The sequence below is a fragment of the Loxodonta africana genome, chromosome 3 (assembly GCF_030014295.1).
Source record: "Loxodonta africana isolate mLoxAfr1 chromosome 3, mLoxAfr1.hap2, whole genome shotgun sequence".
Lineage (NCBI taxonomy): Eukaryota > Metazoa > Chordata > Mammalia > Proboscidea > Elephantidae > Loxodonta > Loxodonta africana.
This window is the reverse complement of record NC_087344.1, coordinates 79033398-79321143: the sequence shown is the minus strand read 5'-3', so window position 1 is coordinate 79321143 and position 287746 is coordinate 79033398. Positions and strand designations below refer to the sequence as shown.

Sequence of the window (287746 nt, the reverse complement as noted above, 5' to 3'; positions counted from 1 at the left end):
GAACAGCCCGTCGAACCTCTGGCCATAGGGCTTGGTCCAAAATAGGTTTATCAGACTCCTGCCCCTACGATCGTGAGTGGGAACTAAAACAAGAGTCTCTCTGGGTGCCTGAAGCTATAATGTAATCGTTCTTGACTCTGGAAGCTCATTAAAATCACCTGGGAAACTGATGCCCAGACCCCTCCCCCACCCCAAGATTCTAACTTTGTTGGTCTGGGGTGGACCTGGGCATCTGGGTTTCTGTAAGCTCTTCAGGTGACTGTAACTTGTGGTCAGCACTGAGGGCTACTTCTATGAGGCCTAAAGCTCAAGGTTACTGGGGCCCACATTTCCGGCCACCCTGAGGAGGTCTGCAGAGGGAGAAATGTGCTACAAGAAGAGCGGTGAGGAAAGACTGAGGACAAAGCCCCATCTCATCCAGCCTTTCCTGAGGCCAGGCTGTTCTGTGAGATGCCTGCATCCACCCTGCCAATAAATGTCCCTTTTTGCTGCAATAATTGTGAGTTTGATTCCTGTCACACACAGCCAACAGAGGCCTAACCAACACAGAATTTCAGTGCCGGCATCTGCCGTGTGGTACTGGCTGAGGAGGGGTGGGGCACAGGGCTGAGATGATCTTTCTCCCATCCCAGGCTGGGTACTTGGCAATCCTTGCTATTCAGTCATGAAGCAGTTGGCCATGTACTGTCTGCCTGCTGGGGCTCAGAGGCTTGGGACTTGATAGAAAAATGTCAGAATGGAATGTGTTTACTTTTTCTTGTGGCCTCCAGTGAGGGACTGAAAGAGAGACACCCAAGGCGGCCATCTGACAGCAGAGCTGGACCAAGCTTCATCTGTTTTTTTAAGGGAAGCCCTTTCTGCTGTAGCCAGGTACTGGAGACGCTGAGTCAGATAACCACTCACCGTGCTGAACTGCACAGCCCAATTAACACACCACAACATGGATGAACCTTGAAAACATCCTGCTAAGCGAGATCAGTCAGTTGCGGAGGGCAAATACTGTATGACCTCACTTACATGAAATAAGCAAAAAATAGGAACCAAAAATTATTAGTGGTTACCAGGGTGGGACGGAGGAGGGAAGGGGGCATTTTCATTTAGGGTTCAGTGGTGGAATAATTTGGAAAAGGGATAGCAAGAGCGGTTGCACAACTTAAGAATGTAATCAGTGTCACTGAATTGTACATGTAAAAATTGTTGAATTGCTGTATGTTTTGTTGTGTACATTTTCACCACAATTAAAAAAAAAGTAGTGGGATCCTGGAATTGGGAAGGAGATGTCTGGAGAAGCCAGAGGAGTTTGGGAAGCAACTCCAGCCGTGCCTAGATTTTTCAGTCTCTCTCTCTCTCTCACACAGCGCACACAGACACGCAGATACAGACACACACCCACATGAAAAAGACCCCTTTTAAATGTCTCCATCAAGGTCACCCGGGCTGCCAACCAGAGGCAGGGCCAATTTTCCAGGGCTCCTGGCCGGGCTGTGGTTTACTGTCCTAGCCTCAGGGCTAAAGGTTTGGGTAGAGACACAGGAAGGTGGGGGCTCAGACACAAAGGGCATGCTTTGAAAGTTTTGGTTGCTGTCTATTAGCAAACAGAGCTCCCAAAGAATGAAACTGGCAGCCCATAACATAGGTTTTAGGGAGAATCCACCTATGTGCTCAGTCCCTAAGGAAAGCCCCAGACCCAAGTAGCACAGCACCAGGAGATGCTGGGCAAAGGGGATTGAATCAGGCACCGGAGCAGCTGGGCAGGGAACTCATCCATTGCCTAGGAAGAGGGTCAAAAAACACGTACCTGAGAAATTGGCATATGGATTGAGTATTGGATGGTATCAAGGAATTACTGGTAATAATGACACTGTGGTTGTTTTTCTAAACATCCTTATCTGTTAGAGGTGCACAGTGAAGCCACAGAATGGGTTTGCTTTAAAATACTCTAGGAATAGTAAATTCAGGGACAGGGAAAGTTGTAAATAAGATCAGCAAAGTCCCAGTGGCACTTAGGGGGTTTATTCTACTCCTCACTCTGTGTGTATGTTTGCAAATGAAAAAATTAAAAATGCCTGTAAGATCTACAGGTTGTATCATTTAATATACTCCCCCCGACTATTGATAGAAGGATGATAAATACTCTAGGGACTCTTTCTACTTAGGGTTTTCTAGGGAAACAAAACCAGTAAGATATCTATCTACCTACAGGGAGATTTATTTTAAGGAAGTAACTGGGTCAAATTATTGTATTTGTGGGGGGCGGGGGAGGAGAACAAATCCAGAAACTGTAAGTGAGGTGACAGGCTAGAGACCCCTGTAGTCTTATGTTCCAAAATCCAGGAAGAGTGAAGGGTGAAGAAGTTCTTGCAAAATGTCAACTTATAGTCTGGAGGCAGAATACACCCTAGGGAAAGGTCCATTTTCACGCTTAAAACCTTCAACTGGATGAGGACACCCACATTATGGAGGGTAATCTGCTTTACTTAAGGCCAACTGATTTAATCATAAATAACTACAGGCAGTCCTTGGGTTATGAACAACTGACTTACGTACAACTCGTAGTTACAAACCAACCCTTGTAAGGCCTATTATATTAAAAATTCTAAGTACATACAATGGTTTGTAACAACAAATGGGTGCTACTTTGTGACATGCATCAAAAAATATTATTATTACTGTATTATTATGTTAAAGATGTTTTTGTGTATCTGGAAGTGTTTCTTTAATGTTTTTTGTGCATAGATGGTACACTATATACTATGTACTAAGACAAACATTTGGCCTAACTGACATTAGATACGAACTGTACCTAACTGCTCCAACTTTCATACAAATTCGACTTAAAGACAGATTTAGGACGGGAACTCATTCATAATTCGGGGACTGCCTGTACTTCATAGTAGAGTCCCTTGGCAGTGGAAACAGTTAAATGCTCAACTACTAACCCAAAGTTCCCAGAGGTGCCTTGGAAGAAGGGCCTGGTAATCTACTTCTGCAAGATCACAGCTGTTAAAAACCCTACGGAGTGCAGTTTTACTCTGAAACGCATGGGGTCACCATGAGTTGGAATTAACTTGGTAGCAACTGGTTAGGTTTTGTTTTGTTTTTTTAAAAAACTACTTTATAACAGCATTTGGACTAATGTTTGACCAAACAGCTGGGCACCATAGCCTTCCCAAGTGGACACATAAAGTTAACCATCACAGTACTCAGAGTGCAGTCCTTAGCAGCATCACATCACCAGGTAACTTATAAAAATGCAGAATCCCAGGCCCCACCTCAAACCTAAGTGAATCAGATTGTGCATTTTAACAAGACCTCCAGGTGACTCATATGAACATTTTGAGAAACACTGATCTAAGCTATGAGAACTGTGTGGTGCTTCTTCTCCTTTCCTAAATGAGATTTCAATTGAGCTACTCCTGCTTTTCTCTACCGTTTGTATACTGAGTATATTGAAAGTGGTGTAGTTTGTGATTTTGTCTAGAGTTTGCAAGATTACGAGGAGCCACAACTAAACCTCATCCAGACAAAACTTTAAATGAAGAATGAACAATACTCAAAGTAGTGTTTCCCAGTTTTTTATCTTCATGTTGTTGTTAGGTACCATGTTGCTGAGTCAGTTCGGGCTTATAGCAACCCCATGTGTAATAGAATGAAACACTGCCTGGTCCCCTGCCATCCCCACAACAGTAGGTATGTTTGAGCCCATTGTTGTAGCCACTGTGTCAGTCCATCTCGTTGAGGGTCTTCCTCTTTCTCCCTCTCTCTCTACCAAGTATGATGTCCTTCTCCAGGGCCTGGTCCCTCCTGATAATGTGTCCAAAGTAAGCAACACAATACAAAGTATCGCTGTCCTCCCTTCTAAGGAGCATTCTGGCTGTACTTCTTCCAAGTCAGATTTGTTTGTTCTTCTGGCAGTCCATGATATAGTCAGTATTCTTCGCCAACACAATAATTCAAAGGCATCACTTCGTCTTTGGTCTTTCTTATTCATTGTCCAGCTTTCAAATGCAAATAAAAATACCATGACTTGGGACAGGCACATCTTAGCCCTGAAAATGACATATTTGCTTTTTAAAACTTTAAAGAGGTCTTTTGTAGTAGATTTGCCCGTTGCACTACCTCGTTTGATTTCTTGACTGCTGCTTCCATGGACATTGATTGTGGATCCAAGTAAAATGAAGTCCTCCACATCTTCAATAGTTTCTCCGTTTATCATGATGTTGTTTATTGGTTCATTCATGATGTGGCTTGTTGGTCACAGAATATAAAAAATGATAATATTTGGTTCATTTTATGAAAATATTGCAGGCAATTTTATTCTGACCAAAATTCTTTTGAAAACAACTTAAAATGTTGGGTAAAATGTAAAAGCATCGAAGGTATGACATGATACTAAGGAATCGCCCGCTCAAAGCCTGAGAAACTTTCCTTCTCCCTCTCAGCCTGTGGAGGCCCATGAGGTCACAAGACTGGGGGGTCCTTGGCTGGCATGGTTGGGGATTAGTTACATATAAGGGTATTGAACTATTAAGCAAATACATTAAAGATAATGGGAGCCCGGCTTCAATGGAAAGGGAGAAGACTAGAATCAACCCTGTGGTGTTGGATGGAAATTGCAGGTATCTGAATGAATTCATGGCTTTTTATATATAGATATCAAAATAGGTATAGACGATAGATGTAAGTGTGTGTACATGCATGTGTGTGGTATATATCTATATATCTCCAATCAATGATACTCCAGTAGTGAGCAACAGGCACACCTAAAGCCCATATTGTGGTTCCAAATACCACTCTCCACTAAAAGGTATCAGGGCTCCATGGAGAAATGGCTGATTCCAGGACTAGGGCAGAGAAAATACAAAATAAGCCTGGAACATCTTGTTCCAGAAAATAAGAAAGTGCTCAAAGACTGATAAGAACATGTCTAAAGGATACAGAAGCCAGACTGAAGGGATTCCCACTGACTTTATCTGGAACTAATTGAGCATGAAAATGAATAATGATAATGTGAGTAGCTGACATATCTTAATCAAGCGATAAGATTTAACACTACCAGTAATGCGGCAAATTGTGTGCGCCTTGATATAATGCAGGAGCCCTGGTGGTGCAGCAGTTAAAGTGCTCGACTGCCAACTGAAAGGCCGTCAGTTCAAACCCACCAGTTGCTCCACGGGAGAAAGATGTGGTGGTCTGCTTCTGTAAAGATTTACAGACTTGGAAACTCTATGGGGAATTTCTACTCCGTCCTGTAGAGTCCCTATGAGTTGAAATTGACTCGATGGCAATGGGTTTGGTTTTTTGGGTTGATATGATGTACTGAGAAACACACAGCATAATTTATATGATATTCCTGTTAAAGGTGCATAACTTGAATCTACTTATGGTAATACAGAAAAACTCAAATTGAGGGATATTCTACAAAATAAATGACCTGTACTCCTCAAAACTGTCAGGGTTATGAAAGACAAGGCTGAGGAAATGTTTCAGATTGAAGAGACATGACAATTAAATGCAATGAATGAACCCGGATTAGATTCTGGACTTATGAAGGACCTTCTTGGGATAACCAGTGAAATTTGAATGATGTCTGGGTTTTAGATAGCAGTATTATATCAAGACCCACGTGTCTGTCAGTCCCCCACACATCTGTCAGTTTGTCATACTGTGGGGGCTTGTGTGTTGCTATGATGCTGGAAGCTATGCCACCGGTATTCAAACACCAGTATGGTCACCCATGGCAGACAGGTTTCAGCTGAGCTTCCAGACTAAGACAGACTAGGAAGAACAACTCTGCAGGCTACTTCTGTAAAGAATTAACCAGTGAAAACACTATGAATAGCAGTGGAATATTGACTGATATAGTGCCATAAGATGAGCCCTTCAGGTTGGAAGGTACTCAAAATATGACTGGGGAGGTGCTGCCTCTTCAAAGTAGAGTCAACCTTAATAACGTGGATGGAGTCAAGCTTTCAGGACCTTCATTTGCTGATGTGGCACGACTCAAAATGAGAAGAAATAGCTGCAAACATCCGTTAATAATCGGAACCTGGAATGTACGAAGTATGAATCTAGGAAAATTGGAAATCATCAAAAATGAAATGGAACACATAAACATTGATATCCTTGGCATTACTGAGCTGAAATGGACTGGTATTGGTTATTTTGAATCGGACAATCATGTGGTCTACTATGCCGGGAATGACAACTTGAAGAGGAATGGCATTGCATTCACCGTCCAAAAGAACTTTTTAAGATCTATCCTGAAGTACAACGCTGTCAGTGATAATACCCATACAAGATAGACCAGTTAATATGACTATTATTCAAATTTATGCACCAACCGCTAAGGCCAAAGATGAAGAAATTGAGAGTTTTTGCCAACTTATGCAGTCCAAAATTGATGGAACATGCATCCAGGATGCACTGAAAATTACTGGTGATTGGAATGTGAACATTGAAAACAAAGAAGGGTCAGTGGTTGGAAAATATGGCCTTGGCGACAGAAACAATGCTGGAGATTGCATGACTGAATTTTGCAAGATCAATGACTTCTTCATTGCAAATACCTATTTACATCAACATAGATGGCGACTATACACATGGGCCTTGCCAGATGGAGTACCTAGGAATCAAACCAACTACATCTGTGCAAAGAGATGATGGAAAAGCTCAATATCATCAGCCAGAGCAAGGCTAGGGGCTGACTGGATCAGAACATCAATTACTCATATGCAAGTTCAAGTTGAAACTGAAGAAAATTAGAACAAGTTCACCAGAGCCAAAGTATGACCTTGAGTATATCCCACCTGAATTTACAGACCATCTCAAGAATAGATTTTACACATTGAACACTAATGACTGAAGCCCAGATGAGTTGTGGAATGACATCAAGGACATCATACATGAAGAAAGCAAGAGGTCACTAAAAAGAGAGAAAAAAAAGACCTAAATGGATGTCAGGAGAGACTCTGAAAAGTGCTCTTGAATGTCAAATAGCTAAAGCAAAAGGAAAAAATGACGAAGCAAAAGAGCTGAACAGAAGTTTTCAAAGGGTGACTTGAGAAGACAAAGTAAAGAATTATGATGACATGTGCAAAGAGCTGGAGATAGAAAACCAAAAGGGAAGAACATGCTCAGCATTTTTCAAGCTGAAAGAACTGAAGAAAAAATTCAAGCCTTGTGTTGTAATACTGAAGGATTCTACAGGGAAAATATTAAAAGATGCAGGACACATCAAAAGAAGATGGAAGGAATACACAGAGTCATTACACCAAAAAGAATTTGTCGACATTCAACCATTTTAGGAGGTAACATATGATCAAGAATTGATGGTGCTGAAGGAAGAATCCAAGCCGCACTGAAGGCATTGGAGAAAAACAAGGCTCCAGGAATTGGCTGAATACCAATTGAGATGTTTCAACCAAAGGATGCAGCGCTGGAAGTGCTCATTCATCTATGCCAAGAAATTTGGAAGACAGGTACCTGGCTAACCGACAGGAAGAGGTCTATGTTTATTCCTATTCCCAAGAAAGGGGATCCAACTGAATGCAGAAATTATTGAACAATATCATTAATATCACATGCAAGCAAAATTTTGCTGAAGATTATTCAAAAGCAGCTACAGCAGTATATCGACAGGGAACTGCCAGAAATTCAAGCTCAATTTAGAAGAGGGCGTGGAACTAGGGATATCACTGCTGATGTCAGATGGATCCTGGCTGAATACAGAGACTACGAGAGGGATGTTTACCTGTGTTTTATTGACAATGCTAAGGCATTCAACTGTGTAGATCATAACAAATTATGGATAACATTGGAGAGAATGGGAATTCTAGAACATGTAAGTGTGCTCATGAGGAATCTGTACGTGGATCAAGAAGCAGTCATTCGAATAGAACAAGGGGATACTGCGTGGTTTAGAGTTAGGAAAGGTGCGTGTCAGGGTTGTATTCTTTCATCATACCTATTCAATCTGTTTGCTGAGCAAATAATCCAAGAAGCTGGACTATATGAAGAACTGGGCATCAGGGTTGGAGGAAGACTCATTAACAACCGGTGTTATGCAGATGACACAACCTTGCTTGCTGAAAGTGAAGAGGACTTGAAGCACTTACTGATGAAGATCAAAGGCCACAGACTTCAGTATGGATTACACCACAACATAAAGAAAACAAAAATTCTCACATCATGAAGGTCAAGGATTTCATTCTACTTGGATCCACAATCAATGCCCATGGAAGCAGCAGTCAAGAAATCAAAAGACACATTGCATTGGTCAAATTGGGTTGCAAGACATCTCTTCAAGGTATTGAAAAGCAAAGATGTCACCTTGAGGACTAAGGTGCACCTGACCCAAGCCATGGTGTTTTCAATCACCTCATGTGCATGCTAAGGCTGGACAATGCATAAGGAAGACTGAAGAAGAATTGATGCTCTTGAATTACTGTGATGGCGAAGAATATTGAATAGACCATGGACTGCCAAAAGAATGAACAAATCTGAATATTCCTTAGAAGCAAGGATGCAGAGTCTTTGTCTCACATACTTTGGACACGTCGTCAGGAGGGATCAGTCCCTGGAGAAAGACATGATGCTTGCTCGAGGGTCAGTGAAAAAGAGGAAGACCATCAACGAGATGAATTGACACAGTGGCTATAACTATGGGCTCAAGCATAGCAAAGATTGTGAAGATGGCGCAGGACCAGGCAGTGTTTCGTTCCGTTTTGCATAGGGTCACTATGAGTCAGAATTGACTTGATGGCACCTAACAACAACATTACATCAAAGTTAATTTCCTAAGCATGATTGTTGAACTGTGGTTTTGTAGGAAAGTGTCCATGCTTTTTGGAAAATACAGACTTAAATACTAAAAGGAGAATAAGGCATCAGAAAAAAAAAAAATACATGCATAGATACACATGAAAAGAGAGTTACTGGGCAAGTATTTGCAGTAAAACATTAATTGGCCAATCTAGGTGAAGGGCATACAAGAATTCTTTGAACTATTATTGCAACTTTTCTCTAAGTTTGAAATTATATCAAGATAAAAAGTAAAAAACAAAAAATAGTCTAAGGGAAGATGTCATGGATTGAATTGTGTCCCCCCAAAATATCTGTCAGCTTGGCTTGGTCATGATTCCCTGTATTGTCTGATTGTCTACCATTTTGTTAGCTGATGTGATTTCCCTGTGTGTTGTAAATCTTATCACTATGATGTAATGAGATGGATTAGTGGCATTTATATATGAGATCTACACGATTAGATAGTGTTTTAAGCTAATCTCTTTTTTTTTTTTTTTAACTTTTATTGAGCTTCAAGTGAACGTTTACAAATCAGAGTCAGTCTGTCACATATAAGTTTATATACATCTTACTCCGTACTCCCACTTGCTCTCCCCCTATGAGTCAGCCCTTCCAGTCTCTCCTTTCATGACAATTTTGCCAGCTTCCAACTCTCTCTATCCTCCCATCCCCTCTCCAGACAGGAGATGCCAACACAGTCTCAAGTGTCCACCTGATATAACTAGCTCACTCTTCTTCAGCGTCTCTCTCCTACCCACTGTCCAGTCCCTTTCATGTCTGATGAGTTGTCTTCGGGAATGGTTCCTGTCCTGGGCCAACAGAAGGTTTGGGGACCATGCCAGCCGGGATTCCTCTAGTCACAGTCAGACCATTAAGTCTGGTCTTTTTATGAGAATTTGGGGTCTGCATCCCACTGATCTCCTGCTCCCTCAGGGGTTCTCTATTGTGCTCCCTGTCAGGGCGGTCATCGATTGTGGCCGGGCACCAACTAGTTCTTCTGGTCTCAGGACAATGTAGGTCTCTGGCTCATGTGGCCCTTTCTGTCTCTTGGGCTCTTAGTTGTCGTGTGACCTTGGTGTTCTTCATTCTCCTTTGCTCCAGGTGGGTTGAGACCAATTGATGCACCTTAGATGGCCGACCTTAAGCTAATCTCTTTTGAGATATAAAAGAGAGAAGCGAGCAGAGAGACATGGGGACCTCATACCACCAAGAAAGCAGCACCGGGAGCAGAGCATGTCCTTTAGACCGAAGGTTCCTGTGCAGAGAAGCTCCTAGACCATGGGAAGATTGATGACAAGGACCTTCCTCCAGACTTGACATAGAGAAGAAAGCCTTCCCCCAGAACTGGCGCCCTGAATTTGGACTTCTAGCCTACTGGACTGTGAGAATAAATGTCTGTTAAAGCTATCCACTTGTGGTATGTCTGTTATATAGCAGCACTAGATAACAAGACAGAGAGCTAGAATACTGAGAAGCTGGTCTTCTCAGAGGACATTTGAAAATCTAAGCAAACTTGGATGTTTCCCAAGATGGGGATAGGAGTGAGAGCTCTGGGCTCACCAACAATGGGAGATCTATTAGAAGATCCTCATTACATTGAACTGGGATCCTAAATATGACACCCTTAGACTAAGGATAAAACAGAACCAACCCCATCCCAGTCCCATCCCAGGGGTAGAGGTTGGGGAATTCCCTGAGTTGTAACAATAAACCAACTCTCTATGAACTGGAAATTCAAATTTATATCACCTGAGTGGTCCCCCAAAAAGCTAAGCTGTAAAAAAAATTTTAAAACTTGCCTGTAGGCTGGCAATTCTCTCTATGCCCAACAAGAGCAAATATAGGTCCTCTCCAGAGGAAGGGACCTTCTATCCTAAGCCTCAAAAATCATCACAGATATTTTCAGGCACAATGTTTTTGTTTTGTCATCATCATTCTTTATTATGTAACTTAATTTCTTCCTGCTAGTTTGAAATTTCAAATAATTTGATTTGTTTGCCTTCATTTTCACTTCCAGTAAATTACAATTGTTATACAATCAAAGTTCACTTAGGTTTATCTAAATATTTACTTTCTTTCTTTGCCTTTCATACTTTCTACATCTCTAATATTCCATGTGGTATCATTTTCTTTTGCTTTTTAGTATAGATTTGCTTCTTGTGAACTGTTAGTTTTTATTTGCCTCAAAACATCTTTTTTTGCCTTTGTATTTAAAGAATAATCCTACTGTGCATAGACTTCTAAGTTGGTGGACATTTTTCTTTCAGATCACTGAAGATATCATTCCACTGTCTTCTGGTATCCATTGTTGCTGCTGAAAAATCAAGTATCAGCCTAAATCTCTCTCCTTTTTAAGTAATCTTTTTTTGGCTCTTTGTAATATTTCCTATTTTGCTCTTTCTCTTCCCTGTGGTATCATTATAAAGTGTTTAGGTGTAGGTTTCTTTACACTAAACCTCCTTGGGCTTCTTGAATCTTTTTTTTTTTTGGTGATTTAAAAAATTTTTCTGAAAAATTCTCAGCCATTGCCTCTTCAGATATTGCATCTACCCAATTCTCTCCTATTCTCTTTCTTTTGGGACTCCAATTATAGTCTGGCCGACTTTCTTGCTATATTCTCTGTCTCTTATATTTTGTTCTTTTCAATCTTTTCCAACTTTCTGATTCTCTGTATTTCATGCCAGCTGGTTTCCTTTGACTATATCTCAAATATAGTCAAATCATTGATTTTATCTATAGTTGTGTTTAGTCAGCTTTTAAAACTACCCACTGGTTTCTTTTGGGTATTGTATTTTTCTGTTCTAGAATTTTCATCTGGCTCATTTAAAAATCTGCTGTCCTGATCTCCTCCTGTGAAGGTGGCATTTGATCCAAGAACTGAGGGAGAAACCCATGTGGTTGCCTGGAAGAATAGTCTTCCAGTCAGAAGGAAAAGCAAGTGTAAAGACCTTGAGGTGGGAGCATGCCTATCAATGAACAAGGAGGCATGCATTGTTGGAGGGGAGGGAGTAAACCAGGGTAGAGCATAGAAAGTGGGAGCGGGACATATAGGGATACATTGTGACAGTTCCTATAGGATACCAGCGTCTACTCAAGTGAGCCTGGGAGCCTCTAGATGATTTGGAGCAGAGGAGTGACCCAGGGTGTGACAGGTATTTTTAAGAGGACACCCTGGTTACTATGTTGGAAACTAGGAAGAGAAGAGAGTTGGGAGGAGACAAGGAAGGTAGCAGGAAGCTCAGTTAGGAGGCTATTATAATAATCCAGGTGAATCATGATGGAGGCCTGGACCCACGTGGCTGCAGAGGATGAGAAGTGGTCAGATTCTGGAGATATCAAAGGCAGAGCCAATGGAATTGCAGACTCAATGGATGTGGGGTGGAGAGAAAGTGGTAAGTCAAGAATGACTCTGAGGTTTTTGGCTTAGACATGTAAGGCTGGACTGGCTGTTACTGAAATGGGGAAAGCTATGGGAGTAGGAGGTCCACTCTATCAGCCCTATTCACCATTCAACCTGCTGCAGTCTGGGGTCTACCCCCACATTTCCACAGGGCTATTTTTTTTATTCTCATCAGTAGTCTTCTTGTTGTGAAGTCCAATGTACACTTTTCAGTTGCCATCTTCTTGGACCTCTCGGCTTTGATGCCGACTGGACCATTTCCTACTTTGTGCTACAGAATTCTCCACATCTTTTTTGGCCATCACCTTTATGTCCTTGTTCCAAATGTTTGGGCCTCCACCTCTTCTCACTACAAATACTCCTTCAGTAATGTGATTTCATCCATGACTATGGCTTCCACTAGCCACCTGAGTGTCAAACACTCAGCTTTAGCCTACACCTCACTTTTTAGTTCCAATCTGATCTCTGCACTCCCCATGGATGCCCCACAAACTCAACATATGTAAAACTGAACAGCCCCTCTCCCCTTGTGCATTTTCCATCCCAGTCAATGGTACCATCAACATCAGAATTCTGTAATTGTAAGAGACTCTTCTCTCTTCTTCATTCCTACTTTCAGTTAGTAGCCTAGGTCTGTCAACTCCACCTCAGAAAAATCTCAAGTTTGATCCCCTATTTTCTACTACTACATCTCTGGTCCGGGTCTGATCACTTATCTGGACCTTGGCAACAATGTTCATAGATTCCCGTATCACCAACTCTTCAGCTCAGACAGAACAAATTAAGGTGCAGGAGAGCTGTACAGCTTCCCAGCACCTGATTGTAAGTGGTGTCAAAACATCACCGGGATAAGTATAAATATGATACGAGTTAGCTGCCTACTCAACTTCTTATATAAAACTGGCAGCCAGATTGAAGGAGGTAAGCAGTCCTCCTCTGCCTGAGGGAACACTAAGAGCAGGATTTAAGGAAGAGTTCCATGTAAGGCAGCTTCTTCCCCAGCCACAACCCAGCCTCACCACTATAAACTTCCAGAGACAATCCTTCCCCTAGCTGTCCTCAGGACTAAGCCTGTTGTGCTTGACACTCACCCTTTTACCTCAGTCTCCACTGGGTGTCTAAGATTCCCCCAGTCAGCTGTCACTACCTTTTATTCCTATTAGCTTTCTCCATCTCCTAACCAAATCCAGTATTGCATCCTTCCCAAACCTTCCACTGTGCCTTCTGGAATTCAGTCATCAGCTTCTTCTCTGAATGTTCTCATTTACTTTCTTACTCTAACTATAACCAGGCTTTCCTTTAGAACACTGTTTCCCTTGCAGTCCTTTCATTGGTGGCTATTTTTCCTTCCACACCTCAAATGCCACGGTTCCTGGAAGTTGACTAGGTCTTCTCTTGTTCCACATTATCATTTCTAAGCCATTTCCTCCCTCCTATATCCTCAAGGAAACCCTGGTAGTGTAGTGGTTAAATGCTACAACTGCTAGCCAAAAGGTTGGCAGTTTGAATACACCAGGTGCTCCCTGGAAACTCTATGGGGCAGTTCTACTCTGTCCTATAGGGTCACTATACGTCAGAATTGACTCGAGGGCAACAGGTTTTCTTTTTTTGGTTTTATGTCCTCAAGGTCAGGAAAGTCAAGAAAGGTGTGCATCAGGGTAGTATCCTCTCACCATACTTGTGCAATCTGTATGCTGAGCAAATAATCCAAGAAGCTGGGCTATATGAAGAAGAATGTGGCATCAGGATTGGAGGAAGGCTCATTAACAACCAGTGCTATGCAGATGACGCAACCTTGCTTGCTGAAAGTGAAGAGAACTTGAAGCACTTACTGATGAAGATCAAAGGCCGTAGCCTTAGGTATGGATTACACCTCGACATAAAGAAAACAGAAATCCTCACTACTGTACCAATAATCAACATCATGATAAACAGAGAAAAGACAGAAGTTGTCAAGGATTTCATTTTACTTGGACCCACAATCAACATGGAAGCAGTAGTCAAGAAATCAAATGGCTCGTTGCATTGGGTAAATCTGTGCAAAAGATCTCTTTAAAGTGTTAAAAAGTAAAGATGTCACTTTGAAAACTAAGGTGGGCCTGACCCAAGCCATGGTGTTTTCAGTCACCTGATATGCATGCGAAAGCTTGATAATGAATAAGGAAGACCAAAGAAGAATTGATGCCTTTGAATTGTGGTCCTGGAGAAGAATATTGAATAGACCATGGACTGCAAAAAAAAAAAGAACAAGTCTGTCCTGGAAGAAGTACAGCCAGAATGCTCCTTAGAAGCAAGGATGGCGAGACCATGTCTCACATATTTTGGGCACATTATCAGGAGTGACCAGTCCCTGGAGAAGGACATTACGCTTGGTAGAGGGCTGGCCAAAAAAAAAGAGGAAGACCCTGAAGAAACTGGATTGACACAGTGGCTGCAACAATGGGCTCAGGCATAACAACAGTTGTGAGGATGGTGCAAGACGAGGCAGTGTTTTGTTCTGTTGTACATAGGGTTGCTATGAGTCGGAAAGAACTCGATGGCAACTAATGACAATAAAGTGTCCTCAAAAACTCCAACTTCTTTGAAGCCTATGCCTTCACATTACATTCCTCATTATCCAGTAATATTCTTTGAAGATCTTAATTCTTGGGTCACCATCACCATTCTCCACAATCACTGTCTTCCGTCATCACTCTCGGCAATTTTAACACTCATACAGAAGACCCACCATGGTGCCTATTTTTTAACCTCTTTACTTCCAGTAATTCTTTTTCTCCTTCTGTCTATTCACCTGGTCATAACCTAGCCTCATTATCAATAAATGCACCACAACTCAAGTATAAGCATCTCAGTCTAAGATCACCAACTCACATCCTTTTAACTCCTTTAAATTAGTACTCCTACTTCACTGAGCCAGCTTGGAACACCTGCCCCCCTTTGGACCAATTCCAGTCACCAGTGGAATGCTATGTGTTATTGACTTTAGCTAAGATCTGGGGATGGGTTATACCATGAACAAAACTGGGTATCCAAGAACGAAAAATAGGGAGTGGGCAAATGGGTGCTGGGAAGGCTATTAGCAGTGTCAACTAAACCCTTGCATTCACGTTCAACAGCTTCGTTCTTTTCTTCTTCTGTTGAATTCACCTGGCAAAGCCCGGGTAAAATCCAACCCTGCATCGAGCAGCTTCATGGTGACTTAGGATCATAGGTTTCAAATGGGCCTGCGGAACAACCCGACAATCCTGCACTGTATTTCTTTAACACACTTATGTCTTCATTCTCCAAGACAACTATTCTACATCTTTTTCCCTTTTAAAACTTCGGGAGTCTCTTTCCCTTTTCTGTTTGCTTTTCAAGATCCACCAAAAAAATCTTGTTGGAGTGTTTCACTGAAATTATACTGAATCAATAGATAGCTTTGGAGAGAACTGACATTATTATACCGAGCCTTAATATCCACAAACATGAAATACCTGTCATGTTTTAACATCTTTCAATAAAATTTTGCTAACTTCTTCCATAAAGATATTGAAAATGTTTTGTTAGATTTATTCCTAAATATATTTCCTTGGTATTACCATGAAAGATATAGTTAAAAAATTATGTTTTCTAACTATTATATATAAATGCAACTATTAGTCAATTATGATGACAATTATTTCTTCTTTTCCAATCCATATGTCTTTATTTATTTATCACACTGCCTAGACCCTCCAGTACAATGTTCAATAGTAACCCTGATAGCAAAAATCCTCTTGCTCCTCATTGTAAAGGGAACACAAAGGTCTTATATGATAGAGTACCTTATTCCTTACCACTTTGCCTTCCTCAGTCAGCTTTAGTCACATAGGTCTTCTCAGAAAGGATACCAGGTAGTTCATAATTAAGACCAAAGAACCAGATGCAAGGTTAAGCATCAAAAACTAAGAGGTACTGTTACCGGATGGAGAAATCATTGCTGCTGCTGCTACTGTACCCCCAAAGGACTGTCTCCACCCTCCTCCCCAAAATCGGTTGTCTGCAGCCTCCTATCATGTGTGTTGACTTCTGCAATACTTATATCCGACTGGCAAACTAGGCTCTAAACCTGCATCCTAGCTGCAAGAATTTTCTGGGTTGTCTTACAGACTCATAGGCTACCTAATCATTACATGTAACAAAGGTATTCAAAAAGTGCTGAGCAACACAAGACAAACATTAAAAAAAAGCGTATATGTAGTAGTTTTGCTTGCAGCAATGGCAGCAAGACTGTTGGAAGGATGGTTTGCTGTTGCCCCGTACCTCCCATCCGGCTCGCCTAATCAGCTTTGGCCCAGAACTTTAGCTGCTAAGTAGAGGCCGGTAACTGAGTTTCTCTCTCTCTCTCCTAGTTTCTTCTCCCTATCAAGGAGCGTCCCTCCCCTTTCTGGGTACACAGGAACTTTTATCTGTTCTGCTCATGCACGGGCACCATTTGGCACCTCACCAAACCCATTTCTGTATCTGTCCCTGGCAGGGAGGGAATGGACTCTCACCTGTGGCACAGGAGAGCTGGCTACAGAATGCCTGCCTTGCACTGGTTGCAGGAAGTAACATGCCGGCCATGGGGGAACAGCACCTGCTAGGGAAGCTGATCTTGCTCTGCCTCTTCTCCATGTGAGTAAAGCATTGTTCCACACACTGCCAGTGTGTGATGCATTCTTCTGTTGGTGACCCCAGGCCCTGGCTTGGTAGTTTGGTGCAGCAGGCAGGTTGCCAACAGGGCATGCCATTACCGGTGGAAACACAGGGGCTTAACCGTCCAGCCATCTGGTCAGGTGGGGATAAATGGGATACAGATAACCTCCTGGTTAGCAGGAATGGACTGGTGTGGTGGGTGAAGACAGACACACGAGAAGTGGGTCCTAAGAGCAGGGAAACTACACCCTGGCTACTGGCTGCTCTCATGTTCCCCCACCTCCTCCCACGGTATCTCAGGGTCACAGAATTTGAAGCCCCCATGCAGGGAGCTCTGCCCAGTCTGGGCTACTTGCAGGCTGCACAGGAGACCTGATTTTACTCAGTGTAGAATAAACAATGACATTGCTGAAAGTGAAAACTGTTGAAATGAGGTATTTTTTTTTTCTGAAAATAAGATAAGGAAGCTGAAAAACAGATACGGGCAAAAGCTGAATTTCATGCAGGCTGGCTAGTGCCAGACTCAGGTGTCTCAAATTGAATGGCATAGTCTGGAGATGCCTACAACTGATCCCTTGCCGCAGTGCGTTTCTGCTTGCATTGAACAGAAACACCAACAGCATAGAGACAGGTAGATCCCTGCTGCTTTTGATTTAGATTGCTGGAAACATGAGAACTGTGTTTCCAACCCAAGAGTAAACTCTCCTGGAAAGCTGTTCATAAAGCCGTCACTCCAGGTAAAGGCCATAGATACCTGGTTTTATAGTCCTGCCCCCTCAGCTGATGTTGACGATACTGTTTTGTCTCTGACAGCCCTGGAGGCTTCATTTCTCAAAGAACCCCCCTTCCCCTTGTCTTTGTTGTTGTCTCCTGGTATAACTGGAGAGGCAGGGGAGAGATTCCACCATCACGTCCCACTTTGGGGTGGAAACGACAAGGCAGTGTCAGTCACTTCTACTAACAGAGGCCCAAGACACAGAAACCTGACAGTGGGGATCCACACCTGAAAGGCCTAAAGGGAAAGAAGCTGAAAAGCAATGTGGTCTGGTTGCTGAAACAGAAGATAAGGCAGAAATTGATGGGATTTCTACAGAAGACCTCTGCCAATGCTCTTGGGTGCAGGAGAGAGAGGTCCCTCTAAGTTGAAAACAAAGGCTCTGGTCCAAACCACAAAAGAAGAAAAAGAGAGCTCATGAGACTAAGAAGATTTGAAAACTCACATAGCAGCTCTTCGAGTCCCTAAGCACAGTCCAGGGAAGGAAGACGCATGGATTGCCAAGGTTTCCCTGCACCCCAATGACTATGCAGAAGACAATTCTGATCGTGTGCTCACTGGATCTGACAAAAAAGATGATCATCACATGTACCCCAACCTTAACCCCATTACTCCCTTAAAAAAAAATGATTAGGGGTAGAGTCAGTCTTTGGGCCCCCGCTAGAAACCAGAGGACCTATGCCCTGTAGAGGGAAAATCTGGGGGATCTCAGACACTTTTATAAGACTACTAGACACTGGTGCCCTCACCGAAGCAAGGACAGCTGGTAGTTTTGAGACAGACAGGATGACCTATTGACAGAGGTGTATATAGGCTTGTAGGTGGGGTCTTCTGGGCCATTTTGGACTCGTTATCATGGTTACCACCATTGAGTGCATCATAGGTGTAGACATTTTAGCTACATAAACATCACTGCTGCCTGGGATATGCTTCCTTTCCAACAAAAAAGCAGAGCCATAACAGTGGGGCTTGCCAATCCCAACTGCCAGCTGAATCACCTAAGTACCGCTAGCTAGGTTATTCAACAAAAACAGTACCACATTCCAGGCAGAGAAAAACACTACCGATTCAGGACTTGCTACAGACAGGGATGTTGTATACTATCCTGTCCCAGTTTAACAACCCAATCCGGCCTGTGAAAAAGATCTCAGGAGCTTTAAAGCTGACAATAGACTACCACAGACTGAATGCTGAGGTGCTACTCTTGGCCCCTGCAGTGCTGACATTATTGCTGTCCCTGAGGCAAAGGGATCATGATCAGAACCAATTTGGGTTCATGTGGAACCACCTACAGTATACCTCTACTGTGCTTCCAGATATCTCAATTCCTTTACAATGTCACCAGTGGGTAGGGCTGGATTTACAATAAGCCCAATAACTCCTGGAAGTACCTGTCATCCACTATATTGATAACATCCTCATTACAGGCCCAACTAGGTTGAACAGGCCCTACATAGGACATTATGACAAATGCAAGCTAGGCCATCAATCCTGGTAAGAGTCCAGAGAATTGTTTGTCAAGTGTAGTTCCTGAGAGCCACCTACATTGGTAAGCAAGTCACTGTCCTTGGCAGCCCCTACCAATAAAAAGAGGCCTAACAGTTGGTGGGCCTGTTTGGCTACTGAAGACATGTGCCACATTTGGACATTGTTTTGGCTCCACCAGTCAAGGTTACCCACAAGGCAGTGACTGGCAGACTAACGATTAGAATATTAAGAGCTCCCCTGTGTGGGGACGACTGTGACAACAGCTTCTGAGCTAGAAGCCACTTCATCACTCATGTTGATGTCTATGACAAAGGACCTTTTGAAATGGAACACAAACAGAATCCTTGTGCCAGCCAAGTTTGTGCCCAGCAAGTTGCCCCGATCCCGAGTCCATCACTCGACAGGACATAGAAGCCCACTCTAATACAAAAATGGTCCAATTCACAAAGACTTGCTTTAAAGAAAATAAAAGCGAACGATGCCTTATAGTCTGGTGGCTTCTGTCAAACAAGTCCAAGCTATGCAACATGGAAAACCGGGTCACATCAACCGAGAAACCGGTCCTGCATGCGTGTGACCACGTAAGACTAGTTTGTAGTTATGAATTTTGGTCATCCCTTACAGCTGAGGACACATGAGTGGTAAGTGGGGGAGGGTGTTAATAATGTTATCGCTTTCTCTTTCCAGATTATCTCAGTAATGGACCAGGCCCTTACTTACGGGCCCCAATGGGATAGACTTCTGCTACAGCTGCCAATCAGACCAACTGAGGCTGTCAACATTTCAACACAGATGACAAGCCATCTCTCCCTATCATTTCCAATTGATCTGTCAAAATAGGAGACCATGCATGGTCTTCTAAAACTCATGTACTACAGATTTTAATGGCAGTTTGAGGGTGCAATGTGCCTTGTTGGGAGAAAAATGCTGTTTTTTTCCCATTTGACCCCATTCAGTGGTTTGGATCAAGTAATTACTAGGGTAGCTGTTGTGAGCTCTCCTCCAAGCAGGCCTGATGACCCTGTTGGTGATAGCCCTACTAACGTTAGGTGCCATTGTGAGTTGATTTTCTATTCATTGCAATCCCATGAGACAGAGTAGAACTGCCCCGTAGGGTTTTCTTGGCTGTAATCTCTACAGAAATATACCACCAAGTCTTTCTCTCTCAAAGCCACTGGGTGGGTTTGAACCAACCTGTCAGTCAGCATCTGAGAACTCAACTGTTGTGCCACCAGGCCTCAATGCTACCTAAAAAAAAATATGTAAATAAATGGTGCATAAACGTTAACATCCATCAGTTATGCACCATTAATTTAGTAAATATAGTTAGGCTGTGCAAATATGGTGCAAGGCTGTGAACTGAATTTCTCCTTATCTGGGAGCTTCTCTTTGTTCTGAGCACACAGTAACTTTCCGTTCTGCTCATGCATGGGCACCGTATGGCATTTCGCCAACCCTGTTGCTGCATCTGTCCTGGTGGGGAGGGAATGTGGTCCTTTACCTGTAGTGCGCTCACAGCAGACCTGCCCTACACTGGCTGACGGAAACAACTTGCTGACAACCGAAAAGTAGCACCTGCTAGTGAAGCTGACCTCGCGAAGTTCTCCCTCTTTGTAAGATATACCAAACACTGCCTTGTGATTCATGTCTTCTGTTGGCAACTGCAGTCAGGCCCTGGCTTGACAGAGACCATGTCACCAGAACTTTCCTTCTTGCCATTTGTTCTCCTAATCATGATTTTTAACATTATTGGACATTTAGCCAATACTGTTGACCTTGCCATTTCCACAATACACATAACCTAATATAGACATTTATAGAAGTGCATTTTTCATTGCACCAACAACGTTCACATGTGTGTTCCATTGCACTCTTGCCAACACTGGCTATTGCATTAAAGAACAATCTTAATTTTGGAGTCGCTGGATGGAGCAAATGGTTAACAAACTTGGTTGCTAACTGAAAGGCTGGCGGTTTGGGCCCACCCAGTTGTGTCTTGGAAGAAAGGCATGGCAATCTACCGAAAAATCAAGTCATTGAAAACCCTATGGAGCACAGTTCTGACACACAATGGACTGCCATGAGTTGAAACAGATTCAACAGCAGCTGTCAATCCCTAACACACTTTGGAAAGGAGCATCACTGTCTGGACATAAATAGCTCTGCAGGAGTCCTAGAGGAGTCCCTGGGGTGGTGCAACTAGGTCATAGGTAGGCAGTTCAAACCAATCCAGAAGTTTAGTGCCTTGAAACTAAGGCTTGGCCTCTGAAAGGTCACAGCCTTGAAAACCCTAAGGAGCAGTTCTACTCTGCATGTGGGGTTGTCATGAGTCATAATTAACAAGACTCCTGGATGTGCCATTCTAGCTTACTTTACATCTCCACTGTACTTCACATGGGCGCTCTGAAAGGTAGCCAGGATAATCTAGAGTGGGTTTTGGGACAGTAGTCACTTTCAACACTTGACCCACGTATTCCATAAAGGAGGCCAAAGAACACCCAACAAAGAGGTTAAAAATAGCCAGGAAGGATTCCGGTTATAAGAGTTAAGACTAACAAAATCACAGGTTCACCAACCTCCACGTTCTTTAGCAGCTTTCCCTTTATGTTACCACCTCTACCTCACAAAGAACCGGCCCAATGTTTATGGAGCACCCCAAGCTCTGTGGCAGGCATCCTACAACTCTTCAAGCCAGGCATCTTTAACTGGCAGGAGGCTAGCATAACTTGCCCATGGCAACAAGAACTAAGTGCAGCAACCCAGTTAGATTACGCTAGAGCATGCATGTCCTCCCACTCACCACTCCTAACAAAAGAGACACAAAACTGAACACCCAGGTAAATTCTTTCACCAACATACAAGGGAATGCAAAATAAAGCTACCATTTCACATATGGTGAAGTTATAGTGAAAACAAAAACCTCACACTGCTGGTTCAAAGACAACCATTTCCAGCAGAGCAACATGGCATTAAATAGTTTCACTTGCAGAATCAACCATGAGGTAATTTTAGCGTCATCAACAAATACAGTATAATAATAAAGATGTATGATGTAGCTAGTGACGTTTCCTACTATGATTCCTGAATTCAAACAGGTATGGTGGCAGAGTATAATTTATCAGAGGTTTAAAAACTCATGCCTCTGTGCTACATAACCTGGGTTGGTTACAATTCATATCTTCATTTTCATCTATACAATGGAATCTTCCCAATAGACTTATAAACAGAAGAATGCACTTGGCATAATGCCTCAACATAGTAAGCATTCACTAAGTTTTTATTGTCCTTTATTATTGCTACATTTTACAGTAAAAGACACAGTAAATGTAATAAAAAATTTCGTGGGCATTATGTTTCAGAGGGATGAGAAACTGACCTAGACTCATTTTCTTTCTGAGTACATTAATTTGGCATACCCTACACTTCTGGAACGGAACCCTGGCGATGCAACAGTTAAGCACCTGGCTGCTAACTGAAAGGTTGGCAATTCGAACTCACGCAACGGCTCCTCAAGATAAAGACCTAGAGGTCTGCTTCTGTAAAGATTATAGCCAAGAAAATCCTATGGGGCAGTTCTACTCTGTCACACGTGGTTGCTGTGAGTTGAAAATTGGCTTACCGCCACACCGCAATGCCAGACACTGATTAGATAAAAACTGGCAAAACACGTTAAACTGCTCTCTGCCTAATCTCTGGAGTCAGTCTCTAGTACCAGGTGGGGACTGGGATCCACTCTCCCAGTCACAGAATAGTACATTAAAACTTAAAGTTCTCTTTTCCACCACACTAGCTAACAGGTGTAGAAGTGAAAAGCAGATATACCAACAGTGTAGATCAATTTGTCACGACTTAGACTCAAGCGGTGACACTAAGCAATTTTTATACCAGTATTTGTCTGATTTGTCACAGGTATGCAAGAAACAAAACCACCACACTTCATTTTACACAGGTGACCAGGGTCAACTACAATGTTTAACTGCAGGCCAATTTATTTGCCTAATGTCTTCAAAACCCAGTTGGTTATAAATTGATTTGAAGCACCTGATAAAATTCTGCCTATTTGTACTTCTAGAAGTGAGTTATTGTGATTATATATTCCAGATTTCCAGTCTCATTTCAAATACCAAAACTACTAAGAATTCGAGTACAGGTAGTCCCTGATTTATCATGGGGTTTCATTCTGACAACTCTGTGTAAGTTGGTTCTGACATAAGTCAAATACCTCATTTTTACTGGTTTTCATTATTATTGCCTACAAATCTTAACACTGAACATCTGAGAATGGTAACAGCTAATCATGTGCTGCAACACAGGATGCAGTACACACTAACCGTCAGGTGTAAACAACAGAAACCGAAACGGAGGTGGCCATAAGTGCAGTCTCCCGTAACTTCAATGTGTCCTAAGTTGGGGATTACCTGTACTTCAAAGCTAACTAGCTCCCAAGGCTGTTACTGCTCTTAAGGAAACAGTTAAAAACTCCTTGAACCATCTTCCGTTTGGAAAACATAATTACCCTACCATAGGCTTAAATGGGAAACACGAAGAGGTATGGGCTAGAAAACTCAATTATCTTCCAGTTCTCTTTTTAAAAGTAATATTTTTTATCTGCCCAAGGTTATGTTTCCTCCAAAGACACTGAATTACACTCCCATGTACAGGGTAAGAAAAAAGTGTGAAAACAAAACCAGGTAAGCACATATTTACAAAACCACCTAGAGTTTTCACAGCTCAAAAGTTTTCTTTAAATAAACAATGGCCAGATTCAGAGTAAAAATGTTCTGGTTTTTAGTATGAGGCCCAGGTTCGTCACTCAATGAAAGATTAGATTTCCCTGAGAAATTACCAGCGAGTCTCATCTATTTGCAGGCTGTTTAAGCTGGGGGGAGGAAGGGGGAGAGAGGTGGTGGCAGCACCTATAACCAGCTAAAGACATACACAATCTAAAATAAAACAAGCCAGAAATATACACAAAGACAATTATTTAAGACCTTTATTAACAGGTGCTTGCAGTTTGTTGACTTTTTTGAAAAAATCAAGTTGTAAACTTTTATTACAAATTAAAAATGAGGTTCTTAAAAATCTCAACTTGACCAGATATGAAACAATTTAAAAACCCTTAAAGGTGTATTGAGAAAAACCAGGCTTTTTAAAAAACACGTTTGTCATTACCAAAAAGAGACGTCTTTAGGTAAAAATAATAAAAACCCCATGCTGCATAGATAATGCAGATAGTTCTAGTAATCTGGTCAACGGGCAAAAAGCAAGCACTTAAGGTCTTCAGCTCCAATCTTTTGTTCATTTTTTATTGCTGGAATTTCATATTCTTCTTGTTGGATGACTAAACTGTAACAAAAGAAAAATAAAGATTATCTCGCACAATTAACTGCAATTTTCATTTAGTATACGGAATTGCTCCACATCGCATTAGCTAAGTATAGAAAGGCATAAGCAAATTTCATTTGGTTTAACTCAAGACAGTGATTTACAACAGGGGCAGGTATCACTGTGTTACCTGTGGGTTCTGGATGGCCTTATGCATGAACATAGCATAGGGAAAAGAAAAAAGTACCACTGGTTGAAAAGAATTGCAGAGCCAGATAATTAATGCCCCTCCAGTATTAAGTAAAAAGCAAAATGCAAAATACACCTTAATTTTAGAGTTTAAGGGTAACAACAAGTGAGCCAATGCGCTATACTAAAAAGAGCCTAAATATATCTTTATCTGACCCACTAGAATGATTTATCTTAGTTATTTTAAATATGGCACAAGCAACATTTTCTTAGAAGTTAAGTCCTGTATTTTAGGAACAACATACAAGCTCCTGTCTGTCCCAAAAGCAAAATAATTAAAAACCGCAAACTATTATAAGATATGATGTAAAGGCTGCCACTTGCCTCAAGTAGATGGTATTAGCCACCGCCATCTGGGTTATCAATTCTAGTAGTTACCTCACTTCTTTTCGAAAGTGGAGTATAAATAACAAAAACGACATATACACTTCTTAGAAAAAAGGTTTGTGAGATTTCCCTTAGTTTACTGGTGACATCACATAATTCATTCAGAAAAGTTTGCAAAAGGCTTCAATATTCTGGATACACAGTGTGAAAACAAGCCTCCTGATGTTAGAACTGAGGTGGCTGGAAAAAGCCAGGTATGGCTCTGATACTCAACATTCCAAAAATGGGTTATCTAGGTAATTTTAAAACAGGTTCCTGACCTGATGAACAGGTTTTATCTTTTGTATTAACAAAACGAGGTGGACTCAGCTTATGAATGCCATGCTCAAAAGCCAGACGGCCACGTAGGTTTTACCTACCCGGATGATGGTAGAGATGGTAAGCCGGCATTTACTCAGCCCCGCCCTGCTCAGCCTCGGGAGCGGACGAATTCTCAGCTGGTGGATCGGCTGCTTTTGTCTCTTTGCCATCTTGTGGTTTAGGGTTTTCTGGGCGTCTGCGTCGGTAATTGAAGTTGCGGCGGTACCGACGTTGAGGTGGCTGCTGACCTTGGGTCTCATCTTGATTTTCCTTATCCTCTTCATTGCCGTCCTCTCTAGGCTGTCTTTGGCGAGGGGGGCCCCTGGAATCGACATTGTGCAAAATTGCAATGATAAAACCTTTCTTTAGCTATTCCCCCCAGTGTTAATATTTGGTTCACTCAACTCATCTCAAATCTGGTCACCATTCTATCTATCAAGTGTTCTGTAGGCAATTCAGCACCAACAACAGAAGCAAACTTGGTTCCTGTATTTCACAAACTGAGTGTGATGGCTTTGTACAAGGAGATGGAAGTTAAATTGGAAGACAGGTATTTAAACACTGGTTTTAAAGGATCAGAAAACTTTTTGTGCGTTGTATATCTATTATAAAGTTAATTGTGAAATAACCAATAGTGGCACAAAGTCATCAACACGTTAAGATTTTACTTTTAAATGGGCTTCCTAGTAACCAGAATTGAGACCCAAGTACTACTAACTTTCACAGATTGAAAGGGACGAACACTTGCTAAAAAACGCAAGCAATCAGAACTAAAGAAACAAAGTTGTCCCCTTCATACAAAATAAAAGCAATCATTAGTCATTAAGAAAATGTAAATCAAAATCACAATGAGATACTATTTCCCATCTACTAGGATGGCTGTAATTAAAGACAGACAATAACAAAAAGATGTGGAGAAACTAAAACCCTTATATGTTGCTGGTGGGAATGTAAAATGGTGTAGATTCTTTGGGAAACAGTTTTGTCAATTTCTCAAATGGTTAAATGTAGAATTACCAAATGACCCAATGATTCCTCTCCTAGTATATATATCCAAGAGAACTGAAAATGTATGCCCACACAAAAACTTGCACACAAATTATAATTTATATTCATAATACCCCAAAACTGGAAACAACCCAATGTCCATCAACCAGAAGCATCCATGTTCTTTGCAAACGCCAATCCCTTCTACTTATGGCCAAAACCATACTCTATTATCTCAAGAAAATAGTTCTACCAGCCACTTTCCTGCAATCAATTGCCCCCTTCTACTGCTGCCACTCTGTCTCCTTTTCAGCGAAAGTTCTACTTCGTTCTGTCTCAGCAATGTCTCTCAATTTGCTCTTGAATCCATGCCAATCAAGATTTCACCCCCACCACCCCATGACCCTACTCATCAATCTCTACTGATGCTTCATCGCTAAATCCAATGGTCACATCGTATTTTAAAAATCATTTGACCTATTAGCAACAACAGACAAAATTTTCGTTCTCTTCCTTTAAATCTCTCTGGCCTCAGTTGCTGGGACCTCTCATCTGACATTTAAATGTAGAGATGTGCTGCGGCTCATACCTTCATTGTATTCACTCCTTTGCCGATTTCATCCAACCTCATGGTATTTTAAACACTACCCCACAGGCTCATATGCTGATTTTTTCTTTTTATCCCTAGTCCAGATCTTTCCCTTGCACTTGACTCATATATTCAACTGCTTATTTAACAACTCTGTTTATCGTTCTACAAAAAATTCCTCCAACGGCAATTCATCTCTGAGTAAAAGCCAAACTGCTAAAAAAGCTTGAAAGACGATAAGCTTTATTTTTCTTGTTTTTTTGCCTCTTTGTCTAGGTATGCTCCAAGAAGGATGAATGTTTTGTTCACTGCCATAACCAACACATGGAACAGTGTTTAATATAGCAGACTCTCAAAAGTTATCAACTAATTCTCAATTATGTAGTTGCAAAAGAGTTCAATGCAAGCAAAGGGATGGCCTGAGTACATTTAAATACACCACCCACGTTAAATCATCCATCCTAAATGTGGTGTTAATACTTTTTCTGTAAAGGGTCAGGATAAATATTCTAGGCTTTGCAGGCCTTACAGTTGCTTACAATACGTTCGTGTGCTCCACTTTCAAGGCCACAGACACTGTAAGTGCTCAGACTCTGCTACTTTCCTAATTTTTTGTGGAAATTTCCAGCGGTCATTGGTGAACCTGCTGGGACCCCAGTTCATTTTCATGAATTAAAACTCAGCTCAAGATATACTTGGGCATCTACAGTTAACGTTACTATGTAAGCGATCATCAGTTAAGAAGAGTTATTACCGTATCCACTTGAATCTTGACTCCTATATGTCAGCTTTAGGAATCAGATCTGGAGACTCAATGCTTTCGTATGAGATCCTTAAAAAAAAAAACAGCTGCTACACCATTCTATTCTGCCATTGTGGAACTGGGAACACTGCCTTGAGATGCACTGAGGCATGTATATTAAACATGGCACATTCCTCCAACTGCTTTACACCTTAATAATATTTAAACATATTATGTTAAAAAGGATTCTCTCATGCCCCAGTAGGCAGAGATTGGTTGTTTCTATGCCAGTCTGTGACGGGTTTCTTTTCCCGAAATTTTAATTTTTTTTGAAACACTGACTTTTTAATTTTGAAATACTTTTTATTTTGAAAAGTTGCTAAACACAACAGAGAATTCCTATATGCCCTCTACCCAGACTCCTCAAATGTGAACATTTTACCAGTATCATTCGATTAGTATTTTTCCTGAAACATTTTGGATTAAGTTGCGAAATAATGCCCCCTTATCTCTAAATACTTCAGTGGGTACAAAAATGCAAATTTCTTAATGGACCGATTTCACTGTGCAACTCTGGGTGACAAAAAAAAGTTTAAAAGGTTGAGCAACGATTAATGGAAAATTATGGCACCTCAGAAAACAAAATTTACTTTGTTGATTCTTTACTTATGCTATGGTGCAGTCCACAGATACTCCTAATGTTGAAATCATTGTTACCTTTACCTTCTCCCTCCCAATGAAGCAGGTCCAAAAGATAAAACATGCAGTTTAAACGAATTTTTCTAACCTGTTCAAGAACAGAAAATTTGACATTCCGTAACCTCATTTAAAACAAAACAAAGCTGTAATAAGGTACCCACTGCCGTTGAGTCGATTCTGACTCATAGCAACCCTACAGGGCAGAGTAGAACTGCCGAACTTTTGCTTAGCAGCTGTAGCACTTAACCACTACACGACCAGGGCTTCTAGACCTCATCTATATAAGCTGTTTTTAACTGTTGTCAGCAAAGAAAATTCAAGTTCACCTCTTGAGTATCTGAAAAAAGCGAATGTGAAGTATTAACAGATAAATGACTCAAGAAGACCGCAGGAGATGCACGCTGCTCCTGATTTCCACTGTTAAGCTGTAACATACACTTGAGGAATTTTTAATACAAGCAGGTTAACGTGGACCATACCTGCGAAATCGCGGTCTATAACCCCGATACATATTCTGTCTCACTGGTCTACCTTGTTCTCCTGCACCCTGGTTGTCAGCACCCTGAAAAGACAACAGAAATCAAGCCTACTGGATCAGTATCAGTAACGTTAAGAGTAAAAATCCAACTAGACAATACAGAAGAACACAGAGAGCCCAAAACAAAGGTTCAAATCATCTATTAATTACGACTATACTATAAATTACTAATCTCTTTGGTTCTTATTAGAAATGAAGAGGTACTTTCCATATGATTAATCTTTTGATCAAAAGAAATTTGCTTCTAATCTATTTAATGTAATCTTCCAGCTTTCACAGTTGACACTCATCACTCATTGAAAGCGTAGACAAATAATGAGAAGAATCACTCTGTCCTAATTTCTTAGGGAAATATCAGCATTCACAGCCCCAATGTAGGGGATAGCCTTCAGAAAATAGCTAAGATACACGCCTATCGAAAGATATGGCTGTTGATCCTTTTTGGTGAAACTTACCTCCATCACTTCTCCCTGCACAGGAGGGTTGGAATACTGTGGTCGACGCCCATAGGGTCTCCGCATGTAGTAAGGTGGGAACCGTCGTCTGCGGTAGGGCCGGCGCTGTTGGGCCTGGCCTTCGGGAGCACTCTCCGATCCCTCATTCTTTTCCCCACTCTCACTATTCTGGTAATTCTGCTGGTAATTTCGTGGAGGACCCCTACGACGTGGATAACGTCTATAATGGTTACGGTCTGCTGCATATTTACTGCCTTGCACTGGAACTCCACCAGGGCCTGTAACATTTGCTGCCTCCGCACCCTACAAAGTCATTATATATTAATAGTGACAAAGGAAATCAGAATACTCCCCCAAAGATTCACACACACACAAAAAGGTGTAACATGGCCAGGGGTACACAGAAATGACTAAGTATCTGTTCCTCACAATTCTGAAGAGATTGCCCTCTAACTGCAGCCAGTGCATTAGGTTTGATGCACCTGTGTTCATGTGGTCACCTGACCCATCCATCCACATTAGAGCCACCATCCAAATGGATGAGATCTCCAAAATATTTCTGTACTAAAGTCAAACCTTTACACAAAAAGCATCCTCACCTTTTCTCCTTCAACAACATCAAACTCCACAGTCTCTCCATCTCCTACACTGCGAAGGTACTTCCTGGGGTTATTCTTCTTTATGGCAGTCTAGTAATATCACATTCCAAAAATAGATTAATAGGGGAGAATAACGTGTTTTTCATTTAATATGTACCAGAGTCAATATTATTTTAGGTTGGATATACACTTATCTTAAAATCAGCTTAAAATTAGACCAGACTGTCAGTGAGTCAAGGAAAGCAGGACCAATTCTATCCCCAATGTCAACCAAAATACTTCACTCTTACAAGGCCCCAGCATTTTATCACTATTTTCAAAACTAAAACAAGTAGTTTAATACTCAAGACAAACACAACAGTATATACATTAAAAAAATGCTTTTTGCAAAAGCATTATATGTGGCTTTGAACAAAAAGAGGATATCCATCTACTCCCCAAAGACTGCACTTAAAAGTAGACATGAGCCCTACACAGGGACAGTTTAGATGACAGGCAAGTTTGGTTTTGCATGCTTCAAAGTTGACCAAACCAACTTTTGTCCCCGTGTTACTGTATCAAATTCAATTACAAATGTCAACTGAAATTTCTTCCAGCCTGTGATAATGCTTCAATGGAAATGCAATTCACATGATTAACTATACCACATTTTATATTATCTGACCGCATGGGGCAGCTGGTTACTACCTCCCCAGAATACGATAAATCTCATGTTACAGATGTTATTACTTTTCCAGACTGTTTGGGAAAAGTAAAAGGGGAAGAATAACACCTCACATTTTTATGTAATGGTTTCACAAAGTTTCTTTCACACATTACCTACTCAGTCTTCATTAGAACAGATGATGTGAGGTATTACTCTTTTTTTTTTTTTAAACAGATAATAAAACAGGTTTTAAAAAGTTAGGTGACTTGCCCAAAGTCACTCAGCTAGTCAGTGGCAGAGTGGGGACTTTACTAAATCCAGTTCTTGGGGCTCCAAATCCCATGCTCATTCTACTATGTCACAGAGGTATCTCTTACAGGATCACTCATGCATTTCCATTCTAGAGGAGGCAGGACAACCAACAAATCTGAGGGCAATTAGGCTAAGTTGTCCAGCACCATAGCCTCCTTGATACACCACCAAAACATGCGCAGCCAGACACAGTCCTGAGAAACAACTAAATGTCGAAACCACTTCCAAAATAAAGAGGAAAACATATTGGTGACACCCTGTGAATCAGTACAACTGGGTGACACAAGTTCAAATAAGTGGTCTCATCTGTCATCTAAACTGTCCCGCAGTTTCCATATCTTTGCATATATAGCCAACTCTCAATTACCTGCAGTCATAGTGGATAGCGTTAAGTACGAATAATTAAAATTCTAAAACTCTTAATTTTAGCCAACATTTTCAATTTCCCCAAACTCAAACGCTTGATAGTTGCTGAAAGGAAGCAAACATTGACAAGCTTTGCGGTCTTGTTCTGAAACCTGCACATCCCTTTGAACATGCAAGAGGGAAGTCATCTTTACCAGAAGAAGAATGAATACCACTTTCATAAAATAAACAGTTGTTTTAAAATAACCTTTTCTCTGAGCATTTACAGTTAGAATTTAAATGCTTTCATACTTACACATTTGATCTTTGTCATTATCTGATACGGTTTTGGATGTACTAGTAATTGGCCTGGCTTTTCTCCTGACTGTTACTGAATGCTGGCATACTCCAGAGAGCTAACAAAGCACCAACCTAAGACAGTCTTCCTAAGAAGCATGGTGCCTTCCAAACTCATACCTGCCTAAACAGAGGTGTGTGTGGGAAGTGACCATAGGTCTTTTGATTTCTGGGTTACAGTATAAAAATGCATTAAAAGTTTTTTTTTAAACAGAGCAATTTTTTTTTAAAAATAATTTTTATAGTGCTTTAAGTGAAAGTTTATAAACCAAGTCAGTCTGTCACACATAAGCCTATATACACCTTACTACATACTCTCATTTACTCTGCCCCGAATGAGTCAGCCCGCTCCCTCACTTAAACAGAGTAATTTTTAATACAAGTAGATATTTCAGTAGTCTTAGTGGAAAAAAAATACCTGCATAGTATACCAGTACACATATAAAACGTGTTTTTTCTATCCATTTCCTATCTGTAAGGATGCATAAGTCCAATGGAGCCTACGACGTACTTAAGTTTTACATTAAGTCATTTTAGCAATGGCTTACTTTTAAACAATAATCTTAGTTCCTTAATGCTTCAACACTTTTCAAAATGTTTTCCTCAAATGGTAGTTGAGGATAAAGTTCAGCATGTAGCACTGATCCTATATAGTTTTTTCTTCCAAAATAATGGAAGGCAATCTAAAATTTATTTAATGAGTTATCACCATGGGCAGATTACCCAGTAAGCAAGGTATTCATGGGACTTGTGTTTACTTACTAATCTGTAGTGCACCACTTCACACCCCACCCTTACCTCTGTCGTTTTTTCACATCAAAGGTGAAACCGTGCCCTACAGATTAGTAAACACAATTAAGCCCCATGCGTACCTTGCTTATTGGGTAATCCACCCCTGGTAATTACAAACTTTGCCACATTGCCTTTTCACTTAACAAGAATTTCTAAATATTCTAAGCCAGCCAAAGCTCTCCGAAACTGTCCTACAATTTCAACTGCTTTAAAATAAATAGAAGGACCTATGTTGACTTTGGGGTCCCTGGGTGGTGCATTATTAATGCGCTCGGCTGTAACCGAAAGATTGGAAGTTTGAGTCCACCTCAGAAGAATGGCCTGGTGATCTAGTTTAGAAAAATCAGCCATTGAAAACCCTATGGAGCACAGTTCTACTCTGACACACTCATCGTGAGTCAGAATCAATGCAATGGCAACTGGTTTTTCTATGCTGACTTTGCCAGTTTTCTAGATTCTGTTTCAAATTATTATGCCCTGAAGTTTTGCCCTATTTTCCCCATGATTATCATGACTTGTCCTATTACCAGTTTACACATTTACAGCAACATTATTAGTTCAAATTTAGCTTCGTGGAGGTTATTTTTTCACCTGAAATTAGGTTTGAAAATTTAGTGCAGAGTACAGCAGCTTCAACACTAAAAATAAAAGCTACAGCTATTAACAAATGCCAACCTGAAACACCTATTATAATTAGTGAATCATGAAAACAATGTGTCAATGTATACATTTAAGCATGCTACTACTATTCTTGCTGAAGGAACTATAAAACTGGTGGTTAGACTTACAACCTTCTGCAAAGAGTAGTTAAAAAAGACATACACCCTTTTCTTCTCACAAGCCCTGAGCCGGAAGTATAAGCCAAGCCAGAAGCTTAAGTATCTATACAAGCACTCACCTGGTGTACAAATACGTCTTCCTTGGTGTCATTCCTGCAAGACAGAACCAAGATGAACAAGTTAGAAACTGGAAACATTTCATGTTGCCAAAGACTAAGAATACCTCTAGTCCTTTGTGCATTTCCCCAATTTTTCCTATAACTGTTCCAGACACTTTCTGGCTGCCAATCAGCTATGAGAGACAGTAAAAGAAAGAAAGAAAAAAAAAGAGCTAGTAAGCAACCATGATTCCTACTTTAAACAGTTACAAAAAGTAGGAGCCTCACTGACCAGGGATAAATAAGTCTGAGAAATCACAATGCAACCCAGGCAAGCCATTACTAAGAGAAGAGGAATAATTAACACACACTCTGCCACTCCTTAACCTATTAAACATTTATAGTGTTCTAGCACACCCACCCTTACCTCTGTCGTTAGTTTTCATCTCATCGAGTCAATCTGGACACGTGGTGACCCCACGTGTACAAAGAACTGCTCCACGGGGTTTCCTTTCAAGGCTGTGACCTTTGAGAAGTACATTGCCAGGCCCATCTTCTGAGGCATCTCAGGTGGGTGTGAACCACCAACTTTTCAGCTAGTAGTTGAGCGCTTAACTATTTGTGTACCCTTAGCTCTAGTGCAAGATTATTAGCAGAAAGAAAAACAGATGTTTCCTTTTATTAATTACTAGCTTCCTCCCTTTCTACTTCACCCTCAATCATTTTTACTTCCCAACTTTCCTCAAGGTCACAAAAATGACCACAATTAAGTACAAAAATGCACATTACCAATATTCATACCGCTTTTGTGCCAAGCATTGTACTAAATAACTAAAGAGGTGAAAATGACTGTTTTTAATAGTACACACAACCCTCTTTCACTTCCTATTAAGTAGATGCCATTTTGTATCAATCACTAGTCTAGTCAAACAACTGCTAAACAAACATTTCAGGACTTTAACAGTAGTTGTTAAGGAAGGCAATATTTGCCCTAAGGCTTAAAGGAGAAAGATGTCCAGATAGGTAAAAAGAGCAAATTCAATAAAAGCTTAGTTCAGACTGGCTGGAGCACAGGGAAAATGCTCGTGTGGGAGAAAATAGGTTCAAATCAGCCTATAGGTGGAAGAGTTGGCACAGGCTTTTAAATGGAGGAATGTGACATAAGATTATCAGATGACAACTACTTTACGAAGCATGATGTCCTTCTCCAGGGACTGGTCCCTCCTAATAACATGCCCAAAGTACACGAGACAAGATCTCACCATTCTCGCTTCTAAGGAACATTCTAGCTGTACTTCTTTCAAGACAGATTTGTTCCTTCTTCTGGCAGTTCATGGTATATTCAATGTTCTTTGCCAATGCCGTAATTCAAACACATCAATTCCTCTTTGGTCTTCCATATTCACTGTCCAGCTTTCACATGCATATGAGTCACTTGAAAATACTATGGCTTGAATTAGGCACACCTTAGTCCTTAGAGCAACATCTTTGCTTTGTAACACTTTAAAGGTCTTTTGCAACAGATATGCCCTACTTTCTTTGACTTCCTGACTGCTGCTTCTATGAACACTGATTGTGGATCCAAGCGGAAAGAAATTCTTGACAACTTCAATATTTTCTCCGTTTATGATGATGTTGCTTTTTGGTCCAGTTGTGAGGATTTTTTTTTTTTTTTTATGATGAAGTGTCATCTACTCTGAAGACTAGTCTCTTTAAGTGCTTCAAGTCCTCTTCACTTTCAGCAAGCAAGGTTGTGTCATCTGCGTATCACAGGTTGTTAATAAGACTTCATCCAATTCTGATGCCGCGTTCTTCTCCATTTAGCATGGCTTCTCAGATTATTTGTTCAGCATACAGACGGTGAAAGGATACAACCCTGACTCACACCTTTCCTGATTTTAAACCACTGCAGTGGGTTTTGGTCTAGTATCCCTTCATTCTGTTCGAATGACTGCCTCTTGGTCTACGTACAGGTTCCACATGAGCACAATTATTCTGGAATTCTCATTCTTCACAATGTTACCAGTAATTTGTTATGATCCACACAGTCAAATGCCTTTGCATAGTCCATAAAACACATGTAAACATCTTTCCGGTGTTCTCCGCTTTCAGCCAGGATCCATCTGACATCAACAATGATATCCCTCATTTCACATTCTCTTCTGAATCCAGTTTGCATTTCTGAATGATCTTCAACATAATTTTACTTGTGTGAGATACTAACAATATTGTTCAATAATTCCCTCATGCTGCTGGATCAACCTTTCTTTGGAACAGGCACGTGTAAGGATCTCTTCCAGTCCACTAGTCAGGTAGCTGTCTTCCAAATTTCTTGGCATAGACAAGTGAGCACCCCCAGCGTTGCACCTGTTTGTTGAAACATCTCAATTGGTATTCCATCAATTCCTGAAGCCTGGTTTTTTGCCAATGCCTTCAAGTGAAGCTTGGACTTCTTCCTTCAGTTCTTGATCACTTGCCCCTAAAATGGCTGAATGTCAACCAATTCTTTTTGGTACAGTAACTCTGTTTCCCTTCCATCTTTTTATGCTTCCTGCGTTGTTCAATTTTTTGCTCATAGAATCCTTCAATATTGCAACTCGAGGAATGTGACATAAGACTATCAGATGATAAAATTTAGCTGATATTAAGAACATTTAGTTACAAAGGTTATTCCAGAAGCTCACACCAGGATTAGTGGAGACCTGAGCTAAGAGGCCGTGTATGAGGTACATGTCTAGAAAGAAAATGGGAAAAACTTTGTGCGCAATTTAAAGGTAAGCAGTGGAAGTGGAGAATATTTTGAGATTGGGATTAAGGTGGTGACACTACCAGCAAGAAGCACTGGAGGAGAAAAAGATTTGTAGATCTTTAATGACCTTTCCCTGCCCATCCCTTTTTCAGTAGGTCAGAATAGAAAAGGCCCAACAATAGCTCAAGTATTTAATAACAGAGGCAACAAAGACTAGAGTGAACCTGCTTGCCTGGCTCATTTGACTGCTGGCTCCTTGTGGATATACAGAGCAATGTACGCACAAAAGAATCCACACAAAATTAACTTCCTTCAATTCTGACCTGAAAGCTATAGGTTGGATTACCGTTAATGTAAGGATACCCTTCATTTATGTGAACAAGAGCATACTAAATATTGAAATTAAGAGAAAAAAAATCAGGAATACTGCAAATGCTACTAAACTATTCACATCAAGTGACTGAAAACTGACCTTTTAAGCTAGATGAATATTAGGAATACCCAGGAAATTGATAGATGGTGACCATGTCCATCTGTCAAATAGTTCCACAAAGTATCACATGAACAGATTAAAGCTATTACTAATTAGGTCTTATCTCCAACATAATTCAATTTCTATGGCTCTAAAAAGTACAATGATGAACTGGCAGAGCATAGGAAAGGTGTGTGAAGTCTAGAGTAACAACTCTCAATATGGGCAATACTGCCACCCCCCACCCCCCGCCCCGCACTGGGCATTTAAAGTTGTTTCAAAGATAGGAGAGTCTACTTGCATTTAACGGGAGGGCGGTGGTAGGGAATAGAAGATCAGGCTTGGGAAGATGCCTATATAAAAAGTTACATCCTTCTCAACTTCCACGCAACAAAATAAGTTTATTTATTATTATCTGAGCCTGGAATCTAATATTTCTGCAATGTTTTAGTATTACATTTGCTAAAAATGCAACTCTAATAGAAAGGGATTTTTCATTGCCAATGATAATCCTGCTCATATCTAAGTCAATATTTCTGGTGGCACCGATCAGTTGATCAAATGTAGTACAGACATTTAATATTGAGAACGTTACACATTGCAATAAAAAGAAATAAAAAGAGTTATCTATAAATTTTACTTCAAGGCTGTAAAAAGAATATTAGAAAATTTAACCCAACCACTGATCTAGTCAGGACAATCTTTTTAAAAACTGTGCGAGGTAGGTAATACACACAGCATAATGTCATCCCCAAGGAAACGGTTTAGACATATGTCTTGTGGGTATACAGATATGTGGAAACCAACACCAGTTCACTAATAAAGTCCTGCCAGACAACAAAGTACTCACATACTTTGCTGACACTAAACCAGCTTATATCATATCATGGCCAAAGTGTATCTGGATTTCAGGAAGACACTGACAGCTCAAAGAATGCAATTTTAGCGAGGAAACAATACTGTGGCTTAGACAATAATGCAGTATTTGACACTTGGGGTTCCCTACGTGGTGCAAAATGGTTAACATGCTTGGCTGTTAACCCAAAGGCTGGAGATTCAAGTCCACTCAGAGAAGCCTCAGAAAAAAGGCCTGGCAATCTACTTCTGAAAAATCAGCCACTGAGAATCCTGTAGAGCATAGATAGCTCTACTCTGACACACATGGGGTTGCCGAGGGTTGGAATCAACTGCGGCAACTGGTAATTTGCAACCTGCTAAATGACTACTCAAATTCAAGGGACTGCTAATAGGAAATGTGAATTTCAGTGTTCATTCTAGCGTTAAAGCTGTGTAACCTTTCTTCTCTTCACTAGGTCTTTTTCTTCACCTGCAAAATGAGAAAAAGTAGACTGACACATAACATTACTGAGTTCCAGATACTGTGCCAAAGGCTTTAAATACCATCATCACTCAATATTCATAATCCTAAAGTAGGTACTATTATTAATTTCCCATTCTACAAACTAGGAAACTGAAGTAGTGCTTACAGAGAGGAAAAATGGAAGTTGACATTCACTTTTACAGTCTGGGGATACATGATATGCAAAATCAGTTATTTCATAAAAAATATTTCATATCCATATGAAATTTACAAGCTAGTGGAAGCAAAGAATGCAGTGCAGGTATACTGATGCTGAGTGATTAAAAACTGTACTAAGAATATTAAATCTCGTTCAAGTAAAATTATGACTGTCACTTTTTATTTATTCCTTTGTTTTATTCTATCTTATTTAGTTTTTCTTCTAATACTCCACAAACCACTGAACCTAGAAAGAAGGATACGAGGTCCAAAGGCCCCATTCATTCCTTTAATAAAGTTGACTACTGTGCTAACTAGCTAGGCATTGTGCTAAGCCAGATATAAGATGTGGTCCTATCCTCAAGGATTTCAATCTAGAAGGCCACCATTCAATCCAATGCAGTTGCTGAATTATCAAATGTGATTTTATGCATATTATGTCATCTTATATACCTGGATATTATGTATGTTAAGTCATACCGAATCTTGCTAAGAGAATTCTATGGAAGAGAAAAGGCTGATGTGCCCTTGGGGTACCTCTAACTCTTCTGTGGTATAAGAAATTAGTGTCTTAATTTCCATTTGCAGTTTAAAAGAGAGAAAGAGAGGTGAGAGGCAGTAGAGAGCACAGAGGTTAAGAGTTCTGTTACCGGAGCCAAAGAGCCTAGGTTCAAATCCCGGCTATCCCGCTTTGTTGCTGTTAGGTGCCCTTGAATCGATTCAGTTTCATAGTAACCCCATGTGACAAGAGTAGAATTGCCCCATAGGTTTTCTAGGCTGTAATCTTTACAGGAACAGATCACCAGGTCTTTCTCCTGCAGAGGTGCTTGAATACATTAAAACTGCCAACCTTCTGGATAGCAGCTGAGTGCTTAACAGTTGCTCCTGTGGCTATCCTACTATTAATTACATAACCTTGTTTCCTTATCTGTAAAATGGGGATAACAGCACTCATCTATTTTCTGCAAGGACTAAATGAATTTATACTCAAAGTGCTTAGAAAAGTACCTGGAAATCATCTGCCAGTTATCGCCATTCAACTTTTTTTTTTTTTTTAACTTAATGGATTCACACTGTGAAGCTACTTACAGGGGCAAGGTGGGCAAATCTCACCTTTATCACTGAGCAGCAAGGGTCACCATAAATTCAATTCCCATTTGGAAGTGGACCCAGGTTTCACCTTGCCACATCTCCAATCCTCGTCACCAGTCATTTTCATGCCATTTCCCTTCTCTGACCCTAACCACCCGGAGTTAAGTCAGACTCCCATCTCTAGCCACCCTGAGCCAGGTATGCACTTCAGACCAGCCATCCAGAGCTGGGGTCTTCGCAAGTTAGAACCCTGTCCTACCAGCTGCTGCTGGCTCATTGCTGACTGTGGGTTTGTTAATTCTCCATAATGGCTCCCACAATTCATGGAGACTATTACCTATACTTAGAGTTACCCATTTATTATAACCACAAAAGATACAAGCAGAGACACAAACAGGCAAAATCTGGGAGCAGTTACAGCAGATTTCCACCATCCCCAGGGATGTGCTATGCTCTCCAGCACATGGATGTTCTTGTCACTCCAGGAATCCCCTCCCAAGAAGCTCCAAGGTCTCTTATAACATTTACTGGAGCCTTAATCAATGGGCATGTATGAATCAATGAATATGCATGAATGATCACATCATGCCCACCTTTCCTTCCAGAGGCTTGCTGTCATGGTGGAGCCTTTGGGCTCCCACCTCATTTACGAATGGGTATGTGTTAATTGGCTGTTATAGAAAATGAAAGGCTTAACTGAGCTCTCTCTCCCAAGGGTACACAAAATTCAAACCTAAGCCCATTCATACTGCTGCCACTTGGAACATTTATTTCACTTGCAGCCCTCTATTGAGAATACTGCTGCCCAACAGAAATATGCCGCTGTTGGGCACCTTCGGGTCTATTTCCAATAGAGCAGTTATAAACCAGAACTGCTCCATAGGGTTTTCTAGGCTGTAATCTTTACGGAAACAGATTGTCAGCTCTTTCTTCCAAACAGCCACTGGATGGGTTTGAACCACCAACCTCTCAGTTTGCAGCAGAGTACTTATTGTGCCACCAGGTCTCTTCTAATAGAAATATAACGCAGGCTAAATACGTAAGTTTGTTTTCTAGTAACCATATTAAAAAAAGTAAAAACAGGTCAAATTAATTTTAATAGTACAATTTAACCCAAAATACTATCATTTTAACATGTATAACCAACATAAAAAACTGAAATATTTTAATTTCTTTTTTCATACTAAATCCTCAAAACCTTATGTGCATCTTACACTCAGAGAACATAAACTGAACTGAGTATCAGTTTTAAAATGAAAAATTCAATCCCCTCAGTAGCACTAGCCACATTGCAAGGGCTCAACAGCTCCACCCGTTGCTAATGACTATTATATTGGACAGCACAGATCTAGAATATTCCAACAGGGAGTCTTGGCGGTGTAGTGGTTAAGGGTTGTCTGCTAGCCAAAAGGGTGGCAGTTCAAATCCACCAGCTGCTCCTTGGGAACTCTATGGGGCAGCTCTACTCTATTCTACAGGGTCACTATGAGTCGGAATTGACTCAATGACAATGGGTTTGGTTTCTGTGGAGCCTGGTTGCCTAATGGTTAAGTGCTAGGGCCACTAACCAAAAGGCTGGCAGTTCGAACCCACCAGTCACTCCTTGGAAACCCTATGGGACAGTTCTACTGTCCCATAGGTTCGCTATGAGTTGGAATCGACTTGACAGCACAAGTTTTTTTTTTTTAATATACCACGGAATGCCGGAAGAACGAACAAATCTGTCTCTGAAGAAATACAGCCAGAATGCTTTGTTACAGTTTGAAGTGTGTCCCCAAAAACGTGTGTCAGCTTGGCTAGGTTATGATTCCTAGTATTATGTGGTTGGTTATCCTCCAATTTGTGATCTGTGTGTTGTAAATCCTAACCTCCACAATGTTAAGGTATCCTGGTGGTGCAGTGGTTAACAAGCTTGGCTGCTAACCAAAACGTCAGCTGTTTCAATCTACCAGCTGCTCCTTGGAAACCCTATGGAGCAATTCTACCCTATCCTAAAGGGTTGCCATGAGTCAGGATCAACTGTTTTTTCCTTCTACCAGGGCCAACAGAGAGAAAGCCTTCCCCCTGGAGCTGGTACTCTAAATTAAGACTTCTAGCCTCCCAGCCCTTGAAAGAATAAATTTGTTTGTTAAAGCCATCCACTTGTGGCATTTCTGTTACAGTAGCATTAGATAATTAAGACATGCTCTTTGGAAGTCAGGATGCTGAGGCTTCATCTCATGTACTTTGGACACGTTATCAGATGGAGGACATCACACTTGGTAAAGGCTCAGCGAAAGAGAGGAAGATCCTCAACAACACAGATCGACAGACTGGCTGCAACAATACACGTGAGGATGGCACAGACCAGGCAGTGTTTCGTTCTGTTGTACATTATTATGTGTCAGAACCAACTTGACGGCACCTAACACCATCATCCTATACATCACAGTTCAGCCCTTTTCCAAATCTCCTGCAGTCAAGTGTGTACTCTTTTCACTGTATTCTTCTACTACTTTTGTCACCGACAAGGGCAATATTTAGCACCGGAGATTTTTAATGAAAATTACACATCACAGGTTCTGGCACCAATATTTAGAAGTAAGCGTTGTTGGTGGGTGCTTGTTGAGTGGTTTCCAACTCACAGTGACTCCATGTGGCAGAGCAGAAGTACCCTACACGGATTTCTTGGTTGTGATATTTGCAGAAGCAGATCACCAGGTTTTTCGCCAGTGGAGCTGTTCATTGGGTGGGTTTGAACTAACCTCTGGTTAGCAGCAAAACACTTAACCATTACTCTACCAGGGCTCCTACTTAGAAGTACAGTACTGTCTTCATTTTTATTAAGCAAATACGGACAGTTCTGACTTCCAAAAAATAAAAAAAATTACAGACACCAAGTGGCAGAAGCAAAAAAGGTGACATCATTTTAAGTCAGGAGAAGGCTAAAAGGGAAGCAATCTTGCTGAGATGTAAAGATATAGGAAGATCAGCCTCTTCAAAAGTCCCTAACATAGCACAATGTACAAACATATAGCCAGCTCTAAATTCCAATAATTATCTATCCAGGATACAGATCTTAAAATTAGTCAGAATGTAAATATTACCTGATGCCAAATTGTTATTCACTTATAGAAAAAACTCAAACAAAAATATACAAAAAGATGCTTTGTCATACGCTTGATTTTTCCCAAGTCACGGGCATGGTGGGTTTCTGAGCATTGCAGGGGGAGGGGGAATTAACTGCCACTATGTTTTATGTCATAAACTGGAGTCTCTAGGTGATGCAATGGTTACACACTTAACTACTAGCTGAAAAGCTGGCCATTGCAGCACCACAGAAGAAAACGCCTGGTGCCCTGCTTGTATAAAGATTAAAGCGTTTAAAAACAACAACAAAAAAACTTAAGGAGCACTTCTACTCTGTAAAATGTGGAGTTGCCAAGAGTTGGAATCAACTTGGTAGCACTAGACAGTAACATTTCATAAACTATACCTACCTGTCTAACCATAAAGACAGGGAGCAAAAGTCAAAGTGCTTGAAATTGGAACCTTCCTTCATCCATTGCTGGTGGGAACAGTCTTGCAGTTCCTCAAAACGTTGAACAGAATTACCACGTTATCGGTATTGTTAGTTGCTGTAGAGTTAATCCCGGCTCATGGTGATCTAATGTGAGCAGCAGAGAACTACTCAATAGGGTTTTCCAAGGCTGTGGCCTTTCGGAAGCAGAGCAGCAGCAGCAGGCCTTCCTCCCAAGGAGACTCTGAGTGTGTCTGAAGCACCGACCTTTCACTTAGCACTCTAGCCCTTAACCATGCAGGCCACTCAAGGACTCCAGAACTACCATGACCCAACAATTCCACTCCTAGATATGTACCTAAAAGGAAGAAAGGCAGGAACAGGTACTTGTACACCCATGTTCACTGCAGCACTCTTCATAATAGCAAAGGTATGAACAGCCTGTATGTCCATCCATCAACAGATTAATGGATAAACAAACACGTGTTACATACATACAACACAACCTACTCAACCATAAAGAGAAATGAAGTCCTAATACATACTACATGAACAAACCTTGGAAAATGATGCTGAGTGAAACGTCAGTCACAAAAGGTCAAATGTTGTATGATCCTACATATATGAAAAAACTAGACTAAGTAAGTGTATAGAAATCAAAGTTTATTACTAGGGGCGGGGAGAAGGGAGACGGAAAGGGATACATTTCACTCAGGGGACAATGAGCTGCTTTCTGTTAAGGGTGATGGAAAAATCCTGAATGGTGATAGTTGAACATGATGAACATAAGCTTATGTCACTGAACTGTGCAAGTGACGATTGTTCTGTTATCTATATATTTACCATACTTTTCCCCTAAAACATGTTGGGTGGTAGGGGAGTCAAATTGCTAGGAGGGTCCGTCCTGAAGTCCATCAAGGCTGGGCTAGGAATAGGGATATGAAAAGGCCCATTTTGCATGAATTAGATTCTTAAAAAAGTGATAAAAAAAGGTAATTCCCTCTCCCAAAGAAACTTCCTAACAATTCAAAGACTTAATTACAGCTTGCCTAAAACTTTAAATGCTTACTTAGCACATCCTAAAAAACTATCTGTTAAGTTTCACCGTTTTTCATAGTCCAATGCATTCAAATTTAAGGACTACTCCAGCAGGTTCATCATGTCTGACTGCCCTCCCACCCCTAAAGCACAACTAATCTTTACCTGTATACACATAGAACATATTGTAAAATTTCATAAGGCAGAATGTTTAGCCAATCTACAGTACTGCCTGACATGCTTACCATATATAAATTTACCTATTGATAATTAAATGCTCTTACCCTATTATCTAGGAGCCCTGGTGGCACAGTAGTTAAGCACTCAGATGCTAACCAAGATGTCAGTGGTCTGAACACACCAGCCACTCTGGCAAAAAGATGGGGGCAGTTCTACTCTATCCTATAGGGTTGCTATGAATCAGGATTGATTCTGACGGCAGGGATTGGGTTCCTTCTATCATCTTGTTCCCGATCACCACACCATGCCGTTATAACACGTAATTTGCCTAGCTGCACGGATTATAATCCTGTAGATGTTTTTATATCCAGGATTTAGCTTCTGTATGATCCACGACCTAAGCATCCAGGCACCAGGACAATTTCCAGGTCCAGCAGGTGCTGCAAGATCACAAACCCCCACTTATCTTTTCATTTCCTATATTAAACACCCTGACAGATACATTCTTATTTCTCACATTTTCTACTATTCTGCCTTAGGTGGGCTGGATCGTAGATGTTTCTATGGACTGAGACTGAAAGTAGAAAACTTACCAACTGCCACCCACGTCCTTGGAAAACAAAAGGTGAATATACTGGTTCTCTATTCTAGAATATTTTAAGATCAAGTATTTTGCTTTAGGAGGCAACAGCAGGGAGTCACTACATGGTCACAGAGTATTCATATGACTTGGTGAACACGAACGAACTTCTGGCCAGTTTAAGAGATCAGTGGCTAATGTAACCAGCACATAAAATCAATCCTGAACTTCACTGTACACAAGTCACCAATACATACTGCTTTTTAGCCTGCCAATGACACATCACAACTTGGCAATTAAATCCTTTTATGGTTCAACTCCCTTTCTCCAAGTCCTTCCTTAGTGGCACACCACCAGAAAGTCTTTATATCTTCCCTAGTGCCACAACATTCAAGTAATTATGTTATGGGGCCATTACTTCTATGGCTAAGAACAGATCTACTGGGACCAGAGACTGGGCAACTACCTCTCCAGAGTTCTGCAAACTTTTCCTATTAAGAACTCACATTAAATATCTTAGACTTTGCGCAGCAACGTATAGTCTGTTGTGTTTTTTTTTTAAACAATTAAAAAAAAATTCTTAGACTGGGCAAATGGACACAGGGAACTCAGGGTGGAAAAGGAAAGCACACTGTCACATTGCGGGGATTGCAATCAATGTCACAAAATACATATGTATAAATTTTTGAATGAGAAATTAACTTGAGCTGTAACCTCTCACCTAAAGCACAACTTAAAAAAAAAAATCTTAGTTTGTAGGCCATATAAAAACAGGATAAAAAGTGGTTTAGATGTGAGATGTAAAGTCCAATGTTCTCTGTTTTAATTACCCCCCAGTATTAGCTACCGAACAAGTTATCTCATTTGTAAAGCCGACCTACATGCTGAACTGGAACTTCTAGCAATTCCTACCTATACAAAATAGGCAGTAAAAAAACAGAGAGCTTTTCAAACCTAGAAAACAAGTAGTCAGCACACAGGTGTTCCAGTGATGTGCTAGAGATCACAAAAAATAAATAATTTAAAGACTAAGAATAGTTACCCCAAGAAACTGCCTGTTGCTATACGGATAACCAAATTGAAAATGACTAGGGTCTATTTTCAAAGATAGTTCAGCAGTTAACGAACATAAACTTGAAGTCAGAAAACTAAGTTTAAATCCTGGCTCTACCATTTACTAGCTATGCATCCTGAGGCAAGTTACTCAATCTGTGTCTCCGAATAACAGTAACTATACCTCAGAGGTTTTGAAGATTAAATGAATTAGAGTTCATTTAAAGCATTAACAACCGTGCGTGGCATATGCTACCTGTTGTCCTTTAATAGATTCTGACTCAGGGTGACCACGTGTGTCACAGTAGAACTGTGTTCCATAGGGTTTTCAATGGCTGATCTTTCAGAAGTAGGTTGCCAGGACTATCTCTTCTGGGATGCCTCTGGGTGGACTCAAGCCTCCATCTTGTTAGCAGTTTGCACAACCCAGGGACTCCCTGGCATTTTTAAGTACTTGATAAACACTAGCTACTTCTATTACCGCCACTGTGTGAAGAAAGTCAGTTATATACATACGGAATCTCGAAAAGGGCGCCTAAACCTGACAGCCATGACAAAGTATTACTGTAAAGAGAGACAGCTAAACCTTGCCCTTCCTTGGTTTATTATACATCTTCCTAGACCACGGGTAACAAATTCAAATACATGTATAGAGACTAGACGAGAGAGGAAAGTTAACTACACAAGAAAATTAAACCTGGCAAAGACTGTGTTAAGTATGTCTGCTCCTTCCAAAGGTGATACTACTTGACTGAATTTCAATTTATTTAAAAGTATAAGCCCAATGCTAAAGTTCAGATTTAACCCTTTCATGGCTCAATTAAATTCTTTGTTGATAACTTTTTTTTATTAACAGAATGCACAATCATTGAGTTTGTCCCTCTAGACTCTAGGGGCAGGGTTGGTGGGCTGCATCCCTGTGGACCTACATGCAGGTTTGATGTGACACATACGTCCCTAACAGGATGCACCAGCTCATACAATATCCCTGTAAAAATGGTGATTTGTGGCACACCCTCCTTTCTAAAGTTATTCAGATCCCCTCCTGACAGTGCACATACTGTTAGTGGGAAAGTAGCTTCCCAACAAAAACTCGAGGCAGAAAACCTAAGTGGGACACATATGACCTGTTGGTCATGAGATTAGAAAGACAATCTGGTTATTTTTGACACATATCCTAAACTTTAAAGGTTAGAATTCAAATTTTTAAGATATTTTAAAGGCCAGACAAAACCATCTGGGGACAGATTTAGCTAAGTCAGTCACCAATTTGTGACCTCTGCTCACTTTGATTCCTTGCTCACCCCCAAACTTTAGAATGACTTTAGCTTTTTTAGTGCTGTGGTGAACAAAAACGACTCCTATTCAGGTTCAGGCCACAGAAACCCTGGGGTGTAGTGGTTAAGAGTTTGGCTGCTAATCAGAAAGGTGACAGTTTGAATCTACCAGGTACACCCTGGAAACCCTATGGGGCAGTTCTACTCTGTCCTCTGGGTCGCTTTGAGTCAGAACTGACTCGATGGCGATGGACCGGGTATTCAGGACGCTATGAAAGATGCACATCCCATTGAAAAACACTTATTCGTGACAATCTCATGAGTTTGGTGAACACAGATAAACCCTCAACAGCTGGAGGCAAAAGATCAAAATCTTTATAGATTTAATAAGCAAACTCAAAAACTCTGCACTAAACCCCTGAGGCATTCTTCTAATGATATCTTACTTCAGTAATTTTAGAGGAAACTTTTTCATGATAAAATGAAGTGATTCTGGGGGGGAGAAAAGGAAAACCCCTTCAGCCATATAATCCAACTCTCTGATAGACACCACACACAAAGGAACGTACTCAATGAAATCAGAATTCCTGTAAGAGTCTAAAAAATTCAAGCTGAAGATTTAAAAAAATTTATTGTGGTTTAAGCATATGTAACAAAACATCCACCATTTCAACAACCCTGGCATGTACAGTTCAATGAATTACATTATGTTGTTCAAACATCACCCGTATCTTATCTGTTCCCAAATTTTCCCATCACCAATAACAGATGGCTCAGTGTCCTCTAAACCGTTGTGCCCTTTCTCCCTCCCACAACCCCCTCCAACTATTAAAAGCTAAAAATTCTACTACTTTAAAAAGTTCCATGTCCTTTTCCTTCTTTGTCTTTTAAATGATCTTTCACTTTCTTCACGTGTGTATGGTGCCCTTGGTGTCTTCCCACAACTCTTCCAGTCTTCACTCATTAGTGTTCAGAGCGCCAAAGTACTCTTGAGATGGTGTCAATTCAGGTGGGGTGCGTTCAGGGCTATACTTTGGCCCTTGCAGATTTGCTCTGATTTTCTTTAACATTAACCGAAACCTGCACAGGAGCAAGCGATGATCTGTTCCACACCTGGCCCCTGGCCTTGTCCTGACTAACGACATTAAGCATTTCCATCGTCTTTTTACACAAAAGTAGGCGATTTGATCCCGGTTTAGTCCATCTGGAGATGCGTATGTGTATAGTCGTCGCTTATGTTGTTGAAAAAAAGTATTTCCAATGTATAAGTCATTGAACTTGCAGAATTCAATCATGCGATCTCCAGCTTCGTTTCTATCACCAAGGCCGCAGTTCCCAGCTACTGGTTTCTCTTCTTTGTCTCCAACTTTCGCATTCCAGTTACCAGTGATTACTAATGCATCTTTCTTGTATGTTTGATCAATTTCAGACTGCAGCAGTTTGTAGAAGTCTTCAATTTCTTCATCTTTGGCATCAGTGGTTGGTGCATAAATTTGAATAACAGTCGTATTAACTGGTCTTCCTTGCAGACGTATGGATATTAACCTATCACTGACAGCTTTGTAATTTAGGACAGACCTCGAAATGCTCTTTTTGATGACGAATGCAACACCATTCCTCTTCAATGTGTCATACCCAGAATAGTAGACTACATGATTGCCAGATTCAAAACGGCCAGCTCCAGCCCATTCTACCTCACTAACGCCTAGAATATCGATGTTTGTATGTTCCATTTCATTTTTGACGACTTCCAGTTTTCTTCCATTCATTCCTTGTACATCCCATGTTCCGATTACTAATGGATTTCCTGGAGGTGTTACTCCATCTCCATCTTCCCCAGTCGTATTTTGAGTACGTTCCAACCTAGGGGGCTCATCTTCCAGCACAGCACTAGCAACATAAGAAAGAAGGAAAAGACCAAAATGGATGTCAGGATAGACTCTGAAACTTGCTCTAAAGCACAGAGTAGCTAAAGCGAATAGAAGAAATGATGACGTAAAAGAGCTGAACTGAAGATTTCAAAGGGTGGCTTGTGGAGACAAGGTATAGTATTATGACGAAATGCGCAAATACCAAGGGTTAGAAAAGGGAAGAACACGACTGGCATTTCTCAAGCTGAAAAAAATTAAGAAAAAAAAAAATTCATGCCTCAAATTGCATTACTAAAGAATTCTATGGGCAAAAAAAAAATGGAATGACTCAGAAAGCATCAAAACATGGAAGGACTATGCGGTCACTGTATCAAAAAGTGGTTGACAGCCAACCACTTTGGAAGACAGCATATGATCAAGAACCACTGGTACTAAAAGAAGTTCAAGCTGCATTGAAGGCACTGGAGACAAACGAACTGAGGGACTACCAACTGAGATACTTTAAGAAATGATGCAATGCTGGAAGCGCTTACTCGCCTATGTCAAATTTGGAAGATAGGTACCTGGCCAGCTGACTGGCAGAGAACCATAATTGTGCCCATTCCAAAAAAAGGTAATACCAAACAGTATCAGTAGTATCATATCCTGGGCAAAATTTTGTTCAAGATAATTAAAAAATGACAACAGTCGTACATCAACAGGGAATTGGCAGAAGCTCATGCTGGATTCAGCAGAGGATGTGGAACAAGGGATTCAGAAAAGGATGTGGAACGAGGGATATCGTTGATGTCAGATGGATCTTGGCTGAAAGTAGAGAATACCGGAAAGATGCTTACCCGTGTTTTACGGGCTATGGAAAGACATTAGGCTGTGTGGATCATAACAAATTACGCACAACGTTACAAAGAACGGGAATTCCAGAACAATTACACTCATGTGGAACGTGTACACGTATCAAGAGAGAGTCATTTGAACAGAACAAGGGGATACTGCTGGTTGGAAATTGGAAAGGTTATATGGCAGGGACGTGCCCTTTCACCTAATTTATCAATCTGCAAGCTGAGCAAATAATCTGGGAAGCTGGACTACATGAAAAACACAGTATCAGGATTGGAGAACGACTCATTAACAACCTGCAATAAGCAGAAAATGAAGACAACTAATGCCCCTCAGTATGGATTACACTTGAAATAAAATAAACCCCTCACAACTGGAATGATAAACATCATCACAATAAACGGAGAAAATATCAAAGTTGTCAAGGATTTCATTCCAGTTGGATCAACAATCAATGCCCACGGAAGCAGCAATCAAGAAATCAAATCTGCTGCAAAAGACTCCTTTAGAGCTTCAAACTTTTAAGCAAAGTGGTCACCTTTGCTGACCCAAGCTATGCTCTTTTCTATCATTTCATATGCATGTGAAAGCTGGATAATGAAAAATGAAGACAGAATTACTGATGCATTCAAATTGTGGTGTTGGTGAAGAATACAGAATATTCTGTGGACTGCCAGAACAACAAATAAACTAGTCTTAGAAAAAACACAACCAGAATGTTCCTTAGAAGTGAGGATGGCAAGACTTCGACATGCTTACTTCTCACATATCATCAGGTAAAGGCCAATCACCAGAAAAGAACAAAGTAGAGGATTTGATTAAAGTAGAGGGGCAATGAAGATGAGGAAACCATCAATGAAATGGATTGACACAGAAGCTGCAACAATGGACATACAACAATCATGAAGATGTAACAGAACCAGACAACTTTTCACTGTTATACCTAAGGTTGCCATGCATCAGAGCTGACTTGACAACTACTAAAAAAACGCCCTTCTTACTTAGCACCTTTTATGCAATAAAATTACCAGGGGAAAATGTTTCACCCTTTAAAAAAATAATTCTAACAAAGCTGTAACAATCCATCGTTGTTAGCTGCTGTGAATCAGCTCCGATTCATGGCGATCTTATGTATAACAAAAGGAAAAGTTGCCTGGTCCTGTGCCATCTTCATGATCATTGGTATGTTTGAGTCCATCGTTGCGGCTATTGTGCCAATCCACCTCAGGGAGCCTCTCTCCCTTGTTTTTGTTGGCTATTTTATCAAACAGGATGTCCTTTTCTAGCAAGGTGTCCAAAGTAAATGAGTTAAGTCTTGCCACCCTCATTTCTAAGGAACAGTCTGATTGTACTTCTTCTAAGGCTGATTTTTTCCCTCCTCTAGCAGTCCATGGTATAGTCACTACAGTTCGAATGTCATCGATTCCTCTGTCTTCCTTTTTCATTATTCAGCTTTCACACACGTGAGGCTATTGAAAAGACTTCACAAGATATGATAGGCTATTGTTGATGTGCACATTAGACACGATCAATTTGCAGCCTTTTCTGTAGATTGCAGTTTGAGTGCATTTAAAATTGTAGCATGTGACCTGTTTTGCTGCAGTTTATTAAATGGAAACAGGTTATGACTAAGTAAACAATTGATATTCAAAATATATACATAAACATTTATTCCGTAAGATACCATTCTTTGAATACCTGTTGGGCTAGTTACCAAACACAAAGTCACTGAGTTGATTCTGACTCATAGAGACCCTATATGACTGAGTAGAACCACCCCATAGGATTTCCAAAGCGGTAAATCTTTACAGAAGCAGACTGCCACACCATCCTCCTGCAGAGTAGGCTGGTGGGTTCGAACCGCTGACCTTTTGGTTAGCAGCTGAGCACTTAACCGCTGCACAACCGGAGTTCCCTGGCCATCTTCCAAGGCAAATTAAATGCAAGTTGGCTTTTGAAGATCCTGTTTGGACTGTCCTAACCTTGACAACTTTGTCATATTAACTTGTTAAATGTGCATTGTTTCTGAATTGGTTGTTAATGATTCAAATCTGACTTCAATTAAATACAGGGAAGGTTTGTCTTAAAAAAACATGTCTTAAATATAGTTTTGGAAGATGCCAGTTGGTTCAATGTGTGATTCATATAATACGATGGCCTAGCTCTCCTGATGTGTGTGTGTGTGTGTGTGACAGACAAACATGTGCTGCAGTGTCTGGGATGACTGCTGTGACTCTGGTTTCAACCTTGCAATTCTATATTCATCACTTAAGATTAAGATAGTCCAAAGGAAGTATCATCAAAAGCCAGCTTACACTTAACTTGCTCTGGAGGATGCCAAATTGATTACTAACCCAAGAGATATTTACAAAGAATGGCATCATATGGAATAAATATTTACATGTAAATAACTACCCTATTATCTTGGACATGAATTGTTTAAGATACCATAACCTGTGTCCATTTAACAAACCACAGCAAAACAGAAGACACCTACTACAACTTTAAAAGCACACAAAAACTACAATCTAACCACAGAAAAGGTGGCAAATTAAAATTCACTTCTAATGCCTACATCATTATATTGGGTTTAAGGATTGAAACTCTGAATGAAGAATTCAGAAATTTGAATTATTTAACACCCTCTTGAGGTAAGAATGCTTAAATTTGAAAGCAATTGGTTTAAGAGTTAGGCTAGTAAGGAAAATCAAAAGTAAGATGTAAATACTGAAACACTAATAAACTCAGAAAGATCAGTCAGCTAAAAAACCATACATAAAAAAAGATATATATATAAACACCAAAAAATTCCCTTCCTTTCTCACTAGTAACTCACATAGAAAAACTGATGAGAAAATGTAGCTTTTAGCCTGTCAGGAGGACAGACAATTTAAGAACAAATGGAAACTTTCTGAAGACTTTGGAAGAATCAAAATACTTCCCCACAATTGCAAATGTGGAAAACAAACCACCAAATGCTTATAATCTCTTTTGCTTTAAGTATTTCTTCAATATTTTACAGCTGATTATATGAAGTTTTTCATTAGTCAATTGTCTTTCTGTTTGATTTTGCCCATTTGGTTTCCTGCAGTACATTCATTGTCCATTTCACCTTCTATATTACTCTTAAATTTTCAACAGCTAGCTGTTTAACGCCTTTTAGAACAGAGCTGTAAGAAAGAAAATGCTAAACTGATGTAAAGTATCATACCTGCAAGGCCAAGAATCCTATTAACATACATTGTGCGCTATATACTATATACCCATGTAACTGCACTGCTAGCCTTGGCAGCCATCTTGAAAAGGATGCCCAGCTCACAAGGGAGATCCATGGAGAGCACTGTGAGTGAACTGCATGTTGGCATCACTATTGCTACAAACAATTTAAAGATAAATCTTACAGAAATGGTTTGTAGCTTCACGAACTTTTATATACAAGATCAGCGTTTTAATTTACCACTGATTAAAGCCACTATAGTAAACTACAACCGAAGCTTTAACAAATTTTATCCGAGGTATTCTAAAGACAGCTTATATTGAAACGTTAAACAAAGGCAGTATAACCTTACAAGAAAATGACAAAAAATCTCATATACTTGACACATTACCTCACTTTGCCATAACTGTTCAGGTATAGCTCATCTATTCATCTCGCTTCTTAAGTCGCTTCACACTATAATGAAGCCTTTGAAGGCAACTTTAGATTAGTATTTAGTATTCAGGTGCAAAACAAAGAAAAACTCTCGATCCACTAATCCCTTCAGTCATCGAGAAAAACAAAAATCACACTAACAATACACCAGATCAGTAGCCCTTCAGAACATGCTAGACATGCTCAAAACAATCCCAAGCCACGCAAAGCCTAAAGACTGAGAAAACATGCGAGAGGTAGAACTGAGTCTTTACGAGAGTCATCTCACCTGTTGATGAAACCATATCCGTTTCTTACATTGAACCATTTTACTGTTCCCAAAACCTTCGTTGCTGGGGGGGAAAAGGAAAAACCCACGATTACCAAATAGTCTTTTTAAAAACAGCCACGCTTCAGCATCCGGTCCCTCACATGCTTCCCAGCAGCCCGGGCGAGGCCACCTGACAGCCTTTTCTCTTCCAAGTCTGTTTCCTGGGCCGCGCTTCCCGCACAATGACGCGTTAACGGTACACGTGGGTGAATTCGAAGCCATGAGGCGCCCCAGGGACAGGCTTGGGGCGCGAACCCAAAATGGGTGTGCGCAAGGACAGCGCGAGCGGGCGCGGCTGCAGGGCGGAGAGCACGTGAGGGAAGGGGAAGCCGCTCGGGCCCACTGCGGCCTGCGTAGGCGGCGCGGCACGCCGCGCCCTCAGGGTACACGCGGAAGGGAGCTGGGCGGGGGAGACGGGAACAACGGCGTGCGGCCCGGAGCTCACGAGGCAGGCGGGCGGGGACGGGACCCCACCACACACGCGGTCGTCGACGCGCAGCCAGCCGGGGGCGGGGGGGAACGGGAGGAGCGCGCGGCGGCGACGCGCGGGGTCCACAAGGGGCGCGGGAGGCAGCGCGCACGCCTGCCGGGCACGCGGGCCAGCTCCCGTGAGTGCACAAGTGGGGGCATGGGGGAGGGGCAGCCGCGCGCTCGCCTCGCTTCGGGTAACGGTTCCGCTGCCAGGCTTCCCCACGGCCCCACCCTCGTCCCCGTCCGGCCCTCACCGATGACCTTCTTGTCCCCGCCGGCAGGCGCCGCCGATGTGAGGCCGCCCGGGCCGCCGCTCCCTGCGCCGCTGCCCGTAGTGCCGGGCTTGGTGTCAGCAGCGCTGAGGGCGGGGGTGGCGGGGGGGGCGGCGGGCGGCTGCTGGGTCTCGGCCTCGCTGCTCATGGTTGCGGTGATGGTGACTGGGGCCGGCTGCGGCAGCTGCGGCTCCTCCCGGGGTGAGATGGTAACTAGGCCGGCGGCGGCGGTGGGGCTGCTCAGGGCTCTCTGGGGTCCGCTCTCCGCTCCCGCTACCGATCGAACTAGCGAGAATGGCGGGACAGGCGGGATAAGCCCTGATATCGACCCGCCCTAAACGCCGCTCACTGGTTAACCCTGTTGTCAATCCCACCACCTGACCCGGATTCCTGGCTCCTATTGGCTATGACTTTATCACTGTTTCGCTCTTATTGGCTCTTCGGCGTCTAATTCGGCCGACCTACAACCGTTCCTGCCTCCGCCGCAGCCATAGAGACCGGAACTAGAATTAGCGTCGCCACGAGAACCATAGAGTACCTGAGAGCGGATAGAGAAAACTTGGTTTTCACGAGGCTGCATCCTGGAAGAGCGGGCCCCACGTCCAGGGTAGTGCATCGGCCAAAGAAAAGGCATGGCCAAGCACTTGGGCCAGGATTACCCCGCCTGACCCAGGGGCTAGGAACGGAGCCTGACACCTTAGCCCCTTGTGGAGAGAAGGCCTCCCTCATTTCCTATTCCAAAAACGGTCCTTGTGACCGCGGACTATTATCGGTGGGATAGCGCTGTCTTTTTTTTTGTTTTTTGATAATGGCCGTGTACTCGTCACAGCCGAAGGTTTCTGAACAGACCTTAAACGTACGTGTTAGAGGAGGGTCGGATTTTGGCGAAGCAGTCACCTTAGGGGCACAATGTGGGATCTCAGACCGACCCTGCTCAGCATATTTAGGGCGGAGGGCGGGGGGTCGAGAGTATACTCCGTGGGGACCTGCCTTCGGATCCATTTTAACAGGCACTTAAGGAATGATGTTAAGTATTCGCGTTTTCTCGCATTGGCCACAAATCAGATTTAATCTGTTTATTAAGCAAACTAAGCATTTTTTTTGCATTTTATCCGTACAATTATGTGAAATAGGGATTAGTATTCACGTTTCACAAACCATGAAGTTGAGGCGAGACCAATTTTTTTTTTTTTTCTTTTAAGTCCACCTTAATTTCGTACTTTAAGCGCCTACTATCTGCTGAGGAAGTCAGTTTCTGTCTTCTGGAATTCAGCCTAGGGATGGAGGCAGAAATTCAAACACCCAGTTTCACTCCAGAGCTGTGAAAGCACAAAGCATTTTGGGAGTGGAGGTGGGAAAAGGAAGGTGGAATGCTGCCTTTCCAGGCACAGAGAGGTTTATACAAAGGTCCAGAGGCAAGACGAGATGGAATCTCCTGGAAAATGCAAATAAAGTAGTTCTAGACGAGGATAAAGACATAGGGTCCTAGAGGTAGGCGGGATCAAATTAGGAATACGTGATGTGAAATTTATCACAACGGCAATAATGAGAAAGGTAATTTTAGAATTGTAAATTAAGGAGTGGCATGGTCTTTTTTTAAATGGCTGCTGAGTGGAGAATGCTTTGTAGAGGGGCAAGAATTGAAGTAGGGAAACAGGAGTCTTAGCGCAGTAGTCCTTACCCTTATCAGTATCATCCAGGCCTGTCAATCCCACCTCTTACAGGCCTCCCAGATCAGTCCTAAAAATCTCTAAATGTCAGCCCAGGGTCTCATTCCTACTCCTTCTCAGTCTAGGCCATCACCTATTGCTCAGAGCAGGAGTAGGCATTTTTTTTTCCCCTGGAAGGACCAGATAGTAAATATTTTAAGCTTTGCGGGCCTTATGGATCTGTGCCAACTACTCAACTCTGCCTTTATAGCCTGAAAGCAGTCATAGACTGTAAAAAAGTGCACCTGTGTTCCAATGAACTTCATTTATGGACACTTGGCAATTTTAATTTCATACAGTTTTTGCATGTCACAAACTATTCTTTTGGTTTTGTTTCGACTACTTAAAAATATGAAAACCATTCTTAGCTCATGAAAAAAAGCTCATGAGCCACAATTAAATGGAGTGCAACCTGGGCTGCCAGCCACTGTTTGCTGACCCCTGGCTTAGAGCAAGGCTGTGGGCTAATGGTGTCTCTCTTTATGCTAATATTCCCCACCACAACTGCCAGAATGCTTTTTTTGAAAACACCTAATCTGATTATGACACTGTTTCATTTCAAATCCTCTAGTTACTACCATCACCTTTAGGATAGTCCAAATTCCTTAGTGTGGCTTACAAGACTCTATATAACTTCTCTAAACTCTTATTAGCTTCCCAGTCTTTTTTTATATAGCCATTGCCTCCTTTGGGCTGTTATACACTATTCCCTTCTGCCTACAACACTATTCTTTTCCTTTCTTCCCCTTTGTCTGGTTAATTCTTCACCCTTTGGGTCTTGGCTCAGATGCTATTCAGGCGTCCCTCCCATGTAATCTACAGCATTCTGTACTTATCCTAATACTATATTGCTCTAATTCTTTCCCACCAGGCTGAGTTCCTTGAGCACCTAGCATAGTGCCTGACACATAATACCTTAAGAAAATTGGAGAAGGCACTGGCGGCAGAAGCTACACTAGTAATTCAGGGAAAAAATGGGGCTTGCAGCAACAATGCGCATGGAGAGAAGTAGGTAGGTGGATTCCACAGGTGCTATTCATCTGTTCCAGCTCCAGGTGACTTCTGGCTGTTAAAAAATATCTTTCCTCAAAAGGCAGTAAGTTCTGCTGACACTGAGGACATTTGAAAACATCTTAAAGGCTCAAAAGCTTTTTCCCAAAGTAGAGTTCCAAAGCACTAAACAATGGCAGCAGCACTGCTGAGAAAAAGGGAGCAATCTCCCTGTGTAACTGCTTTGGATGGTTTAGCAAGCTGAAATATAAATTCTGTAACATTTGTCTTTTAAAATGTTACTTAAAAGTATTTCTTACTCATCCAAGTACTTCACTCAGCTGTCCATGTTCAGCTTCTCAAATGTGTAAAGGAGCAGTTTAAGAAAGAAATTAGTTTCCTTGTAGCCACCTCTCTACTACTGCAGAGATGCTACTGAAGCACTGGAAGGTAAATGTAATTCACATGGAAATTCTCCTGATCCGAAGTGGGAGTTCCCTGCTGGTCCCTGTGCCATTCTGAGAGCTCACCCACACTGCCTAGCTGTCCACAGTGACTACAGTACAGGTGACCACAGAACAGACAACCCCAGTGCCTAGCTTTAAGTGGATGTGAAGAGCAAGGGGATTCATCCCAAGAATCACCTTTGCAAAATAACTTTTGCCTCGTTCCCCATATCTAACAGACTCTGGCCTAAGAAACAGTTGTCTTTTCTGAGAAAGCCTTCCTCACCCTCATCTCCTAATTCCAACCAATCTGTCAATACTTACCTCAAATGTCACCTCCTCCCAGAAGTCTTCTTTCTTCAACCTCTTCCTCTCAACCCATCTCTCCATTTTGCTCCCACTGCATTCTGTACATACCAGTATCATTCACTTGTTCACACAAATATATTTACTGAGTACCTACTAGGTACCAAAGGAACCCTGGTGGCAGTGGTTAAGGGCTCAGCTGCTAACTGAAAAATCAGCGGCTTGAACCCACCAGCTGCTCTGCAGGAGAAAGATGTGACAGTCAGCTTCTGTAAAGATTACAGCCTTAGAAACCCTATGGGGTAGTTGTACTTGTCTTATAGGGTTGCTAAGTGTAGGAATCAACTTGACGGCAGTGGGTTTACTAGGTACCAGATATTTACCTCTTCTAAATAAAACAGTTTTCCACTCTCATAAGAACTCACATTCTAACACCGCCTTGAACTGAAACTGTGCCTATCTCCTGTCACAAGCATGGATCACATTTTATTCACCTTTGCAGCTCCAGTGTCCAGGACATAGAATGCAGGTAACAGGTGTAACAACTGAACAGCCCATCACGAGAATGTCAGCTCAGGAACACAGCTGCTCATTCATCATCTTAGTTATGTTGTTAGTTACCGTCAAGTCAATTTGGATTCACGGCAACCCCATGTGTGCAGAGTAGAACTGCTCTATAGGGTTTTTAAGGCTCTGACCTTTCAGAACCTGATTGTCAGGCCTGTCTTCTAAGGTGCCCATAGGTGGGTTTGAACCACTAACCTTCTGGCTAGTAGTCAAGGGTTTCACAGTTTGCACCATCCAAGGATTATAGAGTTGCAAATGTCTACACTGTAGGACCCCTGTCCCCCAATACACTGAAATGATACTTCAAACTAAGTTCTGTTCTATCATAGAATTCCCTTCTCTGTTGGTGCTGCAGTATCCTGCTGCCAGTAGTTATGAGGCATACTTGTCTATGAGACAGGAGAAGAAAGTATGACCTGGAAAACATAGAAAATACCTTCTGAAAAAGAACACCAGGGAACTTTCTTCTCTACCTCTTGAACATTATACTCAGGGGCATTTTTTTATGTTGGGGTATCTCCTTTCAAAACTAACCTGTTGTTTACAAGGAAACTTCATACTCATCCTCTTGTTCGATCTTTTCAACAATGCTGTGAGGTAGATTGGGAGTCCCTGGGTGATGCACATGGTTAATGTGCTTGGCTGCTAACTGAAAGGTTGAAGATTTGAGTCTACCCAGAGGCACTTCGGAAGAAAGGCCTGGCGATCTACTTCCAAAAAGTCACTTACTGAAATCCCTACAGTTCTCCTCTGACACCCATGGTGTCGCCATGAGTCAGAGTGGACTTGACAGTAACAGGTTTTATGTGGTAGACTGGTATTCGTATTCTCATTTTACAGACAAGGAAACTGGGTCTCCAAAAAAAAAGGGGGGGGGGTAGTGAATTTCTTAAGACCTCAACTGTTTCAAAAATGACCCCAATTCCAAACTGAGATTTTTGACTAAATTATTCCTATCACACCATGATCAAGACACATTCTATCAAATGGCCTTCCATCCAAGAACACTTCCAGTTAGTGGCTTTTTTCTCTGCTGGCTCCTAAACAAATCATATTGAACCTACTGGAAACATCCAAGGACGTTTCCTTGGAATAAATGTTGCTATAAGGCCCTCAGGCTTTGCCGCCCTCTCCCTAAGAGGGAATTGCTACAACTGCTTGCACTTCTGAAAAGTCAACTGCACATAGCAAGGGTTTGGCTCTGGTTCATGCTGGTCTCTGGGAAGAGCCAGTCCTTCCAGCTGAAACTGAGGAGTGAAGAGATGGAGGCTGTCACTACAACCATTTTAAAATACCACACCTACAAAGAAAAAAGAAAAGAAAAAACCAAACCAAAACAAAAAACCCCAAAAATAAAAACAAAAAACTTTATTTACAGTTGAAAACTTAAACACAGAAAATCTTGTGTCCTGAATTTGTGATACTTCCTCTTGATCAAATGGAGCAGCAGCAGGCAGGGAAGCAAACCCAGGGGCCAGTCCAGGTGATTTTATCAAGAACATCCCCAGAAGAAAGGGAGGCCTACAATGGCAGAGACGTGGAGGTCAGTGAGGGAGGGACTGAAAGGGGACACTCCTTGAGAGAAGTAAGGCTCCCAGCTCTCCTCCACACTCCTAGTCCTCTTTTCCCAAAACAGCAACCCGGTTTTAATCTTGCCATAGGCCAGACCTTGGGTTCCCCAGAGTAACACTGAGAGGTGTATTATGCAAGAACCAAGGAAAAAAGAAACTAACATTTATGGCCAAGTATATTAATCTCATCTATCACTTACCCATCACAACTCCATACAGTATACCTTATCTGTAATTATGCAAGGGAGTAATCTAGAGTCCCAAGGGGTCTGAATATTTGACGAAGGTCACAAAACTAGAAAGTGGTTGAATTTCCTGGTCTACTTGGCTCCAAAGTCTGTGTCCTTTTCACCTGACCTTGATGGCTCTCTGTGGAGCCCCAGAACAAAGAGCAATCCTTCTTCCTTGCAGGTTTTGGTCACTGGGGTAAAGAGAAGGGAAAGGCCACATCCTTTGTTTATGGCCCTGGAGTTAGCTGCACTGAGAACAAGGTGAGTAAACGTAGATACTGCTGCCTGCCACCCACTCCTATGTCCACACCCCTCCTCCAGAACAGTGAGTTCCAGTGCTGGCGCTGTACCGCAGGCTCAGACAGAGGTTTAAACCTGGGTCTGCACGCAAAGTGTATAAAAGGAATTACACTTCCTAAATTGCACAGGGCCCCAGGGCCTAAGCTCTATCATAGGTCAGGCACTGTGCTAGTCAACATGGTCCCTGCTCCAAGGAGTTCTCAGTCTAGCAGAAAAACAGATCAACGCATTTGTGATATGTTGTGTTAAATGCTGTAATGGAGAGATGAACCAAACAGGTGGGAACTGCTGACTGGGCCTAGACCAGGGAACCAGGAAAGGTTTCACTAACTGATGTTAGTCACAGCTATGGGCATGCTCTTGGGAGGACCTGGAAGCAGGACTAGTTAAAACAACATATACATACAGTATGTATTCCTATTATAAGAGAGAAGTCAATGAAACAGTCTCTATTTTTACTCCATAGCAATAACCATTATTAAAAGTATGCTTTATATTATTACTACAGAGATTTCTGAAATAGTAATTCAAAATAAATAGTATAACACTTTCATAATGTATATCCTGACTTTGTCACTTAATTTACCTTAGAAATCTTGCCTACACACACAGATTTGTTCTTTCTGTTAAGGCTGTGGAGTATTCCACTGAAGGGGTGTACCTCAGTGTGTCTAAGACCTGGTTATCATGTAGTAATTTTATTGTAATTGGCAGTTTTCCCATGAGACCTTGACCTCCTTGAGGGCACAAACTGGGCTTTTCAAATTTGTATTCCCATAGGTAGCACAGAACATATCTTAAGTAATTTGTACTTAGTTGTGGAATGAAGGAAGGAATAGCCCAAGTGCCACCAACACATCTTTCAAATCTTCCCCTGCAGGAAAGAATCAGGTAATTCCAAAATGGGGGATATATCTACCATCCATAAGAACTAATTTTTTTTAACCTAATCACTGTTTGAACTTCAATTTTGCCTTTTTCTAAGCTATATCTGTACGATTATGTGTTGTACTAGTTATACATTTTTTTAAGAGGCAAATATTAAAGATAGTTATCCCAGCACTACCTAAAGGAACGTTTAAACTCACACTTCTCTGACAAGAGGCACCTGAGATGCTTGTTATAAACATGGCTTCCCAGGTCCCACCCTAAACCCAATCAAACTCCATGGGAGGGACCTGGTAGGGTCCAGGGGCGGGAACTAGTAGGTTTAACAAGTACTCCCAAATGATTTTTATCTTTAAAAGAATTTGAGAAACAATTAACTGAAGAAAGCTCTTTACCATATTGGACAATGCAGATATAGAACATTTCTATCATCACAGAAGGGACTGTCTCTTGGACAGGTTGAGGGGGCCTCTGGAGCCCTGGTGGCACAGTGGTTAAGAGCGCGGCTGCTAAACAAAAGGTCAGCAGTTCAAATCCACCAGCTGCTCCTTGGAAACCCTATGGGGCAGTTCTACTCTACTCTGTCCTACAGGGTCGCTAAGAGCTATAAGCCAGAATAGACTTGTCAGCAATGGGTTTTTTTGGGGGGCGGGGGGGCTTTGGAATGCAAAATGGCCACGTGAGGAATTTGTTCCAGTGGGGTACAGGCTCAGAAGAAGGGCTTTCATGGGAGCAAAGGTTCACATGACCTTTGCTGATAATGGGTGAGAAAGGGTGAGAAAGAGGGAACGGCTGATTATCCCCAGCCTCAGAAACTCCCAACAAGGGTTTCCAACAACTTTCTGTAAGGGACTCAGAAAGATACAAAAAAGAGGCCCCAAATGTAAAGAATTTTCTATCTTCTGTCCTCCAGTAGTTGTAAGTGGTCAGTCTTTAGAAGGAAAAGGCTTCTGAGCTCAACTTTAGTCACAGCAAAAAAGGGAGTGGGAGAGGGAGGGAGTGGCTGGGAGACAGCGGGTTGGGTCCTAGAGACCACTAGTATTGAATAAAGGAGGGCTCAGGGTGTCAACTGGAGCCTGAGAAGGGACCCTGTGGCTTGACAAGAGAGGGCCATGTATAGTTTCCAGCACACATTTGTGCATTCCTGCCTCAGCATTTCTTCATACCAATTTCCTGCTGAAAATGCCTGACATTCCCTCTCCCTATTAATTCATGTAATAAATTTTTGCTGAATGCCTCTAAGTGCCAGATGCTGTGAACACAAATTAAGTCACAGATAGAGGTATGTACAGTCATTAAAATGGTATGGTATTTGACTGGATCTCCACTTGGAAAAAAAAGGCAGAGTCCTAGTTTATATAGAAAAATAAGTTCTAGATAGTTTTATAAGCATAAAAATAAAACCTAGAAATATTAGAAAAAATATTAAAGAAATTATGATCTGAGGTAGTAAAGACCTTCTTAAACGATATAAAACATAAAAGCCATAAAAGACTGGTAATTCTGACCTCATCAGAATTTAAAACTTGTCTGACAAAAGATATCACCAAAGTTAAGCAGCATATTGTCAATTTTTCTTAAACTATATTCTGGAGAAAACAGTCATAACATATAAAATAAAACCATTAAGAAAAAAACTAGCACCTGAAACATGAGCAAAGGATATTGACAGCATGGGCAATAAACATATGCAAATATGCTCAACCTCCTTAGAAATTAGGATATTACAAATTACAACAATCGATACCATCTTCCACCTGAATGGCTAGAAAAATTTTCTAATACATTTTATATTGATATAATTATACTGGCATATTATATTGGTAACATCAAGAAGAAATAGGTACTTTCACATGGGAATATGAACTGGTATCAAGCTTGGAAGTACAATTTAAAAGTATTTATTAAAATGAAAAATGCATATACCTTTTGACCCAGTAATTCTACTTCTGGATATCTATTCCATAGATATATTTGCATATTTACTTAAAGAAGCAACTTTATTTTACTGTAGCATTGTTTGTAATAATAAAGAACCAACAATGAATAAAAGGTAAAATAAACCAAACGATATAAATACCTTATGGAATATTATATAGCAGTTTAAAAAAATACAAGGTAGTTTTATATGAACTGAGAATGAAAAGTCTTTTAGACATAATGCCAATGGGTGGGGGGGAGATGAATACAGTCTATGATACCATTTATAGAAAACAAAACATTCCAGAACTAGATAGGCAAAGAAAAGGTCCTGATGGACATTTATCAAACTGATAAAGAAGTTTACCTCTGGGGAGAGGAATGGGATGTTGCCAAGGGGACTTTCACTTTTTGTGTGAAAATTTTCACAGTGAGATTATATTACTTGTGTAATTAAAAATAAACAACCAAATGAAATATATAAACCTTGACTGGATCATGGGTTTTGTTTTTTCTTAAAAGCTATAACAGTTATTTTGGGAACAAAACTAACTTTGAACATGTACTATATACTAGGTAATATTATTGTGAAATAAGGATGTTCTTATTTTTAAGAGCTGCTTGCTGAAGTATTTAGGGGTGAAGCGTCAAGAAGTCTTCAACTTTTCAAAAGAGGAAGGAAGGAAGAAAGGAGAGGGAGGGAGGAAGAGGGAGAAGGTACAGGGGAAGGAAAACAAAACAAATGTCAAAGGAAAATGATAAAGCAAGAAGTTACCAGTTGGTGAATCTAGGTGAAAGGTATTTGGGTGTTCAATGTACTAGTCTCAAGTTTTCTGTAGGTTTGAAAACTAAAAAAAAAAAAAAAGGAAAGAAAAACCAAATAACAACACTCCTCACCTACATGACAGTCATCCATTTCTCTCCTAAACTCCTATAACAATTAGCGATGTCGCCCATATTACTAGTGATCACCTCGGAGAATGCATCTTATTCCCTGCAAGCTCCTGAAAGGTTAAGCCATCTTTCAAGTCTTTCTCCCTCCCCACTCCATGCCTAGTTAGCATGGCCAGCACATAGCAGGCAGTGGCAAGTATGATTGGGAAGCTGAGTCCATGTTGGCTGAAACGTGTGATATTTACTTCTGAGACTGGCAAATACAAAATCAGGGTCTGAGATTATAGCATTAGTTCTGGTAAGGGGCATGACAGGTGCATCTGTCTCCTGGTTAACCAGGCTGGTCCTAGCAGAGAGTTACCCAAGGCTCGGACCAGGTCTTCCTAGTAGGACAACTGAACAGAACTATGGTCAAGAGTCCTGTCAAATTGCCAGAGTGGTCTTCAGGTTGATACTTCATAAATTACAAAATGATAGAAAAACAAAGTGTTCTCTGGTCTGTTTCTCTTTTGATCCTTACAATGACCCTACAAGATAAGTAATATCACCATTTGACAGATGAGGAAACTGAGGCTCAGAGAAGGGATATCAATTCTCCAAGGTCTTACAGAGAGGAAATGGGCTCAACCCCATGTCTTCAAGTCAAAAGTTCTTTTCACTAGACCAAGATATATTCTTTGGGGTCTGACTCCTAACCAAGGAGAAGAAAGACACACTTACCTGATTCAGACTTGGTCTGGACTACATCTCCCCACACTGTGAGATCACCACAGGCAGCTTGGGCTTATTATTGGGGCCTGTAGGAACGTTCTACAAAACAAAGCACAGCAGAGACTCATTCATTCACACACACTCCGTCATTCATCACACATTTATTGACGCCTGCCAGCCTCTGTGCTAAGGATGAAGGACTCAGAGATTGAGATGACAGTTCAGGGCCCAGCACACAGGTAAAGCGTATGAAAGAGACCAAAGATAAAATGTAAAACATTTAAAAAATATCAAACCTATGATATGTGACAATGTAATAAATTATAAAAGTGAGTTATATAAAGGGCAGAGGAAGCAACTAAATTACTGCTTAAGGAGGCTGGGGAAGGATTCAGAGAAGTGACATTTGAGGTGGGTCTAGAAGGATGAATGAGATCCCCTGAGGAGGAAAACAAAGGAGAAGAGCATTCCAGGTAGAGGAAACGGCATGAGCAAAGGCACAGGGGCAGGAAAATGCAAGGGGCAAGGATGTATCTTGCATTATTTAGAGAAGATCTCATAGCATCATGTGACTGGAACAGGGAGGAGGCAGAGGCAGGAGGATGGGCTGTGGAGAGGTAGGCAGGGACCAGATCATGAAGAGTCTTGAAGGCAACGCTCAGGAGTAGGATTTTATCAAATAAGCGAAGAGGCCATCAAGAGACAAGCTTCAGTGTGGACGAGTGAGACTAATTTCGGTCGGCATCTCTCCTCCCATTTCCAGGGAGTCTATGTAACAGGAGGCAATGAAGACTGGGCCTAATGAACTGGAACCTATTCACCATTCTCTTGTTCCTCAACACTAACCAGATGAGAATGGCTACAAAAGAGGAAACTGAACAGGACTCACCTCAATTTTTCTCATCACTAGAAGTCCATCAATGATTTTTCCTGTAGGAAGAGTATGAGCTGGGCTTCATTCTTCTCATTCGCATATAATTTTCCAGCTTCCAGTGCCCATTCTTAGCCATTATCTCATTTGGCCCTCTTACTGATTTCAGGAAATTGAGATTCAGTGGAGGTGAAATGACTTGCCCAAGGTCCCAGGTAGTAAGCAGCAGAGTTAGGACTCACACCTAGGTCAGAGTGATTCCAAAGCCCCACTGTGCCATGCTGCCTGTGTGGCATTTCTTTGGTGCTAGCATCAAGGTTTTCCCCCAAATATACATGTCACCGCGGTCGTTATACAACACAGCAGATGGTCCCTTTATCCTTGCCTGCAGTTCTTTAACCACACATCCTCCCCATCTTCCCACTACTTCCACTTTCCCTATTAGTACCCAGAACAGTTGTATCAACCAAGCACTCTTGATGTGAGAGTTTGGGGACTAAGTCCCTTGGAAGCCAGCACCCCCCGTCCCCGCCACCACAAACCACCATAAATGGGGCCTGGACAATGGGATGGGAGAAGGGCTCACCAAACACCACATGCTTCCCATCCAGCCAATCGCACTTGGAACAGGTGATGAAGAACTGGCAGCCATTTGTACTGGGACCGCTGTTTGCCTGATAGAAGCCAAATACATTTGCAGTGAGTTTTTTTGGCCATGCTAGCCAAAGGGCAAGATTTCCAAAATAGCCTGCAGCCCTGATTTCTCCACACTTTCTTTCAATAAACCTTCACTAAGCACCTCTTTTGAGGAAGGCCCTGAGCTAGGGCCTAAGGATACAGAGAAGAACAAGATATACAACCCCTGCCCTCAAAGAGTTAGACCCCTAATAATTTAACGTACATTTTTCCTACACTGTGAATTTTTACAGTGGAAATTAGATATAATGGGAACAAATATTTATAGGACATGATTTGCTATATTTAGCCTAATACTAGTAATAAGTGGATTACAGATGCAAATTAACTACCAGTTAGGAAAAGACCTGTTGCCTATACAATAAAGTTACTTTGTCTGAAAGGCTTTACACTATATCATAAAAATGGTTATAAACAGTAATGGTAATCTTAAGAAGGTGCAAGAAGCTGTTATGCTACTGCAATGCTAGAAGAGACTATACTTAATTGATGTTTAGGTTTTATCATTACACATTTATAGCTACACATAAAACCCATAATTACTGAACTTTATAGGAAAAAAAACTCTTTAAATTGAGAATCTGAGACTCTCTAGTCCTATCACTTCTCCTTTCCTCCCTTGAAACTGTTTTTATAGCATGATATTTAATAACACATTACAAAAGAACAGGCTATAATTACAATGTAGAGTGATAACTGCTTTGTAAAGGGACTTTCATATGAGGTGTGCTTTTGTAAATTATATACAGATGCTCCTAGGCTGCCTTTAATACACTAAATTCAGACTTTTGTACATCAGAAAACCCAAGATTAGTTTCAGCAGCATTGCCTTACAACAATTATCTGTACAATTATGTAAATATTTAATTGCATACTTCCCTTATTTTAGAAAAAAAATTGAGTAGAAAATGGAAAACTACTAATTAGAAGCACAGGTCTTATAAAAGTAATGTTACTGAGACAAAACTGGAAATTATGAGCTAGGTCACTAGCCTTAATCAGATGCTTAATAGATTTAAATTGGTTGATTCTGTGTTCAACTATGAAGAAAAAAAACACACATGAAATACTGGAAATGCACTAAAGACACTTTCGAGGGATAAGTTCTAATTGAGGATTTTATATTGTATTTTAGACATCTGCCACGTAAGATGAAGCTATTTTGTTTTGTGTAAATGTGTTCAGGAGCATTTTGTATGTATGTGAAAGTAAGGGATGGCCTAAGGCTGTTAGAGCAGGCCCAGGCTTTGCAGGAATGGAGGGACAGAGTTCCCAGAGACCCCAATACACTCCATTTATCTATTGGTTTTTTCTTTTTTTGGTTTCTTAATGTATAAACATTTATTAGCAAGCAGGCACAAAAACAGTGATTTAGCATGCCTTTACAGCTCACACTCTCTGCCCTTAGGCATTTATTTATTCATCCTTCCAGACAGTAGTATAGTTTCCTGGTTAAGGGAACACACTCTAGAGCTCTGGAGCCAGATGACCTAGTTCAAACCCCCACTCCACCACTGACTGTGTGACCTTAGGTTAGTCATATCACTGCTCTGAGACTCAGTTTCCTCATTTGTATCTATCTCAAAAGGACACTGAAAGGATTAAAATGAATTAATGCAAAGAAAGCAGTTATTGAGTAAATGCTCAATAAATGTTAGCCATCATTCTGATTGTTATTCTGTCATTCACCCACATCTGCTCAGCAGCCTTTCCGTGTTAGTAGTAAGGCCTAGAGAGCAATGTGAACCTCGTCCCTGCCCTTGAGAAACTGATGATTGAGTGGAAGACGCCACAAAAACAATTATGATACATGATATGTGACAGTACAACCTCAAGCCTAAAGGTCGCAGAAGCCAGGGCTTCCATTTTTCTGAATCCTCCACAGATACTAACAAAATGGCATGGGGTTGCCATGAGTCAGAACTGACTGGACAGAAATGGGTAAGCCACTCTGCACCCTTTACCTGTGCTTGCCCAGCCTTGCTTTCCTAAAATGGGATTTGCACGCTCTCGCTGTACTGGTCCCACCCAATCATTATGGCAGCCTCCTAACTGGCTTCCCTGCCCCAGCTTCTCCATTCCTATCTGTTGCTCACACTGCAGCCAGGGTCTTCATTCTAAAACACAAAGATGATCAACCCTGCTCAAAAAATGGTATGGTTCTCCACAGCCTATGAAAGAAAGTCCACACACCTTATCCTTATTCTGTAACTTAAAGCCATCCAGGAGCTAGACCTAGCTGCCTCTCTAGTTGTCGCTCCAGGCCATTCCCTCCCTCTATGTTCTCATCATCCCCGGTCACGGTCTGGTCCTTGAGTACACCCCCTGCTATTTCATGATAATAGATCTCTGCACAGGCTGTTTGCACGATTTGAAATGTCCTCTCTTCCTCTTCCATTTGGTATACAACTCCTTCAAGAACTCAATATGACCTCCTCTGTGAAGCTTCCCCCAACCCCTAGCAGCAATTATTCTCATTCCTTTGGGCTCTCCCAGTACTTTTACATACACTGAGGTGCCCTTACCTTAATACACTGATAGCACTGATGACATTCCACTGGGATTGTCCTTTTCCATGTGTGATTGCCCTATTAGATGTTACGTGTCATGAGGGAAGGAATCATGTTTGTATGCTTGTCTTACCATGAGGCCTGAAACACAGTGGATGAGTGGACGAGTGGGTTAGCAGGACAGGCTGCGCATGTAAACGCTGGGGCTGGGGAGGCGAGGGTTGGGGCACTGGCGGAGGTAAGTGGGTAACTGGGGGGGAGAAGGCTGGAGAGAAGGAAGCGAGGGGGGCGAGGGGAAGGGAAATGAGGAGTGAAGGGAGAATAGGGGAAGGGAAGGGAGAGTGAGCATGGAAGAAGAGTGCACGGGGATGGGGTAAATGAGGGGGTGTAAGTGAGGAGGGCAGAGGGACTGTGAGAGGAGAGTGAGTGAGGAGATATGAGCGGGGGCTATGGATAGGGGTGGGGTGCCCAGGGGGAAGGAAGAGGAGTGTTGAGCAGGGAGAGGTGAGTGAGCAAAACGGGTATCCAGTGAGTAGGCAGTGTGAGCGGGTACTTGGAGTAAGCAGTGGTGAGTGCAGCGATGAGCAAGTGAAAACTGAGGTCTTGAAAGCACAGCCAGCTAGATTCTGAACAGTAAAGCTGAATGCCCAGCAACATGTGCTGGTTCAGCCAAAGGAGAGAAAAACACACATCAGAGTTTAATTTTGGCTCCCCAGCCTGCCTGTGCACCCTGCCCAACAAAACCAAACCAGACTGAGGAGGAAGTCTGGGGTGGTAGAGGTACAGTCCTGGGCCAAGCAAGAGGAGAAAAGCATCTGATTTCATCCCAAGAGGCAGCACTGGGCCTCAAAAGGGGCCCAGGAACCAGCTGGCTGTAAATCTAACCCAAAACTGTGAGTTCGACCACATCACTTACCATGGAAAGCAAGCCTGGAGCTGAGTGTCTCAGTTTAAAATTTTCATCTGCAAATGGTCCTCGGTAAATACTGGCAACTCCAGTGCCATCCCCCTGGGCAGAGAGAAGGGCAGTGTTAGTGACTCCGAGTGCAGAGCCCCTTGGAGCCCAGAGGAAGAAAGTCACTGCGCCTAAATCCTAGCTTCTTTACGGTCCACTCTCACCCCTTGCTGGCCACCTCGGAACCACACCTCCTCGACCCTATCCTGCCATCAAAGCCAGCCCTGCCCAGGCCTGCCACCGTCCACAAGCTACAGCCAGGACACCTTGCAGACGGGGTGACACAGGTCACAGGTCAGCCTCCAGAAAGACAGACTGGGACACAGGCAAATTAGGTAACAACAATTTAGTGATCATATACATGACCTTTGTCATTCCTAGACTCTTTTCCCCACAGTTGTATGAATCTACTGACTACTGCCCCACTCCCCCAAACTATGAATGAGGTGGCTGAGCTCTTGGCAGTCTAGTCTACAGAACATGGTATCACCCCCCTGGCCAAAGGTGACTGATCCAGAGGAGGATGCCTAACTCGTGCTGGGCCAACCAGAGTTCCTTCTCTGGGAATCTAGAAGTGAGAAAGATACTCTCCTGGAGGTTAAAACTGTTAACATCTAACTCTGGAAGCTGGAAGTGACTACCTTCTACAAGGTGGACTAGAGACCAGAGGGAGAACACGGCAGACGTGTAGAGAGCCCTAGAGAAACAGAGAGAAAGGACTATCTTGGTTCTATGTGGCTTTTCAATTCTATTTCTTCCTTTAAAACACCTCTTTAGCCTTGTCATAAAGTCCCAATTTCTGCTTGAACTAGCTTCACTTGTGTTATCTCTTTGTTCTTTCAACAACCCTGTAGAATGAGCATTATTATTCTTGCTCAGGTGAGCAAGCTGAAGTCAGGGTAATGAAGCAACCTGACCAAGGCCTTATTTGCAGTTCCTTGAATGCTCTGATCTATGCTCATCCATGCTTGTCTTTTGCCCGGGCTGTTCCCTCTGTCCAGAACACCCATCCCCTCCTTCACACGGTGGAATCCCATGTGAATTAAGGACCTTCCCTGGCCCCGAAACAGGATCAGGCCCCCTCCCCTCTTCTTCTATAACATCCTGTGCTTACTGTATACCTTGTCACTTACTGTAATTGTCTGTGCTGAGAGGCAGCATAGAATAGAGGTTAAGAGCAAAGGCTCTGAAATCTGAATCTTGGCTGCATTACAGAAAAGCTGCATAAAATTGAGCAAGTTACTTTTCCTCTTTATGCCTCAGTTTCCTCATCTGAAAATGGGGATAACAGTCCGACCTCATTTAAAATTTTGATGATTAAGTGGAATAATGGGTAAATTACTTAGAAAAATAAGCAGTTAATGTTGCAAGTTACTGTTTATTATATTTAAGCTATCAGTCTTACCCACTAATGTCCAGTAGTTCTCAACCAGAGACATGGATCACAAACAACTGTAGAGCTTTTCAAAAACATACATGCTGAGGCCTCACTGCACACCTATTGAATAGTCCCAGGTGATTCTAATGATAAGTACTGGTTAAGAATGACTGCACTAGGCTATACTGAGCTTGTTGGAGAGAGGACTGTACCTTTTCTCTGTATCCCTGGGCAGACTAGATCAGAGGCTGGCAAACTATGGCCAAATCTGGCCAGGTGCCTTAGTTTGTAAATAAGGTTTTACTGGAACACAATCATGCCCACTCATTTATGTATCATCAAATGACTGCTTTCAGGCTAAAACGGCAGACCTGAGTAATGGCACGGTTAAGTAGCTGAGGCAGAGACCACGTGGCCCACAAAGCCTAAGAAGATTTACTATCTGTCCCTTTACTTAAAAAGTCTGTTGATCACTAGGCTAGATGAATAAATGAATATGAAAATATTAATTTATTAACAATAATAAACATTAAGTAGTAGAGGATTCTTGTTCTTAAGTCCATGCTTTTATCACTACGCTTCAGCTTTTTCTACTTCCAAAAAACCCAGCCACTGAAAATCTTATGAAGCACAGTTCTACTGTGACACACATCGAGTCAGAATAGACGCAGTGGCAACTGTTTATTATATCTTTAACTACCTCTGGAGCCCTGGTGGTGCAGTGGTTAAGAACTATGGCGAGCTACAGCTGCTAACCAAAAAGGTCAGCAGTTTGAATCCACCAGCCACTCTTTGAAAACCCTATGGGGCAGTTCTACTCTGCCCTACAGGGTCGCTGTGAGTTGGAATAGACTTGACAGCAACAGGTTTGGTTCTTTGGTTTTTAACTACCTCTACAGACCGGAATTAACTCAATGGCAACTGTCATGAATTGAATTGTGTCCCCCAGAAATATGTGTCAATTTTGACTAGGCCATGATTCCCAGCATTGTGTGACTGTCCTCCATTTTGTTATCTCGTATAATTTTCCTGTGTGTTGTAAATCTTGATCTCTGCCTGTGGTTAATGAGGCAAGATTAAGTTATGTTAAAGAAGATTAACACTGTTACTCAGGTCACAGCCCTAATCTGAGGTAAGGGGTGTGGCCTGCATCACTTTTTATCTTACGAGTGATAAAATGAAAGAGACATGAGCAGAGGGATAGGGACCTCATCACTACCAAGCAAGAAGAGCCAGAAGCAGAGCGTGTCCTTTGGACCCAGGGTCCCTATGCTGAGAAGCTCCTAGATCAGGGGAAGAGTGATGACAAGGACCTTCTCCCAGAGCTGACAGAGAGAAAAGCCTTCCCCTGGAGCTGGCAACCTGAATTTGGACTTCTAGCCTCCTAAACTGTGAAGGAATAAACTGTTTCGTAAACCCACCCACTTGTAGTATTTCTGTTATAGCAGCACTAGATAACTAAGTCAGCAACTAACAACAACATACATGCATATATAAGGGATAGAAAAAACATGCTGATTTCCAATTTCCCAATTAACCTAGAGGACCAGTTACTCTCCCATTCTCTATAATCACACTACCTATTGCTCTCTGGAAGCCAGAGTTGGGAAAAAAACGAAATTAATTATTCAGAGCAAACAATAGAAAGCAACTTAAATCTTCAAGAACAGTGGACTGACATAGTCTTGTGTGACAACCAGGTCAACTGGCATAACTCAGTTCATAAAGATAATGTTCTACATCCTAGTTTGGTGAGCAGCATCAGGGGTCTTAAAAGCTTGCAAGTGACCACCTAAGATACAACTATTGATCTCTTCCTGTCTGGAGCAAAGAAGAGTGAAGGAAACCAAAGATTCAAGGAAGAAACAGGACTAATGGCCCAGGCAAATCACAGCGTCTTCTATCCTGAGACCAGAAGAACTACATAGTGCCCAGCTACCACTACCAGTCATTCTGACCAGGGATGTAATAGAAGGTCCTGGTTAGAATGGGAGAAAAATATAGAACCAAAACTCAAATTCATAAAAAAGACGAGGCTTACAGTACTGACTGAGACTAGAGGAACCCCCAGGACTATCGTCCTGAGAATATCCTTTAAACCTGGAACTGAAGCCACGTCCGGAGGTCACCTTTCAACCAAACAATAGATTGGCCTATAAAATAAACAGTAACACCCATGAGGAATGTGCTTCTTTAAACAATCAACTACACAAGACCAAATGGACCACACCTACCCAAAAGTAAAGATGAGAAGGCAGGGAAACTGGATGGATGGAAATGGGGCAGATGGGGTAAAAATGGTGAGACTGCTGACACATTACAGGGATTGTAACCTATGTCACAGAACAATTTGTCAATGAATTGTTGAATGGGAATCTAATTTGCTGTATAAACGTTCACCTTAAACACAATACTTTTAAAAAATAGTGGCTTGATTAAATAGTGTATTCATAATGGAATATTAGGCAATTGTTAGAAGCATGTTTTAGAAGACTTCATGACAAGGGAAAGTGTTCACAATTATTACCTGCAAAAAAAATTAGAAGACATGTATGATCTTAAGTCTGTTAAAAATTACAAATATACACATACGCAAAAATAAGACTGGTGGCTGAGAGTGATTTTCTTCTTTGTACTCTTCTTTTGCTAGAACCAACTAATGTCTAACCCTGGAGCTAACAGCATGTGAGCAATGTACCTGGCTTGGGCAAAGACCAGTAAGAAGTTGGCCCTGTCCCTGCTAAGACAATCTGGCAACACTGGAGGCTGTGGGACAGGAAAGAAGGCAGTCTTTCTTATCAGCTAACAAAAAAGAGTACAGTCATCCATCCCTGAGCTTCACTACCATCAGTTGTGGCCACAGGCTGCAAACTTAAATGTCTAGTGGAGCAGGTGACATAAATAAGGAAAGCAGGTACTGGGGACTGTGTTGAAGCAGCCAAGGATGTGCCCTGTCTAAAGGGAGTAATTACTTGATTCCAGCCAATTGTTACTGCACAGGCAACACAGCCCTAGAGTACCCCCATCTTCCATTTTTTTAAAAGAGAAAATTCCAGAATTTTTTGTGAAATTTCTGTTTTACAACACCATGTTGATGAAACATAACACATGTGAAAGTCTGATTTACCCTAAAACCTGCCAGTCTGCAATCCTATATAGCCTAGGAAAGAGAGGGGTCTTAAACACTCATGAGTAATAAAACTAAATAAACAAACACATGAAGAAAGAATGTCTCCCAGATTCAAGAAAATAGCAACATGACTGTATTATATCATAACACGATATGAACATGAGTAAAGAAAGATGATGCACAGAAGTGGGTGGGTAATGACAAACAGATTTGAATCAGAAAAACGGGGCTTATCTGGCATCCTCCAAGGTGGAGGGGTTGAGGAGGAGGTATGGTTTGATATGCGGATGCACAGTCACAGGAAAGATGTGCTTAGCAGTGAAGGAATATTTCATGGGGCTCTCAGTGACTAGAAGAAGCATCCCTCCAGAAGTATGTACGTTTCTTGCTCTGATTCCTTGCCTACTAATCAAGTTTGGATTAAAAATTCAGCTTTCCAGGCACTGTGATGCCAAGAATGGGAGGCAAACGGGACATAAGCATTTTTGAGAACTTACCCCATTTTACCTGTTTCCCTTAAGCTGATTTCAACTCATAGTGCAATGGTTAAGAGCTCAGCTGCTAACCAAAAAACACAGGTCAGCAGTTCAAAGCCACCAGCTGCTCCTTGGAAATTCTATGGGACAGTCCTACTCTGTCCAATAGGGTAGCTAAGAGTCAGAATTGACTTGACAACCATGAGTTTGGTTTTTGTTTTCTTTTTTGGTTTACCCTATTTTGAGAAAACAAATCGTATCAGAGTTCTAAGTAAGTTTCATGTGACTTTAATTTGCATGGGTCTGTCATGCAGCATTCAGCATCTTTAGGTGTGCTGGGAAATAGCAGTTTCTGGCTGAGGTTTGCACCATGAAAAATAGTGACTCAATTAAAATGCAGATGTTATCTAGTAGTACAGTAGTAGCCAGCAACCCTAACTGACATTCCCACCACCACCCTCCACCCCCCATCAAACCTGACTATTGTCCTCAAACCCGAAGACTGGGTCCCTGTAATAAAAACAGCAGCAACAGCAGCAATCACAACAAAAAACAAACCTACAGATCTTTAATAAGAAAGGAATAGAACTTACATTAACAAAATCTCCACCCTGGATCATGAAATCCTTTATGACCCTGAAAAAGAGGGAGAACAAAGAATTCTGAGAGAAAATTCCATGGTTTAGAAACATTGTAGTATTAGATCAATACTGACTTCAAAAGACAATGTTTATTACTTTGGTTTACAAAATGATTGTTCTCTCCTGGAATGAATGAGTTGAAAGGATAATTAACCATAAAAAGGGGTTTTAAATTATAAAGAAGAGCATCTTACAGTTGACCTAGGTACATGAACTGGTACCTGAACAGTAACAAGAGGGACTGACGCCCTGCAGGAAGAACCCCAAGATATTCACCAAAGCAAATGGCAGAGCAAGGGCTTGATACAAATTTTTGGGAAAAGGGCCACAGAGAATACCTGTGAGATGCTAACCATGCTCTGCTACACACATATCAAAAAAAAAAAAAAAAAATCCTGTTGCTGTCAAGTGGCTTCCGACTCATATGACCCTACAGAACAGAGTAGAACTGCCCCATAAGGTTTCCAAGGAGTAGCTGGTGGATTTGAACTGCCAATCTTTTGGTTACCAGAAAAATGCTTAACCGCTTTGGCCACCAGGGCTCCACTACACCCATAAAAAAAAAAAAAAAAAAAACACCCATAAGGGCTCAATAAATGTTAGTTACTGCAGGGTCCTTAACCTTTCCTAGCCTCAGTTTCCTCATCTGTAGAATATAAAAAACACCTAGCACCTCACTGGAATGTTATGAGAATTAGAGCCCATAGCTTTAAAGCAGCCTGACACAGTCACCTGTTAGTTATCATTACTAGCTGCAATGAGGTCTTTGAGGCACATTCTAAATTGAAACAAGGCTACCTGGGTGTTACCACAGTCCACTTCTGACATGCCCAAGAAAACTGATCATCTAAGATACTCATATATAGTCATTTTAAGAAGTAGTTATAAATCAACAAGATATATTTTATACACTTAAGGGCTGCAACTGTACTAAAAAAAAAAATTGCATTCAACCAAACAAGGTCATGAAAAAGACAGAATATTGGAATTAAGTGTAATTTCTATTTTAAATAGCTAAAAGGAATTAGTGGAGGAGTATAAGCAGAGTTAGAACATTTTATAAATCTTCAAATCAGTTGCTGAGTTCATAAAAACATTTCTTCCCAATCTAAGACTTAGCCTCTGGTTTTGTCTTCCTCTGAGTTTAGAGCCTAATCCTCTGAGGAAGCAATCCTGAAAGCTCCCAGGATGGCTTGCCAAAGGCTTACCTGTGGAAGGTACTCCCTTTGTATCCTATCGGTACCCCATCTTTCCTATAAACAAAAAGGAGATATGGAATGAAAACAGGCAATCATAGGGACACACTCCACTCAAAGCGGCTTTCTAAAGATAACAGAGAGAAGAGAGAAGGAATGGAAATAAACTGAAGCTTGACTTCTGGGTGTAATCTTCTATTACAGTCAGTAGCAAGCATTCAAAGCCTGCTGTTGATTCCCCAAGACCCCGGCTGTAGCCTCAGCACACCCTTCAGGAGCAGGCAGCAAAGTCAATCACGTCTGAGACTGACCTGAATTCTCCTGTGCAGAACTGCCTGAAAGGGAAGAGTGAACGATTCAGTCATCGTAACACCACAGCTGTGAAAGCCTCTAATCTGGGGAGGGGAGGGCCCAGACATCAGAGCTAGCTACCCTAATGCCAGCAAGCCCACCAACCAGCCAGCCAGGTGTCCAGACACCCAGTCATACAGACCAACAACATAAACTGACACAGAAGTAATCAAAAGGGTAACTATTCCGACACAGCGATACTCAGAGGAATCAGATCTCTCAAGGGCAGTGAGCGGACAGAGACAGAGGGACGGACAACGATTCCGCAGACCGAATGGGGCCTGGTTTCTGGCTCGGTTAATCTGGCAGAGCTGGGGCATCACCTTACCTAAAGTTCTCGGCCGTTTTAGGCACAACGTCTGCAAAGAGCTCGATCTTCATGCGGCCAACTTCCTGCAACCGGCGGAAGACAGAAACCCCAGTCCAAACCCGTGAAGGCCTACAGAGCGGGGGGCACGAAGAACTGGCCCACCCTCCCATGCTTCTGGAAATCTCCCACTTCAGCCCCCAGAGCCTTACCTTTTCTTCCGCCCAATCCCTCCACAAGCAGGGCGCTAGAATGGGCAAGAATCCTCTTTCCCCTCCCTCCCCCGCCAAACAGGTCAGTAGGATGTGGCCCAATTTCACTTTCTGGCTTCCCGAGTCCGCTATCCTTGGGTTTGTGAATTTTTCCAGCCCGGCCCTGTGCAGTTCCCCTTCGGCGCAGGACTGGTGGCTGCCTGCTTCTCACCTGGCCACCAATGCTGACATCAAAAAACACCACGGGGTTGACGGGGCTTGAATTAGCCACCGCCATGGCTTCGACCCGGAAGCAGAAGGAAGGAGCGCGGGGTTCAGAGAAACCTAAAGCCTCCCGCGCAGAGTTTGTCTGCCGCGCAGGCGCGAGAGACACCGACCAAACCAGCCCCGCCCCCGGAAGTCCCGCCCCTGCCGCGACGCTCTTGCAGACCCCTACTATGAGGCTGATCGACTCGACTACAGTGGGGATTTTTTGGGTGGGAGTGCCCGAGCGAGCAGAATCCGGGTCACGGAGGGCTGCTTTGGCCGGAATGACGAAATCGTTCACAAGCTGTTAGCCCATTTGACGTTTGAGTGGGGTGGGGTAAGGCGGAGGAGGAAAGCCTCTGTCCTTCATTGCTCCAGATCGATGGGCACCCGCCTCCCGTGGCTTTATCCAGTGCAGTACGAATTCTTCTCACTTAGGCTAGGGAGTTTGAACTTGGCAGTCTCCAAGGTCTTTTCGTGTGTGTGTGCGCTTTAGGTGAAGGTTTACAGAGCAAATTAGTTCCTCATTAAACAGTTAATACAGGTATTGTTTTGTCACATAGGTTATCAACTCCTGGACGTGTCCACCCTCTCCCCTTCTGGACCTTGGGTTCCGTATTTCCATTTGCCCAGCTTTCCTGTTCCCTCCTATGCCTTCTCGTCCTTGCCCCTGGGCTGATGTTCCTATTTAGTCTCGTATACACGGTTGAGCTACGTGTATTATTGTTTGTTTTATGGGCCTGTCTAACCTTTGGCTGAGAGGTGAAAGTCTCCAAGGTCTTTATCAGCTTACAGTTAAGGTCTCTGAACCGTCTCACACACTGTTTTTTTTTTCCTTGTCCATTAATCTGTGAGACCCCTGAAGGTAAGGACTCTGGTTTGTTCACCCTCAGTGCTTACATCAGCCTGGTACATAGTGAACGCTTCCGCCATATTCAACCCTTCCTTGAAGTCAGGACCCCAGAATTTTAGTTCCAGTTCTGCCACAAGCTGCCACTTTCATCCCCTCTAACTCATTTCCCACAGGGCAGCTAGAGGTTGTAAAATAATTCTGCTTATAAATGTCTCCTGGCTTAGAATAAAATCAAATTGCTTACCTACAAAGGCCTACATTGTATCTGTACCTACCTGGCCCTCTCCTGCACAACTTGCTCCCAGTCGCTATGCACTGGCTTTTCTGTTCATGGAGATCATTGAGATCTCTATTTTCCCAGGGCCTTGGTACTAGCCGAAATACTTTTCTTTCAGATCTTGGTAGGGGGTAAGGAGTGTATCCCTGTAGTTCGGGGCTCATCTCAGGTGTCACTTGCTCAGAAGAAATGCCGCATCCAATATAAAGTAGCCCTGGTCACTCTTTCAGATCACTGATTTATTTTCTTCATGCTACTCATCATCCAAAATTATATTGTCTGTCTCCACACCTCACCCCTGCAACACACACACACACTCTTCTCCCAAATAAAATATAAACTTCATGGAAGCAGAGACTCTGCTTGTCTGTCTTGTTCACAGCTGTAGCGGCAGTGCCTACTACTGAATAGCACGCAGTAGGTATTCAACAAATAGATCAATGAATTGAGTGAAAGAATGTGATCTAAGGCAAGGCTCGGAGTCAGAGTATGCATTCAATATCGTAGTTATTATTTCCTGTATTGTTTGATCATCCTTTCTAGTTCTGTGGTCTGGGGAAGCGAAAGTTGCACGTAAAATATCAGTATGTCTCAAGGGATCTTTTTTTAATTTCTGGTTACTTCCTCTCTCCCCTTGTGCTCCCTCTCTAGTTGAAAAAGAAGAAGGAGGAGGAGGGAGAGGAGGATGGGAAGGAGCAGCAGCAGTCACCCCGCAGCATAGTTTTATACCGTTTGGAATAAATTTTTAAAATTTACAATATTTAATGTTGATGAGGTTGTGAACTCATACTCTGCTGATGAAAATAAATAATGATGATAGACAGTATTAAGTAGTTACTAAGTGCGGAAACCCTGGTGGCATAGTGGTTAAGTGCTATGGCTGCTAGCCAAAGGGTCGGCAGTTCAAATCAGCCTAGGTGCTCCTTGGAAACTCTATAGGGCAGTTCTACCCTATCCTATAGGGCGGCTATGAGTCGGAATCGACTCGATGGCACTGGGTTTTTTGGGTTTAAGTACTTCGTGCACCATTTCATTTGATTTTCACAACACCACTATGAGCTAGGTACTATTATTGTCTCATTTTATAGAACAAGAAATTAAGGCTTAAAGAGGTTGAGTAACTTCATTATTGAAACCTTATGTTGCCATGACCCTTGAAAAAATTGTGACAGGTGATGTACCAAAAGCCGTATTAGCATTCATATGCTTTAGCCCAATTATTCCAATCTTGTAAATTTGTATTCTGGAATAATTCAAGAGAAGAAAACAGCTACATGCACAAAGATTTCACTGCAGCATAATCTTAAACAGTTAAAAAGTAGAAAAAACCCAAATGTCAAATAAAAAGAGAATGGTTAAGTAATTTATAAAAGGATCAACTTGATCGAATATCATGTGGCTAATAAAGAACATAGGGTCGCTATGAGTCAGAACCAACTTGACGGTACCTAACAACAACAACAACAATAAAGAATAATTATGAATACTCTCGAAATATGGGAAAATGTATGGTATATTAAAATAAAAATCAGACTATGAAAATGAATATACTAGCTGCTAATAACTACTTAAAATATATGCATTTGAATAAGGACCAGAAGAGAATAACTCTAAAATGAAAAGTTAAGAGTGTGGAATCATAAGAGTTTTTTTCTTTTTTAAATACTTGCTTTAATGTTATTATATTGTTTTTTACAATTAACAAGAATAACTAAACAAGAAAAAAATACCTGTGATAGTGCAAAAGAATGCTGAATTAACCATATACGTCCTCCACTGAACAGAAGCCTAATTAAGTCATTTAACTTAAGTCATTATATCGATCAATACAAGGCATTTGAGGACATCAAACACAATTAAGAAATACATTTTTTGAACTGGTTTAATGAATTTATCAGCAATTTCTAAGACTCCTGGTTGATGTTCAGTGGAGATCTGTGGTGACTCTTTTCCATGTCAAATTCCACCTTTTGTCCAAACTTCAGTACAGTTTTAGACATCAGTGATTTTATAGTTTTGACTTTTGGTCTTGTTCTTGGATGCCGTATGTCTATTTCAAAGAAGCCACGTTTATGTATCCAACTTCAGAACTCTGTGAACACGAAAGAGACTCGGCAGACTTTGGTTTTGCCATTGCTTCTTGTGACTTACGTTCTTCAATCTCTTGAAGACTTCCAACTGACTCTACCAAACCTGTTGCTGAAAAACTAAGAAATGCCACATGTAAAGATATTGCATAGATAGAATTTCTCTGGTAGCAGTTTGGGGTTATGAAGAAGGCATCACTAGGACTTCAGTTTTGTATAACTATTAAATACAAAGAAAACCAAATAAAGCTTACCTTAAACCTATGTTGCTGGGTTACCGCCTACCTTATATCAAGATTCTGTGAGGTACAGATGTGAGGGAATGGGGACAGGAGAAGGGTTGGAAGAAGATTCAAAAGTACTAAATGTAGATAAAATCCCCAAATGCTATGCTTTCTCAAGCCAGCAGAAAAGGACTAGTTAGGCAGCCATGACTCCTAGGAATGCAGATGACTCTCTTGACTTTACTAACCTGGAATTTGGTAAAGGCACTATCTTATTCAATACTTCAAATTCAGGGATTTCACTAATTGTTGTTTCCTAAAAGGAAAGAAAGGATGAATATTAAAAATCATAATGATAAGTTGTTGCCAATATGATCCTAGTACTTAGGCTTTATATATTTATAGATTTTTGTTAAAAATGTAATGCACACTCTATGTAGAAAATTTGATAATTATAATTATAAATTTGGAAACCCTGGTGGCATAGTGGCTAAGTGCTACGGCTGCTAACCAAAAGGTCGGCAGTTCAAATCCACCAGGTGCTCCCTGGAAACTCTATGCGGCAGTTCTACTCTGTCGTATAGGGTCGCTATGAGTCAGAATCGACTCGACGGCACTGGGTTTTTCTCAAATGTCATACTTTTTACATTAGTACTTTCACTGCTGGCTGGCTTTTATATCTACTTTCCTACATGAATTTGCACATATTAGTTGGTATATGTAATCATTCTATTTACTTAGCTAAGTTTTTACTTGATACTATGATAAACATTTTCACTCTCTTGAATCATAAAAAAGAACCTGTTTTGAGCCCTATAACCCAACCAAATACCTTTTCCCAGAAAAATATAGGCCCAAACAGACCAAATTTTACCTATAATTACAGGGGTGTACTGATTCCCCTAGGAATCCCAGGCTGATGCAAAGAGTTAATGTTCTTGGCTGCTAACTGAAAGGTTGGAGGTTGAAGTCCACCCAGAGGCATCTTGGGAGAAAGGCCTGGTGTTCTACTTTTGAAAAATCAGCCACTGAAAACCCTATGGAGCACAGCTCTACTCTGACACACATGGGGTCACCACGAGTTGGAGTGACTCGATGGCAACTGTTTTAAAATAGAGAAGGATTCGCCAGGTGTTTAATATAAGAAGACAATGCATGTGCACTGAGAGGAAGGAGGTAGCATTTATTGAATGCCAACTATTTGCTAGGCAATATGTTGTTGTTGTTAGGTGCCACTGACCCTACGTACAACAGAATAAAATGCTGCCTGGTCCTGCACCATCCTCACAATTGTTATGCTTGAGCCCATTGTTGCAGCCATTCTGTCAATTCATCGACCAAGCATGATGTCCTTCCCCAGAGACTGGTCTCTCCTGATTATATATCCAAAACACCTGAGATGAAGTCTTACCATCCTCGCTTCTAAGTAGCATTCTGGCTGTACTTCTTCCAAGACAGATTTGGTTGTTCTTTGAGCACTCCACGGTATATTCAATATTCTTTGCCAACACCATAATTCAAAGGCATCAATTCTTCTTCATTGTCCAGCTTTTGCATGCTTATGAGGGGATTGAAAATACCACGGCTTGGGTCAGGCACACCTTAGTCCTCAAAGTGACATCTTCACTTTTTTTTTTTTTTTTTTTTAACACTTTAAAGAAGTCTTTTGCAGCAGATATGGCCAATGCAATACGTCATTTGATTTCTTGACTGCTGCTTCCATGGGCATTGATTGTGGATCCAAGTAGAATGAAATCCTTGACAACTTCAATCTTTTCTCCATTTATCATGATGTTGTGAGGATTTTTGTTTTCTTTATGTTGAGGTGTAATCCATACTGAAGGGTGTGGTCCTTGATCTTCATCAGTAAGTGCTTTAAGTCCTCTTCACTTTTAACAAGCACGGTTGTGTCGTCTGCATATCACAGGTTGTTAATGAGTCTTCCCCCAATCCTGATGCTGCATTATTCTTCATATAGTCCAGCTTCTCGGATTATTCACTCAGCATATGGATAGAATAAGTATGGTAAAAGCATACAACCCTAACACACACCTTTCCTGACTTTAAACCATGCAGTATCTCCTTGTTCTGTTCAAACCACTGCCTCTTGGTCTATGTACAAGTTCCACATGAGTACAATTAAGTGTTCTGGAATTTCCATTCTTCTCAAAGTTATCCATAATTTGTTATGATCCACACAGTTGAACGCCTTATCAGAGTCAATAAAACACAGGTAAACATCTTTCTGGTATTCTCTGCTTTCAGCCAAGATCCACCTGACATCTGCAACCATATCCCTTGTTCCACGTCCTCTTCTGAATGTACAAGGGAATTTATGTGCATTATTCTGCCTTCTCCTTAACAACCATCTTCTAAACAAATATTTATTTTTGTAACAGCTTTATGGAGATATAATTCACATAACACACAATTCACCCATTTAAAGTATATGATTCAATGGTTTTTAGTATATTCACAGAGTTGTACAACCATCAGCACAATCAATTTTAGAATATTTTCAAAAAGAAACCCCATGCCCTTTAGATATCACCCCCAGTCTCATCATCGTTCTCAAAGTACTCTCTTAGCATTTACTCCATTTAGGCTTCTATCTCAGCACCTAAAATACTCTCATACTTATTTACGTATGTATCTGTCCTTCTCTAGTAAATTGAAGACCTCTGAAAACAGGGACTATTCTCATATTCCTAGGATTTAGCACAGTTCCTAGAATTGATAAATGTTTATTGAATGAATGATTAAGTAAAAGAATGAATGACTAGACAATTGAGAACAGCTGTGGCTCAAGCAAGGACATAAACTATTGGAAATTAGGCCATACAATCTGGTGGTTCTACTTTTGACAAAATCTGCAAAATAACTTGGAAATAATCACCCATCTGAGAGTGAATAAGATGCAAGTCTTATGCTCATGGCAATAGTTTCCAACAAGCAGGACATACTGAGAAATATCCTAGGAAGAAATATCTAGCAGGTGATATAAACCAGGGGAGAAAGCAAATAGTTTCGACCCGAGGTTCAGAATGCAACTCTGCTCACTGAAGTCACTCTTGCTGACTCGCTTACCAACCAGACTCTGGACCTTGTCTGAGTCTATACTATTTGCCGCATTTCTCTAGACTTGATTGTTCATCTGCTTGAATCTTTTTTTAACATGATTGTTTTCCTCGACCCAGATGTTGTCCTTAGGCTTCATTCCCTGCCAGGCCAGACAAGCTTCACTTTACCTTCCTGAGCCTCAGATTTGCTCATCTCTCAGATGGCAATATGATGTTGTCGTTGTTAGGTGCTGTTGAGCTGGTTCCAATTCACAGTGACCCTATGTACAACAAAACGAAACACTGACTGGTCCTGCGCCATCCTCACAATCGTTGCCATGTTTGAACCCATTGTTGCAATCGCTGTGTAAAGCCATCTTGTCGATGGTCTTCCTCTTTTTCACTGACCCTCTATCTTTCCAAGCATGATGTCCTTTTCCAGGGACTGGTCCCTCCTCATAACCTTGCTTGCTGAAAGTGAAGAGGACTTGAAGCACTAACTGATGAAGATCAAAAACCACAGCCTTCAGTATGGATTACGCCTCAACATAAAGAAAACAAAAATCCTCACAACTGGACCAATAAGCAACATCATGGTAAATGAAGAAAAGACTGAAGTTGTCAAAGATTTCATTCCACTTGGATCCACAATCAACACCCATGGAAGCAGCAGTAAAGAAATCAAATGATGTATTGCATTGGGCAAAACTGCTGCAAAAGACTTCTTTAAAGTGCTGAAAAGCAAAGACATCACTCGGAGGACTAAGGTATGCTTGACCCAAGCCATACTTTCAATCACCTCATATGCATGCAAAACATGGATAATGAATAAGGAAGACTGAGGAACTGATGTGCTATAGTGATACATATTGTGAACTCAATTGTGTTCCCCCAAAACGCGTTTTAAATTCTAACCCCTATACCTGCGGTTATAATCCCATTTGGGTCACAGGATCGCCAAGGAACCTAGGAATACAAGCTGGAAAGAGACAAGCTCCTTCCCACAGAGCGACAGAGAGAGAGCCTTCCCCTAGAGCCAGTGCCACGAATTCAGACTTCTAGCCTCCTAAACTATGAGAAAATAAATTTTCTGTTCATTAAAGCCGTCCACTTCTGTTACAGCAGCACTAGATAACTAAGACTATATGTGTCAACCAGGGTTGCTGAGAACGAGGCATACTTGTGAAAACATCTAGCATTCATTCATTCCCAAATGTTTCTGCAGCACCTGTCCATAGATAAAATGATGTATAAGAGACAGTCATTGCCCTCTAGGAGCTCACTACTAAGTTGATGAAATAGAGAAGTAAAAAGACAATGACAACATAGTATGTTAAGGGAGAAGCTATGAGGCATACACAAATGTCTTGGGGATCACGCAGGAGAGTATTTAACATAACTCAGCCCAATGGAGAGCAAAGCTCCCCTGGTGTGCAGCTGAAGAACCTTTTTGCGACAACTACCGTGACAAGAGCAGGGCTACAGCTATATGAAAAAGATGAAGGGAAGAGAGCACAGCAACCTTAGCAGGCCAAACTTCAGATTCAGGACCCAATGGGAATCAGACATCTTACCTCTCCTCTGCGAATCTGGATGCTCCTTATAATGCGCTCTAAAAGGCCAACCTGCTGTGTGAGCCGGAGACTATTTTCCTGTAATTGCTTATTTTCTTTATCCAGGAAAAGTACTCTAAGAATGGCACAAATCAAAGGCATAGCTACAAATTTCTGTATCATTGGTAAAACCACAGCCCACTTCCCACTACCTCTAGGTGTCAGCCCATTGTCCAGATTTGAGAACTAAGTTTGGCAGAATAATTCCCGCCATATTCCAAGACCAAGTGAAAATTAATAAGCTTCTTACCAGTACATGGTCATTAAATATATACTGAGAACAGAGGTATACTACGTGTAAGAAATGTGCTATCCCAGCCCTTGAGAAACTTAGGGGTGGGACTGAAATGAGACTCTGTATTACTTCAAATATTGTAGTTACACAACTTGTATCTAGTTCTCATCTTGTACTGTCATCCTGTACTCTAGCAGCAGCAGCAGCCATAGTAAGTAGTAGTAGTAACAGTATCAGCAACCATTTACCTGGTACTTAGTCACTGTAACTTACCCACACAGAAAGCATTTACAACTTTGCATGCATTAGCTCATTTAATTCTCACAACAACCATATAAAATAGATACTGATATTATACCCATTTTATAGAAGTGGAAACTGAGGCTTAAAGAGGGGAAAGCAACTTATTTAAGAACATAAAGCTACACAGTGGTAGGACTAGGATGCCAACCCAAATCTTTTAGACTTCTAAGCAGGTGCTCTTAACCACTATACCAGGCTCACTCCCCTGGGCCACAGTTTATTTGAGAGACATGACAGTATAACAGTTATAAACAGAGACTTGTGTTTGAGTTCTGTTTTTTCTACTCACTACTAGCTCTGTCCAGGAGTCCTGGTGGTACAGTGGTTAAGAGCTTGGCCGCTAACCAAAAGGTTGGCAGTTCGAATCTACCAGCTGCTCCTTAGAAACCCTATGGGGCAGTTTTACTCTGTCCTATTTTTTTTTATAGGGTAGCTATGAGACAGCACACAACAACAACAACAGTAATACTAGCTGTGTGACCCTTTGCAAATTACTCAGTCTGAGCCTCAGTTTCCTCATCTGTAAAATGAGGAAACATTCTGTAGAAGAAATTTACTCTAAGGAAAATACCCAAGTCAAATCCAGGTGATCAGAGTGTGCCTTCAGGAGGGCAAGACAAGAACATTATTAATGTTAAAGAAAGGGTAGTGAGTCAATCGTTTTGGAGCCTAGATGTCTGAAGCAATGCCATGGTTTGAAAAGAACAATACTGTAGTTTATATGGAATATATGAAACATAAGAGTTAGACAGTAGAAGATCAGTAAGTCTCCAGGCATGCCCAGAGGACAGTATGCCCAAGGGAACAGATGGGAGAGTTTCAATCTGCTTGGCCGATCTCTTCCTAGACTCTTATGGTGCAGGTTCTAGGGCCAGGCTGCTGAGGATCACATCCTGCCCTGCCACTGACTGCTGCTGCTGTTAGGGGCCATTGAGTCGATTTTCGATTCATACAACCCCATGTGACAGAGCAGAAATGCCCCATAAAGTTTTCTCGGCTGTAATCTTTATAGAAGCTCACCAAGTCTTACTCCCACAGAGTTGCTGGGTGGGTTCGAATCACCAACCTTTTGGTCAGCACTGACTGTATGTATGTACTGTATACAGTACTGACTAGGTTGGCTGAATTCTTTAAACTCTTTGAAACTCAGCTTCCTTATCCATAAAAGAAGGTTAATAATGGCATCTCCCTCCTAGGACTGGTTGAGGATTAAATGAATTTATACATATAAATAGATTAGAACAGTACCCAGCATATAGTGAGTGCTCAAAAAATGTTAGTCATTCCCCCGAAGACTATGGCCCCTGGACACCCTTTTAACTCAGAACTGAAGCCACTCCCGAAGTTCACCCTTCAGTCAAGATTAGGCAGGTCTATAGGGTCACTATGAATCAGAATCAACTCAATGGCAATGGTTTATAAGACAAACATAACACACATGAGAAACATGCTTCTTACTTCAATCATGTATATGAGACCAAAAGGGCGACACCGGCCCAAAAGCAATGACAAGAAGGCAGGAAAGGACAGAAATATGGATGGATGGAAAGGAGGAATTGCGGTGTGGAAGGGGAGAGTGTTGACGCATAGCAGGGATTGCAACCAATGTCACAAAACAATTTGTGTGGATATTGTTAAATGAGAAACTAATTTGCTCTGTGAAGTTTCACCTAAAGCACACACACACACAAATGTTAGTCATTATTGTTATTATTGGTGACACTATTTGTTAAGATCAAACCACTCTCTTTACTCTGGTCCTGTGTTTGCCAAGCAAATGTTTAAATATAATTAAAGTTTCCTGTAGAGGACAGAATGCTTGGGCTGGCTGATGTGTGAATTCTTGTGTGCTTTGAATGTTTCTCATTAAAAGTTAATATGTTGGTATCCTGTGGGTTTCATGAATTTAAGTCACTCCTGTGAGCCTGATGGTCTCTTGGTCTACCGATAAAAATGAGTGTCAACACACATGAAGTGGTGGACCAGAAGGCACACAGCAAGCTCCTTGTAAGGCAATGCTGCTGTGAGAGACCCTATCAGAATGGCTGGCCAGCCTCCTCCAGGAAATTTCACAGCTTCTGTCACTTCCATGATCTGCTGAAAATGGCAGACAGCAGAGCACTAGTTATGGGATAGACCGCAAGCTCAAAGAACAGTCTCTGTAACGATTTCTTTGTTGTGGGAGAGGTATCCCCTTCATGGAGCTCATCGGCTCCTCAGGCAGGGCTGCACCTACCTGCTCTGCACTGAAGATATTATCCATTTGTTGCCATGGATCACTTCTTCTTGCTCTGTGAGTTGCTCCAGAAGTTTTCTTTTTTCTAGGAGCAGGATATCATTTTGGGTGGTGATCTGGTCCTGGAATTCCTTCTCCTATAGATAAGAAAGTTCCCTAATTACCATAGCAGAACAAATTACAGATTTAAGAGCATAGCCTGTTTGTAAACTCTGATGGTAAATTTCACTCGTTCACTTTTTCTCTCCCGTCCTTTTGTCTGTTTTCATCTGTTTGCTGACCATTCGTTATAGCTAAATACCAAAAACCCATTGCCATCGAGTCGATTCCTACTCATAGCAACCCAATAAGACAGAGTAGAACCGCCCATAGGGTTTCCAAGGAGTGGCTGGTGGACTCGAACTGCCGACCTTTTGGTTAGCAGCTGAGGTCTTAATCACTGCACCACCAGGGCTCCTATAGCTAGATAAAAACCAAAAAAAACCCAAACCCATTGCCGTTGAGTCAATTCTGATTCATAGTGACCCTATAAGACAGAGTAGAACTGCCCCATAGGGTTTCCAAGCAGCAGGTGGTGGATTCAAACTGCTGACCTTCTGGTTAACAGCCAAGCTCTTAACCATTTTGCCACCAGAGCTCCTATAGCTAGATAGTTCTATTCATCTTGGGTATTTTATGTCATGTATTTTGTTTGGAGCCCTGGAGACCTGGTGGAGCAATGGTTAAGCACTTGGCTGCCAGTTGAAAGGTTGGCACTTCAAACCCATCAGTGCTTCTGTGAAAGAAAGACTTGGTGATCTGCTGCTGTAAAGATTACAGGCTAGAAAATCCTACGAGGCTGTTCTACTGTGTCCCATGAGGTCACTATGAGTTGAAAATCAACTTGACAGCACCCAACAACAATATTTTGTTAGGACATTTAATCATTTTGGGGGGTTAACATTTAAAAACATCTGAGTACACAATTACTAATAAGGTCCCAATGCTCTCATTTATAATTTAATCCTGCAGTTATCAAACCAGTAACAAAACTGAATCCTCTGAAGTTCCATACTGAAATGTATTCCATGTAATACATTTCCATCTACTCCGCAGTTACATTATTTTTAAGGCAAAGGGGGAAGATGGAAATTTAGCCACCTTACTTTGCAATCAGTGTCAGAATCACAGTGGGTGTGGCAAGTCAAGCATGTAAGCCAGGTGCTAAGAATATTCTTGCTGTGATGATGGCTGAACTGATTTCTAGCCTGACACCAAGTTTCAATTTCTACCACTGATTCCCTTCTTCCCACAAAGCAATAGCTAGTGAAGCTATAGCTAAAATGATAGAGATGCGTTGTGTGAAAAAACAAACAAAACACTAACAATCTTGTATTGAAAGAGTCAATAGATATTAATGAAGTATCAGTCTTTGTGACGGAATTTGAAGCTCAAAAATGTAGAACTGCCATTCTTACATCATCAATGACCTGTCAAAGCCTTTGGTGCCATTAAAGTGTCATCATCTTTTTGTCCTTGTTCCTCGCCTGCCAATGGTGGAAATGAGTAGGGGTAGGAGAAGAATAACAATCTCGTGATAGATGGGAGGATCACACAGTCCAGAAGGGTACTTTTATTTCTTTCTTTTAAATAAGGTACTAATACAAATCACTCCAAAAAGACTTCTATTGTTTAAGAATTATAGAAGGGAGATTACATCATGTCTTAAAACAAACCATTCCACAATTTAAAGCCATTCGTCCCGGATCCTTCAATGTCTAACAATACTCTTACCTGCTACTATTTAAATATATTTATGGGAAAGACTGAGAGTTAAAGCAGCCATTGCATAAACAATATCCTATGTAGTTATAACTGGATTAGAAAAGATATTAGATGGTATTGGAAATATCGTATTTTCTTGAATGAAAAAAATCTAGACACTTGCTCTGAGAATGTTGTTTTTGTTGCTGTTGTTAGGTGCCGTCGAGTTGGTTCCAACTCATAGCAACCCTATGCACAACAGAACGAAACACTGCCCGGTCCTGAGCCATCCTTATAATGGTTATGCTTGAGCTCATTGTTGCAGCCACCGTGTCAATCCACCTCGTTGAGGGTCTTCCTCTTTTCCACTGACCCTGGACTCTGCCAAGCATGATGTCCTTCTCCAGGGACTGATCCTTCCTGACGACATGTCCAAAGTATGTAAGACGCAGTCTCATCATCCTTGCTTCTGAGGAGCATTCTGATTGTACTTCTTCTAAGACAGATTTGTTCCTTCTTTTGGCAGTCCACGGTATATTCAATATTCTTCGCCAACACCACAATTCAAAGGCATCAATTCTTCTTCAGTCTTCCTTATTCATTGCCCAGCTTTCACATGCATATGATGCAATTGAAAATACCATGGCTTGGGTCAGGCACACCTTAGTCTTCAAGGTGACATCTTTGTTCTTCAACACTTTAAAGAGGTCCTTTGCAGCAGATTTACCCAGTGCAATGCGTCTTTTGATTTCTTGACTGCTGCTTCCATGGCTGTTGATTGTGGATCCAAGTAAAATGAAATCCTTGACAACTTTGATCTTTTCTCCATTTATCATGATGTTGCTCATCAGTCCAACTGTGAGGATTTTTGTTTTCTCTATGTTGAGGTGTAATCCATACTGAAGGCTGTGGTCTTTGATCTTCATTAGTAAGTGCTTCAAGTCCTCTTCACTTTCAGCAAGCAAGGCTGGGTCATCTGCATAACGCAGGTTGTTAACGAGTCTTCCTCCAATCCTGATGCCCTGTTCTTCTTCATATAGTCCAGCTTCTCGAATTATTCAGCATACAGATTGCATAGGTATGGTGAAAGAATACAACCCTGACCTACACCTTTCCTGACTTTAAACCAATCAGTATCCCCTCATTCTGTCTGAACAACTGCCTCTTGATCTATGTAAAGGTTCCTCATAAGCACAGTTAAGTGTTCTGGAATTCCCATTCTTCGCAATGTTATCCATAATTTGTTATGATCCACACAGTAGAATGCCTTTGCATAGTCAATAAAACACAGGTAAACACCCTTCTGGTATTCTCTGCTTTCAGTCAGGATCCATCTGACATCAGCAATGATATCCCTGGTTGCACATCCTCTTCGGAAACCGGCCTGAATTTCTGGCAGTTCCCTGTCAATATACTCTGAGAATAGGTTAAAATATATTGGAAAATCCAGTTTGGATGATGACAACAATCAGAGGACTCGACTGGTTTGCTGCAAAAAGGAGGTTTTAAAAGTAGCTGTATAAACAGAAGGCTGAGGGAATGAAGCCAAAAGAACGGCCGTTATTTTTTTAAAGGCTTGGTGCTTAGAAAGTGAGCCCAGCTTTTTATGCTCAGGGCTCTGGTCCACGGGCCCCAGGCATGTACTACTGTGGCATTAAAAGCTCTCATGTTACTCTTCTCTAGGCTAAGAATTTCCAATTCTATTAACAATTTCTCTTGCGAATTACTACGCACTCACCGATTAACATGTTTTTAAGAGACTAAGAGGGTCAGCCAAAAAGAGAAAGACCTTTAATGAGATGGATTGACACAGTGGCTGCAACAATGGGCTCAAGCATAACAACAATTGTGAGGATCGCACAGGACTGGGCAGTGTTTCGTTCTGTTGCACATAAGGTCATCATGAGTTGGATCAGACTCGACCGCACCTAACAAAAACAACAACAACAAGACAGTATATGCCAAAATGAAAGAAAACAGTATGTATTAAAATTTAGATATGCTTTTTATGCACCACTTTAGGCATTTTGTATTTTAAGCCCCACACAAGAGCCTTGTGAGGTAGGGACTTTTTCCCCTATTTCACAGATGAGAAAATGATATGCAGAGACTTGTCCAAGGTCACAGAACTATTAAGTGGCAGGGCTAGAATTTGAATCCAAGCCTGTCGAAGGCTAAAACCCATAGTTACCTTCAAGGGCAGTGAGGAAAAGATCCAATAACTCTTTCTTAGCCTCTGCTTATGTATGATTGCCAGTATATTTCATGGAGACCTGTGGTTCTTTGGGTAGGTGTTATTAGTTTCTTAAGGATGTTGTAACAAATCACCACACACTTGGTGGCTTAAAAACAACAGAAATTTATTCTCTCACATTTCTGGAGACTAAACATCTGAAATCAAGGTGTCAGCAGGGTAGGTTCCTTCTGGAGGCTCTGAGGGAAGATCTGTTCCATACCCATCCCCTAGATTCTGGTGGTTACTGGCATTCCTTGGCTTGTAGCTGCATCACTCCAGTCGCCTGCTCCACTGTTACACGGCCTTCTTCCCCTGTGTGTGAGTCTGTGTGTATATCCTCTTCTTTTCTTATAAGAACACCAGTCATACTGGATTCAGGCCCCACCCTAATCTGGTATGACCTCATCTTAACTAACTACACCTTCAAACACCTTATTTCCAAATAAGGTCACCTTCTGAGGTTATGGGTAGGCATGAATTTTGGGGGAACACCATTCAACCCAGTACAGTAGGGAAGAAAGAGTCTGTTGAAAGCAGGAGGCTGTTTTTGCTGTATAAGCCTAAAAGCCAAAGGCAGACAGTACAAGGAGGAATTGATAATACAGAAGTAAGCTGATGATATTTCTTTTCTGGTGGGCCTATGAATCAAAATTGCTACTTTTTTCTATACACTTTCTATACTCGTTTCCTAGGATATGTGCCTAAACTGGATCTGAGTCTCTAAAAGAAGTTTGATGAATTAATGACAAAATAGAAGGATACTGTACAAATCCAACCTATTTTGCTATGTCACTACAGTTTAGAGTAACAAGAGGATTTTTTAAAACTAGGAATACAGCGTTGGTGACTCATCTGCTAGAATCCTCAAATGTTTTATAGTGTGTAGTCCAGGGAATCTTAATCTGGAGTCCCATGATATTTCACAGAATGAATGAAATTATATGAACTGTCTTGGTATCCTGGTGGTACAATTAAAGTTTTTTGGGTGTAGGAATGAGTATTTTAGGAGTGAGGAGAGAGTTTTCAAAATTCTGAAATGGGTTGGGGATCCCAAGAAGTGAAAATCAATTACTGGTCTAGTCAGTTGCTCTCTATCTTGAATTTACGTAGTTTAAGGATCTCAAGACTATTCTGCATTTGATTCCATTCATCTGTCCCATTTCCTTCTTATCCATATACCAGTGAGTCACGAGTGCAATAAGAGAAGCATAAGAAACCACAGATATTCAGAAAAAAAGCTTGAGGGCACTAGTCACAGACTGGTAAAGAGATAGTGACCACCTGTTTTCACTGCCATTGAAAACCAGGGCTGCTGCTTCCGTTTTCAACCTGGCTTTGACTGGGTTGTTCTGGTTTAACCCCTGCTGAGAATTTGCATTTCTAACAAGTTCCCTGCTGAGAATTTGCATTTACACCCCAGGTACTGAATCAGAATCTACATTTTAACAGGATCTCCAGGTGATTCTTACATATAATGTTCTGGGAACTTGTTAGAAATGCAAATTCTCAGCAGGGGTTCAAACCTGAAAGAACCGAGTCAAAGCCCTGTTGAAAACTAACAAAGAAGTGTGTGGCAAAATGAAGGTTACATATTACAGGAATGAGGTATTGAGAGTGGTTTGGAAGTCTCTGCTAAGGAATGTTTAAGAAAAGGCATTTCCATCTGAAGACAGGGCACTGATCATAAGATGGCAGTGCAGAGTATTTTCAGTGTCCCATATGGTTTAGCATCACTATGAGTCTTATGTACTTTTCGGCAAGCCTTAAAGAATTATTCACATTGAAAGAAGGTGCAAAGAAAATAAATAAAAATGTGGGCTATGAAGAGGCCATACATAAATTAAAAAATGAGTAGGCTTTCACGAAACGACTGACCACCGGCATCATCAGCGAGAACTTCACTTTTTATTTTTTTTCTCACCTTTTCCATTTGTTGTTGCAGTGCTCCAAAGTCATTTTCAAGTTGTTTAATTCTCTCATCTCGTAGATGGACTTCATGAACTAAACGATCTTTGACTCTTCGAAGCTTGTTTTTCTGGTGGTGATGCTTTTCATTGTAGTTTCTATAAAAATAAGTTTGAATATAGGTACACCTGAACACAGTTAAAATTTATTTCGTCTCTTTAATTTGGACCTTTCTTTGGTTTCCTCTTCTTGCTTAAGTCAGGGGTCTGGCATGAGATGTGGACAATTGCAGGGCTTCAAACAGGTTTCCATCCCAGATAATAATGAATCAGAATCTACATTTTTAACAAGATCCTCTGGTGATTCTTATGTATAACTTCCTAGGAACTTGTTAGAAATGCAAATTCTCAGCAGGAGTTTGAACCAGAACAAACCGGTTCAAAGCCCTGGATATTTGCCATGCTTCATATCTGCAGGACTTACTGCGCCCACCTGGAGGAATGGATCAAGGATAAAATAACAGCAGCCTAAGTCATCCCCATGGACCCAAGTCTCTGGCTTACCTTGGTCTTGTGTTGATGGTTGCAGCACAGCTTTAGCATCTGAGTTTAATTTAGAAAACTCCTTGAATTTAATACCTGAAATCTAAATTCTGAATCCTACTCCACTGACTCAGTCATTAATTTTAAATTTCCTAGTCTAATATACAGACAACTGGGCCTGTATTCAGTTCTCACATTGAGTCTGGACTTCTAAATGCTAATTCTATATATGTTTCTGCTCAAGACTTTTATTCTGATTATAAATCTAAGTTACCGCCAATAAACACATGAAAAGATGTTGAACATCCTTAGCCATCAGGGAAATGCAAATCAAAACCACGATGAGATACAAGTGGTGGGTGTTCCATGACTATGTGGCTGACTCTAATAAAAACCCCAGACACCAAGGCTTGGGTGAGTTTTCTTGGTTGGTGATACTTCACACGTGTGGTCAAACATCATTACTGGGAAAATTAAGCACTGTTTGTACAACTCCACTGGGACAGAACAACTGGAAGGTTGCTTGTATCTTGTTTCTCATGGACACTGTCCTATGTGCCTTTTTCCTTTGCTGATTTATTTTTATGTTTACTGTGGTTTAAGTGAAAGTTTACAAATTAGATCAGTCTCTCATACAAAAATTTGTATACATCTTGCTATGTATTCCCTAGTTGCTCTCCCCCTAATTAGACAGCACACTCTTTCTTTCCATCCTGTGTTCCCTGTGTCCATTCAGCCAGCTTCTGTCCCCCTCTGCCTTTTCATCTCCCCTCCAGACAGGAGCTTCCGACAAAGTCTCATGTGTCTACTTGAGCCAAGAAGCTTACTCCTCACCAGTATCATTTTCTATCCCATAGTCCAGTCCAATCCCTGTCTGAAGAGTTGGCTTTGGGAATGGTTCCAGTCTTGGGCCTCCTTTGCTGATTTTGATCAATATCCTCTCACTGAAATAAACCACCACTGTGAGTGTAATAGCTTTTCTAAGTTCTGTGAGTACTTCTAGTGAGTCATAAAACCTGAGGGTAATCTTGGGGACCTCTGACACAGAGGCCAACAGAAAAGAACTTGCCAATGCTACACAACTAAGAAGGGACAGAAACAAGACTGAAATCAGATAAATTTGACCCTAGAACCTGTAATCTTTCCACTAAAGACCACTGCTGTGTAACTTAGATTCTTTACAAGTAGATACTTCCATTTAAAAAAATGTTCTGATTTTCCTTTTTTACTAGGAATACAACAACAATAACTTAGTAAAAAATATCACCAGGTTTCACCATCCTCTGGTTCATATAGTTTATATATAGTGTAACATCCAGCAGTATACAAACAACCTATGTGTTGTCTTCTGGGTTTCTCAGCTGTTCACAGTTACTCTGATGTTGTAATATAATACACGTCATATTACTCTCATGTCAAAACAGAATTTTTTTCACTCGTCCTGCCCTAGGACAGTAAAACTAAGTCTCTTGTTTTTCATGCCAGAGAGCTACTGGTTCTCTTATTCTGAATATTTGGATTGTTAAAAAATGAATTGATTATCTAAAGTAAGATTACAAATTACAGAAAATTTGAGGAAAAATCCAATTCCCAATACGATCAGTAATATATTTTATTTCCTTCTAGTCTTTTTATAAGCATCTTTTGTTTAAACATTTACTACACTAAAATTTTTATTTTATGCTTCTTCATTTATTATAAGTAATCCACACATTGCATTGGGCAAATCTGCTTCAAAGGATCTCTTTAAAGTATTAAAAACCAAGGATGTCACCTTGAAGACTACGATGCGCCTGACCAAAGCCATGGTGTTTTCAATTGCCTCATGTGCCTGCGAAAGCTGGACAGTGAAAAAGGAAGACTGAAGAAGAATCGATGCCTTTGAACTATGGTGTTGGCGAAGAATACTGAATATGCCATGGACTGCCAAAAGGACAAACAGGTCTGTTTTGGAAGAAGTACAGCCAGAATGCTCCTTAGAAGCAAGGATAGCGAGACTTCGTCTCACATACTTTAGACGTGTTATCAGAAGGGACCAGTCCCTGGAGAAGGACATCATGCTTGGTAACGGAGAGGATCAGCAAAAAAGGGGAAGACCTTCAATGAGAAGGACTGACACAATGGCTGCAACAATGGGCTCAAACATAACAATGATTGTGAGGGTAGTACAGGACTGGGCAGTGTCTCATTCTGTTGTACATAGGGTCACTATGAGTTAGAGCTGACTCAATGGCAGCTAACAACAACAAACATTTTCTCATGTTGTTATCTAGTCTTCATAATCATAATCTTTTACAGGTATATTATATACCACTAAATGAATGCATTATAACTTACCTATTTTCCTAATGTTTGATATTCAGACTTCTCCTTGTAGCCTTATGCGTGGTTTGAAGGATATGTTGATGCAGTACACCCATTAAAACCTTAGAGCCTTCCTTTGCCATGGAAGCACACCTATCAGTTTGGTCTAAAGTTCTGTTGGTCAACTTGCTTGAAGAACATATGGGTTTTCTAAATTTATTTTTGGTTTTGTTAACTATTAGCACTAGGAAACAGTATAATACTCATGTTCTAAAATTTAGGGACAACTTTTAAAGATTGTGTTTAAGGCCAGATTGTTTTTCTACTATTTTGATTTCAAAAAGGCTACGAATTTGTTCCTCTGGAAGAGTGGTTGGGAAAACACGTAAAAAATAGGCATTGTCTTTAAAAGTCAGGACTGGGATCAGTTGTTGCTGTTGTTGTCAAGCGCCGTCTAGTTGGTTCTGACTCATAGTGACCCTATGTACAACAGAACGCAACAGGCAGTGTTTCACTGCTATTCAAACTGACAGATGAGCGGTGATCAGGGGAATGAAAAAAACGAAAACCAAGAGTTTTAACAATTTCTTCCATTTTCTTCCCAAAAGCTGTAGTCTTCGATCTGTATGCACATTAGAATCACATGGGGGAGGTTTTAGAAAAATATTGATCCCCAGGCTCTATCCCCACAGATTCTGGTTTAAGTAATCTGTCTTGGGCCCCAGGCATGAAAATACATTCAGCCTCACTAGCCATTCAGGAAACTCAAAATAAAATGACTACAAGTGAATATTAAAAACAATAGACTATGTTGAGCCTAAGAAGCTAGACACAAAAGATTATATGCAGTATAACTTCATTTAGATGAAATTCTAGGACAGGCAGAAATCAGAACAGTGGTTGCTTTTGTGTGTGGGGGCGGGCAGGGGTGGGGAAGGTCTGGGAGGAAAACAGGAGGTGCAGACTGACTGCAAACAGGCAGGATAAAATCTTTGGGGATAATGGAAATGTTCTATTTCTCTATATGTATATCTACAGTAAAACCTGCAAAAGCCAAAACTGTGTAAGGCAGAAACCTGTCAGAGAAGGAAAACTCAAACTCAAATATTTTCCACTAAAATGAGAAATAGAAAAGTGGTAAGACTGCACCCTGTCAAAGGTGGAAAACTTGGGAGACCCAGAAAAAAAATATAGTCCCGTTGAGTTCCATATCTCACAGGTCTCACTGTATTTGTATATGTATATATACACACAGTTCCTTTACCATGGTTTCTACATTTCTCAGTGACATGATGATAAAAGCAAGTTAATGGATACCAATAACTCTAAAAATATTCTCTGCTATAAACAGTAAATAATGGTTTTTAAATCATTATTATCGATACCATCATTACAGTAGGTGGGTAAGAACATATGAGAATAACCTGGGAGCAGAAAGGTGGGTTGTAGAGAAAGCTAAAAATAATAAAAATAAGTAAATATTAATAATAGCTCTTACTGGGTGCCAGACATTGTTCCCAGTGCTTTATATATATTAATTCATTTAATCCTCACAACAGCTTTATGACAGAAGTACTGTTACTTTAAAGATGACAGACCTGAGGCACAGAGAGGTTATATAACTTGCCCAAGGTCATATAGCTAGTTTCTAGTAGAATCAGGATTTGTACCCAGGCAGTGTGGCTCCAGGGTCCATATACTGGACTATTATGCTATACTCCAGAGAGGAAGAGAGTAAGAGAATATGGGGGAACAATGAGCAGAGAATGGAAGAAAGATCACAAAGCTCAGAAACAAATTTTTATTGAATACCTACTGTCATGGATTGAATTGTGTCCCCCAAAAATACGTGTATCAATTTGGCTAGGCCATGATTCCAAGTACTGTGTGATTGTCCACCATTTTGTCATCTGAGGTGATTTTCCTATGTGTTGTAAATCCTATCTCTATGATGTTGATGAGGTGGGATTAGCAGCAATTATGCTAATGAGGCAGGACTCAATCTACAAGATTGGATTGTGTCTTGAGCCAATCACTTTTGATATATAAAAGAGAGAAGCAAGCAGAGAGACAGGGGAACCTCATACCACCAAGAAAGCAGAGCTGGGAGCAGAGCACGTCCTTTGGACCTGAGAAACTCCCAGACCAAGGGAAGATTGATGACAAGGACCTTTCTCCAGAACTGACAGAGAGAGAAAACCTGCCCCTAGAGCTTGCATTGTGAATTTGGACTTCTAGACTACTAGACTGTGAGAGAATACATTTCTCTTTGTTATAATCATCCACTTGTGGTATTTCTGTTACAGCAGCACTAGAAACTAAGACACCTAGTGTATGCCAGGGCCTGTAGATAAAAAGACAAGTTAAGACCATGGCTTGTGCCCTTAAAAAGACTTCCCTCTCCCTCTCGTGGGAAGAAATTGGGCCCCATATCTCTTTAGAAAGAAACTTATGGATACAACTTCTGGGAACAAAAGAAAACTATATTGGCCTTCTTAAAAGTTGTTTCAGTGAGCATCCAGCTACTAGGGCCTGGAGCTGACTCTGTAAAAAGTATCCCACCCCATTGCCAGCAAGTCGATTCCAACTTATAGCAACACTATAGGACAGAGTAGAACTGCCCCATAGGGTTTCCAACAAGTGGCTGGTGAATTTGAACTGCCAACCTTATGGTTAGCAGCCATAGCTCTTAACTACTGTGCCACTGGAGCAGTGGTTAAATGCTTGGCTGCAAACCAAAAGGTTGGTGGTTCAAACCCACCAGCTGCTCTGCCCAAGAAAGATGTGGCAGTCTGCTCCTGTAAGGATTTACAGCCTTGGAAACCCTGTGGGACAGGTCTACTCTGTCCTATAAGGTCTCTATGAGTAAAAAGTAGCTACTGTATATAGTTTTCTTCCAAAGGGAATTGGTTTTTGTTTACCTCACATGGACATCAAGCTGCTTCAAAAACTGCCCATATTCTTCACGTAGAGCTTCCTTCTCTTGCTGCAACCCAGACAACTTCTCTGACAATTCCTGGTTGCTCCTGAGATGCTGGAAAACATTTTTTTTTTTTTTTTAATTGAGAACTGAGGGAATGTAAATTGTTCAGACTTTTTACTGAGAACGGCTTACTGTGACTCTGCCTCCTGAGATCATAGTGGTTTCCTGTGATTCCTGTACTTCCAGATTCCCTGAAAGCCTGCTTCCCCAGCCTTTCCAGTGGTTTGGTAAGCACCTAACTCCCTATATTACAAGTCTTCCAGCTTGAAATACACAAAGTATAATCTGTTTTCCTGACCTAACACTGAATGATAAAGTATTTGGTTCCAGAAGTAGCCCCACTGGACAGATCCTCAAATATGGGAATCTGGGATTTGAAAGCAGTATGATCTCATCACAAGTACTAGTAGCCTATGGGAAAAGAGTTGGTAAAATTATTACGTGTAGTTTCTTGTGACGAAGTGCTTTAGGAGACCAAGTGACTGGTACAAAGAATGTTATAGTGAAGCACTGCGGTGTGATCTGGCCACATCCAACCATGTTAATATGCTTACAAAGAGAAAATAAATAACTTGGGAATTTAATTTTTGGAACAAGCACAGTCAGAGACTCAGAAAGCTTCTATGAGTGCCCTAAAAGAATCTCTTCTTTCTTGTAGCTAGCAGGCCAATGTATCCAAAAACTAAATTCTAAATTTCATCAAATAGATTTCACAATTACAACACAAGTTGAATCATAACCTTGCCAGGTTTGTTACATGAAAAATAGGGCTTTGGCTGGTAGTGCATGGAAACCTGAGAGCTGGGAATGAGGACTCTGGAGAGGATTCTAATGATTCTGAGTGCCCTGAATCTCCAAATTCTACTTAGCCTCTCACTGGCATAAGCAGTCCTTCTTCTGCTTTCCAAGGCAGGTTAACTACCCTTTGGTTTGTGGACTCTGTATTGACATCACCTGAGACAGTTACCTTGTAAGAAGCTGCCTGGTGTCCTTATGACCCAACCCTACACCCCTCCCACTTTTCATTGCCTCCAATCGCACAGGTAGAGTCAGATCCCAGTACACCCTGAAGAGTGGGGCTTGAAATAGGGACTAAGGTAGGAGGAGACAACATACATATTGAAAGAATGACAAGATTCTACCAGCTTATACTGGCAGAAACTGAGGAATATATTTAGGAATGTATTCGGAAGGCATTATATTAGTGAGGAAGGAATACAATGTTCAATGGGTTGAATTCATTGATATAGATGCTACTGCAGATTGAATTGAGTTCACACAAAGGATGTACTGAAGTCCTGGCCCTGCTACCTGTGGTTGTGATTCTGTTTGGAAATAGGGTTTTTGCTATGTTAATGAGGTATTGCCAGAGAAGGGTGTGTCCTAAACCTAATAACTTCTGATTATAAAAAGAGCAGAACAGACACAGGGAACCACATAGGGGAAGACACCATATGAAGACAGACACACATAGCAGAAGCATCTACAAGCCCAGGAGCGCTAAGAATTGTTGGCTACTAGAAGCTGAAAGGGACAAAGAAGGACCACCCCTAGGGCCACCCCCCGAATATGGACTTCTAGCCTCATATACTGTGAGAAAATTAATTTCTGTTCCTTAAGGCAGCCCACTTGCGGTATTTTTGTTACAAGATCACTTGGATAACTAAGACAGGTGCACTTCCCGGAGTTCAGGATTTAATGTGCTGGCTTAAATACCTAAAGACTGAGTTTAACTGGTTGGTTGCTTGGTTGGCTGAAACTTGTACTAAACATGGCCTATATTAAGTGACGTTAAGATCCTATACTTCCTTGGTATAAGGCAGAGGAAGGAATCCAAAAGCTTAAACAGACAGGAAATTTGCAGTACATTTATCATGGGTGATCTTCTTACACACTTTTTCTTACCATGGGGTTTCAGAAGATAGTCCCTTCACCAAGGCTTTGTCAAATACACTGTTGAGGGAGCACCAGGTTCCTTGAAATGGCTATCCTACTGAGGATGATGGTAGGAGGGACCACCGCTGAAATGCTCCCTTATTTTAATGGGGATGATGGTACCATAAAGTGTCAGAGGTCAGTTGTGGCACTGCTTAATTCCCAGATACAAGGTGAACATGATTATTGTTAACAGGTAATAGGGCCAGAGATGTATCAAAATGGTTTGAGTTGCAGAAATCTTTGGTGATGATTAATTGATCACAGTGATTCTAGAACTAAGATAGCGCAGGCTATTAAAGTATTACTTGAATTGTGTTTAAAAATAAATAAACAAAACCCTCTAGGTCCAGTGAACAGACGCCCAATTTGAATGACAACATAGAGAGTAATAGCCTCTTACTCAATCCCCAGACCTGAGCCAGTTCACAGACCCAGAGTGCTTTGAATGATGGGAATGCCAGGTTGTCTTGAGGCAAGACCCTGTGACACGGCCACGAGTATGTAATCTTCTCTCAAGCTTCCCCAGAGAGATGTGTGGTCAATTATCAAGGTGACTGGGCATTGGAGAAAGGGAATTATATACACATTTTGGGGATTACAGTACTGTGGTTCTGAGCCAAAATGACTACCTTGTTACCCAAAACACCACTCAGGTTCACAATTCTGAGTGGCGGCTTATGGAATTCAGGTGATAAACAGAATTTAAACTCAGAGGATGTTTTAGAGTATGTCTACAGTGATTCAGTCACCCAGCATATGTTTCACAGTGGGCCTAGTGGGTGTTTGTAAATCTCCCCTGTGGTTATTTCTGCAGTTCTTGAATGCATAGTCACAACAGACAATCTGGAATAGCAGATTCTCCACATTGGTTAGTGGACATGAGGAGTGAGAGTTAGTAATGGTAGCAAAGGCCAAGTGCTTGGAGAGCTTCTTCAGATTCTGGAATCAACATATCCCAGATTTGCTCCTTTAACTCAGTGACTGAATAACCCCCGAGGCTGCAAATTTTTAGTGGTACCCAAAGCAAAATAAAGTTCTGCAGCTGACCCAGGCTGCATGCAAGCTCCAAGATGCTCCAAGTTTCTGTGCTATGTGGAGCCTCTGGCAAGTTTTAGTAAACCAATTTAATCATAGGATTTGTGAGTGAAGCCATCTCCTTTTCCCACAATAACTACTCCTCCTTTGAGGAATGGTTCTTGCTTGTGACTGGGCCATGGTGGACGCTGAATGCTTGACCATGAAAAATCAAGTGATCAAATGACCTGAACTGCCCCTCTTGAAATTTGGTATATTATTCACCAATCCATTAAGATGGGTATGTGCAGTAGCACTCCATTCTCAAGTGCTTGTGCTATGTAAGATAAGTGAACCAAGCAGGTCCTAAAGGTAAAAGTTGTATGAGCAGGTGGTACTTCTATTGCATTACCACCTCTCTCAACCCAAACCTATGGGCTCGGAGGGAGTGCCCCATGACCAGTGACTGAGAAAGAATATATTCAGGCCTGATTTACATATGGCCCTGTACCATACGCTGCAATCACTTAAAATAGCACTGCTGTAGCATTATGACCCCACTCAAGGGTAGCCTTTAAGGACAGTGGGGAAGGGAAATTTTTTCAGTGGGCAAAATCCATGTTCACTTTGCACAGCAGGAGAGATGGCCAGAGGTGTGGGCATATATTTTTCACGGGAAGTTTCTAATGGTTTGGCTAGACGACTAGGGACTTGGAAAGAAGATTGGAGGACTGCTGAAAAAGAAGTCTGAGAAAGGGGACTAGACTGGAAATGCTGTCCAATAGAATTTTCTACAGTGATGGAAATGTTCTCTACCTGTATTTTCTAATATGATGGTCACTAGCCATATGTGTTCATTGAGCACTTGAAATGTGGCTAGTATGACTGAAAAACTGAATTTTAAGTTTTATTTAATTTTAATTAAAATTTAAATAGCCACATGTGGCTAGTGGTCACCATATTGGACAACACAAGCCTAGAGTAAGGAAATATGTGTTTCATGTGTTTTTGCTCACCAGAGGGCATCCACAGCAGGGGAGGCTCTCAACAATTAGATAGAAAAGCATAGTACATTCTGTAGTTGTTACATAGCCTCTTTTTCTAGCATAAATCTGCTTGCTCAATGGGCTCATGTACAAAAAGCATGGTGGCAGGAATATATATTTTACAAGGAGTCACCAAGGCTAAACCACTCAACTTGCTAAAAGCAAAGATCAGTGCTAAGCAACTGATACGGCACCATCCCCTAGGGGGACCAGCCAGGCACCTGGCAGCAGGTTTATTATATTGGACCCCTTCCATCATGGAGAGAACAACAATTTGTCTTAGTGAAACAGATACTTATTTTAGATATAGATTTGCTTTCTCTGTCCGTAATGATTTTGCAAGGATCAACATCTGTGAACTTGCCAAATTTCTTATTTCCTTTCATGATAATTTTATAGCAAGAGAAGTAAAATAATGGCTGAGGGTGAGGGTGATGGTTAAGGTTTTGTGTCCACTTGGCTAGGCCATGATTCTTAGTGGTTTGGCAGATATTATGTAATCATCTCTATTTTGTGATCTGATGTGACCAGCCAATCAGTTGAAAGGGGATTCTTGGGGGTGTGGCCTGCATCCAATATATATGGATGTTCTGGCAAAGCTCACGCTCTTGATCCTACCTTTGATCCTGCATTCACCTTGTCATCCTCTGATCACTGCTTCTTGGGACATGAGCCAGCAGCTTGCTGCCTGACCTGCAGATTTTGGGTTCATCAGCCCTTGCTACCACATGAACCAGGAGAAGCCTGCAGTCTGCCCATGACCCATGGATTTGGAACTTGCCAGCCTCCACAATTGCGTGAGCCATTTCCTTGAAATAAATTTCTCTCTACATGTTTATAAGGAGCCCTTGCCAGCAGGGTTCCAGTTTAGTTTCTGAAAATAATGGACATTTGTATATTATTTAGAGAGCATAGTAGTAGCATTCAAGTAGCTGTCAAGTCAATTTTGACTTTTGGCAATTCCATGTGTGTCAGAGTAGAACTGTGCTCCATAGGGTTTTCAATGGCTGATTTTTTGAAAGTACACCAGGCCTTTCCTTTGCGGCACCTCTGGGTGGACTCAAACCTCCAACCTTTCCAATAGCAGACGAGCACGTTAACCGTTTGCACCTCCCAAGGACTCCAGTAGTAGCACCTCCCCAAACAAACAAACACATTGCCATTGAGTTGATTCTGACTCACAGCGACTCTACAGGAAAGAGTAGAGCTATCCCATAGGGTTTCCAAGGAGCAGCTGGTAGATTAGAGATGCTGACCTATTGGTTAGCAGCCAAGCTCTTAACCACTGCACCACCAGGCTCCAGGAGTAACATAGGAGAAGGAAAAACCATTGTTCTCTTCTAGCACTAATGGGTAGATAAACGGATAGACAGCAGAAGAAACATTTGTAGGAACTTCAGTGGGAGTTCTGGCAAATCTCACTTTGGCTACAGGAGGTGGTACCCCTATAATTTCTGAATTTATTAAAATCCAGCAGCAATTCCTTCTGACTTTCTACTCACTCCCAGTCCTCCATTCTAACAGTTTTGTAAGTATTTTTAAACCAAACCTGTTGCTATTGAGTAGATGCTGACTTATAGTGACCCTATAGGACAGAGTAGAACTGCCCCATAGAGTTTCCAAGGAGTGCCTGATGGATTCAAACTGCTAACTTTTTGGTTAGCAGCCGTAGCTGTTAACCACTATGTCACCAGGGTTTCATGTAAGTATCTTATTCCCTGTTAAATCTCTTATTGCTTTCAATACCTAGAGTAGATTTCCTTTTCCTGACTGAACCTTGAAGTTAACAGGTAAAGTGCTAGGCATTCAATAATAATCAGCCATTATAGGAATAGGAATCAGGCCTATGGGAATAGGAAAACTTTCTTACCTCATCAGATTTTCTTTTTTCATTTTCCAGTTGTTTAAGTAGGGTCTCTTGTTGTTGAATTCTGAATTGTTGCTGAGAACTGGTCATTTCCAGTCTATTTCCTTTATCCTGTAAAATTCTCAGTTGCCTTTGCAGCTCATTTATATTCTGATCTAGAAGTTTCCTAAGGGCAATTAATGTACATTAAATTGCAAGACAAATTGTAAACTTTACAAACTAAAGTCTTAGACCTAAAGGTTTTTAGTATCACAGGGAATTTTTGTTGTGGTGGTTGTTCATTTAGGACGGAATATGTGTCCAGAGGTAAAAAGACCAACACAGTGAACCTCCTCTGAGACAGAAGCTTTTCATAGTTCTCTCTCTTATTCCTCAGAACAACCTTATAGAGAAGAAACAATTTTCCTTATTTTACCGTTAAGGAAGCTGTGGCACAGAGAGGTTTAATTAACTTGTTTCAAGGTTGCACGGCTAGGACCCAAATCCCAAAGTCCACATTTTTTCTACTCTTTCTCACTGTCTGACAAGTTGAGTCCTTTGATCTAGACTCAATAGAGAGTAGTTAGTTATAAAACACTATTGATACTAATGTACATATGTTAACGTTGCTGTAGCTCAATCATAAATGAGGCTGCATTTGATGAGGAAATGTGTCCTTTCCAAAAGGACCATAAACACTTGGCTCTTTCAGAAGGAATGTCATCAGACTACAGTTTGTGGAATGAGTTTCTGAGGATTTCAGACTAAATCATCTGGAACACAATTCATTCAGAAGAAGATGAAGACGATGATGAAATAACACTGGTGGGCAAAATTCTCACCTAAATGCTAAGGCACTGTTGTTTTTAGGTGCCGTTGAGTCAGTTCTGACTTATAGCGACCCCTACCTACGTACAACATAACAAAATGCTGCCCAGTCCTGTGCCATGCATCCCATTGTTGCAGCCACTGTGTCAATCCATCTCATTGAGGGCCTTCCTCTTTTTTTGCTGACCCTCTAATTTACCAAGCATGATGTCCTTCTCCAGGGCTGGTCCCTCCTGATAATATGTCCAAAGTACATGAGATGAAGTCTCACCATCATGGCTTCCAAGGAGCATTCTGGCTATACTTCTTCGAAGACAGATTTGTTCATTGTTTTGGCAGTCCATGGTATATTCAGTATTCTTTGACAACACTGTAATTCAAAGGCATCAATTCTTCATAAAAAAAGGTCTTCCTTATTCATTGTCCGGTTTTCACATGCATATGAGGTGATTAAAAATACTATGGCCTCATTTGATTGTGGATCCAAGTAAAATGAAATCCTTCACAACTTCAATCTTTTCTCCATTTATCATGATGTTGCTTATTGGTCCAGTTGTGAGGATTTTTCTTTCTTTATGTTGAGGTACAATTCATACCGAAGGCTGTAGTCTTTGATCTTCATCAGTACCTGATTCAAATCCTCTTTAAGATGTTGTGTTAGCAGGCATGAAAACAAAATTAATCTCCTTTTATATCTCCATCAGAGCTCTTGGGTGACCAGGTGCATTGTCAATGAGCAGTAATATTGTGAAAGGAATCTTTTTTCTGAGCGGTAGGTCTCAACAGTGAGTTTAAATTTTCAGCATACCATGTTGTAAAGAGACATGCCATCGTTCAGGTTTGTTGTTCCACCTGTAGCGCACGGGCAAGGTAGATTTAGCATAATTCTTAAGGGCTCTAGGTTTTTTGGAATGGTAAATGAGAATTAGCTTCAACCTGAAGTCACAAGCTGCACTAGCCCCCAACGAGAGAGCCAGAAACTTTGGAACTGAACACTGACTTCTCCTCTCTAGCTGTGAAAGTCCTAGATGGCATCTTCTCCCCAAGTCTGTTGTCTAGTGTGGCCCCTTCATCAATGATCTCAGCTAGATCTTCTGGACAACTTGCTGCTCCTTCTACATCAGCACTCGCTGCTACACCTTGTACTTATGGAGGTGGCTTCTTTCCTTAAACCTCAGGAACCAACCTCTGCTAGCTTCAGACTTTTCTTCTCCAGCTTCCTCATCTCTCTCAGCCTTCATAGAATTGAAGAGAGTTAAGGCCTTACTCTGGATCAGGCTTTGGCTTAAGGGAATGTTGTGGCTGGTTTAATCTTCTGTCCAGACCACTAAAACTTTATCCATATCAGCAATAAGGCTGTTTCATTTATCATTCGTGTGTTCACTGGAGAAGCACATTAAATTTCCTTCAAGAACTTTTCCTTTACTTTCACAGCTTGGTTAGCTGTTTGGCACAAGAGGCCTAGCTTCTGGCCTATCTTGACTTTCAGCATGCCTTCCTCACTAAGCTTAATCATCTCTAGCTTTTGATTTAAAGTGAGAGATGTGCAACTCTTCTTTTCACTTGAACACTTAGAGGCCATTGTAGGGTTATTGTAGGTATTGTAGGTACTGGCCTAATTTCAATATTGTCATGTCTCAGGGAATAGGGAGGCCCAAGGAGAGGAACAGAAATGGGGAATGGCCTGTCAGTAGAGCAGTCAGAACACACACAACATTTATCAATTAAGTTTGCTGTCTTATATGGGAGCGGTTTGTGGCATTCCAAAATAATTACAGTAGTAACATCAAATATCACTAATTATAGATCACCACAACACATATAATAATAATGAAAAGGTTTGAAATACTGTGAGAATTACCAAAAATGTGACACAGAGACACGAAGTAAGCACACGCCGTTGGAAAAATTGCACCTATAGACTTGCTCAATGCAGGGTTGTCACAAACCTTCAACTTGTAAAAAAAAGCAGTATCTGTGAAGTGCAGTAAAGTGAAGTTCAATGAAACGAGGTGTGACCGTATATAGTTTGAATGAAAAAAGACTAACAAACAAACCAGTATAATCAGTGAATAAAAGTAAGAAATCAGTAGATTGATAAGGCTCCCTGTCTATGCTATTGCCTTATCCTCTCTTCCAACACATCCTTTACATAACGGCCAGAGTGCTCTTTCTAAGAAACAATCCAATCAGATCACCCTCTCTGCTTAGAACCCTTTACTCTTAAGGTAAAGTCTAAATTCCTTGCAAGGATTGCAAGGTTCTGCATGACCTACCCCTAGCTTACCTTTCTAGCCTCTTTCCACTTCCTCTACCGCCACTTTGTTTCATCCAAAACGAACTCTTTTCATGTCCTCAAACAAGTCATCCTTCGTACTTGTTCCTTCCCCATTCCCCACCTACAACCTTTTCCCTATCTTCTTCTAGGCTTGCCTTTGCTTAATATGGTCTCTTTGGCTCCCACATACCAACTACTTCACTCTCAGGTTAAATATCTTTCTTTGATAAGGCTTTCTTGACCTCCCTAGACCAGACTAGGTGTTCCTGCTATGTGCTATCACAGCATCCTAAACCTCTCTTAATATAACACTTATCAGACTTCATTGTATTTGCAAAACCTCATGCAAAAGGATATTCATTATAGCAAAACCTCATGCAAAAGGACATTCATTATAGCATGATCTAAAGAATGTATTCCACAAGGGAAGCAGCAGTCAAGAAATAAAAAGACGCACTGCATTGGGTAAATCTGCTGCAAAGGACCTCTTTAAAACTGTTGAAAGGCAAAGATGTCACCTTGAAGACTGAGATACGCCTGACCTAAGCCATGATATTTTCAATCCCATCATATGAATACAAAAGCTGGACAATGAATAAGGAAGACTGAAGAAGAATTGATACCTTTGAATTGTGGTGTTGGTGAAGAATACTGAATATACCATGGACTGCCAAAAGAACAAACAAATCTGTCTTGGAAGAAGCACAACCAGAACGCTCCTTAGAAGCAAGGACGGTGAGACTGCATCTTACATACTTTGGGCATGTTGTCAGGAGGGATCAGTCCCTGGAGAAGGACAGGATAAAGTACAGGGTCAACAGAAAAGAGGAAGACCTTCAATGAGATGGATTGACGCAGTGGCTGCAACAATCGGTTTAAGCATAACAATGACTGTCAGCATGGCACACGACTGGGCAGTGTTTTGTTCTGTGGTACATAGGGTAGCTATGAGTCAGAACTGACTTGACAGCACCTAACAACAACAACATGCAACAGAATACTATACTACTGTTTAAAATGATATTATGAAGCTAGAAATTAATAAAAGAAAGATAGATGGAAAATCCCAAAATATTTAAACAGCACACTTCTAAATAACATATGGGTCAAAGAAGAAGTCTCAGGAGAAATTTAAAAATATTTGAACTAATTGAATATAAAATAAATAAACGTATCAAAATTTGTGGGATGCAGTGAAAGCAGTGCCTACAGGGAAATTTATAGCATTGAATCCATATATTAGAAAAGAAGAAGAATTTAACCTCCCACTTTAGGAAACTGGAGAAAGAAGTGAAAATTAAATCAAAAGTAAGAGCAGAAATAAGTGAAATTGAAAACAGGAAATCAATACAGAAAATCAGTGAAATAAAAATCTGGTTCTTTGAAAAGATGAATAAAATTGATAAACTTCTAGCCAGGCTAACCAAAAAAAAAAAGAGAAGACATAGATTACCAATATCAGAAATGAAAGAGGGACCATTACTACTGATCCCATGGACATTAAAAGGATAATAAACTAATAGGGTGCACGTCACGTGACATTTCCAGAAGTGAATTTCGGCCTCCTTCGCCCTCATTCAATAGTCCAAAAATGTTACTTTTGATCATCTTTATATACTAAAGATACAAGCCATGGTCAAAAACTCATGGGTTGAGTTTGGTAGTAGCCTGCTAACTGGAAAATAAACAATTGAGATTGTACATTTGTTTCTATTAATTTAAGTTGATAATTACATCCCCATCACTTTTGAGTCATCCATTAGAACCTTGAATCTACTGAAACTGTCCATAAATCACATGCTGTCGATTGGAAGCATAAACAAAGTGAAGCCTACACTGGCATAAATGACATCGAGTAGCTATCAATAGGAATCTTGATTCAATCTGCATTGACATAATTATCACAGTCTTCTGACTCTGGCTTCTAACCGGAGGAGTAAACAAAGTAAAACTGGTACATGATTGCTCTTGGCTCAACAGTTGTATGTGAAAACCTTACCAGATCATCATAGGTGAAACTATTGAGCTATGTCAAGTCTGTTTACTTCATAGTCTAATTTATGGCTTATTAGCGCCAACGTCTTTAGTCAATGATCATAAGTCACCTTAGTCATACGCTTGCAAGCAACATGTAAAAAATAAAGGTATGGGGCACTTATGAAAATAAGGCACGGGAGGGTTGTGAAGTTTACAAAAATACATATAACATGTGTGTTATTTGCCTAAAATATGATAGATCCTTTTCCTCTAAGAGTGGGAACAAGGCAAGTATATCCTCTCTCACCACTCTATTCGGCATTGTACTGGAAGTCCTAAGCTAGTACAATAAGATAAGAAAAGGAAATATGCGAGGTATACAGATTGGGAGTAACAAATAAAAGTAATTTGTTTGCAGATAACATGATTGTCTATGTGGAAAATCCTGAAAAATAAAAAAATAAAAAAACCTGGAGCCAACAAGTGATTACAGCAACGTTGCAGGATGCAAGGTGCATATGCAAAAGTCAATTACTTTCCTATATACCAGCAATAAACAATTGGAATCTGAAATGAAAAATGCAGCCACTTACATTACAACAAAAAAAGAAAAACAAAAATTACTTCAGTGTAAATCTAACAAAACATGTACCACATCTATATGAGGAAAACTACAAAACTCTCATGAAAGAAGTCAAAGACCTAAATAAATGGAGAGGTATTCCATGCTGATGGATAGAAGACTCCTGAAACATCTCAACTGGTATTCTGTCAGTTTCCTGGAGCCTTGTTTTTTGCCAATGCCTTCAGTGCAGCTTAGACTCGTTCCTTCAGTACCATCAATTCTTGATTATATGCTATCTCCTGAAAAGGTTGAATGTTGACCGATTCTTTTTGGTACAGTGGCTCTGTGTAATCCTTCCATCTTCTTTTGATGCTTCCTGCATCGTTCAGTATTTGCCTCATAGAATCCTTCAATATTGCAACTCGAGGCTTGATTTTTTTCTTCAGTTCTTTCAGCTTGAGAAATAATGCTGAGTGTGTTCTTCCCTTTTGGTTTGCTAACTCTAGGTCTTTGCACATTTCATTGTAATACTTTACTTTGTCTTCTCGAGCTGCTGTTTGAAATTTTCAGTTCAGCTCTTTTACTTACCACAAACTGACAGACGAGTGGTGGTCTAGAAGACAATGTAGGAGAAAATCTAGGTGACCTTGGGCTTGGCAATGACTTTTTTGATACCAAATATAACACGAAAAGCATGATCCATGAAATAAAAAATTGATAAGCTAAACTTCATTAAAATTTTCTGCTCTGCAGAAGACACTGTTACGAGAACAGAAAGATGGGCCACTGGGAGAAGGTATTTGCAAAACATGTAACTGATAAAAGAGTTGTATCCAAAATACACAAAGAACTCTTAAAACTCAACAATAAGAAAACAACCTAATTTTAAAATGGACAAAAGATCTAACAGATACCTCACAAAGAAGATACAAAGACAGCCAATAAACATGAAAAAAAAATGCTCAACATCACATGTCATCAGGGAACTGCAGATTAAAACAACAGTCAGATACCACTAAACACGTATTAGAATGGCTAAAATCCAAAGCAATGACAATACCAAATTCTGGTAAAAATGTTCAGCAACAGAAAGTTGTTTTTACTGGTGATGGGAATGCAAAATGGTACAGCCACATGGGAAGACAGTCTGACAGTTTCTTAAAAAGTTAACCATTTCAGGCTTACCATGAAATCCATCAATCATGCTCTTAGGTATTTACCCAAACGAGTTAAAAAACTTATATCTACACAAAAACCTGCACATTAATGTTTATAGCAGCTTTACTCATGACTGCCCCAAACTGGAAGCAATCAAGATGTTCTTCAGAGAATGAATGGATAAACAAACTGTGGTAATCCATTCAATAGAGTATTACTCAATAATAAAAAGAAATGAGCTACCAAACCATGAAAACACATGGAGAAAACTGAAATGCATATTGCTAAGTGAACGAAGTCAGTCTGCAAAGGCTATATCCTGTATTTCCAACTATCTGACATCCTGGAAAAAGCAAAACAATAGAAACAGTATAAAGATCAGTGGTGGCCAGAGGCTCAGGGAAGTGTGGGAGGAATGAATAGGTGGAGCACAGAGGATTTTTAGGGCAGTGAAACTATTCTGTATAATACTGTATTGGTCGATACATGACATTATACATTTGTCAACACTGATAGAACAGTACAACACAAAGAATCAACCCTAACATAAACTATGAACTTTAGTGAATAATAATGTATTTTTTCATCAGTTGTAACAAATGTCCCACACTAATGCAAAATATTAATGATGGGGAAACTGTGTGCAGGGGAGAGGGGATATATGGCAACTCTATACTGTCTGCTCAATTTTCTATAAACCTAAAATGGTTCTAAAACATTAAGTCCATTAAAAACGCTACTATTAAGATTATTTAACTAACTCCATGGCACCTAACAACAACATCAGTTAGGTAAAGTCTAAAAAGATGAGTGATAATTCCAAGTGTTGGTGAGGGTATGGAGAAAAAGAATCTCTTACACCTGTTTGGAAACCCCGGTGGCGTAGCGGTTAACAGCTATGGCTGCTAACCAAAAGATCGGCAGTTTGAATCCACCAGGTGCTCCTTGGTGGATTGACTCAACAGCAACAGGTTTTTTTTTAATCCGTTTAGTAGAAAATAAATTTTATATCATACATCAAGGTTCATCCTGTAATGGAAAGCTAAACAATTGTTAAAAAAGGGCAATATGACAATACGGAGAATTTAGTAATGATTATAGGTGAGGGCTGCACAACATGATTAATGTAACTGGTATCACTTGGGGTGTGATGGATTGCTTTCGTGTTGCCTTTCTCGCCATGGTCTTGTACCTCCCACCCAAGCGATGGGGTGGGGCCGTGCAAATAGGGTAATTGTGGCTCACCAAGGGAATTGGTCAGTTTTGCCATCCTGCTGGGCTTGAAATGAGCCATGCCAGAGGTGGGAGAGAGAGGATCCCACTACCACCAAGGAAGAACAGCCAGTAGTAGATGGCGCATCCTTTGGACGCATGATACCTGTGCTGAGAAGCTCCAGGCCCCAGGAGACAGACAGCGAGCTGTAACCCTGAAGACAGTGAGAAGCAGGGGCAGACAAACTACGGCAGGAGACGGCATGATGGGCATCCCAGCCCACAAAGCAAGAAAGCTGAATGTCTAAGGTGCCTCTGGGGACTTACTGGCAGGGGCTAAAAGAGCTTTGTAACACATGCCTGAGCAGGGCAGAGGCAAAGGGGCCAGAGAGAGGCCCTGTGGCACAGCTGGGAAGAGGTTGTCCTGATGGAAGAACTGAATTCTGAATGTTCCTGAGCCTGAACTGTAACCTGTTACTTCCCTAATAAACCCCATAATCTTGAGTACCGTCTGTGAGTTCTGTGTGGCCATTGCAACGAATTATCGAACCCAGCAGAGGAGTCAAAAGTGCCATGGGAAGGGCGGTTGGTGTCAGAATTGGTAAAGATGGCAGAGAGAAGAGGTGTGTCTGAACCCTACCTCATGGGAATCAGCCTTGGGCTGTTGACCTTGATTCTCTTTCTCCACTGTGAAGTTAGAGGAGGCCAGATACCTCTAACACACCATTTTTACACACTAAATTGTAAATGTAAAAAATGTTGAATTGGCAAATGTTGTATTATATATATATTTACAACAATAAAAATCATATAAAAAAAGCCAATATGTACTGGCATGGAAAGTTAAAAATGATGATGATGGCACCAACAATAACAATAATGACATCAAATACTGTAGTAACAACAACAACAACAACACTTTATAGTATAGTGGTTTGCTAGGCTTGGCTAGGCTGAACCTAATAACAGTAACATCAAATATTGCAAGAGCAACAACAACAACACCTTTACAGAGCAGTGGCTTTGTAATGTGTCAACTTGGCTAGGTCAAACAACATTTCCCAGAATTCCCTACCATGTATGTTTTTGGTTAGAGTGTGCCACAGGAGATTTTTATGGGCAGTTTAGAGGGTGGAAGTGAAGCAGTAGTCTTCAAGCATAAAAAGTAAAATGGCTGCTGCTCAGTAATCATTAATTCAGTGTTTATGATGATTTATAGAACGTAACTACTATGTGTAATGAGAATTGACTGTATATATCAAACACTTAAAAGTGGCTATTGCTGAAAGGTAGAATTCTGAAAGACCTTTGCTTTAATCTTACATAGCTGTTTAATATTTGAGCAGTTATAATTGTAGCCAAGGTATTTTCAATCACATCATATGCAAGGGGAAGCTGGACAATGAATAAGGAAAACCAAAAAAGAATTGATGCCTTTGAATTATGGCGTTGGCAAAGAATATTGAATATACCACGGACTGCTAGAAGAACAAACAAATTTGTCTTGGAAGAAGTAGAGTCAGAATGCTCATTACAAGCAAGGATGGCAAGACTTCATTTGTCTCACGTAACACGTTATCAGAAGGGACCAGTCCCTAGAGGACATCATGCTTGGTAAAGTACAGGGCTTGCAAAAAAGAGCAAGACCCTCAAAAAAATGGATTGACACTGTGGCTGTAACTCTGGGCTTAAATATAGTTAACAACAACAATATATATATATATATATAGTTAACAGTTGTGAGGATGGTGCAGGACCGAGCAGTGTTTCATTCTGTTGTATACAGGATCACTGAGTCAGAACTGACTCAAAAGCACCTAATAACAACCACAACAATTTAATTGCACTTCCTAGAATTTATTCCAGGAAAACGATAAAAGATGTACACAGAAATCTAGCTACAAGTATATATATACTATGCTATTGTTTGTAAAACCAAGAAACTGGTAACAATCTAAACGTCCTACAATAAATAGTTGATTAAATTATGGTATATTATTAAAATAATGTTCTAGGAGATTTTTTTTTTAAATAATATTTTATTGTGTTTTCATTTAAAGTTTACAAGCAAATTAGGTTCCCAGTTAACAATTTCTACATAGATTGTTCAGAGACATTGGTTATATTTTTCACAGTGTGTTAACATTCTAATTAATTTCATTCTGGATGTTTTGCTTCCAGTAATCTGGTTTCCCTGTCTTCTTACGCCTTCATCTTTGCTTTAGAGTAACTGTTGACCATTATTTTTTAAAGATTTTTGTTTTAAAGGTGTGCAGCACTCACTGATAATAGTCTTTATTTTATGAGCCAATCTGTTATTCAGCTACAAGGTGACCTCAGAGGGTAGTTTCGGTTCAAGGTTTATGGAGTATCTCAGGGGAGTCCTCTAGTCTCAACTGGTCCAGTAAGTTGGACTTTCTAGGAATTTGAGTTCTGTTCCACATTTTTCTCCCCTTGTATCAGTATTCATCTATTGCGGCCCTGATCAGAACAGTCTAGAAGAGTTTTTAATGGCAGGTAAAGATGATCATAACATTTTATGTGGAAAAAGCAGGTTGCAGCCTAATTATCTAAATTGGGGTTGTTTTCTTCCAGGTTACAAAAGAATAAGTCCTTTTTTGTGGAAAAAAATTTTCCTACATATTTCATTTTCCTACCAAACCAAACCTGCTGTTGTCGAGTCGATTTTGACTCATAGTGACTCTGTAGGACAGAATAGAACCGCCCCATAGGGTTTCCAAGGAGTACCTGGTGGATTTGAATGGACAACATTTTGGTTAGCAGCCGTAGCTCTTAACCACTATGCCAGCAGGGTTTCTCATCTTCCTACAGTTGCAGTTTAAAAATTGCTTCTACATATTTCTTCTTAGCAAATCTTCACAAAGTTTGTATGAAATTGCTATTACTATTCTCACTTTAGAGATCAGGAACCCATGGTTCAGAAAAGTTAAACAGCTTTTTTCCTTGTCCAATTCATTGATTACATCTTTTATTTCTTCAAAAACTTCACGTAGTTATTTTACAATCTGTTCTTGGTAATTCCAATTGCTGAAGTTCTTGGGGGTTATACGTCTCTTGTTTGTTTGTTGCTTCTGCTGACTTTCATTCACGGTAGCCAAGTTCCTTGTATTGTTTGGTGATTTTTGATTTTAAGCTTATATTTTATTAAATTTAATATACGGGAATCCTTAATATCTAAATTAAGGTGGCTTTCCTCCAGAGATAATTTGGATTTTCTCAGTTGGGAAGTCAAGGGGCTGCCTACTGGGGAACATTTTAGCCCCTTCAAAGTCTTGGCTTAATACTAGAGTCTCAGTATCAGGTATCCTCCCTTGTGTGGCAAGCTCCTGGCTTCCTTTCCTGAGCCCAGGGCTGATACTGTTATTTGCCACTTGACGTGCAAGTTTGTTCACTGCTCATCGTTTTTATTTTAGTTCATTGTATGTTTGCTGTAGGGCTTTCTCTTGCTTTCTTTTGAGCAATGCTATAAAAGGTGTTCTAGTAGCTTATTCAGGATCTAGTCACATTATAAGAGGAGCATAGTCTGCCATCCTGCTAGAAGTGACGGTGAGACAAGTATTTTCCACTGCACCCCACAGCCTCACTGACTGAATTCATTATTCGTTCATTCATTTAGTTGAACATTCATTCATTTAATATCTACTAAGTACCTATGCTATTTACAGGCTCTATGATAGAGCTTTCAGCTATAGCTGAAAGACAATTTCTGAGCTACATAGTACATACAAATAACTGCATATCTTTTTAGGGGATAAAACCATATTTTTCTTAAAATATATGTGAATTACTCTGAGTACCATATAAATAAGCATCATTTACTGAAGTTTAGGACAGCCCACAGGATCTATTAATAAGAATCCTAATAATAGTCATAATAATTTTAGAAAAAAATATGACAGTAGTAACAGGAACTATTGGTAGCAGGTTGATGATAATTAAGATGCCTGGAACTTCTTTGAAGAAAATCAGCTGATAAATATAAAATACTAATTTTGTCCTAGTCTGAATTTTGTGCCAATTATATTAGAGAGCTAGAAAAGCAAATCCCAGAGTATCATTTTTCACAGGCAACCCAGTCATTCAAAAAAATTTACTGGTTCATCAGTTGTGTGCCAGAACAAGATGAAATAACCTTTGCCCTTAAGGATCCCACTTTAGTGTGAGAGGCGAATAAGAAAATGAACAATTAGAATACAGCATGCTAAGTCCTGTATATATAAGGTGTTGTGTGACTGAGTTTATCTCAGTGGGGACGGAGAGGAAATATTACATTACTAAATTCACACTGCTGGGGAACTCAATCATGGTTTAACTCACAGGAAACTAAGATCTTTGCTCCTCTCACCTCTTCTGTTGCTCTTCCTGATATTGTTGCTTTACTTTAGCTTCATTTTCTATTGCTTCTTTTATTTTTTCCTCTAGTTGCTTCCTCCCCAAAATACAAGTGTCTGTGAGACAGACCTTTTGAGCATGTTCTAATTTCTGCTTCAGCTCCAAAATCTTGAATGAAAAAAGATTACGAGAAAAACATTAAGAGTGTGATCTTTTCTCCAGTTAGAGAAATACCCTATAAACATCAAACATAACAGTGTTAACACAGAAATCTGATTTAAGTAAAGAGTATGGCTTGGTTTATTTCAGTTTTAAAGTAAATTACTTAATTTTTGCAATATATAATACATTCATATAGCTCAAAATATGTGCGTGTGTATAAATGTAGCTATATAGAGAAAAGTCTCTTTCCTATCCCTGTCCTTCCTTCCTTCCAGTTTTCCCCCACCAGGTAGGTAAAAGTTAAAGCACTTGGTGTTGAACCCACCAGCTATTTCATGGGAGAAAGACATAGCAATCTGGTTCCGTAAAGATTTACAGCCTTGGAAACCCTATGGGGCAGTTCTAATCTACTCCTACAGGGTTGCTATGAGTCGGGATTGATTAGATGGTAACAGGTTTGGTTTTGGTCAGTGAATGGAGAAGAATTTTCTGGATTAACCAATCCCTGGCAGCTGGGCCCCTGCAGAGTCCCACATACCATAAGCGAAGATGCAGGACGACTCAAGGACAGTGGCCAGCCATCTGAGGCCAGCTCAAGTTTCTTGGAGCTGACCCATTTCGGTCTGCCTAGGCAGGGTTCTTACTCAGTCTTAATGCCACAGATATTCAGTCTTAATGCCACAGATGAAAGTATTACTCCACTGGCTTTTCTGTCAAGCACATATGCCAACTTTTGAACCCATCATCCAGTTTTAGAAAGAGAACATTTCCAATACCTTTGAAGTCCACTCCGTGACCCTCTGATTATCCCCTTCCTTCTCTACCAGAGGAAACTTATATCTTAAATAGTATGTTAATAATTTCCTTGCTTTTTCTTTTTATAATATATATCTCTAAATGGTATGGTTTTTATTTTGCAGCATTTTAATCTTTATATCATTGGAATCATACTGTGTTTTTTTACTCAACAGTGTATTGAACTACAGCATACACCTGTAGTTCATTCATTTTTGTTGTCATGTAAATATACAATAATTATTTATCCGTTCTCTTGTCAGTGGGTTATTTCTAGTTTTCTGCTGCTTGGAACCATGCTACTATGAACATGCTTGTATTCCTGTCTCCTGATACATATTTTTAGAAAAATAGTTTCTCTAGTGTTTATGCCTGGTAGTAGAAGTATTTGGTTGCACAGTATACACATCTTTACCTTAACTAGATAATGACATATTGCTTTCCAAAGTGTTTATACTAATTTGTCAGTGTGTAAGAGTTCTTGTTGCTCCAAATCCTTGCCAATATTTAGCATAGTCTAAATTTAAAAATTTTACCAATCTCTAACAATTTTGCCTTTTTTTTTTTTAACCAGTTTTGCCAATTACTTGTCACTATGTGTCAGAATCGGCTCGATGACAACGTGTTTAATAACATATATACAGTAAAGTGCATGTGTCTTAAGTACACAACTCAATGAAGTTTTACCTGTATACACATCTCCCACACCAAGAGAGAGAACACCTCAATAGGACAGAAGGCTCTCTCCCAGTCAATACCTCTCACAAAGGTAACCACTATCCTATAACCATAAAAAAAAAAAAAAAAACCATAAAACCATAGCTTAGTTTTATTTACTCTTCAACTTCATATAATTGGAATCACACAATGAGTTCTTTTGTGCTGGCTTCTTTAGCTCAACATTAGGCTTTTGAGATTACTCAGGTTGCTGTCACCTACTTTTTGATGTTTGCTTTATATGTTTTGACAGAAGGATTTATTTTTTCTGTAAGGTTTGACTCTCAGACAAAGAAACTGATAAAATTGTGCAACTGTTGTATACTGCTGTCACCTCATGTTAGGCAACCTAGAATGCAGGGACAATATTTCAAAACGGTTTATTTCACAACACAAATTCCTCTAAAAAAAACTATAAAAATTATAAAAACAGCCAACCAAATGAGAGGAGAATAAGTACTTTGAAAATTGAAAGTATAAAACAAAAGTGATATGATCTCAGCTAGTTCTTTTAAGTTCATGCTATTGCTTTAATGTAACTTATTTTCAAGTTCATGCAGTATTTAAAAACACTCAAGATTTACCGGAATTGTGGGAGCAGGCGAAGTCAAAAGAGAGGAAACAATGGGGATAGTAAAGAAAAGAACCTGGAATTCTATCAAGTTTGTGCCATATCTGCTTCTTAAAATCCTTAGGGAAACAGGATTTCAGAAGCCATTCCAGTACGTTCTATTTGATACACATAAGTTTATATGGGTATAATTACCTTTTCCTCCGCATCAGCAACTTTAGATTTCTCCTGAGCCAACTTTTCCTGTAGGTTGTTCTGTGATTTAATGCTCTCAGCCTGTTTAAGTACTTCCAACTCCAGTTCTTTGATTTTCTGCTGACAGTGCTTCCATTCTGCTGTGAGAGAAGAGCACATCTTGGCACTGTCTAATAACTTCTGCTGGGCCTGCTTTAGTTCAATTTTTATCTAAAGATGGAGAATAAATAAGAATGATTAAAACACACACACATTTAATGAATGTAAATGTGAGCCAGAAAAAGCAGCTTTCAAAGGAAGGAATACAGTCCCCCAAAACTGACAAATACCAATGTCACATGGCTGACTGCCTCTCTGGTGCTGCCATGTGTTAGTAGGTTTGCCAAAGTCTAGGAAGCCAGACAAAGAAAGTTTCTTAAGACTTTCTACACACACATGGTCTAAGCATTTTCCATCCTTTTTACAATCTGCTCCACGCTGGATTTCATCCCCACTACTCCGATGAAACTGTTTTTGCCGAAGGCACTACTGACCTCCCCATTGCGCAAACACATCCAATGGACAACTGACCTCTCAGTGGCATTCGCTGTCTCCATATTAGAAAGCTCTTCTCTCTTGAAGTCTATAATACCAAACTCTCCTCGATTTTACTTACCTCTCTGCTTGTCCATCTTGGTCTCCTTTGTAGACTCCTCTAATGCTACCTGAACTCAAATATTACTGTACTATCTCAGGCCTTGACAGCAGATCATTCTGTCCCTAGATTTATTCGAATGTTTTTAAACACCACCTTGATTGTCAACAACTGCCAAAACAAAACTCCTGGATTCTGCCCATCCCTCTGAAATTGTCCTTATGTCTTACTACTTTTAGTAAATGATGCCAACATCCAACCTTCTGTTTAGGCCACTAAATTGAAAGTTACCATTGAGTCTTCCTTTTCTATCATGAGCCAATTCCAGTAATTCAGCTCATGCTGTCACTCTACCTCTACAACATATCTTTCATCCATCCGTTTGTGTTGTTTTGCCACCAACCTGGTCTAGATCATCATCTCTAGCCTGGACTATAACAATAGCGTCTGTGCTCGTCCTGCCACTTCCATTTTTGCTCCCTTCTAATCTATTCCCTCGGGAAACCCTGGTGGCATAGTGGTTAATAGCTATGGCTGCTAACCAAAAGGTTGGCAGTTCAAATCCACCAGGTGCTCCTTGAAACTCTATGGGGCAGTTCTATTCTGTCCTACAGAGTCACTTTGAGTCAAAATCAACTCGACAACAGTGGGTTTGATTCTGACTCATAGTGACCCTATAGGACAGAGAAGAACTGCCTCACAGGGTCTCCAACAAGCAGCTGGTAGATTAGAACTGCTGACCTCTTGGTTATCAGCCAAGCTCTTAATCACTGTACCACCTGAGCTCCAACCGGTGTATACAACAAGAAAAAAGAATGAAAGGCATAACATTTGGAAAGGAAGAAAGATTATTTTTATTCTCAGATGATATGATTGCTTGTACAGGAAATCCTTAAAATAATATATGAACAAATTATAAGAATTAATAAAAGAATAAAACAAATTTCTTCAGAAAAAAGTAATTATATTCCTATATATTGCTAATAGTTAGAAAATCAGATTTTAAAAAATTATCATTTATATTAGTATTGAAAATAACTCCTACTAAAATGTCCAACAAAAGACGGATAAGACTTCTACAGATAAAATTACAATATTGAGAGAAATTAGAGAAGACCTAAAGATACAGATACATATGCAGATATATTTAATAAATTAGAAAATTCCATATCGTAAAGATTTAAAATTTCAAAAGGTTGTGTGTGAGTGCATGTGCATATGTGTGTGTACCTAGACAAACTAATAAAATTTATATAGAACTACAAATGGACAAGAATAGCTAAGACATCCTAGAACAGGGTAAAAGGATTTTGTCTATCAGATATTAAGATTCATATAAAACTAAAGTAAGATAGTATGGTATTGGCACAAGGACAGACAAATAGAAAAATGGAACAGAAAAGAGAACTGAGAAACACACCATACACATACAGGTATTTTTTATGACCTAGGTGACAATGTACTGCACTAGGAAGGAGGTGCCATTTCAGACAATTAGATATCCATGTGGAAAAAAAAAAAATTAGACCCTGTGATGGTTAAGGTTATGTGTTGACTTGGCTAGGTCACCATTCTTAGTGGTTTGGCAGATATTATGTAATCATTTTCCATCTTGTGATCTGATATGAGCAGCCAATCAGTTGAAAGGGGAGTTTCCTTGGGGATGTGGCCTGCATCCAATACATATTAATATTCTGGCAAAGCCTGCTCTCTCTTCATCCTGCATTTGCCTCGTCATTCTCTGACCTCTGGTTCTTGGGATGCGAGCCAGCGGTCTACCACCTGCTCTGCAGATTTTGGATTCGCCAGCTCCCACAACCCCATGAGCCAGCAGCCTGCCACCTGACCTGCAGACTTTGGGTTCATCAGCCCCTGCTACCACAAGAGTTAGGAGAAGCCTTCAACCTGTTGCCTGACCCATGAATTTGGGTCTTGCCAGCCTCCACAACTGCATAAGCCATTTCCTTGAAATAAATCTCTCTCTGTATATATGCTTCACTGGTTTTGCACCTCTAGAGAACCCAGCCTTAGGACAGACCCCTACTTCACAGTATACACAAAATAAATTCTAGGTAGATTTTAGACTAGAATTTGAAAGGTAAAGCTTTTAGAAGATAATGTAGGAGACTATCTTTATTACCTAGAGATAGTCAAAGATTTCTTAAATCATACCACAAAATCACTAATTACAAAGGAAAAAACTGATTAATCATGCTAGATTAAAATTAAAAACTTTGTTTCATCAAAAAAATCATATTAAAGGAGTTAAAAAATGTAAACCAGGATACGTGAGGAAATGCTCTTGATCATTAGCCATTAGAGAAATGCAAATCAAAACTACAAGGAGACACCATCTCACTCCAACAAGACTGGCATTAATCCCCAAAACACAGAACAGTAAATGTTGGAGAGGCTGTGGAGAGATTGGAACACTTACACACTGCTGGTGGGAATGTAAAATGGTATGACCACTTTGGAAATCGCTTTGGTACTTTCTTAAAAAGCTAGAAATGGAACTACCATACGATCCAGCAATTCCACTTCTTGGAATATACCCTAGAGAAATAGCCTTCACATGAATAGATACATGCACACCCATGTTCATTGCAGCACTGTTTACAATAGCAAAAAGATGGAAGCAACCAAGGTGCCCAACAACAGATGAATGGATAAATAAATTATGGTATATTCACACAATGGAATACTACACAATGATAACAACGATGAATCGGTGAAACATTTCATAACGTGCAGGAATCTGGATGGCATTATGCTGAGTGAAATTAGTCAGTTGCAAAAGGACAAATATTGTGTGGGACCACTATTGTAAGAACTCAAGAAATAGTTTAAACACAGAAGAAAATATTCTTTGAGAGTTACAGGGTGGGGAGGGAGGGAGAGGAGTATTCACTAGATAGTAGACAAGAATTACTTTAGGTGAAGGGAAAGACAACACACAATACAGGAGAGGTCAGCAAAACTGGATTAACCAAAAGCAAAGAAGTTTCCTGAAAAAACTGAATGCTTCGAAGGCCAGAGTTAGCAGGGGCGGGGGGTCTAGGGACCATGGTTTCAGGGGACATCTAGGTCAACTGGCATAGCAAAATGTATTAAGAAAACGTTCCACACCCCAGTACGGCGAGTGGCGTCTGGGGTCTTAAATGCTAGCAAGCGGCCATCTAAGAGGCATCAATTGGTCTCAATCCACCTGGAGCAAAGGAAAATGAAGAACACCATAGACACGAGGTAATTATGAGCCCAAGAGACAGAAAGGACCACATAAATCAGAGACTACATCAGCCTGAGACCAGAAGAACTGGACGGTGCCCGGCTACCAACGATGAAGGCCCTGACAGGGAACACAACAGAGAATCCCTGAGGGAGCAGGAGAACAGTGGGATGCAGATCTCAAATTCTCATAAAAACACCAGACTTAATGGCCTGACTGAGACTAGAAGGACCCCAGAGGTCATGGTCCCCAGATCTTCTGTTAGCCCAAGACTGGAACCATTCCCAAAGCCAACTCTTCAGACATGGATTGGACTGGACGATAAGACAGAAAATGATGCTGGTGAGGAGCGAGCTTCTTGGCTTAGAAAGACACATGAGACTACGTGGGCACCTCCTGTCTAGAGGGGAGATGAGAAGGCACAGAGGGACAGGAGCTGGCTGAATGGACAGGGGGAATACAGGGTGGAGAGGAGGAGTGTGCTGTCTCATTAGGGGGAGAGCAACTAGGAGTACATAGCAAGGTGTATACAAATTTTTGTATGAGAGACTGACTTGATTTGTAAACTTCCATTTAAAGCACACACACACAAAAAAGTAAACTATAGAGTAGATGTTTGTAATACACACCTGATAAAGGGTTCATATATAAAATCTCCTACAAATTAACAGAAAAATTAAAAAGACAGTAATCCAAAAAAAAAAAAAATGGACAGAATTCTTGAACAGGTACTTCACAAAATAGAAATTCAAATGCTAAATAAAGACATAAAAAGCTGTTGACCTCATCGGTATGCAGGGAAATATGCATTAAAACTGCAAGGAGTTACCACTATACTCAAATACTACACTAGCAAAAATTTTAAAGTGTGACAGTACTAAAATTTGGTGAGGATGTGGAGCAATGGGAACTTTCATATATGCTGATGGGAGCATAAAACTTTAGAAAAGAGTTGAAGTTATTCATACCCTATCATGCAAGAATTCTACTTCCAGTATATACCCTAGAGGAATGTATTCTTTTTTTTTTATGATAATTTTTATTGTGCTTTAAGTGAAAGTTTACAAATCAAGTCAGTCTCTCACACAAAAGCCCATATACACCTCCCAGTTACTCTCCCCCTAATGAGACAGCCTGCCCTCTCTTTTCGTGTCCATTTCGCCAACTTCTAACCCCCCTACCCTCTCATCTCCCCTCCAGGCAGGAGATGCCAACATAGTCTCAAGTGTCCACCCGATTCAAGAAGCTCACTGCTCACCAGCATCCCTCTCCAACCCATTGTCCAGTCCAACCCATGTCTGAAGAGTTGGCTTCGGGAATGGTTCCTATCCTGGGCCAACAGAAGGTCTGGGGGCCATGACCACCGGGGTCCTTCTAGTCTCAGTCAGACCATTAAGTCTGGTCTTATGAGAATTTAGGGTCTGCATCCCACTGCTCTCCTGCTCCCTCAGAGGTTCTCTGTTGTGTTCCCTGTCAGGGCAGTCATTGGTTGTAGCTGGGCACCATCTAGTTCTTCTGGTCTCAGGATGATGTAGTCTCTGGTTCATGTGGCCCCTTCTCCTGGGCTCGTAATTACCTTGTGTCCATGGTGTTCTTCATTCTCCTTTGATCCAGGTGGGTTGAGACCAATTGATGCATCTTAGATGGTTGCTTGCTAGCGTTTAAGACCCCAGACGTGACTCTCCAAAGTGGGATGCAGAATGTTTTCTTAATAGATTTTATTATGCCAATTGACTTAGATGTCCCCTGAAACCATGGTCCCCAGATCCCCGCCCCTGCTACGCTGGCCTTCGAAGCATTCAGTTTATTCAGGAAACTTCTTTGCTTTTGGTTTAGTCCAATTGTGCTGACCTCCCCTGTATTGTGTGCTATCTTTCCCTTCACCTAAAGTAGTTCTTATCTACTATCTAATTTGTGAATGTCCCTCTCCCACCTTCCCTCCTTCCCCCACTCTCTCTCCCTCCCCCCTCTTGTAACCACAAAAGAATGTTTTCTTCTCAGTTTAAACTATTTCTCAAGTTCTTATAATAGTGGTCATAAATATTTGTCCTTTGGCAACTGACTAATTTCATTCAGAATAATGCCTTCCAGGTTCCTCCATGTCATGAAATGTTTCACAGATTCCTCACTGTTCTTTAGCGATGCGTAGTATTCCATTGTGTGAATATACCATAATTTATTTATCCATTCATCCGTTGATGGGCACCGTGGTTGCTTCCATCTTTTTGCTATTGGAAACACTGCTGCAATGAACATGGGTGTGCATGTATCTGTTCGTGTAAAGGCTCTTATTTATCTAGGATATATTCCAAGGAGTGGGATTGCTGGATCGTATGGTAGTTCTATTTCTAGCTTTTTAAGGAAGTGCCAAATCGATTTCCAAAGTGGTTGTACCATTTGACATTCCCGCCAGCAGTGTAGAAGTGTTCCAATCTCTCCATAGCCTCTCCACCATTTATTATTTTGTGTCTTTTGGATTAATGCCAGCCTTGCTGGAGTGAGATGAAATCTCATTGTAGTTTTGATCTGCATTTCTCTAATGGCTAATGATCGTGAACAGAGAAATGTGTTCTTAAGAGCACCAGGATACTTGTAAATGAATTCACAGCAGTATTTTGTTTTTTTTTTTAAGTGGAAACATTACTTCAGCTCCTTTTGTACATTTCACTGTTCAGGAAAGGGTTCTTACATTCATTAGATGAACATACCTGAAATGACATACTGTTATACTCCGTAAAGGCAGAGCTCCTTGAGTAAAGCTGCTCAACTGCACAGACTGCTCAACTTATGCGATCTCACTTCCTGATTTTGCATTTATTTTTGAAAATCGGAAATTCCATTTCCAAAAAATGTTAAGGGCATGTAAAAATAAACACCTTCTTATAAGAACAGAATTAACATATGTAGAAATGAAGAATGTTTTCTTTTAGAAATTAAACCCTAAGAGTAAAATGCCTCAATATCATTGGCAGGTCAATAGAAAAAAGTACTGTGGTAAACTTGTCTCTATGATCGTAGCTAAAAGAAATTCTAGATTAAGCTTTAATAAGCTTCCTATTTTTCCAGTGGAAACCTCTTCTTTACATCTGCTATTTTAAACCAGTTCATTGTTTTTCTCATTTTATTTTGGAGGATTGGTACAGTCTTAGAAACTTCATTGACAGGAGCAAACCCAGTAACTGTTGTTTTCTTCTCAAAAGGCACTCTAACCTATCAGATAGCCTGGAAGTTTTATTTTTCAAGAACAATCTAGCCATGAAAATACTCAGTAAGACACAGAAAACTCCAATGAATAGAAGAAATCTATTCAGTGTTGGAATATTTGAGGCATTGGGATTGGTTCCAGATTACGAAACCTAAACTTCTTACTGTAACAGAACGTTGGATACAAGCCCTTCCATAATATGTTGTCCATTTACTCCATAAGCCAAAAAAGCTAAAGGCTTCTGGGGCCTGTGATCATCAGTCATACAGCCAACACTTAGCATTTTGACAATAATATCATGTATTACTGGAGCAAACACCCTCATGGCTGATGGCATGTGTACCCAGGATCACTTTTTTGGCTTCAGGCTGAGACATTTGAGCACCAAGAAGAGGATCCAATACAGTGTCTCAATGCTGGTGGTGGCAGAGCTGCACTCGGTCTGAAGCTCTATAGGCCTATACCATTCTTTTTAATATACTCAAACTGGAAACAGGCCAACGTTCATAAGCTATAGAAAGAATAAATAAATTGCGGCATTTTCCTACAATAGAATACTATACTCCTAAGAAAACGAATGAACTATGGCTACACACAACAGCACAGATGAATCTTGCAAACAAAGTTGAGCAAAAGAAGACAGACACAAGGTGTATATACTGATTAATTATATTTATAAAACATTCAAAAATAGGCAAAACTGAACTATATTGTTCAGGATTTATATATAGGTGGTGAAACTATAAAGTAAAGCAAGAAAGGTATAAAATTAGTGGTTACTGCTAAGGTGGGAAGGAGATCAGATTATGATGAGAAAGAGGCATGAAGGAGGCCATTGGCATGCTGGCAAAGTGCTATTTCATGTTCTGGGTGGTGGTTACACAGATATTCACTTTACAACAATTCTTTAAACCATACATTTATGTTTTATGCACTTTTTGAGTGTTATATTTCATAATAAAATTATTAAAAATTAATAAGTGAGTCTGTCCTATAGGGTCACTATGAGCCGGAATCAACTCGACAGCACTGGGTTCTAGTTTCCTAGTCAGTCTCATAAATATGCCTAATATTAGCCAGAGACCCAAAACTTGATCACCTCTGAGTGGATTTTAAAAAGTTAGCCCTAAGTTTGCAAAGCTGAGGTTCAAAAATGATCCCAAATTGAGGAGAGGTGTAATATAACAGATAACTCTGTACAAGAAAGAAACAGACCTGGGTTTTAACTCTGACTCCACAATTTGTTAGCTTTGCAAACTTGAGCAGTTTCTTTGTCTATAAAATGCTGACCCAGAGTTGCAAGGAGGTTTATAAGAGATGAAGTGAACAAGCTATCAATAAAAGGTAGCTATTGCACATGGTCCTTCTAAGGTGCCTGACCTAAGGGGCCAGCCAAGAGGCTGATGTTTCATTACAGAAATAGCCAATAATTTACTCTGCCATGAAGGAGATTTAAAACAGAACAAAAAATATTTCCTTCTTTTACTAAGTTATGGTTTCTCATCCCTGAAAGGCTCTTTCATTAATTCAACAAAAATTTTAGGGTGCTAATCATGTGTAAGGAAGGCATAATCTGTGTAGTTCCAGTCATTACACCTTAAGAAAGATGTAGAGAACATTCACAGTTGGACAGTTAAAATGATATAAGAAATTGTGTTTGAAGGGGAGGGTGAGAGGCTGTCTTATGAGAAAATGTGATAAAGATTTAGAATTTAATGAAAAACGGCAAAGGGTTGAGGGAATTTGACCAATATTCAAAAAATAATGAAGGATGAAGATAGATAGGAAAGAGGTTTATTCAAATAATCTGGAATACCAGAACTCCCTAGAAGAGCTTCCCTTGAAGTTTGAGAAAAATGAGTATTTCTTTTCTTCTATTTCTCCCTTACTAGTCTGTGAGTTCCTGAAAGGCAGGGACCATTTTGATTTTTATGTTACTATTCAAATAAGGTCCATTTATGCCACTAGACCAGAGGTGGGCCAACTTTTTCCATAAAGGGCTATACAGTAAATATTCTAGACTTTGTGGGCCATATGGTTTCTACTGCAACTACTCAACTCTGCCATTGTAGGGCAAAAGCAGCCATAGACAATATGTAAATAAATGGGTATAGCTGTGTGCCACAAACAAAACTTTATTAACAAAATCAGGAGCAGACAGAATCTGACCCATGGGCCAAAACAAAGTGTGCTACCTCATGCACCAGACTATAAGCTCCATAGACTTAAGAACTCTGTCGGTTTTGTCCACCATTAAGCCCTCAGTGTTGAGAAGATTGCTTGCCTGGCATGTGACTGATGTTCAAAAGATTTACTGTTTGAATCTACCCAGAGGTACCTCAGAAGAAAGGCCTGGTGATCTACTTCCAAAAAGCAGCCATCGAAAACCCTATGGAGTGCAGTTCTACTCTGAAACACAAAGAGTCGCAATGAGTTGGAGTCAACCCAATGGCAACTATTTTTTTTTACTGGTTAGATAAGGGCTTACAGAAACTAAGTCCCTAATATATCTATAGAATTGAACCAAAATTTAAAGGAAACACTATTTTATATGGTGGTTCAGTTTGGACATTTATATTATTCATAAAATTCAGATGAATTTTACATAGATCATTTAAAATAAGCATGTTTGGGGGATGTCCTAATTTTTTGATCCTTTCATATCAGGAAGAACAACTTTACCCTCTCATGAATTGTACCTTACTGCAGTTGATATTTAAGTAATAATAATGGATATATCGATTACAGATAAGCAAATCTACAGATACAACAAGGGTGGGAAAACCAAGGTTTTGGCTCAGGTCCTTGAAATTTAGTAAATGCTAAAAATTTTAAATCATGAGTTCAAAAGATTACATAATTTGAAAGCTGTTTATATTTACAGGTTGACAGAACACATACTCATTCAGCAGCAGAGACAACTAAACTCTGTACTTATTTAGTAGGGAAAAGTTAAAGGAGGAAGTCACCAGATAGCCCACATTGTTAATAACACCCGTATACAGATCTCATCATGAATTATAAAGTTGAGGGATTTTTGATTCAATTATCTCTGGGGCCAACTGAGACTCTCTGGTGAAATGAGTTCCTTTATACGGCCCTTTGCCTTGATTCTGTAAAAAAGGGAGAAAAACAAAGCAGCTTGGGAGATTCTTCCCCTGGGCACTGAGGAGTTGTTACAGTTGGCCTAGTCCTTTAGAGAAGCGTGTTACTTTTGCCCAGGGAAGAAGCCAGTCCCTGCTGGCAGAAAATGTCAGTTACCGTGCAAACAGATGGGGCTGCTTGCAAAGGGGTTGGTCAGTTTAGTCCAGTGAGGGGGTTGGTCAGTCTACTATGCAAACGAAGTGTGTAAAATCTGCCCAATAGGATTGAGCCATTACATAGCCACTCACCTATATAAGCAGCCAACAGAGGTTAAGTGGGGAACCTCATGACCATCAAGAAGAGCCTGGGACAAAGGGCATCCTTTGGACCAGAGTCTCTGTATTAAGAATCTCCCAGAGCCAGGAGATAAAACTGTAACATTGGAAATGGTGCAGGACAGTGAGCAATAGTGTCAGCAGAACCAGGAGACTGGCGTGAGACAGTGTAGTAGGCTTCCTGGCCTACGTAGCGAGGCGGCTACAGTGGGCTTGCTGGCTGGCTGACCCACAGAGCAAGAGAGCTGAGCACTTCCAGGCAGGAGGCTTGCCAGCGGAGTGGGGTGTCGCCAGGCACTTGTTGACAGAGCTAAAAGAACTGTAACACTTGTCCAAGCTGAGCTGGGGCTGAAAGGAGGCCTGTCCTAAGGTGGTTGAGAGGAGGCATGTCCTGAGGGGAACGTGCATGATGGAGAGTGGGTGTGCGCAACTGTGAGAGGAGGCCTGTTTTAATGGGGCCGAGAGGAGGCCTGTCCTGGGGTGGGGGGGCGGTGGTGAGTGTGCACAGCCGTCAGAGAGAGAGAGATGTCCTACACTAAAAAAGAGATGGATGTGCTCTTCACTCTGGGAGAGCCTTCTAGACCTTGCCGGCATGCGTTCCGACATTGATCCTGTTAGTGTTACTTCTGAATTAATCCTAATTTCACATCACTTCCCTAATAAAACATGTAACTGTGAGTATGGTTTGTAAGATCTGTGTGGCCATTGCAATGAATTACAGAAGCCAGCAGAGAAGTAGAGAGTGCCACGGGCAGTATAGCTGGCGTCAGAATTGGTAAAGGTTGGAGAGAGGAGGTATGTCTAACTTCCACCTCATAAGAATCAGTTTTGAGCTGAACCTGATGGCAATTCTTATTCTCCCTAAAGTTAGATGAGGCCTGATACTACCACTACCACACTACAACCCGTCAATAAAGAATGTGCCCACTAGAATTACCTTAATGCTTTCTTCCTGAAGTAAGCTATTATGTTGCTTTAAGTCCAAGTTCTTCCCTCGTTCATATCGAAGCTCCTTTTCAGCTGAGTTGCACAAATTCTGCAGCCGGAGCAAATTCTGGCGAAGTTGTTGTAGTTCCTCTTGCTGTTGGTGTTTTAGTTTTTCTCCAGATGATGAATACTAAAGCAAACGTATTTTGAAAGAGAAACACGGACAAATTGAGAGAATACTGGTAACATATGGGCTCAAACTGTCAAAATCAGGATTATTTACATGTAAATTTTTTTGTTTTAGTTTACTTACAACAGATCATGCTTTTACATTGGTACATGGTCATGTAATTTAATTCCTGTTATATTAGAGTGAAAGTATGAAGAAAATTATGTGAACAAAAGCAGCTAATCATAGACAATTGCCTTTTTAGAATTCTTCACATCAACGAAGGGGAACAGAAGCATTGACAGTTTTAAAGTAAAAAATGCTTTAAATGGGGAGTTCAAAGACCAACGTGTAACGAAGGAGAGTTACTATGATTGTGTGTGTGCTAGCGAAAGGAAAGAGAAAATCCAGCAAGAGAACTTAAGTTCCTAGCCTTCTCATCACTTTCCTTTTACTACTTGAGGATCCTTCTCCAGTTACTACTCAACAACAACACACTCTCCATCAGATCTCTCCAGTGCAGTAAAACTACCTTAACCAAAGGAGTAGTAATTTGGATTTTCTATAAGAAGGTAGACACACATAGGTGTGCTGAGCAGATGAAGAATTCAACCCTTTCCAGTGAAATAGATAAAACAGTCTTAGTGTTTCCTTAGTCCTGGTCCAGTGTGCTTCCAGTCCATGACTTTCTGAGGAGTCTATGTAAATTATTCTAGTTCTAGCTTGCTTCTGTCCCTGAAGCAACAGAGAACTCCCCAAGTCCTGTTAGGCTCTTCAATTCCTATACTGGTTTAGTCAGAATCCAATATGCTTGGCTTAGAGCTACAAGTCTCTAAGATCCCTAGAGAAAATTCTTTAATGGAATTGTAATGTAATTATTAAGAGCCCTAGCTTTGGAATTAGGTATATCTGGGTTCCAGTCCTGACTCTACCACTTAGTAGCTGGGTGACCTTGGAAGGGTTAATTAGTCTCTTTACATTTCCGCTTCCTCATCTCAGAATAAGGATAATAATGGTAACTGCTGGGTGGAGTGAAGGCGTAGGTAAGATAACACATGCAAGCACTTAGCACAATGCCTGGCACATAATAATCACTCAATAATACTACCCATTACTGCCTCTGCTACTTAACTTCCCTTTAACTATTAATACTTTCTTCTTCTTTCTGAAAACAAGGGTTTCCTGAAGCCTAGAACTACTTGATCCACTCTAGCTTATTTAACCTTACACAGCAGCTTTTAACAATTAATTATTAACCAGCTGTCTATATAGTTATTTAACATACCAAGGCAGAGATATACAGAAGCAGCATCTCATTTGTACCAATGGGGAAAAGGCACAGAATATTTTAGCCTGTTTTGAAGAAGGGAAAAGCCAGGATGGTAGTTCTTTCTGACTACATTTCTATCAAGTCATTTTGCCAAAGCAGAATTGTAAATTATTTCTCACAAAAGGCAACTGTTATATAAACTACCAGCCAGCCAGTCTAGAAGATAAGATAGAGTCTCTCTTTTCCCCCACCCTGGTAGAACGTTATTGCAGAGGCATGAAGACTCAATCAGGCCACTAGGAATCATGTAAGAACACAAACTAAGTACTCAGTGGTCCTTTTTCGATCTATCAACAAATTGCTTAAGCAAATTACCCTCTCTGAATCTCAGTTTATTCATCTCCAAATTACAGGTATAAGAGCAGACGATGTCAAAGGCCTCTTTCATCTTGAGAATTTATAATATCAGTCATTAAATATGAACCAAATTCTGGTCTCAATGGCAAGATTGGGAAATAGAGTTAAAGACTACTGGCTTTAATAGTGAATCTGATGTAATGCGGTATCAAAATCTGCTGCTGTTACATATGTGAAGCATCAAACAAAGTCCACCTGTTCTGACATCATACTCATCAAACATCTTTCAGATTTAGATATGTCCTTCTTAGCTCTCTAGAGGAAGAAAATGCACTATTCATATCAACATGTCCATGTGACATTTGTAATTAATTATTACAGAAGAGTAACTAATTGCCATTCTGATTTTACCCAATAGTCATGTAAGTTTGGTTAATGTGAGTTTATTCCTAAGACACAGATTTACCTTAGGTGGGCAAATACATCAAGGTTTGAGACTGCAAATCTGCGGGCCAAACCCTGGATAAATTCATCAAGATAATCCATGACACCCTAGCAGAGGCAGATTATCCAAAAGGAAAGGTATGTATAGTGCTTACCTTACTTACTAGATTATCTGTAGTGAACAATTTCACATTTTTTCATCACATCAAAGATTCTGGTTCTAGGTAAAGCTGGCAACTGCCTCTCTCCCAACCCCACAGCACCTTCCTACAGAATCAAAACCTCTTTTCAAATGTATAGTCCCTGACAGGGGCAGATGTCCCAGTAAGCAAGGTAAGCACAGGCTTACTTGTGCTCACTTGCTAATCTGTTGTGAAATTGTTCTCTAGAGATGATCTGTTAAGCAAGGTAAGCACGTGGGCTTTTGGGAACCAATCTTCTAGCATTTCTCAGGGAATCAGCTTGATGTGAGTAGTACAGCTGCTTTCTTTGAATTTCTAAAAGGAGCAAATGATGTAGGAGTGGAAAGGTCAAGTTCTGGAGTAGAGAGACCTGGGTTCCATCGATGTGTCATTCTGGACAATTAAACCCTCCTAAAGCCTCAATTTCTTCACCTATAAAGTGGCCTCAATTTCTTCACCTATAAAGTGGCAGCAAAATATTCCTGCCTCACTGGATTGTTTAATATATAAAGAGTGCTTAAAATAGAGTGCCTAGAGCATAGTAAACAATATCATTAATACCACACACAAGTAAAATTTTGCTGAAGATCATTCAAAGGTGGTTGCAGCAGTACATTGACAGGGCACTGCCAGAAATTCAAGTCATATTCAGAAGAGGACATGGAATGAGGGATATCATTGATGATGTCAGATGGATCTTGGCTGAAAGCAGAGAATACCAGAAAGATATTTACCTGTGTTTCACTGATTATGTAAAGGCATTCAACTGTGTGGATCATAACAAATTATGGATAAGATTGCAAAGAATGGGAATTCCAGACCACTTAATTGTGTTCATGGGGAACATGTACATGGGCCAAGAGACAGTCATTCAGACAGAACAAGGGGATAATGCATAGTTTAAAAAGTCAGGAAAGGTGTGCATCGGCGCTGTATCCTTTCACCATACTTATTCAATCTTTATTCTGAGCAAATAATCCAAGAAGCTGGACTATATGAAGAAGAGCGCAGCATCAGAATTGGAGGAAGACTCATTAACAACCTGTAATATGCAGATTACACAGCCTTACTTGCCAAAAATGAAGAGGAATTGAAGCACTTACTGATGAAGATCATAGACTACAGCCTTCAGTATGGATTACACCTCAACATAAAGAAAACAAAAATCCTCACAACTGGACCAATAAGCAACATCATGATAAATGGAGAAAAGATTGAGATTGTCAAGGATTTCATTTTACTTGGATCCACAATCAACGCCCATGAAAGCAGCAGTGAAGAAATCAATGAAAAACAAGGATGGAGAGACTACGTCTCACATACTTTGAAGAGGTTATCAGGAGGAATTAGTCCCTGGAGAAGGACATCATGCTTGGTAAAGCAGAGGGTCAGCGAAAGAGAGGAAGACCCTCAATGAGATGGAATGACACAGTGGCTGCAACAATGAGCTCAAGTGTAATAATTGTGAAGGTGGTGCAGGACAGGGCAGTGTTTTGTTCTATTGTACATAGGGTTGCTATGAGTCAGAATAACAACCAAAAAAAAAAACAAAACACCAAACCATCAAGTCAATTCCAACTCATAGCAACCCTAAAGGACAGAGTAGAACTGCCCCATAGAGTTTCCAAGGAGCAGCTGGTGGATTCGAACTGCCAACCTTTTGGTTACCAGCCGAGTTCTTACCTACTGAGCCACCAGGGCTCCTTAACAACAGAGCATAATAAATAACCAGTAATGTTAGGAAGAAACATGAAGCTAGGTTTTAGCCCCATAAAATTCAGATAATATTGGTTTCAACTTGTTTCAAGAATACTGGGAAAGCAGTATCTAAAATTCAGCTCTCCTGCAACTTCACCTGGAATACTGTTGAACAGCAGAAATTAAGCTTCCAAAGTCCATTGCAAAATACAAAGAAGCAACACAGCTCAAAAAAACTTATTCATGAAAGAGGCTCTCACAGTTCTTTTTCGAAGTATTTACCACTTATAAGCATTCTTAGAAGTTTGGTATCTAGTCTGAGCCTGTAGCTCCCTCAGTTCACACATTAGGAGATTAAGAAGACACAGCACACACTGGTAGCAGTAGGTACTAGAGGCTATAATCTAACAACAGGTGAAAAGACCAAAACACTCACACACACATACAAAACAAGTTATGCAAGACCTCAAGAGCAGAGTAATCTATAGCCACCAGTGGGTCAAAGAGTACTGTACTCAGAAGGAGGTTCTAAAACTACTACCACACAGAATATTGTAGAAAAAATTCTGTACTTCCTTCCTTCCTTTCTTAAAAAAAAAAAAAAAAAAGGATTAAATGAAATAAATACGTGTGACCGTGTTTTGGGAAATGTAAAGTTCAAAATACATTTTTTTTTTTCTCATGAGGTCTACATTCGTGTTGTTGATTGCTCTACATGCCTTAACACAGGGCCTAGCACATCATAGGTAGTCAATTAATGTTGATCGATAAATGAATAACATCAATTTAAACTTATTTCAATAAGTCAGGGTCATTATTGTGGAAAACCCCCACACATCTGTCAGTTTGTCGTACTGTGGTGGCTGCGTGTTGCTGTGATACTGGAAGCTATGCCATCAGTATTTCAAATACCAGCAGAATCACCCATGGTGGACAGGTTTCAGCAGAGCTTTCAGACTAAGGCAGACTAGGAAGAAGGACCTGGCAACCTGCTTCTGAAAAAATTGGCCAGTGAAAACCTTGTGTATAGTAGTGGAACATTGTCTGGTATACTGCCAGAGATGAGCCCCTCAGGTTGGAAGTCACTCAAAATATCATTGGGAAAGAGCACCCTCCTCAAAGTAGAGTTGACCTTAATGACATGGATAGAGTCAAGCTTTTGGACCTTCACTTGCTGATGCGGCATAACTCAAAATGAGAAGAAACAACTGCAAATATCCATTAATAATGTATGAAGTATGAATCTAGGAAAACTGGAAGTCATCAAAAATGAAATGGACCACATAAAGATCAACATCCTAGGCATTAGTGAACTGAAATGGACTGGTACTGGCCACTGTGAATTGTAAAATCATATGGTCTACTATGCAGGGAATGACAACTTGAAGAGGAATGGTGCTGCATTCATTGTAAAAAAGAGCATTCAAGATCTATCCTGAAGGACAACACTGTCAGTGATAGGATAATATCCATATGCCTACAAGGAAGACCAGTTAATATGATTACTATTCAAATTTATACAACAACCACTAAGGCCAAAGATGAAGAAATTGAAGATTTTTACCAACTTCTACAGTCTGAAATTGATCAAACATGCAATCAAGTTGCATTGATAATTACTAGCAACTGGAATGCAAAAGTTGGAAACAAAGAAGAAGTATTGGTAGTTGGAAAATATGGCCTTGGTGATAGAAATGACACCAGAGATCATATGACTGAATTTTGCCAAGACCAATGACTTCTTCATTGCAATACCTTTCTTCAACAACATAAATGGTGACTATACATGTGGACCTTGCCAGACGGAATACACAGGAATCAAATGACTACATCTGTGGAGAGAGATGATGGAGAAGCTCAGTATCATCAGGCAGAACAAGGCCAGGGCCAAGTGCAGAACAGATCATCAATTGCTCATAGACAAATTCATGCTGAAGCATAAGAAAATTACAGCAAGTCCACGAGAGCCAATAAACAATGCTGAGTATATCCAACCTGAATTTAGAGGCTATCTCAAATACAGATTTGACACATTGAACACTAATGACCAAGGACCAGATGAGTTGTGAAATGACATCAAGGACATCATACATGAAGAAAGCAAAATGTCATTTAAAAGATAGGAAAGAAAGAAAAGACCAAAAAGGATGTCAGAGGAGACTAGGAAAGTTGCTCTTGAACACAGAGTAGCTAAAGCAAACAGAAGAAATGATGAAGTAAAAGAGCTGAACAGAGGACATCAAAGGGTGGCTGAAGAAGATGAAACAGTATTATAATGAAATGTGCAAAGACCTGGAGTTAGAAAACCAAAAGGGAAAAACATGCTCAGCATTTCTCAAGTTAAAAGGACTGAAAAAAAAAACTCAAGCCTCGAGTTTAAATACCTGAAGTTTTCTACGGGTAAAATGTTGAACGATGCTGGAAGCATCAGAGGAAGATGGAAGGAAGACACAGAGTCACTACACCAAAAAGAACTGGTTGATGTTCAGCCATTTCAGGAGGTAGCACATGATCAAGAACCGATGGTACTGAAGGAAGAAGTCCAAGTTGCACTGAAGGCATTGGTGAAAAACAAGGCTCCAGGAACATACGGAATATAATTTGAGATGTTTCAACAAACAGATGCGATGCTGGAGGTGCTCACTTGTCTATGCCAAGAAGTTTGGAAGATAGATATTTGTGCTCATTCCAAAGAACGGTGATCCTCTGAATACGTGGAAATTATCAAACAAAATCATTAACATCACACAAGTAAAATTTTGCTGAAGACAATTCAAAAGCAGTTGCAGCAGTACATCAACAGGGAACTGCCAGAAGTTCAAGCCAGATTCAGAAGAGGACATGGAACTAGCTATATCATTGCTGATGTCAGATGAACCTTGGCTGAAAACAGAGAATAGCAGGAAGATGTCTGCCTTGTTTTATTGACTATGCAAAGGAATTCAACTGTGTGGATTGTAACAAATTATGGATAACATTGCGAAGAATGGGAATTCCAGAACACTTAATTGTGTTCATGCGGAACCTGTACATAGGCCAAGCAGCAGTCATTCAGACAGAACAAGCGGATACTGTGTGGTTTAAAGCCAGGAAAGGTGTGTATCAGGGTTGTATCCTTTCATCATACTTACTCGATCTGTATTCTGAGCAAATAATCCAAGAAGCTAGACTATATGAAGAAGAACACAGCATCAGAATTGAAGAAAGACTCATTAAGAACCCGTGACATGCAGATGACACAGCCTTACTTGCTGAAAGCAAAGAGGACTTGAAGCACTTATTGATGAAGATCAAAGACTACAGCCTTCAGTATGGATTACACCTCACCATAAAGAAAACAAAAATCCTCATGACTGGACCAATAAGCAACATCATGATAAATGGAGAAAAAATTGAGATTATCAAGGATTTCATTTTACTTGGATCCACAATCAACACCCACGGAAGCAGCAGTCGAGAAATCAAAAGGCTTACTGCGTTGCGCAAATCTGCTGCAAAAGACCTCTTTAAAGTATTAAAAAGCAAAGATGTCACTATAAGGACTAAGGCAGGCCTGACCCAAGTCATATTGTTTTCAACTGCCTCATATGTATGCGAAAGCTGGACAATGAATAAGGAAGACCGAAGAAGAATTGATACCTTTGAATTATGGTGTTGGTGAAGAATACCGAATGTACCCTGGGCTGCTAGAAGAATGAACAGATCTATCTTAGAAGACATACAGCCAGAATGCTCCTTAGAAGCAAGGATGGTGAGACTTCGTCTCATGTACTTTGGACATGTTGTCAGGAGGGATCGGTCCCCAGAGAAGGACATCATGGTTGGTAAATTAAGAGGGTCAGCCAAAGAACCTCAACAAAGTGGATTCACACCGTGGCTGTAGCAATGGACTCAAGCACTGCAACGATTGAGAGGATGGCGCAGGAGCAGGCAGTATTTTGTTCTCTTGTAAGTAGAGTTGCTATGAGTCAGAATTGACTTGGGGGCACCTAACAACAAGAACATTATGGAAAACAACTACTGAACTGTACTAGAATTCAGTGAAAACTTAAAAGATTATATGACATAGAGAACCAAAAAAAAAAAAAACAACCAAACCCGTTGCTGTCAAGTCAATTCCAACTCATACCAACCCTATAGGACAGAGTAGAACTGCCCCCATAGAGTTTCCAAGGAGTGTCTGGTGGATCTGAACTGCCAACCTTTTGGTTAGCAGCCATAGCTTTTAACCACTATACCACCAGGGTTTCCATATGGCATATAGGGCTCCACAAAATAGCCATTACACTTGACCCCCCTTAGAATTTTTCTTTCATAGTTTTTCCATCTCCTTCTTGGGTGTTACAAAATGATTTTTCAAATAATGGAAAAGGGTAAGTTAATGAAAATCAATAAATTAACCAGGGTGTTACTTCTCGTACTTTAAATCTTATTCTCTAAAAGTACAATGATTATCTTAAGCCCCTAAGCAAAGATTTTTATAATCTTTGTGACCTCAGTGTTCAGCTTCTGCTTAACCCCTCTAAATGGGCCCAATGTTCAAAAAAGGGACTGTGTGGGAGGTGTTTGTAATAACCTTTTTGGAGATTTAGTGTCTTATTCTCCTTTGTTTTCTTAACAAATCAAGTGACTCTCTTTTCTATCTGAATCTCCTTCTAGTTTTCTATTTTTTCCTTGTCTACTGTGTCTTACCCAGTTTCCAAACTGTGTATCTGAATCTCTTCTCAAATATATTTTTGAGTCTTTTTTACTGTTAGTCTTCTTTTTTCTACAGGTACATTTGAATCACTTTTCAAATGTATATATCAGCCTTTTCAAGTGTGTTTACTTATGAATACAAAGTCCTCCCTTCTCTGTCAATTTCATAATAATTTCCAGAAAAGCGTGTGTAGGGAGGTCTTAGATTGTATAAGAGAGAACCTATATACTGAGGTGTGGCTGGTAGGTACTCCCTTCATTTCTCCTGCAGGTAGGGCTCCAGTAAAATAGCCGTATTTGAAACAATTTCAAGCCTGTGGTCTTACCCCCACTAAAACAAAGTACTTTGTACATCTAAGTTACATACCATGAGTAGAAAACTGGCACATACGCTGCAATCCCTATACCACCTGCCCATGGCAGACACGGACAATCAATTCTAACATTTTTCCCTGCTGACCCTAGTTGGAGCCTAAGAATACTTTATAATAAAGTTTGTCAACTGATGGGCTTAAGTTTACAATTAGTTGCTATTTTATTACTCTTCAAGCCATGCTTACAGTATTCAACAAATATATATTAATGATAAAAATTATGCTCATATTCACAGCTGATCATACGAAATGGACCCAGGCAGAATTCTGGTGTATAGCACCTACCTGGGCGATACTGTCATCTGAACTATCCCCAGAGCTCTGAGACTGGAGGAGGCTCTCATTCATATGGCTCAGCTCTTCTCTAAGCCTCACAACTTCCTCAGGCTTTATGGTGAACTGTTGTTCTTCATCTTTCATATCTTGATTCTGTTGTGAGTACTCCTCCTTCTGCCCTTCTCTTGGAATAGTGCCCTCCTTTACTGACTCCCCTGGAATTTCCTTCTGCTTATTTTCTCCTAATTTGGGACTTGGTACAAATATAACAATAAAAAAACTATCAAAATGCTCACTATAGTAGCAGATTGTAGAGAAAAAGCTACAAGTCAAGAACTACTGTAAGTGAGACTTTCAACTTGAATTCTATAGCAGAACAGTCATCTTATTCTTACAAGTAAATTTTTTAAATAGGAATGAGTCACCAGGTAAGGGAGGGAGGGAAAGGAGAAGTTTTTGCTTGGGAAGGCACTGAATTTACTTTCATGGTGGTAGAATAATTAGGAAAAAGAGATAAAGGTTGTACAACATACAGAGTATAATCAATGTCACTGAACTATGCATGTAGAAACGATTGAATTGGTGAATGTTTTGCTGTATCTGTACCACAACTAAAAAAATGTACAAGTCATATTTTTTACTCGCTTCAGAAATATGACCTATCACAGACTTTTATCTACATACAACCAACCAGTTCAAATGAGCTTTTTACTTTTTCAACCTTTAGTTATGACATTGGGCAGATACAGCTTTAAAAGAAAACGAAATATTCACCAGTAAGCACCAGGAATTTTGGCAGGCACTAAGGATACTACAAGAAGCCCTGGTAGTGCAATGGTTAGGTGCTCGGCTACTAACTGAAAAGTTTGGGGTTCAAATCTACCAGCTGTTCCGCAGGAGGAAAGAGCTGGTGACCTGCTTCTATTAAGGTTAAAGCCTAGGAAACCCTAAAAGGTAGTTCTGCTCTATCCTACAGGGTCACCAGGAGTAGGAATTGACTTGAGGGCACACAATAACAAGAACAATGGGGGTACTACAGCAGGACATAATCCCTGCCCTAAGGAGTTTCTTTGACATGCAAAGGCCTTCGACTGTGTGGATCATAATAAATTATGGGTAACATTGCAAAGAATGAGAATTTTAGAACACTTAATTGTGCTCATGAGGAACCTGTATACAGATCAAGAGGCAGTTGTCCCGACAGAACAAGGAGATACTGAGTGGTTTAAAGTCAGGAAAGGTGTATGCGTCAGGGTTGTATCCTTTCACTATATCTATTCAATCTGTATGCTGAGCAAACAATCTGAGAAGCTGGACTCTGTGAAGAAGAACAGGGCATCAGGATCTGAGGAAGACTCGTTAACAACCTGCGTCATGCAGATGACACAACCTCGCTTGCTGAAAGTGAAGAGAACTTGAAGCACTTACTAATGAAGATCAAAGACCACAGCCTTCAGCATGGATTACACCTCAACATAAAGAAAACAAAAATCCTCACAAATGGACCAATAAGGAACACCATGATAAATGGAGAAAGGACTGAAGTTCATTTTACTTGGATCCACAATCAATACCCTTGGAAACAGCTATCAAGAAATCAAAAGATACATTGCATTGGGCAAATCTGCTGCAAAGGATCTCTTTAAAGTGTTGAAAAGCAGAGATGTCACCTTGAAGATGGCGCGCCTGACCCAAGCCATGGTATTTTCAATCGTATCATATGCATGTAAAAGCTGGACAATGAATAAGGAAGACTGAAGAATGATGCCTTTGAATTGTGGTGTTGGCAAAGAATACTGAATATGCCATGGACTGCCAAAAGAATGAACAAATCTGTCTTGGAAGAAGTACAACCAGAATGCTCCTTGGAAGCAAGGATGGCGAGACTTCATCTTACATACTTTGGACATGTTGTCAGGAGGGATCAGTCCCTGGAGAAGGACATCATGCTTGGTAAAGTAGAGGGTCAGCGGAAAAGAGGAAGACACTCAACAAGGTGGGTTGACACAGTGGCTGCAACAATGGGCTCAAGCATAACAATGATTGTAAGGATGGCACAGGACTAGGCAGTGTTTTGTTGCTGCTGTGCATAGGGGCGCTATGAGTCAGAACAGACTCGACAGCACCTAACAACAACAACAAGGAATTTAAGGAGCCCTGGTGGCTCAGTGGTTAAGAGATCAGCTGTTAACCAAAAGATTGGGAGTTTCAATCTTCTAGGTACTCCTTGGTAACCCTAGAGGGCAGTTCTACTCTGTCCTAGAGGGTCGCTATGAGTCGAAATAGACTCAGTGGCAACAGGTTTGGTTTTTTTGGTTTTAAGGAGTTTAGGTTTTAGTGGGAAATAAAGATAAGTAACCAAGTGGTCAGATAAAACTAGTAGTAAGTAATCCGAGACTTGATGGATGACTAGGCACAAACTAGGTAAATGAAAAGTAAGTACATAATTGTGTGTGCCTATGTGTGCTAAAGCAGGGCTCTGATATAGAAGAGAACAGGGAAAAAGAAAGGTATACTGGGATGAAAGAATAAATAATATGTATAAAAGCCTAAAGGCAAAACAGAGAATGTATCAGGTAGCTAACAGATACATGAGGAAATGTTCACGATCATCAGCCATTAGAGAAATGCAGATCAAAACTACAATGAGATTTTATCTCACTCCAATAAGGCTGGCATTAATCCAAAAAACACAAAATAATAAAAGGTGGAGAGGCTGTGGAGAGACTGGAACACTTATTATACACTGCTGGTGGGAATGTAAAATGGTACGACCACTTTGGAAATTGATTTGGTGCTTCCTTAAAAAGCTAGAAATAGAACTACCATACGATCCAGCAATCCCTCTCCTTGAATATATCCTAGAGAAATAAGAGCCTTTACACAAACAGATATATGCACACCCACATTCACTGCAGCACTGTTTACAATAGCAAAAAGATGGAAGCAACCAAGGTGCCCATCGACAGATGAATGGATAAATAAATTATGGTATGTTCACACAATGGAATACTACGCATCGATAAAGAACAGTGAGAAATCTGTGAAACGTTTCATAACATGGAGGAACCTGGAAGGCACGATGCTGAGTGAAATTAGTCAGTTGCAAAAGGACAAATATTGTATAAGACCACTATTATAAGAACTTGAGAAATAGTTTAAACTGAGAAGAAAACATTTTTTTGTGGTTACAAGGCGGGGGGAGGGAGGGAGGGTGGGAGAGGAGTATTCACTAATTAGATAGTAGATAAGAACTACTTTAGGTGAAGGGAAAGACAGCACACAATACAGGGGAGGTCAGCACAACTGGACTAAACCAAAAGCAAAGAGTTTCCTGAATAAATTGAATGCTTCGAAGTCCAGTGTAGCAGGGGCAGGGGTTTGGGGACCATAGTTTGAGGGGACACCTAAGTCAACTGGCATAATAAAATCTACTAAGAAAACATTCTGCATCGCACTTTGAAGAGTGGCGTCTGGGGTCTTAAATGCTAGCAAGCAGCCATCTAAGATGCATCAATGGTTCTCAACCCACCTGGATCAAAGGAGAATGAAGAACACCAAGGGCACAAGGTAATTACGAGCCCAAGAGACAGAAAGGGCCACCATGAATCAGAGACTACATCATCCTGAGACCAGAAGAACTAGATGGTGCCCAGCTACAACCGATGACTGCCCTGACAGGGAACACAACACAGAATCCCTGAGGGAGCAGGAGAGCAGTAGGATGCAGACCCTAAATTCTCATAAGACGAGACTTAATGGTCTGACTGAGACTAGAAGGACCCCGGTGGTCAAGGCCCCCAGACCTTCTGTTGGCCCAGGATAGGAACCATTCCTGAAGCCAACTCTTCAGACATGGATTGGACTGGACAGTGGGTTGGAGAGGGATGCTGGTGAGCAGTGAGCTTCTTCGATCAGGTGGACACTTGAGACTATGTTGGCATCTCCTGCCTGGAGGGGGGATGAGAGGGTAGAGGGGGTTAGAAGCTGGCGAAATGGATATGAAAAGAGAGAGTGGAGGGAGAGAGCAGACTGTCTCATTAGGGGGAGAGTAACTGTGAGTATGTAGCAAGGTGTACATGGGTTTTTGTGCGAGAGACTGACTTGATTTGTAAACTTCCACTTAAAGCACAATAAAAATTATTAAAAAAAAAAAAGAGAGAATGTACTTTAGAAAGATCATTCAAATGCTATGTGGCAGGGAAACCAGAGAGATTGTTGTAGTAAGCCATGTAACAAACAACACTAACTAAAACGGTGGGGATGGAAAGAAGTAATATGTTCTGGAGATATTTGGAAGGTAAAATTGATAAGATTTGTCATTTGGTGAATGTGGTGGTGAGGAAGAAGAAGGAATCAAAGATGGCACCTGGATTTCTGACTGGGGCAAACAGGCAAATGGATGGTAGACCATTACCGAGATGGGAGAATGCGGATGTAGAATGGAAAGATACCAGTGGTGAAGATACAGATACAAAACTCTTATACTCTGTTGACGGGAATGTAAAAGGTACAACCACTATGGGAAATGGTAATGCACTTCCTTAAAAAGCTAGAAATAGAAATACCATATGACCCAGCAATGCCACTCCTTGGTATATTCCCTAAAGAAATAACGGCCATGACATGAATGGACATATGCACACCCATGCCCATTGCATCATTATTCACAATAGCAAAAAGATGGAAATTCCTAAGTGCTCATCAACAGATGAATGGATTAATAAACTATGGCACATACACACAATGGAGTACTATGCAATGATAAAGAATAATGACAAACCTATGAAACATCTCACAACATGGATAAATTTGGAGGACATTATGCTGAGTGAAATAAGTCAATCATAAAAGGACAAATATTGTATGAGACCACAATTACAAAGAAATAAGGAAAGGTTTACACACAGAAAAAAAAATTCTCTGATGAGTACTAGGGGTGGGAGGGAGAGGGAGAGAAAATTACCAAATAGATGTAAGACATGTGTTAATACTGGTGAAGGGAAAGGCAATATACGATATGGGGGAAGTCAGCAAAACATGACGGAGGCATGGGAGGATGCTGAAGGGAATGCAAGAATAAAGGGCAACTACGGTAATTACCATAGCATAGATAATCCTGCAACAATAGTATTAACAAACAATAATTTATGAACAGATACATAAGTAGACAGGTATGCTAAGAGGTGTGGGAGGGTGTAACGGGACAGATATAGGTTTGGTGGTAGATATTTCTACATATATAACTGTAGGTGCTGCTTATATATGCTAACATAGACAATAGAGCACGCAAGGGCCACAGTCAGGGCAACTTCTTAGACATAACCAAACACCTCGCAGGACAAAGTTCCTGGGCTTGAAAGCAAAGGGCCATAGACTATGGGGATAGCTACATCAACTGGCACAACACAGTTCATAAAGGCAAAGTTTCGCATCCTACTTTGGTGAGTAGCATCTGGGGTCTTAAAAGCTTGCAAAGTGGCCATCTTAGATACAACTATTGCACTCTTCCCATCTGGAGCAAAGAAGAGTGGAGAAAACCAAAGACTCAAGGGATCAATTCGTCCAAAGGACTAATGGACTACATGAACCACAGCATACACGACCCTGAGACTAGGAGAACTAGATGGTACCTGGCTACCACTAGCAACGACTCTGACTGGGATCACAGCAGAGGGTCCCAGACAGAGCGGGAGAAAAACTGCAGAACAAAAAATCAAATTCACAAAAGAGACCAGACTTACTGGTCTGACAGAGACTGGAGGAACCCTGGAGACTTCTGAACTGGAACTGAAGCCATTCCTGGAGACTATCTTTCAGCCAAACCATAGACAATAACACCTGAGCGGAATGTGCTTCTTACAAAAATCAATTATATGAGATCAAAAGGGTAACATTTGCCCAAAAGCAAAGATGAGAAGGCAGGATGGGGTAGAAAATCAGGGCGAAAGGAAACAGGGAACCTAGGAAGGAAATGGGGAGAGTGCTGACACATTGTGGGAAATGAAATCAATGTCATGGAATACTTTATGTACAAACTATAGAACGGGAAACTAATTTGGTCTATAAACTTTTCAGTTTTCACACACACACAAAAAGATACACACATAAAAAAGATACAAACCTTAGGAGTATTTACGGTGATCGAGGGAGAAGAAATAAAATGAGAGGAGGAGAGTATCATACAAGACAGAAGTCTAAAGAACTTATAAGGAACTAGCAGAGGAACAGGAGCCTGCAGAGGGGACTGAGAAGCCAGAGAGGGAGAAGGAAAACCAGGAAGCTGTGAGTCATGAAAATCAGGGATACTGAATGAATCTTCAATTGTTAGAGGATGTGGGTAAAGAGCAGAATGGACACAAACAGACCCATTTTATTTTTATTACCTTAATCTTAAATTTGTTTCAGGTACTTTGGAGTTTAGCGCAGTATACTCCACAAATTATACTTGGTGCTCAAGTCCTTCAAGAAGGCAATTTGACAATACGATCGTGAGTCATAAAAACTGTTCACACATTTTGACTGAATAATTGAACACAAATGAATTTATTCCAATAAAATAATCCATAAGAAAAAAAAAGCTGAATGTTCAATAATTTTCACAGCCTTATTATTTAAAATACTGAGTAAATGAAGACAAGGAAATGGCTAAGAAATTAAAGATAAATCAACTTGAAAGTGATAAAGACTATCAACATGCAAAAATATCTATCAAATTAACTAAAAGAGTCGTACACAAAACAATACATACACACACATATATAATATAGGAAATATATAGAGAGAAAAAACTGAAACAAGACAGGGAGAAACACTGTTGTCTAGAGAGCTTTCTTTTTGTTTTAAGATAATATGTTCAAATGATACAAAAGAGTATGCAATAAAGAATAAGATGCTTTAAAAATCAGTTTTTGATAAAATAACAATGGCTTTTTCTCCCCTCCATAAGCTCTCTTCTCTTTCCTATTTCATTTGGAGGCTAGATATACTTGAAGACTGGAAAACAGAGTAAACAAACTTTTCCCTATTTCTCCCACTAAGTATAACTAAAAGTCCTTGACTTTATATATTAGACAAATATAACAAGACCCTGAAAGGTGGAGAGAAGAAGGTTGACCAGCTAGGAAACTCAGAACCTGTGCAATGACATGGCAGTGAGTTCCCTGGGTTTTCTTTTTGCCTCATATATACCAGACTTGGAAGTGAAGAAGTGGGCCAACCCAGAAACACCAATAGTCAGAGAAAAAAAGCCCCAGTGAAAGTCTGCACTCTCTAGCCAAAGGACCAAGACAGAAAACTTTTAAATAATAACTACTCTACTCTAGTCAAACAGCACAGAAAAAGGCTGTGGCCCTACCCCTGCCCTTGCCAGTCTGTAACAAGTACCCAGTCCCCACCTCCCCACTGGGATGGTGTCAGAGAAGGTTAAGTAGGGAGCCAGGACTTTAATCCCTGCCAAGCAGGAAAGAGGCCCTCCCAGCATCTTCCCGCACCCAGTGTCAGTGGAGATCACATGGAGAGCCTGGACTTCCACCCCTACCTGCCAGTGACAAGGCACACTTCTCCCTTTCAGAGGAGGCCTAGTAGAGAGTCAGAACTTTCACCATTGCTCAGAGGTAATGTGGCCACCACACCCCAACTCCCACCCTACCCAATTTTAAGATTACATGATTATCTGTGTAGAAAATCCAAAGGAATTGACAAAAACCAACCAACCAACCAAACGCCTAGAACTAATACATGAGTTCAGCAAGATCACAAGATAAACATATAAAAATCAATTATATTTCTATATACTATCAATGAACGTGTGGACACTGAAATTTAAAAATCCAATACCATTTACAATCGCTGAAAAATAAATACCTAGGTGTATATCTAACAAAACATGTACAGGGCTTATGAATTGAAGGTACAAAAACCCTGATGAAAGAAATCAAATATCTGAATACATGGAGGAACATATCGTGTTCATGGACTGGAAGACTCTACATAGTAAATATGTCAATTCTCCCCAAGCTGATATAGGTTTAACACCATTTCTATCAAAATCCCGGCAAGATTTTAAAAAAATAGATATTATTATTCTAAAATCCATGATGAAAGGCAAAGGAACTAAAATAGTTAAACAATTTTGAAAAAGAAAAATAAAGTGGAATTAGTCTACCCAATTCCAAGACTTAATATATTACTACAGAAATCAAGACTGTTGTGGTACTCATAGAAGGATAGATAGATACATAGATCAATGGAGTAGAATAGAGGACCCAGGAACAGACCCCCACAAATATGCCAATTCATTTTTGTCAAAGGTGCAAAAGCAATTCAGTGGAAGAAAGATAGCCTTTAAATAAGTGGTGCTGGAGCAACTGGCTATCTACAGGCAAAATAAAATAAACCTTGACCTAAGTTTCACACCTTACATAAAAATTAAATCAAAATTGATCACAGAATTAAATATAAAACAAAACTGTAAGACATTAAGAAAAAACATAGGAAAAAATCCTCAAGACTAGGTTTAGACAAAGGTTCTTAGACTTGAAACAAAACCACGATCTATGGAAGGCAAGGAAACCCTGGTGGCGTAATGGTTAAGTGCTACGGCTGTTAACCAAAGGGTTGGCAGTTCAAATCTGCCAGGCGCTTCCTGGAAACTCAATGGGGCAACTCTACTCTGTCCTGTAGGGTTGCTATGAGTCAGAATTGACTCGACAGCACTGGGTTTGGTTTGGTTTTTTATAGATGGCAAATTAATACTTCATCAAAGTTAAAATCTTTTGCTCCATGAAAACTCTGTTAAGAGGATGAAAAGACAAGCTACAGACAGGGAGATAATATTTTCAAATCACATATCTGAAAAAGGACTAGTATCTAGAATATATAAAGAACTATCAAAACTCAACAGTAAAAACCAAACAATCCAATTGCAACACGGGCAAAAGACATTAGGAGACATTTTACCAAAGAAGATATAATATGGCAAATGACCACAAGGAAAACATTTAACATCATTAGCCATTAGAGAAATGTAAAAACCAAAATTAAGATTCTATTTCACAATTATCAAAATGGCTAAAATTAAAAAGTGACAAAACCAAATCCAGGCAAGGACACAAAAAACCTAGATCATTAACAAACTGCTAGTGGGAATGTAAAATGGCACAACCCTCTGGAAATAGTTTAGCAATTTCATTAAAAAAACTAAACATGCAACTATCACAGAAAAAAAAAATTTTTTTTTTTTTCATATGACCCAGCAATTGCACTCCTGGGGATTTATCCCAGAGAAGTGAAAACTTATGTCCGCATAAAAATCTGCATATAAATATTTATATCAGCTTTATTCATGATAGCCCAAAACTGGAAACAACCCAGATGTCTTTCAATGTAGACTGATTAAACAAACTGTGATACAATCCATACCACAGAATACTACTCAGCAATAAAAAGGATCGAACTGTTGATACATGCAACAATCTGGATGAATCTCCAGAGAACTATGTTGAGTGAAAAAAGCAAACCCCAAAAGGTTACATGCTGTATGATTCCATTTATATAACATTCTTGAAATGATAAAATTATAGAACTGGAGAATAGGATAGTGGTTGCCAGGGGTTAAACAAAGGGTGGGCTGGGAGATGTGGTGTGGTTATAGTTGGTGTGGCTATAAAAGGGCAACATGAGGGACCCTTATGGTGATAGAAATGTTCTGTATCTTGACTGAATCAATGTCAATATCCTAGTTGTGATATTGTTTTGCAAGATGTTACCATTAGGAGAACTGAGTAAAATATATATGGAATTTCTCTATTATTTCTTACAACTGTATATAAATCTACAATTATCTCAAAAGAAAAAAGTTTACTTTAAAAAATGTCAAAACTATGAACTGATCATGTAAGTTTAATATCAGTGAACATGCTTGATCTGTTACATTTAAAAGGGTGAATAAATTTATAAAGGGTAACCATAGCCAGACCAATTTCATTTCCTTCTTGTAGACGTGGAAGAGCATTAGCCTTCATTACATTTCCACAGTTTAAAGATAAGGTTAAAACAGTTCTTCTCTTAGGCGGATCCATGAGAGTATCTGTAAGGCCACATTCAGAACATGGTAGTCAACGACTCCATTGACCTGGAGAGAATGATACACAGTGCTCTCCAGGGGACAATCCTGACTAATGCCATTTTACACCTGCATCAATGGTCTGGATAAATGAACTGTGTTCACATTATTAAATTAAGGAGAACTAGCAATACCTCGGAATATGGGAATTTAATTTAAAGTGATTTGGATACATTAGGACAAGGATCTATTAAAATAAATACATCAAGAACAAATAGGCTTTACTTTTCAAAAAGTATAAGAGAAAATATGTACATGTGGAAATCAACGACAAACTGAACAGATTAAAAAATACGTATCGTATAGGAGAAAAAGTTGTATGGGCAAAAGTGGACTACCAGTCAAAAGTGACAAGGAGCCAAGAACATGTTGTATGGTCAACATACCTGCATCTCAGAGACTATAAAACCCACCATGACTCTAAAATGTCTCCTTTCTGATAAAGCAGTTCTTAATTTTTATGTGAAAGGATTCAATACTAGGTCTGATTGTGGGTTAATGAGGTCTCTTGGTCTCAGAGAACTCATCTGTGAAAAGAGAAGACTTTCTAAGTATCAACAGTTTTTCAAACTCATTTTAGCTATGGATCCTTTCTTTTTTTGTTTTTATTTTTATTGTGCTTTAAGTGAAAGTTTACAAATCAAGTCAGTCTCTCGTACAAAAATATATATACACTTTGCTATATACTCCTAATCGCTCTCCCCCTAATGAGGCAGAACACTCCTTCCCTCCACTCTCTCTTTTCGTGTCCATTCAGCCAGCTTCTGACTCCCTCTGCCCTCTCATCTCCCCTCCAGAGAGGAGATGCCAACATAGTCTCATGTGTCTACTTGATCCAAGAAGCTCATTCTTCACCAGTATCATTTTCTATCCCACTGTCCAGTCTAATCCCTGTCTAAAGAGTTGGCTTTGGGAATGGTTCCTGTCCTGGGCTAAAAGAAGGTCTGGGGACCATGACCACCAGGGTGCTTCTAGTCTCAGTATGGATCCTTTCTTGAAGTAAAATCTTATACAGAGCCCCACAAATGAAACATATAAAACGGAAATGTGTGTGGGGGTCTCACACGTCCACTGATCAGTCTTTTTGTATCTCCCGAGGTAATTTCTGTGTTCACTCTGCAGAATTCCTAAAGTTTTAGAGAGTAGAAGTTTGAAAACTACTGGGTTAGAAGATCCCTGCAGGTCCCTCCTATTCTAAGATCCTGTTACTCTATGAGCAAAGCAACAGAAAAACAAGACTTAGTCCATTACCTTAAGGGAGCTTACAATCTAGTCGAAGAGATGTACTACAAGAAATCAATTTGGCTTATTGGGCAGCTTCTGTGTGCATGGGACCATGCCAGGTGTGCTGTACCACTTTCTACTTCTCTTGAAGGCTTTGGCTCATGGGTTACTAGCTGGTATCTTCCTCACCCTAAGTCCTGCCATCATCCTGAAAGATTTCAAGGTCCATGTAGATCACCCACCAACACCTTGTATTACACATCTTTGGTCACCTCATTTCATTCCCAATTACCTCCTCATCTCTCCCAATTCCAATTCCAGTTCTGAAGCACAACTACTCACATCTTGAATTGTTTCATATGCAACTGCTTTACTTCTGAAATACTAAAACTAGATATCCCAATTCCAGCTTTACATTTTTTATATAATTTGCTCTCAGTGCAATCATAAATACCCTCAATTCCTTGTTTTTCTCTTTCTCTCTCCCTCTCCCTCCCCCTTCCCCCACCATAAGCTTCCTTGGTTTGCTTCTTTATCCAATGTAGATTCTAGGGTTCATTATTTCAATCGCTGTCTAGACAAAATGCTCAATTCTGTTGCCCCATTGTCTTTCCGCTGCACTTATTGTGACAAAACCTCAGCTCTGGATAAATCCAATTGTCTTCTCATGCCTATAGTAAAACTACTGAATGTTGCTAAAGAGCATCACATATTCTCAAAGATAGATGCCATATAAATTCGAGGTCTCCAGTCCTAACTGGATCTTTAACACTACCTGCCCTTCCCAGTCAGTTTTCTCTTCTGTTCTCCACAGTGGTTATTTCAAACCTTCTCCTCTCTTTTAAAAAACTTGGATACTTCCATTTTCTCTCTCACTCTCAGCAGATAACTGCTTCTTATTTCACAGAGGATACAGAAACCATTGAACAAGTCCTCTTCCTCACTCCCTACACTCATCAACGCCTAAATTTTGTTGATTTTACTTTCTCTCAATTTCATCTACTTTTCTTCATCCCCACAAACACTATCACCTCTCACTTAGATTATTGTGACATCCTCCTAACTGGCCTTGATACCTTCATACTTGTACCAACAATCTATGTTTCATACAGAAAGCAGAGCGATTTTTCTAAAGCACAAATATATTTTTGTCTCTTCCATGCTTCTAAACCCTGCAGTAGTTTCTCATTGTCCTTTCATAATCTGGACCTAAAATAAGTGGAAGCTGTGAAGCGGTCATAGAAGATAAGTAAGCAGGAAAACATTATGAAAAAAGGAAAGGGGGAAGTATGCAACAGCTATGCAGACTTCTCACAGCCTCAGCCATGGGAAGCAGTTTGGACCAAGTCATGGAAACAGGTGGCATCAAAGAATTCTTTACAGAGAAGCCCAGTATCCTTTGCATGGCAAGGCTCCCTGCCTCCCAGATAAATTAAGGCCAAAGCCTTGTTCCCTGTGACAAATATTCCTGCCAATTACCCCAAGTCAGCTGGGTGGATTTTTCTCAGTTTTGATCATTAATGTCAATTACCTCTCTGAAGAACTCTCAGATGGGTAATTTTCATCTCCATAACCACTTACTCAATCCAGGTCACTGTCTCTTCATCTGTGGCTCATATCTGGATTAACTGCTCTATCCTTCCTTTCAAATTAATCTAAAATAGAGGCACTAGAGCAATTTCCCTCAAAAACTCTGCAATACACTGTTTGAGAGCCCCAGAACTAGATTTTCTTTTTCCCACAGTAAACCTAAATGCTATGATCTAGTTTCTTGGCCCTTTGCTCTTATGAACATTAGCACACCACTTTTCCAATATGTTCTTCCCATTTCTGCAACTATGTTTTATGTTTGTGAATCTTGGACTTAGAGCTCCCTCTAAACTTAGAAAGCAACTTTTAAGAGGGCATAAAATCTAAACTGGCAAAACAATATTCTTCTCTTAGAACATTTAGGAAGATATAAATTTGGTTATACTTGGCCATATTTTCCCAGATCATTGATGAATATAGCCTAGTATATAAGTCTAAATAAGCAGCTATTGTTTCCTTTTAATTAGCTAGTTCTAGGCCTTTTCGCAGACAAAATTTGATTAGAATTAGTTTTTGTGCCAAAGCGGGATAATGCATTTGCCCAAAGCCTCAACAGTTTCTGTGAAACATAAGTTTGGTGAAAAAGTAGAAATAATGGCTGTAGTAAAAGAGTTAGAGAACAAGAATAATCAAAGAGAAAGAAATGTTCTCAAAACTTAATTATAAGATACAATATTAAATAAAAGCAGCAAAACAAACTTCTCTTCAGAGTATGGTCTTAATTATGTAAAAAGTATGCATACATATGTAATGTATGGAAAAAAGGCAAGAAAGAAAAATTAGGGTGTTAACATCTCTCAGTAGTGGGAATTATAGGTTATTATAATCTCTTTTAGGAAGACAGACTTGGTGATCTACTTCCAAAAAATCAGCTAGTGAATATTCTATCGATCACAATGGTCCAATCCCTTTGTGCATGGGGGCAGCTAGCAACAACAACGACAACATAATTTCCTTATAATTTTCCATGCTTTTCCAATTTTCTATAAAAGGCATATATTCATTTTAAAAAACAGAGTAAAGTTTTTAAAATATAATGATATATCAAAAGATAAATTCTTTGGGTAATGCTTATAACTAATTTTCCCACTCACATCATTTGGAAATGAATGTCAAATTCTTATAATGATCAAGCCAAAAAAAATACCTTCCAGATAATTAGTGTGATACGGGATTTTCTCAATTTACCAGAGTTCCTCTCTCTCTTCCTTTGGGCTTTGAATTTCTACTTCCAAGGTTGGTACTTTAGACACAAGATCTTTACAGATATTTTCACTTGTAATTGAATTAGCAGCTGCAACTTTTCCCTTTACAGTAAAATTTAATTGTTCAAATTCTTGTGAAAGCTTCAAGACCTGTAGAGTTAAGTGAAAAAAACAAATATTCTATTCTGCATAACTCTTAAGTATAGTTGTGAAAAAAAATATTGGTTCTATTAAATGCTTAAATAATTCCTGGCATAAAACTCTCTAATATAAATTGACATCCTAATTGAAGTCTTCCAGTTTAATACTTTGCAATTGTTACATAACCGAAACCATTTATACCATAGGCATAAAGGTATGGATTTTTAGTTTGTTTTTGTTTCTTTTAAGTATTTTTGGTCACTGGGGTTGCTTTCTCAGAGTGCTGTTTAGGGTTTTGTTCTATGTTTTCACAAACAAAAAGATGTGATCCATAAAGTTTTATACTATTACCACACACTTTTGTTTTCAAGTTTTGAATGTCCTTCATGGATCCATAAAAACAATATATTGCTGCAAGAAACATTAGGCAGAATGTTAGATATACATTACAGAGAACAAATTTCTTCTAGTCTGACTCTACCTGAACTTGTGAGGGCTCCAGACATTGTGGTAGTTCTCAAACTTTAGTGTATAAAAGCATCGCCCGGGGAGTTTATTAAACATGCAGTCACAAGTCTCTCCCTTCCCCCATCCGCTGAGATCAGAATCAATGGTGTGGTGTGGGATATGAGAATATGCACTTTAAATCAGTATCTCATGTAAACCTGATGTGAATGGATGCTTTGAGAATCACTGTTGTGTTGTGTGATTTGGCAAAATATTTGTTCAAGTTTTTTTGCTGTTTTTGAAAAACAGATTCTGAGGACTTCCTTTCTTCAAAAGTTACTCTTTATATCTTCATATAAAATGATAAAATACCCTGCAGGAAGTAGAAAGGGTGGGTGGAAATGGTTCTAGAGATGGAAGATGGATCCCCATCAAGGTATTGCTCTAAAGTAGACAACAACCTGCCTGACTCCCATTTCTGAGTCTCTCTGAAAAAAGGCAAAGTTCCTGTAGTAAACATGTTTGATTCTTGGAACACAATGGATTTGATTATAAATAACAATTTAAGTTTAGGAGATCCCTTCAGCATTATGCTGAGGGAAATTAGTCAGTCACAAAAGGACAAATACTATATAAGACCACTATTATAAGAACTCAAGAAAAGTTTTAAACACAGAAGAAAATATTCTTTGATGGTTACGAGGGTTGGGAGGGAGGGCAGTGGGTATTCACTAATTAGATAGTAGACAAGAATTTTTTTAGGTGAAGGGAAGGACAACACACAATACAGAGGAAGTCAGCACAACTGGACTAAACCAAAAGCTAAGAAGTTTCCTAAATACAACCAAACACTTTCAGGGATAGAGTAGCAGGGACAGAGTTCTAGAGACCATGGTTTCAGTGGACATCTATGTCAACTGGCATAACAAAGTATATTAAGAAAATGTTCTGCATCCCACTTTGGTGAGTGGCGTCTGGAGTCTTAAAAGCTAGCAAGCAGCGACCTGATATGCATCAATTGGTCTCAACCCACCTGGAGCAAAGAAGAATGAAGAATACCTAAGACACAAGGAAAATATGAGCCCAAGAGACAGAAAGGGCAAAATAAATCAGAGACTAAATCAGCCTGAGACCAGAACTAGATGGTGCCTGCCTGCTACCAATGACTGCCCTGACAGGAACACAGCAGAGAACCCCTGATGGAGCAGGAGAAAAGTGGGAGACAGACCTCAAATTCTCATAAAAAGACCAGACTTAATGGTCCGACTGAAACTGGAGGAACCCCAGAGGTCATGGCCCCCGCACTTTGTGTTAGCCCCGAACTAAAACCATTCCTGAAGCCAACTCTTCAGACAAAGATTAGACCGAGGTATTAGGGTTGAGAGCTTAGGTTGAGAATCACTGTGTAACTCAGGCAGTAATTTAATATCCCTGGGTCTCAGTGTTTTTATTTGTAAATTGAGGAAGTTGGCTTACATGACCATACCCCTTCCAAACGTAAAATTCTGTGACTATTTGTCTAGGTAACGTGACTCAAGTAATACTTAGACACATAGGTACAGCCTGTTGTAAAACAGGCTTCAGCAAATACGTAAGATACAAATCCTTCAGCCATTCTTAGAAACGCTGCCTTGAAGTCTAAGGCACTCTATGGTCTAAAGCGAAATCAGAATATAATAAAAGAATCAAAGATTCAAAACAGAGACCGAATGCTAAAATTAATAAGTAAAAGTTTGATGGGAAACAATACATATAGTCTCAAAGTACCTCCCTCCAAGGTATTTATTAAGTAAAAAAAAAAAAAAAAAATCTTTACAGTGGAGAAATGTGGCAGATATTACTTTAGTCAAATTATCAAAATTAACATCACCAGTAATGAAACAAACACATCATATGTCTCCTGATAGAATGAACTGAGGAGGGCACGCCACCTCTGCAGTATTCCTGCCAAATACGGATAGCCTGAATCACAGTGTAAGGAAACATCAGACAAACCCAAAATGAGGGACATTCTTCAAAATAAATGGTCTGTGCTTTTCAAAAAAATACCAAGATCATAAAAGACACAATGAGGAGCTGTTAAGATTAAAGGAGTTAAACAGACATGACAGTGAAATGCAATGTATTATCTTGGATTAGATATTGGACTAGGAAAGAAAAGTTCTTCTTTTGCTATACAGTGGGGTACTTGAAAATTTGAATAAGAGCTACAGATTATCAGGCTTAATTCCCTGATTTTGAGACTTGTAAGATATATCTTTGTTTTTAGCAAACACACATGGAACTATTAGGGGTAAAGGAGTATTGTGTTACCAGCTTATTCTCAAATGGCTCAAAAATAAGGTGTGTGTGTGTGTTTGGAGGGGCAGGAGAATGATAAAGCAAACATGGTATATTATGCTAACATTTGGAGAGGTAAAGGTATATGAGAATTCTTTGTACTGTTTTTGTAACTTTTCTGTAAACCTGAAATTATTTCAAAATAAAAAGTTAAAAAGAGAACCTCAGATCATCAAGATAGTGATCTCATTTTTATATTACATTCTTCCCACCTCAGTTCATCCTCTATATTAAATTTTTAGATGGTAATTCGAAAGATGAGTTCCTTTAACTGTACAGAGTAATAATTTATCTTGCTGACAAGGTCCCACAAGCGAAAGTTGGTTGTAGGCTGTACCTTACATATCTACCCTCGCAGGCAGTAACCCCTGTGTTCTGGGCCTTTCCCTTTCTACATCACATACTACCTGATCCATGTCCTAATCCCTCAGCAACCTGCCCCCTGCTTTCCAGGGTGACAAAAAAACACAGGATAAATTAGGCCTTGATTTAATCCTACACCTCATACTTGGTGTTAAAATGTAATCCAATATATTTTAACTGTGCGTTCAAGCCTTCATTCCTTTCTATCCTTTAAATCTAGCTCAAAAGAGTAATTGAGGAACGGAATTTTCAGCTGCAAGAAGGTGATGATAACCTAATAGGTGGAAAAAATTAGATTATAGGCAACCTCTCCCTCTCCGTTTGGTGTTGAGCTAATCTTGGTTCTGCCAACCATTTTTAAAATTGGGGAACAAACTGGAGTCAGGACACATAAACATTTTCCTAATTCTATATATGAGCCTAATATTCAGTGTAAGTGAAAAGGATGCTTTGATTCTAAGTTTTTAAGTTGAAGACACTTGAGCAAACCTTTTACATTAAAATGTGTGCTCCAATAATTAAGTTGGCTGGAAGTTCATTTAAAGTAAAAAATTCATACATTAATCCTAAGTGCCAAGTACTGGTAAAAGTCTGAATATTTATCCAGAAATAGACATTGACTTACCGCCCATGCTATATGGCAATTTATTCTATAATCATCAAAGAAATTTCAATTTCTAAGTCATCATTTACTGAAAGTTCATTACCTTTGATCCTATTCTCATTAAAGATGTGTTAAACATTGAAAATTTAAGTACTTATTCAGTCTCACCTTTGTTTCTAATTCAGAGTTCTCTCTTTGGAGTAGATCATATGCTATTAAAAAATGGTCTTTGTCTTCTATTGCCCCTCGAAGACTTTGAATTTCATTATAAAGGCATATAAGCTCTGACTTTGATTTTTGCAATTCCTGATTAAGAAATGAAGATGTTTAGTAGAATCAAATAAGACTATTTCCCCATAAAAAATAAAATATTTCTTAAAAAATCCTGAAATGGTCCAAACACAATTTTTTTGTTTTAAATATTCTAACTTATTCTTCTGGCAGACTCCTTTCTGCCACTCCATTATTATTATCAGCATGATAGTCTATAGCCCCAATTTATTTTACAGTAAAGATAAATGATAATATGAAATTCCTAAATGCCTGAATGGCAAAATACCTCACTTTCAACTTTCACAGCCTTCTGCACGGTATTAAGATCAGATGACAACTGCTTTCTCCTCTCTTTCTCTTCTGACAAATCACTTTCAAGTATTTCAATTTTTTCTTTGCTCATTTTCAGTATCTATAAAAAGCAGTTTATGGAATTAATTCTATATACTAATAACAATATTTCCTATAAATTCTCATAATAACTACTGTCTAACTCAATTATAAAATCATTTAGGGGTGATAAGAACCTAGAAAAACTAGTTCATGGTATACTAGCTCATAAGGTACATTTGTTCTACCTACACTATAGTCATCACAGTGGGAGTAAAATGTGATTTTGAAAATTGTAAGCACCTATCAATTATAAGGTATTGCTGAAATCTTACCAAATTAATTGATAATAATAATTGCAACAAGAATGACAACAGCTACTATTTAGTTAGTGCTTACCATATGTCAGACACTGTGGTAAGTGCTTTACATGTGTTATTTTCTTTTGTCTTCCCAGGACCCCTATGAGAATGTAACTACTGTTAAAAGCTTTTTACAGAGGAGATAGGTGCAGTGGCTCAGATATGACAGGGTATTTGTCCAAGGTCACACAGTCAGCACTGGGATTCAAGCCCAAGTCTAACTTTTAGAAGCCCTTGCTTTTAACATTAATGCTACATAAAAACTACATAGCCTGCCCAAAGCACACTTTCTCTTGAGTACAAAAACCTATTAGGAAAGTAAATGGAGGTAAAAATGCAGCCTAGTAAACGCAGAGTGAGAATCAAGCCAATTCCCTTAACACCATCATCAAGCTGCAGGCCCTTCTCCACTGTAAGAACACACATGTCAACTGGACTAATTGCATATTTGGTTTGGCCAGTCAGGAAGCAGCATGAAATTGTCACATCTATACTCTCTAACTTGGAAAACGTAGAATGGTACATTGGATAAGTACCAGTCTTGTTCTACTATTTACCAACTATGGGAGCCTGAGCCAATTACTTAACTTTTCTTAGCCTCAGTTTCCTCACCTGACAAACAGGAATAATGATACCTGCATATAGTTATATATGGACATCTAACTCACAAAAAGTGCACTGTAAATGGCAGTTTATATTATTATTTACATATTATTGGATTGTTTTTAATTTTCATATTTCTTCTTTAGTAAGACAATACCTTTAAATCACCCTTACAATTTGAACACACTATTTTATAATAAATAAATTTTTATTGCGCTCCTTCCTGATTCCTGGGAAGGCATTCTATAACCACTACTCATAATTAAGCATGTAGATTTCCCACTTCTGGGAATGTATTTTTCTTTTTGCCTATTTTCAGTGATTCTTAAGGATCCTTACAGGGTCTGCTTTACCTGTAATAGAAAATGGAACTGAAAATTATCTTTTTGTTTCTTACCTCATTCAAATACTGTACTTTAACTGCCTCTTGACTTTTCATATTGGTCTTTCTTTTCTATCTTCCTATATTACTGATAACTCAGGGTCTGAGATGGAAATCTTAATTCAAATAAACCACCAGTTAAAATACATACATGCGTTATTTTTAAAGCTACTGAAAGGATAAGCTACATTTTTTTTTTTCTTTTCCAAGGAACACCTGGTGGATTTGAACTGCCAACCTTTTGGTTAGCACCCGTAGCTCTTAACCACTATGGCACCAGGGTTTCCATATATATATGTATATATATATATTAATTAACTAATTTTTTTCTTGGCTGTAATCTTTTTTTTTTTTGTACTTTAGATGAAGCTTTACAGAGCAAACTAGTTTCTCAATCAACAATTAATATACATATTGTTTTGTGACATTGGTTGCCAACCTCAGGACATGTCAACACTCTCCCCCTTCTTGTCCTAGGTTCCCCATTACCAGCTTTCCTGTCCCCTCCTGCCTTCTGTCTTTGCCCCTGGCTTGGTATGCTCATTTAGTCTTGTTTTATGGGCCTGTCTATTCTTTGGCTGAAGGGTAAGCTACATTTCTTAAGTGTCATTCCCTGAGGCTATACCCTTGAAATCCTCTCCTATCAACAAATTCCACCGCCTATTTGGAAACCCGGGTGGCATAGTGGTTAAGAGGTACAGGTGCTAACTAACCAAAAACTCTGCAGTTTGAATCTACCAGGTACTCCTTGGAAACTCTATGGGGCAGTTCTATTCTGTCCTATAGGGTAACTATGAGTCAGAATCGACTCGACAGCAGTGGGTTTGGTTTGCTTTTTTTTTTTTTTTATCTTGTCTTTAAAAGTTATGGCTGCTAATCAAAAGTTTGGCAGCTCGAATCTACCAGGCACTCCTTGGAAACCATATGGGGCAGTTCTAATCTGTCCTACAGGGTCTCTATGAGTTGAAATTGACTCAATGGCAATGGTTTGGTTTGTTTGTTTTATCTCATCTTGGATTCTTTGGAGATCTGCTTCATTATGTATATGAGCCCTTGCTGCTATTTGACAGCTGAGCCAAACGGAACAAGTATTAGAAAAATACACTACAGAATCCTCATTGACCTGAATTAATCAAACCACTTATTTGCCTTTCTCATGTTCAGTCTCAATAAAACAGGTACAGCAATTCCAAACTGATGAGTTGGAAAGAGTGGGGAATGCTACTAGATGCTAAAAGAAAGTGTAAATTTTACAAATCATCCTGTCCAGAGGTATGGACAAAGGGTCTAGTCAATGCCCTGAAAGGGAACACAACAGTGAATCCCTGATGGGGCAGAACAATGGGATGCAGATCTCAAATTCTCATTAAAAAAGACTTAATGGTCTGAATGAGACCTGAGGGACCCTGGAGGTCATGGTCCCTGGACCCTCTGTTAGCCCAAGACTGGAACTTTTCCTGAAGCCAACTCTCCAGACAGGGATTGGACTGGACTATAAGACAGAAAGCAATCCTAGTGAGGAATGCGTTCTTGGCTCAAGTAGACACAGGAGACTATGTGGGCAGCTCCTGTCTGGAGGCAAGATGAGAAGCCACAGGGGGACAGGAGCTGGCTGAATGGACACAGGGCATACAGGGTAGAGAGGAGGGGTGTGCTGTCTTATTAGGGGGAGAGCAGCTAGGAGAACATAGCAAGGTGTGTATAAGTTTTTGTATGGGAGACTAACTTGATTTGTAAACTTTCACTTAAAGCGCAATAAATAAAAAAAGAATGTAAAAAAAAGTCTATAGTCAAGAAATCATACCAACTTCTTAGCAGCACTGCACAAGAATATGGGAAAGGATATATATTTTTTCCCCACAGCAGCTTCTCCCCTCTTTGCCAGCCACTGTCTGCACTGGTAAATGATTTTGCACATGCACACATGGCATGCTGATGCATTCAACACTCAAAGCAAGAGTCTCCTTAGCCCCATCCTTACACCACCTGAAATGCTTTAGTAAAAAGCGGGAGAAACACTTAAAGACTGAAAAATGAAAACTCCCCTCATGTTCTTTGTGTTTTCTCAGTATAAGGGTGTCATATATTTGAATATTATAAATTTCAAGAGATGGCATTTAAAAAAAATATATATATATATATGTATATTTGAAATTTACCATAATTTGTCTGCCTTGTATGGAATATAGCTAAGCATTTAGGCAATTTATGCACTTCATGAGATCAGCGACCACAGTTTAAAGCAGAAAAACACAGGAAATGGGCAGCTAATACAGTGAGAAATGAACAGTGAGATAGAGAGATCTCTGGCTAGCTAAAAGAGCCTACCTCACCTGTCAGCCAGGAGTAAACAGAGGAGGACTAATGGACTTGCTAGGGAATTGCCTCATGAGCATGGGTGGCTACCAACGACTCTGGAGAACGGTGTAACAGCTCAGAATTTTCCACTTTCAATGTTCTATCTGAAAAATGGGGACCATCTAATGCTCTGATTAAACTGTGCTTCCCAGGGATAGTGTGATTAGTTTTATTTCCATCTCCCTGTGTGCTCACTTTGTGTGGTGCCCTCTTACAGGCACAGTCAAACGAGATGGCAAATGCAGGCACTGAAGAGACTAAAGCACTGCTTTATCACCACCTCCTCAGGGTGGAGATGGTTTATGTGCTCTGTCCTGGACATGCTATGCGGTAGGTGCTTTGTAAATCACCCCAGGGTTAGTATGGCATAGAGAGTGAGCTTTAGAGCCAGGTGAACCTGGACCAAATCCTGGCTCTGCCTGTTAACTTCTGTTTTCTTTAATTTCTTTCAAATATGAAATGGCAATACTACTACTTACCTTGGGGAGGGCTGTTATAGAGACTGCATGAGATTATGTTTGTAAAACACCTAGAACAGATCACGGCATATGACAAAACCAAACCCATTGTTGTCTCTATTATTATTCCTGAGAGATCTAGCATTTCTTGTATTTTAAGCATGATCTCTGGGACCATGCATACTAGCAGTACTACGATGGTCTGTTTAATGGTAAATCAATCTGTGTATAGAAATGGGTGAGGAATACTGTCATATCTTTAGGAGGCTCCTTAATCTCAGAGTGGTTTTCTAGGTTACTTTTCCTTTCTAAGCCACAGGACTCTTTCTCTTTTTGTTATTAAAAGAAATTGTATGAGGAAACTCTACAGAGTGCCCAGAAATGGAGGCTTCTTTGATTTAGGTGAAGGTAGGAGGCGTAGGGCCTTGTATCTGTGAAACATCAGGCTCCCTTAAGAGTTTGAATATCACTGATCCAGTAATAAGAGCAAAGGTTTTATAGTCAGGTAGAGATGTGAAATCTTGACTCCCACCCTTATGAATCTGGAATCTGGGTTTCTTCATCTGTAAAGCAGGGTGAACAATACCTACCTTCTAGGATTTCTGTTAACATTAAATGAAGAATGTTGAATCCCTACCAGAATCATTTCCACATTGTAGACACCCAACTTTAGTTTTCCTTCTTTTACTTCCCTTTTTTTATAGGAAAGAGAAAGGAAAGTAGTCAGAGATGAGAATGGAGTTTAATTCTCCTGGAATCCAGGTTTCTGGGGTCCACGGAGTTGGAGTGACCCACCCAGGCCACTGCTCCGATATTTTCTTTTGAACCTTGAGCCTTAAGAAAACTGGTTTCCCAGAGTCTCCTTTATGTCAAACAATAGCCTAGTATAAGCAGCTTAGTGATGCATACTTTGCCTTAGGAATTGGGCCCTCTTTTTGAAGAGCTACTTATGTGCAGTTAGTTTCAAGGAACAGAAACTCCAAGGTCAGACTAGAAGTTGTGTTTTAGGGTAAACTGCTATTATATAAAAAACCCTTTGCATGGCAATGTCAGTAAGATGGGGTATAAGAATCTTTGAAATTTCTTTCATCTTTGGAACATTTTTGATTTGTAAATCATATATTAAACTTGAATCAATTTCTATTATTGGCTTAATGTGATTTTTGTTTTAACAGAGAGGCATCTGAGTGCCTACCTAAAAAGCTGAAGGTCTATGTTAGGGATGGTGTGGCGCCAGGTCCAGATGTGGAAACAAGCTCATGAAAAGGGTTGCTACACCTTACCTACTCAACTACAGCACTCATTTGGCTTAATTCCTTTGTTGAGAATGGTCCTTTATTTAATACATCACCACTGTTCTGCTGCCAAGCACAATCAAAGAAATTTGAGGTTTTTTCTTCATGAAAGACAAAGAGAGAACGTTGGAGGCAAAATCTCTTTAGTTACTTCCCATTTCTTCAGAAAAGAACTTTAAAAGGTCATTTAATTGTAAGTACTTATTCACCTAGGATACTTTCTAGTTTTAAGGACTTCTTTCAACTTGTTAACACCTTTAAAGAGAAGAAACATTTATTTACAATATTCCTCACTAGCCCATCTTGCTGACTATGTGGAATGAAGTAAATGAAAGGACCACTAGAGAGTCAATATAAAGGCTGATTTTATTATTTTAGAAATCCATACATATTTCAAGTCTTGTTGACAAGGAAAAGAAAGCTGGCTTACAGCACAGCCTAGAGGATTAAGGTTAGACACACACAAAAAATTTTCTGATACCTAATGTTAAACATTAAATAAAACTGTGTGATCTTCTTTTCTGAACTTTTAAAATAAGATAAATGCTCATTTACCGAAAACATCATAGATAACATCTATCAGAGGGGAGGCAGATCAACCTGATAGTCACCAAAGATCTCTAATCTTAGAATTCTCGGATACAGATGCCACATGGAGTTGCACTACCGAAATGTCCCTTCAAGAAAGAACTTGTCACACTCTTTCCGGGCAGGGATATTAAGGCCTGACCAATTCTGCCCAGTGAGATTCATCTACAGGTGATCATTGTGCTAAAGCTCCCTGTTGGGCTGGCTGAGACTTTCTCAGAGCTGTACCACAGTCCGAGGCTCTTCCTACTAAATCCTCCTTCTTTCTCCTTATTCTTTAACAGGTATCAGACCTGCATTGTGATGTGCAGGCTTTCCCTGCCCATATCCACTCCCCTCCTGTTATCTTTCACAGGTACTACCTTTAATAATTCTCTTGCAACTCTAACTTCATCTTGGTGCCTGCTTCCCAGAGCAGCCTCCTTTAGTTGTATATATGGATAAAAGAAGGACCGTGCCATAATTATGTTAACCATCAAAGACAAAAGAAAATGCCTATGTAAGGAGTAAGAGTTTAAGCCATTCTCACAAAGGTAAACTCTTGGGGTGAAAAAAAAAAATCTCTTATTTTAATAGAAATCCTTTTTTTTCCCCTTAATTTTGTAGATATAAATCCAGGAAAATTGATGATTACATTAAAAGCGGCCAGGGAGCACACAAAAAGTTGCTCAACATCATTAGTCATTGGGTAAATGCAAAGTAAATAAATAAAACCATACAACAACAACAAAAAGCCACAATGAGATACCACTTTACACACACTAGGATGGATATTATAGGGAAAACAGAAAATGACAAGTGCTGGCTAAGATAAGAAATTAGAACCCTCATCAATTGCTTTGCTTGCATGTTGCTCTGATGTTGGAAGCTATGACACTGGTATTCAAATACCAGCAGGGTCACCCATGGAGGACAGGTTTCAGCTGAGCTTCCAGACTAAGACAGACTAGGAAGAAGGACCCAGCAGTCTACTTCTGAAAAGCATTAGCCAGTGAAAACCTTATGAATAGCAGTGGAACACTGTCTGATATACTGCCGGAAGATGAGCTCCCCAGGTGGGAAGGCACTCAAAAGACGACTAGGGAAGAGCTGCTTCCTCAGAGTAGAGTCGACCTTAATGACGTGGAGGGAGTAAAGCTTTCGTGACCTTCATTTGCTGAAGTGGCATGACTGAAAATGAGAAGAAACAGCTGCAAACATCCACTAATAACTGGAACCTGGAAAGAATGAAGTATGAATCTAGGAAAATTGAAAATCGTCAAAAATGAAATGGAATGCATAAACATTGATATCCTAGGCATTAGTGAGCTATAATGGACTGGTATTGGCCATTGTGAATCAGACAATCATACAGTCTACTATGCTGGGAATAAGGAATGATACTGCATTCATCGTTAGAAAGAACATTTCAAGATCCATCCTGAAGCACAATGCTGTCAGCAATAGGATAATATCCATACGTCTACAAGAAAGACCCATTATTAAGGCTGTTACTCAAATTTACACACCAACCACTAAGGCCAAAGATGAAGAAATTGAAGATTTTTACCAGTTGCTGCAGTGTGAAATTGATGGAACACGCAATCAGGATCCATTGATTATTACTGGTGATTAGAACGCGAAAATCAGAAACAAAGAAGAAAGATCGGTAGTTGGAAAATACGGCCTTGGTGACAGAAACAATGCCGGAGATCGAGAGATAGAATTTTGCAAGACCAATGACTTCTTCATTGCAAATACCTTTTCTCACCAACATAAACAGCGACTATACACATGTACCTCAGCAGATGGAATACACAGGAATCAAATCAACTACATCTGTGGAAAGAGACGATGGAAAAGCTCAATATCATCAGTCAGAACAAGGCCAGGGGCTGACTGTGGAAAAGGCCATCAATTGCTCATATGCAAATTCAAGCTGAAACTGAAGAAAATCAGAGCAAGGCCACGAGAGCCAAAATACAACCTTGAGTATATCCCACCTGAATTTAGAAACCATCTCAAGGATAGATTTGATGCACTGAACACTAATGACTGAAGACCAGACAAGTTATGGAATGACATCAAGGACATCATACATGAAGAAAGCAAGAGGTCATTGAAAGACAGGAAGGAAAGAAAAGACCAAGATGGATGTCAGAGAAGACTCTGAAACTTGCTCTTGAACATTGAGCAGCTAAAGCAAAAGGAAGAAATGATAAAGTAAAAGAACTGAACAGAAGATTTCAAAGGGCTCAAGAAGGCAAAGTAAAGTATTATAATGACATGTGCAAAGAGCTGGAGATAGAAAACCAAAAGGGAAGAACATACTCGGTGTTTCTCAAGCTGAAAGAACTGAAGAAAAAATTCAAGCCTCGAGTTGCAATAGTGAAGGATTCTATGGGGAAAATATTAAATGATGCAGGAAGCATCAAAAAAAGATGGAAGGAATACACAGAGTCATTATACCAAAAACAATTATTCGCCATTCAACCACTTCAAGAAGTAGTATATGGTCAGGAACTGATGGTACTGAATGAAGAAGTCCAAGCTGCACTAAAGGCACTGGCGAATAACAAGGCTCCAGGGATTGATGGAATATCAACTGAGATGTTTCAACAAACAGATGCAGCCCTGGAGGTGCTCACTCATCTATGCCAAGAAATATGGAAGACAGCTTCCTGGCCAACTGACTGGAAAAGTTCCATATTTATGCCTATTCCCAAGAAAGGTGATCCAACCAAACGTGGAAATTATTGAATGATATCATTAATATCACATGCAAGAAGAATTTTGTTGAAGATCATTCAAAAGCGGCTACAGCAGTACATGGACAAGGAACTGCCAGAAATTCAGGCGAGATTCAGAAGAGGATGTGGAACCAGGGATATCATTGCTGATGTCAGATGGATCCTGGCTGAAAGCAGAGAATACCAGAAGGATGTTTACCTATGTTTTATTGACTATGTAAAGGCATTTGACTGTGTGGATCATAACAAATTATGGATAACATTGCAAAGAATGGGAATTCCAGAACACTTAATTGTGCTCACGGGGAACTTTTACATAGATGAAGAGGCAGTTGTTCAGACAGGACAAGGGGATACTGAGTGGTTTAAAGTCAGGAAAGGTGTGTGCGTCAGGGTTGTATCTTTTCACCATGCCTATTCAATCTGTATGATGAGTAAATAATTCGAGAAGCTGGGACTATATAAAGAACAACGGGGCATCAGGATTGGAGGAAGACTCATTAACAACCTGAGTTATGCAGATGACACAACCTTGCTTGCTGAAAGTGAAGAGGACTTGAAGCACTTACTGATGAAGATCAAAGACCACAGCCTTCAGTATGGACTACACCTCAACATAAAGAAAGCAAAAATCTTCACAACTGGACCAATGTGCAACTTCATGATAAAAGGAGAAAAGACTGAAGTTGTCAAGAATTTCATTTTACCTGGATCCACAATCAACACCCATGAAAGCAGCAGTCAAGAAATCAAAAGATACATTGCATTGGGCAAATCTGCTGCAAAGGACCTCTTTAAAGTGTTGAAAAGCAAAGACGTCACCTTGAAGACTAAGGTGCGCCTGACCCAAGCCATGGTATTTTCAATTGCATCATATGCATGTGAAAGCTGGACAATGAATAAGGAAGACTGAAGAATTGATGCCTTTGAATTGTGGTGTTGGTGAAGAATATTGAAGATACCATGGACTGCTAAAAGAATGAACAAATCTGACTTGGCAGAAGTATGACCAGAATGCTCCTTGGAAGCAAGGATGGCAAGACTGCGTATTACATACTTTGGACATGTTGTCAGGAGGGATCAGTCCCTGGAGAAGGACATCATGCTTGGTAAAGAAGAGGGTCAGCAGAAAAGAGGAAGACCCTCAATGAAATGGATTGACACAGTGACTACAACAATGAGCTCAAGTATAACGATTATAAGGATGGCGCGGGACCGGGCAGTGTTTCATTTTGTTGTGCATAGGGTCTCTATGAGTCAGAGCTGAGTCGACAGCACCTAACAACAACAACAACATCCATTACTGGTGGGAAAGTAAAATAGTGCAGTATTTGTCTATCTAGATTTGTTTGTATATTCTAGATATTTCATATAAACAAGATCATACAATATTTGTCCTTTTGTGTCTGGCTTATTTCACTTAGTATAGTGTTTTCAAGGTTTATCCATGTAGTAGCATGTATTAGAGCTTGATTCCTTTTTATGGCCCAGATGATTTCTTTGCAGATATTGACAAGGTGATACTAAAATTCACATGAAAATGTATGAGACTCAGAATAGCCAAAATAATCTTGAAAAAGAACAAAATTGGAAGACTCACACTTCTCAATTTCAAAATATCCTAAAAAGCCACAGTAATCAAAACAGTGTGGTTCTGGCATTAGAACAGGCATATAGATTGATGCAATACAATTCAGAGTCCAGAAGTAAACTTTCACATTTACAGTCAATTGATTTTTGATAAGGGTGCCAAGACAATTCAAAGAGGAAAAAAAAACGTACTTTCAACAAATGTTATTGGGACAATTGAATATCCACATGCAAGAGAATAATGACGGGCTGTACCTCATATCACATATACAAAAATTAATTCAAAGGCTTAAATGTAAAAGATAAAACTACAGCTTAGATAACTTAGAAGAAAAATAGGTATAAATCTTTGTGACCTTGAATTAGGCAATTTTTAAAAAATATGACACCTAAAGTACAAGCAACCAAAGGAAAGCCATAAAAGTTAGACTTCATCAAAGTTAAATACTTGTGTTTCAAAGGGCCCTATCAAGAAGTAAAAAGACAATAAACAGAATGGAAGAAACTATTTGCAAATCATATATCTGATAATGGACTTGAATCTAAAATATATATTTTTTAAACCTTAAAACTTGACAATAAATAGACAAACAGCTCCAAAAGATTTGAATAGACATGTCTGCAAAGAAGATATTCCAATGGCAAGCAAGCACATGAAATATGCTCAACATCATTAGTTATTAGGGAAATGCAATTCAAAACCACAATGAGGTACTAATTCACACCCAATAGGATGGCTGTGGAGCCCTCAGAGGGCAGTAGTTAAGAGCTATGGCTGCTAACAAAAAGGTCAGCAGTTTGAATCTGCCAGCTGCTCCTTGGAAACCCTAGGGGGCAGTTCTACTCTGTCCTATAGGGTCGCTATGAGTTGAAATTGACTCAACAGCAAGGGGTTTGAATTTTTTTTTTTTTTGGTTAGGATGGCTGTGATAAGTTTTCTTTTTTAAAAAAAGAGAAATAACAAATGTTGGCAAGGAGGTGGAAAAACTGGAACCCTCATATATTCCTGTTGGTAATGTAAAATGGTACAGCTGCTTTGGAAAACATCCTCAAAAGGTTAAACAAAGAGTTACCATATCACCCAGCAATTCCACTTCTAGGTATTTACCTAAGAGAGTTGAAAACATATATCCACATAAAAAACTTTTGTACACCAATGCTCATAGCAGTGTTACTCACCAAAAAGTGAAAATAAACAAATGTCCATCAATCGATGATTAGATAAACCAAATGTAGTATGTAGCCATACGATGGAATACTATTCATCCATAAAAAGGGATGAAGTACTGATACATGTTACAATGTGGATGAACCTTGAAAACATTACGCTAACTCAAAGAAGTGAGAAACAAAAGGACAAATACTGTATGATTACATTTATATAAAATATACAACATAGGCAAATACATAAAGACAGAAAGCAGATCAGTGGTTTCCAAGGGCTGGGGAGAAGAGAAAATGGGGAATAACCACTAGTGAGTATAGGGTTTCTTTCTGGAGTGATGAAAATATTCTGAAATCAGTGGTCATGGTTGCACAACTTTGTGAATATACTTAAATTTTATGATATATGAATTACATTTCAATATAAAAAAGAATAAATTTATTTTAAATATATGTAAGACCTGTGCACTAAAAACTATAAACAATGTTAAGATAAAGAAGATCTAAATAAATGAAAATATATACTATATTCATGGATTGGAGAGCTCAATGTTGTTAAAATGGAAATTCTCTCTAAATTGATCAAAGATTCAGTGAAAATGCAACCAAAATCTCAATAGGCAATTTTGTAAAAATTGACAAGCTGATTCTAGTGTTTATATGGAAACGTAAAGTCCCTAGAACAGCCAAGGCAATTTTGGAAAAATAAAAACAAAGTTGTAGTGTTACACCTTCTGATTTCAAGACTTACAATAAAGCTACAGCATGGTCTTGTCATAAGAGCATACAGATCAATGGAATAGAATAGAGTTCAGAAATAGATGCACATAACTGATTTTCAATAAAGGTGCCAAGGTAATTCAATAGGGAAATAACTGTCTTTTCAACAAATGGTTCTGGAATAACTAGATATACATTTGGAAATAAATCAGTCTCAACACTTACCTCACACCACATACAAAATTATCTCCAATGAATCATAGAACTAAATGTATAAGATAAAATCTTTAAAACCTTTAGAAGATAGGAGAAATATTTTCTGACCTTGGGGTAAGCAAAGATTTCTTAGGTAGGCTTTTTGTGTCCTATAATAAAATTATTTAAAAAAAAAAAAGAACATTGATGAATGTTTGATTTTAAAACATCAAATGTAAAAGCTTCTCTTCATAAAAACTGTTAAGTTTTGTTCATCAAAGAACTTTATCAACAAAGTAAAAGACAACCCACAGATTGGGAGAAAATATTTGAGGACCATATATCTAACAAGAGTCTAACATCCAAATATATAAAAAAGAATCTACAACTTAACCACAAAGAACCAAACAACCCAATCAAAAAATGGGCAAAGGAGGGCAAAGGACTTGAACAGACATTTCACCAAAGCAGATATTCAAATGGCCGATAAGAACATGAAAAGATGCTCAACCATCAGCCATTAACCAAAATCAAACCAAACCAAGCCCATTGCCATTGAGTTGATTCTGACTCATAGCGACCCTATAGAACAGAGTAAAACTTCCCCTGTAAGGTTTCTAAGAAGCAGCTGGTGGATCCGAACTACCGACCTTTTGGTTAGTGGCCAAACTCCTAACACTGCACCATATTAGCCATTACCAAAAACCAAACCCACTGCCGTCGAGTTGATTCCACCTCATAGTGACCCCATTAGGTTTCCAAGGCTGTAAATCTCTACGGAAGGAGACTGACACATTCTTCTTCCTCAGAGCGGCTGATGGTTTCAAACCCCTCACCTTTCCGTTAGCTGTCAATTGCTTTAACCACTGCGCTATGAAGGCTCCTTATGTTAGCCATTAAAGGGAGATGTAAATTAAAACCACAACGAGATACCACCCCACTCCCATTAAGAAGGCAAATGATTAAACAAAAACAGAAAATAGCAGGTGTTGGCAAGGATGTAGTGAAACTGGAACCCTCACTCATTGCTGGTGGGGATGAAAAATGGTGCAACTGCTGTAGAAAACAGTTTGGCAGTTCCTAATGAAGTTGAACATAGAACTACCATATGACATAGCAATCCTAATCCTAGGTATATACCCAGAAGAAGTGAAAGCAGGAACACAAACACACACCTGTACACCAGCATTCACTGCAACACTTTTCACAATAGCCAAAATATGGAAACAACTGAAACGTCCATCACCAGGTTAACTGATAAATAAAATGTGGTATATATATACAATGGAATATTACTCAGCCATAAAGAGAAATGAAGTCCTCATACATGCCACAACATGTATGAACCTTGAAAACATGCTCAGCAAAATAAGTCAGTCACAAAATGACAAATAATGTATGGTCTCACTTACATAAAATAAGCAAATATACAGAGAAACCAAAGACTATTAGGGAGCGGGAAAGCAGAAGAGTTTTTGCTTAGTGGCCATTGAGTTTATGTTAATCATAGTGGAATAATTCAGAAAAGAATAGTGATAATGATTGCATAAAATGAAGAGTGTAATCAATGTCACTGAATTATACATGTAGAAATTGTTGAATAGGTGAATGTTTTTTTGTGTATATTTTCACCACACACACACAAACACAGTTAAGAAAGCCATAGGCTGGGAGAAAATACATGCAGTACATACACCTAACAAAGGATTGAAATACAGAATATATAAAGAACTCCTACAACTCCACATGAAGAAGATATATAATTCAATTAAAAAATGAACAAAAGATTTGAACATTTGCTCCACAAAAGAACCTACACAGATGGTCAATGAGCACATCAAAACATACTCAATGTCATTAGATATCCTCAAAATGCAAATTAAAACCATGATGAGACACCACTACATGCACTCTAGAATAGCTAAAATCAACAAGTCTGATGATAGCAATGCTGGTGAGGATGTGAAGCAACTGGAACTTTCATACCATTGCTGATAAGAATGTAAAATACTACTTTGGAAAACAGTTTGGCAGTTTCTTAAAAAATTACACATACTCTATGAGTCAGCAATTCTGCTCCCATGTATTTATCCAAGAAAAATGAATCCACACAAAAACTTGTATGTGAATATTAACAGCAGCTTTATTCATAAACAGTCAAAATCTAAAAACAACCTGAATGTCTATCAACCAGTGATGGGATAAACAATTTATGTTATGCTGATATAGAGAAATATTACTCAGCAACATAAAAAAAAGGAACTACTGATACAGGCAACAACAGGGATGACGTGCAAAACCATTATACTAAATAAAAGAAGCCAAAAACAAAAGAGTACATACTAGATGATTCTATTTATTTGAAGTTCTAGAATAGGTTTTTAATAAAAAATGGAGCGGGGGGACTGATAACAAAGGGGGAGGAAACATTTTGGGCGTAATGAATATGTTTTATTTCTTGATTGTGGTGGTTGTGTCTACACAGATGTATAAATTTGTCAAAATTCACTGAATTCTACTCTTCAAATGGGTGTATTTAATTATATCTCAATTGTATTAAATTATATCATTAAAGTTAATTTTAACTTAAAGGTTAATTTTAAATACAAATAACTTCTAAGCACATGAAAAATACCCAATCTTAGTATAATAAGATAAATGAAAATTAAAACTACACTGAGATACCCATTTCACCTCTTATATAGCAAAAATACAAGTTTGACAACACATTCTGTTGGCTTTTTTTGAAAACTGACATTCTCATACATTGCTGGTGAGATACGGAAATGGGAGAATTCCCACTGAGGGGTATCTGGCACTATCTACCAAAATCAGAGATGCATCTACCCTCTGACCCACAATCTCATTTCTGTGACCCTATCCTACAGAAACACCTGCACATGTATGCAAAAGGCTGGGAAAAAACCAAGTGTCCATCAGCAGGGGACTGGTTAAATAAGTTATAGTACACCTACACAGCAGAATACTAGATTGCTCTAAGTAAGGATGAGAAAGGTCTCTGTATGATATGGAAGATCTCCAGGAGCATTTTAGTTTAAAAAAAAAAAAGATGCTAAGAGAGGAGGAGGCTTGAATAAACATTCAAATCGCTTGTATCTAATAAAGAAATACTGAAAGGATAAATAAGAAACGAACAAAAGTGGTTACCAACAGGGGATGAGTGAGGAGGAAAGCGGCAATGGGGCAGGGGTGGGAAATGACCTTTCTTTGTGTACATACATCTTTATAATTATTTTGACTTTTGTAACATGTAAATGCATCATCTATTCAAGAAAACATTTAAAAATCTCTAAGTTTGTTTGACTTTGTAAGGTAGATATCACTGGGTTCCCTCATGACTCTGTGCTATCATTACTTACCTGGAAATACTTGGAATAATAATAAATCACAATACCCGTAACTGGTGATGAGGTAATTTTGTGCTCTCAACACAACTCACATATATTGAATAAAACAATATTTTATTTGATACAGCTCTATTTGTAATTACATAATTTGGTCCAGAGGGATGGGAAAAGCCATTAGAAGTCTGAAAAATCTAGGCCCAAAGTCTGCTTAACTATATTTTCCTAGAATTAGTATTTTCATCAGGTATTTCTACCATACAAGAAGGTATCCATTTTTCATGCAAATTGTGTGAGCCAGAAAAATGATCTAAACTTACAGCTGGGTTGAGGACTAATAGCAAAATTTATTTTTTCTATATTACCTGAAAAGTATGCAATTACCATCGACTTAACTTCATATTAGAGCACTGCTGGGTCCTTTGGGAATAATTTTGTACAAATTACTGAAGAGGCTCTCTCAATTTTTTGTTAGTTTTTTACACAAAGGTACTGTTTACCTGCAAGTGAGCTTTGGGATACAGGAATGATACTAGTTTCTTATACAGGGAGCCAAGTTTCTCTGGTACCTAAGAGGTCTGGGCTGTAGGGCCCAAAGAGCTATAGTGAAAACAAGCTCTGGTGCATGAGATCCCTCGGCAACAAGGCGATGTCGTTCATCATAGGTATGTAAGAGAAAGGGCTGCCCCAGAGCTGTCTAGCTTTTTGATCTGAAAGTCTTAAACAGCCTGATCTAAAACACACTGGCTTGCTTCCAACTGTCTTGCATCTGATCTCTTTGCCCACCACTTCAGATGCTAATCCACTGAAGAGACTAGACACTGTACATCCTGGAGCCTAAACACTGTTAGTTCTCTATGATATTTTATTACATTCAGTGTGGTTCTCCCTCCTCTCCCCATTGCTTGGTTCTATAAATCAACTCTTTGATGATTAAAAACACTCAAATCGGTTGAATCTTTGTAAGGTTCTTTTTTTCTTTAAAGAAGCAATTTATTATATTCTTTATATTAATTGTCCTCCCTGGGGAAGAGGTGAACAGAAACAGATGCTCTGTATTCCAGCTTCTTCCTTTACTCTAATTGGCTCAGCAGAAGAAAAAGATAGCTCAGTAAGAAGAGAGAAGGAAATGATTATTACCAATTGCTATGGTGTGCTCCGTAAAAATGTAACTCCTTTAAAAGTCAGAAATCAGAAAGTATAGAACTTTAGAATACCTGTACTTTCTGCTCAGCACCCACAATTTTTCCAGGGGCATGGTTTTCAGCTTGCTCATTCTCTTGAGATTCATGAATCTCTCCTTTAAGTCTTTCAACCTTAAAAACAAAAGTAAGCACCTCATAGACTTTTCAGTTTTGTCTGCTATATTTTGGAGAAGGAGTTTTGCTTTGTTTTTAAATTATATAAGTAATACATGAATCTCTTCACCTTATAAAAATTCAAACATGTAAGTATATACAACAAAAAGCGCTATTTTCCTTTACATACCCTTACCGCACAATCTTTCTATAGAAGTAATACTATTTGGGATGTACCTGTCCTAATTTTTTTTTTTTTTTTTGTGTATTAGCCGTGTAAAATCATATATATGTATATATATGGAAACCTTGGTGGTGTAGTTGTTAAGTGCTATAGGTGCTAACCAAAAGGTCAGCAGTTTGAATCCACCAGGCATTCTTTGGAAACCCTATGGGGCAGTTCTCCTCTGTTCTATAGGGTCACTGTGAATCAGGATCAACTCAATGGCAATGGGTTTGGTTTTACATATACATGTATATGTAAAACAAAACCCATATATATATATATATATATATATATATATATATATAAAACATGTAAATTTGCAAAGACTAAGACAATTCAGTCTTCATTTGTTTATTCATTTTTAAAACAAGATTTCTTGAGCACCTTGTATATACCGGACATTACATTAGACACTAGAGATATGATTATGAAATCAGTATAAACTAAAATTACAGAAACATATCATTTATCCAGAACTTGGAAGTACATATTAAAAATCTATAAACTGCTAAGAAGAAGTTGTTAAAAAATGTAGCACAACTAAGGATTTAGTATTAATGATCTCAAATTTATTCAAGGTAATAATCATTTCTATTTGGTAAATGTGTTAATATAAACTGCTTATCTAGATCCTTATTAAAAAGAGAGTTCCTAAATTGACACATTAGCAATAATATTGGCATAAAAAAATGGTATTCAAAATGTATAAAATAAAAATACCTATAGAACGCATCTAAGTCAAAGCATGGCATGTAAAACCATTCTGCCTGGGATGCTGTAGCCAGTAGTGTCAGTCCTCACTAATGACCAACTTCTGTGATGCGCATCGATGTTACTGTAGCTGCGGAAAGTTATTTACTGTACACACATTTTAAAAAATTCTAACAGCTAAATTAAACAACTTACCTCTTCTCCAAGCATTTTTTTTTCTGAATCAAGTGATCGAACCCGATTTCTTAAAGCTAGAATTTCCTCATTCAGTCTCTGATTAAGTTCCTTTGCTTTCTGTAGGTCAACTGAATCTAAATCAAGAAGAGAGTAGTTTATTCAACTGAATTGAAGTTTTAATTTGGAGGCACTAACTCTAAAAACTAAGGGAATGCTATTTCCTGCCCTTCTAGTCAGTCCTACATGTCCCTCACATGCCACTAGATTTTCAAGCCCAGGCCTAGAATATTCTACCAATCTGTCACAACAGAACAGCTGTTTTTTATTCATCATACCAGACTAATGAATTGGACTTTTTCAGTGTAGGGTTTCTATCAGTAGAGGCTCTTCCAGGACCTAAAATTTTAAAATAGTTTAGCCTATCTTCTCGCTATGAGTCAAAAATCCACTCCAGTGCCCCTAACAACAACAAAAACAACCTTTTCATATTTAAATGGATGAGAAAACTATCTTCTTAGCTTCCTTTTAGGTACTCTCATTCACCTTATATACTCCTAGACACTTCCCTTCCACTCATCAACAATAAGGCCCATAGATGACAGAAGTAGTGTAGTGAGCTGAGAGTAGTGAATGGACAGATAATCTGAGTTAAAGTTAATTCTGCATAAACACGTTTCTGCCTGTACCATTGACCATTAAATAGTGGCCTGCTCTCAGTACCTCATGTTCAGGTCTGCTATTTCCAGAGCTAATCAATATCTCAATAATACACATTTGCTGCCTGTAACTTCCTTGAATCTGTAGCTGTTTCTTAGTATCTTTTTCTAGTATCCCAAAAAAAAAAAAAATTTTTTTTTTATATCTATAGGCATATATTCACTTACTATAGGCATTTTTTCACTTATGCTTGTTATTTTTCTTTTGTTATGTTAATGTATCCTTTTACTTTCTTCATTGTTTGTTTTGTTTTTAACTTGTATTAAATTTTCCCCCTCACTTTTTCTTTTTGTTTTTCCTCCCTTGTTCTACTCTCCATTTCTTTCTCTTTTGTATGAAAGTAAAAATTTTTTAATAATACTGAAAAACACACACACGCATGCAAAAATCACCCAAAATTTCACCACTTAAATATTTATATATATATATTCCCTCCTATCTATCCATTCTTATTTTTATACTGACAGATATATACATACATATCGTTTTTAAAAATTTAAGTAATGTTATACAATATTGTCTTCAACTTTTCTCCACTTGTGAATATATTGTGGATGTCTTTACAAGTCAATCCTTATAAAGCCATTTTCCACTTTCTACTTGGAATTATTTCTAATTGAGATATAATTTATATAAAATATGTGTTCATTTCAATGAACTTTGACAATTTTATGTACACTTGTGAACTTCCCTTCAAAAAAGAACATTTTCATTATCCCAGAAAGTTTCTTCAGGTCCTTTTCAGTCAATTCTTCACTCTCACCTGCCTGTCACCCCTGTAACCACTTTCTGACTTCTATCACCATAGATTAATTTTGTCTGTTCTTGGCTTTTACATAAATGCAATCTTATTATATCTATAAAACAAGCAAACAAACAATCTTGCTGCCATCGAGTCAGTTCCGACTCATAGCGATCCTATAGGACAAAGCAGAACTGCCCCACAAAGTTTCCAAACAGAGCCTGGTGGATTCGAACTATCGACCTTTTGGTTGGCAGCCATAGCTCTTAACCATTACGCCATCTATATGTATAGGCATATATAGTATATAAAATACATACACCACCACACACCACCCCACTGCCGTCAAGTCGATTCCGACTCATAGCGACCCTATGCTTCTGTTATTTTTCTTTTGTTGTGTTTGGAGTCCTGGTGGCACAGCGGTTAAAAGCATGCAGCTGCTAACACAAAGGTTGGTGGTTTGAACCTACCACCTGCTCCAATGGAAGAAAGATGTGGCAGTCTGCTTCTATAAAGATTTACAGCCTTGGAAACCCTATAGGGGCAGTTCTACTCTGTCCTATAGGGTTGCTATGAGTCAGAATCAACTTGATGGCAGTGGGTTTTTTGTTTTGGTATATATATATATATATACACACATACATACATATACATGTATAAAAAAAATTATACACGTACATATCTTTGAATACAGCTCACCATTTTCTTTTAGTTTTATCAAATTTTCTTTCAATTTCTCTTTTTCTAATTGCGCCATCTGAAGCACAGAATCTAAAAGGAAAAAGAAACAAAACATTTGCCTAAGTTTCCTTAAAAAGTTAGAAATAGAACTACCATACAATCCAGAAATCCCACTCCTAGGAATATATCCTAGAGAAATAAGAGCCTTTACACGAACAGATATATGCACACCCATGTTTATTGCAGCACTGCTTACAATAGCAAAAACCTGGAAGCAACCAAGGTGTCCATCAACAGATGAATGGATAAATAAATTATGGTATATTCACACATCGATAAAGAACAATGATGAATCTGTGAAACATTTCATAACATGGAGCAACCTGGAAGGCATTATGCTGAGTGAAATTAGTCAGAGGCAAAAGGACAAATATTGTATAAGACCACTATTATAAGATCTTGAGAAATAGTTTAAACTGAGAAGAACACATTGTTTTGTGGTTACGAGAGGGGGGAGGGAGGGAGGGTGGGAGAAGGTTATTTACTCATTAGATAGTAGATAAGAACTACTTTAGGTGAAGGGAAGGACAATACTCAATACAGGGAAGATCAGCTCAACTGGACTGGACCAAACGCAAAGAAGTTTCCAGGATAAACTGAATGCTTCGAAGGTCAGCGGAGCAAGGGCAGGGGTTTGGGGACTATGGCTTCAGGGGACATCTAAGTCAATTGGCAAAACAAATTCTATTAAGAAAACATTCTGCAACCCACTTTGAAGTGTGGCGTCTGGGGTCTTAAATGCTAACAAACGGCCATCTAAGATGCATCAATTGGTCTCAACCCACCTGGATCAAAGGAGAATGAAGAACACCAAGGTCACAAGATAATTATGAGCCCAAGAGACAGAAAGGGCCACATGAACTAGAGACTTACATCATCCTGAGACCAGAAGAACTAGATGGTGCCCGGCCACAACCGATGACTGCCCTGACAGGGAGCATAACAGAGAACCCCTGAGGGAGCAGGAGAACAGTGGGATGCAGACCCCAAATTCTCATAAAAAGACCAGACTTAATGGTCTGACTGAAACTAGAAGAATCCCAGCAGTCATGGTCCCCAAACCTTCTGTTGGCCCAGGACAGGTACCATTCCCGAAGACAACTCATCGGACATGGAATGGACTGGACAATGGGTTGGAGAGAGATGCTGATGAGGAGTGAGCTACTTGTATCAGGTGGACACTTGAGACTGTATTGGCATCTCCTGTCTGGAGGGGAGATGGGAGAGTAGAGAGGGTAAGAAACTGGCAAAACGGTCATGAAAGGAGAGACTGGAAGGAGGGAGCGGGCTGACTCACTAGGGGAAGAGTAAATGGGAGTATGTAGTAAGGTGTATATAAGTTTATATGTGAGAGACTGACTTGATTTGTAAACTTTCACTTAAAACACAATAAAAATTATTTTAAAAAATTTGCCTAAGAATCAAATTGTAAGTTTAGTAATGAAATTTCAAATGTCTCTCTCTTTGGAACACTCTCTTTCAGCTGGCTAATTGCTACTTATCCTCAAAGTTTCCACATAAATGTCAGTTTTTCAAGACTACCCTCTTAGTGTTCCCACCGCAGTCTATGTTTATCCTTATCGCTGATAATCTGATCTTTAATTGGCTTTTCCTGTTTACCCCCACCAGATTTCATGCTGAAAGTTTGGGCCCCTGAAAACGATGGCAAAAATAGCTCAAAGCTTTTAAGCATGGCACTCAGTTTTTTGAAGTAAGTCCCAGTATAATCTACCAGATTCACCTACAACTATATTCCTGACTATAGCAATGCTATTACTGCCACTGCTACCATCAGCAGCAGCTACTTACTAGTATCAGATATATTAATCATTACAACAAATCTGCAAAGTAGATATTAATATTCTCATTTTATAGATGAGATGAGACCCACAAAAGTTATGCAACTTGCTCAATGTTACACAGCTAGTAAATGATATAGTGAAATCTGAATCCAAGTCAGTTTGACTACACTATGCCAGAGAAGCAAGAATAGGTTCTGTTTTACTAAAACAGTGGTTTTCCAATGTTTCTCTCTGAAAGAAGAAGATGGAATAGGGTGATAACAAATGGAAAGAATGTTCTAGAAATAGGAAGTAGCATGAGCAAAGGAGAAGGGACAGGCGAGGACACAGGAGAGGAGGCAGGACAGAGACCATAGATCAATCTAGGAACTACACATAATCTAATACTGCTGGGATCTACAATGCAAAGGACTAGGGGAAGTGTAGGATATGAGGCTGGATAGAGAGGCAAAAGCCAAACCACAAAGCCCTTATTTGGTATGCAAAGGAGTTAAGAATTTATTAAATAAGCCAGGGGATTCCAAACTGTGTTCTATGGAAACTTAACATTCTGAGGAAGTACTTCGAGGGTTCTGAAAACATTTATTTTCACTTGCAAAACAAAAAAACTATTTGAAAAATAACACACAGCCAAATATATTACATGCCAAATTTAAACATATCAGAGACTACTAAATTCATTAACTTATACTACTAAGCTAGTTTCGCCTGCTTTGTTCGTGCAGATATTTGAAAACTGTAGGTTTCCATCAGTCATCTTAAACTAGTAATATTTCTTAGAACTATATTGGTTTGATAGTTTTACTCTACTGGTTTGACAGTTTTACTTTCTAAGTTTTTCTTTAGTAGTTACTCTAGATAGTCATTAAAACTTTTTTATTGTGAAAAATTCCCAACATATACAGAAGTAGATAGAACTGAGTAATGTTCTATATGCTATGGATGGATAATATCTTTCAGCCAGCTTTTAACAACCATCAGCGTATGGCCAATCTTGTTTCATCTACACCCATGCATATTGCATGAGTGTTCTATTGCTGAGTAATAAATTACCACAAACCTAGTGGCACAAACAACACACCCATTTTTTAGTTCTACAGCTCACAGTTGGCCTCTAAGGACAGCAGTCTCAGACTGCCATGCTAACTTTTGTCTGCATAGTATGACTACACATTTTGTTTACCCATTCATCACCCGATGAACATTTGGGCTGTTCCTGCTTTTTGGCTACTGTTAATAATGCTGCTACGAACGTTCACATACAAGTCTTTGTGTGGACATTTATTTTCCTTTCACCTAGGAGTGGAATTCCTGGGTTACATGGTGCTTCTATGTTTAACATTTTGAGAAACTGTCAAACTGTTTTCCAATGTGGCTGCACCATTTTGCATTCTCACCAGCAATGGATAATGGTTCTAATTTCTCCACATCCTCAACAATACTTATCATTGTCTGTCTTTTTGATTATAACTGTTCTAATGGTTGTGAAATGGTATCTCATTGTGGTTTTGATTTGTGCATCTTTTCATGAGTCTATTAGCAATTTATATATCTTCTCTGGAGAAATGTCTACTCAAATCCTTCAAAATTCATTTTTTAAAAAATTTAGTTGCCTGTTTATTATTCAGTTGTAAGAGTTCTTAATATATTCTAGATATAATTCCCTTATCAAATACATGATTTACAAGTATCTCCCAGTCTGTGAGTTGTCTTTTCGCTTTCCTGATGATGTATTTTGAAATGTAGTTGTTGTTAGGTGCCATTGAGTTGATTTTGACTCATAGAGACCCCATGTGACAGAGCAGAACCACCCCATAGGGTTGTCTAGGCTATAATCTTTATGGGAGCAGAAAGTCAGGTCTTTCTTTTTTAGAACTACTGGGTGGGCTCGAACCATCAACCTTTAGGTTAGTAGTCGAGCACTTAACTGCTGTGCCACCAGAGCTATATTTTTGAAGTGTAAAAGTTTTAAATTTTGATTAAGTCTAATTTATTATTTTCTCGTTGCTGGTGCATTTGGTGTCATATGTAAGACATCACTGCCTAATCCAAGATCACAAAGATTTATTTTTGTTTTCTTCTCAGTGTTTTATAGCTTTAGCTCTTACATTTAGCTCTGTGATCCATTTTGAGCTAATTTTTGTGTATGTGTGAGGTAGAGGCCTATATTATTTTGAAGTAAATCCCACACATCATGTCATTCATCTACCAATATTTCCTTCTATATCCTTAAAATGTAAAAACATAAAAAAATTAATTTAACATTACATGTAACTAAAGAAATGTAACAATAACTCCTTAATACAAACACCCAACAAACTTTCTAATTGCATCACAAATGTTAAAAATTTGCTTGAATCAAGGTCCCGTAAGGCCCGTGTATTATAATTGGTTAATAAATCCCTTAAAACTCTTAAAATTCATCTCTTTTTCTTATAATTTATTTACTGGAGAATACTCTTAATATTTGACATGAATTCCTTTTTTATTCTTGAAAAATATTTTTATTATTGACCAAAATTTTCCATTTTCATCCCAATTTTTAGATGCAGTATAGAGAAAGCTAGAGAATAAAATAAAGCCCTTCATTTAAAAAAGAGTCAGTTTGTGGAAAGAGGTAAACTAATACTTGAAAAATACTGTGATGTAACACACATACCTAGAAATAAATTCTGGCTGTAAGTTGCTGACTCAGGAAGTTACACCTTGTGTACACATTGATACCACATATGACATTCAAGAAAGAACTTGCTAATTCAGCTTCCTAACAGCCCCCAGTATGCTGACTGTAGAGATAGCTAAAAATTTAGGACCTCCCAGTGGTTTTGATTTACATTTCTCTAATGTCTAACAAAGTTGTTCATCTTTTCATGACTCTATTAGCAATTTATATATCTTCTCTGGAGAAATGTCTACTCAAATCCTTCAAAATTCATTTTTTTTTAATTTAGTTGTCTGTTTATTATTGAGTTGTAAGAGTTCTTAATATATTCTAGATATAATTCCCTTATCAGATATATAACTGTAGGCATAGTGGCACAGTGGTTAAGAGCTACAGCTGCTAACCAAAAGGTCAGCAGCTGGAATTCACCAGGCACTCCTTGGAAACCCTATGGGACAGTTTTACTCTGTCCTACAGAGTTGCTATGAGTCGGAATCGACTCGATGGCAACAGGTTTTTTAACAGTTCAAGCAGCTGCTGATGGAACAGGGTGCTATGTGAATGTGTTGTGTTATGTCCTCAGTGTAACTAAGGGCGATGGGTGTCCTGCTTTTCCTTTTCCCTTCTGTGTTGCAAGCAACAAAAACTGCATCTTGTCATATGTGGCCAAATTTCTTTTTTCCTAAGTTAGATTTACTGAGGTATAGTTTACATACAGTAAAATTCACCTTTTTAAATATATAGATAAATGTTGACACATATAAAATTGTGTAACCACCAACTCAATCAGGATATAGAACATTTCCATCACTCCAAAGTTCGTTTGTATCTGCTGTGTAACATGGATTCTTAACAAAATATAAATCCTCCTAAAGTTTTTAACCCCAAATCAACTTGGCAAAATCCTTATTATTTTAAACATTCAATAATTTTTAGTTATGATTCTAAAGCAACACATATACTGCACCTGAAAAAGAATTAGTCTAATCTTTTTTATCATCGTAAGTCATAAATACAGAATGGAGATAATTAAACATTTTTAAACCTTATACTAAAATAAATTCTAGGTAAAATAAAGATTTAAAGATAAACAATAAACCATAAAGTTACTAAAAAAAAAAAAAAAAGGAGTGAAATTTTCAATAATCTTGTAAGGAAATAGAAACGTCTTTACTAAGCATAACATGAAAACCTAGAAGCCATAAAGAATAACTCTGTTAAACCTGGCAGGATGGGTATTAGCATATCTGTACAGCAAAGCAAACAATCAAAAAACCGTAATGTTCATAGCCAACAAAAGGCTCATACACGGAATATATAAGGAACTCCTACAAATGAACAAAACATAAAAATTCAGCCCAACAGAAAAATGTACAAGAAACTCAAGCAGGAACTTCATTAAATAGTATATCCAAATCAACAATAGCAACAACGTATGAAAGGGTTTTCAGCCTCATTAGCCATCAGAGAATACAAATCAGAGCCATAATTATAATAAATACACTACACACTTATCAGGAAAGGTAAAATTAGTAAGACTGACAATACCAAGTACTAACAAAGAATGTGGAGCAACCAAAATCTTATATACTGCTGATGGGAGCTTAAATTAACACAGTTACTTTGGGAAACAGTTTGGCAATTACCTACTAAGTAGAATATATCCATAACCCTTTGATCCAGTAATTCTACTCTTTGGCATAGCCCCACCAGAAATGTGTAGATAAGTACACCAAAAGACATACAACAATTTTCATAGCAGCAGTATTCATTATAGACCGAAACTGGAAACAAATGTCTATCACCAGTGGAACGGACCAATTATAGTTTGTTTACTCAGTGGAATACAATACCAACGGCAAAATAACAAACTACTGCTACCTGTAATAACATGAATAAATCTTACAAACAGAAGATTGAGCAAGACAAACAAACTAAAGAATGCATACTGTGTGTAGTGAAAAGTCGGCAGTGGTGTTAAAAGTTAGGATAATGATTACTTTTGGTCCGGAGAAGGGGTGTAGAGTAGGGAGAAGGAACAATGGAGGCTTCTGGGATGCTGAGAATTTGTCCTGGGAGGTTCCACTTATGAGTTGTATACTTTTTGATAAGCATGTTATGCTTATACTTCAATAAAAATTTTTGGACGTGGCAAAAAATGAATTTTTTTAAATCACATTTTTATGTATTTATCTTAAAATACATATTTTTTCCTCAGCATACTCAGGTTCCGTACTCAGAAAAGGTCATTCCACCATGAGGATGCACTTCAAACATGGTCAGAAATGTTTATATGTAAACACAGCTTACCTAATTTACTCTGCTCTTTCTCCTTCACTTGTAGTTCATCAGTGAGCCTTCGGATCTCTTCACGGGCCATCGCTGTCTTTGCCACCTGTTCCACATCTCTCTCTAGGCTGTTTTGTGCTGTTTTATCTGTTTCTAGATCTTTATTACAGGACTAAAAGAAAATTACTGTTAGTAAGCAAACAAAAAGTAAATGTACTCTCATGACATTGTACTATTTCCTATAAATGTTTGAAAGTCAGTAAAGAAAGATACCAAAATAGAGTATTTCATTTGTGTGCATTTCTTTTATTAGGTTGAACCATATACACTTGAAATATTTGATTGCTTTTGTCCTACAAACATGTAATTTCATATGGTTCAATCTAATACATTTAACATTATAATTATACGATTGTGTAAAAAGGACTTAAACATAAAAATAATCGTCTGTCAAAAGAGAGAATATTCCTCATTTATATAGTAAATCATACAGTTTATACGATGATTTCAATAAACAATTTCACTTAATTTCAAGGTAGGCACACACTCAACAAGGCTCAAATTATGTTTGAATCTTCTCTTTTGTAACTATTTTCAAGGGCATTTTAAAAGCTAAGAAATTCAATCTTAATTATATTTTACTTTTGATTTCCAAAAGAACATCAATTTTATATCAATATAGACATATACAAATTTTCTAAAAGATAAGACAACAATCAAAATACCATCTACATAACAAAACAACTTTTAGCATATTGGCATTTTTTCTTGCATTATATGTTATCCATACTTTTTTACACAGTAATATCCCAGTCTATGTACAAGTTTCTGTCTGTTGTTTTCATTTAACACTACATCAGGAACATTTTCCCATGCTGCTAAACAGATTTTATAATGATAATTTTTAAAGTTTATATAATGTTCCAGAGTGGTCATAACATAATTTACATTAACATTTGGGTAGTTTCCAATTTTTGGTATAGAAAATAATAATGTGATATACAGTATTTTCCAACTGCTGATCCTTCTTCTTTGTTTCCAACTTTCGTATTCAAATCAACAGTAATTATCAGTGTATCCTGATTGCATGTTCAATCAATTTCAGACTGCAGCAGCTGATAAAAATCTTCTATTTCTTCATCTTTGGCCCTAGTGGTTGGTGCGTAAATTTGAATAATAGTCGTATTAACTGGTCTTCCTTGTAGGCGTATGGATATTATCCTATCACTGACAGCGTTGTACTTCAGGGTAGATCTTGAAACGTTCTTTTTGATGATGAATGCAACACCATTCCTCTTCAAGCTGTCATTCTCAGCATAGTAGACTACATGATTCTCCCATTCAAAATGGCCAATACCAGTCTAATGCCTTGGATATCGACGTTTATGCGTTCCATTTCATTTTTTACGATTTCCAATTTTCCTAGATTCATACTTTGTACATTCCAGGTTCCGGTTATTAATGGATGTTTGCAGCTGTTTCTTCTCATTTAGAGTCGTGCCACATCAGCAAATGAAGGCCCCGAAGGCTTTATTCCAACCACGTCATTAAGGTCAACTCTACTTTGAGGATGCAGCTCTTCCCCAGTCATCTTTTGAGTGCCTTCCAGCCTGGGGGGCTCATCTTCCAGCACTATATCAGACAATGTTCCACTGCTATTCATAAGGTTTTCACTGGCTCATGCTTTTCAGAAGTAGACTGCCAGGTCTTTCTTCCTAGTCTGTCTTAGTCTAGAAGCTCAGCTGAAACCTGTCCTCCGTGGGTGACCCCACTGGTATCTGAATACCAGTGGCATAGCTTCCAGCATCACAGCAACACGCAAGCCCCCACAGTATGACAAACTGACAGAGACATGGGGGTATCGATATCCTAGGCATTAGTGAGCTGAAACGGACTAGCACTAGCCATTTTGAGTCGTACAATCATGTAGTCTACTGTGCTGGGAATGACAACTTGAAGAGGAATGCTGTTGAATTCAACGTCAAAAAGAATGTTTCAAGATTTACCCTGAAGTACAACGCTGTCAGTGAAAGGATAATATCCATACACCTACAAGGAAGACCAACTAATACAATTATTATTCAAATTTTATGCACCAACCACTAAGGACAAAGATGAAGAAACAGAAGATTTTTATCAGCTGTTGCAGTCTGAAATTGATCGAACACACAAACAAGATGCACTGATAATTACTGGTGATTGGAATGTGAAAGTTGGAAACAAAGAAGAAGGATCAGTAGTTGGAAAACATAGCCTTGGTGACAGAAACAATGCTGGAGATCGAATGATAGAATTTTGTAAGACCAACGACTTCTTCATTGCAAAAATCTTGTTTCACCAACATAAATGGCGACTATACACAAGGACCTCGCCAAATGGAGCACACAGAAATCAAATTGAATACATCTGTGCAAAGAGACGATGGAAAAGCTCAATATCATCAGTCAGAATAAAGCCAGGGGCCAACTGTGGAACAGACCATCAATTGCTCATATGCAAGTTCAAGCTGAAACTGAAGAAAATCAGAGCAAGTCCATGAGAGCCAAAATATGACCTTGAGTATATTCCACCTGAATTTAGAGACCATCTCAAGAATAGATTTGATGCACTGAACACTAGTGACCGAAGACCAGACAAGTTATGGAATGACATCAAGAACATCATACATGAAGAAAGAAAGAGGTCATTGAAAGACAGGAAGGAAAGAAAAGACGGAGATGGATGTCACAGGAGACTCTGAAACTTGCTCTCAAATGTTGAGCAGCTAAAGCAAAAGGAAGAATTGATGAAGTAAAAGAACTGAAGATTTCAAAGGGCATCTCGAGAAGATAAAGTATTATAACGACATGTGCAAAGAGCTGGAGATGGAACACCAAAAGGGAAGAACACGCTCGGCGTTTCTCAAGCTGAAAGAACTGACGAAAAAATTCAAGCCTCGAGTTGCAACAGTGAAGGATTCTATGGGGAAAATATTAAATGACGCAGGAAGCATCAAAAAAAGATGGAAGGAATACACAGAGTCATTATACCAAAAAGAATTAGTCGATGTTCAATCATTTCAAGAGGTGGCATATGATCAAGAACTGATGGTACTGAAGGAAGAAGTCCAAGCTGCTCTGAAGGCACTGGTGAAAAACAAGGCTCCAGGAACTGATGGAATATCAATTGATATGTTTCAACAAACAAATGCAGCACTGGAGGTGCTCACTTGTCTATGCCAAGAAATATGGAAGACAGCTTCCTGGCCAACTGACTGGAAAAGATCCATATTTATGCCTATTCCCAAGAAAGGTGATCCAACTGAATGTGGAAATTATAGAATAATATCATTAATATCACAGGCAAGCAAAATTTTGCTGAATATCATTCAAAAATGGCTGCTGCAGTGTATCGACAGGGAACTGCCAGAAATTGAGGCTGGTTTCAGAAGAGCACGCGGAACCAGGGATATCATTGCTGATGTCAGGTGGATCCTGGCTAAAAGCAGAGAATAACAGAAGGATGTTTATTGTGTTTTATTGACTATGCAAAGGCATTCGACTGTGTGGATCATAACAAATTATGGGTAACAGTGCGAAGAATGGGAATTCCAGAATACTTAATTGTGCTCATGAGGAACCTTTACACAGATCAAGAGGCAGTTGTTTGGACAGAACAAGGGGATACCGATTGGTTTAAAGTCAGGAAAGGTGTGTGTCAGGGTTGTATTCTTTCACCATACCTATTCAATCTGTATGCTGAGCAAATAATCCGAGAAGCTGGACTATATGAAGAAGAATGGGGCATCAGGATTGGAGGAAGACTCATTAACAACCTGCCTTATGCACATGACACAGCCTTGCTTGCTGAAAGTGAAGAAGACTTGAGGCATTTACTAATGATGATCAAAGACCACAGCCTTCAGTATGGATTGCACCTCAACATAAAGAACACAAAAATCTTCACAACTGGACCAATGAGCAACATCATGATAAACAGAGAAAAGATTGAAGTTGTCTAGGATTTCATTTTACTTGGATCCACAATCAACAGCCTTGGAAGCAGCAGTCACGAAATCAAAAGACACATTGAATTGGGTAAATCTGCTGCAAAGGACATCTTTAAAGTGTTGAAGAGCAAAGATGTCACCCTGAAGACTAAGGTGTGCCTGACCCAAGCCATGATATTTTCAATCGGATCACATGCATGTGAAAGCTGGACAATGAATAAGGAAGACCGAAGAAGAACTGACACCTTTGAATTGTGGTATTGGCGAAGAATATTGAATATACCATGGACTGCCAAAAAACGAACAAATCTGTCTTAGAAGAAGTACAACCAGAATGCTCCTTAGAAGCAAGGATGGCGAGACTGCATCTTACATACTTTGGACATGTTGCCAGGAGGGATAAGTCCCTGGAGAAGGACATCATGTTTGGCAGAGTACAGTGGAAAAGAGGAAGACCCTCAACGAGGTGGACTGACACAGTGGCTGCAGAAACGAGCTCAAGCATAACAATTGTAACGATGGCTCAAGACCAGCAGTGTTTCGTTCTGTTGTGCGTAGGGTTGCTATGAGTCGGAACCGACTCGACGGCATCTAACAACAAGAACAACATACAGTATTATCTGTATACATTTTTTTCCGTACTTAAGTTCCAAGTACACAAATTTTGCTACTCAAAATGAGTATTCACTTTATTCCCAAGATTTGCTATTACTAACATTCTGCAGATCAAAAAGTTTAATTCTGTAAAAAAAACTGATGATATTTAAAATAATGTGCTATAGGTTTTAACAGACTCTCCAAAAGAGAAGCTCGAAACATGTTTAGGAAGAAGTATGCATGGTCCCATGGTAATTTTTCAAAGGATGTAACACATATTTGATTGCTTAACTTTTGATATAAATTTAATGAAAAAAAGCTATTATGTTAAATGAATAATTTTTTTGTCAAGTTTTTGTGATGTGTTTATAATACTTGTGTATTTTGATAATTTTACAGCGTGAATCTATGCATTTTAATATATCCAAACAAAATACTTTAAAAGTAAATGCTGATTTGCAATTAGCTATTATTAAATAAAGTATTGCAATATAATTTTACTTCACTCAGAGATTTTTTAGAGCATCGAACAGGTTCTTGATGTTTTTGATGTTCTCTCTGCAACTGATGAGCAAGTCTGTCAGTCTGTTGTACTGTGGTTGCTTGCATGTTGCTGTGATACTGGAAGTTATGCCGCCAGTATTTCAAATATTAGCAAGGTCACCCATGGTGGACAGTTCCAGCAGAGCTTCCAGACTAAGACAGACTAGGAAGAAGGACCTGGTAACCTACATCTGAAAAAATCAGCCAGTGAAAATCTTATAGACAGCAGCAGAACATTGTCTGATATAGTACTGGAAGACGAGGCCCTCAATTTGGAAGGCATTCAAAATACAACTAGGGAAGAGCTGTCTCCTCAAAGGAGAGTCGACCTTAATGATGTAGATGGAGCCAAGCTTTCAGGGCCTTCATTTGCTGAAGTGAAATGACTCAAAATGAAAAGAAACAGCTGTAAACACCCATTAATAATCGGAACATAGAATGTATGAAGTACGAATCTAGGAAAATTGAAAGTCATCAGAAATGAAATGGACCACATAAGTATTGATATCCTAGGCATTAGTGAGCTGAAATGGACTGATATTGGTCATTTTAAGTTGGACAATCATATAGTCTACTATGCCGAGAATGACAAGTTGCAGAGGAATGGCATTGCATTCATCATCAAAAAGAACATTTCAAGATCTATCCTGAGATACAACGCTGTCAGTGATAGGATAGTGTATCCATGTGCATAGAAGGAACACCAGTTAATATGACTATTATTCAAATTTACACACTAATCACTAATGCCAAAGATGGGAAAACTGAAGATTTTCACCAAATTCTGCCATCCAAAATTGATCAAACATGCAAGAAAGATGCATTGATAATTTACTGGTGATTAGAATGCAAAAATTGGAAACAAAGAAGAAGGATTGGTAGTTGGAAAATATGGCCTTAGTGACAGAAATGATACCGGAGATCGGATGATAGAATTTTTGCAAGACTAGTGACTTAATCATTGCAAATACTTTTTTTCAACAATATAAACAGTTGATTATACACACGGACCTCACTAGATGGAAAACACAGAAATCAAATCAACTGCATCTGTGGAAAGAGACGATGGAAAAGCTTGATGGTATCAGTCAGAACAAGACCAGGAGCCAACTGTGGAACAGACCATCAACCGCTCATGCGCAAGTTCAAGTTGAGTTGAAGAAAACTAAAATAAGTCCACGAGAGCCAGATTATGATTTTGAGTATATCCCATCTGAATTTGGAGACCATCTCGTTTGATGCATTGAACACTAATGACTGAAGATTAGACAAGTTGTGAGATGACATAAAGGACACCGTACATGAAGAAAGCAAAATGTCGTTAAAAAGACAAGAAAGAAAAGACTAAAATGGATGTCAGAAGAGTCTCTGAAACTTGCTCTTGAATGCTGAGTAGCTAAAGCAAATGGAAGAAATGATGAAGTAAAAGAGCTGAACAGCAGATTTCAATGGGCACCTCAAGAAGATAAAGTACTATAACGAAATGTGCGAAGATCCCGGATTAGAAAACCAAAAGGGAAGAACACCATCAGCATTTCTCATGTTGAAAGAACTGAAGAAAAAATCCAAGCTTTGAGTTGTAATTCTGAAGGATTCTATGGGCAAAATATTGAATGATTTGGGGAGCATCAAAGGAAGATGGAAGGAATTCACAAAGTCACTATACCAAAAAGAATTGGTTGATGTTCAACCATTTCAGGAGGCAGCATATGATCAAGAACTGATAGTTTTAAAGGAAGAAGTCCAAGCTGTACTGAAGGCATTGGTAAAACACAAGCCTCCAGGAATTAAAACAAGGCTCCAGGAACTGACAGTATACCAACTGACATGTTTCAACAAACAGATGCAAGGCTGGAGGTGCTTACTTGTTTATGCCAAGAAATTTGGAAAACAGCCACCTGGCCAAACGACTGGAAGAGATCCATATTTGTGGCCATCCCAGAGAAAGGTGATCCAACAGAATGTGGAAATTATCTAAAAATATCATTAATATCACCAAAACCAAAACCAAACCCAGTGCCATCGAGTCGATTCCAACTCATAGCGACCCTATACGTCAGAGTAGAACTGCCCCATAGAGCTTCCAAAGAGCAGCTGGCGGATTTGAACTGCCCACCCTTTGGTCAGCAGCCGTAGCACTTAACCACTACGCCACCAGTGTTTCCAATAATATCACACACATAAAATTTTGCTGAAGATAATTAAAAAACTGTTGCAGCAAAACATTGTTAGGGAACTGCCAGAAATTGAAGTTGGGTTCAGAAAAGGATATATAACGAGGGATATAGTTGCTGATGTCAGATGGATCTTGGATGAATGCAGAGAATACCAGAAAGTTGTTTACCTGTGTTTCATTGACTATGCAACAGCATTTTATTGGGTGGATCATGACAAATTATGGAAAACATTACAAAGAATGGGAATTCCAGAACACTTAAAATTGTGCTTGTGAAGAGGCAGTCATTCAAACAGAACAAGGGGATTCTGCGTGGTTCAAAATCAGGAAAGGTGTGTGTCAGGGTTGTGTTCTTTCACCATACTTATTCAATCTGTATGCTGACCAAATAATCCGAGAAGCTTGACTATGGGGCATTAGGATTGGAGGAAGACTCATTAACAACCTGTCTTATGCACATGACACAACCTTGCTTGCTGAAAGTGAAAGAGGACTTAAAAAAAAAAAGCACTTACTAATGAAGATCAAAGACTACAGACTTCAGTACGGATTGTATCTCAACATAAAGAAAACAAAAATCCTCACAAGTGGACCAATGAGCAACATCATGATAAATGGAGAAAAGACTGAAGTTGTCAAGGATTTCATTTTACTTGGATCCACAATCAACACCCATGGAAGCAGCGGTCAAGAAATCAAAACATGCATTGCATTGGGCAAATCTGCTGCAAAAGAGCTCTTTTAAAGTTGAAAAGCAAAGATGTCACTTTGAGGACTAAGGTGTGCCTGATCCAAGCCATATTTTTAATCATCTCCTGTGTGAAAGCTGGATAATGAATAAGGAAGACAGAAGAATTGATGCCTTTGAATTATGGTATTGACAAGAATACTGAATAAACCATGGACTGCCAGAAGAACGAACAAGCCTGTTCGAGAAGAGGTACAGCCAGAGTGACCTTTGAAAGTGAGGATGTTGAGACTTCATCTCTGGCAGTTTGGACACGTTATTAGGAGGGAACACTGACTGGAGAAGGACATCACACTTGGGAAGGTAGAGGGTCAGTGAAAGAGGAAGACCCTCAATGTGGTAGATTGACACAGTGGCTGCAACAGTGGGCTCAAACATAACAACGATTGTGAGGACTGGGCAGGACCCGGTAGTGTTTTGTTCCGTTGTATTTAGGGTCGGAATCAACTTGACAGCACCTAACAACAAAAACAGCTTTGCAAAGACTGGCGGATTTGTTTAAATTTCTCCTTAGCAAAATCACGAGAGAGATGAAATTTCCATCAGCCTTCATGAATAAAAAAGTTGCTTAAAATAAACAGTTTATTCTAGAATAAGGGGCACAGCCCAATCCATTTTATGAGGCTAGTCCTGAACTCTCAATGGGGCAATATCACCTCCCAAGAGGACGAAAATTGGTTCTCTGGGTGCAAAAAAGGTCTTATTCTTTTTATATACAAAACACGGATATGCATACAGTGCATAAATAAATATAAAATATACCTGTGGTATTAAAACTTCATTGCGGTGATATTAGGAAAAAGCACCTAACCATCTCCATAGGGAGGCAATAATGAAAAAAAAAAGACATTGAGTAACACTATGCTAGATTAACTTTGATACTACAAATCCGACAGGTAATATAAGAAAGAAAAGTCACAGGGCAATCTCAGTCAAATATAAATGCAAAAATCCTAAATGAAATTTTATCAAGCCTAACCTAGTAATACTTAGAAAGGATAATACATAAACAATCAGATTTAACCCAGGAACGCAAGGTAGATTTAACATTAGAAGAGTTGATCAGTCTGTGACATTAACAGATTGAAGGAGAAAAGTTATTTCATCTTCTCAATGACTACAGAAAAAGCATTTTATAAAATTCAACATTGATCCCTAATGAAAACTGTTAGCAAGCTAGGAATAAAAGAGAACTTTCTTAACCCAATGATCATAGATTGGAACACTCTATATTTTAAGATGTCAATTCTTCCTAAATGTAATAAAAAACCAAATTCTGGAAAAAAAAGATTTCTTAAACAGAACAAAACAATACTAACCAAAAACAAACAATTGGTAAATTGGGGTACATTAAATTTAGAAACTTCCATTCAGTAAAAAATCACCATTAAGAATGTTTAAAAGGCAAGCCACACAGTGGGGGGAAAAAAAGGTATATTTTCAATGCACATAACCACGAAGGATTTGAAATCAGAACATATAGAGAATTCCTATAAACCAATAAGAAAATGACAGACAAGTCAATTTTAAAAGTCTTCAACAGGCACTAACAAAAGAGGAAATCAAAATTACCAATAACTACAATCAGGAAAATGTTGACATATCATTATGTACTCATTGGTTCAGCAAAAATTTAAAAGTTTGAAAAATCAAGTGCTGATGAAGAGCGACAGGGACTCTTAGTTCAAGTATAAATTGGTACAACTACTTAAGAAAACAGTTTAACATTATGTGGTAAGGCTATACTCTATGACCCCTGCCTTAGCTATCTAGCGCTGCTATAACAGAAATACCACAAGTGGATGGCTTCAGAAATTTATTTTCTCATAGTTTGGGATGGTAGAAGTCTGAATTCAGGGTGCCTGCTCTAGGGGAAGGCTTTCTCTCTCTGTTGGCTCTAGAGGAACGTCCTTTTCTCTTCTGAGCTTCTGCTCCTGGGCAGTCTTCATGTGGCTTGGCATCTCTCTTTCCACCATCTCGGCTTCTTCACTTGCTTGTTTAATTTCTTTTATATCTCAAAAAAGATTGACTCCAGACACATTCTACACTAATCCTGCTTCATTAACATAACAAAGACAACCCATTCCCAAATGGGACTATAACTGTAGGCATAGAGATTAGGATTTTCAACAAATATTTGGCGGAGGACACAATTCAATCCCTAAATCTACTCTTATACAAATGCATGTACCAGGATACAAGAGGTGCAATGGATAGCTTTTGTGTGGCCTTTCTCACCACGGTCCTGTAACTCCCATCCAAGTGATTAGGCAGTACTCTGTCATAGGGTAATTGTGGCCCACCAAAGAGATTGGTCAGTTTTGCCACCCCTCTGGACTTGAAATGAGCCACCCCAGAGGCAGGAAAGAGAGGATCCCACCACCATCAAGAACAGCCAGGAGCAGAGAATACATATTTTGGATCCAGGATCCCTGAGCTGGGAGGCTCCTGGAGCCAGGAGACTGAGAGAGTGAGCTTTGGCCCTGAAGATGGCGAGAAGTGGTGGCAGGGGAGACAGACAGGAGATCAGGAGATGGCCTGGTGGGCTTCCGGGCCCACAGAGCGAGAAAGCTGAGTGTCTGGTGCCTCTGGGGACTTACTGGCAGGGGCTAGAAGAGCTTTGTAACACTTGGCTGAGCAGGGCAGAGGCCTAGGGCCAGAGAGAGGTGTGCTTGCGAGCGCAGCTGAAGAGGCTGTACTGATGGAAGTACTGTATTCTGAGCATTCCTGAGCCTGAATTGTAACATATTACTTCCCTAATAAGCCCTACAATGATGAGTATTGTCTGTAAGTTCTACGTGGCCATTGCAATGAATTACTGAACCCAGCAGAGAAGTACAGAGCGCCGTGGAAGGGATGGTTGGTGTCAGAATTGGTAAAGATGGCGGAGAGAGGAGGCATGTCTGACTTCCTCCTCAGAAGAATCAGCTTTGAGCTGTTGATCTTGGTTCCCCTTCCCCCTTGTGAAATTAGAGGAGGTCAGACTTTGGCCTCGTGCCGTTTTCACAGTACGTATATGAAAATATTTACAGTAGTATAATAGATGTATTTCAGTCCAAATCAACACAGAATGGATAAAGTGTATCTTCCACACAATGGAATAATACACAGCAAAGATAAACTGATTAAAAAAGTAAATTTTACAATGTTTTTTAAAAAAAGCAATTCCCACTGTTGATATCTTTTATATAATGTTCAAAAAAAGGCAAAATGAAACTACTGTATATTGCTTAGGGATGCATACCTTTGTGGAGGAAAAGGGAGGAGTGATCCGACAGGGACACAAAGGAGGCATCTAGGATGTTGGTGAGGTCCTATCCTTGATAAGGCTGGTGGTTACACAGGTGTTTGCTCTATAACTATTTGCTAAACTATTCTTTTACGTTTTACCACTTTTTTGCAAATATGTTATATTCCACAATAAGAAATGTTTTTGTTTTAAACTTTGATTATTACTGTCATTAAATTTCTTTCCTTTGTTCTTTGTCATCCAAGAAAAAACTGGTTCAATAAATTTTGGTACACGTATATAAAAGAATATATGGAGTTTTCAAGAAGACTAAGGCAAACCTATATGTACTAATTTGGAAAGTGAAACAATATACATAATGGAACATAATCCATAATTTAAATGGGCAGAAATTTTCTGGAGTGACAAACAAAAAATTGTTGTCAGTAGTAGCTTAGGGATGTGGAAATGACAATTTAGGGTGGGAAGATGACTCAATTTTCATTCCATTTTATTGTTTGAATTTTTTTTTTTTTACCACATGCTTATATTAAGTCAAAAAAAAAAAAAACTCCAACAACATAAAAAGAAGCATTATTGAAATAATACTTAGTATACAGTTTAAACCTTGCAAAATTCCTTTAACGTCTAAATCATCATACGTGGCTCTGGACTGGCTGGAGTAACTCTCCCATCTACTTTAAGAATGGGCTAATTGAACATTTGCCTATGCAAATGTTGGCTAGGGAGGCAACAAAAATTGTATAGGTTCCTTTCATAATAAAAACGATAACTTTGGAGAATCTTTTTTTTTTTTTTTAATTGTGCTTTAAGTGAAAGTTTACAAATCAAGTCAGTCTCTCATACAAAAATTTATATACACCTTGCTATATATTCCTAGTTGCTCTCCCCCTAATGAGACAGCACACTCTTTCTCTCCATCCTCTATTTTTGTGTCCTTTTGGCCAGCTTCTGATCCCCTCTGCCCTCTCATCTCCCCTCCAGACAGGAGCTGCCCATGTAGTCTCATGTATCTACTTAATCCAAGAAGCTCACTCCTCACCATTATCATTTTCTATCCCACAGTCCAGTCCAATCCGTCTAAAGAGCTGGCTTTGGGAATGGCTCCTGTCTTGGGCTAACAGAAGGTCTGGGGACCATGACCTCCGGGTCCTTCTAGTCTCAGTCAGACCATTAAGCCTGGTCTTTTTATGAGAATTTGGGGTCTGCATCCCACTGCTTTCCTGCTCCCTCAGGGATTCTCTGTTGTGTTCCCTGTCAGGGCAGTCATCAGTTGTAGCCGGGCACCATGTAGTTCTTCTAGTCTCAGGCTGATGTAGGAGAATATTTTTAAAAGTTTTTTTTAAAGGAATAATTGACACAGAATAAACTGCAAATATTCAAAGTATCTGATATTTTTGTCACATGTATATACTCCTGAAACCAATGCCACGATCAAGATAATGAACATATCTAACATCCCCCCAAATTTTCTTGTGCCCCTTTGTAATCCATTCCTCCCCCTGCCATTGTCCCCAGGCAACCATTGATCTGCTTTCTATCATTATATATTAGTTTGTATTTTTTACTACCTCATATAAAAGGAATCATAAGCTTTTGATCTGGCTTCTTTCACTTAACATAATTATTTAGAGATTTATCAATTTGTTGTGCATTCATCCTTTTTCACTGCTAAGTAGTATCCTACTGTATTGATCTATCACAATTTGTTCACCTGTTGATGAACAGTTGAGTTGTTTCCAGTTTTATGGCTATTAGATTAAAGCTACTATCACATGTACATATTGTGTACGTGTACAAAGGAAACGCTGGTGGTGCAGTGGTTAAGAGCTACTGCTGCTAACCAAAAGGCTGGCGGTTTAAAACCACCAGGTGCTCCTTGGAAACCTCAGGGGGCGGTTCTACTCTGTCCTACAGAGTCACTATGAGTTGGAATTGACTCAACAGCAACATTTTTTTTTTTTTTTAAATGACATGTACAAGTCTTTATGTAGGCACATGCTTTCATTTCCCTTGGGTATATATCTAGGAGTGGAATGGCTGGGTTGTATGACAGGTGTATTTTCAGCTTTTTAAGAAAATTTCAAACTTTTTTCCAAAATGGTTGTAGAATTTTATATTATCACCAGTAACATATGAGAATTACAGTTGCTATACATCCTCACCAACACTTGGTATAGTCAGCCTTTTTAATTTTAGCCATTCTAGTGCATGTATGGAGCCCTGGTGGCACGGTGGTTAAGAGCTACAGCTGGTAAGCAAAAAGTTGGCAGTGAAAGTGGAGATTTTACTACATGCTAATATCCTTGCCTGGTAGTGCAGTGGTTAAGAGCTATGGCAACTAACCAAAAGGTTGGCAGTTCGAATCCCTAGTCACTCTTTGGAAACCCTACGGGGCAGTCCTATTCTGTCCTATAGGATCGCTACAAGTCAGAATCGACTTAACAGGTTTGGTTTTGTTGTTTTTTTTTTTTAGTGCTCGTATAGTGATATCTGATTGCAGTTTTTAATTTGCATTTCCCTAATGACGCATGACGCTGAGTATCTTTTCAGGTGTTTATTTGCCATCCATGTATCTTCTTTGGTGAATTGTTTAAATCTTTTGCCCATTTTTTAATTGGGTTGTTTGTCTTATTGAGTTGTAAGAGTTATTTGTATATTTTAAACACAAAGATTTTATTGGGTATATATTTTGATAATATAGTCTCCAAGTGTGTGGCTTGTTTTTTCATCTCTGTAACACTGTCTTTTGAAGAGCAAAAGTTTTAAGTTTGTATGTAGTTCAATTTATTTTTTTCTTTTATACTTCCTGTTTTTATGTCTCATAAAAATCTTGGCCAAACTCAAGGTCACTAGGATTTTCTCTTATGCTTTATTCTACAAGTTTCATCTTCTTATATTAGGTCTATGATGCATTTTGAATTAATTTTTGTATACGGTGTGAGATAAAGGCTGATATTCTCTCTCTCTCTTTCTTTCTTTCTGTATATGTCTACCTAATATCTAATTGTTCCGGTATAGTTTGCTGAAAAGATGATGATTTGCCCATTGAATTATCTTGGCACCTTTGTCAAAAATCGACTGACCATAATCAATGGAAACAGAACAAACAGAATGAAAATAATAGGAATGCTGACACATTATGAAAATTACAACCAATGTCATGGGGCAATCTGCATAAAAATTGTTAAATGGGAACCTGATTTGCTATGTAAACTTTCAAATAAAACACAATAAAATATTTTTAAAAATTCAGTTGATCATATATGTGTGGGCCTATTTCTAGACTCTTTACTCTGTCCCATTGATCTTATATCTTTCTTACGCCAATAGTACACTTTCTTGATTACTGTAGCATTATGGTAAGTCTTGAAATCAGAAAATGTGAGTCTTTCACCTTTGTTCTTTTTCAAAGCTGTTTTGGCTATTCTAGGTCCTTGACATTTCCATATTGATTTTATAATCAGCTTGACAGTTTCTACAAAAAAAAAAAAGCAACTCTCTTGATAACTTTATGCTTAGGCTAATTATAACCTAAGATTAAGAAAAATATAACTGGGGAGGCAACACAAATTTCATGGGTTACATTTTATAATAATAAAAGTACTTCTGGAGTATCTGTTTTAATACTTTGGGTCTGTTAGTGGGAAAACCATTACCTAGCAGTGACAGGGTAGATCGCCTTCCAAGACTTCATCTCCACCATATCCAGTTTGTTTTACAGATTGCATCTCCTTAGCTCATCTTTCCTTCTCCACTTATACTCTGAGCCTTAGTTTTGGTTCTTATTCTTTGATCTATTATTACAAAACTTTCCCCCAAGCTCCCTGCTTTCAACTGGCTCCTTATCCAATCGGTCCCTCCACTGCTGCCAGAATCATTTTTCTAAAACGCAAATCAGATCACGTTATCTCTTCTTTTTCTTTTTTTTTTTTTTAATATTTTATTGTGTTTTTGGTGAGAGTTTACACAAGAAATTATGTCCTTATTTAACAATCTCTATACATATTGTTAACTGACATTTGTTACATTCTTCACAATATATCAGCAGTCTCATTACTCCCATTTTGATTGTTCTGTTCCCATTAATCTAGCTTTCCTGTCCTCCCCTGCTTTATCATCTTTGGTCTACGGTAAATGTTAGCCGTTTGGTTTCATCTGGATGATTATTTTGAGAAGCACAGTACTCATGGGTAATATTATTTATTTTATGGGCCAATCTGTCATTTGGCTGAAAGGTGACCTCAGGGAGTTGAGTTCCAAATTTAAAGAGGAGCTAAGGGCGATAGTCTTGAGGGTTCATCTAGTCCCTACTGGTCTAGTAAGTCTGCAGATCATGTTACTCTCTTCTTAAATTTATTTAGGACTTGCCAAACCTTCTATGTTATGTTGTTGTTAGGTGCCATAAAGTTGGTTCTGACTCATAGCAACCCTATGCATAACAGAATAAAATACTGCCTGGTCCTGTGCCATCCTCACAATCTTTGTTATGCCTGAGCTCATTGTTGCAGCCACTGTGTCAATCCACCTTGTTGAGGGTCTTCCTCTTTTCAGCTGACCCTGTACTTGGCCAAGCATGATGTCTTTCTCCAGGGACTGATCTCTCCTGACAACATGTCCAAAGTATATAAGACTCAGTCTCACCATCCTTGCTTCTAAGGAGCATTCTGATTGTACTTCTTCCAGACTTCTTTGGCAGTCCATGGTATAATCAATATTCTCCGCCAACACCATAATTCAAATGTGTCAATTCTTCTTCAGTCTTCCTTACTCATCATTCAGCTTTCATACTCATATGACGCAAATGAAAACACCACAGCTTGGGTCAGGAGCACCTTAGTCTTTAAGGTGACATCTTTGCTTTTTAACACTCCCAAGAGGTCTTTGGCAGCAGATTTGCCCAATGCAGTACATCATTTGATTTCTTGACTGCTGCTTCCATGGGTGTTGATTGTGGACCCAAGTAAAATGAAATCTTTGACAACTCAATCTTGTCTTCGTTTATCATGATGTTGCTTATTGGTCCAGTTATGAGGATTTTTTTTTCTTCATGTTGAGGTGTAATCCATACTGAAGGCTGTGGTCTTTGATCTTCATCAGTAAGTGTTTCAAGTCCTCTTCACTTTCAGTAGGCAAGATTGTGACATCTGCATATCGCAGGTTGTTAGTAAGTCTTCCTCCAATCCAATGCCCTGTTGTTCTTCATATAGTCCAGCTTCTCGAATTATTTGTTCAGCATACGGGAAAACTGTGTGGTTCCCTTGTTCCTTGTTCTGTTTGAACAACTGTGTCTTGATCTATGTTCAGGTTCCTCATGAACACAACTGAATGTTCTGGGAATTCCCATTCTTCACAATGTTATCCATAATTTGTTATGATGCACACAGTTGAATGCCTTTGCAGAGTCATAAAACACAGGTAAACATCTTTCTGGTATTCTCTGCTTTCAGTCAGGATCCATCTGACATCAGCAATGGTAGCCCTGGTTCCACATCCTCTTCTGAATCCGGCTTAAATTTCTGGCAGTTCCCTGTTAATGCACAGCTCAAAATGAGAACAAATAGCTGCAAACATCCATTAATAATCGAAATGTAAAGTGTAGGAAGTATGAATCTAGGAAAACTGGAAATCGTCAAAAATGAAGTGGAACGCATAAACATCAATATCCTAGGCATTAGTGAGCTGAAATGGACTGGTATTAGCCACTTTGAATCGGGCAATCATATGGTCTACTATAACAGGAATGACAACTTGAAGAGGAATGGCATTACATTCACCATCAAAAAGAACATTTCAAAATATATCCTGAAGTACAACGCTGTCAGTGATGGGACAATATCCATACGCCTACAAGGAAGACCAGTTAATATGACTAATATTCAAATTTACACACCAACCACTAAGGCCAAAGATGAAAAAATTGAAGATTTTTACCAACTCATGCAGTTTGAAATTGATCAAACATGCAATCAAGATGCATTGATAATTACTTGATTGGAATGCAAAAGTTGGAAAAAAAGAAGGATTGGTAGTTAGAAAATATGGCCTTGGTGATAAAAACAATGCTGGAGATCACATGATTGAATTTTGCAAGACCAATGACTTCTTCATTGCAAATACCTTTTTTCACCAACATAAATGGCCACTATACACATGGACCCTACCAGATGGGATACACAGGAATCAGATCAACTACATCTGTGGAAAGAGACAATGGAGAAGCTCAATATCATCTGTCAGAACAAGGCCAGGGGCAGACTGTGGAAAAGACCATCAGTTGCTACTTTGTAAGTTCAAGTTGAAACTGAAGAAAATTAGAGCAAGTCCACGAGAGCCAAAGTATGACTTTGACTATATCCCACCTGAATTTAGAGACCATCTCAAGAACAGATTTGACACACTGAACACTAATGACTGAAGATCAGACAAGTTGTGGAATGACATCAAGGACATCATACATGAAGAAAACAAGAGGCCATTAAAAAGACAAGAAAGAAAGAAAAGACCAAAATGAATGTCAGAAGAGACTCTAAAACTTGCTCTTGAATGTCGAGTAGCTAAAGCAAACAGAAGAAATGATGAAGTAAAAGAGCTGCACCAGAAGATTACAAAGGGTGGCTAGGGAAGACAAAGTATTAAAATGACATGTGTAAAGACTTCGAGTTAGAAAACCAAAAGGGAAGAAGACACTCGGCATTTCTCAAGCTGAATGAACTGAATAAAAAATTCAAGTTTTGAGTTGCAATACTGAAGGATTCTACAGGGAAAATATTAAATGACACAGGGAGCATCAAAAAAAAAAAGACAGAAGGAATACACAGAGTCACTATACCAAAAAGAATTGGTCTATGTTTAACCATTTCAGGAGGTAGCACACAGTCAGGAACTGATGGTACTGAAGGAAGAGGTCCAAGCTGCACTGAAGGCATTAGTGAAAAACAGGATCTAGGAATTGATGGAATACCAATTGAGATATTTCAACAAACAGATGCAGTGCTGGAAGTGCTCACTTGTCTATGCCAAGAAATTTGGAAGACAGCTACTTGGCCAACAGACTGGAAGAGATCCATATTTATGCCTATTCCAAAGAAAAGTGATCCTTCAAATGTGGAAATTATCGAACAATATCATTAATAGCACACAAAAGTAACACCTTCTATAACAAAGTCTATTATTCATTAGCTCAAAAATATTTTTATGCAAGTAGTGTAAATGGTATGCTCTTGACTGCTAAGTTAAAGGTTGGCAATTCAAAACCACCCAGCAGTACTGTGGAAGAAAAGACATGGAGATCTGCTTCCATTAAGATTACAGCCAAGAAAACACTATGGGGCAGTTCTATTCTGTAACACATGAGGTTGCCATGAGTAGGAATTGACTCAATGGTAACTGATAACAATAACAACAAGACTATAGTCTAAGAATCAAGTTAGACGTTGACTCCAAAATCCTTAACTCAGCATATGGGTCTCACGATGATATGGTTCCTGAAAATATCTCCAGCCACATTCCCCAGCATTCATACACATAAACCAGCATGGTGTTATACATTCTGTTCCCTAGCTAACACCTATTCAGCTTTCAAAACACTACTCAACATCACCTCCTTCTGGAAGCCTTTTCTGATTACCCTGCCCATCCTGGATGACTTACCCCTCTTCTGAGCTTTCTTAGCCCTCTTTCCTAGCCTTCCCTTATCATAGAAGTATAATTACTGGCTTCTTTCCTTCATTAGCATGTAAGTTCATTGCAAATCCAAATCATGTCTAATCCGACTTTCTGTATCTACTAGCACAAAGCAATAAATAAGTAGCAACAATAAAAAAAGCTAATTAATAAGTAGTGCTGTTCCAGCACTATATACACTGAATGGTTTCAATTTCATCATCTTCTTGTGGAATAGTTGAAATAGTTCCAGATTTTATAGATGAGAAAACTGAGGCTCAGAAAAGGTAACTAACTTGCTTGAGGTCCTACTTCTTCAAACCCTGTGTTCTTAAGCACTATTAAACCCGTCTTCCTGATGTTTTAATGCATGAACGATTAAATGACTGAATGAATGCATTTTTAAAATGAATTTCCTTTTACGAAATTATCTGGTTAATTTTGGGATACCTGTGAAAATTGTCTCGGTAGTTTACTGCTCATACATCTTTGTGATTCTGGGTTGGGGTCCACAAATTCTAGTTTCCTCAAGACTGTACTTCTCTCTACCAGTAAATATGCAATCTGTTCACTGGGGCTGCTCAGTGTTATTTCAGATAAGCCTTCTTGATGCAACATTTCTTCAACCTCCTTTAGTTAGGCTTCTGTTAGAAAGAAACAACAGAAACAACTGTTCAAAGAAATGAAGGCAAATAACTTGTTATAAGATATAGAATGAGTTATTAATTGTTGTTGTTGTTCTTAAGTGCCGTGGAGTCAGTTCTGACTCACAGCAACCCCATGTACTACAGAACGAAACACTGCCTAGTCCTGCTTCATGCTCACAATCATTGTTATGCTTGGGCCCATTGTTGCAGACACTGTGTCAGTCCATCTCATTGAGGCTCTTCTTCTTTTCCACTGACCCTGTACTTTAGCAACCATGACGTCCTTCTCCAGAGACTGATCCCTCCTGACAACATGTCCAAAGTATGTAAGATGAAGTCTTGGCATCCTTGCTTCTAAGGAGCATTCTGGCTGTACTTCTTCTAAGACAGATTTGTTTGTTCTTTTGGCAGTCCATGGTATATTCAATATTCTTCGCCAACACCACAATTCAAAGGTGTCAATTCTTCTTCTTCGGTCTTCCTTATTCATTGTCCAGCTTTCATATGCATATGATGTGATTGAAAATACCATGGCTTGGGTCAGGCTCACCTTAGTCTTCAAGGTGGCATCTTTGCTTTTCAACACCTGAAAGATGTCCTTTGCAGCAGATTTGCCCAATGCAATGCGTCTTTTGATTTCTTGACTTCTGCTTCCATGGGTGTTGATTATGGATCCAAGTTAAATGAAATCCTTGACAACTTCAATCTTTTCTCCATTTATCATGATGTGGCTTATTGGTCCAGTTGTGAGGTTTTATTTTCTTTATGTTGAGGTAATCATATTTAGAAAAAAAAAAGTTTTTTTTTTTTTTTAATCCATACTGAAGGCTGTGGTCTTTGATCTTCATCAGTAAGTGCTTCAAGTCCTCTTCATTTTCAGCAAGCAAGGTTGTGTCATCTGCATATCAGAGGTTATTAATGAGTCTTCCTTTAATCCTGATGCCCCATTCTTCTTCATTATTATTAATTAGATAATAATTAATTAAAATAAACTATACTTATACTACCATTCTTCTCCCCATTTCCCTGATCACCCCCTCTCATCAAACTTTCAGAAACAATAACAAAGAAAGTACTAGAAAAAAGGTCCTCAAAAGCAGTAAGTATTCTCTTTGCTATATAACTTAAAAATTTTTTTTTTAGTAACTTTTATTGAGCTTCAAGTGAACGTTTACAAATCAAGTCAGAGTGTCACATATAAGTTTATATACACCTTACTCCGTACTCCCACTTGCTCTCCCTCTAATGAGTCAGCCCTTCCAGTCTCTCCTTTTGTGACAATTTTGCCAGCTTCCAATTCTCTCTATCCTCCCATTCCCCCTCCAGACAGGAGATGCCAACACAGTCTCAAGTGTCCACCTGATATAAATAGCTCACTCTTCATCAGCATCTCTCTCCTACCCACTGTCCAGTCCCTTTCATGTTTGATGAGTTGTCTTCGGGAATGGTTCCTGTCCTGGGCCAACAGAAGGTTTGGGGACCGTGACCGCCGGGATTCCTCTAGTCTCAGTCAGACCATTAAGTACGGTCTTTTTGTGAGAATTTGGGGTCTGCATCCCACTTCTCTCCTGCTCCCTCAGGGGTCCTCTGTTGTGCTCCCTGTCAGGGCTAACTTTTAAATTTTAATAGAGACTATTTAATGAGTAAGGGTATCCTTTTTGAAAATTTTAAGGACCCAAATTTGAGTTTAAGTACAGTCACAGCCTTCTTGTTGTTTTACTGAGCACTCACTATGCGTCAGGTATTGTGCTACGCATGTGAGATACACTATCTCATTTAATCCTTACAACAACCTTATAAGGTAGGAACCATTACTATCCCTAATGCAACAGATGAGGACTGAGGTACCAAGAAAACAAATAATTTGCCCAAGGTCACTCAATTTATCCCGTCAAAATTCTTGATGATTTCAATATTCAAGTAGATGATTATTCCAGTGCCTGGGCTTCTCAGTCCCTTTGCCAGCTAATTTCTAAAGATCTAGTCCTCTACAGGGTCACTATGATTTGGAATCGACTGGACTTGACTTGATGGCAATGGGCTTTTTTTTTTTTTTGGTTTAGTCCTTTACCCTATCTCAGTTACCCATTCAATAGTAATTCCACAGACCTTGTCATTACCAATAACTGTAGCCTCTTCCTGTTTCAATTTCAGGCATCCAATCATCACTTTCTATGTATTGTTTGTCCCTCATACTGGAAACTACAATCCATTGACCTTAATAATTTTTCAATGTCCCTCACCCTCCTTGCTGTTCTCATTTACCTTCTTACCCAGCTTAGATTCTATGGTCCATTATTCTTATCCCTCCCTGGAATACACTCATAACTCCCTTGCCATTATATTTGGCTGGGAAAACTTCAATCTTTTTAAATCCAATTCTCATCCCTCCTGTATCTCACTCTAAGAAACTGAACACGGCAGGAAAAAAAATGCACAATTAATGCTGACTGGTTTCATTTTAAATTCATGTCTATTAATTTCAAGTGAGGAAATCCACCTACATTTCCCTGATCACTCTTCTCTCATTCTCTAGAGATCTAGATCATTATTTCATTCCTTCTATCTCCTCAAGCCTCCAATACTTCCTCTCTTATCCTCACTCTTATCTGATTATCCTGTTTATTTCCCTGAAAAAAGAACAGCACTCAGAAGAGAACCTCCATAAGCTACGCTTACCAAATCTCCCGACTCTTGCATACTCTTCCCTCTTATGAGAATTAAGGAACTATCCTTGCTCCTAAAGTCAATCCCTTCCCTTGTGCATTGAATCCCATCCCTCGTATCTCAAGGACAACACTCTTGTAGCTGACTCTATTCTCTACTGCCTCATCAAGCTTTCTTCCCAACTAAAGCATTATAATCATCCTGGAGACATGCTATAATACCTCCCATATTAAAAAGAAAGAAAGAAAAAACAACCTTCCCTCAACCTCATGTTTTACTCTTCAGATTCCTTTGCTGATTTCTTACCTTTCCAATCTCTAAACACTAGAATGCCCCAGAACCCAGCCCTGGACCACTTTCTATCTATGGTCACTTCCCCAGTTATCTTGTGTAGTCCTCCAAGGCTTTAAATATCAGCTCTATGCTGATGATTCCCAAATTTGTATCTTTAGTCTCCTCTAAATTCCAGATTTATATACATAACTGTCTACTTGACATTTCCACTTGTATTTCTAATATACACCTCAAACTTTACATACCTAAAAGCAAACTCTTTACTGTCTTCTCCAACCTGCACCTCCCACAGTTTCCTCCATCTGAGCAAAGTGCAATTTCAATACTCCAGTTGCTCAGGCCAAAAAGCTCTGGGTCATCAGTGACTTCTCTCCATTTCTGCCATCCAACGCTAAATCCATTATTAAATCTTGTTAACTACACCTTCAAAATACATCCTTTGAGCATATAGGGGTTTCTGCTGTGATGGACATACACATTCCTAAAAAAAACTTGTGTTTTGAAAAATTGCTCACTAAAAATAATAGGGTATATTGAAAAAAAAACAGGCTGGGTAGACCACTCAAACCTTCGTAATTTTGTGACTAGATTGCTGTCAAAAACACTAAAATCCTAATAACTATAGAGATGCATTTTAAAAGATATGTTAAATTGTTTTCAAAATTTCTAAAAAATAAAGGAATACTATAGTAAATATGAATGGGAAATCCCGGTGGCGTAGCGGTTAAGAGCTATGGCTGCTAACCAAAAGGTCTGCAGTCTGAATCCACCAGGTGCTCCTTGGAAACTGTATGGGGCAGTTCTGCTCTGTCCCATAGGGTTGCTATGAGTCAGAATCAACTCAACGGCAACAGTTTTTGTTTTCTTTAGAGTAAATACAGGACTTTATTTCTTTTTTTAAAACCAGGCTTGATGTAGAAGAGGGTTAAAGAATGAGTTGAGGCTGCAGAGTAGTGGAAACAAGGGAAAAATGCACAAAGACTGGGGAGATCTGTGCAACAAGCACTTCCAGGGAAAAATAGATGGCCAAACTGAGCCCCAGTAAAAATGTAGGATAAATGGACAACACGAGCAAACTCCAAGGCTAGTGACAGCACAAATCATTAACATCCCTGGAAAAACTGTGTATTAGCCTCCACATCATAATGACACTACCCCTGTATTTACTAATCCCTCATGAGATGATTTATGCTCCAAAAACACATGTTGTAGCAGAATATACAGTATCATTTCTGCAGTATGGCAGACCAGAGTCCTGAATAATCCTCCTGCTGAGAATAGCTAAAAATGCTGGAAGAAATGAAAGAAAACCATTTTATAATGCAACCACCATAAATAGGAACCAAAAATAGAATGTATAACTTTTAAACCAGCAGAATAAAACCCAATATATCCAATGGAAAGCGGGAAAGGAGAAAAAACAAAATGATAATGCACTACATATGAAGTATGTCCTATAATTAACTCAATCTTCTCTGTACCTGAGGTCCAAAACAAGGAAAAAACATTTCCACCAACACAGCTTCAGAAAAGGAAGTTCTAAAAGGAAAATAGATTATCTGAGATGCAAGGAAGGATGGTAAGCAAAGAAATCAATAAATGTGTAGGTAAATATAGTCAGTGACCATATGAAATAATAATATCTAATTTGTGGAGTTAAAACAAGATAGAACTAAACTGGACAATAATATCACATAAGTTGGGAATGAGTGGTCATCAGAGTTAAAATGTCCTAAAATCTCTGTCTTGTTCAGGAGGAGTATAAATCTGTTAACTTCAGGCTTTGATAAATATGCATGTCAAAAAATCTAGGTAATGATTAAAGTATAGACACAGAAAGGATAGCTTCCAAACTGGCAGAAAAGAAATGACAAAAATTACTCAAACCCAAAGGAGGCAAAAACAGGAGAAAAAGCAATGGAAATACTAAAAAAACAGGTCATAGACACAAAAGAATGCTAAAAGAAAGGAAAGGATCCAAGGAAAATCAAAAGAAGGCAAAAACGAAAGAAAAAGAAAACAGACATAAGCAGGAAAAAAAAAAAGGTCACATGGCACCAAATAACGTGCAGAAGAGAATCTTACCATTTCTCACCACCTCCACTATTATCACCTTGTCCAGTCATCATCATCTCTTCCCTGGACTACTGCAATATCTCCTAACTGGCCTTCCTACCTCCGCCCTTGACCATCTACAGTCTATTTTTTTACACAACGGCCAGAGAGATTTTGTTAAAATATAAGTCAGATCATGTCACTACACTTCTCAAAATCCTCCAACGACTTTGTATCTTGCTAAGAATAAAATTCCAAGATTACCATAGCTGAGAAGGCTCCCCACAAGCTCTCTGATCTGATCCATTTCTCACCATTTATCCCTCATTCCTTGGCCTCCTTGTAGTGTTTCCACACATCAAGCACACCGGGACTCAAGGCCTTTACATTTGCTGTTTTCCTCTGATATGCATGCTCTTCTCTCCCATTTCCACATGCTTGACACCTTCAATTCCCTCAAGTCTACTCAACTGTCACCTCATCAGAGAGACTTCCCTGATACCATACATAAACAAGCACTTCCAACCACTCTCTGATCCCTACTCCTGCTTTATTATTTTTTATAATACTTTTCCTTAAACATATGTTTATTTTTTTGTTTACTCTCTGCCTCTCCCCATAAGCTTCATGAAAGCATGGTTTTTGTTCATTCACTGCTGCATTCCCTGTACCTACCACAGTGCCTAACATAGTGGGTACACAGTAAATATTTGTTGAATAAAGGAATGAACAACAACCATAGTAAATGGAATTTTCCTAAACAGCACATGGAGTTCATCAGTAAGAGGTCCTATCTATATATTTTTCTTGAAGCTTTGTAGTACTTAGTATGTATTTTCTGAGTCCTCAACATGCTAGATACTATACAAGGCAGGTGCTGCGGGGCAGGGGAAGGTCAAAGAGACCATTAAAACTAAGACATAATTTCTTCCCCAGCAGAACTGACACAGGTAATTATAATACAATGTGGTAAGTGCTATAATAGACAATGAAAGAAATAACCACTCTGCACTCTCATGCACATACATTTCAAAATATTTCAGAATACGTATTAAGATAGGCAGAAAATACATTTAAAACATTAGAAGTACTTTTCTTGGCATGGAGGATATATAGTAATCGTTTCCCTCCCTCTTATACATTTCTCGAATTTTCTAAAATTGTCACATATTCATTTTTAGACTTCAGAATAAAATAAAAATTTACATTTTTCAAAAAGTTAAAATTACCCTGTTTGAGTTGGAGCACTTCAACTCATGTCTAAGCTGTTCATTTTCCTTTTCATAACCATGATAAAATTTTTCTCTTTCCTCTGTTAAGTTACAGACATGGTTCACATAATTTTCCACCTAAAAAGAAAATAATAAATTTTCTTACTCTCAGTCCATGGATATTTTAATGCATATTAAAAATTCAGTAGGTAAAAGACCCATTAAGAGATCACAATAGAAACCCTATGGGGCAGTTCTACTCTGTCCTATGTGGTCACTATGAGTCGGAATCTACTCTATGGCAATAGGGGTATACTGTCTATAATCTAAAATATAAACAGAAGAGTTTTCCTCAAGCGTTGGTCTCTCTCCCTAACCTTAATTCCAGTTGTCTTGTTTTCAGACACTATGTTTCCCATAGATATGATGACACGTAACCACAAATTTCTGGAACAATCGCAATCTCTGGGCACTATACAAAACATATCAAATATTTAATTTTCACCACAACCCTATGGGACTATATCCTCCCATTTTATAGATGAACATGCTTAAAGAGGCTGAGAGACTTGCCTAATGTCACATAAGGAGAAAGAGGAGGAAAGAGAATTCATGCTCAGGTGGGCTGAAACCAGAGACTGAGCTTGTACTTGGCCAAAAATTACTTGGAAGTAGGCTATCAATATGGAGCCCTGGTTGTGCAGTGGTTAAGAGCTATGGGTGCTACCTAAAAAGTTGGCAGTTTGAATCCACAGATGCTTCTTGGAAACCTGATGGGGCAGTTCTACTCTTGTCCTATAAAGGCACTATGAGCCAGAATTGACTCAACGGCAATGGGTTAGGGGTTAGATTATCAAAATAACTGAACTGCAATTTGCTGAATCATTTAGAAGCCCACTGGACAACTAAAGCGTGCTTCACAGACCCTCAGAATGTGTACAAGAAACTGAAGGTACAGTTAAAACAAACACTAAAAGTTGCAGTCCAACTTTATCACTTCCTGTTTAGCTTCAGTTCCCTCCTCTGTAAAATGGCAATAACAATACCACGTATTTCTAATAATAATAGCTATAATTTATGGAGCACTCACTAGGTGCCAAATACTTGTATGAAATGCTTTACACACATTAACTTGTGCAGTAGCCTTCATGAATAGCACTGAAGATGCTAATACCATTCCCGTCTTACATCTTACATCTTGGAGCTCAAAGTTACTTGGAGTAACTTCTCCAGAGTTCACAGAGGTAGTGCTAAAGGCAGTTTTTAACTCTCAACTGCTTAATGTTGAAGCTCATCCTCTCTATGTTATGTTCCTGTCATAGTATGTTATACTGCATTTTGTTTCTAGAGGAGCTGCATTCTTCTTTAAGAATCTGGAAATCAGATTGTCCTCTAAGCGTGAAATTTAAAAATCAGCAAGTTACCTATCTGAGCTGAGAGGTGGAAACACAGGAGAGTGATTCCACGTAACCTGAGAGAACTTATTAATTGATTTAAAGAAAGAATATGCCAGAAAGTAGGTTAATCAGTACTGGAAGCATCAAAAAGAGTGATAACAGAATAAAAAACGATATTACCTATCCATCCAAGTGCTACATGCCCTAGTCCTAGAATACAAGGTCCAAAAATGGAGAGCAGGTATAGATAGTCCTATAGTGGAAATCTGCCTATCTTAGCCAATGCTATAAAAAATTAGAATAATTTGTTCACCAAGTAAACATCTGATTAGAACTTGGCTTCCCATGTACTGTGACTGTAGGGAGAGAATGCACCAGACAGAGGACACATGTATCTGGCTCCTCCGGCAATTATATTTCCTATTATCAATTAATAAGCTGATAATTGTTTTTCTACAAACATCTCCATGAGCTCAGTTAATACAAGCCCACCTTTGAGAAGCAGATCCACTCTCATTACACTGACTCATCAGGTTTCTAAGCCTATAAAAACAAGAGTCAGTTCCTGAGAAAAGGATGATAATTAAGGCACCTAAAGTAGACCTTTTTGGGTGTTCAACCAATCATCTCTGGGTAACATCCTGTACACACATTATATTAGGAACCAATATAGACTTTAAAATATTTCATGAAAACAGTCACATGTGAGGGTTTTGCAAACTACACAGTGATATTCAAATGCTGTTTTTTAATGTGTCTATTTCATGAAGGACAATGAACAAAATCATAGATATCTTTAAAACTTGATGTAATTAGCTCTTACTTCTTTCATTTTTTCCATGTGCTTTATTATAAGCTCTTCTAAAATTCTGGGAGAGTCCTCAGCCTGTCTTTACTGTGCTGGAATAAACACCAGATAAAAAGAGCCGTTCCTGTATAGCAGCAAGTAGTAGCTTCTTTCTTGAGATGGTGAAGTATGTCTTCTTATTGAAGGTTTTCCTAGATAGAAAAGATAAACGTGTGTAGGTACGCAGTGCCCCCCTCCCCACACAACTGAGGATGCAAGAAATCTGATGTATGTATATGCTTAGAATTAGACTCTCTACAAAGTATAGTTTAGTTTTCCTATTAACTATAATTGTTATGCTACCCTAAGGGCCCTAGTGGTGCAGTGGTTCAAGCACTCCCCTGCTAACCAGCTGCTCCACGGGAGAAAGATGTGGCAGTCTGCTTCCACAAGGATTAACGCCTTGGAGGCCCTAAAGGGCAGTTCTACTCTGTTCTATTGGGTCACAGTGGGTTTGGTTTTGGTGGTTAGGTTACCCAGTTATGACAAGCACTTAAATGAAACAGCTGACAATACCAAAAAATTAAAGTTTTGAAAAGCTGTATATCTTCTAAAATATCATGTGTATCTAAAAATCTAAACTATCACATATCTAAAAATATGTGTATCATGAGGACAATACACAATGTAAATTATGTATGGTAGAGCGTTAAAAAAAAAAAACACAAGCTTTTCTGTCCGTCTAGGTCTGAATTTTAAAATTTAATAATCTGAAAATCCTCCAAAGCCCCCTCGCAATGATAATATTGCGGCCAAAGAAGCCTTTGTTCCTCCCTATAAATACTTAGAAATAAAAGGACTCCTCTGAAAGCTAGAGTCTCCATTTACTATTGATCAAGGAATTATTTTACTCACAGAGCCTCTTATCTGTTAACTTCTAAGTCACTCAGTTCTCTTACAAATCTTGACTAAGTTTGTTATCAATGTAGTCTTCGATTTTTTTTTAAGTTGAAAGTAATCGTGCTACGTAACAACTTGCAATACCACAGTGGGTGAAAGATAAATACTGATGAAGTGATAAATCTGTGTTATTAGAATTACTATGAATAAGATTTGGTTTTAAAACCAAATACAGTATATAAACAAGTTAATCTGACCCAAATTGTAATGATATACATAATTATTATTGTAGCTGACAGTCCATATAAATAATTAAATTCAGTTTTACTTCTTTAAAAATCAAAACCTTACTATTAGTGTTTTCTCCTTTGATTTGCTAAGTTTTCCAGAGTCTTATCATTTTTCACATGAACAGTTTTAGTGGACAATATACAGAATTTTGATAATCAGCTGTTACACTGAAAGAAAATGGATCCAGGTCTGAATCCTGACTCCCCTATGTGTTCTCCCTGTGACTTACAGCTAAAAATTTTCTCACGTCCCCTATCATCTGGTCCCCACTCATATCTTCTTTCTTCATCTCCCATAAGGTCTCTGAACATCACAAATTCACTTGTAGTTTTAGTGCTGGGTATCAGAGAGCCTAAGACAACTGGAAAACAAAGGATTCTATCAGGACTATTTGGCAATATGGAAAATGTTATAATGATAATAGAAAAAGCATAATGTAAAATTATTACTACTATATGAAAATCAGACACACAAGGAAAAAAATGGAAGCAAATACATGAAAATGTTAAAAGCAGGTGAGATAAATTGGTGAAATTGTGAGTAAGGATTAGAAAATAAATGTTTGAACAATAGGTAAGTGGTAACTTTGGTGAGGGGTAAGACAGTGTACAACACTGAGGCAGCCAGCATAACTTGCCCAAGGCAAAGTCACAGAAGCACCACAGATACATCCAAACTCCCTGAGGGACCGAATTACTGGGCTAAGGGCTAGGGATCATCGTCTCGGGGGATATTTAGCTCAATCGGCATAACACAGTTTGTACAGAAAATGTTCTACATCCTACTTTGGTGAGTAGCGTCTAGAGCCTTAAAAGCTTGTGAGCAGCCATCTAACATACTCCACTTGTCCCACCCCATTTGGAGCAAGGGAGAATGAAGAAAACCAGACACAAGGAAAAGCTTAGTACAAAGGACTAATGGACCACAATTACCACAACCTCCACCAGACTGAGTCTAGCACAACTAGATGATGCTTAGCTACCACCACCGACTGCTCTGACAGGGATCACAATAGAGTCTCAGACAGAGCTGGAGAAAAATGTAGAACAAAATTCAAACTCACACACACACACATAAAAGACCAGACTTACTGGTCTGACAAAGACTGGAGAATCCCCAAGAGTATAGTCCCCAAACACTCTCAACTCAGTACTGAAGTCACTCCTGAAGTTCACCCTTCAGCCAAAGGTTATACAGGCCCATAAAACAAACAACGTTACACATAGCTCAACCATGTATGTGAAAGTAAATGGGCACACCAGCCCAGGGTCAAGGATAAGACAAATGGAAATGGGGAACCCAAGGTCTAAAAAAAAATTATTTGAGAACCTTAAGGGAAGATGAAAGGAGTTGAGATGGTTTTATTCTGGTGATGAGAAAACTAAGGGAGGGATAAAAAGCTGTTTTCAAATATCTTCAAGGTTAGTCTCAGGACACAGGGCTACTAAACTGAGCCCCTGGCCATTCCCAACTTGGAGAGTTTGAGCTCAGACGCTGGAGAACTTTTATCTTAAGTGGAAAGTAGAGTCCTATGCTTTTCTATTTCCCAGTGATTTTCCCTCTGTAATCTCCAGGCAGGTTACTCACATCACTATCTGTCCCCCGCCTCATTCCATTAAGTTAGTGTCATTGCCAACTCCCCAAACCTTTCTACCCGACTCATCCCTGGGTAACCACGGAGTCTAATGCCCACTCACTTACTCCTCATTCCTCCCTCCTCTGTCCCATTTTAGATCCTCATCATTCCTTGCTTGTAGCTTTCCTGCCTCCTACAGCTTTTCTATCCCTACCCACTAGTTTATTTCCACACTGCCCCAGAGCTACCTGTCTGAAACACAAATCTGATTGGGGGCATATAAAACTGCAGTAAACACAAGCAATAGACTTTCCACAGGTTTATAGTTTTTCATAATAAATAGTATTTTTCAAACATTAAAAAAAAAAAAACGTTTGAATTATTGCAAGCCCTGTACTGCAGGTTTTTTGCCCCAAGAGAACAGCACAATTCCAATGTTGTAGAGGTAGAGTGAGAGAGTTGGGTTGGAGGAAGGTGAAAAGAGACATAGATGGGGACATTGAGAACATCTTTGGATTCCTGGCATCTGGGAGATTTGGGGAAGAGAAGGACAAGCTGAGATGCAGGAAGAGGGGACTTGCTGGTTAAGGAGACAGAGGAGGTTTCAGGTAAATATCCAAGTGCATGATTCATCCAATCTCCTAGACTTGACCACCCTCCCAAAGCCAGTGATCTTTAATGTTCATTCTATTTAGCCACCCATTCCCATGACCATACCCGAGCCCTTATACCTGAGCCCTTGTCATAACCTAAACTCCCATTCAGACTCTACAATCTTAAGCTCCAAATGTCCTACTCTGACTACTGCCTTTTACGTTTCTTGCTCTCTTATTGTTGTTCTTGTTAGGTGCCATCGATTTGGTTCCGACTCATAGCGACCCTATGCACAACAGAACGAAACACTGCCCGGTCCTGCACCATCCATACAATTGTTGTTATGCTTGAGCCCATTGTTGCAGCCACTGTGTCAGTCCATCTCATTGAGGGTATTCCTCTTTTCCGCTGACCCTGTACTTTACCAAGCATGATGTCCTCCTCCAGGGACTGATCCCTCCTGACAACATGTCTGAAGTATGTAAGATGCAGTCTTGCCAACCTTCCTTCTAAGGAGCATTCTGATTGTACTTCTTCCAAAACAGATTTGTTCGTTCTTTTGGTAGTCCATGGTATATTCAATATTCTTCACCAACACCACAAATCAAAGGCGTTAATGCTTCTTTGGTCTTTCTTATTCATTGTCCAACTTTTGCATGCGTATGATGCGATTGAAAATACCATGGCTTGGGTCAGGCGCACTTTAGTCGTCAGGGTGACATCTTTGCTTTTCAACACTTTAAAGAGGTCCTTCGCAGCAGATTTGCTCTCTTAAATTGTACTTATTCTACAATAACAGTGACCCCTTCATTCCTGGACCACTACTACATCCCCTCTCAAACTACTGGCTACTCTTTTGGCTTCACTTATGTCCCCCTCAAGCCTGACATGACATTGATCATTCCAAACCATCTCTTACCAATGTCCTCAAATATCTTGCCCCTTGTCCCACCTTCCTTGCAAATTCCTGCCCTGAAAAAGTTCAAACATTTGACTATTCTCTACCTACTGTAGGTTGCTGAGTTATAGTAGAGAAAAATCAAACAAGCATGCAGACTGGAGCTACGACAAATTGATGGTCTCCAGCCTAAGTCAAGCTTTCCCTGCTGTTGTCATTTTATGTGTTCATTGCCAGCTTGCACTATCATTTCACTTAACTATTCCAAACTTTCACTTCTGAAAATTTCATTCTCACTCCTTTCATTCTTTGTAGATGACCATGCCTCCCAAAGCACTAGTAAAACTGTCATTGTAAAAGTGTCACCAACAAACTAACCATCATCTTTAGATATCCTGTTTTCTTTCTCTTCTCTGTCCATCCTCCTGATCAAGATTAATCCCTTTATCTGTGTTCTTGATCCCACCCCATATTGGTTCCTCAGAGACCATGTTCCCTTTCCTTTCTCTATGTTTAATATCTCCCCCTTTACTGATGTCTTGCCCTTGGCTCAAGATGTCTCTGATCTCAAAAAATAAAGTTACAAAAATAACCCTCCTTTGTTTACACTATTTTCCTCTCAAGGTATTGTCCTCTTTCTAGTTTGTCTTCCACAATCCTCAAATCACTGCATTTTGGCTTCTGCTCTTACCATTATACAAAAACTATCAGCCAACAATGACCCTCAAAATTCCAAATTCCGACTGCACATTTTTTCTGTTCTTTTTACATATGATCTCTCTGTGGTATCTGTTCATTCTTTTCTTGAAATTTCTTCCTTTCTCTCTTCTGTGGCATCATTTCCTCCTGTATTCACTCACTTCTCTGGTCTTTCTTCCTGGGCTCCTCTTCTTCCACGGGTCTTTCAAATGCTGATACCGCGAAGAACTCTGCCTTTGGCTCCCTGTCCTTCTCACTACCTTGGTGATTAATATTTGGGCTTAGGAGTCTGGCATACGTGATTTAAACTCTGGCTCCACCACTTTCTAGCTATGTGACTTAGGCAGATAACCTAACTTCTTTAAGCTTTGATTTCCCCATCTATAAAATGGGTATAATTATAATGCCTACTTCATTAGGTTGTTATGAAGATTTAATAATAAGCTAAGCTCCAAATCTATTCTAGAAAAGGTGCCAAGAAACACACTTAAGTTAGAACAAATACAGGTGTGTGTAGCAGATACTGCCAGTTATCCTTTAATATTTATTCTCTTCTTCCTCTGCATAAATAAGACACTTAATATTGGGGCTGAGCACAAGACTGCTTTCCTCGCTGCTAGATACAGCCATGTGACTAAGATCTGACCAAAAGGATGTACATGGATTCGTCTGCCATTTCTAGGAAGTTTCCTTAAGAGAACAGGAAGCTCCCTTCCTCACTCTTTCCTCCTTTCTGCTGACTAGAATTTGTACAAGATAGGTGAAGCATGAGCAGTCATCCTGGACATCATGAGATAGAAGCCATATGCCATGGAGAATGTAACATCATAAGGAGTCTGGGTTTCTGAAAATTTGAAGATCTTTTCCTACCAGTTCTGGGTTGCTTTCTCCTCCAGTCTTATTACAGAAAGAATCTTTTTCAAGCCATTACTACTTAGGACTGTCACTCATAGCCAATCAATCACAACTGCTATAGGATAAGATACAGGGCATATTTCAGAAACTAAACAGGGCTATGTAGGAACTGGATATGGAACTGGAAGTCATTACAGTCTCTTCTAAGCCATGAAGTCTTTCATCCCTGGGTTTCCCTATGAGTCTGCTCCAATAACTTGCTTCTCTACATGGATGGACTTTCTCTGCTTGCTTCATCAGCAAGGCTGAAAACAGCCATTAAATGACCTAAGCCTATGTGATTTTCGGATTAAGCCATTTCTATCTTTACTTCAAAGAATGTATTGCATTGGGCAAATATGGTGCAAAAACCTCTTTAAAGTGCTGAAAAGCAAAGACATCACTTTGGGGACTAAGGTGCACCTGACCCAAGCCACGGTATTTTCAATCGCCTCATATGCATGTGAAAGCTGGAAAATGAATAAGGAAGACCGAAGAAAAATTGACACCTTTGAATTATGGTGTTGCCGAAGAATATTGAGTATACCATGGACTGCAAGAAGAACGAACAAATCTGTCTTGGAAGAAGTACAACCAGAATGCTCCCTGGAAGCGAGGATGGCATGGCTCTGTCTCACATACTTTGAACATGTTATCAGAAGGGACCAGTTCCTGGAAAAGGACATCATGCTTGGTAAGGTAGAGATGGTCAACGAAAAAGAGGAAGACCCTTGACGAGGTAGATTGACACAGTGGGTGCAACAATGGCCTCAAACTTAGCAACGATTGTGAGGATGTTGCAGGACTAAGCAGTGTTTCATTCTGTTGTGCAAACGGTTGCTATGAGTCAGAACTGACTCGATGGCACCTAACCACATCTTTACCTCTTAGTTCAAACTGTTGAAAGGGAGATAATTAGTTAGTTGTTGTTTACCCAATGAAATGCACCCCCTCCTCTCTGAAGTTAGTTGTTTATTCCTCATTCAGTCAGCAGTTGTAGCTAGAATGGGTTGGAGGCAGGGGCATAAATACAGCTACCTAAGCCTACTCTTTCAGCAAGGATTGGTGGAGAGAAGCAAGTTCCAAAGAAGAGAGTATAGTACAGAAGGGCCCACGATTTAAAATCAATATATATCTAATTGCCTAATGAACAACTCAGCTTGAATAATTCACTTATTTTTCCCTTACACCTGCTCCTCCTTCTGTGTTCCATAATTAATAAAATCACCATCAATATAGTCTCTCAAGCCAAAAACCTGGAGTCATCCTCTCCTTCTTACTCGTCCCACTCTCATACTCAGTCACTGAATTCATGGATTCTATCTCTTTTATCATTTCCTAATTTAATTTGTCCTTCCATGTCTGGTGTTCCTGCCTTAGTTTAGGCTCTTCTCACTTCTTGCCCAGTTTAGTGTAATGGCATCCTTAACTGATTTCCCTGCTACCGGGCTGGCCCCATCCAATCTGTGCTCCAAAAAGTTGCCAGGCTCATTCTTCTGAATACAAATCACTTGCTGCCTAACATTCTCCTCAAATCTCTCAGCTTGGCATCAAAGCTCCTTTACAATCTGCCTGTCTCTCTAGCCTTATCTTCTGCTACTCCTTGACATTAGCCCTTCATGCCAGCATACTTATTGATTCCCATCATACTGCTTATATTTCTGTGACTTTGAACATTCAGTTCCTTCTGCCTGGAATGATGTTATGACATCCCAGAACTAACATTTTCCCAGCAGATTTATTTGAAAATTTTAAACAGGTGTATCTCGAGGTAATATAAATGTATGCTTTGAATTATAAATGCTCTAACATCTAAACTCACCTATCCAAAAAGTATACAAGAATATTATTCTCTCCATATACACTCTTTGTTGTATACTCCAACAAAGTATATAAGAGTATTATTCTCTCTCTCTTAATGCTTATTACCTTTAAAAATCCACTATTTGGAAACAAGCGCACCCTATAATGCTTTAGGCCTCCAAAAGCTTCTAGATATAAAGAATGAGGTGGTAAAGCTGTCAAAACAAACTGAGGAAGAAAATTAAATGGGAAGAGGACAAGGAAAATGGGTGCAGAGTCATTTCTAAAAAAAATTATCTCTCAGCAGGCGCCCTCCAATCACAGTGAAGCAGCCAAGACCACAACTCCCGTCTCCTGACTTTGAGCAAAGGATGAGCTGTGGATCCCAGGTTTATGGTCTTTAAATGACAAAGGAGACAAGTAAATAGCATAACCACAATAACTGAAATATCCAGTAGGTGGCTTTTTACCCTAACCCTTCTCTTTCTTCTACGCAAATATAATTTAAAACTCACAGCCACCTTAAAATATAATACGTATTATACACAGTTTCTTACTTTTTCAGTTCCCAAATAAAATGAGAAAAATACTTTGTAAAAAAGAAAAATGTAGTAATGTGGGAAAGTGTTTAAATTATAAAATTAAGTTTAAAGGGCAAAAATGTATGCTGATTATAACTACGAAGCACACATGTAAGCATGGACAGAAACAGAACAGAAAAAATGAACTGTTGATATTTTAGGGCAGAGTTTCTGAACTTCAGCACTATTGACATTTTTGGCTGAATAATTCTTTGTTGTCAGGGACTGTCCTGTACATTACAGGACGTTAGTAACAGCATACTGGTCTCTACCAACTAGATGCCAGTAGCATGCTGTGATTATTAAAAATGCCTCCATACATCACCACATGGAACAATCACCCCCTGCCCTTGTTTTAGACCCACTGTATTAGGGTAACAGGAAAAAACAAAAAACTTTTTTTAATGTATGTTAACATTATTATAATGGTGTTTACTCAATAAATACAAATAGGAAAGGGAAAGGACAGCTCCTTAAAATATAGCATCTAACAGCCTCTTCCTTTTATTAAGAGTTAAAATTTATTCAGTTCCAATTTAACGTGAAAAATTGCAAAGGCTGCAAAACCTGTTTTTCTTTCCTAATCTATTACAGAGGAGAAATCGGAGTTTCTCAGTATTTAGAACCTTGACCTGGCTCTAAGCCTGAGATATCTCAAATAACTGCTTCAAGTGGCCCAAAAAGTCAAAATATCCAAATCATCTTAGTTGCAAAAATACCTGCTAATGTACACTTTGTATCTCTTCAAAATAGGTTTAGATTTAAATCTGACTCCTGAAGAATAAATACTAAGGCTCAGCAAGGAATGTATGCTTCAAGAAAAATTAAATCAAGTTCTCCAAGCTAGTCTCTAAAATAAAAATTGCACTGTATCTATAATCTTATTCTATACCTAAGGCCCTCTGTTTCAATCTTCTTAGGACTGTTGAGCTTGCTCCCTCACCAAAAATACTTATTTTTGATCACTCCTACTTTTTTTTTTTTCTTGGCTTACATCACAAAGAATTTTTTTTATTAAAAAATGACATGGAAAGGAAGAACAAGAACTGTTTCAAGCATCTCAAGAGAATTCTATCATACCCCAGGTTTATCTGGACTTAAAGTTCAAATTCTGTTAGGTGATCATTTTAAATGACCTTTTTGAACACATCACTAAAATTTATGCCTAACATTTTCATTCACCTTATTTAAAGAAGGAACAACCTTCTGTTCTTTATATAAGCCCGAAATGGGCTGGAAAAATGCATATTTTTTTCTCCATTTTCAAAACCTTGCAGTAATTTCACGTTTATATTTACCACTGTGCATTTTTCCATTCTAGTTTCTAGTTTACCCAACACATCATGCTCGCCATAGTGCAGAGAAGCAGAGAAAAGCTTCCAAATGATCCCAGGGCTGGAGAACGTGAACTTCTCAGCTACCCAAAGCATCGTAGCAGGAAAGCAGAGGTGGTCTACAGATGGCAGAGGTGGAGACGAACTGCCATTGGATAATGGGTAGCGTGAACAAGAAGGGTGAAAATGGCTGTGGAATGAGGAGGTTGAGGAAGATGCAGCTCAGGATGATCAGAGAAGTGAATGAGGTTGTGGTTTGAAAGGCAGAAGGTAACTGACTTGATGACGTCTGATGTTGAAGATACAAAAGGCCTCCACAAGTTCATCGAGGAATCAAGGTTCTGTATGACGAACATCGACCAAAACAGCAGGAAAAAAGCAGTTCTATAGCGCCTATAACCAGAGAAAAGCCGTGTCTGCGTGGACTTTGTAGTAGCTTGGACTTCTAGACGCAGCCGTCTGTCCTGGGGTCTCTTCACCTGTAAAGGGAGCAAAGGCACTCCTATCTCCCTTACTGAGGGCGCTATAAGGCCGCTATAAATAAGAGCGGCAACCTAATAATAAATAACTGTGGCAGTTGAGTTCGGGGAAAACGGGCGAATTCTTCTTCAGGCAGAATCACTCCAGCCCCGGGCTAGAAAGGCCAAACCAGGAGGGGCTCTCCTGGAGTTTCGGGCCACACTAAAGAGAGCAGCAGAAAAGATTTAGTGCTGATGGAGGCAATATGTGCTGCTTCTCCTCGGTGCTGAAGCGGGAGCCTCAGAAACCAGGTTGGAAGTCTTCTTTCGGAGTTTGCTGCGAGGATACCTGGGTCGCTCCACTTCACCGCTAGCCTGTCGGGAACAGCAGGTGCCTACCAAGCCCCGGGCGTCATAGCAACCAATCCTGCCGCAGGGGCGCATAAGCGTCCTTCCGGCGGGAACCACAGATACGACGCACACCATTGGCGCTGGGATTGTGGGAACATTGTTACGGTGAGTACCATTGGTCTTTGGGTCGTAAGGCGGAGCCCTTCCGGCAGTAACTATAGTACGGCTCGTTCCATTGGCCTTGGAAAGCAGAACGACCACTTCCCGTAGTAACCGTGGTAACGCTAAGGCGCGCAGAAAGACACTACTTGAGTTACGCATTTGCAGTTCTCAGGTTTGTTTTTTTCTTTTTACAGGGCATCATAGCTTTCATATAGCTTCTTACATAGAGCCCCGACCTACTATCCTTGGTTTTACTTTTCTAGAAAGATAAAGTAACATAAATTTTGTGAGACTGCCTCATAAAAGGAAAGGCGCTCTAGACCTGCTCGGCATTTTTGGCCTCAATACGTCACTACCTACCTGGGACCTTTTTGGACTAGACTTATGTGTAAAAATGAAGAAACCAGACTTAACTAGAATTATCCCTAAGGCTGAAGCCCTTTAGCAGTCCCAAGCATTGAAAATTTGATTTAGATGAACCACGTCCCCCACCTCCCTATGAAAACAAAAAATTTCTAAACAACACAAAATTTAAACATTCTTTAAATCGATAATATCTTTATTCTACTTGCTCTTATGCCAAGATTCTAGGTTAGTTCATAAAAGCTAGATTTTGCCTGTTTCGGGGGCGGCTGCTTTGCTGGTGTCCCTTACACATTCTTTGGCTTGGTCTTATTTAAGTTCCCCGAGACGTTCCTTTCCAAAGTTTTGCCGGTTCTACTTGCATTATCTGGGCCATCAAGTGCTCCAATCTCTCATTCTGGCCCTAGAGCCCTTGTAAGTGTTTTTCCTCTCATCTAAAATGCTTACCACCACCACCTCCATTCCACTTAACTATTATATATCATTTCAAGTGTCACTTCCTCACACAAACCTTCCTTGGTCCTCAATCTAGATCAGGCTCTTTCTTACTTGCTCTCATTGACTCACTTCCCTCTCTTCTTTCTTTCCACACTTGTCCACTTGCAGTTTTTAAAACACACACACACAAAACAAACCCTCCAGGAATTTCTACTTGTGTAACCACTCCTTTTAAGCGCTGTGAATGAAAACTAAACTTAAGGAGAACACACTAATTCCACGCAGGGTGGTGGTGATTTTTACACATTAATAAAACAAGATATGAAATGGTCCCCAAAGGAATAATTATGCTTTAAAAAAAATTAGGATCACTTCTAGTTTTAATTCTGCTTATCCCCATTTTAACATTCAAATGACAGTCATTACCCACATTAAACTATGGATGCTGAGAAAAAAATCAATCTTTTACTTCCTTCGCCTTCAGTAAAACAGCCACTGTTGACAGAATTTGTTGCTTTTGAAGTTTGGCCAAATAGACCTGAAAGTTAATTTAAGACCTTCATTCAAAGTGACTGCTGCCTCCAGGACAGTCTCACCTGCTGCAGTTACTTTCCTCTGCTCAATGTCATGGCTCCTGATTTAATGAAATGTTTCAGTGCATCTTGGCACTTCTCCTCAAATCTTTTCAACTAAAATTTATTGCACCTCTATCATCAGCATTGGGTTACCCTTCCCAGTTCACCTCATGAAATTCTATGAATTGAATTTTAAAATAAAATATTTAGGTGAAGCACAGTACCTGCCTCTACCTGGTTACTAAGGGCTGTTTTTCAAATTGCTCTCTGGATCATCCTACAGATCATTTAGATTTTTCTGGGCTACACTTCATGTGCACTCTCAACCCAAAGCCCAAGAGTGTGAGAGGACCTTTTAAAGTTTCTCAAGGATTCAGGAAATAAGCAGGACACTGGTGTAACACTGCCTTGCTAAATGAGAAAAAAAATAATGCAACCATTTATTGAGTGTGAATTATATGCCAGGCACAAGACTAATGCTTTTATCTTCGCTGTCTTATTTAATCCTCACAACAAATGGCTTTATTTGCCATTATAGATGAGGAAATCCATTAAGTCTTGGGTCTAAGTTCACAAAGCTAATAGAAGGCATAGCTGGGGTTCACACCTGACTAAGATGACGCCAAAGCCCATTCTCTCCTCCATACTATAATGCCTGAGGGCAGAGGTCACCAATTGGCCCCTGCCTGCCTGGAGGTAGAGTTAAGTTTACCTGAAAAGCAGCACTAAAATATATGAAAGGTAAATTGTTACTTAAGTATGGGATAAACCTAGGACAAGATGCAAAAAGGAAACTTAGTGGGAAGCTCACCATTCTACAGGCAATCTATCTACAAAAAGACATCCTTTTTCCCCTATTCCCATCTTGGATAAATTTCCAAAAAACAGTCTTTCCACTGTGTCGGCTTTTGGGCACATACTTTATTGCACTCAATTGTTTACACGTCCATCTCCCCAACTAGACATGTTTATTCATCTTTCTAATCCTCAAAGCTTAGCACAGGGCCTGGCACATAGTAGGCACTCAACAAATACTTCATCTTCAAAGCATAACCCTCTTTTTATAGTATAAAGGAGGCTGACATTTAAGCCCATATGTGTATTTTGAGGGACAGAATATAATTCCCAATAAGCTCTTTTTTTAAAGGCGAAAAACAGCTCTTGTATTCATCTTCAAATTCGAGATGACATTCAGATGAGTGCGTCAGGTGATTTGGTCATAATTTCTTTCCCTTTGTTTCCATTTTTAATGAGTATTAAATGAGCTTTAAAAGGCAAATACCAAACTATATTCTCCTGCACATTACTCTTTTCCCTTTATCTTCATTTTCTCTGGCCTTATGAAAGCAAAGGGTTGACTCTAGTTCTCACCAATATGCTCTGTAAGAGCTCTGGTCCCCTGAACAATTTTTGATCCTAAAAAGGCTTTTTACTTCAGTTTTTGTCACATATAAAAGCTGTGTGTTGAGACTGAAGATGACCCACTATCTTCTCTTCTATCTCTATGCCCTTCTCTACTTCTTCCTCTGAGAGCAATAGCTTGGTTTCCGAGTCTTTGGTTACAATAACCACAAAGGACCGTCGTGACTCAAGGATATTGGCCACCACCACTTGATGTTGATAAACTTCCAAAGCATTACGTGCACGATCAATTACAATGGAGGGGTCAGTCTCCAACTTAAAGGAAATTATAAATGCTTTGGGAGCCCAGTGTTTAACCAAAGGCGAAAGCATTTTTGGCACCATCTTCATTGTTATCTGTATTGGAAAAAGAAAACTTAATAAGTAAAAAAGGTCACTATCTAATATCTACCAGGTCAATCTCACGAGAAAATAAGGAAGTAGGGACTTAGACTTTTGCCTAGAGAGTCAATGCTAATTTTTGTGAGAGAGCTCATCGTCACACTTCAAAGCACATTAAATATTTAGCTTAAAAGCCTTGGTTCTGTAAGGTCCAGATGCCTAATTCCAAGGCTTCATACACAATCTGGAGCAAACTATGTCTTCTGTATCAGCCCTCTGCTCTGCCATACTCATCACCATTAATATAACTTTGAAGAACACCACAGTATTTTCTCAAACATCCCCCCTCGCTTTTTAAAGCAAATACTCGAGTAAATAAATGCAAATGATCTGTTTGTGTAAAGAGATATTGAGATGTTGGGCAGAAGTCCAACTAAAGTTGGGTTTTTAAGTCTCTCAAACCTAACATATTTCTTGCATTGGTAGAATGTCTATTTGATTCCATTTTAAAATTGTCACTTGTAACACAACTTAGCACTGAGGAAACTGAACTGATTTTATTTTTCACTTGATTCAAACTCCTACTACTCCATTCCCAGACCCTTCTAACGGGAATGTTGAATTAATTGTTTTGTATCCATTCAAGATAGAATTAAAAAATAGGCAGTAAACTAAAGCTCCCAGAGTTTAATCATCTAAGCTAATCATCAGGATTGGCCCTCAAAAAGTTGTTAGCAAGTGTGATACAAATCATATAGCCCTTTTGTAATTTCTTTCTCCTTAACATTTATCACTGCCTAACATAGTTTGTATTTATTTACCGAATGTCTGCCCTGTAGAATGTAAGCATTCCAAAAGCAAAGCATGTTTCTTTTCACTGCTACATCTCCAGGTCCTCAGAAGTACCTGGCATATAGTAGGTACTCAATAATCTTTATTGAAAGAATGAATAAATGAACTATCCTACTCAGTCAGCAAGTATCCCACATGTAAAATTTCTCCTTTTAAAATTCTATTTGTATCATGCAATAAACATCTAAGACTGCCTTAGGTTCCAAGGAGTCAAATCACTTCAACCACAGTGCCAGGAACCCTCCCCATGCCCCTTCCTTAAACCACAGCAGTAGCCCCCTCAACTAGCCTACCCCTCCACTCTCTATCTACCTTTCATACTGATGTCAGAATGTTCTTCTTAAACAAGAACTTTATCTCATTCTCTTACTTATGTGTCCCTTGGGATAAAGTCCAAGCTCCTTAACAAGGAATACAAAGTCTTCCATGAAGTAAGCTGTCTCTCTAGTGTGCCCATCACGCTCCCTGCTCTCCAGCCTTGTTGTGTTGTTCTTTAGTGCGCTCCAGTCGACTCAGGCTCTTAACAACTCCATATGACAGAGCAGAGCTGCTCCATAAAGTTTTCTAGGCTGTAATCTCTACTGGAACAGACTGACAGATTGGGTTTGAACTACCAACTTTTCGGAGAGCTTAACAGTTGAACCACCAGGGCTCCTTCTTCAACCTTACCAAACCAGTTACGTAAACTTCCAGGTACTCTACCTGGAATAACCTTTCCCATTTTGTCTGGTAATCCTTCTGCTACTTTTAAGATTCAGGTCAAAAGTCACCTCTCCTCTAGGAGGCCTTCTCTGACTCCCAAGTGGTAATGATTCACTCACCCTGTGCCCTGACTGCACTCCGTACATACCTCTACTAGAGCATTTACCACTTGGAATAGTAACTGTGTCTGTGTCCAGCTCCCTCACTAGACTGCAAGGTCCTTGAGGGAGGGAGGTGTCTTTCATCTCTATAATCCCAGTGCCTAGCACATTCGAAATGCAGAAAGGCCATTTCTAGGTCAAGAGGAAATCAACCCAAGATTGGTTACAGGGAACCAGGTCTCTGGAAGAGAAGCACCTATCACCTGCAGTGGGCCCCCAGATGACTGGATCTTGTGTTCAGGCATTTCAGAGACAGGAACATAGAAATCTGACACAGCCGCAGCCAGGTAGAACATCGCAGAAGGGCCTGCAAAGAGAAGCACAGCGTATAACAGAAATCGCGAAGTGGTATGAGATTAGCTGCTTTTCAACTCGAGTTCCCTGGCTGTGAGATGCTAATCAGGGGGTAAGTTGACAACTGTTGGAGCAGTGGTTAAGCGCTTGGCTGCTAACCGAAAGGTCGGCAGTTCCAACCCACCAAGCCACTCCTAGGGAGAAAGACATGGCAATCTGCTCCCATAAAGATTTCAGCCTAGGAAATCCTATGGGGCAGTTCTACTCTGTCCTATAGGGTCCTCTGAGTTGGATTCGACTCTACTGCAACGGGTGTGGCTGGATTTAAGTGAGCACGTGGCTAGGGAGATGCGGCTCTGCCTCCAGGCAATCCGGGGACTCCTAGGGCACGCACCTAGAGGATTGAGTGCCTGGGCCGCAGCCTGCAGCAGATGCAAATAGTCCGCCAAAGTGGTGAACTCTACCGCGAGGAAAGTGCCGGCTACCGCAGCCTCTTGGTAGCTCCGCAAGGCTGCAGCGAAGCCCGGGAGCGCCTTCTCTTCGGCCTCCAGGCACAGCAGGCCAGAATGGGCTGAGTCGGTGGGCCGAAGAGCCGACAGCCAGGTCTGCGGCGGGAAGCGGTGGGCAAAGGGGAAAGCGGAGCGGGCGCGGCTCAAGAACAGGACTCCGTATCCCGCGGCCAGGAAGGCCTCGGCCGAGGTTGCACCGCGCCGCCCGCTGCTGAAGTTGTCTAGGAAGCGCACTGCTCGCGCTTCCAGGGGGACCTTGGTGCCGCCCGACGTGATCAACACCACCCGCCGGCCCTGCGCGCCCAGCCTAGCCGCGAAGCGAGCCATAAGCTCGGCCCAGCGCGTAACACCGGCCGGCTGAGGGAACTCGGCAGCTAAGTCCACTTCCGCCATTAATGCCGTAGCGTCTCCCGGAGCCTACGCACGCTGCCGCTCCCCCGGCGCCACGCCCCCTGCTCCTAGACCTCCTCTCTGCGCAGCCGCAATCGCGAGTGGGCGGTCCGCTACCCTCTCTGCACGTCTGGAAATGCCTGGTAATTCTGCCGCGGAGCCCCCGGAAGGTGACATTGCACTGAATGGAATTCTCGACTGGGCATCTCGCCTAGGTTCCTGGGCAAAAAACTGGTCCTATTTGATTCGTACCGGCCACCGTCTAGACCTTCCTGGATTTGGACTTTGTTAGAGTTGGAGAGGCCGGCCATTTAACTTTTGAGAGTTGTAGATTTTGTATGTGTTTTAACCTTACAAATAGACTCCGGTTGTCAGTCGAGCCACGCTATCCCTCTCCGTGAAATACGAAGAACGAATACGCCCCGTGGTCGTCACGTGACGCCAGGGTCCAGCGTATCCTCTCCCGGCAACCGTCCTAGAGACCGACGCCGCTGTCTGCAACATGAACGTCATCTACCCGCTGGCGGTGCCTAAGGGGCGCCGGCTCTGCTGTGAGGTGTGCGAAGCCCCGGCCGAGCGGGTGTGCACGGCCTGCACAGTCACTTACTACTGGTAGGCCCTGGAACGTCGCACCCGGAAGCCTCAACTCCCAATCTCCCTCCTATTCCCGGGTCTGGGTCTGTGTGCCCTGCATTAGCTCAGTCCTCCGACTGTGCCAGGAGCCACTCAAGGCGCCTTCATACAGGTCCCTAAGACTCCTGTGGCCTCGTCTGCCTCCTTCTCCACTTATTCATCCATCACCAAATGTTAATTGAGGTCCCACTGCCCTGTTCTAGGTGCTGCAGTTACTGGGGAGAACTCAATAGACCAGGACCCTCAAAGAGCAAACATCCTAATGGGGGAGACATAAGTAAAAAAACAGAAAAGATAATTTCAGAGAGTGATATATGTCATAAAGACAGAGGAAGGTTCTAAGAGGGGAAAGACTTCTGTGTTTGAATATAAGGCCATTAGGTCTGGTGTAACGCCAAGATGGGGAGGGTAGTACAAGATGAATTTTGTTTTCATTTATTTAGCAAGACGTCCCCTGACTTCTGCTTCATATTAGACCCTATTTTGGGGCCTGAGATAAGACAACTAGGTTGCTGCCTTCCAGAAACCTAGTCCAGAGCCAACTGACTTTTTTTTTTTAAAGTCATTATAATATACCCTACATGACAAGTGCTGTCACTCAGGGTGTACTGTGCCCTGGGACCTCTGAGGATGGAAACACGGTGACCAAGGCATTATCTAGAAAGGTTTCTGAGGAAGCAACCTTTGCGCTGAGTCTTAAAATGTCGGTAGGAACTTGCTTGGTGCAGGAACAATGAAGAGGGGTAGGGCATTCCTCATGTCCAGGACAGCTGGAGCAAAGGGTGAAAGAACAGAGGTTGCCAAGAGCTGAGTAGAGAAGATGGTAGTGGAAGGAGCAGTCAGTGATTTTCAAACTGCAGGCCAGGACTTATTAGCAGATCATGAATAAGTTACGACCAGCATTTAAAACAAGCAAAAACATGAATAGAAGTTACCAGAGTACAGTCTACTCGAATTGTTTCTTGACACTGGTTTTAGTGTTTTGTGTGAATATGTGTGTGTGTTGGTAAGAGGTATTTTTTATTGTGGATTGAGTCCAAAAAGTTTGAAAATCATTGTGATAGGTAGTGGTAGAAGTTGAAACCAAGAAGATAAAGGTTAGGGCCAAATGGCATGGGATCAAGATTAAGGAGTTTGGAATTTACCCTCTGGGGAACAATGAATGGTTTCGAGCTGAGGAATGTCATGCTCTCATTGTGCTAAGGAAGGATGACAGGGAGCAGTATGGAAGATTGGAGAGGAGACACTGAAGGCTGCATGACCAATTTAGAAGCTGTTTCAGTGGTCCAAGAGCAGAGTGATGGGGCTTGAATTAAGACAGTAGCTCAGGAAATGGGAGAAATACTTCCGAGATAATATCACTGAAACCTGATGAGCAACTGAAAAGTCAGAGTCAAGAGTGACTTCTCTGTTTTCCCCTAGCTCCTGACTACTCTTACGATAAAAGCTAAATACATGAACAAGGCCCTTCATGATGGACCACTGGTTACCACATCAGCCTCATCCCTTGCCTTTCCTATTCTGTGCATTTGTCACACTTAACATGCATCTTTCACTGTATCCTGTATCACCCCAAGGCCCTTGCATACTCTGTTCGCTTTACCTGAAACACTCTTCCTTCTCCACTTCATCTTGATAACTTCTCTTTATCCTTCAGGTCTCAGGTTAAGTGTCACTTCCTTCAGGAGGCTTTAACCCACCCCTCCAGCCTTACAAAGGAGTCACTGGGTGGTGCAAACAGTTAATCACTTAACTACTAACCAGAAGGTGGGCTCTTCCAACCCACCCAGAGGTACCTTGAAAGAAAGGCCTAGCAGTCTGCTTCCAAAAGGTCACAGCCTTGAAAACCCTGTGAAGCACAGTTCTATTCTGCAACACATGGGGTCTCCATGAGTTAGAATCAACTTGATGACAACCATTTGTTTTCTACCCTATATACCTCTTACTTTTTTTATACCTCTTACAGAATGGATTAGGTGTCCTTTCTAAATGTTCTCACTTCTCCTATCCTAACACTTAGGACATGAGATTGGAATCTGTTATTTGATTGTCTGTAGGCTGTATGCCCCAAGAGGGCAGGGGCAGCATCTGTGTTTTCATTGCTATTTTGTCTTTGGTGGCTTCATTACATTTAGAGTACAGTTTCAGAATTTGAACAGAACCTACGGAACCCTGCATGACCTTGTCCTGGTTACCTCTTCTTCCATTTCCCACCACACCTGCCCCTTCTTTGCCTTGCCCTAGTTACAAGGGCTTTCTTTCAGTTTTAATTTGTAAGCCCTTTCCTCTTGATTTCTTTGCCAAAGCTGTTCTCTCTACTGGGGACATATCCTTTAACCATGAATCTTCCTGGCTCCCTCCTATCCTTCACTTCTCAGCTTAAGTCATTTCTTCAGAAAGTGCTTTCTTGAAAACTCGACCTTAACACCCTCTCCCATTATTCTCTCACAAGTACCATTTTTCTCCATATTCCTATGTTTTTATATTTTTGTATTGTTTAATGTCTGGGTCTTTCACTAGACTTAGCCACAGCATATACAGGCACTCAGTGAACATTTGTTGAATTTAAACCAACTTTGAAATGGATAATAAATCTATTAACTGAGGCAAGGAACATGGGAGGGGGAAGGTGGTGGGTGACATATTTGGTTGGGAACACAGAGCTTGAGTGGCCTTCAGGGCACCTTGGGAGGGTTGGCCAGTAAGCAATTGCAAGCACAGGCCTGGCATTTAGGGGAGAATTGGGGTCCTTTGCCTGGTGTAAGCAACCTCTCTCCTTAAAACGCCCATCCCCTTCATCCCTCCAGCCAGAGTAATTCCTTCTTCCTCTCAATTCACTTTGTAGTTACTCTATACCTCTCAGATGATTGTTATTTTCCATTTTTGTTTTAGTTGTTGGCAAGCGTGTTATCTCCTGGATTTTTATGCCCTGTTAACGCAGGGTATTATGTTGGGTGTGTGTAGAAGGACTGTCATGTATATCTTTTGATCTGTATCAGATCCGTCTGTGTATGCCCCATGGTCTCCAACAAGGTATCTTACAATGATTGGCAGTAAATATTTGATGAATACATGAATAAATGATCATTTCTATGCCCATACCCTCCATTTTTTTCCATTTTCTTCTTTTACTTCCTTTAATTCTCTTAAAGGTTTTCTCCTCTTCTTCCTCCCTGTCTTTTCTCCAGGTTTCTCTGCACTTGTGTCTTGGGGATTTTAGTGCTAAGATTTTTCAAAAAATAAATAAAACTAAGGTAATTGTTCCATGTTTAAAAAATGGGAACTTTTACATACCCCTCCTCCACAAGTTTTGACGGTTATTGTAAAGCACCTAGCACCATCCCTGGGACAGAGTTGGCACTCAGTAAATATTCATTCTCTTTCCTCATCCCAAATTTAAGGAGTAGGAAGGACAGTCAATTTGAATTCATAAGTTTTTTTCTGCAAATAACTTTTTTCCTGATTATAAATGAAATTAATGTGTACTGTGTGAAACTTGAAAATACAAAGTATGTAATAAATTCAGAAAGTATATAATAAATCCACCACTCATCTGTCAGTTTGTTGTACTCTGGTGGCTTGTGTGTTGCTGTGATGCTGGAAGCTATACCAGTGGTGTTTCACCTACCAGCAGGGTCATCATCTGATAGGTTTCAGTGGAGTTTTCAGACTAAGATTAGGAAGAAAGACCTGGTGGTTTAGTTCTGAAAAAATTAGCCAGTGAAAACCTAATGAATAGCAGCAGCAGATTGTCCGATACAGTGCCTGAAGATGAGTCCCTCAGGTTAGAAGACACTCATAATAGGACTGGGAAAGAGCTGCCCCCTCAGGGTAGACTCCGCCTAAATGACTTAGGTGGACTCAAGCTTTTGGGACCTTCATTTGATGATGTGCCATGAGTCAAAATGAGAAGAAACAGCTTTAAACATCCATTAATAATCAGAATGTGGAATGTACAAAGTGTGAATCTAGGAAACTTGGAATTTGTCAAATATGAAATGGAACACATAAACATCTATATCCTAGGCATTAGTGAGTTGAAATGGAATGGATTGGACTTTTTTTTTTTTAATTGTGCTTTAAGTGAAAGTTTACAAATCAAGTCAGTCTCTCATACAAAACTCATATACATCTTGCTACATACTCCCAGTTGCTCTCCCTCTAATAAGACAGCCCACTCCCTCCCTCCACTATCTCTTTTCATGTCCATTTTGCCAGCATCTAGCCCCCTCTACCCTCTCATCTCCCCTCCAGACAGGAGATGCCAACATAGTCTCAAGCGTCCACCTGATCCAAGAAGCTCCCTCCTCACCAGCATCCCTCTCCAACCCATTGTCCAGTCCAATCCCTGTCTGAAGAGTTGGCTTTGGAAATGGTTCCTGTCCTGGGCCGAAAGGAGGTCTGGGAGCCATGACCACCGGGGTCCTTCTAGTCTCAGACCATTAAGTCTGGCCTTTTTATGAGAATTTGGGGTCTGCATCCCACTGATCTCCTCCCTCAGGGGTTCTCTTTTGTGTTCCCTGTCAGGGCAGTCATCAGTTGTAGCCCGGCACCATCTAGTTCTGGTCTTAGGCTGATGTACTCTCTGGTTTAAGTGGCCCTTTCTGTCTTTTAGGCTTGTAATTACCTTGTATCCTTAGTGTTCTTCATTTTCCTTTGCTCCAGGTGGCTTGAGACCAACTGATGCATTTTAGATGGCTGCTTGCTAGTGTTTAAGACCGCAGACGCCACTCTCCAAAGCGGATGCAGGATGTTTTCTTAATAGGTTTTATTAATCCAATTGACTTAGATGTTCCCTGAAACAATGGTCCCCAAACCCCTGCCCCTGCTTCGCTGGCCTTTGAAGCATTCAGTTTATTCAGGAAACTTCTTTGCTTTTGGTTTAGTCCAGTTGTGCTGACCTCCCCTGTATTGTGTGTTGCCTTTCCCATCACCTTAAGTAGTTCTTATCTACTATCTAATTAGTGAATACCTCTTTCCCACCCTCCCTCCCTCCCCCCCTTGTAACTATCAAAGAATATTTTCTTCTCTGTTTAAACCGTTTCTCCAGTTCTTATAATAGTGGTCTTATACAATATTTGTCCTTTTGCAACTAATTTCGCTTAGCATAATGCCTTCCAGATTCCTCCATGTTACGAAATGTTTCACAGATTCATCACTGCTCTTTATCGATATGTAGTATTCCATTGTGTGAATATACGTAATTTATCCATTCATCCGTTGATGGGCACCTTGGTTGCTTCCATCTTTTTGCTATTGTAAACAGTGTGGCAGTAAACACGGGTGTGCATATATCTGTTCGTGTAAAGGCTCTTATTTCTCTAGGATATATTCCAAGGAGTGGGATTGCTGGATCATATGGTAGTTCTATTTCTGGCTTTTTAAGGAAGTACCAAATCGATTTCCAAAGTGGTTGTACCGTTTTCCATTCCCACCAGCAGTGTATAAGTGTTTCAGCCTCTCTACAGCCTCTCCACCATTTATTGTTTTGTGTTTTTTGGATTAATGCCAGCCTTGTTGGAGTGAGATGGAATCTCATTGTAGTTTTGATTTGCATTTCTGTAATGGCTAATGATCATGAACATTTCCTCATGTCTCTGTTAGCTACCTGAATGTCTTGTTTAGTGAAGTGTCTGTTCATATCTTTTGTCCATTTTTTAATTGGGTTATTTGTCTTTTTTGTAGTTGAGTTTTCGCAGTATCATGTAGATTTTAGAGATCAGGCGCTGATCAGAAATGTCATAGCTAAAAACTTTTTCCCAGTCTGTAGGTAATCTTTTTACTCTTTTGGTGAAGTCTTTGAGCATAGGTGTTTGATTTTTAGGAGCTCCCAGTTATCTAGTTTTTCTTCTGCATTGTTAGTAGTGTTTTGTATACCGTTTTTGTGGATTGGCCATTTTGAATTGGACAATCATTTGGTGTACTGTGCCAGGAATGACAGCTTGAAGAGGAATGACGTGACATTCGTTGTCAAAACGAACATTTCAAGGTCTATCCTGTGTAGAGTGATAGGATAATATGCATATGCCTACAAAGAAGACCAGTTAATATGACTATTATTCAATTTTACACCAACCACTAATGCCAAAGATGAAGAAATTGAAGATTTTTACCAGATTTTACAGTCTGAAATTGATCAAACATGCAATCCAGATGTGTTGATAATTACTGGTGATTGGAACGTGAATGTTGGAAATGAAGAAGGATCGTTATTTAGAAAATATGGCCTTGGTGATAGATGCAACACTGGAGATCACATGATATAATTGGGAAACCAGTGACTTAGTCATTGCAAATACCTTTTTCCAACAACATAAACAGCGACTATACACATGAACCTCACCAGATAGAATACACAGGTATACATTTGTGAAAAGAGACGATGGAGGAATCCAATATCAGTCAGAACAAGGCCAGGGGCTGACAACAGCACAGACCATCAATTGCTCATGTGCAAGTTAAAATTGAAGCTGAAGAATATTAAAACAAGTCTGCGAGAACCAAAATACAACATGGAGTGTATCACACCTGAATTTAGAGACCATCTCAAAAATAGATTTGACACCTTGAACACTTAATGATTGAAGATCAGATGAGCTGTAGAATGACATCAAGGACATCATACATGAAGAAAGCAAAAGGTCATTAAAAAGACAGGAAAGAAAGAAAGGACCAAGATGTATGTCAAATGAGAGTATAATACTTGCTCTTGAGTGTATAGCAGCTAAAGCAAATGGAAGAAACATTGAAGTAAAAGAGGGTGGCTTGAGAAGACAAAGTAAAGTGTTATAATGAAATGGGCAAAGACCTGGAGTTAGAAAACCAAAAGGGAAGAACATGCTTGGCATTTCTCAAGCTGAAAGAACTGAAGAAAAATTTCAAGCTTCTAGTTGCAATATTAAAGGATTCTACGGGGAAAACATTAATAGACACAGGAAGCATCAAAAGAAGGAATACACAGCGTCACTGTACCAAAAAGAATTGGTTGACGTTCAGCCATTTCAGGAGGTAGCATGGTGATCAAGAACTGCTGGTATTGAAGGAAGAAGTCCAAGCTGCACTGAAGGCATTGATGGAATACCAGTTGAGTTGTTTCAACAAATGGATGCAGCGCTGGAGGAGCTTACTCATTTATGCCAAGAAATCTGGAAGCTGAGTACCTGACCTACAGACTGGAAAAGATCCACATTTGTTCCCATTCCAAAGAAAGGTGATCCAACAGAATGCAGAAGTTATTGAACATTATCCTTAATGCCAAACACAGGTAAAATTTTGCTGAAGACAATTCAAAGCAGTTGCTGCAGTATATCAGTAAGTAACTGCCAGAAATTCAAGCCAGATTCAGAAGAGGACATGGGATGACAGATGTCATTGCTGGTATCAGGTAGATCCTGGCTGAAAGCAGAGAATGCCAGAAAGATGTTTACCTATGTTTTATTGACTGTATAAAGGCATTCAACTGTGTGGATCATAACAAATTATGGATAACATTGCGAAGAATGGGAATTCCAGAACACTTAATAGTGCTCATGAGGAACCTGTACATAGATCAAGAGTCGGTTATTCAAACAGAACAAGGCAATACTGTGTGGTTTAAAGTCAGGAAAGGTGTGCGTCGGGTTGTATCCTTTCACCATATTTATTCAATCTGTATGCTGAGCAAATAATCGGAGAAGCTGGACTATATGAGAAGAATGTGGCATCAGGATTGGAGGAAAACTCATTAACAATCTGCTTTATGCAGATGACACAACCTTGCTTGCTGAAAGTGAAGAGGATTTGAAGTACTTACTGATGAAGATCAAAGACTACAACCTTCAGTATGGATTACACCTCAACATAAAGAAAACAAAAATCCTCAGAACTAGACCAGTAAGCAACAGCATGATAAATGGAGAAAATAGTAAACTTGTCAAGGATTTCATTTTATCTGCATCCACAGCCAACACCCATGGAAGCAGCAGTCAAGAAATGAAGCACTGCATGGGGCAAATCTGCTGCAAAAGATCTGTTTAAAGTGTTTTAAAGCAAAGATGTCACTTTGAGGACTAAGGTACACCTGACCGAAGCCACCGTATTTTCAGTCACCTCATATGCATGTTAAAGCTGGACAATGAATAAGGAAGATCGAAGAATTCATACCTTTGAGTTATGATGTTGACAAAGAATGTTGAATATACCATGGACTGACAGAAGAATGAACAATTCTATCTTGGAAGAAGTACAGCCAGAGTGCTCCTTGGAAGCGAAGATTTCGGTACTTGGACTCATGTACTTTGGACATGTTATCAGGAGGGACCTAACAACAATAATATTATATAATAAATAATGCATAATCCCATAACCCAGAGATTAATAACCTAATGTTTTGGTGAATTTCCTTTTTTGTATAAATATACTTTATATACTGTAGGTAATTTTGTACATATCATTCAACTTTGGATTGTTGATATCTCAGGGAATAGAACACTTTTTTAAAAAGGCATGTTTTTCTTATTTTATTGTGCTTTAAGTGAAAGTTTACAAATCAAGTCAGTCTCTCATACAAAAACTTATACACACCTTGCTATGTACTCCTAGCTGCTCTCCCCTTAATGAAACAGCTCACTCCTCCTCTCCACTCTGTATTCCCCGTGTCCAGTCAACCAGCTCCTGTCCCCCTCTTCCTTCTCATCTCTCCTCCAGACAGGAGCTGCCCACATAGTCTCACGTGTCTACTTGAGCCAAGAAGCTCACTCCTCACCAGTATCGTTTTCTGTCTTATAGTCTAGTCCAATCCCTGTCTTAAGAGTTGGCTTCGAGAATGATTCCAGCCTTGGGCTAACAGAGGGACCGTGACCTTCAGGTCTCAGTCTCAGTCAGACCATTAAGTCTGATCTTTTTATGAGAATCTGAGGTCTGCATCCCACTATTCTCCTGCTCCATCAGGTATTCTCTGTTGTTTTCCTTGTCAGGGCAGTCATCAGTGGTATTCAGGCACCATCTAGTTCTTCTGGTCTCAGGCTGATGTAGTCTCTGGTTTATGTGGCCCTTTCTTGGGCTCATATATACCTTGTGTCTTTGGAGCTAAAAAGTACACACTGAAGCATTACTAACAGGTAGAAGAGGTTTCAATACCATAGATGAGCAAATCATAGCCTATGGTTATTCATTTCCAATAAGTACTGTTTTCCCTCTTAATTAACATATGGACCACAGATTAAAATACCTTCACATTGGCCAGGAGGGAAAATAAGTGGTGAAGTAGTATGCAATAATAAGAAGCGGTAGGACCTGTGGTGAACTGGAGAATGAATGCCCTGCCTAAAGACATTCAAATTCGGTTTAAAAAAAAAAAAAAGATAATGGGTACAGAAAACCTGTCTGGTTCACAAGTTACTCAGTTGTGACCCCTCATTGAAAACATACTTATCAACTCCTGTGTGCATGGCCTTGTGCTGGGTGTTAAGGGTGAGACAGATGAATAAGGAGGGAGCTCACAAATTTATAAAGTGACAGGCAGGCAAGATATGTCAAAGGCTATCAACAGGACAAAACGTCAGGGCAATTAAGTAAGTTAAATTTCCATTGCTTACACAATACTCAAAAAACCCCTGTTTGAAAAATATCCTGTAGAACTCAAATATTTCTACATCCTGATTGTCTTTTCATTGATCTGTTTACAATAATTCTTTACAAAAAAAATGTTTTTACATGCTTTCTGTCATTTCTTTGATGGCAGTCACAGTTTATAAAGAAAATACTTTATTAGATTTCTTTTGTCCTGGAGAGAGAGAGGAAGGGAGAGAGGGTGCTTCAATACAGCCATGCTGATTTGTTTATGTGTGGTCTGTGGCTGCTTTTGTGCTATAACTGCAGAGTTGAGTAGCTGCAACAGAGATCATATGGCCCTGCAAGCCTAAAATATTTACTATCTGGTCCTTTACAGAAGAACTTTTCCAACCTTGCCTAGATTATCATTGCCTGTTTTGAAATATGTACAAATGGAATCAAACAGTTAACTACCTCACATTTAAGTGAAAATGTATAATAAGCCATTAGAAATGCAAAAACCCATGATTATATGTACCTAACAACGGAACCTCAAAATAGTTGAAGCAAAAACTGACAGAATTGAAGGAAGACAATTTAACAATAATAGCTGGGACTTCAGTCCCTCACTTTCCATAATGAATTGGACAACTAGACAGAAGATCAGGGAAATAGCAGATTTGAACAACACTATAAACCAATTGGAAACCCTGGTGGCATAGTGGTTAAGTGCTACGGCTGCTAACCAAAAGGTCAGCAGTTTGAATCCGCCAGGCACTCCTTGGAAACTCTATAGGGCAGTTCTACTCTGTCCTACAGGGTCACTATGAGTCGGAATCGACTCGAAGGTTTTTTTTTTTAATAAACCAATTAGACCTAAGAGATGTTTATAGAACCCAACGACAGCAAAACACACCTTCTTCTCAAGTCTGTATAGAACATTCTTCAGGTTAGACCATATGTTAGGCCATAAAACAAGTCTCAATAAATTTATAAGGATTGAAATCATACAAAGTATGTTCTGTGACAGCAATGGAATGATAGTGAGAAGATTTGGGAAGTTTACAAATATGTAGAAATTAAACAACAACACAGTCCTAAGTAACAAATGAGTTAAAGAGGAAATTATAAGAGAAATCAAAAAATACTTTGAGATGAATGAAAATGAAACATAGTATACAAAACTTATGGGATGTAGCAAAAACAGTACTTAGAGGGAAATTTATAGCTGTAATACCTGCATTAAAAAAGAGGAAAGATATCAAATCAATAATCTAGCCTTCCACCTTAAGAAGCTATAAGAAGGGGAAATGCAGAAAAGAATTTCAAATTCTCATGGAATCCATACTTTCTAGAACCATGGAGGTTGGATTAACACCCAAAACTATTGCCCTGAGATAGTCTTTAAACCTCAAACCAAAAATATCCCCTGAATTCTTCTTAAAACCAAGCAATAACTAGTGAAGAATGTCTGCTTTAGCTTTATGCTCTTTTAAGATCTATCTATATGAGATCAAACTGACAACAGCAACTTGAAATATTAGCTAGGAACCAGAGGGGGCAGTGAATTTATGTTAATGGGGAAGGAACAACTCAGAAAAGGAGGGTGAGAATGGTTGCACAATTCGAAGAATGTAATCACTCACTGAATTGTTCATGTAGAAACTTGAATTGTATGTTTTGCTGTGTATATTCTCAACAATAAAATAAAATAAAAATTTTTTTAAAAAAGGAAACTAAAAAAGAACAAACTAAATCCAAACTAAGTAGAAGGAAATAAAAAAGATTAGTGTGGAGATAAACAGAATAGAAAATACAAAAACAGTGGGAAAAAACCAATGTAACCAAAGTTGTGGTTCTTTGAGAAAATCAACAAAATTGACAAAACTTTAGCAAGACTGACCAAGGGGGAAAAAAAGAGAGAGAAAAAACTTAAATGACTAAAACCAAGAGCAAAAGTGTGGCGCTTACTACCAACTTGGAAGAAATAAAAGATTTTATAAAAGAATACTATGAACAACTGTATGCCAACAAATTAGATAACCTAGATGAAATGGACAAATTCCTAGAAAGAAACAACTACCAAAGATGACTCAAGAGGAAATGGAAAATCTGAATAGACCTGCAACAAGTAAAGTTAATGATTTTTTAACCAAAAAATTTCACACGAAGAACAGCTTAGGACCAGATGGCTTCACTGATGAATTCTGCCAAATGTTTAAAGAATTGACACTAGTCCTGCACAAACACTTCCAAAAATTAGAAGAGTAGAGAACACATCCTAACTCATTCTATGAGACTGGTATTACCTAGATACCAAAACCAAATATGTCACACACAAAAAAAACAGACTATTATCCCTTATGAATTATAGATACAAAATTGCTCAATAAAATGCCAGCAGACTACCTCCAGAAGCATATAAAAAGGTTATACACCATGACCAAGTGAGATTTATTCCAGGAATGCAAAGTTAGTTCAACATACGTAAATTAATGTAATACATTATTTTAATAGAAACAAGGATCAAAACCACATGTTCATCTCAATAGATGAAAAATCATTTGACAAAAAGCATTTGATCATCTCAGTTGACACAGCATTTGAGAATATGATCAAAAGACTTAACCCTAGGGATAGAAGTGACCTTCCTCAGTTTGGTAAATGATGTCTATGAAAAACCACACGGGGCCCTGGTGATGCAATGGTTATGCACTCAGCTGCTAACTGAAAAGTCGATGGTTTGAACCTACCAGTGGCTCCATGTGAGAAAAGACCTGGCAATCTTCTCCAGTACAGATTACAGCCTAGGAAACCCTATGGGACAGTTCTGCTCTCTCATATAGGGCCTCTATGAGTCAGAATTGACTGGAGGGTACATAACACCACCACCACCAACAAAAAAGGCTACACTTAACATACTTAGTGGTGAAAGACTGAAAGCTTTCCCTTTATGATCAGGAACAAGACAACAATGTCCACTTTTGCCACTGCTAGTCAACCTTGTACTAGAGGTTCTACCCGGACCAATTAGAGAAGAATATGAAATGCATTCAAATTGGAAAGGAAGAGTAAAGCTATCTCTATTTGCAGTTACATGATTTATATATATATAAACCTTTAAAAATCTACAAGAATATTAGAGCTAATAAATGAGTACAGCAAGGTTGCAGAATATAAGATCAAAATACAAAACTCAGTTGTATGTCTACACACTAACAATGAACAATCTGAAAATGAAATTAAGAAAACCATTCTATTTATGATAGAATCCAAATAAAATATTTAGGAATAAACTGACCAAAGAAGTGCAAGACTTGTACACCAAAAACTATAAAACACTGTTAAAAGAAATTAAAGAAGACCCAAATAAATGGAAAGATATATTCATGAATCAGAAGATTTAATAGTGTTAGGATGGCAGTACTCCCCCACCACCCAGAATTGATGTACAGATTCAATGCAACCTCTATCAAAAGTCTAACTGCCTTTTTTTTTTTCCAGAAATTGCCAAACCGATCCTAAAATCCATGGAAATTCAAGGCACCTAGAGCAGCCAAAGGAAAGAGCAATGATTAAGCTCTTGGCTGCTAATTGAAAGATTAGTGGTTCAAACCCACCAGCGGCTCCATAGGAGAAAAGACCTGGTGATCTGCCCCTGTAAAGATAACAGTTTAGGAAAACCTTATGGGGAAGTGCTACTGTGCCTTATAGAGTCACTATGAGTTGGAATTGACTCAATGGCATACAACAACAGAATAGCCAAAACAATCTTGGAAAAAAAGAGGACTCACACTTCCTGATTTCTAAACTTAACTGCAAAGCTATAATAATCAAGGAAGTATGGTACTGACATAAGGATAAACATACAGAGCAATGGAGTAGGATTGAGAGTAGAAAATTAAATCCATACATCTATGGTCAATGGATTTTCAATGCATATGCCAAGCGCATTCAATGGAAGAAAGAATGACTTCTTCAACAAATGGTGCTGAAACAACTGGAGATCAAAAGAATGAAGTTGGACCCCTGCTTCACATCATACACAAAAAATAACTCAAAATGGATCAAAGACCTAAATATAAAAAGCTAAAACTATAAAACTCTTAGAAGGTGACTTAGTCATCTAGTGCTGCTATAACAGAAGTACCACAAGTGGTTTAACAAAGAGAAATTTATTTTCTCACAGTCCAGTAGGCTAGAAGTCCGAATTCAGGTCACCAGCTCCAAGGGAAGGCTTTCTCTCTCTGTCAACTCTGGAGAAAGGTCCTTGTCATCAGTCTTCCCTTGGTCTGGGAGCATCTCAGCGCAGGAACCTCAGGTCCAAAGGACATGCTCTGCTCCTGGTGCTGCTTTCTCGGTGGTATGAGGTTCCCAAATCTCTGCTTGAGTCCCTTTCCTTTTATCTCTTGAGAGGTAAAAGGTGGTGCTGGCCATACCCCAGGGAAACTCCCTTTACATTGGATCAGGGATGTGACCTGGCAAGGGTGTTCCAATCCCACCGTAATCCTTTCAACATAAAATTACAATCACAGAATGGAGGACCACCACAGAATACTGGGAATCATGGCCTAACTAAGTTGATACACACATTTTTGGGGGGAACATAATTCAGTCCATGACAGAAGGAAACATAGGTGTAAATCTCCATGACTTTGGATTAGGCAGTGGTTTCTTAGATATGACACTAAAAGCACAAGCAACAAGAAGAAATAGATAAATTGGACTTCATCAAAATTAAAAACTTTTCTGCATCAGAGGATGCTATCAAGAAAGTGAAAAGACAGGCCACATAACGGGAGAAAATATTTGCAAATCATATATCTGATAAGGGTCTAGTATCCAGAATGTATAAAGAACACTTAAAACTCAACCATAAAAAGATAAAGGAATGGGCAAAGGATTTGAATAGACGTTTTTCCAAAGAAGATATACAAACGGCCAATAAGCACATGAAAAGATGCTGAAAATCATTAGTCATTGTTGTCATTGTTAGGTGCCCTCAAGTCGGTTCTGACTCACGGTGACCCTATGTATAACAGACAAAACACTGTCCAGCCCTGCACCATCCTCACAATCATGGCTATGCTTGAGCCCATCACTGCAGCCACTGTGTCAATCCATCTCATTGAGAGTCTTCCTCTTTTTCTCTGAACCTCTGATTTACCAAGCATGATGTCGTTCTCCAGGGACTGGTCCCTCCTGATAACACATCCAAAGTATGTGAGATGAAGGTTCACCATCCTCGATTCTAAGGAGCACTCTGGCTGTACTTCTTCCAAGACAGATTTGTTCCTTCTTCTGGAAGTTCATGGTATATTCAATATGCCAACACCATCATTCAAAGGCATCTGTTCTTTGGTCTTCCTTATTCGTTGTCCAGTTTTCATGTGCATATGAGGCGACTGAAAATACCATGGCTTGGATCAGACACACCTTAGTCCTCAGGGTGACATCTTTGCTTTTAACACTTTAAAGCATCTTTTGCAGCAGATTTGCCAAATTGCAGTGTGCCATTTGATTTCTTGACTGCTGCTTCCACGGACATTGATTGTGGATTCAAGTAGAATGAAATTGTTGACCATCATGATGTTACTTATTGATCCAGTTGTGAGGATTTTTGTTTTCTTTATGTTGAGGTGTAATCCATATTGAAGGTTGTAGTCTTTGATCGTCATCAGTTAGGCGCTTCAAGTCCTCTTCATTTTCAGTAAGTGAGGTTGTGTCATCTGCGTAATGCAGGTTGTTATTTTGTCTTCCTCCAGTCCTGATGCCACATTCTTCATATAGTCCAGCTTGTTATTATTGTTGTTTACTGCTTGTTGTTATTAACTAACCAGAATACTTACAGCATCCCTGTGTGCCTTTGGAACTTGAACGTCTGCCTTCAGAAACAATGTCCTCCCCCACCTGTTCCCAAATCCCAACGTATCTTTAAGTAACCACGTGAAGGAAAAGAGATTTGTGCCTCATAAATGCCTTTGGCTTCCTGCCTGGTTTACATTGGGCTTACTTTTCTAGTGTCTAGGATTAGGCCAGAAGTATGGCCAAGAGGATCTTAGGTGTTGGGTTAGGCCAAAGATAAAGATAATGAAGTCCATGTCTTTATTGTCAGTGGTGTAGTGCACCAAAGAGCTGACTGGGGCAGCATCCATGAGAAGATATGTCAGCTCCTGATTCCTCTGCGCACTTCCATGCCCTTCTACAATTCGGAGGAAGAACGGCAGCATGGTCTGCAACAGCTGCAGCAGCGACAGGTATGCCCTATAGTACTATTAGAGAGTTAACTCATGGGTGCAGCAGAACAGCCCAGAACAAGGTCGCACTTTGTTGAAACCACTCAATTGTAAGTTCCTTGGGGATGGAGATGTTGTTTTATGTCTTTATGTCCTCAGAACCATTCGTAGTATGTTCTCCACATATGTACCAGATACTTGCATATGCTAACTACTATGATACAAGCCTGACCCCATAATACCAAAACCAAACCAAACCCGTTGCCATCAAGTCAATTCCAACTCATAGCAACCATAAACCTGTTGCCATCAAGTCGATTCCGACTCAAAGAGACCCTATAGGACAGAGTAGAACTGTCCCATAGAGTTTCCAAGGAGCGCTTGGTGAATTCAAACTGCCAACCTTTTGGTTAGCAGCCGTAGCACTTAACCACTACACTACCAGGGATTCCCAACCCTATGTAGGAGATCAAAAAGTGATATATGAATGTAGGAGTGAATAAATAAAGGAGATCAGGAAAAGTAGTCCCTACTACTGTGGCATTGACAGTATCTCAATTACTCTAAAAAAAGGTAGCGCTTTATAAACCATCAATCTCTGAACACCATATTCATCAGTTTTAGTGTTGATAAAAAAAGGCCTTAAAACAATGCAGAGTTGAAGTTACTTTTTTTTTTTTTTAATATTTATTGTGCTTTAAGTGAAGGTTTACAAATCAAGTCAGACTCTCACACAAATGTTTATAAATACCTTGCTATATATTCCTAATTGCTCTCCCTGTAATGAGACAGCACAATCCTTCCCTCCACTGTCTCTTTTTGTGTCCATTCAGCCAGCTTCTGACCCCCTCTACCCTCTCATCTCCCCTTCAGACAGGAGATGCCAACATAGTCTCATGTGTCTACTTGGTCCAAGAAGCTTATTCTTCACCAGTATCATTTTCTATCCCATAGTCCAGTCCAATTTCTGTCTGAAGAGTTGGCTTTGGGAATGGTTCCTGTCTTGGGCTAAAGCAAGGTCTGGGGACCATGACCTCAAGGGTCATTCTAGTCTCAGTCAGACCATTAAGTCTGGTCTTTTTATGAGAATTTGGGGTCTGCATCCCACTGCTGTCCTGCCTCCTCAGGGGTTCTCTGTTGTGTTCCCTGTCATGGCAGTCATTGATTGTAGCCGGGCACCATCTAGTTCTAATGGTCTCAGGCTAATGTAGTGTTTGCTTTATGTAGCCCTTTCTGCCTCTTGGGCTCATAATTACCTTGTGTCTTTGGTGTTCTTCATTCTCATTTGCTCAAGGTGGGTTGAGACCAGTTGATGCATCTTAGATGGCCGCTTGCTAGCATTTAAGACTCCAGACCAAGGCTGTAAATCTTTACGGAAGCAGACTGCCACATCTTTCTCCTGTGGAGTCGCTGATGAATTCCAAAAGCTGACCTTTTTTTTTTTTTTTAAATAATTTTTATTGTGTTTTAAGTGAAAGTTTACAAATCAGGTCAGTCTTTCACATAAAAACTTATATACACCTTGCTACATATTCCCAATTACTCTCCCCCGAATGAGACAGCCCATTCCCTCCTTCCACTCTCTCTTTTCGTGTCAATTTTGCCAACTTCTAAGCCCCTCTACCCCTCCACCTCCCCTCCAGGCAGGAGGTGCCAACATAGTCTCAAGCGTCCACCTGATCCAGGTAGCTCATGCCTCACCAGCATCCCTCTCCAACCCATTGTCCAGTCCAATCCATGTCTGATGAGTTGGCTTCAGGAATGTTTCCTGTCATGGGCCAACAGAAGGTCTGGGGGCCATGACCACCGGAGTCCTTCTAGTCTCAGTCAGACCATTAAGTCTGGTCTTTTTATGAGAATTTGGGGTCTGCATCCCACTGTTCTCCTGTTCCCTCAGGGGTTCTCTGTTGTGTTCCCTGTCAGGGCAGTCATTGGTTGTGGCTGGGCACCATCTAGTTCTCCTGGGCTCAGGATGATGTAGTCACTGGTTCATGTAGTCGTTTCTGTCTCTTGGGCTCGTTATTACCTTGTGTCCTTGGTGTTCTTCATTCTCCTTTGATCCAGGTGGGTTGAGACTCATTGATGCATTTTATATGGCTGCTTGCTAGCGTTTAAGACCCCAGACGCCACTCTTCAAAGTGGGATGCAGAATGTTTTCTGAATAGATTTTATTAAAGTTACTTTTGACATTAGCTAAGCAGGATAATCCAGAAGGAAAAACAAGAGGTTTCTCTCAAAATTAGCTCAAATAGGAAGGCAGGAAGTTTTAGATACTCATGAGACCTGGTAGTTTTATTAGGAATATAAGAATAATGCATATTTATTCATTTAATAACTTAGTATTGAGCATTCACATATGCCAAGCCCTGAATTAAGATGAAAATACACATTTTACTGTGTCTTGAGGAACTCGCAGTCCAGATTTTGCCATTTTATGCCACCTATTTTGGATCACATGTCCACCTGAATACAGGCAGACCCACTATGTGCCTGCAATGAGTTCATTAGGTGTTGGTCATATCTCCAGGTATGTCTATATCCATCTTTGATTTTTAACTTTAGACCGTCTTATGCGACCTATTTTTTTCTTCACAGAAGCATTTGATTGAATTCTGCTACACTGTAGCCCAGAAATATCTCTTTGAAGGAAAACATGAAGAAGCTGTCCCAGCAGCTTTACATTCTCTTCGCTTCCGTATGAATGTATATGGCCTGAGTTCAGTAGAGCTTGTGCCTGCTTACCTGCTGTTGTCCGAGGCTAGCCTTGGTAAGTGAAACTGACGTGAGAACCCTGGAGCCGTTCGGAAGTGCTATATTGGGTCACACCAGTGTCCCAAGTCCAACCTTGATGGTTTCATGACCTTAATACTTTTGAAGATTTGTAGAGTTTTATAGAATGTCCCTTAATTTGGTTTGTCTGATGTCTCCTTGCTCATAACTGTATTCAAGTTATGTGGCTTTGACAGGAAAATCACTGAAGCGATACTGTGTTCTTCTCATCCCATCCTGTCAGCTGGCCCATGTTTTCAGTTTGTTCCATTACTGATCATGTTCATTTTAATTACTTTATTAAGGTGGTATCTTCCAGGCTCCTCTGTCATGTTACTCATTATTATTACTTTGTAATTAATGAGTATTACTTTATAATTAATAAGTTACTTTGTAATTAATAAGTATTTTATGGGGAGGTACTTTGAAGGTGTAAATATTCCATTCCTCATCAAGTTTTCAATGCATTCATGTATATGTTTGTATCAGAATAGACTCTTGGTTTCCTATTTTATTCAGTGGGTTATAATCCATTACCATCGTTAATTTGATCTTCAAACTGTGCTAGATTTGGCCAATGGGAGCTCATTCAAGCTTACTTCTGTGTCTCCTTGACATGTCCCATCATTCTTTGAACACTTTTCTGCTTTTGAAACGTTTCTCCAAGGAGCCCTGATTCCTTTTAGTGGAAAATGGATTTAGAAGCCAAGAGCTATGTGCTAGGTGTGCTTATTACTACTGGGGTGTTGTTGCTCTCAGCCCTTCTCAGTGGATAAAAATTAGGGAATATGTGTAAATATAATTATGTCTATAAGTGTATACACATATGCACAAACATTATGCCTATATTTCTGGATCTATCTATCTACCTACCTAGAAAACCATGAGCCCATACCGATACATCCAAATCCAGTTCAACACCACAAGATTCAATCAAGTCTTCTCCCATTCTATGTTTGTAGCTCCCTTATCTGACAGTGAGAACGCTAGCTTCAATTTTCACTAATGTATTCATATATTTGCTCAATTTCCCTGTATGAGCCAAACTTCCATCTCCACTTCCATTCCTTCTTCTTGGCAGATGCCCCCTTCTCCCTTTCTGGGCTCTGACTTCCCCATTCTGGGCCACCACCTTTGCATGGACATCCATCTCACAGTTGGGACTGTGACTCCCCCTGCCAGGCCACTTACCTGCAGAATCACCCTCCTCACCCTGGTCAGGTTCTGACTCCCTCTTCCAAACTAATGGAAAGAGCACTGGACAGGGAAATGTGGTCCAGGTTCCATTTATCTCTGACACTATGTAGTTACAGGATTTTGGAAAAGTCATCCTGGTCTAAGTCTCATCATTTCTCATTTGAACTATTGCCTTCTAACTGGTCTCCCACATCTTCTCTGGCCTCCCTCCAATCCATTCTACACATAAAAACTGGTAAAGTCACTGCCCTAAATACAATTCAATAGCTTCCCATTGCTCTTACAATAAAGACCAAATTCCTAAAGCAATCTATGAAGACCTGCTTCGTCTCCCCCTTGCCAAATTCTCTCATAGAGTCTCACATTCTTTTCTCTCTTCCTTCCAGTTATGCTGGCCTTCTCTTGATTCCTCAGAGGCACCTTTTGCCTCCTGGCCTTTGCACATGGTGTTTCCTTGTTATAGAAGGCTCTTCTCTAGCCACTCTCTTCACTCCTCTCCCCCTTCACATACTTAACTCCTATTCATCCTTCAAGTCTCAGCTCACGAGTTGTTATCCCTTTGTCTAGATGCCTTTTTAGACTGGGTTAGGCCTTTTTTTTTTTTTTAATATACACCCATTTGGAAATCTCTTCCTTTTTTCTGAGTACTTATTTCATTAATAATTAAACATTCCTTGCTGAGATTAGTTAATTCTCTCCTCACTAGACTGCAAGCCCAGGGAGAACTGGGACTGTGTGTCTTCTTACTCACCAGTGTCTTCAATACCCAGCACAGTACTTAGGGCAGAGAAGGTACTCAACAAATGCTCTTAGTACCTGACACCTAGTGGGCATTTGTTGAATCTGAATCTGAACCACAGGGTTGTTTTAAGGATTAAATGAGTTCAAGTGTAATGAACGCGAAAGTGTTTTGAAAGCTGGGAAGTGCTGTCTAAATGGAAGATTTCATTATAACGTCCATAGTCATTGATTTAAACCCTTGCCAAAGTTTTTGAAAAGTGGAAATAAATCACATCCCTTGTGCCTATGCTTCTTTTCCATCTTAGACACTCTTTCAGACCAGAGTGCAACCATAACAAATTAAAAAAATAAATAAATAAAACGATGGAATTTTAATCAACTAAAAACGACATTTTCAGTAATACTTCAAATACAGAGGAACCACCTTATTCATCTCCTCCCACTGTTCTCATAGCAGGAGGAAAAAAAAAAAGCAGGAGAAGCTGAGTTTAAATCTCAACTCTTTCTTCACTGGTGGTGTGACCCTATAGGCCAAGCTCTTTCTTGCCTTAGGGCTCTCACACATGCTGTTCCTTCTGTCTGGAATGCCCTTTTTTCCCTCACACATTGCTGGCTCCTTTCCAATCTTCAGGTATCTACTTAAATGTCACCTCCTCAGAGAGGTGTTCCTTAATCATCCAATCAAAGTAAGTCCTCCCCCACTTTTTCTTGGTCACTGTGTTCTGTTCATTTTCTTCATAGCACTTTGTCTCAGCTGTCTAGTGCTGCTACAACAAAAATACCACAAGTGCCTGGCTTTAACAAACGGAAATTTATTTCCTCACAATTTAAGAGGCCAGAAGTCCGAATTCAGGGCACCAGCCCTAGGGGAAGGCTTTCTCTCTCTCATGGTTCTAGGGGGAGATGCTTGTCTCTTCAGCTTCTGTTTCCTGGTTCCTTGGAGTTCACTGTGTGACTTGGCATCTATTTTCCCCCATCTTTGCTTGCTTAATCTGCTCCTTTTATATTTTGTAAGAGATGGACTCAAAATACACCCTGCACTAATCCTGCCTCATTAACATAACAACCCATTCCCAAAAGGGATTGTAACCACAGGCATAGAGGTTAGGATTTACTATTAGGTTATTATTTTTGAGTGATATGATTCAATCTATAACACACTTCATTTTTTGTTTGTTCATTGTCTGCTTCACTCAATTATAAACTCCTTGAGGCCAGGAATCATGTCTGTTTTATTCACTAGTCTGTCCTGAGCATCTAGCACAGTGGTAGAGACTCAGTAAATTAGATGGTATATGGTTGAATGAATGAATCAAGTTTCCTCCTCTGCCAATTCCTCCTCTGAGATTGACTTCACAGGGCTCTTGGCAGTCTTAAATCACAGATGCAAACGACCTAGCACAGTTCGTGGCAAAGAGCCAAAAAACCAAACCCATTGCCGTCTAGTCGATTCTGACTCATAGCGACCCTATGCAAAGACCAGACCCTCAATAAATGGCAATTCTCTTTTCCTGGCACCACAAAGCCTCCACCTTTGAATTATCTGTGCCAGCTTTATTCTGATCACCTTTACTTTCATCACTGAGTGCTGAAAATCTTCCTTCGTAATGTCTTTCAGATCTACTACTAACTCAGGGTAAGCTTCAGATGCCCTGCCCTTCATGTACTGCCACTGCCCCTTACCTGGCTTTCCTTCCTCTGTTTGCTCCATATACTATTAAAATCACCCTTCAGGATAGCCTCACTTCCTTCAGCAACTTTGTCTCTGCTGCCTCCACTCCATCCCTACACCCCTCTGGCTGGCACTATAGTTAAGAGTGTATGTCTGAACTTACTTACAGGTCACAGTCTTAGTTCTGACCTGCTTGTAGAAGGCCGTTCCTCTCACTTCGCTCTATCCTGCTCTCTAAATTTGCAACTTTGTAGTTTATTCCCTCAAGTATGGCTTTTCCTTTGAGACTGGTGCTTGTTTTAGATACTGGTTTAGCTTGGTTCTGAGGACTTCCTTCTTTGGCACTGCCTCCTTGAGTGATAACTGGACAGTGAAAGTTTTCCAGTTTATGTCAATACCCTCTACCAATTCTTCCTCATCTAAGTAATCTTAGCGAAGAATCATATAGCTGCTGGTTGCTTGTGTGTTGCTGTGATGCTGGAAGCTATGCCACTGGTATTTCAGCTGAGCTTCCTAAGACAGACTAGGAAGAAGGACCTGGTGGTCTACTTCTGAAAGGAATTAGTCGTTGAAAACCTTATGAATAGCAGCAGAACATTGTCTGATATAGTGATGGAAGATGAGCCCCTCAGGTTGGAAGGCACTTGAAATACAGCTGGGGAAGAGCTGCCTCCTCAAAGTAGAGTTGACCTTAATGACGTGGATAGAGTAAAGGTTTCGGGCCCTTCATTTGCTGACATGGCAAGACCAAAATGAGAAGAAACAGCTGCAAACATCCATTAGTAATAGGAACGTGGAATGTACGAAGTATGAATCTAGGAAAATTGGAAATCATCAAAAATGAAATGGAACGCATAAACATCTACACACTAAGCTTTAGTGAGCTGAAATGGACTGGTATAGGCCATTTTGAATTGGATAATCATATGCTATACTATGCCAGGAATGACAAATTGAAGTGGAATGGTGTTATATTCATTGTTAAAAAAAACATTTCAAGATCTATCCTGAAGTACAGCACTGTCAGTGAAAGGATAATATTCATACACATACAAGGAAGACCAGTTAGTACGACTATTATTCAAATTTACGCACCAATCACTAAGGCCAAAAGTAAAGAAACTGAAGACTTTTACCAACTTCTACAGTCTGAAATTGACCAAACATGCAATCAAGATGCACTGATAATTACTGGCGATTGGAATGTGAAATTTGGAAACAAAGAAGGAACAGTAGTTGGAAAATATGGCCTTGCTGATATTGATGCCGGAGATTGCATGATAGAATTTTGCAAGACCAACAACTTTTTCATTGCAAATACCTTTTTCAACAACATAATGGCGCCTATACACATGGACCTCGCCAGATGGAATACACAGGAATAAAATTAAATACGTCTGTGGAAAGAGACGATGGAAAAACAATGGAAAAGCTCAATATCATCAGTCAGAACAAAGCCAGGAGCTGACTGCAGAACAGACCATCAATTTCTTATATGCAAGTTCAAATTGAAGTTGAAGAAAATTAGGACAAGTCCATGAGAGCCAAAGTATGACCTTGAGTATATTCCACTTGAATTTAGAGAACATTTCAACGATAGATTTGATGCATTGAACGCTAACAACCTGAAGGCCAGATGAGTTATGTAATGACATCGAGGATATCATATGTGAAGAAAACAAGAAGCCATTAAAAAGACAAAAAAGAAAGAGAAGACCAAAATAGATGTCAACAGAGGCTCTGCAACTTCCTCTTGAATGTTGAGTAGCTGAGGTGAAAGAAAGAAATGATGAAGTGGAGGAGCTGAACAGAAGATTTCAAAGGGTGGCTCTTAAGGAGAAAAAGTAAAGTATTATACTGAAATGTGCAAAGACCCAGAGTTAGAAAACCAAAAGGGAAGAACACTATCAGCATTCCTCAAGTTGAATGAATTGAAGAGAAAATTCAAGCCTTGGGTTGCAACGTTGAAGGCTTCTATGAGGAAAATATTAAATGATGTAGGAAGCATCAGAAGAAGATAGAAGGATTACACAGAGTCACTGCACGAAAAGAATTGGTCGAGACTCAGCCATTTCAGGAGGTAGCATATGATCAAGAATTGATGGTATTGAAGGAGGAAGTCCAAGCTGCACTGAAGACACTGGCAAAAAACAAGCCTCCCAGAATTGACAGAATACCAACTGAGATGTTTGAACAAATGGATGTAGTGCTGGAAGCGTTCACTTGGCTCTGCCAAGAAATTTGGAAGACAGCCTCCTGGCCAACTGACTAGAAGAGATCCATATTTGTGCCCATTCCAAAGAAAGGTGATCCAACTGAATGCGGAAATTATCGAACAATGTCATTAATGTCACACACAAGTAAAATTTTGCTGAAGATCGTTCAAAAGTGATTGTAGCAGTATATCATCAGGGGACTGCCAGAAATTCAGGCTGGATTCAGAAGAGGACGTGGAACAAGAGGTATCTTGGCTGAAAGCAGAGAATACCAGAAAGATGTTTACTTGTGTTTTATTGACTATGCAAAGACATTTGACTGTGTGAATCATAGCAAATTATGGATAACATTGCAAAGAATGGGAATTCCATAACACTGAATTGTGCTTATGAGGAACCTGTACATAGACCAAGAGGCAGTTGTTTGAAGAGAACAAGGGAATTCTGCATGCTTTAAAATCAGGAAAGGTGTGTGTTGGGGTTGTAGCCTTTCACTATACTTATTCAATCTGTATGCTGAACAAATAATCTGAGAAGCTGGACTATATGAAGAAGAGTGGGGCATCTGGATTGGAGGAAGACTCATTAACAACCTGCGTTATGCAGATGATACAACCTTGCTTCCTGAAAGTGAAGAGGACTTAAAGCACTTACTGATGAAGTACCACCTTCAGTATGGATTACAATTCAACACAAAGAAAACAAAAATCCTCACAACTGGACCAGTAAGCAGCATCATGATAAATGGAGAAAAGACTGAAGTGGTCAAGGATTTCATTTTACTTGGATCCATAATCAACACCCATGGAAGCAGCAGTCAACAAATCAAATGATGCATTGCATTGGGCAAATCTGCTGCAAAAGAACTTTGAAGAGTTAAAAAGCAAAGATGTCACTTTGAGGACTAAGTTGTGCCTGACCCAACTCATGGTGTTTTCAGTTGCCTCGTATGCATGGGAAAGGTGGACAATGAATAAGGAAGACAGAAGAAGAAATGACGCCTTTGCATTATGCTGTTGGTGAAGAATACTGACTATACCATGGGCTGCCAGAAGAACGAACAAATCTGTCTTGGAAGAAGTACAGCCAGAATGTTCCTTAGAAGCTAGAATGCCAAAACTTTGTTTCCCATACTTTGGACATGTTATCAGGAGGGATCAGTCCCTGAAAAAGGACATCATGCTTGACAAAGTAGAGGGTCAGTAAAAATGAGGAAGACCCTCAATGAGATGGATTGACACAGTGGCTGCCACAATGGGCTCAAGCATAATGATGATGGTGAGGATGGCGCAGGACGGGTCAGTGTTTTGTTCTATTTTATGTAGGATTGCTATGAGTCAGAACCAACTTGATGGCACCTAACAACAACAAGAACAAGAATCATTTGCTTCTTCAACTAGTGAGGACCTGAAACATCACTCAGTCTAAACTTATTTTGTAGCCCAATCCCAGATAGAAGATGTGACTTGGCGTGTTCACATGAGCCAGGATCATGATGGACTCAGGCCTTTTGCTTCTATTCTAGTGTTTTCCCATTTTAGTTTGGATTTTGAGCTTCAGTCAAGCAAGGTTACCTGGTTCCTCTTGTAGGCTGCTTCTGCTTAACTTCTGCTTTAACTCAGTGCCGTGTGATTACAACCAGAATGAAATGATGCTTACACATGAACTGGGCATGGGAGCAAGGACAAAGAAGGGTGGATGGTTGATTTATGAAGAGTTTGTATCCTTGCCTCTTGATCCTTCATTTGGTACCCTTTGTGTTGCAGCATCCATTACAGGAAATACTTCCTACCCAGAGCATGTCTCCTCTCTGCAGAATGCTGTCAGATCGTTCGATATCTGTTCAGTTCTGACAACCTCTCTAGGAGGCAAACAGGTAGACAGGCAGCTAATATGTGTCTTTACAGCTGAACAAAAAGCTTTAAATATCATTCTTTTACCTTCTACATCACTTAGTAATCATGTATTAGCAATTCTACCCTCTAAATGTTTCTTATTTCCACTCTATCCCCGTCCATTGCCTTGGTTCAGGCTCCTGTCAGTGTCTGCCTAAACTACTTCAAAAGTCTTCTAATGAGTCTCCCACCTGTCTCTCTCCTATTCAACCTCAAAACCAAATTCAGACTCCCTGACCGTTCCTCTCCCTACTCCATTATCCCTCTCTACCCTGTATATAGAATTCAACACTTTCTACTCTCTGCCACTTCCAAACCTTGTTGTACTTAACACTATATTATAAATATATTTATTTAAATGTCACATATGCCTTCCCCAACCCACTGTGAGTTTTTCAATAGTACTGGCTTTTTAAATTTTTTTATTTATTTAGTTGTTGTTGAGAATATACGCAGCAAAGCATACAACAATTAAACAGCTTCTACATCTACAATTCAGTGACATTGATTACATCCTTCAAATTGTACAACCATTCTCACCCTCCTTTTCTGAGTTGTCCCTCCCCCATTAATATAAACTCGCTGCACCCTAAGGTTCCTATCTAATCTTTTGAGTTGCTGTTGTCAGTTTGATCCCATACGGATACTTCTTAAAAGAGCATAGTGCTAAAGGCAGACATTTTTTTTTATTGTGCTTTAAGTGAAAGTTTGTAATTCAAGTCAGTTTCTCATACAAAAACTTATATACACATTGTTATGTGACCCTAGTTGCTCTCCCTACAATGTGACAGCACACTCCTCTCCACCCTGTATTTCCTGTCCATTCAACCAGCTCTTGTCCCCCTCTGCCTTCTTATCTCGCCTCCAGACTAGAGCTGCCCACATAGTCTCATGTGCCTACTTTAGCTACGAAGCACACTCCTCACCAGTATCATTTTATGTCTTATAGTCCGGTCTAATCTTTGTCTGAAGAGTTGGCTTTGAGAATGGTAGTTTTGGGCTAACAGAGAGTCTGGGAGATATGCATGACCTGTGGGGTGCCTCCAGTCTCGGTCAAACCATTAAGTCTGGTCTTTTTATGAGAATTTGAGGTCTGCATCCCACTTTTCTCCTGCCCTATCAGGGATTCTCTGTTGTGTTCCCTGTCAGGGAAGTCGTTGGGGTAACCGGGCACTATCTAGTTCTTCTGGTCCCAGGCTGATGGAGTATCTGGCTTGTATGGCCCTTTCTTTATCTTGGGCTCATATTTTCCTTGTGTCTTTAGTGTTCTTCATTCTCCTTTGCTCCATGTGGTTTGAGACCATCTGATGCATCTTAGATGGCCACTTGCTAACTTTTAAGACTCCAAATGCCACTCACCAAAGTGGGATGCAGAACGTTTTCTTAATACACTTGGCTATGTAAAGGCAGACATTTTTTACTAGTTAAGCTAAACTATTGTTTGGTTTTTAAGAGAAGGGTATTGGCTTTGATTCATCTTTGAATTTCCGTCGCTTGACATAAAAGGCATTAAATATATATATTTAATTAAGATATAATTGTCATTCCATAGATTTACCCTTTTAAAGTACACTCAGTGGTTTGTGTATATTCACAAGTTTATGAAACTATCACTACTATCTAATTCCAGAACCATCCCGAAATGAAGCTCCATACCCATTAGTAATCACATCCCATTCCCCCAGTCCCCCTGGCCCTGGCCACCCCTAATCTAGTTTCTGCCTCTGTGGATTTGCGTATTCTGGACATTTGATATAAATGGAATCAGTCATACAATATGGGGCCTTTTGTGTCTGACTTCTTTCATTTAGCAAAGTATTTCCAAGGTTCATCTGTGTCATCACATGCATCGGTGCTTTATTCCTTTTTATGGCTGAATCATATTCCATTGTAAGAACATACCACATTGTGTTTATCCATGCATCAGTTGATGGCCATTTTGGTTGTTTGTACTTTTTGGAAATTATGAATAATGATGCTATGAACATTCATGTACAAGTTTTTATGTGTCAGTAAATATTTCAGCCAACAAATAAATGAGTGAATGGATGAAGACTTATATTTCATCGCGTGTCCTCTGGCCAGCATATGAATTATAACTTTTATTTCTTTTGGGCAGGTCTGGGTCGGATTGTCCAGGCTGAGGAATATCTATCCCAAGCCCAGTGGACAGTCCTCAAATCAACTGAGTGCTGCGCTGCCATCCACTCTTTATTACATCGGAACCTAGGGCTTCTCTACATGGCTAAGGAAAACTACGAGGAAGCCCGTTATCATCTGGCTAATGATGTAAACAAGCTAAATGTTAATACCTGAATATTTCTAAGAACAGCTCTATTTAGTTTTTTTTTTTTTTTAACTGAGCATTTCTCTAAAACTTTCTGTTTGCAAGTGACCACTTGGTACAGTATTAGGAAAAACACAATTATAACAACCTGAATTTGAGCCTTTCCCCTTTCCTTGCTGCTCAACCTTGACATCAACACCACTTCCCGAAGCTCCAGTTGCTCTGAGGCTCGTAAAGGGAGGCAAAGCAGCATACCGTTACAAGAAAGCCTTTGTTTCAAGGCCAGCCCTATTGTTTCACCAGCCACATAGTCTCAGACAGATTATTTAACCACTCTGAGCCTCTTTTCATCATCTGTCATCACCAGAGACAGAAATAATAAAATAGGCTCTGTTATTTCATTGCAAAGGTTAACAACAGGACAATAATGCAGCGCTTTGACTATTATTTTTATAAATAACACCAGTGCCTACTTCAGAAAAAAAAAAAGTGTAGCTATTAAATTGAAATGAACTGGTGTACATAAAAGTGCTTTATAAACTATAAGACTCTATACAGATGTTAGATAAGATAATGAGGTTATAACTAGGCTGCTCTTCCAAAATTTATGAGGTCTCTGTTAGGATTTCAGTATTGGGCAACATTACCAGAGAGTAAGGGTTCCTGAACCTGAAACCTGGATTAGGTTAAAGTTCAGAGTCTCCATGCAGGTCAGTTCTCTCTTCAGCCACTCCGCTGGTCAACTCACCCTTTGTTTGCCTGCCAGTGCGCGATGTCCATAAATTCACCAGAAACGTTCTTGTGCTGGTTCTTTTCCATATCCTCTTGCCCCAGATCTATTCTCTGCCCTGCTCTTTACCTTGGGAGTCTGAGCTCTGTGGACTACACAACCTGGACTCCCCTGGGTTTGGAGTGTGGGAGGCATGTCAGAGGACTGGGAGTTGGGAAGAAAGAGAGATTGGGGTATTTATTCTCTCTGCTCCCTTTTGGCCCCACTCCAGTTCTGGTGAGGGCAGTGTTCCTCCATGGCCACAGCTTCTGTCAGGTGGCCCACTTTCACAGTTCTACCTCATGCTGGGCCCTAGCAACCCTCTTGTCTTCGCTTGCCCTTTCAGGAGTAAGGATGGTAATAGTTTCCTGCTGTTGATACTCCTTAGGTGCTTCACTAGCTCTTGTTGGTTCCTTAACCCTTCTGTCTTTGTAAATAATCCATTCATTAAACTATCTTCATGTAACCCTTTTGAGGGTGCCATCTTTTCCGCCTGGGACACTGACTAATACAACTGTTCACTTGTGTTTCCTCTCTACACACTACAGCCTCCAGCCAATGAGGCAGAGGTATATCCTGTCTTGAGGTAGGTCATACAGTTAAGAATTAAATCAAACTTGGATTCCTCAACTTAGCTTTAAAAAACAAAAACAGTTTTATGGATACACAGCATAAAATTCATCTGTTTTAAGTGTACAATTCAATGCTTTTTAGTAAATTTACAGAGTTGTGCAACCATCAGCACAATCCAGTTTTGGAACATTTCTATTACCCCAGATAGATCCCTTGTATCCGTTTGCAGCCATTTCCCATGCCCACCTCTAGCCCCAGGCAACCACTTTCTGTCTTTATAGATTTGTTTTTTTGGAATATTCCATATAAATGAAATCATATAATACGTGGTCTTTTGCATCTGGCTCCTTTCACTTAGCCTAATTATTTTGAGAATCATCCATGTCATTGAATATATCAATAGTTCATTCCTTTTATTGCTGAGTAGTATTCCATCATCTCAGTACACCACAGTCTGTTTATCCAGTCACTGGTTGATGGCTATTTGGGTCTTTTCCACTTTTTGGCTATTATGAATAATGCTGCTATGAATATTTTCATACAAGTCTTTGTGTGGACACATGTTTTTGTTTCTCGGGTAGGTATCTAAGAGTGGAATTGCTGGATTGTATGTTAACTCTATGTTTAACTTTTTGAGGAACTGCCAACTGCTTTCCAAAGTGACTGCTTCATTTTACATTTCCACCAGCAATGAACAAGGATTCCAGTTTCTCCACATCCTCACCAACACTTGTTATTTTCCATCTTTTTTATTCTGGCCATCCTAGTGGGTATAAAGTGGTGTCTCAGTGTGGATTTATTTTACATTTCCCTAATGACTAACAATGTTGAACATCTTTTCATGTGCTTATTAGCCATTTGTATATCTTCTTTGTCGAAATGTCTATTCAGATCCTTTGGCTTTTTTTTTTTTTTAATTAGGCTGTTTTTCTTCCTCTATTGAGGTGTAAAAGTTCTTTATATATTCTGGATACAAGTCCTTTATGAAATATGTGATTTGCAAAGGGAACTCAAGCACTCTCCTTCTTCCTTCCACTTAGATATATTTTGCCAGTACTGCATTTGGGACAGAGGACATCAGGACCTCAGGAGGCTACTTCCACTTGGCCAATATCTTCCATAAGCTTAACAAGTTGGACCTGGCAGACACGCTGTATACCAAGGTGAGTGAGGAATATCACAGCTCAACTTTGATACTTAGGCCTGGTATCTTACAACTGGTATCAGACCATTCATGAGGAAATTGAAGCACAGAGAGATGTGGTGACTTGCCCAAGGTCGTACACCTAATACCTGGCATACTTCATTTTTCTTTCCTTCTGTTTCTCCTCTACCAAAGCAGACTGGTCCCGAGGATCCATAGAGTGACTAACAAGTAATGAATGATAGGTCAATAAAAACCAAACCCCTCCAAACAGACTGCCATATGCTTGGCCACACCCATAGGAGCAAGATAATGTGGGCATATTGGGGTGTGTGATGGGGAAGGAGAGGTTTTTACAGGAAATTCAGTGTTGAAAGGTCTTGTCAAGGCATCAGAGAACATGAGAGTACTTTAAAATTTCCATCTTTGCATGTAAAAGATTTTAAACTGTTTCCAAAATGTTAAAATGTCACTTACATTCATACAGTAACAGCTCATTTGTCAGGAAGTCACTTAGCAAGTGGCCATTTCTGTGTGTGATACAGGCTCTCATGCTGTGACTGTTGAATCTTATTTTGGACCCAGTTCTCAGGAAGAAGCATTGTGGTATAACCGAAAAACAGTGGACTTTGTACTCAAACAGATCTGAATTTAAATCCTGGCTGTGCCATTTACCAGTTCATATCAGAAGTCGAGTGTGATCTTAACTCCTCTGAGGCTCGATTTATTTATCTGCAAAATGGGAATAATAAGAATAGTTACCTCAGCTGGGATGTTGTGAGGTTGTGCATATGGTGTCCTTGAAAAGGTTTAGCATTATATGTGCTCAACAAATGGCAGCCATTGTTATTTAACCCTGTCGGGGTTACCTCCAGATCCACCTGGCACATGCCCTCTGCAGCCCATCGCTTGTCACACTCACTTTGGCCCGGCCGGTTCTGGGCTCCTAAGGCTCCCTTCTGCCTCCAGGCACAGTGAGAGAGGGAGTCTCCAGACTGTCAGGAAACCTGACCAGGAGCACTACTCTCTCCAGCTAGCTGGTCCAGTGTCCTAGCTCTGGTCTGCTTGTGTGATTGCCATCTCCTTTCCCAACAGGTCACTGAGATCTGGTATAAATATTTGAATAATCATTACCAAGTCCTCTCACATTCTCGGCTTCAACAAATAGATTTACTGGGCAAAAAATTTGAGAACGACACTGGCTTAGGTAAGTAGCAGCTCTCCTTGGGAAGTGGAGCAGTGACTTCACCCACCTAACACACAGGCCTTGCCCCTAAGAGGGAGGGCAGCTGTACTTGTCACAAAGGACATCAGACCGTCTTCCCCATTTTGCCGGTTGGGAAGACTGAGGCATGGGGATCAAAGAGATTTTACCAGCGTTGGGCAGAATTCAGATCCCTAGCATCAGAAACAGCCCTTCAATGTGTCAGCTAGGGAAAGATTTGGAGAAGAAAAAGATCCTGTCAGAGCTTTCCATGCTTTCTGCAGGGTATCCATTTCTTACGTGTTATTCCCTCAGGTCATGTAAGACAAGGCATGTGCTCTAAACAGACATGCAGTGTAGTTAGTGAGACAGAACCTATATGCAATAGCAAAAGAAATCGTCTACAAGTACAAATAGTATTACAAGATGAGTCCCAGAATGAAGAAGAAGTTGCGTGCCATTGAAGTAGGAAGACTTCTTGGAGGACAAAAGATTTTGAACTAAGATTTTTTAAAATAGTAACTTCGTTGGTGTTTCTCTTCATTATAAAAGTGGTTCATGTTAAAGCAGAAAACTTGTAAATCAAAGCAAAGCACAAAGGGAAAAAAGTTTCACCCATGAATATCTGAAGATAGCCAACCTTGACATTATGGTGTGTGTTCTTTTTTTTCCCTAAGCTTAAAACGAAATCAAACCCACTGCCGTTGAGTTGATTCTGACTCATAGTGACCCTCTAGGACAGAGCAGAACTGCTTCATAGGGTTCCCAAGGCTGTAAATCTTTCCAGACTGCCACTTCTTTCTCCAGCGGAGCGGTTGGTGAGTTCAAACCGCCGACCTTCCAGTTAGAAGCCAAGTGCTTAACCACTGCTCCATCAGGGCTCCACCAAGGCTCCTTTCTCTAAGCTTAGTACTTTTATCAGTGCTTTTAAGTATCTGTCCCTTGATAACTGCTCAGTAATGGGCAACTAAAGTAGGAACAAAAACTGCTGGGGGAAATAGTAAACAGATTCACAAGGGAAGCAGAAAGGCTTTGCTTAAGCATCTTTGGAGTCCCTGGGTTGTGCAAATGGTTAACATGCACAGTTGCTAACCAAAAGTCTGGGAGTTTGAATTCACCCAGAGGCACTCAAAAGAGGGGCCTGGCAATCTACTTCTGAAAAATCGGCCGCTCAAAACCCCATGGAGCACGGTTCTAAACTGACGCACAAGGGGTCACCATGAGTCCGAATCAACTCCATGACAACTGGTACCGGTAAGCATCTTTGGATTTGGGGAGAATTAAGCTGCTGCAAGCAGCTGTGGCTCCATTTTCTCAGCTATAGAATGCAGCCAGAAGAATAGGACTAAGGAATCCTGCTGTGGCAAGTTCCCTGTATTGGGAAGCCTAAGAGATCTAGAGTTCAGGACTCTGAAAAAGAGAAGCTTTAGCAACTTTGAGACCTGTGGGAGTGAGCATGTTCTTAGGTTACATGCTAGGCAGAGCTGGAGAGCTGCTGCAATCTGCCCAGCTTCCTGCTTTGCCTGTGGAGGCAGTCCTCACGGTGAAGAGCTTGCTGTGGTTGTGCTGTCACCACCAGTGCCCCCGGAAGGAGGCTTTGGCAGAAGACCAGGCACCCTCACAGCTGTGTACCTCTGCCGATGAGGGCAGGCACAGCGGCCAAGGGTCTGCTTCTTCCCCTCCCCTTCCAACACAGATGAAGCCCACGAAGCAGAAGCCATTCGGATCCTGACGTCAACTTTGAGCATACGAGAATCTACATCTAACACAGACCCAGAGAAAACTGTCTTCATTCTGAAAACCCTGGTCTTGCTTTACTACCTGATGATGAATTATTCAAAGGTAAGTTTCCTTAGAAAAGCAGCATGTCTAAGATAGATAAAAATTCCTCCAGTTGAATTCAGCTATGTTTTGCCCAATTCCACCAGCTTTTGCCCTCAGAGGAAGTCCTCACTCCAAAGAAGTTCAGATGCTTATGACATTTCTCATTTAGTGAGTCCAGCCTGCATAATGGAAACAGGATTTTTTTCTTCCCTCAATGGGGCTGTCCCGGGGTTGCGTAGGTAAACTGAGGGTGGGGCAGTGCCCAGAAGCCTACAGGGCAGGAGGACTCAGGGACGGCCTCAGAAGAATGGAGTGGTAGCTTTACTCACTGAGCTCTCTATTGCTGGAGGGATTCAGGCAGAAATGGATTGCCATGAAAAGATTAAAAGATTTTAGAGTGCTCATTACATGCCAACCTTTACATGAATTACATGACAGAGTAGAACTGGCCCATACGGTCTCCATGAAGCATCTGGTGGATTCGAACTGCTGACCTTTTGGTCAGCAGCAGAAGCTCTTAACCACTACACCACCAGGGTTTCCTTATATGAATTATCACATTTAATTCTCGTATGAACCTTTTGAGGTAGTCACTTTATTATCTCCAATTTACAGATAATGGCACTGAGGTACAGAAGGAGCCAATTACTTGCCCAATGTCTCACAGAAATCAAGTGGCAGATCTCAGATTGATTGGTTCATTCATTCATTCAAATATTTATTGAACACCTGCCACTGTTCTGGGGACTTGAAGATTCAGTGGTAAACAATCAGTTAACTTTTCTATCTTCATGGAGTTTATGTTATTTGGAAGAGAGGAGTCACAATAAACAAGTGAACTTATAAATATGTAATAATTTCAGATAGTGAAAAGTGCTATAAAGAAATAAAAGCAGGCAAGCGGGGGAGAGAGAGGGGTTAGTGGGCTGAGGCCATTTTGTGCGGGTGACATGGAAAAATTTTAGATTCCTTCCCTCCTTCCTCTTTCCCATTCTTCCTTCCTTCCTTCAGCAAACTTTTACTAAGCACCTACTGTATACCAGAGCCTGCTCCAAGGAGCGTACAGTCAATGGGCTATAATAGAGTGTGATAGTGAAGCACAGGACTCTGAGGGAGCCCAGAGGCGGAATATTAACACTGACTGGGGTAGGGCTAGGAGTGGTCAGGGAACAGGGAAACATTTCCATTGACTATTCAGGTTTACATTAGACAAAAATGTCTTTTCTACGGTGTAGAGTCCAGTTTTTGACTGTATACTCAAGGAAGTCATTATCCTGAGGCATGTTAGGGTGTCAGATCTACAAGCGGCCTTTAGATGGAAGGGACACATTTATAACTCAAAAGTCTTTACTAGGCTATTTTCTCTTCAGTGAAGCCTTCCCTGACGCCCCTTGTCTAAAATTGCAAAACCTCACTACCACAACTGATTCTTCTATCCCCCTTTCTTGCTTTTTTTTTCCCCCCCTTAGCACTTATCATTATTTCAGGTACTATTGTGTTTTACTTATTTATCTTGTTTATTGTCTCTCTTTCCTACTAGATTATAAGTTCTATGAGGGCAGGAATTTTCTGCCTGTAGTCACAGTACCTGGAACACAGTAGCCATGTAATTAATATTTATAAGAAGGAAGAAAATAGAGAGAGCCAGGGTCTATTCCAAGATGTCCTGTGGAGCCTCTGTCCAAGTTGAAACTCTAGACTGCATGGCCCCAGGACTGCTCCAGGATGTAATTTTACTTGTAGCACATATCACCTCTATGCCTCCCAATGTTGGTCCAAAGGGCCATGATTAAAATCCTGCAAAGATCCTACTTTGCTAGGAAGGCATACTTAGTTTGTCCTTAGTTTATCAAGCCAAATATGTTTTTCTGGTGTCCCCTGCCCCACTCAGCACCCATTTGGCCAACTGTAAGGGCCCAGTGTGTGTTCACAAGTTTACTATCATGAAACAAAGTTTAGAATGAGCTCAGTGGCTAGGGCGAGAATCTTGTGGATCCTCTCCAATGTTCCTGGGGTTACACATAGATGGGGCTTCCCAATGTTATGCTTTCCTGTGACGACCTCCTTTTGTCATTGCAATTCTATTCCAGGCCCAGGAATACGCTATGGCAGCCTTCACCCTCGCCAAAGAAAAGCTCAGTGTCCATGAACAAAGCACCATTCAAGAGTTATTGAATCTCCTCGCAGCCGAAGAATCTCATTCTCGGTGACCCATGAGATCCACGTTGGTGCTATAGAAGGGACTATTGAAAGTCTTATATACCCCAGCCTTGTACACTACTTTGAGGTACTATCGGTTGCTGACATTTCTACCCTCTTCCCCTAGAACTGTACACATAGCTGTGGTTTTATTCTTACAGAGCATATGTGAGGGCAAGTAGGAATAGAAAGGCGTGGAAATTAGTAAAACTAACTTTATGGTGCTGAGATGTTTGTCGTTTATCATGACCTTTGTACTTAGCGTCATTGCTCAACTTTGAATAATATGCTCTTAGATCACTAATATGGTAATTGTAATTAAACTGCAAATAATTTGTCATATTTTCCTGAAGTCTCCCAGTGATGCGTGTTTCAAAGGTCTTTGCCAAAGAAGGAGGTAAGGAATGGAGCTATACTGGAGCAACTTTTCTCTATTCTGCTGGAATTAAGTTAGCATTAATCTGAAGTAGATTGTAATTTTTAAAAAGGCCCATTATAATTCTTAGAGCAATCACTAGGAAAGTAACTCCAAAAATAGTTTAAAATCAAAAAATTAAAATGGTACACTAGGAAATATCCACTTAATACAAACCATACCAAAAAACCAAACCCTTTGCCATCGAGTCAATTCCGACTCATAGCGATCCTATAGGACAGAGTAGAACTGCCCCATAGGAGCGGCTAGTGGATTCAAACTGCTGACCTATTGGTTAGCAGCCGAGCTCTTAACCACTGTACCACCAGGACTCCATCTTAATACAAAAAAAAGACACCAGTAAAAGAGGAACCGAGGAACAAAAAGGACGTGAGACACAGGAAAAACCAATAGCAAAATTGCAGACTTGAGTCATGGCTCTTTGCCAGAAGAGATCCCTGGGCCTCACAAGGGGTCCAGGTATCGTCTGGCTGAGATACCATTCCAGGCTAATGTCTTTATTTTCTCAATGATTTGAAGCAAACATGAACCACATGTACTGTCTAGAGGAGAAAGACTCTGAAAGGTGATATGATACAGGGGAAAGAGTGCAGGACTTGGTTCAAATCCCAGCTTTCTCTAACATAATAGCTTTGTGACCCTGATCCCCCTATACCCTCATTCATTACTGTTGTAAAATGTTCCAGATATGGCCACAGCTATATCAACTCCTCCCATTGTGATGACTGTGGTCGTTTAGCACATCCATTTTATCTCCCTTAGTTCCTCTCCAGACTCACCAAGCAGCCTACCAATTAGCACTTGGCTTCCTGAGTAAATCTGCACCCAGGGAGAGAGATATGCAGGTCTAGGGCCTGTGGAAGACATACTGTAAATTAATTAGCTCAGACACAATAAAAAGGTCAGATTGGGTCCCCCTGTCCCTTCAACTCTTGGTAAAATGAGCTGGAACCCCGTTTCCACACATTTGGACATTGTAACACTTTTCCAAGATGACTATGAAGTCCCTGGGGCTTACTTTTCTTCCAGCCATCTTGCACTCCAGTTTCCAGTTTCAGTTGAATCTTCATTTGTCACTCTGCGTCTTGGAGCTGTTTCTTCATCTTAGGCACACAGCTCCTTCTTGATTCTCACCCTCCAACCAGAAATATGAAGCAACTGTTAATGAAGACTGGGGGGGATGGGTATCAACAACTGTTCAGCAGATAATTTAAAGGAGAACATTAGAACGTCTCTATTTGAAAAAAGTCCTTAAAATTTTTTTTCCCCCCTCTTCCTTTAAAGGGTATTGTTGACGTTTGTTTTGTCTCTATTTGAAAAAAGTCCTTAAAATTTTTTTTCCCCCCTCTTCCTTTAAAGGGTATTGTTGACGTTTGTTTTGTCAGGCAGTTCAGTTAACTTGTGGATCAGTTAGATTCAAGGCTTGTTTTTAAGCTTTATAGGGTGAATTTACAGCACTTTTACTCCCTGACTGTGGTTCTCAAAGTGAGGTTCAGGGTTCCCTGGAGCTCCCCAGGACCCTTTCAGGGGGTTCAGAAGGTCCCTCCTTTTCCAACTATGTATTTGTGTACAGGGCCAGATTTTCTTCACATACTTTAACCAAAACAACATATTACAACAGCTTGAATGCAGAATCAGATATGAAAATCCAGCTGTCTTCCCTTAAACCAAACATTAAATAGATTTGTAAATAATGTAAAACAATGCCATTCTTCTCACTAAACTTTTATTTTGGGAAATATAGTTACTTTAGTATAAAAATATGTTATTTATACTAATGTGCGGTAGGTTTACTGTATTTTTTTAAAATAAATCGATTAAGTATTTAAACATTTCTAAGTTTAATTTCTGATATGGTAACTATTGATAGCTGTAACCCACATCAAAAAAAAGCTCTTTGGGGGTCCTCAGCAATTTTTAAGAGTATCAAGGGCTCCTAAAGCAAAAAGTAAGAACCACTGCTCTAGATGTGACTCTTCTGTGTTCCCTACTGATTGTTTGATTGCCTCGCATGTTCAGTGAGATTTCTTTACTCGTACTGGATGGAATTAGAATGTCTCTTAGTGTTTCAGAGTTAGAAGATTGTTCAGCTTATACCTCCCTGGCAGTTGTTCCTTGTTCAGCTTCATGAAGTTTAACCCTGTGCAGGTACAGATCAGCATTCGGCCAAACCTTAAGGGGATGCTTATGCAGATTTCTGGAGCTTTTTTTTTCTTCATAGCTCCTGTTGACTGGTGCTCTGTCCTGCATAGTTTAGCTGCTTCAACTTCCCCAAACTCCCATTGTTATCTCTTCAACTTAGGAAGACTTTCATATTCTGCTAGAGTTCCCCTTCCCTGTGCCATGCCCTAAAAAGTGCCTTGAGGTAAAAAGCAAAGATGATCCTTTCTCTCACAGATTACAGTCCTTCAGTACCTAACATCCAAATGTCTAAAAACAGTTGTGTCATATAATTAGTCTAGTTTTATTGGTGTTTACAGTGGGAAGGAAAATTACGTACCAGTTTCTCCTTAATGGCCAGAAATGGAAGTTCCAAATTGATTTTTATACATTGATGTTTGTGTTTAGCAACCTTCTTTGCTAAACTCTCTTATTAATTCTAATAAGTTAACTGTAAATTTAAAAAAAGTTTTATATACACTATCATATAGTTTGTGAATAATGATCATTTTATTTCTTATTTTAAATTATATTTCTTGCTTACTGCACTAGCTAAGACCTTTAGTAGTGTGTTGGTTAGAAGTTGTGATGGTGATCGTCCTTGACTTTTTTCTGATCCCAAGGGTAAAGCTTTCAGTGTTTCACCATTAAGTCTGATGTTTACTTTAGAATTTCTGTAGATACTCTTAATCAGGTTAAAGAGGTTGTCTTTAGTTTGCTAAAGGCTATTTTTATCATTAATGAGCATTTAATTGTATCAAATTAGTTATCTGCATATACTGAAATATAATTTTCTTCCTTTAATCTGTTTATATGAATTATTTTAATTTCTAAAGAGAAGCTAACTTTTCACTCCTGGAATGTGCTTCACTTGATCATGCTGCATTATCAGTATATTGCTAGATTTGGTTCACTAAGATATTATTTAGTATTTTGAGATGGTTGTTCATGAGACTAGCCTATAATTTTCCTTTCACATAGTGTCCTTCTTGGGCTTGGGTATCAAAGTTTTGCTAACTTCATAAAATTTGATGACGAATATCCCTTTCTTTATATACTATATAAAAGAGTTTATATGAGTTTGGAATTATTTGTTTCTTAAATATTTCATAGAATTTGCTGGTGAAGCCATCTGGGACTGGAGTTTTCTTTAGGGAAACATTCTGACTACAAATTAAATTTACTTAATGCTTATAGGATTATTCATGTTTCCTGTTTCTTCTTGAGTCAGTTTAAGTAATTGACGTTTTTCTAGGAATTTGTCCATTTTTTCTAAATACTCAAATTTATTGGCAAAGATATTCAGTCTCCCAGTATTGTGTGTTTGTCCACCATTTTGTCATCTGATGTGATTTTCCGGTGTGTTATAAATCCTATCTCTATGATGTTAATGAGATGGGATTAGCGGCAGTTATGTTACTGAGGCAGGACTCAATCTACAAGATTAGATTTTGTTTTAAACCAATCTCTTTTGAGATATAAAAGAAAGAAGCAAGCAGAGAGACATGGGGGACCTCATATGACCAAGAAAGTAGTGGCAGAAGAAGAGTGCACCCTTTGGACAGGGGTTGCTGTGCTGGGAAGCTCCTAGACAGACAAAGATTGTTGAGAACTTCCTCCAGAGCCGGCAGAGAAAGAAAGCTTTCCCCTGGAGTTGGCACCCTGAATTTGGACTTCTAGCCTCCTAGAATGTGAGAGAATAAAATTCTGTTTAATAAAGCCATCTGCTTGTGGTATTTCTGTTATAGCAGCAATAGATAACTAAGACAAGGTCGTAGAATATGCTGTATAGAATTTTGATTTTTTGGACTTGGTTGAGATTTTCTTTATGACCTAGGATATGGTCAATATTTGTAAATGTTCTGTGTGTGCTAGAAAATTATGGGTATTTTGCAGTGCTCTACATACGTTCGTCAAGTTTATTCATCACATTTTCCAAATCTTGCATATCCTTGCTGTATCTCTGTCTCTATCTACCTACCTATCGATCTATCTATCTATATTTTAGTCTATTTCTGAGAAAGGTATGAAAAACATCTGAATATAATTATGAAGTTATCCATTTTTCTTTGTGGTTTTCTTAATGTTTGCTTTATGTATTTTGAGTCCATGTTATTAGACATGTACAAATTTAAATATTGTTTTATTTTCCCAGTGAGTGGAATATTTATTTTTTATGTTATAAAGTGATTATCTTTATCTCTAGTAATGCTTATTACCCTTAGAGCCTATTTTGGTCTGATATTAGTATAGCTACACCCATTTCCTTTGGGTTGGTATTTGCATGGTATGCTGGATTGCCTGTTATCAACTAGGCATCATTATAATTCCCTTCAGCATTTATCTCTACTTTGAAGGGGAAGCTTGAAACTGCAGTTCCTAGTATCTCTTTCTTTTTAAGATTCTGGGTTAAATTCTACCAATAAGGGCAACTACACAAGATTTAGAAGCTGGATGAGAGGGGGCAGCCAATGGTCCTTCTGAGAACCATCCATTGTTGCTCTCCTGAAAGCAGATTCCCTGTGATGCAGCTTATTGACCTTGGCTCCTTGATTTTCATCACGTAACCCTTTCAATAATTGTGTAAGCCTCTAATTCGCTGTGTTAAATACATCTCTCTTTACTCAAAATGTCTACAGTGGCTCTTTTTTTCCTGACTAAACCCTGGCTGAAACACTTGCTATTTCTTCTTACTATCTTTTACTTTTAAAGAAACTATAATCTTGTGTGTTAGATGTGTCTCTCATAAATATGTTGTTGTTGTTAGATGCCGTCGAGTTGGTTCTGACTCATAGTGACCCTATGCACAACAGAACAAAATACTGCCTGGTCCTGCACCATTCTCACAATTGTTATTATGCTTGAGCCCGTTGAACTGTATCAGTCCATCTCATTGAGGGTCCTCCCCTTTTTCACTGACCCTCTGCTTTACCAAGCATGATGCCCTTCTCCAGGGACTATATTTATACTATATTTATGTGTATAAATATAGCATAATTCAGTATTTTTGTATGTTTTTTAAAAGAATCATTTAGTCCATTGCATTTTGTTTATATCTCTAAACCATGGTCTTATTTGTGTCTTCAGTTTACCCTGTGTATACTGTTTCCCCCTTTCTTCCTTTTGGATTGATTGGATATTTTTTCTCATTCCATTTCTGACCCCTCTGCTAGTTTGTAGGTTAAATACTGTGTTTCTGTTCTTTTAGTGATTACCCCAAAAATAAAACATCCATTCCTAATTTATCAAAATTGAAAGCTATTCAAGATATTTACTCTCCTCCTGGACAATACAAGAACTTTAGAACCTGTTAACTCCATTTACCTCTCCCCAACTTGTATATTATTATTGTTGTTTATTTCAAATATATCTTAAATTCATAAGTTATAATTATAATTATTGTATACAGTCATCATATTTCTTCTTGTATTTTGTATCTTCCATCTGGGCTTACAAGAAGCCCTGGTGGTACAGTGGTTAAAGCACTTGGCCGCTAACTAAAAGGTTGGCAGTTCTAACCCACCAGCCACTTGGCGGGAGAAAGATGTGGCAGTCTGCTTCTGTAAAGATTGCAGCTTTGGAAACCCCTTGGGGGCAGTTCTGCTCTCCTATAGCGTCACTACTGAGTCAGTATCGACTGGACAGCAACAGATTTGGTTTTTTAATCTGGGCTCACACTAGTGATACATCCTTTATTATTTCCTGTATTGAAGGTCTGCTGGTGGCAAACTTAGATTTTTTTCCTCCTTTTCTTTAATCTGAAAAAAACATTTTTTTTTAATTGTGCTTTAAGTGAAAGTTTACAAATCAAGTCAGTCTCTCATACAAAAATTTATATAAACACCCAGTTTTGACTTATGTACACCTCATTATATACTCCTAGTTTCTCTCCTCCTAATGAGACAGCACACTCCTTCTCTCTACCCTCTATTCCCTGTATCCATTCAGCCAGCTTCTGTCTCCCGTGCCTTCTCATCTTCCCTCCAGACAGGAGCTGCCCACATAGTCTCATGTGTCTACTTGAGCCAAGAAGCTTACTCCTTACCAGTATCATTTCTATGTTATAGTCCAGTCCGATCCCTGCCTAAAGAGCTGGCTTTGGGAATGGTTCCAGTCTTGGGCTAACAGGTCTGGGGACCGTGACCTCCAGGGTCCTTCCAGTCTCAGTCAGACCTTTCCTTTAAGCCAGTCTTTTTATGAGAATTTGAGGTCTGCATCCCATTGCTCTCCTGCTCCATCAGGGATTCTCTCTTGTGTTCTCTGTCAGGGCAGTCATGGGTGGTAGCTGGGCACCACCTAGCTTTTCTGGTCCCAGGCTGGTGTAGTCTCTGATCTATGTGGCCCTTTCTGTCTCTTGGGCTCATAATTACCTTGTGTCTTTGGTGGTCTTCATTCTCCCTTGCTCCACGTGGGTTGAGACCAATTGACGCATCTTAGATGGCTGCTTGCTAGTGTTTAAAACCCTAGATGCCACTCACCAAAGTGGGTTGCAGAACGTTTTCTTAATAGATTTTATTATGTCAATTGACCTAGATGTCCTCTGAAACCATGGTCCCCAGACCCCCGCCCCTGCTACTCTGGCCGTCAAAGCATTCAGTTTATTCAGGAAACTGCTTTTGGTTTAGTCCAGTTGTGCTGACCTCTCCTGTATTGTGTGTTGTCTTTCCCTTCACCTAAAATAGTTCTTGTCTACTATCTAATTAGTGAATACCACTCTCCCTCTCTCCCTCCCCACCCTCATAACCATCAAAGAATATTTTCTTCTATGTTTAAACTATTTCTTGAGTTCTTATAATAGTGGTCTCATACAACATCTGTCCTTTTGCAACTGACTAATTTCACTCAGCATAATGCTTTCCATAATCCGAAAAAAGAAAATTTTTTTTTTAAATTGTGCTTTAGGTGAAAGTTTACAGAGCAAATTAGTTTCGCATTCAACAATTTATATACAAATTGTTTTGTGACATTTGTTGCAATCCCTGTGATGTGTCAACACTTTCCTCTTCTCCACCCTGGGTTCCCTGTTTCCATTTGTCTGTTTTCTTGTCCCTTTCTGCCTTCTTGTCTTTGCTTTTGAGCAGGTGTTGCCCATTTGGCCTAATATTCATGATTGAGTAGGTTCCTCACGCGTGTTATTGTTTGTTTTATAGATCTAATTTTTGGCTGAAGGGTAAACTTTGGGAGTGACTTCAGTTCTAAGTTAAAAAGGTGTTCGGGGGCCACAGCCTTGGGGTTCCTCGAGTCTCTGTCAGACCAATAAGTCTAGCCTTTTTTTAAGAATTTGAATTTTATTCTACATTTTTCTCCCACTCTGACCAGGACCCTCTGTTGTGATCCCTATCAGAGCGGTCCGTGGTGGTAGCTGGGTACCATCTAGTTCTTCTAGTCTCAGGCTGATGGAGGGTATGGTACTTGTGATCCATTAGTCATTTGGACTAACATTTCCCATGTGTCTTTGGTTTTTGTCATTCTCCTTTGTTCTGGATGGGATGGGACCAGTAAATGTATCTTAGATGACTGCTTGCAAGTTTTTAAGACCTCAGACACTACTCACCAAAGTAGGGTGTAGAACATTTTCTTTATGAACTACGTTATGCCAATTGACCTAGATGTCCCCCGAGACCATGGCCCCAGCCCTCATCCCCGTAACTGGGTCCCTCAGGGTGTCTGGATGTGTCTATGAAATTTCTATGACTTTGCCTTAGTCACATTATGTTGACTTCCCCTACAATGTGTAGTTTTGCCCTTCACCAAAGTTATCACTTAACTACTGTCTAGTTTGTGATTTTCCCTCCTAAACCCTCCCCTCCCTCATAACAATCAAAGATTATTTCTTTCTCTGTGTAAACCTTTTCTTGAGATTTTATAATAGTGGTGTCATACAGTGTTTGCCCTTTTGTGATTGACCTTATTTCACTTAGCATAATGCCCTGCAGGCTCATCCATGTCATGAGATGTTTTGAGGATTCATCATTATTCTTTATCGCTGTGTAGTATTCCACTGTGTATAAATATGTACCATAATTTGTCTGTCTGTTGATGGGCACTTAGGTTGTTTCCATCTTTTTGCTATTGTGAGTAAAGCTGCAGTGAACATGAGTGTGCATATGTTTATTCATGTGACAGCCCTTATTTCTCTAGATTATATTCCTAGAAGTGGGATTGCTGGATCATATGGTATGTTTATTTCCAGATTTTTAAGGAAGTGCCATATTGTTTTCCACAGGGATTGTACCATTTTACATTCCCGCCACCAGTGTGTAGAAGTTCTAATATCCTTGAAACCTCTCCAACATTTGTTATTTTCTGTTTTTTTTTATTCATACCAGTAATGTCGGGATAAAATGGTATCTCACAGTAGGTTTAATTTTAATTTCTCTAATGGCTAATGTGGAGTCCTGGTGGCACAGTGGTTAAGTGTTACAGCTGCTAACCCAAAGGTTGGCAGTTAGAATCCACCAGTTGCTCCTTGGATATGCTTTGGGGCAGTTCTACTTTGTCCTATAGGTTCGCTATGAGTTGGAATTGACTTGACTGCAATGTTTTTTTTTTTTTTAATGGCTAATGATCATGCGCACTTCCTTATGTGTCTGTTACCCACCTAAATTTCTTCTTTGGTGAAGTGTCTGTTCATATCCTTTGCCTATTTTTTAATTGGATTATTTATCTTTTTATTGTTATGAGGTTGCAGTATGTTATAGATTTTAGAGATTAGACCCTTGTCAGATGTGTCATAGCCAAAAATTTTTTCCCAGTCCATAGGTTCTCTTTTTACTCTTTTGGTGAAGTTTTTTGATGAGCGTAAGTGTTTAATTTTTAGGAGATCCCAGTTATCTAGTTTATCTTCCAGTGTTTGTACATTGTTAGTTATAGTTTGTATCCTATTTATGTCATATAATAGGACCTCTAGCATTGTTCCTACTTTTTCTTTAATCTGTATAGTTTTAGGTTTTATATGTAGGTCTTTGATTCATTTTGAATTAGTTTTGTATATGGTGTGAGGCATGGGTCCCGTTTCATTTTTTTTACAGATGGACATCCAGTTTTGCCAGCACTATTTGTTAAAGAGACTATCTTTTTTCCCATTTAATGGACTTAAGGCCTTTGTCAAAGATTAGCTCACCTTAGGTGGATGGATTTATACCTGGGTTCTCAATTTTGTTCCGTTGGTCTATGGGTGTGTTATTGTACCAGTACCACATGACTTGAGTACTGTGACTATATAGCAGGTTCTGAGATCAGGTGATGTGAGGCCTCCTACTTTGTTCTTCTTCAGTAATGCTTTACTTACCTAGGGCTTCTTTTCCTTCCATGTAAAGTTAATGGTTAGTTTTTCCATTTCATTAAGGAATGCTGTTGGTATGTGGATCAAAATTGCATTGTATCTGCAGATTGCTTTGGATAGGATTAACATTTTTACAGTGAGTCTAGTCCTATCCAGGAGCATGGTATGTTTTTCCATTTATGTAGGTCTCTTATCTTCTTGCAGTAGTCTGAAAAAATTTTTATTTCGCCTTCATTTTTTTTTTTTGACTCTTCAATTAAAATGTATTTCATTTTAATACATATTGATGCAGAACATAATCTCAATCCAAAAGATCTCTGTGAAATGTGGTTTTATTTAACACCAAAAGGCATAATAAGTAGGTTGAAGATAACCAGTAGTCCTGGTGATTTCTGTGTCTTTTATAAGAGCGTCTTTTATCTTTCAATCAGGTAATCACATCCTTCCTAAACATCTTCAGCAGAATTTTCAGGGGTGGAGTTCAAAGACCATCCTGAAAGGCCTGGCTAAATCTTATCTACTGGCAAGCACATATGCACTGGTACAAATTATATTATGCTGTCTATGAACTGTAAGGAGCCCTGGTGATTCAACAGTTAAGGTTGATGGTTCGAACCCACCCAGTGGCTCGACGGGAGCAAGTCTTAACGATCTGCTCCTGTAAAGATTACGGTGTAGAAAATAGTATGGGACAGTTTTACTGAGTCACATGGGATCACTGTGAGTCAAAATCGACTTGATGACAAATAACAACAATATGAACTTTCATTTAACAAAAAATCACTTTGAGTAATTGCTCTGCATTCTTATCATATAAATTCTGTTGATAACTGCATACCTGTGCTGTACCATAGGTCCTCAGATGACCAAGATTAAAACCAAACCGCTCTACCACCAGTAGGCCTCACTATGTCCCACTACAGATACATATCATACAAATGAGGTGTCTTTGTGTTCACACTGTCTCTGAGAAATATGACATCTCTCAAGCACAATAGATTATAACAACATAAACATTGGGAAAGTAAGTGTTTCAAAAAAAGATGGTGATGCAGTATTTGAATGACAGAGCTGTGACATCATTTAGCTTGACCGAAAAAAAAAACACTGTCTTTTCGTATATTCATCAAGATTGACGGAACCTGAACAATGATTACACGTGGGGGCTGGGAAAGAGAAATTTGGTAGATGAAGGACAAGGATGGAAGGAAGGTTTTTATATTTTTTGGTTTCTGAATCATTTGAGTATAATAGTATCCAAAAAATAAATCAAAAGACAAAAAAAAAAAAAAAAAAAGAATTGATAGAACCTGATGGAGATAAATATTGTATTTAATGTAAAATCGAGCCTCATTATTTGTGGATTCCTTATTTGCAAATTCACCTACTTGATAAAATTTATTTGTAACCCCAAAATCAATGTTGGTGTTGTTAGGTGTTGTTGAGTCGGTTCCTACTCATAGTGATCCCATGTACAACAGGACGAAACACTGCCCAGTCCTGCGCTATCCTCACAATCCTTGTTATGGTTGAGCCCATTGTTGCAGCCACTGTGTCAATCCGTCTCATCAAGGGCTTCCTCTTTTTGCTGACCCTCTACTTTACCAAACATGATGTCTCTAGTGACTGGTCCCTCCTGATAACATGTCCAAAGTATTTGTGATGTAATTTCGCCATCTTTGTTTTTGAGAAGCATTTTGGCTGTACTTCTACTAAAACAGATGTTTTCATTCTTTTGGCAGTCCATGGTATATTCAATATTCTTTGCCAATACCATAATTCAAAGGCATTGATTCTTTTTTGGTCTTCCTTATACGTTGCCCAACTTTCAAATGCATATTAGGCAATTGAAAACACCATGGCTTGAGTCAGACACACTTTAGTCTTCCAGGTGACATCTTTTTCATGGTCTTTTGTGGACATGTGGTAAGGACAAAAACAAATTAGAAGTAAAATAGAAAAAAGAAAAAGAGAGAGCAAGGCTTAATTCTCCCTTTTGAAAAAGGGAAAGAGATGCCCCTCTTCCCTTTTCTTAGAGCATTTACTTTAAAAAAACATGTAAGTTATTTCTCTGCCTCTGAAATTTATGTAAATCTTTTTAAAGACTAAATAAGTCTTCGCCAGTTTTACAACCCAGAAATGCTTTCTCAAGGATCCGGAAGCCATCTTTTTGACATATAATCAATTAAGGAAGATAGCACCCTTACCTCCCAGTTTCTTAGGAGGATAGGAGCCTAACTTCACCTGGCACTTGGCTCCAAGTTGCAAACCTACCTCTGGTCATAAAAATAAGAGAAATTTTTTTTTCTTTGGGTAAAGTTAATTAACAAACAAAGATGGATAACCCAATTACCAAGTGAATTTAGGATGAACTGGGTATGACAAATGGTTCTATCAAATCCTCTTGCCTGAGGACAAGTTATCATTTATTTATCTTGGGAACATGTATGAAATGGATTGTATCTGCTTGGCTACATAAAGGATAAAATTCCTTTCTGTCTACACTCTCTTCAGCGGATTGCCTGTGATGTTATCACATTCTGGTTTAATGCTTATTCAATAATAAAACTGTTTTCTTTCTCTTCTACTTTTGTGAAGAGTTTGTTTCAGTTGGCACAAGATTTTGTTTTTAATTATGCTTCCCCCGCAATGTGCAGAGCAGCAAAAAATTTTAGTTGCCTGATGGCACGTGTTCCCAGCTAAGGTCGAACAAGGTGATTCTCTGCCTTCTTGCATCAGCTCTCAGAGTATCCACTTTGTGGTCTGTTTAGTACCAAGTTTTTAGCATTTTTATGCATTTTATTGGTGATTTTCCTGTTTAAAATGGCCCTAGTACTGAATTGCTGTCTAGGTGTCCTAAGTGCAAAAAGGCTATGATGTGCCTTAAGGACAAAATACATGTGTTGGATAAAGTTCATTCTGGCATGCGTTATAGTGCTCTTGGCTGTGAATTCAACATTAATGAATCAACAATATATACTTTAAAAAGGTATCTTTAAACAGAAGCACACATAAAACAAGGTTATGTATTGATTAGTTGATGAAAATATCATGACCAGAAGCTCACAGGAACCTGACCCTATATTTCTCCTAGAGCAAATGGTTCAGTATTCCCTAAATCAGTATTTGTGGAAATTTTGTCGAACATAACTACTGCAAATAAGAGAATCAACCGTATGTGAACACAGAGAATCAACTCTACGTGCATATACAAATATATAGTTTCAGTAGCTAATAGATACTTAAATAGTAGCAGGATTTAAAATAAGATGAACTAACTATTGAGCCCAGGATATAAAACCAGGATTATATATTATAAATGTTGTCCCTTGCTTGCAGACTTTTATGAAGATTGTTGATCTCCCAGAAGATCTTAATGAATAATCCATCCCACATACAGAAATTTTCAATGAAAAGAGACCATTAATAATTTGAAAGTCAAGTTTCACCACAAGAAAAAAAAAATTGGGTGTGAGAATTGAGAAGATAGTGGCCAAAAATGATTGCCCAAGTGTTTTTGTTTTGTTTTGCTTTTCTGGTTTGTGCAAGTGGTTTGTGTTGAGCGTGGAAGAGGAGCAAGTTTGTGGGGGAGAGGAAAGAACATGAATTCAGTTTGGGGCATGGTGAGTTTGAGATACTTATAAGACATCTGAGGAGATATGAGAGGTAGGCAATTGAGTATGCAATCTGACATTAAAGAAGGAAGCCGGGGTTCAAGAGATAAATTAGATAGTATTCTGCAGATGGTAATCAATCCCATTGTAATGAGTGTCCAAGAGCACGACTGGAATCTCTGTTAAAATTAAAAAGCTTGTTGAAGGAATAGAGCAATTTGAATCAGGCGGCACCTAGTGAGGACTCACCAAGTGCTCCAACATTCTGAGAAATAAGTGAGTTTTTTACACAGAAAAGTGGGGAAAGGAATACGTGACTACAATCATGGGGGCTTTGGGATTACACATGGTTATGAGACAATAGCAAGTTCAAGTTTTATGAAATTAGCTGATTTATTTTCTAACATAGATTTCTTGGAGCCAACTTAGTAAGCTATGTATACATTCTTCCTGAGGCCTGCTGTACGGGCATTCTTCAAAGACCATCTTGACAAACATTTACTGACAAACATTTCTTCACAAACCACAGTCTTGTCTCCTCTGTTGTTTGCTGAGGGTGGTAAAAGTTTCACATGAAATTGCAGCTCTAAATCACAGACTTTATTCTTTAGGAAGGCAGAAAGGAGGACTTTGGACAAGTTTAATTCAACAATAGAGCTTAGATATAGACCTAGGATGGTCATTTTTAATCATGCCAAGCATCTCAATTTTAGAGTGCCCCCACACAGCCATAACTGAAAAACTGAACTTTGAGTAAAGGATTTACAATACGTTTTCCAATATGGTCTCTTTGCTTTTACAAACATTTGCAAGACCCTTTCTTGAAAAATTCCCTAAACAATAATTTTTGCAATCTTTGCTGTAATAGCCTCCTAAGAAACCAATTCCTTCTTCTATCTAGTTTAAACTATACTGCTTCTCAAGCCCCTCTGCAAACATGTCTGGAAACAATGGCTATGAGCTGCTTTTTTCGAAGTTAATGATAACCAGAAGTAAAGCAGCCTAAAGTAGGGTTTTTAAAACAAGATGGAGTTTGGCCTCCACCTTGGGCAGAAGCATCTCTTATGCCAAGCATCTGGATTTTGGGGGCTCTTACGTATGAGGGAGATGATCTTGGAATGAAATATAGATAAGGAAGAGAAGAGAAACTCAGGAAATGTCCCAAGGAAACTCAATATTTGATGGAGAAGAGGTGAACCCAACAGAAGAGGCTGAGAGGAAGTGCCAAAAAAGCTAGAAGGAAAACCAGGGAATAGTGTTCCAAGATGCAAGTGTGGTCAGCCATGTTGAATACTGCTAGGAAGCTGAGTAAACTGAGACCAAAGTATCAACTGGATTTAAGGACATGGAAATCATTGGTCACTGTAGGGACAGCAATTTCAGTTCCCCAGCCTCCTAAGGCCAGGTGGAGAGGATTACTGCCAAGGTCATGCAGTAGAAAACTCTCTGAGCTAAGGTGTGCCAGGATTCCAAGTCACATGACTGCATGAGGGAAGGAAAGAGAGAACAGTCTCTAAGCACAATGGGAAATTTTCCCAGAAAGGAGGTGGGGAGTCAAAACAAAACAAAGTGGTAGCTGGAGGAGGATGTAGGTTAAGGGAGGGTTGTTTGTGTTTTAGGTTGATCGAAAAGAGAGGAGAGCATCCACTGGGTCAAGTGTCTGAGAATGCAAGAGAGAATGAGAACCAGAGTCCAAGGAAAGGGCAGGTCTTAGAAGGCACAGGGCGTGGATTGATAGAAAGGGGATATGTAGAACTGGGGGCAAGTTGTAGCTGCCACTGACATTTCTATTTTCTCTTTGAAGTAGGACCAAGCTGCTGACAGTGACTGTGGGGCAGAGGTTTAGATAGCGGAGAAAGGCAATCATAGAGAGTGGGAGAATAAGCTGATCAGCAAAGTAGCAGCCTTGGTGGGTTTTCTTGAGGTTAGAGCAAGGGATTAAAAAAAAAAAAAAAAAAACTCCTAAGTACCTATTCACTAACTGAACTATCACATGCTCTTTTTTCCCCTCCAGCATTTGCTTACCTTTCTCCCATCTTCTATCTGTCCTAGGCCCTTTCTAGTGTCTGGTGTTCATTTGCTTATTTATTTAAAGTATTTTTATTTTGACAGAATTTCAGACTCATTCAGACTATTTATACAAAGAATTCCCATAAACCTTTCACCTAGATTCCCTAAATGTTAACATTTTACCACATTTGACTTACCATTTTCTCTCTATAGATACCATTTTTTTCCTGAACCATTTGAAAGTAAACTGTAGACATGATGCCTCTTTACCCCTCAATATTTAAATATGTATTTTCGCAAGAAAAGGACAATCTCTTACATATTCTCCACAGTACAGTCATCAAAATCAGGAAATTAACATTGATGTAATACTATCAGATAATACAATACAGATCTTATTCAAATTTTACCAGTTGTCTCAGTAATGTTCTTTATGTTGTTGTTGTTAGGTGCTGTGGAATCAATTTTTGACTCATAGCGACACCATGGGACAGAGTAGAACTGCTCCATAGGGTTTCCTTGCCTGTAATCTTTATGAAAGCAGGTCACCAGGTCTTTCTTCTGCAAAGTCACTGGGTGGGTTCAAACACCAGCCTTTTGGTTAGCAGCCAAGCATATAACCATTGCACCACCAGAGCTCCTTTAATATTCTTTATACCAAAAGAAAATCCCTCCTCAAGCAATGCATTCAGTTGACATTAGTCAGAGGAGTGCTTTTAGATGTGACACAATGCTACTCAAATGCTCTGTAGCTTATCTTATGAGAAACTGAGCCAAAATTTTCTAACAAAGGAAGAAGCCAAGGCCCTTTGGGAGATCTAAAGAGCTGTGATTCACTGGGAGAACAGTAGATCTAAGGCAATGGAAGAGCGGTAATCCTTGGGAGAAGCCTCTTCCTTGATTTAGGAAATCCCTGCAGTGAAAGAAGCAGCTGTAGGAAGAGCAGTGAGTCCTAACAAACAGTAATGAATACCAGCATGAGAGACAGGTGGGTGCCAGCAGCATGGAGCTGGGAGAGTCACAGAGGAAAACCACTGGGACCTTGACAGGAGGAAATTGTAACACCCCGTTGCATTGCCTCAACTACTGGGGAAGTTATCTGGTGCCCCTTCAGTTCTATTTCTGCTGACATGGTGGGAAATCAATCACCACCCTTTCCAAAGTACCTCCCGCCGCACCAAATACACTGGTCTATGGTGGAGCAGTGGTTAAGCGCTAGGCTGCCAACCAAAAAATCGACAGCTCTAACCCACCAGCTGCTCTGTGGGACAAAGATATGGCGATCTGCTTCCATAAAAATTACAGACTTAAACCCTATGGGGCAGTTCTATGAGCTGGAATAGACTCAACAACAATGGGTTTGGTTTATGGTGGAGCTAAATGCAGTTCTTTTTGAAACAACTGGGGAAATTTTAATGTGGACTAGGAAAAAAAAAAATTTTTTTTTTTTTAGGAATTAGATGGCATCAAAGAATTATTAATTTTGTTATACTTGGTAGAGGCATAAGGAAATGTCCTTTTTAAAAAACAGAGACACCTACTGAAGTATATAGGGAACAAAAGACATGATGTGTGGGGTTTGCTTTAAAATGATGACTGAAAAGAAATGGAAAAGTGAAGTATAAATAGAAAATTTTGGTAATTTTAGAATATGGGGAGTGTATTAAACTATTTGCTTTTGTGTAGCTTGAAGATTTTCATATAAAGGAAAGAAAAAAGAAATATAGGTCACATTCCCCAGTGTTTGGGTTGAAAGAAAATAGGAATGGTACCACATAGAACCACACCACAAATCATCCCTGGCTGCAACAATCAAGCATCATCCCTCTGACTCAGTTTGGGTTCCTTGACTGTCAGAGGTTGGAACACAGCCTTACTTAGTTCAAGGGTCTCAGGCCTGGTACTGACCATAAGTTAGTTCCCAAAGGTCTTATTACAGTTTCTCCCAGGAAGATCTCTGAAGATGTCATGCAAATGCAAGTCCTGATGGCCCAACCTGACCTGTCAGAGTTCCTTTCAATCCCCTGAGACCCTTGCTGCACCATCAGCCATTGTTAATGGCTTTCAGCTCTCACGTGCTATTTGAATCTTAATTCAAGTGTCAGTCCAGGAGAGCGTGCTAAGCAGGCCCATGACAAGCTCATACCGCCTGCATTAGTATTTTCCCCCATCATCTTGACAGTTGAGAGCTGGCAATGTTACAATTCAGAAGGCAGTCTGTGTTTGAAAGGAAAATTATGGTTTTTCAGAATGCAGCTGGCGTGTGAGTGAATAAGATGAAGTTTTTATGAAGCATTCTTATCTTTTGATATGAAAATAATAAAATGTAGATTTAGCATGTGATTCTTTAAAAGAACAAAAGACAGAGTTTGGGGACAAAGGCAAACAAAGCATTCTGTTCCACAGTAATAGTTTTAATAAAGAGCAAAACAATCATTTACAAATGATTTCTTTTCTGTTGGAGAAGTTAACATTACTATTGTTGCATAAGCTACTTGGAAATGAGCTATTTTGGTGCTTAGTTAAGCTATATTCTTTACAGCACATTTTCATTTTGCCAATTAGGTAGTAAAAGCTACAATTCACCTTCCTGGAGGAATTTAGCTGGTGGGATTGTACCTCGCAAATCACTCCATAAGTTTAGGAGTAAACTAAACAGATTTCTCATGTGTGAAAAACAAGGAAAGCATCATGGTGTTTTCCAGTGTTTTTCTTTTACTCCAAGTCAGTTCTGCATATTATACCATGACTCTTGAGTTCGAGAAATACACCACATGTGCCACCTCCCTGGGACTCTTAAGATATTTCCTTGCTTGTATCATGCTTATGTGTATCGATTTTCTTTCTCTGTCGTCCAGTGGCAGGGATGTGCTGATAAACGTCTAGCAACCAGGTCTCCATAGGGGAAAACCTGGTATGTAGGGTTTGCCAATTTCTATAGTGTAAATACTCCCATCACGGTCGATTTCAAACTACCACATGTGATGTCACTGAACAGGGTGGAGTTGGGAGGAGATGTGCACACCATTAGATAATATTTCCACTATACAAATAGATGCAAATAACCTCAAGAGCACAGATAATAGTAAATTGTAGAAAAAT

At 39.8% G+C, this 287746-nt stretch overlaps 4 protein-coding genes across 16 annotated transcripts; 1 reads left to right on the top strand and 3 right to left on the bottom strand.

Annotated features, from left to right (window-relative positions):
• Window positions 1-24106: 24106 nt before the first annotated feature.
• YBX1 (Y-box binding protein 1) lies at window positions 24107-54488 on the bottom strand. 3 transcript variants are annotated; one of them, XM_010595278.3, is made up of 8 exons: window positions 54181-54485; window positions 53414-53477; window positions 33348-33381; window positions 29998-30087; window positions 29399-29701; window positions 28885-28967; window positions 25448-25710; window positions 24107-24473 (listed from the first exon to the last, which is right to left on the bottom strand). In XM_010595278.3, the coding sequence occupies exons 1-7, from the start codon at window positions 54344-54346 to the stop codon at window positions 25479-25481; spliced, it is 972 nt and encodes a 323-aa protein (XP_010593580.1). In that variant the 5' UTR covers window positions 54347-54485; the 3' UTR covers window positions 24107-24473; window positions 25448-25478. The 3 variants fall into 3 exon arrangements, with proteins under 3 accessions (XP_010593580.1, XP_064137891.1, XP_064137890.1); XM_064281821.1 differs by lacking the exon at window positions 29399-29701 and having other exon boundaries at window positions 54181-54479; XM_064281820.1 differs by lacking the exons at window positions 24107-24473; window positions 25448-25710; window positions 28885-28967; ... (1 more) ...; window positions 29998-30087; window positions 33348-33381 and adding an exon at window positions 47391-48675 and having other exon boundaries at window positions 54181-54488.
• Window positions 54489-59569: 5081 nt separating this feature from the next.
• PPIH (peptidylprolyl isomerase H) lies at window positions 59570-77795 on the bottom strand. Of its 2 annotated transcripts, XM_064281823.1 has the most exons (10): window positions 77665-77795; window positions 77263-77327; window positions 76895-76918; window positions 76596-76640; window positions 75340-75382; window positions 69724-69816; window positions 66188-66275; window positions 65620-65660; window positions 64740-64829; window positions 59570-59737 (listed from the first exon to the last, which is right to left on the bottom strand). In XM_064281823.1, exons 1-9 carry the CDS (start codon window positions 77728-77730, stop codon window positions 64761-64763), a joined length of 534 nt encoding a protein of 177 aa, XP_064137893.1. In that variant the 5' UTR covers window positions 77731-77795; the 3' UTR covers window positions 59570-59737; window positions 64740-64760. The 2 variants fall into 2 exon arrangements, with proteins under 2 accessions (XP_064137893.1, XP_064137894.1); XM_064281824.1 differs by lacking the exons at window positions 59570-59737; window positions 64740-64829; window positions 65620-65660 and adding an exon at window positions 65674-65845.
• Window positions 77796-80481: 2686 nt separating this feature from the next.
• On the bottom strand, window positions 80482-232284 carry LOC100675395 (phosphopantothenate--cysteine ligase). 9 transcript variants are annotated; one of them, XM_023554596.2, is made up of 16 exons: window positions 231745-232284; window positions 231260-231363; window positions 187678-187828; window positions 180841-180933; window positions 178719-178834; window positions 177506-177604; window positions 132379-132558; window positions 120955-121164; window positions 118528-118682; window positions 106168-106330; window positions 100238-100350; window positions 94487-94628; window positions 88587-88723; window positions 85774-85888; window positions 81389-81456; window positions 80482-81036 (listed from the first exon to the last, which is right to left on the bottom strand). In XM_023554596.2, exons 1-16 carry the CDS (start codon window positions 232250-232252, stop codon window positions 80880-80882), a joined length of 2511 nt encoding a protein of 836 aa, XP_023410364.1. In that variant the 5' UTR covers window positions 232253-232284; the 3' UTR covers window positions 80482-80879. The 9 variants fall into 9 exon arrangements, 6 of the variants coding, with proteins under 6 accessions (XP_023410364.1, XP_023410365.1, XP_064137886.1 ...); XM_023554597.2 differs by lacking the exon at window positions 85774-85888 and having other exon boundaries at window positions 80924-81036; window positions 231745-232281; XR_010321377.1 differs by lacking the exons at window positions 80482-81036; window positions 85774-85888 and adding an exon at window positions 92119-92257 and having other exon boundaries at window positions 81390-81456; window positions 231745-232282.
• On the top strand, window positions 232244-272465 carry ZMYND12 (zinc finger MYND-type containing 12). 2 transcript variants are annotated; one of them, XM_003415330.4, is made up of 8 exons: window positions 232244-232861; window positions 248529-248670; window positions 251245-251416; window positions 261259-261428; window positions 263809-263931; window positions 265008-265119; window positions 266813-266958; window positions 269031-272465. In XM_003415330.4, the coding sequence occupies exons 1-8, from the start codon at window positions 232752-232754 to the stop codon at window positions 269148-269150; spliced, it is 1095 nt and encodes a 364-aa protein (XP_003415378.2). In that variant the 5' UTR covers window positions 232244-232751; the 3' UTR covers window positions 269151-272465. The 2 variants fall into 2 exon arrangements, with proteins under 2 accessions (XP_003415378.2, XP_010593576.1); XM_010595274.3 differs by lacking the exons at window positions 232244-232861; window positions 251245-251416 and having other exon boundaries at window positions 248036-248670.
• The last annotated feature ends 15281 nt before the right edge of the window (window positions 272466-287746 follow it).

Coding starts and splice junctions, on each gene's coding strand:
- ZMYND12 (XM_003415330.4), top strand. CDS start 232,752: ATGAACGTCATCTACCCGCTGGCGGTGCCTAAGGGGCGCCGGCTCTGC. Junction 263,932..265,007: donor CAGACACGCTGTATACCAAG/GTGAGTGAGGAA, acceptor CTTTCCCAACAG/GTCACTGAGATCTGGTATAA. Junction 266,959..269,030: donor TGATGATGAATTATTCAAAG/GTAAGTTTCCTT, acceptor ATTCTATTCCAG/GCCCAGGAATACGCTATGGC.
- YBX1 (XM_064281820.1), bottom strand. CDS start 54,346: ATGAGCAGCGAGGCCGAGACCCAGCAGCCGCCCGCCGCCCCCCCCGCC. Junction 53,478..54,180: donor CGGGGACAAGAAGGTCATCG/GTGAGGGCCGGA, acceptor TTTCCCCCCCAG/CAACGAAGGTTTTGGGAACA. Junction 48,676..53,413: donor GGATATGGTTTCATCAACAG/GTGAGATGACTC, acceptor TTATGTTGCTAG/TGCTGTGCTGGAAGATGAGC.
- LOC100675395 (XM_023554596.2), bottom strand. CDS start 232,252: ATGGCGGAAGTGGACTTAGCTGCCGAGTTCCCTCAGCCGGCCGGTGTT. Junction 231,364..231,744: donor CCAGGCACTCAATCCTCTAG/GTGCGTGCCCTA, acceptor TTCTCTTTGCAG/GCCCTTCTGCGATGTTCTAC. Junction 121,165..132,378: donor TTCAGGAAGAAAGCATTAAG/GTAATTCTAGTG, acceptor CTCCATCTTTAG/ATAAAAATTGAACTAAAGCA.
- PPIH (XM_064281823.1), bottom strand. CDS start 77,730: ATGGCGGTGGCTAATTCAAGCCCCGTCAACCCCGTGGTGTTTTTTGAT. Junction 75,383..76,595: donor AAAGGGAGTACCTTCCACAG/GTAAGCCTTTGG, acceptor CCTCTTTTTCAG/GGTCATAAAGGATTTCATGA. Junction 66,276..69,723: donor CTCCAGGCTTGCTTTCCATG/GTAAGTGATGTG, acceptor GGCTTCTATCAG/GCAAACAGCGGTCCCAGTAC.